This window comes from Myxocyprinus asiaticus, chromosome 7, assembly GCF_019703515.2.
Source record: "Myxocyprinus asiaticus isolate MX2 ecotype Aquarium Trade chromosome 7, UBuf_Myxa_2, whole genome shotgun sequence".
In the NCBI taxonomy this organism is placed as follows: Eukaryota; Metazoa; Chordata; class Actinopteri; order Cypriniformes; family Catostomidae; genus Myxocyprinus; species Myxocyprinus asiaticus.
Window position 1 is genome coordinate 10,675,538 of NC_059350.1, and position 288,358 is coordinate 10,963,895.

Consider the following 288,358-nt stretch of genomic DNA (forward strand, 5'->3'; position numbering starts at 1 on the left):
CATATATATATATATATATATATATATATATATATATCAAACCAATTTCTATCACTTTGCTCTCTTTTAGAACTGGAAAGCTCAAGAAGATGAAGTAGTATTCGATTCTGTCTATGAAAACATTTTAATATGTATTTTTACCTGCAAGAGTGTACATTTCTATTAGTGTCAAATAAAAAATAAAGATAGTTTTTATGATATATAACACAATATGCTCAGTGTAACCTAAAACACCAAGGAATAAAGGAATATTAAAACGATTGCATGCTGGATCACTCTATCCTGCTTCTTTTGTTTATTGCTGTTTTTTTTTTTTTTACCCCCAAACTACAGTCTTTTTGTACTGAAGTGAAATAAACATAGGCTAAAACCAAGGAAATACAAATCATATGCGTATCAAAGTACATGAAATGTATAGGGTTAAGGACAAGAATAAAATTTAATAATTAAATAATTGACAGTACTATTTTTACACTTCATTTATATAAACAACTATACGTTATATATGTTGTACTGTATATATGTTATATATAACATTTAACTGTGAACATAGTTTGATTTCTAAGTAGTACATAATTGTAAGAGAGTAAACCAAACAAATTTAGCTATACATTTGCCACAGATGTTTAATGTAAATGACAGTTGCTGAATAAAAACAGAAGGTTCCAAATAGATTTTTCAATCTACATCCTCCATTTTAGCATGTAAACCAATCAAAAAACAGTTCGACTTTTGCCAACCAATGGAAATACTCGCAGCAAAGCTTCCTGTTTCACTTCCACTCCTTCTCAAGTGTCAACAATGGCAGCCGAAGGAGATTTTCTAATGCGCTACCGAGCGGTGTCAAACAAACTGAAAAAGTAAAAGCTAAAATTACAAGTTTTTTCTAGCAATGAATTATTGATTTCCCTGCTTGCCTTGGCAGATAAGTCGTTATGTTTACGATTTTGAGCTGATGATTGTCAGTGTCGTGAAAACTGCACAGCTGCTAACTAGCACATTGCTAACTATATGTAAAAAGATTAGAACTAGTTTCTTTAATTTGATCGTCATTGTGAGATTATAAACGTTTTAACTAAAATTAAGTGTAGGGCATGTTTTTATTTCCTGCTTAAATTGCCTGGCATAGCGAGTATTTTAAGATAAGCTATTTGCACGATTGTATTATCAACTAATTTAGCTTCAGTTTTGACATTTTGCTCCTTATTTTGACTTGTCTTCTTTAAATCACAAAGGCGTTTTCTGCGGAAGCCTAATGTCGCTGAAGCAAGTGAACAGTTTGGTGAGTATTGTGTTGGAACATTGTTGTTTCTGCATTTACAATGGAGATCCAGTGTTGTGGAAATGTGACAACAGACAGCTCTAGTAGTCAGTGTGGATGACATCCTTCCACAGGTCAGCTGGCCAAGGAGCTGAAACAGCAGGATTGCCCTCAGTATGCTGCCTTCTGTAATCTAGCCATGGCCCGGTAACACAACATCTCACCTTACATATCTTAATGCTTTGATATGAACATGTGAACATGGTCAAGACATCAGTGTAAATGCTGTTTTGTCTTTCTCTGCAGGTGTGAACAGACGCTGTTCAATGCTCCAGGAGAAGCCCTGGCTCTTACCGATGCAGCCCGACTCTTCCTGGCCTCCGAACAGGAAACTAGGGCACTGAGAGCCCCAGGCTTTGATGAGAACATGCTGGCAGCAATGAACTGCTATAGTTTCGCCATTAAGGTATTTAGCACAATCCAGATTATTTCCAGTTTTGCATGCTCATGCAGGTAATACATAAACCCAGGTTATTATTTTGTAGAAAGTTGGGCTCTACACGTTGTTGAAGCCTATTGGAATAAAGTCGTTAGCTTGAAACACGGTAAATAGATTATTGGCTTGGTATACTTTTTGTACTAAGTGTTGCTCTTGCTCAACTGAACCTGACAAAAACATCAAGCCTTCATTGACTGACCACTACTGCCTCACTTGCAGTCAGGGAAAAGGGAATAAAGCAACGACTTGAAGCACGGCAAAATCTGTTTTTAAAAATGTGGTATATATAAGAATAGTTCATGCTAATTTATCAGGTGCCTGCTTCTCAGCTAATTCACTATGTTAAAATAATCTTAACATTTATCAACAGTAATTTGAAGTGAACTTTTCTAAGCTTTGCTGCTGTTAAAAGCCTAATATCTTGGAATCACATGCAGATTTTGTGTTTATTTGTTACATGTTATACTGCAAATATGTACTTGTATTGTTCAGGTCTATATTGAGATGAACCAGCCTGTTATGGCAGCCAGTCTCTCACTGGAGCTTGGCAATGCTCTGAAGGTGAGACATCATTCATTGGAATAAATTGGGCAACTTTAAAAAAAAAAACATTTTCAATTAGGCTATTGGATAATTTGTGTATTTGCTGTTTTCCGCAGTGCTTGCTTATGATACATGTCCCTATTCTTTATATGTGTAAAGGAGATGAACAGACCAGGCGAAGCAATAGTTCATTTCCAGAGAGCTGCCGAATTGCAGATTCAGACTCCGATTGAGTCCCTGCTGTCGCTGTGGGAGATGGCCTCCTGCAAAATACTGACCCGTGAGTGCAAAGGGGCAAACTCCTGTTAGAAAACGTTTTTTTTTCAAGTCACACTATAGATTTTATAGTTGTTCTATTGTTGCCGTAGTAACAGTCATGTTTGATTGACAGGTGATTATGATGGTGCTCTTGCAGTGCTGTCTGAGATGCAGCTTATTTGTCAGGAGAGAGGACTACAGCTACCTGGGACCAACACCCCTGTTGGTATGAAGATAATTGATTTGTATTAGGGCTGTAAATCGATTACAAATAATAAACTAATTAATCGCACATATATATATATATATATATATATATATATATATATATATTGCAAATAGAGTTAGACATGTTTCAACAGATATAGTTCTTTTGATAAAAGAATATGTTTACATGCCATAAAAAAAAAATTGAATGCTGAATTTTAATTTGCTGAAGTTTAAAATGTCAAAACTATTATTCTCTCTGGCTGCCGTTCAGTCTATCGCGCACATGCTGGTTCTCTCTCGCATGCTTTCGCTTTTCACGCTGACTGGTTCAGATGACAGTGAACAAGCATTTTCAGACAATACGAAGAGATACGGCAGCTTGCAGTCGAGTCCAGCGTGTACCTCCTAGAAAAAATTGATATACACCACCGGTCAAAAGTTTAGGGTCATTTACTCATTCTTTATTGTTATTATTTTTCACATCTAAGGATAATAGTAAAGTCATCAAAACTATGGAAGAACAGAAATGGAACTATAGGAAGAATTATGTTGTGACTAAAAAAAATCCAAAATAAATCAAAACTATGTTATATTTTAGCATCTTCAAAGTAGTCACCCTTTGCCTAGAATTTGCAGACATGTACTCTTGACATTTTTTCAACCAACTTCTTGAGGTATCACCCTGGGATGATTTTTAAACAGTATTGAAGGAGTTCCCATCAATTCTGGGCAGTTATTAGTTGCTTTTATTCAGTCCAATCAACCATTTTTTTAAATACAGTTTTAATTTTATAATTAAATTAATATGTTGGCACAGTTATATTTTTGTCTACAAAACTCATTTCAAACATTTACGTAAGCATACGCCTTCAAATCAAAAGGTTTTCAAGATCATGAGAAACGTTTCAGTCAAGTGACCCCAAGCTTTTGAATGGCAGTGCATGCCAATTTTAGCCACAGGAAGTGGGGGAAAATATTAGTGAAGTTTCAGGAAGTGGGAAAAAAAATGGATACTGAATTAATTGCGTTATTTTTAATTGTTAAACAGTCAACTATTAATTGCAGAAATTAACATGTTACATTTCCCAGCCTTAATTTATTTATTACAATATAACTTTAAATTAGAGCTGTCAGCTGATTACCATTTTTATTTGAATTAATTACATGACATGCATATTAATTAATCTAATCGCTTATATTAATATTTGCTGAGAAAGGCCCCCAAATAAAGATCATTTGATATAAATACATAATTCAAATTACACACACATATATACAGTGCATTCAGAAATTATTCAGACCACTTTATTTTTTTCACATTTTATGTTGCTGTCTTATGCTAAAATGCTTAAAAAAATTAAAAAAAAATAAAATGTTCACATCAATCTACTACTCCATACCCCATAATGACAAAGCAAAATCAAGATTTTTGATAACTTTGCAAATGTATTAAAAAGAAAAAACTGAAAAATCACATTGACAAGTATTCAGACCCTTAACTCAGTACTTGGTCGAAGCACCTTTGGCAGCAATTACAGCCTCAATTCTTTTTGGGTATGATGTGACAAGCTGCGCAAACCTGGATTCTTCTTTGCAGATTCTCTCAAGCTCTGTCAGGTTGGATGGGGACCATCGATGGACAGCCATTTTCAGGTCTCTCCAGAGATGTTCGATTGGGTTCGATCCGGGATCTGGCTGGGCCACTCCAGGACATTCACAGAGTTCTTCCTAAACCACTCTTGCGTTGTCTTGGCTGTGTGCTTAGGGTCATTGTCCAGTTGGAAGGTGAACCTTCGACCCAGTCTGTGGACCTGAGCACTCTGGACCAGGTTTACATTAAGGATATCTCTGTATTTTGCTGCGTTCAGCTTTCCTTCAACCCTGTCCAGCACCCCAGTCCCTGCCACTGAAAAACACACCCACAGCATGATGCTACCACCACCATGCTTCACCGTTGGGATGGTATTTCACAGGTTATGAGCAATGCCTGGTTTCCTCCAGACATGAATTCCAGGAATTGAGGCCAAGCAGTTCAATCTTTGTTTCATCAGGACCAGAGAATCTTGTTTCTCACAGTCTGAGGATCCTTTGGTGCTTTTTAATTTGTCTTGCACTGATGAGAAGCTTCTGTCTGGCCACTCTGCCATAAAGTCCAGATCGGTGGAGTGTTGCAGTGATGGTTGTCCTTCTGCAAGTTTCTCCCATCTCCACACATGATCTCTGGAGCTCAACCAGAGTGACCATCAGGTTCTTGGTCACCTCTCTTACCAAGGCCCTTCTCCCCTGATTGCTCAGTTTGGCTGGGTGGCGAACTCTAGGAAGAGTCCTGGTTGTTCCAAACTTTTTCCATTTAAGAATTATGGAGGCCACTGTGCTCTTGGGAACCTTAAATGCAGCCAAAAAATGTTTGTAGCCTTCCCCAGATCTGTGCCTTGACACAATCCTGTCTCTAAGCTCTGCAGGCAGTTCCTTTGACCTCATGGCTTGGTTATTGGTCTGATATGCATTTTCATCTGTGACACCTTTTATAGACAGGCGTGTGCCTAACCATGTCCAATCGATTGAATTTGCCACAGGTGGACTCCAGTCAAAGTGTAGAAACATCTCAAAGATGATCCAGAGAAATGGAATGCACCTCAGCTAAATTGCAAGTGTCTTAGCATAGCAAAGGGTCTGAATACTTATGTCAGTGTGATGTTTCAGTTTTTTCTTATTAATTAATTTGCAAAGTTATCAAAAATCTGGTTTTTGCTTTGTCATTATGGGGTTAACAAAATAATTTAAAGCATTTTATCATAAGGCTGCAACATAACAAAATGTACAAAAAAAAATGAAGGGGTCTGAATACGTTCTGAATGCATTTTGTGTGTGTATACACACACACACATATTATTCAAATTGGAATATATTGCATTATTGTGGCAGATGAATAAAGCATTAATTAGGCAATACAAGAAGTGGCTTTATAAGTCAATATATTGTTTATTGTATTTCTATATCATTATACATCGAGAGCAATCCATTTTACTGAGAGCAATCCATTTTGTTGAGTTTGTCAATCTGCCCTGTTCTCACAGGATGTGTTCTTGCATTCCGTCTGCGCTATTTTAATTGACGATCTATGTACAAATGCATCAGACGGATCCTTTTGGAGTGTCTCACTGGTTTTCAGTGTCATAAACGCCACGTTTATTGGACGCTGTGTCAAGTTAAAAGTAGTTGAAACTTTGAAGATTGCATCTCGAGTTCCTTGCATTTTGTTGTGCTTCTTCCAGCTGTCAAGAATGCGTCCTGTGTGACCAACTCTTATTTTGTTGCGGTGCTGCTTGTGAAGTTTGTTTAGGTGTGCTGACTGCCCCCTGCTGATGCAGCTAGTAAAAACACAAAATGATATGTACTTCAAAATTGAATTGCTCCGATGGTAGGACAAATGCGTACTTTTATTACAGCTCAAGGCTTAATGAATTGCATGAATTTTAATGCTTTATTTTTTTATTACATTTAATGAATTAACGCTTTAAATCGACAGCCCTGCTTTAAAAACAATATAGCCAATGTTAGTTTTAAATTTTTGGTTAGTTGTAGTCCGCAAATATTTACACAGATATAAACTAAATGAGAGAGGTATGTGTGAGGTTTTGGTGGCCAAATATTTTGAGGTGTTCAACCTCGGGTTATACCCTAAACTCTACAACCAGTGATCATGTGTTTGTGACTTCTGACCGATATTCATGCTTTTAAGGAAGAACTTTGCAGTTCCATTGAGTCAGCAGTCTTTTGAATTGTGCTGACATCAGCTAATAATAATATCACCAATTCATGCAGAACTTCTGTTTGTTTCAATTCCAGGGGCATTTATGGATATCATAGCAAAGTGTGAAATTTCCAGAGTATTACTGCTAATGCTGCTTGAGGTAAATTCTTGTTTATTTGTAAGGGTTCTTGGTGGGCTCGCATGATGTTGCTACAGTTTGAATGTTCATGAACATAATACAAACAAGTGATAACAATTTCAAGTGTTTTTGTTTACTTTTCCTGAAATTTATATTTGGGTATGTTTAGCCTCCCCCTCAGAAGCTATTACCCGAGCATGCTCAAACACTAGAACGATACGCCTGGGAATCATTCGACTCGCACAGTCAGGGTAAGACTTCCTAGCTAAATAATACTATAGTATTTGAAATTGCAGTCATTTTAAATTAACTCTTGTCACCTTCCTTCCCCTAGTAAACTTCCTCCCAGAAAATGTGTTCCTCCTCCTACAGTCAGTTGTGGTAAGAATTTGTGCAAACTTCACATTCTCAAAACATATCTTGTGCCAAAATAATTACACGGATGTTTCGTAGAGCCCTTATCTTGGATTAAGTTGGCCAAAATGGTCTGACCTGACTGGTTCTGTTTGCAGATGGCCTGCCAGGAGAAGGATACAGAATCTCTGAAGGCTCTCCAGACAGAACTATGGTGAGCTTTCAGCATTTCCTGCTTCATGCTGGGCTTTGATCTGTATTGGATTGGAGCTGTTGCAATTAGATAACCATTTTGAACCTCCCCTCTGTCAACAGGCCACTCCTTTCAGCAGAACAGAATCATCTCCTCCATTTAGTGGTTCAGGAGAGAATTACACCCTCTGGTCAGGGCATATAATTAAGTCCCTTTCACCCCCCACCCCCACGATACAAGTTTTGTTGGAACAGTCCTATGCCAGTGCCTGGTGCATTTTGCATGAGGACTGTAGGTCAGTGGACCTAGTAGAACTGTACTGTATATACACATAAGAAAACAGATTTGCCTCTATTGACATGCTTAACTGTCATGTCTCAGAATTGTTACTCATAGAAACTGGCTTCTATGAATACATACATTTTATTCTTCATTAATATTATATTTAAAAGCAGAAAGATTTTGTTGTATATTAATCAATGTTGTAAATAAAATTACAAAAGAGATTCTTATAATCAGGTTTTTATTTGTGTGATTACTAAAATGAATGTCCTTCTCTGTAGAGTTTACACTGTTTGGCTTTGCATTAAAAAAATAAAACTGATTCTTCCCATTGTCTGTCAAATTGCAAAATAAAAACACTTGTAGAACAGGCTGAACCTTTGGTTAAGCAAACAAAATACAGTAAGCAGAAACTATAAATTAGACCTCCATATAACAAGGGGCTTCTTCCTTGAGAGAATACTGAATTGTTTTTTTGTTTTGTTTATTTACTCCCATTAAAAATACATTGACACTTTTTAAGATTCTGAAAGCTGAACTCTTTTGGAACATTCTGTGCTCTAGAATCAGAATCATACGTGATCATCCGACCACACGAACATCCTTCATATTCATGCTAATCAAAATTGTTGGCATAGCAATAGGGCCCATGATGTTATCAACGTAAACTTTCTGCACCTTGAGTTGTACAAGTCACATAGAAATAGAACTGTAAATATCGTGGCAAAGCGTTTGTTTAGTCAAATTACAAAAAGAACTCTACATTATGGAGCCCCTCAGAGGACCGGGCAACAATTTTTTCTGAAATAGTTTTGCGTTCCCTTGCAATACATACAGTATACCATAGTATTCCTACAGTAACCAAAATGTAAAGGGATAGTTCACTCAAAAATGAAAATTCTCATCATTTACTCACCCTCATGCCATCAGATGTGTATGATTTCCTTTCTTCTGCTGAACACAAACGAAGATTTTCAGATGAATATTCAGCTCTGTAGGTCCATACAATGCAAGTGAATGGTGGCCAGAACATTAAAGTTCCAAAAAGCATGTAAAAGCAGCATAAAAGTCATCCATAAGACTCTGGTGGTTTAATCCATATCTTCAGAGTTGATATGATTAGTGTGGGTGAGAAACAGATCAATAAGTCCTTATTTACTAGAAATCTCTACTATCACTTTCACATTCTGTTTTTGTTGCTGGCGATTCACATTCTTTGTACATATCGCCACCTACTGGGAAGGGAGGAGAATTTATAGTAAAAAAGGACTTAAATATTGATCTGTTCTGAAGATATGGATTTAACCACTGGAGTCGTGTGGATTACGTTTATGCTGCCTTTATGTGCTTTTTGAAGCTTCAAAGTTCTGGCCACCATTCACTTCCATTGTGTGGACCTACAGAGCTGAACATTTTTGTTTTCAGCAGAAGAAAGGAAGTCATGTCATGAGGGTGAGTAAATGATGAGAAAATAATCATTTTTGGGATAACTATACCTTTAACCATGATATTCATAGTGAAACCATAGTGATAATAGAGATAATACACACTAAAACTTTCGTTATAAAAATCATAATTTTGTGGTTATGGTTTTACTATACAAATACCACAGTAGGTTTTACCGTATAGTAGACTGTAGTAACCATAGTTTTTGGTGTTAATTTGGTGTAAATAATTCATCTGTAGTAATATTGTAGTAACCATGACTGTTGTAGGCTAACCATGTTTTGTTTTTTGGTGGAAACACATTTTTACTATAATAATATTGTAGTAACTATAAAAAGTAAGTTGTTTTTTTTGTTTTTTGTGGTGGAAACCATGGTTTTATGGTATACTGTATCAGTGTAGTAAGCATGGTTTTGCTATAGATTAACCATGGTAATTCTAGTGGTTACTGGTTTTACTACAAACCATAACCACAAAATTATTATTATTTTTTTTTTTACCATAGTTTTCATTTTCCTGTATTATTACTATGGGAATATCAAGGTTAAAATATGGTTACTATAGTAAAACCATGGTAAATCTATTGCGAGGGCAAAACTATTTCAGAAAAAAAAAAATCCCCCTAAAAGTCTTCTAAGGCACTATCCTGTGCTATTGCCATTTACAACAAAACAAAAATCCATTGAAAAGAAATACAGTGACATAGTGTGAGACATAATGTCAGAACAAACATACAGTTGTGCTCAAAAGTTTGCATACCCTGGCAGAAATTGTGAAAATTTTGGCATTGATTTTGAAAATAAAACTGTCTTTTATTTAAGGGTAGTGATCATATGAAGCCATTTATTATCACATAGTTGTTTGGCTCCTTTTAAAATCATAATGATAACAGAAATCACCCAAATGGCCCTGATCAAAAGTTTACATACCCTTGAATGTTTGGCCTTGTTACAGTCACACAAGGTGACACACACAGGTTTAAATGGCAATTAAAGGTTAATTTCCCACACCTGTGACTTTTTAAATTGCAATAAGTGTCTGTGTATAAATAGTCAATGAGTTTGTTAGCTCTCACGTGGATGCACTGAGTAGGCTAGATACTGAGCCATGGGGAGCAGAAAAGAACTGTCAAAAGACCTGTGTAACAAGGTAATGGAACTTTATAAAGATGGAAAAGGATATAAAAAGATATCCAAAGGCATGAAAATGCCAGTCAGTACTGTTCAATCACTTATCTCTTGATACCAAGCCAAGGTCAGTTAGACCAAGAAAGATTTCAGCCACAACTGCCAGAAGAACTGTTTGGGATACAAAGAAAAACCCACAGGTAACCTCAGGAGAAATACAGGCTGCTCTGGAAAAAGACGGTGTGGTTGTTTCAAGGAGCACAATACGACGATACTTGAACAAAAATGAGCTGCATGGTCGAGTTGCCAGAAAGAAGCCTTTACTGCACTAATGCCACAAAAAAGCCCGGTTACAATATGCCTGACAACACCTTGACACGCCTCACAGCTTCTGGCACACTGTAATTTGGAGTGACAAGCCCAAAATAGAATTCTATGGTCACAACCATAAGCGCTATGTTTAGAGAGGGGTCAACAAGGCCTATAGTGAAAAGAATATCATCCCCACTGTGAAGCATGGTGGTGGCTCACTATTGTTTTGGGGGTGTATGAGCTCTAAAGGCACGGGGAATCTTGTGAAAATTGATGGCAAGATGAATGCAGCATGTTATCAGAAAATATTGGCAGACAATTTGCATTTTTCTGCACGAAAGCTGCGCATGGGATGCTCTTGGACTTTCCAGCATGACAATGACCCTAAGCACAAGGCCAAGTTGACCCTCCAGTGGTTACAGCAGAAAAAGGTGAAGGTTCTGGAGTGGCCATCACAGTCTCCTGACCTTAATATCATCGAGCCACTCTGGGGAGATCTCAAACATGCGGTTCATGCAAGACGACCAAAGACTTTGCATGACCTGGAGGCATTTTACCAAGATGAATGGGCAGCTATACCATCTGCAAGAATTTGGGGCCTCACAGACAACTATTACAAAAGACTGCACGCTGTCATTGATGCTAAAAGGGGCAATACACAGTATTAAGAACTAAGGGTATGCAGACTTTTGAACAGGGGTCATTTCATTTTTATTTGTATTTATTTTTTGCCATGTTTTGTTTTGTGATTGTGCCATTCTGTTATAATCTACTGTTGAATATGAATCCCATAAGAAATAAAAGAAATGTGTTTTGCCTGCTCACTCATGTTTTCTTTAAAAATGGTACATATATTACCATTTCTCCAAGGGTATGCAAACTTTTGAGCACAACTCTATGTCAGAACAAATATACTTTGGTTTATATTAGTTTGACTCGAACCAAAATAAACCTATGTATGTTTGTTCTGACATAATGTATCTAGTTTAAAGTGCACGTGATGTTCTACAGAAACAATCATTCAACTCTCAGAAGAAAGTTTAAAACTACACTCTCATAACATTTATATATATATATATATATATTTATGTACTTTATATGTAAAACTTTCTCTTTATAGATACATTTTTACATTTCATTCCTGAATATACTATATATTCACATCTTGACCATCCTTAAAAAATAAGCCCACACAATAAAGTGTGTTCAGACCCTCTCATTGCCCTCAGTGCTTTATTAAAACAATCCACTGTATTCCAACATTTATCTTCTTGTTTAATAAACCTTTCTGGCCATGTTTCTTCAAATGCTGAGTAAAGCGTTTCTCATTGGTAGATTTTAAGTTTTGCAAAATGAGCTGCAGATGTTGTCATTAGTTGTACAAGTTCTGACAATTCTAACCGAGACCTGTAACATCTCAGACAACTCATTATGCGTAACTTACTGCACCTAGACTTTGAAGTAAAACAATAATTCATAGTCTACAGTAAATTTTGCATGACAAAAGAATAACCTAGGCTGAAGATTTGCACTGGGGGCGAGGGCTAAAGTTTAATCCACTCTCTTGCGCAGGATGATATACATAATTCCCGTGAAGAGGGTCAGCAGCCAGCCAAACCAGGCCATGATGTAAGACCAGCCATACCACCCATCCTTCTCACCTCTGTGAAAATGATCAGTGTAGACTGACAGAGCCACCATTATGCAGAAACCTAGAGAGGCAACATAGTGTAAGTCAATGTCAGATGAAATTCATTAGTGCCCTGTATGTTTGTTTTCTTACTGAGTTTGAGACAACTTTAGAACAGCACTAGATTTCCAGACAAAGGAACTTACAGGAGATGAGTTGCACAACACCGGAGATGGTGAAGCGCTTTCCTTTACCCAGAGTAAAGAGTTGAAATATGAACACAGTGAGAGAGATCACAGCAAACAGGCAGGACAGCACTGCAAATGCCTGTACCGCCTGCAGATAGTCTAGAAGGAGTGATTGAAGGGATATATTTTATAGCCTATGTCCCAGTCTGTACAAGTATATGTAATTATTTACTTATCTGATGACAAAGCGAATGCTTCAACACTGTTTCTGACCTTATTGATAGCTGATTGCAAAGCACAAAAACATGGCAAGTGAAAAAGAAGTTCACTGAACCATCATTGTTACTGTCAGGGGAAATGCATTGTTTGTCTCACCTTTCCGGTAAGAGGTGGGTATGTCCATGTACACCCAAACATCGTCATTGTTCTCCATCACCCATCTTCCCCACAGGTCTGTGTAAAGGGTCCTTGTAAACCACCATGCCTGGGAAAAGCAAAAGACAACCCAATTCGATGTATTTCCTGGTATGTCTTTGGACAAAGATGTGCATCTATACTCAGCTAAAACTATCAGAGAGTTCTTCAAACACAAAACAGTTTGTTAAAAAATAAACAATATTATTAATATGGAAAATTATAGGTTCAATGACTGTCAGGCCAACAGTAGTAGTAAAAACACATCCAAATGACAACTTACATACTTCTCAAGTCAATCTGTTTGCACTTCATTTCATTAAAGGAACAGTTCACCTGAAAATTCAAAATTTACTCAATAAATTTACAATTTACTCACTCCCATGCCATCCCAGATGTGTATGACTTTCTTTCTTCTGATGAACACAAATTAAGATTTTTAGAAGAATTTCTCAGCTCTGTAGGTCCAGAACTTTGAAGCTCCAAAAAGTATATAAAGGCAGCATAAAAATAATCCATACAACTCCAGTGGTTAAATCCATAACTTCAGAAGTGATATAATAAAAGTGTGGGTAAGAAACAGATCAATATTTAAGTCCTTTTTTACTATAACTCTCCACTTTCACTTGCACATTCTTCTTCTTTTATTTTTGCTGATTCACATTATTTGTGCATATCGCCACCTACTGGGCAGGGAGGAGAATGTATAGTATAATAGTAAAAAGGTAGTAAAAATGTATCTGTCTCACCCACACTTATCATATCGCTTCTGAAGTTATGGATTTAACCATTGGACTTATTTTGGATTACTTCTGTGCTGCCTTTATGTACTTTTTGACCTTCAAAGTTCTGGCCACCATTCACTTGCATTGTATGGACCTACAGAGGAAATATTCAAAATCTTCATTTGTGTTCAGCAAAAGAAAGAAAGTCATACATATCTGGGATGGCATGAGGGTGAGTAAATGATGAGAGAATTTTCTTTTTTGGTAGAACTAGGACAGAACATTCAGAAAGAAAAAAGAAAGAAAGAAAGATTCACTTACATCATCTATAGTTGCCCAAAAGAGGAAGAAAATTGTAGTAAGATGAAGCAAACAGATTCCTGCCAGGGCCTTCAACATATTCAGAAGATGAAGGGAAGAAAACAAGGTGGAACAATATCCTGCTGTGCAGAAAATATTACAAAACATGACACAGTAGTTATTCCACATCAAAAGGCCACCTATCATATGATGGCTGCTTGGGAGTGTAATAGAAATGAGACAGTTTTAGCCATGTGTCACACTGATGGTATTGTGGGATGCAATGACTTAGATGTCATTTTTTCATTATCCAAAATGCTGATGCATGCTTTTCATTCACATGAATACTTTCCCCAATTTAGTAATAACTTCTATGGAAATTAAGGCATGTGTATTTATTTACACTTATGTCAGGTTAATTCTTCCTACAATGCTTACAGTGAAGCATTCATGTCATGGCATTAAAGTTTCATGTGTCCTAATAGACACATGCAATTGGCAGCTATTATGTTCTCTTCTAATAGTGCCTGGTGACCAACTCCTATTGGGACAGTTAGCTGCTTCCAAAATTACATGCACAGATTTCCATCTGCTTTTTAACTATAATAGATGTCACGTGAGGCAAGAAGAACTAAAGGGGTGGGGAAGATGCCTTTTTTATCACACTTAGGTGGAGTGACGTCCCATAAAATGCTGATGCATGCTTTTCATACAATCTACAAAGAGATTTTCAAGAAAAAAATAAAATAATATAATATCATATTAGACCTTCTGCCACTACATTCATATTTTATGTATTAGTGGGCGATTCAAAATAACGTTCATGCGGCCATGCGTGCATAAGCAATCTATTATTTATTGTCATCTACCAGCAAATCTACATTTCATACACATTCAACGAATATACAAAGGAATGATTGTCCCAAATGCGGTTAACATCACGGCTACCGCAAATTACAGATGTCTGATACAAAGAAGGAATTCGTGCAACGTCATACGTTCGGCTGTGGCTTTATCCAAACAGTTTGGATCAAAAGTGATCAGTTACAGTTCCGTATATTTATTCCATTTCTTTTAGTTCTATTTTATTTTGTAGATGCCTAAATGTAATAAAAAACGATGCCTTTAAAATCTCACCGACAGATCATTTTTACAGCGCTGGCACAGATAGGAAAACGTTACCTTGAGTATTTTAAGCTGACAATTTATTTCTTGGTTTTCGCAGTCTATCTGTTGACCCACCATCCAAGAGGATTCTCACTTCCCCTCACCTCGTCAGTTGTCTCGCCCCCCTCCCGCACTCTTTGCTGCAGAGAGAACCCCACCCATCCCGAGGACTTACTTTTACTAAGTCCTTACGTATCCCACATCCAGATAGCGTACAAGGAGACACACAAATGTTGATTTCTGCTGTTGTTAAAAAGCTACCCAAAATATTTTATTCAACGAGTTGAACTGCTTTTGAGCCCAATGTTTAGATGCTTCATCTGCATTCGAAATCACACTAAGTTTCTCCCTTGAATTTGCCGCATACCCGCTCAATCATTACTGGTACATCTCCATAGATTTCTAAGAGTTTGTGAATTCTTCATCCTACTACCAAAAACTGTTTTGTGCTGTACACCCTAGCTGATCTATCCACATGCCACAGCATCCTAACTCAGCTCGTCTATAAATACACGAGGACCGCAGCCTCCAGACACGACCAGAGTCGTACACATAACTGCACTGCACCTGCAAGCCAAGGTTAAAAAAAACCCCACATGCATCACATGGCTACCGAACGTTCAAAACTCATCTGTCCAATCACAGTGAAGTTAAGTAGCTCAAGGCAGAAACTGATGCAGCGGTTGATGAGTCATCTAGAGTAGACTTGTAGCGACACCCCGCGTCTGAGCTATAGTTCACCCCAAAATGAAAACTCTCTGATCAGTTACCCTCATGGGCGATTCTAGTATTTACATTTTAAGCCCCCAGTGACACTTTAAGATGTGAACATGTATGTATTCAACTCTGCTGCACAGTGTTTTTTTTAAAACTGTTTAGATAATTCAAGCTAGCCAGGTAATATTCCTTTAGAATACTGTCATTTTCTATAATAAACACAAATAGTTGTAAAAAAAATAACAGAAACTGCTTGAAGAACCATATACATAGACAAATAATATACCATTGTAACTGTCTATTTATTGGCAACACGTTTTATCTGTCCTAATCATTCATATTTTTTTTCATTCTCCATTTATTAACAAAAACAGCAGAACATGAATCAATAATTTCACAACTTCTATAGATTAGTTATGTTAAACAGCACAAAAAATCTGATTACAACAAATGTCACATTTAGCTTGGTCGTTATTTAGTGGATTGAACACCAAAAGAATCACTGGCTACGTTTACATGCACCCTCATAATGCGATTACTGTGGAGTTACCTAGGTAACTTGGTATCAATGTTAACTTGATAATTAGGCAACAAATAAAAAAAAAAAACTCAGATCTTTTATGAAATTACACAGAAAATTGGTCTATAGTGACAAAAAGAACTGCATAAAGTCTTATAGATAATAAATTATGCCTTTTCTGTTTTAATTTTTCTGAATTCCATGTTAAATGTTTTAATTAATTATTATGATCAAACTGTGTTTAATCAGATACATACTGTACAGCTTCAGTCAATGAAAATATAATAATTTATAAATTATTACATTTGATAAAAAACAAAAAAGGTGCACAACAGAGCTTTACAATATTAATGACAACATTAAATGAAAACAATCTGATAACCTGAGGCAAAAAGCTGCCATGGCTGAATCACAACATTCAGTACTGGTATTCAGCTTTTGTGATATTGCTTACAGATAATAATACTAATAATATAACCATTTCATATTATATTATTGTTATTATTAGTATTATTGCTACTACTTTGAATACTACACTTTTATACAGTAGTAATATTTTTCTGTCATAATGTCTTCAATTTCATGCATACAGGTGAATAATGTGCTCATTTCAGTAGGACTTTTATTTTGAAAGACCTTTGAAGTTCTTCCTGTTTTTGAAGGGTTCTTTATATTAAGCTTCTCGTGACTCACCAGCTGAAATATATGAGCTGCAGGTGAAAAAGGTAATTTGAGTTCACAGCCATTTATGCACTAAACACACTGATCTGCGGCTCTGTAGCTGGATACTATTGGACACACTGCATGAAAATCAAGCATTAGTAGTGTGTGTTGCGTGTGCCTGTTTGTGTGAATGAGACGACAGAGCAGGATGGAGCTCTCATTCATTCTGTGGCGTGCAGCGCATGTGACTGTATATTATTAAATTAAATTACATCCTTCTGCTGTTTAATGATCACACTTGGCCATATAGAGGCTTTTTTATTATTATTTTCAAATAGTCTTTGATTTCATCTCAAAACTCTCACCTTACATTACATTTTGCTAATGGCAGCATACTTTAATATGGTACCAAAATGAACAACAAGATGATATCGTAACGTTTTACATTTTTTGGTATCGCGATATTCCGTTAGTAGCGGTATACCTTGCAACCCTATATGGAGTCCTCCTATTTTAATCTTTATATTTCTTCCAGTCTGACCAAGTGCATCTGCGCCATTGCTGCAGATGGAGGATGTTACACTCAAGCGCAGGTTTGAAAACATCACAAAACAGAAGAAGCTGCACATACTTGTCGGTGGTACTCCCCAACTGCAGAATCAACAGCCCCACGGCAAAAGAAAACATAATTTCCCGAGTTGAGAATGTTCGTTTGCAGTCTTAATTGAATGTTGGTGAGATAAAAAAGACTGTATTCTGAAAAAAAACGGCAAGTTTGTCCACTCGTTTGTCAAACGAGTTTGTCCTCGAGGGCAGAACACAACAACATCCATCGCATGTATTCTGATTCATATACAGTGGTGTGAAAAAGTGTTTGCCCCCTTCCTGATTTCTTATTTTTTTGCATGTTTGTCACACTTAAATGTTTCAGATCATCAAACAAGTTTAAATATTAGTCAAAGATAACACAAGTAAACACAAAATGCAGTTTTTAAATGAAGGTTGTTATTATTAAGGGAAAACAAAATCCAAACCTACATGGCCCTGTGTGAAAAAGTGTTTGCCCCACCTGTTAAAACATAACTTAACTGTGGTTTATCACACCTGAGTTCAATTTCTCTAGCCACACCCAGGCCTGATTACTGCCACACCTGTTCTCAATCAAGAAATCACTTAAATAGGACCTGCCTGACAAAGTGAAGTAGACCAAAAGATCTTCAAAAGCTAGACATCATGCCGAGATCCAAAGAAATTCAGGAACAAATGAGAAAGAAAGTAATTGAGATCTATCAGTCTGGAAAAGGTTATTAAGACATTTCTAAAGCTTTGGGACTCCAGAGAACCACAGTGAGAGCCATTATCCACAAATGGTGAAAACATGTAACAGTGGTGAACCTTCCCAGGAGTGGCCGGCCGACCAAAATTACCCCAAGAGTGCAGCGACGACTCATCCAAGAGGTCACAAAAGACCCCACAACAACATCCAAAGAACTGCAGGCCTCACTTGCCTCAGTTAAGGTCAGTGTTCATGACTCCACCATAAGAAAGAGACTGGGCAAAAATGGCCTGCATGGCAGAGTTCCAAGACGAAAACCACTGCTGAGCAAAAAGAACATTAAGGCTCGTCTCATTTTTGCCAGAAAACATCTTGATGATCCCCAAGACTTTTGGGAAAATACTCTATGGACTGTCGAGACAAAAGTTGAACTTTTTGGAAGGTGTGTGTCCCATTACATCTGGTGTAAAAGTAACACCGCATTTCAGAAAAAGAACATCATACAAACAGTAAAATATGGTGGTGGTAGTGTGATGGTCTGGGGCTGTTTTGCTGCTTCAGGACCTGGAAGACTTGCTGTGATAAATGGAACCATGAATTCTGCTGTCTACCAAAAAATCCTGAAGGAGAATGTCCGGCCATCTGTTCGTGACCTCAAGCTGAAGCGAACTTTGGTTCTGCAGCAGGATAATGATCCAAAACACACCAGCAAGACCACCTCTGAATGGCTGAAGAAAAACAAAATGAAGACTTTGGAGTGGCCTAGTCAAAGTCCTGACCTGAATCCTACTGAGATGCTGTGGCATGACCTTAAAAAGGCAGTTCATGCTCAAACCCTCCAATGTGGCTGAATTACAACAATTCTGCAAAGATGAGTGGGCCAAAATTCCTCCACAGCGCTGTAAAAGACTCATTGCAAGTTATCGCAAACGCTTGATTGCAGTTGTTGCTGCTAAGGGTGGCCCAACCAGTTATTAGGTTTAGGGGGCAATCACTTTTTCACACAGGGCCATGTAGGTTTGGATTTTGTTTTCCCTTAATAATAACAACCTTCATTTAAAAACTGCAATTTGTGTTTACTTGTGTTATCTTTGACTAATATTTAAACTTGTTTGATGATCTGAAACATTTAAGTGTGACAAACATGCAAAAAAATAAGAAATCAGGAAGGGGGCAAACACTTTTTCACACCACTGTGTGTGTGTATGTATGTATGTATGTATGTATATATATATATATAATGTGTTACACAAAAAAATGTTAGGTAGAATGCTAGCCTCAGTCACCATTCCCTTTCATTGTATGGGGAGAAAAAATTATGCAATGGAAGTGATTGGTGACTGAGGCTAACATTCTGCCTAACATCTTTTGTGTTCCACGAAAGAAAGTAGGCTAATGCTCCCTTCAAGTGGAGTTAGAAATATCGTAATTACGAGTTCTGAGCACATGAATGACCAGGCAAAGTCGTATTTACAAGTGGGAAACTTGGAATTCTAAATGATACCTGAGTTGCTGAGTTGGAAGGGCAGTGTCGACATAAAAGATGATGGAAAGCAATACATTTTCAAAGTTATTTCAATTTCAGTGCTTCATTTAAATAATATTAATATGTTACTGTATATATGACAGTCGACTAATGACTCACCCTTCCCTGTTTGTTTTAAGGAAATAAATTAATAACACCATGTAACACAATTTTTGTTCCTGGGTAGTAAGTGTTATTTCCTAATTGCTTATGCCTCAAAAGTATAGAAAATGGCTATTATTCGCCACAAACTTTGCTTTTGTGAGCAGGACAGTGATATTTTGAAGTTTACCTATTTCCAATGAGAAAATGGGCAAATTTGTGTCTTTTCGTTCACATAAAGTCTGAAAAAAAACATATGAATCCAAAATCCTTCTTTATCTGTGGTCCGACAAAGACACCGGCTTTGACCTTTGCCTCAGACAGCTTAGGGAAGAAGCCTTGAAGGTACTTGAAGTACTGACAAATTGTTCATAAGGCCCAATTTGATGTGCAGTGGTGGCATCAGCACTGTCTGGGGGTCCACCAGTGGCTCCCACTTGACGTTGTTCCTCCCCACAGAGAACTCGGTCCGCTGTGGCCAGTCCCACCCGTGTTAGTGCGCCTTGGTGTCCCTGCTGTCCCAAAGGCAAAGAAAGCAGGAAAACTTGGTAAAACCGCCTTAAAGACCCATCAGGAATGCCACCATTTCGAAGTCTCCTATGACCTCCCAGCCATACTCATCATACTTCAAGGTGTCCAGCAAGGTCTTGTTGCTGTTGTAATCCTCTTTGAGGTACATCGAGTGAGCCAGGGGAAGAGATGGGTACTTGTTACCATTATGGACCAGCACGGCTTTGAATATTACTTTAGTATAAATACATGTTAATTTGGATTCCTATGTTGTTTTTTTCAGACTTTATGTGAACGAAAAGACACAAATTCGCCCGTTTTCTCATTGGAAATAGATACATTTCAAAATATCACTGTCCTGGTCACAAAAGCAAAGTTTGTGGGGAATAATAGCCATTTTCTATACCTTTGAGGCATAAGCAATTAAGAAATAACACTTACTACCTAGGAACAAAAAATAAAATACAAAATTTGTTACACAGTGTAATTTGGCCTAGATCGTGTAAAGTGATGCTGAAGTGATGCTAAGTCTGAATTTATGGACGTTAGTGTTGGCTTGTCTTATCAAATTCACTATATTTTGCACTAACCACTAAATCTAAGGTGAAATATATTGTGTAAGTTAAGTAGGTAAGTTTCTTGCCACTATGCTGACAATGAAGCAGCCATGACTTATGTCTTAATTAAACTGCAGTTGTTGTGTTTTTCTCAAAGCACTTGGAGACCTGCACCACTTGGGCCAGTTAGTGGCTTTTTGTGGTGCTTCCATCAAGACTACAAGCACAGATCTTCACCTACTGTTCAACTACGATAGTTATGTGAAACAACAGGTACGTTTTAGTCCTAGTATATTTCAAGGGAAGAATGAGGTCTGTCAGTTTGAGCCTTTTGGTGTTGCCATGTTCAGAAGCACAGGGCCCAGAACCACTTGGAATCTGCACAATTTTCACATTTTCTGCACTGTTTTTGTAGTTAAATGCGGTACAGTTTTAAATCTGGAGTGAGGGTAGGGGAGATGAGAGCAATTGTAATGCTAAATGTCCATTGCATAACAGAATAGATGATGTATAATGTTCTGTAGCTCTTATCTTGAAATCACACACAGAACGAGCAGTATAGCTGGTGGCATTTTCATGCTCGAGGGTCATGTCAGGATGAGCCTGCAGGAAGGGTACCACATGAGGGAGGAGGATGTCTTCCCTGTAACACACAGCGTTGAGATTGCCTGCAGTGACAACAAGCTCAGTCCGATAATGCTGTGACACCGCCCCAGATCATAATGGACTCTCCACCTCCAAATCGATCCTGCTCCAGAGTACCGGCCTCAGTGTAATGCTCATTCATTTGATAAACACGAGTCGGACCATCACCCCTGGTGAGACAAAACCACGACTCGTCAGTGAAGAGCACTTTTTGCCAGTCCTGTCTGGTGCAGCACAGGTGGGTTGGTGCCCATAGGCGAGGTTGTTGCCGGTGATGTCTGGTAAAGACCTGCCTTACAACAGGCCACAAGCCCTTAGTTCAGCCTCTCTCAGCCTATTGCAGACAGTATGATCACTGATTGTGCGTTCCTGGTGTAACTCGGGCAGTTGTTGTTGCCATCCTGTACCTGTCCCGCAGGTGTGATTTTTGGATGTACCGATCCTGTGCAGGTGTTGTTGCACGTGGTCTGCCACTGCGAGGACGATCAGCTGTCCTTCCTGTCTCCCTGTAGCACTATCTTAGGCATCTCACAGTACGGACATTGCAATTTATTGCCCTGGCCACATCTGCAGTTCTCATGCCTCCATGAAGCATGCCTAAGGCACGTTCACACAGATGAGCAGGGACCCTGGGCATCTTTCTTTTGGTGTTTTTCAGAGTCAGTAGAAAGGTCTCTTTAGTGTCCTAAGTTTTTATAACTGTGACCTTAATTGCCTACCGTCTGTAAGCTGTTAGTGTCTTAACAACCGTTCCACATGTGCATGTTCATTAATTGTTTATGGTTCATTGAACAAGCATGGAAAACATTGTTTAAACCCTTTACAATAAAGATCTGTAAAGTTATTTGGATTTTTACAAAATTATCTTTAAAATACAGTGTCCTGAAAAAGGGACGTTTCCTTTTTTGCTGAGTTTAGATCTCAATCGTAGGTCTTTTGTCCATGGCCCTGGCCCAGAAATTTCAAGTCATTCAGAGTATCAGCCCAGTCAAATTGCCAAATTCATGTATCCTCAAATTATACCAAATGTGAGCGATTCAGCTGACTACGCTTCTAAAAATACTGGATCTCCACCAAAGGGATTTTTTCAACCATGGTCTATAGCTTCCAGTCCAGAGATCCCAAATTTTGCAGGCACTCATTCTTTTGAGTCTGCTCCCCCAAATCAAGAGTCCTTACCACCTCCAATGCCCCAGTTTTTTTTCTGAAAAAGGACGTACACAAGTTTCACAACTCCCTTATAGTCAAGGTCCATCTTTCAGGAGCTTGCAGAATCCTTTTGCCCAGAGACCAAGTGAACCAGACAATCAGAAGCCTGAGAATGACACTCTGCCACAGTACCAATCCTACAGACAGGAAAGTCTATTGAAGGATGTTTCGGTGTCCACACATGTCAGGTCTACCTCCCAAGAAGGATTGCAACAGCCCAGAAAGTCCTCACTCTCTGGGTCATACTTCTACAGGCCTCCAGCTGCTGATGCTCACAAATAAAATGTGGCTGACAGAATTCTCTTGTCCTGGTTTGTGTATAGTTTATTTTGAATGGGTTGTCTCAACGGTTTCTTGTGGTTCTCTTGTGGGGGTTTTGTTTGTAGTATTTGATGTATGATAGTTTGCCTGAAAATGACTTCATGAATTCCATTGATAAAGCAATACAATATACTTGGTGACAATCATTGATGTTAAGGTATACATGGGCCTATTGATTGTGGATTGTGTTACTCATAAAATTGAGCTTTAGCTCTCATCATGCTAAATAAACATTTTTCATGTTGCTAATGCGTAGGCATTACAGTCAGTGATATGGGAAAACAAATGGTTGAGCACTATAACTAGTTTACGAGGCAAAACAATATTTATTTCTTTAATTGTTGGGAAATATGTTTCTGATGTTCGAGATATGATATCAGTAAGAAGCATTCATTTGCATATACCATATATAGCAGGTAATATAGGCCTATAGTTTGTAAAGGTGGGGGTGAAGCTGAACTATATCGCTAGCATTTGATGATTAGTAGCTTTATCAAGCAACTGATGGACATTCTGCCCCAGGAGGCAAACTGTGAAATGGAATTGAGACCACTTTAATATTCTATTTAAAAAATATGCATTTGAGTTGTATCAGGTAAAGCTGGAACAAACTTGTAAATGTGACTTTTCATAAATGAAAATACTATGTAAGTCACCCTTATGTATGATGGTCTACAAATTATGAAAAGATTTATGGTTATTGGAGTTTGCCCTTAAAATTACATGGTAATAACCAAAGATTTAGTCTCCAGCTAGTCTATTGCATTTACATGTGTTTGACCCATGGATTTTCTCCGCATATGGTGTTTCGAGTGCTTGGAAACAGTGAATAATTTTGCGAAGCATTGGTCAAATTAATTAAGGGTTAACATTGTGTTCTTCCATCACTAGGTTTGTATTCATCACTTTAGATAGTGTATGGGCATAAGTGAGAGGAGATATTTTCTGTTTGGCCTCTGATTTTAATGTAATTAAACAATAAGGTCATTCCAAGAAATCGGTGCAAAAAAGGTGATTTTTAAATTAATTTTAATTTGTTTTTTTATCAGGCATAGAATGTCTTTTAAGTGATAAGAAATTTCACTGTGCCATCTCAAGCTAAATGTACTAGATTAATATATGTTGGGATATAGCTATGCTAAACAGTAACAAAGTTGATGGTAACAGGGTTGACAATTTTATAGTTCCTGTAGCCATAACTATGCTCAAGGTCATGATGCTAAACGTTCTTGATTTAATGCTGATATTTCTACAAATATCCACTTTTTAATTAGATGGTTGTTCTCTGTACAAAATCATGGGAATAGAGATGACAATTTAAGATCATCCCCTACTTACAAACCTAAAATATAAGATTAAGTGATAAATAAAAGAGAAATGTACTTGTAGAGTTCACATCCTGAAAGGATGATGTCATAATAAATAACAAAATTGAATTTTACATTAATAATGGAGAGCTGTGATGGTAACAGGGTTAAAACATATCTTTGGGACACAACTCTTTAAAAATAAGTATAGATATTATGTCCACTAACACACATAAATAATAAAAGAGAGAATAAATACTAAATGGCTTTTACTTCCATGCATTATTATTATTTATTAAATGTGCATATACCCAAGAAGAAGTTGGAAACACAGGGCTGGGGATATTCTCATAAACACAAAAAAGATGAAAAGTCTTAAAAATTAAATAAAGTTACTGGATTTTTGCTAATGTATTAAGAAAATTGCCTATAATAACACATCATAGAAGTTGCCTTCAGATATTCATTGTTAAAGTCATTGTTTGCACATGTTAATGAGTGACACAACAGGCACCGATTTTGCGGAATGACCCAGTAAATAATTTTAAAAACTGATTTACAAACAGAGCCGTAGCTAATGGGGTGAAAGGTGGTAATGATTCTAGCCGACCACAGGTCCAGGGGGGCCCACAACAAATTCTAGTAATATGAAAGGGGCCTAGAGCAATATAAGTCGGAGGGCCCAGAATTCCTTACTATGGCCCTGTTTACAAAGGACTGTTTTATAGATTAGTAGCCCAATTTAATTAGTTAGTTCTTCCCTAGGTTAGGTAAACTACCATTATTAGACATATTGACATATGACTTATTAAGAGTAGCGCCATCTTTGACGCGGAAGAAAATGAGGCTGTGAGAGATAGACTTCAGTCTTTTCAATGACATACACTGACTGTTTAAAATCTATCAAAAACCTCCTAGATCATTTTTAGTTTTCTGGAGATTTCTCTGTCTCCTGAAATTTCTTGGAAAGATATTTTTCAATGTTTCATCCGCAGAAAGATCCAAAAACACTTTAAACAACTGTAAAACACATTGAAGAGACTGTACGTCTATCCCTCACAGCCTCGTTGTCATTCCCTTCAAAAATCAAAGATGGCGCTGCTGTGAATAAGATCAATTGAGCGCTTGCCAGGATCACATATAGCTACAGGTGATACAACTTGAATCGGTTGATTAGACTCGCCGTTTTTCCGTGCGTCCTTTGATGGGCATGTTAAGTAAAACATCAACCTGGCTATGTCTTGCGAACTAAAATCTTTAATTTCGATCTTTATATTATCAGCAATAGCACTTCATATCGATTTTGGGTCATTTAGCACTATTCCTGACCGGGAAACCGCTGTTCATTCTGGAGAAAGCAGAACCTACAGAGAGGTCGATTTTGTCTCAGCTGCATCATCCAATGGAGACCACAATAAAGCGTTACCTCGTCAAGAGGAAAATGACATGAATAAATCCCCTTGGCGGCCCAACGGCCGTTTATCTACGGACTTACACAGTCAAAACGGGTTTGTAGATGGATTTCAAGGTGACGCGCCAGGTGTGTAGTTTTCTGCTTTGCCTCTCTTAAATATACTAGATATTGTGAACACATTAGTCCGTCTTCAAAATGACAAAACAGCATGCAAGTACCTTAACTTGTGTTTTACACTTTTTTTTGACAGCATTTGAGGGACCAGGAATCCCTGGGAAAATGTATGGCCTTCAAAGTATGTCTAGCTCCCAAGCCACAGATGTGTGGCTGGCTATAAAACCCATGGTACAGTGCTCAGGAGGTGTGATGACCTTAACAGTTGATGGAAAAGAATACACCCATATCCTTGTGGATAGAGGTTTGACTGGAGTGTATATAATATATAAAACACATTTTTATTATATATATATATAATTTTTTTTAATTATTTTATTTTTTTTTTTTTTTTGCATAGCATTCGCATCAGTGAGTTTTACCGGCTGAATAGACTAATTAAAGACAAATAACAGGTCTGCTTAATTCACAGAGAATGCAGCCCCAGTGCCTTTGTTCCAGTTGCCTGCACAGTGCGGTTACTCCATTAGAATGACACGGAAAGGTCTTGTCTTAATGGCCTCATTTGATGGGTGCTACATCACGCAAGAGGTGCAGAATATTTAATCATATCCCTTTACCTTCTGTATTTACTAAGCATGCAAAAAATTAAGAAGTAAGGGCTTAACGTCAGATATTGTATTGGTTTATGTGCTTGACACTCTCTTGGTATAGATTACATTACTTGTCCAGAATAAATTAAAATCTTTGTGTTCAAGGCAAATTTCTGATGTGACAGTTTGTTGCTCCTAATGCAAGTTTGCTTGCTGTGCAATGTTTTATTAATAACAATCATACATAATAATAATAGCAATAATAATAATACTTCCCTAACCCCCCCCCAGAATGGCAATTATGTTCTTTCACTGGTGTGGTGGGGGATTCCCATTAATATTTCCTGCCCTATAACGCGGACGATCTCACAACCAACTCCTTCTGTGTGGTGCTCCAACTATGGCATGGTCATTAAAATAGAAGATGCTCGGGAAGCTGTAGAGAATCAAAGGGCTATAGGTAAGAGCCTCCCCTGATAGCACACGTACATCACCTAGACATCTATTTGATGTGTGTCTCTACATCTGGAAGACATCTTTTTAACGTTGTTTGCTCATCTACAGTACGTCTAAGACGTACGTCAATAAGTATGTCTTGGATGTCAATAAGACGTTCAGCAGATGTCTTTGAGATGTTTATGATTTAGAATGTTTGTAAATAAATGTTTTGATCTTTTTAAGATGTTTAGCAGTTGTTAATTATATTGTGATGCTATCCAGATAAAAAGATCTAAAACAGACATCTAGATATAGTAAAAGCTTATAGAGAGCATGTTAACAGTAACCTTTTTATTTATTTATTTTTTATTAAAATTAACCCGAAATTCCTTTTTTTTTTTTTTTTTTTTTTTTTCTCCACAGTGAGTGGGGAGGTCCTGCCTCTCCTGTCTGAAACATGTGCATATCGCATACATTCTCCACCTGAGGTTGTTATGCTTTATACCGCTTTCAACTCAAAATGTGTAACTGTCACGGTAAGAAAAAAATGCCTCAAAATTGAGGTAATCCCAAATATCAATCTCTCAGGAATGAGAGATTATAGAATCTATACATCTTCTCTTAAAAAACAACAACAAATAATGGGCCTCTCATTTAATAGGCCATTAATTTAATAGGTCAAATGAAACAAAATTGTGCATGTTTTTTCCAAGCCTAAACATTGGTAGTTCACCCAAAAATGTAAATTCTGTCATCATTTACTCACCCTCATGCCAGCCCAGATGTGTATGATATTCTTTCTTGCGCTGAACACAAATGAAGATTTTTAGAACAATATCTCAGCTCTGTAGGTCCGTACAATGCAAATGAATGGTGACCAGGTCTTTTAAGCTCCAAAAAGCAGATAAAATCAGCATAAACATAATCCATTAGACTCCAGTGATTTAATCAATGTTTTCTGAAGTGATCCAGTTGGTTTTGGGTGAGAACTGACCAAAATATAATTCCTTTTTCACTGTGAAATTTGAGAATTTTATTTTTTGGATGAACTAACCCTTTAACTTGAATGTGATTTTTGGGGTTTACAGTGCCTGTAGAAAATCATCATAGCCCCTTGGAATAGTCACTTTTTTTCATACAGCCTGAAAATAAAAACCATTAAAAAATATATTTTTTCCAGCTTTATTTACAAAATGCATCATTCAAGTAAAAAAAAAAGAAAAAAAAAGGCAACAGTTCAGTTCTAAAAATTTATAAAAGATGAAAAACTAGAATAACAAGTTTTGAAAAGTGATCATACCCCTGGATTTAATACTTAATAGAGCTTCCTTTTGCTTTAATGACAGCCATCAGTCTCTTTGGATATGTCTCTACTAGCTTTGCGCACCTAGATTGGAGAATATTTGCCTATTCTTCCTTGCAGAATTGTTAGAGTTCAGTCAAATTGCGGGGTGAGTGGCGATGAACTGCCGCCGTTCAAGTCCATCCACAGGTTTTTTTTATTGGGTTTAGGTCAGGGCTCTGACTTGGCCAATCAAGGACTTTGATCTTAAAGGAATATTCCGGGTTCAGTTAAGCTCAATCAACCGTAATTGTGGCATAATATTGGGGTATGATGGTTTTCTATAGGCACTGTACATCCAAGTCCCTGTTTTGAGTTGGAAGAATGAGCCATGTTGTTTTTCAGTCCTACATGTTTCTCCTATTTCTGTAGGATGAAGAGACCATCCTTGTCGTCATTTTGGATGGAAAGCAGTTCACCCTCTCTTGTCCATCTCCTCACCACCTTCCTCCATATCATCCCTACCTTCATTCTCCATTCCATCAACCACTGCAGCCCGATCAGGAACAAATACCTTTCATGCCATATGTTCCTGCTTTCCCAGCAGCCTCTGTTACCATACAACAACCTACAAAACCTAAACCAGAGACACCTAAACCTCCTGTGCAGATTGATCCTGACACTGGCCTTATCATACAACCTCATCTCTCTCTTGAGGGCACATACCCCATCCATCCCAGTATTTATCAGTACCAGAAACCATCTGCTCCCATGTATTCCATGTTTCCCTATCCTTATCCAGCATCTCCTGCTGACACCCCACCTCATTTTGGATCATACCCTATTTACTGTCCCCCTTATTTGAATACATCCTGTGCACAGTACCCCTTCCTGTACCACTACTATTATCCCCTCTATCATCAGGCAGCCGTGACCACTGCTTCAGAACCAATCATCCAGCCAATGCCAGAGACAGCCTCCTTGCCACAACCTACATACAAGCCTCTGACCCCTCCGGTTGGACAAATTTCCCTGTTGCCCCAACTTCCTACCTTTCCTCCAGATCCCCTTACAGAACCCCCCAAGATGTCTCAGTCACTTAATTGCACGAAGAATAGGTTGATGGCAGCTTTGCCTTCTGCAAAAATGGACTCCATTAAAGTCAAAGGTGAGCTAAACATGCCTGAAAATGAACTCTTCTCTATTGTCACATTGGTGGATATGTTAAACATCTCAAAATTTCACTTATCTGTTTGTGTGTGTGGTGTTAATATGCAGATTTGAAGACAAATACCTGGGTGTCCATTGCCTCTGTCCCAGCTGCCTGTAATTACATAGTCCACTTGAGAGACAGTGGGGTTGTACTTTCTTCACCACTGCCCGGCTGCCATACACAAAAACTGGTGAGACAGCTGTATTGGTCAGATCTTCTCTGCTTTGAGCATGTTATTAAATGGCTCATTCAACACCGAACAATGCGTTATTATTTGCAAATCTCATATAACAGAAAAGGTGTTAAAGTGCTGTCACACTACATTTTGTGCTCCATTTACTTCCATTCAAACGCATACAAATGCGGTAGCACTTTGCTAATGCAATGAACTTTCAAATTCCACTGCGAATAGTTTGAGTTCGGTGTACTCTTGACCTGCTAATTCAGGTAAGACGTGACCAGTAGGAGACTGAAACGTCACACACTGAACTTTTGGCTCAATACACAGAATACATATTTTAAAGCTACATGTTTTGATTGTTGCAAGAAAGTGATTAGTATATTTTGAATATAATAATATTTGCTAGTTGTGATTTTATTTATTAAAACCAGAAGCACTCGTGGGTTGCATCCTGTCTATTGTAACCATTGTAATCCCAGAGTCTAAAGCAAATTCATATGCTCAAAGCCAAGTGCAACCATGGCTTTAAGATGCTTGATGATGCAAATTGTTGCACTGCAAATAAGAATTTTTGGGCATGTCCATTAAAATGTATTAAGTCCGTGAACACTGAACTTGTTTTTCCATTCATGGAAAACTTTGGAAAGATTTACGAGATTAAAATGATCAGTTGTCTGATGGCGAGCAATATACCTCTGTGCAAACTTTATTAAACTACTTCACTACATTGAACAATATATTGCTTTTATTTGTGTTAAGTTGGAACAGTGGTGAAATGTCTTGAGTTGAGAATCAAGGCTAGTGGCTTTTAAACATTCTGCATTAACAGATTAATGAAACCCTTAAAGCTGAAGTGCGGACTTTTTTGGTGTCAAAATACTTCTATTCAAGCTTAATATGTGGAGACAACTAAGTAAGCTATTTATAGGTTCATTTTCTCAAAATGTAAACACTTTGTCTTTGTGGGTCTATAAAGAAATTCCTCTGTTTTGAGTGATCCGTCCAGCCTGACGCACAAACATTGCGTCTATCAATGCTGTGAGTTGGACCGTATGTTCGATCAACAGCAGACAGGAGACATAATCGAGAGGCTGTTTGAAAACAATGTTTATTTTTTCATATTTTGTATGGCACTAGTTTTGCATAAATTACAAACCTCAGTTTTAATATTATTACTAGAACTGTCAGAACTAACGAGTTAACGGATGCAATTCATTTAAGTTTATCACGTAAATTTTTCTTCATCGCGATTAATGCATTTACTGTTAATTCAGCGTAAACCAGCATTAACACTTGTTGGTAGGGCAGAACCTTTGTAATGTGTCTGCCTGGTGTCATTACACTGACGCGCACACCACAAACACACACACAACAGCGCTCCCGTGTCGGTGATAAAGTTGAGAGGACCTCTTAACGCTATTTGTTGTACAAAACAAGCCCAGATGGGACTTGTAATAGAAATATTTTTCAGCCTATGTAAGGCGCATTTGAATTACCACAGAAGCACGTCAAGTCTTAACTATCACCAAAATGCAGAATGAGACATTATTGTCTGCAAGCATTTTTCATGTGGAGTTCAAAGCGGCACTTGACGCTGGCGCTGTTACGAATCATGATATTTTAGTGCATTTCTATCTTTATAATGTGGAAGGCTTTTGTTTGGATAATGTTAATAAAGCATTATATTGTTGCATATTGTTTTATTTTTAACAGGAAAAGTACAGTGCTTGTGTGTATGTAATATATAATGTGTTAAATTTTAGTACTTTCAAAATCTGATTTAATCTGAGCAATCATTTTTACTAGTGGAAAATAAATCATTTTGCAATTGAAATTAACTGCTTTGAGTGCTATGTATTGATCAAGTGTGATGTTACAGTACAGTGCTATGAGTAAAACTATGAGTATATCTTCTGTTGTCAGTGTTATGAAGAAAATAGCTATCTTTGTTTAGGGTTGAGTGAGGAATGGACATAATACTTCTATAACTATTTCTATAGCATTTATACCATCTGTATATTTTTCTGTATGTATTAATTGTCTTGTATGATTCTTTCTCTTTCAGTCCTCCTCAGTCATCTCACTATCTATCAGGTTCTGGGATTCCACTCTGCTGCGACGCCGAACTCTACAACTTCGGTGTCACTACATTACGGCTCCTACGGTTGCAGACAAACCTTTGCACCAGATCATACCTTACCTCACTACAATACCCACACCTGCACGACAGCCCCCTAATGCTAAGGTGTTGTGCTCTAGCCAATATATGACTGTAACACTGCCACCTGGGCCAACATCTGGCCTCACTGTAGAAGGTGAGTTTGGATTAAAATAATTCTTGGGGGTATGTAAACTAAGTGCAGGCATTGTTGTAGCAATTCCCATTGCAAATAAGAATTGTAGGTTAATCAGAGGGAAATTGGATGTGCTTGGGTTATTTTGTACTGTTTCAGAGATGCAAGCAGACACCAATTTGTGGTCTCCCAGATTGTTGTGGGAATTTTTAAAATTTAGACCTCACCTGTTTTTTTGCTCACTCTGGAATTTATGTCAGTAATTGTAATATTTTTATTTGTAGCCCATTCCAGTGGCATCAAAACGCAAACTGAAGCAGTTGCTCTTTTGGAGGCCCCAAGTCACTGTGGGTACTCTGTGACTATGGACAAAGATGGTGCCATCAACATCCTCATACCTTACTCTGCCTGTCACATGACTCAGCAGGTCTGTGATGTCATTCGTTACAGTCTTATGCAAATTTTATGAAGACTGAAACATCATGAATATTTGTTTCTTTAAATAGGATGGGGAGCACAAAATTATTTTGAAATATCAGACGATGGATGGGCGCATAATCGAGTCCTTGCTGTCATGTCAGGCTTCTTTCAGTCAGGGTATGAATTTGGCCCTTCATAAGAAACGAACAGCCTGGTCTCATGAATATTACGTGACTCTGGCAACATTTTTGCCATATGAAATTATGTGCCTTATTACATGTTTGGCTGCAGTTTCCCAGTGAAATGTCCAGCAGGGGGCACCTAAAGCGAGTGAAATGGTGTCTAAATCAGACTAAGATTTTAAGGTGAATATTAGATGGTTTTAATGAGTAAAATGCACCTCCCTCACCTAAAACTTTAACCTAAACCTAACAAATAGTGATCTAACATCAAATGAGAGAAAAAAACAAAACAGACATCCTTACCCATAACCAATGCCTAAACCAAACCGATAGTGTCCAAAGACAAAATGAGAAATGTAAAGCATGTTTTCTGAAGCAACCACGTCATTTCGTGTCGCATGTCAGCTTGCGTGCTTGACTGTCTCTTATACAAGCATTAAAATGTTAAAATCGTTTTTTTCAAATGATGCATGATGGTAAAAGTGTTTTGCTATCTTAACATAGCAGTGTGTGAGTAATAGTTTGAAAAATAAGTATTTATAAAGTCATAATCAGCTGTTGTAGTCATGATTTGTGTGACAGGGAATGTAACGCACGGTTGTTGTAGTGCCTCTAGTCTACATTTCACCAGGAAAATGTGACAATGTAAAATTTGGCACATAAAAGTCAGTTTGCAAAAATGTAGTAATGTTCATTCTATGATACTTGGTTGCAAACGAATGGGTTCAAACTTGTAACTTTCTGCATACCTTTTTAAAACTGTGGATTATCATTTGTCTGGTAGAGTGTGATGTTGCTATTGAGCAGCGGTTAGTCTGTGGATCTGGGACGTTAGCCTCAGAAGAGTGCCAGGACCAGGGCTGCTGTTATCATTCAGACACCCAGTTATGTTATTACCCCATGGATGGTGAGCTGCCCAAACATTACTGTGTGCCTTATTCAGACAATTTTGATTGAAAGTTTTTCTATTAGAAGAGAATTATTTCCCTGAACCAAGACCAAACAAGAATATTTAAGGCATGGGAAGTAAAAGGGTTATGTACAGTTCTGGTCACACGTGTTTTCTATTTTGTTTTAATTTATGTTCCAATCAGAATGCACAGTGGATCGGCATTTTGTTTTCTCTGTTCGCTCCTCTATCGTGGATCCGCCTCTTTCCCCAGCCAGTCTTGTCACTGCTGGCAAAAGCTCTTGCACACCCCACAAAGTTACTGCTGACATGGCCCTTTTCAAGATTCCTCTAGATGAATGTGGGGTTCACAGATATGTGAGTGGTTTAAAGTTCTTATTTGTTTGCCACGTGTTTGTTTAACAGTATACATTCAACTGTACTGTCTCTAGGTGGTGGGTAAAACGGTGATCTATTTGGTAGAGATCCTGAATAGAGTGCAGCCCATCAGTCTAAATTATGGCACCATCACCAGAGACTCGCCTGTAAGGTACATGTGTATATACATACTTGGGTTGCACAACTAATGTTTTTATTTTTTATAGTCAACTAGTTCAGCCTATTAGTCGCATTGACTAGTTGTGATGCCATTACGCTTAATATTTGAAGGCCACGTAACCGTAGCATTTGTGTCCACTTTATCAAAGTTTTGAGCCACTTAACTTATTTAGTGCAGAGCCATCAGGCTTCACACCCGCTGTATTTCCTATAGACATGTTTTGTAGATCACATGTGAAGCAACTAGTCAGCTTAATGCTGATGGTGTCGACTACATCAGTTATATTTGTCTGTGCAAAACCCTAATACATACATTCTCACAAAAAGACTAACAACCCACTGAGACTTAAAAGTTGTCCCCTGTTCCAGGATATTGGTTGAATGTCGGTATTATCCTGGCTCTGTGGTAAGTGTGGGTTACCTGGTGAAAAGCCCCTCCCTTGGACCCTCTATTAAGGCTCAGGGAGTGTTTGGAGTTCAGCTCAGGATTGCAAAAGGTTTGTTGGAGTGAAATCTTCCCATTTGGTTTGAAAATATGCCATTTCAGTTGAATTCTATGAAGAAAGTTTTATGCCATGTTTAAGACGAGTATATGGAGGGCCAAATTACTAAAAATGAAATGATTAAATATTTAGATAAGTCATTAAATACATAGTGAATTAATTAAATGCATCACTAAATAATTGAATATTTAAATAAATCATTAAATATAGTGAATTAATTAAATGCATCATTAATATTTAAATCATTAAATACATAAATGCATCAGTGAATTAATTATATGCATAATTAAATCAAATAAATATTTGAATAAATGATTAAATACATAGTGAATTAAAAATTGGTACATTAAATCTCCCATGTATTTCACTAGCTTTAAATCAATTTAATGTAAACAATAGCTCTCTGCCTCCATTTTAATTTATGAACTTGCTTTGGGATCATTTTCATTTAATCAAGAGCATTACCGACACACCAATCAAAGCAGGTGGGTGTAATCAGCGCTTCTTTGAGATTTTCTCATTGGCTCAGATTGTCAGCTGTCTAAAGTAATTGAGTGCGAAATGCTCAAAGGTTGGAGAGTGAAGCAGAAACAGAGTGTAGCTGGCACATGCTGAATGGAGGCATCAGAGGCAAGGTGGCGGCTGTCAGATCTACTTAGAACTGCAGCAAATCAATTAGAAATTAGTAGGATATGCTTCTGAATGATGTTAAGTGGTCCACACACCTAAGCCAATATTACTGTCATTGATGGCATTAATTAGCCAATATCTCCCTTACATTTTCAGTATGGGTTAAAATTATGTCATTGTCAACGTTTTGTTTAGCAGCTTCATCTTCAAGAGTCGGCAAGAAATCTCTGATTGTACCCAGCTCAACCATATGGTATGGAGTGCCAAATTACTCTAAATTAAATTATTAAATGTATACATATATAAATAAATGTTTAAAAACAGTTAATTAAATGCATAAATTAAATACATATTTAAATCATGACGTACTTAGTGAATTAATTAAATTTATGATTAAATGTTTAAATCATTAAATACATTGTGAATTAATTAAATGCATCATCAAATCGGTAAATAAAATCTCCCATGTCTTTCATTTCAGGACTAGCTTTGAATCAAGTTCATTTAAACAATAGCCCTCTGCCCCAATTTCATTTAAGTGCTTGCTTTGGAAATTTTTCATTTAAGCAAGTGCATTACAGACACACCAATCAAAGCAGGTGGGTGTAAGCAGTACTCCTTTGAGATTTTCTCATTGGCTCAGAATGTCAGCAGTCCAAAGTAATCGAGAGTGTGAAACGCTCAAAGTTTGAAGCGTGAAGAAGAAACGGAGACAGTAGCTGGCACGTGTTGAAAAATGGAGACCTCAGAGTCAAGGCGGTGGCTGTCAGATCAATATACAGTATCTCGCCTAAAACCAGAAAGTCAAAAGAAATCGATTTTGAAAGGCTACGCCCACTGTCGTTGAGTGACGTGCCGATAACCCTGAAAATGAAATGACACTAAACTCATGCATAAATTTAAAATCAACAGTAAAGTGAAAATGGATGCCAAATTGTGCTAAAATTAAATAAAAGGGACATTTATTGATTTAATATTTTTAATATTCCCCTTTTCTTCCCAATTTGGAATGTCCAATTCCCAATGCGCTTGTAGTGGCATAGTGACTCGCCTCAATCCGGGTAGCAGAGGACGAATCTCAGTTGCCTCCGTCTGAGACCGTCAATCCGCGCATCTTATCATGTGGCTTGAGCGCGTTACCACGGAGACCTAGCGTGTGTGGAGGCCCACCCACGCTAGATGCGGCATCCACCCACAACTCGCCACGTGCCCCACTGAGAGCAAGAACCACATTATAGCGACTACGAGGAGGTTAACCCAACGTGACTCTACCCACCCTAGCAACTGGGACAATTGGTTGCTTAGGAAGCCTGATTGGAGTCACTCAGCAAGCCCTGGATTCGAACTTGCGACTCCAGGTGTGGTAGTCAGTGTCTTTACTTGCTGAGCTACCCTAATTTAAATTTGAGTAATTTGGCCCTCCATACAAGGATACTCATGGTATGAATTGTCATTTACTTCAATTATTTGGAAGATGGGGTTTCCATCCATGTATTTTTATGCACATTTTGGAGTGTCGATGCAAATCAAATCTCAAATGCACACCTCTGGTGGATAACTTCTGTTTTATTTAAAAAGATATGCACTTAAACCACGATGAAAACGCATTTACTGCAAATATTCTTATAGAATTTACACCTATGAGCCAAAACATTATGACCACCTGCCTAATATGCTGTTGGTCCTCCACGTGCCTCCAAAACAGCACCAACCCGCCAAGGCATGGACTCTACGAGACCACTGAAGGTGTCCTGTGGTATGTGGCACCAAGACGTTAGCAGCAGATCCTTCAAGTCCTGTAAGTTGCGAGGTGGAGCTGCTGTGGATCAAACTTGTTGCTCGGTCGTATTAAGATCTGGGGAATTTAGAGGCCAGGGCAACACTTTGAACTTTTCTTCATGTTCCTCAAACCATTTCCGAACAATGTGTGCAGTGTAGCAGGGCACATTATCCTACTGAAACAGTCCTCTGCCATCAGGGAATACCAGTACTCGTAGGTGGCACGAGTCAAATTGACGTCCACATGAATGGCCGGACCCAGTGTTTCCCAGCAGAACATTGCCCAGAGCATCACACTCCCTCCACCGACTTGTCATCTTCCCACTGTGCATCCTGGTGCCATCACTTCCCCAGGTAAATGGTGCACACGTACACGGCTGTCCACGTGATGTAAAAGAAATCGGGACTCATCGGATCAGGAAACCTTCTTACACTGCTCCAAGGTCCAGTTCTGACGCTCGTGTGCCCATTGTAGGTGCTTTCGATGGTGGACGGGTCATCATGGGCACTCTGACAGGTCTGCAGCTACGCAGCTCCATACGCAGCAGGGTGCGATGCACTGTGTGTTGTGACATATTCCTCCAGTAACCATCATTAACATTTTCTGTGCCACAGTAGTCCTTGTGCCGGTTCGGACCAGACGGGGTAGCCTTCATTGCCCTCACGCATCGATGAGCCTTGGGCGCCCAGCACCCTGTTGGTTTGTGGTTTGTCCCTCTTTGGGACACTGTCGGTAGGTACTCGCCACTGCTGACCGGGAGCCCCCTACAAGCCTTGCCTATTCAGAAATGCTCTGATCCAGTCGTCTGGCTATAACAATTTGGCCCTTGTCAAAGTCGTTCAGGTCTTTACTTCTGCCCATTTCTCCTGCATTCAACATGTTGATTACGAGATTTGTTGATTGTTCGCTTACCATCTAATCTACCCAGTCTTTGACATGTTGCTTTGTTAGGAGATGATCGACGTTAATCGCTTCACCTGTGAGTGGTCATAATGTTTTGGCTCAAGTATATATAGGAATATAGTGCACATTCAAAAAGTCATGTGACTCTGCCTCAAGACATGTGAATACTTAATTCGCTCGAGTATATCAATATCATCGCATAGCATCTCAAATGTTGCTCTGGATTTTCTGAAATGCCAAAGCCTGTCATCAAAATGATTGGCTACTGTTACATCCCAGAATGCGTGTCAAGGCATATACCGCTGAATCCTAGCAAACCTGAAGTTCATCAGAGCATTTTGTCTGCGTATAGAGCCACAGTGACTTCAGCTTCCATATTCTTTTTTTATTTTGCACCTATTTTCCCAGAAGTGATGATTTTGTTTTCTTAAACACATGGGATAGAAACGCTGCTTTATTCGCAAACTGTTTTACCGATATTTTGATTTCTTGCATAAATTGTATTCATAACTTGGATGGAAACATAACTACTGAGGCATAAAGAGTCACAAAGTGGTTTAAGATTTTTTTTTCCCCCATATATTTAGTATAACCTCTTCTCTTTAGATGAACGCTACAACAGTTTTTACCCACAATACCACCGGCCCCATCGAATGCTGCTGGGGAAACCCCTTTACTTGGAAGTGCGCTTGCTAAACCCTCCAGACCCCACTGCTATGCTGTTGGTGCATTACTGTCTTGCCTACCCACGGTCTGCAAATTCTACATGGATCCTTATTTATGATGGGTACAAGACATCATGTATTTCAAATTTTTTATTTTTTTTTTTTTTTTTTTTACCCGAAGCAGATTAATTGAGTAAAGACACTGAGAATGCAAGCATGATCTTGTATCACATCGAATTATAGTTCACCTAAAAATGTTAATTCTCTATTTTCTCACCCTTATGCCGTCTCAAACTCGTATGACTTCCTTTCATCTGTGGAAAGAGATATGATGTGAATGTATCTATACAAGTCAATGGGGCCAACACTTCCATCCTCCAAATAAGTAATCCGTGAAACTCGAGTGGTTTAATCCATGTCTTCTGAAGAGATATGATCGTGAAAATCATGATCGTGCCAAGGAGACTGCAGATGTCAATATTTTTAGTGATAAAGGGAGTTACATTTTGGTTTGTTCTTACCCAAAACCGATCGTATTGCTTAAGAAGACATTGATTAAACCACATGAATTGTAAGGATTACCTTTATGGTGCCTTTTTATGGCCTTTTGTGAGCTTGGAAGTGTTGGACACCATTGACTTGCATTGTATGGGTTTATTCACATCATATCTCCATCGAATGAGAGTTATCATTTTCAGGTGAACTACTCCTTTTAATCATAAACATTCCTCTTTAGGTGCCCAAACTTTCTTGACAAGACCCCAACACACAAGCCTCCTGCCACACCTGCAGAGGCTCTGACCAGTCATGTGAGGCGATTCACCATCACTACATTCCAATTCCTGTCTGAAGACGACAGTGTGCAGTCAGATGAAGAGGTGAGAAAAAGCTCTTGAAGTGCAGTTTAGCTGATATTATATATTGTATGCACACATAAGCAGTATGCTTAAACTGCTTTTTGGCCTGTCACAGATCTATTTTATGTGCTCAACGGAGGTATGCTTGCCTTCAGATGGTCTGTGTGTTGAGGGCTGCTTCAGAGGTAAGTTTCAGCCATTGTACGCTCTTCCCTCCAGTATGATTTGCAGCCATATTTTTATCTTGATTAATGTGGCCCTGATAGGGCCTTATTTACAGTAGCACCATCTTTTTACTGGAATGAAAACAAGGCTTTAAGGGATAGACTTTACAGTCTCTTCAATAGGTTGTACTGTTGTCTGAAAGGGTTTGAATCGTTCCGATGAAACAGTGAAAAGACATCTTTCCACCAAAAAAATAATAAAAATTCAGAAACAATGAGCTGTGTAAAATTAAATGTGATCTACAACCCCTGGCAAAAATTATGGAATCATCAACAAAAAAAAACTAAATCGCAATTAGTACTTTGTTGCTGCTCCTATGGTTTTTATGATGCCCTGAATTCTTTTAGGCATGGACTAATGAAAAACAATATTCTCCAAGCTGGTTCCAACTTTCTTTGGTTGACAGACCAGCTTTGCAGTATGGAGCCTTGCCATGGACCAATTTTTTCAATTTCCACCATAAATTTTCAATCGGATTGAGATCCAGACTGTTTGCTGGCCATGTCATTGAGTTGATATGCCTTTCCTGAAGAGAAGCTTTAACACTCTTTGCTCTGTGGCAAAATGACTTCATCACCAAACCTATTTTCTATCGATGGAATGAGAAAAGTGTCCAAAATTTCAGTGTACACCTGTGCATTGACTAATGATTGCCATCTCCCTTGGTGCTTTACCTGACATGCAACCCCGTATCATAAATGACTGGGGAAATTTGATTGTTGTCTTCAGGCTGTCATCTTTATATGTTTCATTAGAACGGCACCAGACAAAAGTTCCAGCATCATCGCCTTGGCCAATGCAGATTCATGATTCATCACAGAATATCACTTTCATCCAATCATCCACACCCCATGATTGCTTCTCTTTAGCCCACTGTAGCCTTGTTTTCTTGTGTTTAGGTGTTAGTGCTGGTTTTCGTTTGGCTTTTCTATATGTAAATCCCATTTCATTTAGCCGATTTCTTACAGTTCTGTCACAAACATTGACTCCTGTTTCTGCCCATTTGTTTTGTCGTGCATTTTCTATTTTCAAGGCACATTGCTTTGAGTTTTCTATCCTAATGCTTTGACATCTTCCTCGGTCTACCCGCAAGGGCGTAGATTTGGCTTGAACTTTGGAGGTGGGGTTGCAACGTGAAGCATTTAAATGTTTCAATTGATCATGGTATAAATATTTGGGGGGCTGTACTTGCTTGTTTTGATTATTGGGGGGTACCCCCCCCCATCCCCACTGGAGCCTACGCCCCTGTCTACCCACAAGTGTTCCTTTTTATAACCTTCCCATTTTGTGTATACTTGCACCAAATTTTAGATGCAGCTGACTGGGAACAACAAACTTCTTTTGCCACACTCCGTGTTGGATTTCCTTCTTGAAGGAGTTGTATAATCCTTTCCATTTCGTTTCAATTGACAACTCTTGTTTGGGCCATGTTTCCTTTCAATTAGCCAAGTCAAACAGCTCGTTAAGGACTCTTTAACTGCAGACTAATTTGCATTGTTAGACTTGTGCTGGTATTTGTTTTAGAAATGCAAATTACAAGGTGATTCCATACATTTTTCCTCAACATTGAATGATTCCATAATTTTTTCCTCTACTTGATCTGGAAAAAAATATGCCATCATTATTTGTTTGAGGGATGTTTCACGAATCCAGAATGTTCAGCTATTAAACACAAATTGTTTTGTCATATCTGTGATTTGTTTATTTGCTAAGAAGTAACAAATCTGGGTGAACATCATCCAAGTGTGGTGATTCCATAATTTTTGCCATTGGTTTTAGGAACTTTATACTGCTTGCCATTGAAGAGCCCATAAGTCTCTCTCAAAGCCTTGTTTTCATTCCCATCAAAAATCAAATATGGTGCTACTGTCAATAAGGTCTACAACACATTATGGACTCGAGCTCTTTGGCAAGAGATAATCGACTTTCTTTTCTTGCTCTCATTTTCTAGTCATTTGCACATTTTGCATTTTATTCAGCTAAAGCACTTTGTCTCTTCAGATCCTTCATATTTGGAGAACTGATGGCTGACTGGATTTGCAGATAAAGCCCAAACAGTAATCTACTTTTTCTTGCATGACATGTGTACATAGTCTCATAACTGCAAACAATAAAGCTTTGAAGCACTGTTATATAACAGTGATGCCTAATCACTGGTGTGAGATTACAAAAGTTTGAGAAATTGTGTCAGCTAAGATGTGAAAGTTCACTTTCACCCTCAGCACTCATAATGCTTGACAAATTGTGTCTTTTAATTATCAACAGTATGTATGTTTATACCCCTTTAAAGACATTAGACACTTTAAGCATTAACATTTTTAGAATAAGCATATTGTGCAGAACAGGTACAGTTGGCTGCCAACAAATTTCACTTGATAAAATAAGTTCCACAATTTTTATCTGAAATTGACAACAGTGGAATTTACCAATAAATATAAAATCATGCTACCCATAAGAGTAGAGCTTGAATTGTTTTTTGTTTTGTTTGTCTTGATGTCAGTGATTAAAATAAGGGTTAGTTTTAAACGGTGCTGGGAAGATAACTTTGGAATTGTAATATGGTTTTTAGTACAAATTACATGACTAAAATTGCAATCTCTTATAGGTAATACAGTTTGTTAGTTTTGGATTGCCTCTGACCTAACTTTTGTTTATTTGATGTCACATGCATTTGAGTAGGATAATCTTATCATTTTCATGATGTTGCTTAACTTGCTTTTACTGAGCTCACACAGAAATGTAAATTCTCTCATCATTTACTTAACCTCATGCCATCCCAGATGTGTATGACTTTCTTCTGCAGAACAAAAATAAAGATTTTTAGAAGAATATCTCAGCTCATACAATGCAAGTGAATGTAGGTTCATACAATGCAAGTGAATAGTGACCAGAACTTTTGAAGCTCCAAAAAACACAAAGGCCACCATAAAAGTAATCCATAAATCACCAGTGGTTTAATCCATAAATTCAGAAGCGATATGATAGGTGTGGGTGAGACACGGATCCACTATCACTTTCACATTCTTTTACATTAAGAAAGTGGAGATTTATTGTAAAAAAGCACTTTAATATTGATCCATTTTGCACCCACACCTTTCATATCTATTCTGAAGACATGGATTGAACCACCAGAGTCTTATGGATTACTTTTATGTGGCCTTTGTGATTTTTGGAGCTTCAAAGTTCTAGTCACCATTCACTTGCATTGTATGGATCTACAGAGCTGAGATATTCTTCTGAAAACCTTAATTTGTGTTCTGCAGAAGAAAGATAGTCATACACATTTGGGATGGCATGAGGGTGAGTAAATGATGAGAATTTACATTTTGGGTGAACTATCCCTTTAAAGTGCATTTAAGAAAACGATCAAAATATGAGTTTTTTCACTCGCTATTTGTCTGTTCATGAGTGAAATAAAGGCACATAAAAGGGTCATGAAACAAAAACACATTTTAATTGCTAAGAATAATTCAACACAATCATTGTACCTATTTAGAAGAAGATTAACATGCATTTCTAATGGGAGAGTTTCTAGAATTATACAAACGCAATCCATGAGGTGACATTCAATTATTTTTATTTTTTTAGTTTAAGCCAAATACAAAAGCAATTTGCGAAACTAAAACTTTACATTGCACAGTAATGTTTTTGCCCCGCGTCTCTTTAAAAGTGAAAAGATTTTTATAAATCCCATGGTCATGACAGCATTTGAAAAAACTGAGTGATACCAATCTGTCTTCAGTGTATTTACAGCCACCTGACTAGTGGCTAGTATCAGGTCTGTGTGTGCAAATCCACGATCCTCCCCCTCTCTTCCTAAAACACTCAGACTTACTGAATGTTCAGTAGTAGGTTGATTTAGAATGAAAAATATAAAAAAGAATAAGGGGAATCAAATTATGAACAATGCACTGCCTTTCCCTGATATGTAATCATGTAATCCATATAAAAGTAACTAATCTATAAGTATTTTAAAATGTAATGTGATATCATTACAAGTAGTCAGTGAATCCCATGAACCTGCAGTCTAGCAGTTGACTCATTTCTGCAGCTCTGTATGTTGATGACTCAACATTATTTCACTCTGCACTATATTTATAGTCTCCTTGGGTTCATTTTTGTTTTTATTTATCTCTGGTTTGTGTATTTCCGGTCATTTTCCATGTTACTTGTCACACCATGGTTAAGGACTGTAATGATGATTTGGTTTGAACAATATTGAATAAAATACATAAATATACACTTGATAATTATAATACTTTTGTGTTTTGTAAAGCTAATTACATTCATAAAGTACATTCACATACAAAGGTTTTGCTTTGGTAGCTCTTCAGCTGCTGTTAATGCAGGTCTGGCTGTTTCTGTGTGAGTGTGTGTGTGTTTGTGTGTTCAGCTGAAGGGTCTGTAGTGTTTTCTACTGTGTGTGATCAGATTGGAACTCTGGCTGAAGGCTTTACCACACACTTTACACACATGTGGCTTTTCTCCTGAACAAAACACAAAGTAAACTTTATTAAACAAAGAGCAGATGTAAAGTGAAGCACTCAATGTACTGTGAAATATTTGGAGTATAGATTGCAATTTGCAGTAGTATGTCATTGCCTAGCAGAGGTTCTCGGAAATTCTTATTTTCCTAATTTTAATCTATTCAGAATGGCAATTTACAAGCTTCCCTCACAAGCTTTATTTTTGTGTTCAACTGTATGTGTTTCTGTTATATATGTATATTAATTGCTATATGAGTCTCACCTGTGTGTATAAAGGTGTGTTTCTTCATGTCTGATTTCTGGTGGAATCTTTTGCCACAGTACTGGCAGGGATATGGCCTTGTGTCCGAGTGGATCAGGAGGTGAGTGGAGAGAGTGGATGAACGTTTGAAGACCTTTCCACATTCCTTACACTGAAATGTACGTTCCTGAAATGCACAAAGAGAAAATGCACTAAAAAAAAAAAAACATTTTGAAAAATGATGGAATAATAATGGCTATTCTTTTACATTTAGATGAAGCATTGAAAAACATTGAAGTTGATTGAGAATATTGAAGCAATTTTTTCATTAAATGAAATGCACAAACGTGTTTTCTGTTAATTATTTAGCTGTACATTTAAGTATTTTGATGACAAGAAATTAGTAAAAAGAATCTAATTTCAGCATTGGTTCTTTGTCATGATGAGTGAGTATTTAACCCTTACTACAGAAGATATAGGCCTATTTACAATATGTCAGTGAGCACGTTTTACATGCACAACAGTGTCTTTACTTGAGATCTGAAAAAATTTAATAGAGCTGTAAAAGGGATAGTTAACCCAAAAATAAGAATTCTCTCATTTACTCATCATCATGCCATTCCAGATGTGTATGACTTCAACTGAACACAAACTAAGATTTTTAGAAGAATATCTCAGCTCTGTAGGTCTATATGATGCAAGTGAATGGGTACCAAAACATTGAAGCTCCAAAAGCACATAAAGGCAGCATAAAAGTAATCCATACGTCTCCAGTTGTTAAATCCATATCTTCAGCAGATATATGATAGTTGTGTGTGAGAAACAGATCAATGTTTAAGTCCTTTTTTACTATAAATCTCCACTTTCACTTACACATTTTTCTTCTTTTGTTTTTGGCCGTTCACATTCTTCATGCATATCGCCACCTACTGGGCAGGGAATAGAATTTATAGTAAAAAAGGACTATTTTAATGTATTGATCTGTTTCTCACCCACATCTAGGCCTATATCGTTTCAGAAGATATAAATTTAACCACTGGAGTCATATGGATAACTTTTATCCTGCCTTTATGTGCTTTTTGGAGCTTCAAAATTTGGTACCCATTCACTACAAAGCTGATATAGAGAGAGAAAGAGTGAGTGTGTGTGTGTGTGTATATATATATATATATATATATATATATATATTAAATCTTCGTTTTTGTTCAGCACAAGAATGAAAGTCATACACATCTGGGATGGCATGAGGGTGAGTAAATGATGAGAGAATTTTCATTTCTGTGTAATTCCTTTAAACTGTGGTGTTCTTTTGTAGGCGAACCTGGAAGTAGGGTTTCCACCCGTCCTGTAAAATAAGCAATTTGTCCTGTATTTAAGCTGGTCCAAATGTGTAACAGCAAAATCGTTCAAGATCGTTCATTTAACCTTAAAATTCATTGTAAATTTAGCCAACGGTGAGTAAGGGACCGTCTGAAAAGTCCACACATTGTGCTAAAACGTCCTAAATCTATAGAGGGTGTGGTAAGTACGTTTATGTACCTGACGAAACGGAAAACCATCGTAGTCCTTATTTAGGTTCAAATACAGCGCCAGTCTCACTTAGGGTGCAGTTTGGAGTGTTCTGCACCAGAGGGAGACATTTAGCAACCTTTGTGTGTGTGTGTGTGTGTGTGTGTGTGTGTGTGTGTGTGTGTGTGTGTACAGATAAAAATAATCTCAAAAGAAGGGTCATACCTTTACCCTGCATGGCATCATTGGGTCTGTGTTGTCACAGAACGCCAGAGGGCATCCATGATGACTACCGTGTGATCTGTACACGTGAGACTTCAGGCGTGCAAAAGAGGAAAAGATCTAATGGGGAAATCAAAAGAATAGAGAGCTGTTTGGAGAATAGCACAGACAGTGAAAATATTATTTGGCTAGAGTGTAGACTTTGTACAAGCTAATTAACATGCTAATCAAGGGTAACGTTTTGCCTTGTATATCTTTAATTGTTAATAAGATTGTGGACTGGAGGCACTAAACAAAAGACTCCTGATCACTTGTGATGTATGATCAATTATATTGTGTGTTTAAACAAGATTGTCTCTTTAGAAACATGGCCTAACTATGGTCTGTTTCAGTCTTCCATTTGTTTCAATATCATACATAATATCATCATGTTGTTCTGTGAGAGTGTATAAGGATTTGGGGGAAATCTGTATTGCCAAGAATAAATGTTACCTTGCCACATGAGCTGCAGTTTTTTGTGGCCAAATCCCTCAGAGGACTCATGAGAGAACAGTCCATGCCTCTGCCATTGAGCCCCTGCATGTCTGCCATTTCTCTATAGTTGACAGGTACCCAGGGCATTGGAGAAGGTGGAGGGCCATACTGGAGATCAGCTGGATCTGTAGAGAACATTCAGTAATAACACCCAACACTCCCTCATTCCAGTCCATCCAAAACGTATGGTGTTATAACTAGTTGAGGATTACTCAAAATGAGAATAAAGTTTAAACCATAAAGATGGTGCTATTTGATTTTGAAAGAAGACAATATGCATATTTCTTGTTCTTAAACTGCATTAGCATTGAACACAATATCTTCATGTGAAATGTGTTGTAAAATCCTAAACTTTGATTTGTTTACCTGTAATCCAGCCATTATCAGGACTCTTGTGTGTGTTGTCTTGCTGCATTAGTGGAGTGTATTGTTGTATCTCTTGGTCTGATTCCTCTGGAAGTGTAGTGACTTTTAAGGGGACAGACCAGCCCACCAGACCAATGTAGGGCACATTATCTATGGGTAGAGAGGAGCGAAAGCCTCCCTTCCGACTCTTTTTCACCAGGAATGAACGAGGCATAATGGACAGAGAGAGCTAGAACCACTGACTAGGAAGATTGTCATGCAAGGCTAAAACATGGAGAGAGGAAAATATATGACAACTATGTATACAAAGACAGGGTGCATACTGTATTAATTGAATAATGGAACAATCTTTTTTGTTATATTTTGATTCAAATGCACGGATAATCAAACCAAATCTTTGTTAATGCCTTTAATGCAAAATGAAGTAATTTTAATATTCTCTCTCTTTCTCTCTCTCTCTCTCTGTTTTTTTTTTTTTTTTTTCTCCCAGTAGGGGAGAACACTAAATCAGTTTTTCTAGTATTAAGAATTTTTGCAATTTCATCTGTCTGTGTTTGCTGTGATTCCAAATCCTGCAAGCAATACCCTTCTTATAGCAAAAAAAGGATTGAGCATTGTGTGTTAATGAAATAAGATTTAATGCAAGGAGAATTCAGAATACTAAAACCAAAAACATGTTCTTGTATGGCAAATCAATGATTCTCAGCTAAAAATGGCAGGACTTCATCACAGTACTTTTGCGCAAGCACTAAAATCCCCAATAATTATCACTGTAATAATGAATTGAATTAGATGCATCACTTTGATGTTTAAGTTCAGTTTCCTGAGGCCCTAAATTAAATAGTCAATTAAACGATTTTAGAATTTCAGGTTAGGTTTATATTTGCTCTCCCAATATTTTTGAGTATATTTGAACATGAATATATGAATTTCTACTTCATTTGCCATGTTATAAATATATCTAACAAAATGTATTTCATATAACTAATATATAAATATATATAACGATATTAGAAGAATCAGAATCAGAATGAGCTTTATTGCCAAGTATGCTTACACATACAAGGAATTTGTCTTGGTGACAGGAACATATGTATATATGTTATACACACACACACACACACACACACACACTCATATATATATATATATATATATATATATATATATATATATATATAATAAACAGAAGACAATGTGTTTGATTCTTTATTTTTAATTGATTATATATATATATATATATATATATATATATATATATATATATATATATATAATGATCATTAAATATACATATACTTAAAAATATATAATCAAGCACTTTGGCTTTTGTTTATTACAAATACACAACACAACACCTTAATGGCTATATCTGGTGTAGGCTTAACTTTAATTTATTTTACTGTGTGTAATAAGTTCAATTTATTACATTTACAAATCAATGTAAGTCTGTAATAAATGAAATGAATGATTATTGCTTTTAATAAGAAAGTTAACTACAAGCTCAACATACAGAAGGTGAAAATTGATGATAATAATAATGACAATAAAACGACCAAATTTTGGTCTTGTTCACCATAATCCATCGTTTAGTTGTAAAACTATGATATAAATGCAAAAATATTTACTTAGGCTAATATTAGAAATACTTATACTACTAATACTAGAAAAAACTTTTGCCATTTATGCTGAAAAGTTAAGGTCAAATCAGCACAGCTCTGCAAACGTGTCAGTTAATAGTTAAAAGTGGCCATACATCTCAAGTGCTTTGGTTGTCATTTATTTTTTTAATTATTTTTTTAGCCCTGTTTCCAATTATTTAAGCGCCTTAATGAGGAGTTTAGGAATTCTTTCAATATAAAATTTTTGCAACTCATTTTGGTCTTGCATGTGTTGATGTTAATTCAATTGTCAGGACTTACCAGTAGATGCGTCACGAGCCAGCAAATGGTTTTACGAGGTGTTTTTAACAATAAAATGCGCACTGAGTGCACTATTATTTGCACGTTTATCTGAATGTAGGCTATTTAGTGCAAACAAATCGGTCTTAACAACGGTGCTACAGTATGTGTCACGCTGTCACTAGCAGTAATAAATCACTGAAGGCAGGTGCGCGTTCCTTAAAGCGCAGCAAACTGAAACTTGCGAGGTAACGTACGCGCACAGCACCGGCCGACCGCAGACGCGTCAGTTTCCGCCGCGCACTTTGCCTCTAGCTGTTAGAAACCCGACTGATAACAGTAACTGCTGTTCAGTGTAAAGGAAAACGACTAGTAATATAAATCAAGGGGGTCTTATTAAATATAAAACAGTGACCTTCTCACCGCTGGGTTGCAACTACAAATGAGAAGAAGCCCTTTTGTATTTAACGGTGTATAAGAAAAAGTAAAACACTGATTTAAAGTCATTGTTGCAAAAGTTGCTGCAATTTGTGAGTCATGCATAGCAAATGTAGTGCGTTAATGGTTTGACAGTATGACTGTGACACATCAGCCATAAGCATTTGCCTTTACCCTGCTAAGAAGGTATGAAACGGTCTCAGGCCCCCAAACAAATAGAAAGGAGAGAGGTTAAAGTGATGAGACTGTAGGAAGGCTGATGAACTGTGGACAGTGTGGTTGCAGTGAGGTGTAAAAACCTATGAGGCCAACCAAAATGTAATTTGCAAGAAAACTTATATGTGGTCCATATTTCTGAGCATATACAGTCACTGAGCACTTTTTATTAAGGAACACTATGGTCCTACTAAAGTGCCTGAAGTGGTCTTCTGCTCACTGTAAACCCTAATGCTCAAAATAATTAATTGTTTCGAGTAGGGAACAATTAAATCATACAAACTAGTTCAAATAAATGAACCTTGATGAATAATTAGAACTTTCGCTTTCTTTTGAGTTCCCGAAATTTACACCTTTTAAGTAACCTGAATTGTTTAATATTTTGAGTTTAATGAACTTGTCTCTTTTAATATACAGGAACTTATAATTTATAATTTATTAATGTAAAATATTTGATGTGTTGAGCATTCTGAGATGCTATTCTGCTCACTACAATTGTACAGAGTGGTTATCTGAGTTACCGTAGCATTTCTGTCAGCTCAAACCAGTCTGGCTATTCGCTGTTGACCTCTCTCATCATCAAGGCGTTTCTGTCTGCAAAACTGCCGCTCACTGGATGTTTTTTGTTTTTGGCACCATTCTCTAGAAACTGTTGTGAGTGAAAATCCCAGGAGATCAGCAGTTACAGAAATACTCAAACCAGCCCATCTGGCACCAACAATCATGTCATATTCTGATGGATGATGTGAACATTAACTGAAGCTCCTGACCCGTATCTGTACGATTTTATGCACTGCACTGCTGCCACACGATTGGCTGATTAGATAATCGCATGGATGATTGTTGGTGCCAGACGGGCTGGTTTGAGTATTTCTGTATCTACTGATCTCTTGGGATTTTAACACACAACAGTCTCTAACATTTACTCCGAATGGTGCCAAAAACAAAAAAACATCCAGTGAGCGGCAGTTCTGCGGACAGAAACGCTATATTAATGAGAGAGGTCAACAGAGAATGGCCAGACTGGTTCGGATTGACAAAGTCTACGGTAACTCAGATAACCGCTCTGCATAATGCTATATTCTGAGATGCGGGTTGGCGCTGTTTTGGCGGCACAAGGGGGACCTACACAATATTAGGCAGGTAGTTTTAATGTTATGGCTAATCGGTTTTATGTAAGCTGCTGAAATGAAGGCGGCAATTGAGCACAAATAGAGAGACACTAATAGTTTGTTCTGTCTTAGCACTGTTTCCTATGGCTGCAATTTGCTGGTTAACTGATTTAGCAAGATGTGAAGAAATGTGTAGAAAAACACAGAAGGGTTGCATGGACTGTTGCAAAGCAAAACACACCACACATTTTCTTTCATTTTCATATCAATCAAATTAAAAAAGAAAGTCAATAAAGTTGTGGGACTAAGACACCTTAATGCAAAATAATACCTACACGTGACACCAAATTTGGAACTTTGAGAATGTATAGCATACATGTTTATTTTGTTTAAATACACTTTTATGTATCATCAAATACAGAACACAGGATCTTCATTTGATAACATTACCATTTATATACTCTTTAGTACTGTCATTCTTAATAACATATTGTAGGAGAGAGTAGAATTGATCTGATGGGTGTAAAGGGGAGACTACCTGACATTTGTTTTAGTACTGAAAAAGGTAAGGCAGGTATTGGAGCACTATAGAGGAGACATCGTAAAATAAGCCCTGCTTCATTATCTCATGTCCTTACTGGGCCTTCTTTCAGTATGGCTACTTAGAAAGCATAATGTATGTAATCTTGTTCTTTGTGTTTGGGGTTGCTGTTTTGATACGCACTGTGATTTAAATAGCACACTGTCATTCCAATACTACAAAAAACTCAAAATGCATACAGTGTTAAGTGTGAGCATTTTCTGTATGCATGTAACACTTTAATGGCATACTACATTTGCTATATTCAACCAGAGCTTGCTAACTGGAGTACTGCTTTCCCAATTCAGTGCATCCATCATCACACTTTCCTTTCAGCTTTAAAAAGCTGAAATCTAGGAATAAGTCTGGTTTAAAGATTTAGTGTACTGCAATTTAAAGGAATATTACAGGTTCAATACAAGTTGATTCCCACAAAAAATTATTTCTGCTTGTCCCCTCTTTTCTAAAAAAAACAAAACAAAAGAGGTTACAGTCAGACACTTACAATGGAAGTGAATGGGGCCAATTTTTGGTTGTTTGTGTTTGAGTGTTTGTTTGTAGGCTAATTCACAGTAGTGTAATACGCTTCTCATTCAACATCTGATAAAATGCTTGTCCGGTGCCATTCTCAATGCATGTTATAGGTGGACCGAACTATTGATCATTTACATCTGAGATGGAGTTTGTGTGGAGCGACCACATTTTGTGCTGAGCAGCGCATCATGAGCCTCTGCGCGTGTTTATGTGTGTGTGTCAGCAGAGCGGCGCTTGTTCAGTAAAGCGTGGTGCCAGAGAGACTACTTAGCTGTGCGTGCTGACTGTATATTTATTATTAAACACAGCCTTTTGCAATTCACAAAGCTTTTGGATGATCGTAAGAGCCTGAATAAAATGCACGAGTTATGTGGACTATTTTAATGGTGATTTTTAGGTTATCTATGCCATTATTTGAGCTTGACATGCGGTATCGGGCTTGTCGGACCAATACCCGATCTGGGTAAAAACGTCAGTATCCGACCCGATACTGATCCAGGTATCGAATCGGTGCCATTTCTAGTTCAAAGACATAAATGTGAAGCTTAGAATGTTATAAAAGCCCTTACATTATTTCATGTGTATTATTTAAGCTGTAAAGTTTTTTAAATCATCGTTTTTGCGGCAGACTACTAAATTACCGGAATTACAGGGATGTAAAAGTTGGAAAAGTTATATCCAACACTGTAAACCCTAAAGTTGTCATTACTGGAAATATCAGGTTTTGGGTTCATAACTCAAGTATATAAGTTAATTAAACTTATACTGTATATCTTACAAATCAACAGACTTAAGATTTTAAGGGTTAACTAAAAATGTTGAGTGCAAAATTGAGGCTATGGGTAATATCCAGATTGCTTTGCGCTTGAATTATTGCATTATGTTTCCTTGGTCAAAGAGAAGTTATGAGGGCATTTAAATAGTTGTAATTAAGAATTTACAGAGGTTTAAGCTCTTTTGTAGTATTATTTGTGTTGTTTTGTTGCAAATAGTTGTTTCATGTGGTCACCATTTGATCAAGTTGGACACTCTTGACTAATTCTCTTTGTGCATGTGCAGTTAAAGTCCAGGTATATACACTATATTGCCAAAAGTATTCGCTCATCTGCCTTTAGACGCATATGAACTTAAGTGACATCCCATTCTTAATCCATAGGGTTTAATATGACGTCGGCCCACCCTTTGCAGCTATAACAGCTTCAACTCTTCTGGGAAGGCTTTCCACAAGGTTTAGGAGTGTGTTTATGGGACTTTTTGACCATTCTTCCAGAAGTGCATTTGTGAGGTCAGACACTGATGTTGGACGAGAAGACCTGGCTCGCAGCCTTCGCTATAATTCATCCCAAAGGTGCTCTATCGGGTTGAGGTCAGGACTCTGTGCAGGCCAGTCAAGTTCTTCCACACCAAACTCGCTCATCCATGTCTTTATGGACATTGCTTTGTGCAAGACTCGTCCATCAGACTCGTCCATCAGATTGCCAGATGGAGAAGCGTGATTCGTCACTCCAGAGAACGCATCTCCCCTGCTCTAGAGTCCAGTGGCGGCATGCTTTACACCACTGCATCCGACGCTTTGCATTGCACTTGGTGATGTATGGCTTGGATGCAGCTGCTCGGCCATGGAAACCCATTCCATGAAGCTCTCTACACACTGTTCTTGAGCTAATCTGAAGGCCACATGAACTTTGGAGGTCTGTAGAGATTGACTCTGCAGAAAGTTGGCGACCTCTGCGCACTATGCACCTCAGCATCCGCTGACCCTGCTCTGTCATTTTACGTGGCCTTGGAGTTGCTGTCATTCCCAATCGCTTCCACTTTGTTATAATACCACTGACAGTTGACTGTGGAATATTTAGTAGCGAGGAAATTTCACGACTGGAATTGTTGCACAGGTGGCATCCTATCACAGTACCACGCTGGAATTCACTGAGCTCCTGAGAGTGGCCCATTCTTTCACAAATGTTTGTAGAAGCAGTCTGCATGCCTAGGTGCTTCATTTTATACACCTGTGGCCATGGAAGTGATTGGAACACCTGAATTCAATTATTTGGATGGGTGAGCGAATACTTTTGGCAATATAGTGTATATGCATTTCTTTGGAGAATTAAGTTTAATGACTGACCTAGAATCAGTTATGATCTTTATTTGAGCTGTGCTACTGTTTGATCTAAAATTGAATGAATTCAATAAAAATATGAACAGCAGAAACAACAATACTTAAATAGCAAATCTGAGTTAAGTCTACTTGCATCTAGTAAACCTAAACAGTTAAGTTCATTCTATACGTACATCAAGTTATTTGAACTTAAATTACATACATTTTGAAGACGCCATTACTCGATTCAACTGAGGGAATGAGTTTGCTCAATCAAATGAGTCAACTTATTAGGGTTTTCAGTCAATTTTCCAAAGTTAAAAGGCCATTTTACCACTCTAAAATCATGTGAATACACATATTTTTTATGTCGTGTGGCTATACTTTTGAAACAGTGTGTATTTTAACGTTTACGGATTGGCCTCATTGACTTTCATTGGAAGTGCCTTACTGTAACCTCGTTTTTTTTTTTTATAAAGAAAAGGAGCGACAATTCAATATACATTTTTGTGTTAATTAACATTATGCCACAAATGTGATCGATTAAGCTTAACTTGTATTGAACCCGGAATATTCCTTTAAGATATGGAACACATATCTTGATTTGAAGGCAGAAAACACTGATTTTTCCTTCATACAGGAAGGTGTCTAATTCACACCTAAAAGTTTTTGTGAACATAATTCTAATGGCACAAGGGTAGATTCACATTTCTATCATGATCAATGGACATTTTAACCTTTGTAAAAAGTTGTCACCAAAGATCTTTGATGATAGCATACACAATTTTTCAGTTTAAAGTGTGTAAAAGTGATAAAAAGTATTTGAGATATGTTAAAAATGTATATGCTGAGAAACTTTTTAGGACTACAGACTCATAATACCACAAAGTATTGTTTAGTATTACAATAACACGGCATTATTTTCCAGTGTTTTTCCTTCACTGGTAATTCAGTCATTCAAAAGTGTGCCCAAACAAGAGTTTATTCAGAGACAGAAACATGTTTGACCATACTAGGCACCCCATCAACAAAAAAAAAAAAACAAAAAAAACATTTGGTTCTTGGTCAGGTTAGGGTTTTGGTTGAAATAAACCAACTTTACAAACCCTTTTCCATTAAAATAAGAAAACAAACACCAATGGTTAAAAAAACCAATTTCAAAACAAGCATTTCTGATTTCCTATTAGCAAATATTCTTTAGAAGTTAAAACTCATACCACAAAACCGTTGCATGTGATGTAATCAAGTTGAGCACAGTTTCCTTCGACAATTTGAAATCCAACAGTCCCAAACTAGAATAACATTGGTAAACTAACAGCTTGCCATCAGAAACGCAACAGACTGATTTAAAACATTTTAAGTCGCTGAATGCAGTTTCATCCAGTTCAAAATTCTCAAAATATCCCCTTGCACTACTGGGGAGTCTAGTTTTGTGCATTTGAAGGTGTTACTCATCACAAACTGTTCTTCTTTAACCTCTACAGGAAAAAAAAAAGCTTTTTGACTAACAAGGCCTTCATAAATGGCCTTTTTAGAACCATCAAGAAATGAAACGTGCAAAGAAACTTTACCAGTTGCTGCTCTTGTTGTAAATTAAACATTAAGTACATACCTTTACACCATTCTGAAACTAGTTTTGTTGATTTTCTTAAATGTTACAGAGATAACGAGTAACAGGAAGCATGTCCTAAATCAGTGTAAAGCGCTTGTCAACCTGACACGCTATTGTTTGAACTGCAAAATGACATACAAAATCCTGAAATGTATTCCTCTATTTCAGTTTCCTTTTTGTTTATCAGACAAGATATGATCAGAAACAGTGAAATGGTTATCACAGGTTTGTTAAAGGGGAAAAAACAGCCAGTCTGTGAACTCACAAAAATTTTAATAAATGATGGCTTACTTTAACAGAACACCAGAAACGAGCTACAGTCAATACAGCACTGTGGTAAGCAAAACCAGCAACCCCTGATTACCGTCTAAAGTAGATACACCTTACGAACACTTACTTTTCATTTCATTTTTAGCACATAGATGCCAAAACTCCAAGAATGTAATGTATCAGTGTCAGCGATATGACTGAGAGCAGCTTCTCATTGGTTAATAACCAATAAAGGGTCCAGACAAATGCCAAGAGCAAAGGGACGGCAATGGTTTGCTTTCAAAAAAGTCATGTAAACATGTAAATGTAAGATACAGAAATAGCAATGATCGCAAAATGAGGCAGTGGTGGGAAAAGGCAATGATGACACGGATGTGTAGTCAGACAAACATGGCATCAAAGCCAGTACTGAGACAGATGTTAACCTTTTAAGTCATGAAATTGCATGTCGAAAAATTTAAGTGACCAAAATATCAATAAAAACAAAAAAACTAACAAGTATGAAATCTGTAAAATACAGGCCTAAATACAAAATCTCAGATTATTTTGTGCAACCACAATAACTTTAGTATTGTTTAGTAGTTATGTTTCTTTGTAAACATTTTGCAGTTCAGTCAAATGCAAATAGCTAAATTTTGCTCTTTAAATAATAAATCAATGGATTTTCTTAAATCCCATAATCAAGAGCAATAGTCATCATAAATAATAAAAATCAGGCAGCCATTTTTTTGTTAACAATGCTTCAGGAAGTTCCGCTGTTGGATCAGTTAAAATTCAAAATCTCATGTCAAAAATTAATAGTCTGATCAATGAGGGATAGTCACCCAAATTAATAATTCTGTCAGAATATGCTCACCATAATGTACTCATGTTATAAAAAAAGACACACACACAAAAAAAAGTCATATGGGTCTGGAACGTCATGAGGATGGGTAAATGATTACAGAATGTCCATTTTGGGTGAACTATCCCTTTAAGTTACTTACTGTATCAACTGACTTGTGCAATAAAAACCTATATTGGACTGTTACTTGAGAGACTGTTTTAATGTAGTGTAAGAGTCTATGCAACTCCACTCAAGTCAATAATAAGTTCACAGTATATTTTGGACATACAGTGGCAAGAAAAAGTATGTGGACCCTTTGGAATTATCTGCATTTACTGTATGTATAAATTTGTCTTAAAATCAGGTTTGATTTTCATCGAAATTACAGTAATGAACAAACACAATCTGTTTTAACTAATAACACAAATTATTATATTGTTCTTGTACATATTGAATACATCATTCAAACATTCACAGTGTAGGTTGGAAAAAGTATGTGAACCCCTAGGCTAGTGACGTCGACAAAAGGCAATTAGAATCAAGAGTTGGCAAACCTGGCATAAAATTAATGAAACTAGACTGGAGGTGTAGGTTAGAGCTGCTTTGACTTATAAAAAGCACTCAAACATTTTTCATTTGCTATTCACAAGAAGCATCTGCTGACGTGGATCATGCCTCACAAAAAAGAGATCTCAGAAGACTTGCAATCAAGAATTGTTGCTTTGAATATAGCTGGAATGGGTTACAAAGCTATCTCGAAGAGCTTAGATATTCATCTGTCCACAGTTAGACAAATTGTCTATAAATGGAGATTTAGTACTGTGGCTACTCTCCCTAGAAGTGGCCATCCAGCCAAGATTACTCAAAGGGCACACCGCAGAATGCTCAATGAAATAAAGAACCCTAGAGTGACAGCTAAAGATTTGAAGAAATCATTGGAACTGGTTAACTTCTCTGTTAATGAGTCTACTATACGAAAAACAATTATAATTAATTAATTATAATTTCATTTATTTATCACACATTATACATTTGCACATATACAGTGAAATTCTTTTTTTCACATATCCCAGCTAAGCTGGGGGTCAGAGTGCAGGGTCAGCCATGATACGGTGCCCCTGGAGCAGACTGGGTCAAGAGCCTTGCTCAAGGGCCCAACAGTGGCATCTTGGCAGTACTGGGGCTTGAACCCCTGACCTTCTGAGCAATAACCCAGTGCCTTAACTGCTGAGCCACCACTGCCCCCTGATGAATCTACATTATAGAGGCATGATGTCCATGGCAGGACACCACGAAGGAAGCCACTGATTTCCAACAAAAACTTGAAACTTGTCTGAAGTTTGCCAAAGACCACTTTGACACTCCACATCGCTACTTGGAAAATGTTTTGAGGACTGATGAAACTAAGGTTGAATTGAAGAACACGCAGCACTATGTTTGGCGTAAAAAGTGCACCGCATAACAACAGGAAAACATCATCCCAACGGTGAAGTACGGTGGAGGGAGCATCATGATTTGGGGCTGTTTTGCTGCTTCAGGGCATGGACCGCTTTCCATCATCGAGGGAAAAATGAATTCTCAAGTTTATCATGATATGCTACAGGATAATGTCAGAGTGGCTGTGCGCCAGCTGAAGCTCAGTAGAAATTCAATGATGCAGCAAGACAATGACCCTAAACATCAAAATAAATCCACCACAGAATGGCTTCAAAAAAAGAAAATCCACCTTTTTGAGTGGCACATTTAGAGCCCAGACCTTAACCCAATAGAGATGCTGTGGAGCCGTTCACACCAGACATCCTAAGAGTATGGCTGAACTGAAGCAGTTCTGTAAGGAAGAATGGTCCAAAATTCCTTCTGAACGTTGTGCAGGTCTAATCCGCAGCTACTGCAAACGCTTGGTTGAGGTTTTTGCTGCCAAAGGAGGATTGACCAGTTATTAACCCAAGGGTTCACTTACTTTTTCCACCGCACTGTGATTGTTTAATGGGATGTGTTCAGTAAAGACATGAAAGATTATAATTGTTTGTGTGTTGTTAGCTTAAGAACGTTGTGTTTGTCTATACTTGTGATTTTGATGAATATGAGATATTTTATAACCAATTAATGCAGAAAACCAGCTTCATTTTTCTTGCCACTGTATAGACATACTCATTATAAAAAGTAAAATAACTTACTAGATATGTCATAGCAGCAGTTGTTTTTCTTTTCGTTACCCTTTTAAAAACGAATCTCTTTTTAGGAGACCCTGTAATTTCAGTTTAACGCTGTTTCAGGATTGGCACAGAAGATAATTTCTTTTTAAATATTTTGGCCTCTGTCTGCATGAAATACATATACATTAACATTAAAAAAAAAGAAGAAGAAGAAGAAATAAACATAAAAAACTTAAAAAAAAAATAAAAATAATAATAAAAAAACATTTGGCAATGTTCACATATAATAGTTTTCTTCTGCAATGGATTTTTTGTCATCCAAAATTTTGTTCACCTTTCTTTGTTTTGTATAAAACACACAAATACAAGGATGAGCTACTGCAATATTCATCTATGTAACTATTAACATCCCTATAACATTATATAATAAGAGTTTGTTCTTATTGTTCTGTCATTCCTATATTGTCTCTCTCTTAGCCTTAACCTCTTATTAAAGTGATTGCAGTGTTTGTTGCATTTCAGAAATAAACATAAAAGGTGCACAAATCCTCTCCATAGGAACAAAACAGAAAGACAAAATACATCTAGGCTGAGAGAGGTACCACATCTGTTGTTAGACAAAGAGAGAAATGTCCACTTTGTAAGAAAAACCCATTATTTTCAGAGCCAATGATGGATAATTTGATAGGATGTTACAAATCCAAAATTCGGGTACTAGAAACTGTGTTTCCTGCTTTCTCTCTCTCCTGTGCCACCTCTTCTCTAGCCATTTGGCTGTTTTATTAGTGAAGTTGTTTGGCTCACAGGGATTGAGTGAGTGTCTGGTGAAATTAGAGGTAGTTTCAAAGCCACGCTGTTTTCAAATCTTTTCTTGAAAGGAGAAAACAGAAAATAAATGACCAAACTTTCTGGCACTGTGACGAGGATAGATTGACCTCTAGGTGTATGCATGTAATATGAGTGTGTTTTTGTACTATGTTACACAGAACTCCATTCAACCTGGGACAGGATTCAATCCTGGGACAATATTTGAAGAAACACATGGAGCAAAACGGACACCGAAGAAAGATAGTAACAGTACAGAGGGAACAAAAGAGAAAGTGTGAGAGCGAAAGAGACAAAGTGAGGGCAAAGTTTACTATGACAGTGTGGCGCTATGCATCAGTTTCCTGCCCTACCTCTGTCAGCTCTTGGGTGAATGTATTCTCTCTCTTACGCTATATTTATTTGAATTCTGTGCAGTCTATTCTGCATCCATCTTTCACAACCTCTCAATTCTCCAGTCCTTCAGCACACACCATGCCTGGGTAAAGCTGCTGCTGACTAGGAAGAGGCTCTTGGCAGGGCTCTTGGTGGGGGTTCCTATCCTCTCCATCGCTGTCCGTGCTGCCTTGGCTGTCCAGGCAAGGTGACGAGTGGTGTGGATACAGGGCGTTCACAGGCAGGTGGCTCTGAAGAGGGTCCTCGTCTGAACTGAGGTAATCACCTTCAGCAGACGCTGGGCTAGCCAAACATAGGTCATGGTAAACCCCCCCACCAGTGTTCTGGAACTTGGAGGACTGTCCACGCAGCTGCCTGATCTAAAATGTTTAAGAGGAAGAGGTTAACACTAAGCATTCTTTATGGCGATGCACTGATATATCGAGCAATCATCGGTATTGGCTGATAAAAGCAATTATCAGACTATTGGACATCGGCAGTATGTTTAAAAACAGCCTATAATCAGGGCTGATTATATTCTGTCAATCAAATTTGGGGCTGAAAAAAGTGTTGGAAAAGTAACCTACAACTCGTGCTGTGTTTGAAAGAAAATGTTTCTGTGTGGAATTACTTTGGATTGGGTAATAATCAGTGTTGGGTAGGTTACTAAAAAAAGTTACTCACTACAAATTACTTCTCTATTGTAATCCCGATTACACTATTATTATCTTCATTTTAAAAATAATCACATGACTAATTACTTTCTATTATGATACCTCACAGAAAAGCTTTTGTTTTTCCACTCAATGAATTCAAAATAATGTCTATATTTCCTCCTTTTTCATTGTTGCAGTCATACACTCAGCACCTTATATTTCTCCCTTACAATGACTCATTAGTGACTCTTTAGCAAACAGACGTACATATGAACATCATTTTAAATGTATTCTACATAAATTATCCTTTATTTGTGCTGTCAGTCGATAAAAATTTGTAATCACGATTAAACGCATAATTTATTTGTAGTTAATCGCAATTACTCGCAGACTTTGAAAAGGGCAGAAATTTGACAATATATATAGTTATTTTCTTATAGTTATTTTGTTAAAATGCATTTATTTCCATCTTAAGAAAGAAAACAAAACAATACGTAAGAATATAATGCTGTATTAACATTTTCCAAACAAAGCCTTCCACAGTATAAAGATAGAAATGCACTAAAATAGCACCAATTCAATGTTTCTAAGTATGATTCTAAGTGGGAGTTTGACTATTTGTAAGAACTAGTCTTCCCATAGGTTGGATTTTTAATGCAATGGGCATTAAATCTCTAAAAGTCTCATCCTTCACAATGCCGGAAGACTGTAGCTATCTGCTTTGTTACAGCAATCATTAAGCCGCGTTCATGATTCGCATAAGAGCACGACTGCCAACGTGAAGCGCCGCTTTGAACTCCACATGAAAAGCGCTTGCAGGCAAAAACATCTCATTCTGCGTTTTGGTGATAGTTAAGACTTCATGTGTTCTGTGGTAATTAAAATGCGCCTTACACAGACTGAAAAATACTTGATTTCTAAGTCACATCTGGAATTGTTTTATACATAATATAGCATTAAGACGTCCTTTCTCCATCATTTTATCACTGCTGTGTGTGTTTGTGGCGTGTGCGTCAATGTAATGATTCCGGACGGACATATCGCAAAGGTTCCACCCTTCCAACCAATGTTTATGCTGGTTTACACTGTATTAACGGTAAATGCATTAATTGTAATTAAGAAAAATTAACACGTTAAACGTTTTTTTAATTAACTGCATTAATTTATTAATCGTTAATTATGACAGCTCTATATTTTATGTGTAACCCAATGTACTTTTAACTTAACTGAAAGTCTGTAACTGTAATCTGATTACACAAATTTAAAATGTAATGTTACACTAATTTTTGACTTAAAAAGTAATTACAGTAACTACTTTGTAATCAGATTACACGGAAGACTAGTGACAGTGACAGCAGAGTTGCAATTTGTAAGCTTTACTTTTCAGAATTTAGTTAATGTGCGTTACAAAATGCTAATGTGAGTCAATAATGTGCTTTCTGCATCAGTGTTTTGTTTATATCCGAGACCAGTTACTTTGAAACATGAAAAACATGTAGAGACAGAGAGAATTAAGTTACTATTCAAATTTCTTTGAAGTTGTGTAATTAATTATCAGTAATTTGACAAGGTAATAAAAAAAGCAGAACCACCAAACTATTGGTATCAGCTGTTGTTGTTCTAAATAATCGGATATCAGTACACAAATGTTGTATCAGTGCATACCCAATTCTTACAAATACATACAGTATTTACATCTAGAACATAAATTATAGATATGTATATGCAAGATATCTAAATTATTTAAATCAGACCATACAACTCTGACCAACTTTTACCCCGGAAAATGAAAAACTGATAAATTAATTTGAACAGCTTAACATACATACATATATAAAAGGTTCATATAATTTACACAGAACCAAAGCCTTATACCTAAGCTTTCCTAACATCTTTACACTAACATTTTGCTACCTTGCATGTACTAGTATTCTTTTTGGAAATTCAAATCTAGTTTAGTTTGTAGTGTAGTTTCTGAGCAATAATTTTTTCTTATCTTTTAAAATATAACAAAATGTGCACTGACATTAAAAGCACATACTGTATTTTATACCACTTTACCGGACTCTTTTTCCTTGAATAGATTGTTCCAGTAATTACACTGAACTGCCTCACGTTGGTCTGTCTCCATAGCAATATGTGGCAGTCTTCAATGTGTGGAACAATGTAGAATTTAAGCAAAGTCATAGGTTAGAGCAAAATAAACACATGCAAGCACGAACACACACACTACAGACCCATGCACTGTGGTTCAGATCACTTGCCACAGTTAATTCCGAGTTAAATATAATGTGGTTTGGGTTAAGTTGATTAAGAGTAGATTAAAAATATTTGTTCTTTAAAGAAAAACTCATAGCACATAATTAAATGGTTAATAAAAATGTAATTTATGCATATTTTGTCCAAAAATACTTTTAAAGTGAGTGAAAATAATGAGGTTAAACATCACTTTAATATAAATTATCTGACAATTGTCATTTTTGCATAAGATTGTATGCCGTATGTGTTAATATTGCATGCTTACATCAATAAGATTGATTAAAAGCTAATTTAGTGGATTAATTAATGTTATAATTTTTATTCATTTTAATTTGGCTCTGTATCCATCTCCAACACTTTTTGTGGGATATTTAGTGTTTGTTGCTACTTTTGTGGTACTATTTGTGTGTTGATGTCCACATGTGTGTGCCTGTGTATGGGTGTACTGGCAAATATGTTTTCCAAGAATGGATATGTGTGAATCGCGCAGACAGTGGATTTTCTTGCGTGACAGAAATGGACCACAATTTTTTGCTCTCATTTCAGATCTTCCCTTCTGAGTCAGTGAGTATGAGCGAGGGTGTTTGTGTGTGTGTGTCCTAACATTCGTGAGAGCCTAAAACAGGTATTATGCTAAAATCTCAGATATGAAACATCATGGGTTTCCCAATAAGTGCTTTAGCAATTTGTGAGTGTTGGAATAGGAGGGGCTGTGGTTAACCAATGGAAAAGCTTCCTGAGACAATGATCTACACAAGCCCCACCTCTCACTTCCTCTGTCTGGTTGATCTCGTTTCAGCCAAAACCACAGAGCAAAAGTCTGTGCACAGCACTTCCGACTTAGGACATCACCGAGATTTTTAAAAGTATGTGTTATTGAAAAGCACATAGAACCCCCCCCCCCCCCCCCGCCCCCCCACTACATTTAAATAAATGAGTCCTTAAAAAATGTAATTTCAGCAATGAATGTTCTTCACTACAAATTTAAGAAACAATGAAATTTCAATCAGTAAAAAGCTGTAAGTATGAGCAGGCAGTTCCTCTGTAAAGAAAATGCTTTAGTGGTCTCTTACGCAGCACCTATAATTTTGAACATCATAAGTGGATGTTTTCGCATTAATGCCTCTGGTGGAAAACTGATGCCCCCATTTGTGAGTAAAAACACAAAATATCAAAAAGTAACCTGCTATCTGCTGATATATACATGTCGACATATGATATACTACTCAATATGTCAATATGTCTCAATGTGTGATTTTGTAATGATAAAAATTCACCCTATCGTTTGTGTTATAGAAATTGGCTTGATAATACTACCCCAATTCCAAAAAAGTTTGGACAGTATGCAAAATGACAATAAAAACAAAAAGGAGTGATTTGTAAATTATATTCACCCTTTGCTATATTGAAAGCACTACAACTAAGCATTATATGATGTTTTACCTTGTGAATTTCATTGTTTTTTTAATTATTTTTAAAAAAAAATTTATGTACAGTTATTTCAATTCAGATGATTGCAACACACTCCAAAAAAGTTGGGGACAGTTGAGTGTTTACCACTGTGAAACATCACCATTTTTCCTAATAACACTAATTAAGCATTTAGGCACTGAAGACACAAGTTTGTTAAGTTTAAAAAGTATAATTTTCCCCCATTCATCCATTATGCAGGTCTTCAGCTGCACAATTTTACGGGGTCTTCTTTTCCATATTGTGCGCTTCATAATGCGCCACCCATTCTCGATTGGAGATGGTAAGGACTGCAGACAGGCCAATCTAGCACTCGCACTCTCTGCTTATTCAGCCAGTATGTGGTTTGAAGTTGTCCTGCTGAAAATGCCAGGACATCCCTGGAAAAGACGGTGCTGGATGGCCATATATATGCTGCTCCAAAATTGTTACATATCTGTCTGCATTAATTGTGCCCTAACAGATGAGTGAGTTACCCATGCCATGGGCACTGACACACCCCTGGACCATACAGACACTGGATTTTGGACCTGACACCGATAACAGCTTGGATGGTCCTTTTCCTCTTTGGCCTGGAGAACACGACGGCTGTGTTTTTCAAAAACTGTTTGAAATGTGGACTCATCGGACCAAAACACACAGTTCCACTGTTCTACTTTCCATCTAAGATGAGACCGAGCCCAGAGAAGTCAGCAGCGTTTCTGGACAGTGTTGATGTAGGGCTTCTGCTTTGCACAGTAAAGTCTTAACTTGCATCTGTGGATGCAGCAGCAAATGGTGTTGACTAACAAAGGTTTACTAAAGTTATCCCAAGCCCATGTTCATGATATCTATTACATATGGATGATGTTATTTAAGAGAGTGATGTCGGAGGGATCAGAGATCACGTGCATTCAGAAGTGGTTTTCGTCTTGCCCTTTATGCACTGAGATTTGACCAGATTTATTGAATCTTATAACTATATTGTGCACTTTAGAGGGTGAAATACCCCAAATCCTTCCAATTTGTCTTTGGGGAACATTGGTCTCAAAGTGCTGGATTATTTGCTGAAGCATCTGCAAATTAACAAGTCTTGAATGATCCTTGCTCTTGAAGGACTAGGCTGTTTTTGGATGCTCCTTATATAATATGACATGATTGCCTCACCTGTTTAACATCTCCTGTTTCACATCGCCTTGTTATTTTAACTCATCAAATTGTTATTAATCTTAAATTGCCCGTCTCAACTTTTTTGGAGCGTGTTGCAATCATCTGATTTGAAATGACTATACATAAATAAAAAAAAAACAACAACAATGAAATTCACAAGGTAAAACATCATATAATGTGTAGTTGTAGTGCTTTCAATTTAGCAAAGGGTGAATATAATTTACAAATCACTACTTCTTGTTTTTATTAGCATTTTTGATACTGTCCCAACTTTTTTTGTAATTCATTATAGATTACAACAAGTTATGCTTACAGTGACAGTATATTAAATCTTTTCATGCATTTTGTAAAGTTGGTATAGGGTTAGTCACCCAAAATGAAAATTCTGTCTTATTTTACTTACACTTATGTTGCTCCAAATCCATATGACTTTCTTTCTTCTAAGGAACACAAAAGGAGATTATCAGCAGAATGTCACCATTTACTTTCACTGCATCTTTTTTCCATACAATGAAAGTGAATGGTGACTTAGGCTAGCATTCTGCAAAATATTTCCTTTTGTGCTCCTCAGAAGAAAGTCATATGGGTTTGGAACATCATAAAGGTAAGTGATGACAGAATTGTTTTTATTTGTGGGTGAACTATCCCTCTAACCTCCTGAGACTCGAGGGTGACTGCTGTGTGTATTTTCCATTTCCCTTTTTGATTTGTAACTAGTAGCACCTAATAAACATGCAAATAGTTTTCCTAAAAATGGATGGCAACATATGTGGACAGCGGGACTAAGTTGTGAAATTTCAAATAATACCAAGCTATAGAAAGTCAGATTTTTATCAAATTGTTTTTTATGTTTCCAGGAGTGTTGGTTATTCAAGTTTATGACACATTCCAGACATTACAACAGAGATTAGCATGATTAATTCTGATTCAAAGTTATGGCCAGCATCATCCAATCACAGTCAACCATGTTAAAATAAAATCATACATTATAAATTCTGAATCAATGCACTGATTACCATTGTCCCATGTCTGCCAAACATGTTGAGTGGACAAACATTTGTTTTGGACAAACATCAACTGCAGCCTGAAACTGAACTTTTGATAGGAAGTTTGGATTGAATGCACATAGTTGCATAGAGAGCTATTGGATGCTTCCTTGCTCCCTTGCTCCCTATTTAGTGAATGACTTAACCTCCAGTGTGCTTTCTGTCTTCACTGGTCTCAGAACAGTTCAAAATGCACCATATTTTCATCCTAACTCCATATAAAGCCTCTGAAAGCAAAATTTTTCAGCTTTTAGATGAACCCATTGATTCTCATTGTGAAAATGCACAGTAAATATAGGATTTATAAGGGAAAAATGTGCTAAAGTACACATTAGTGTAAACTGTGTTTAGCAGTGTGGCATTTTGCGATAAATCGCTCAAATTTAAACAATGGCATATTGGATGAAACTAGAGACTCTTATCTTTTGATTCAAACAGGTTTCAATGTAAAAACTTAATGAGGTTTCTTAACAGATGTAGTTTTGTTGGTGTTTCTCCCAAAAGACAAACTCCGCTGTGGTCGGCTCCATGTTGTTTTGTCACATGACTCCGTACATGGAACATTTAAACCTTTACTGACAGCCCAGAGTCTTCTGAACTGAGATCAGTTGGTTTAAATGAATTTAAATTGTGCGTTGCATATAGCAAAGCCAAAATTCAACGTCCACACATAGGTACGCAGGGTGTTAAAGCTGAAGTGTGACTAGCAGACTTGCAACAAAATAATGATTGCTTTCAAACAGACTTCCTGAACACTCCCCCCATCTGCCATTGGTTAGAAAAACAAAATGTTAGCCTCAGTCACCATCCACTTTCAGTCCCTAAAATTCTGCTCTCCTAACATTAACATTCTCCTTTTGTGTTCCACATAAGAAATAAAGTCAAACAGATTTGGAACGACATGATGGTGAGTAACCGTTGACAGAATTCTTAACTTTGGGTGAACTATTTTTTTGAGTTTGATTCGTTTTGCTGCCCAAAATCACAAGATTACAGACTCTGAGGTAGTGCTACAGAACATGACCTGATTTTGTGGCTAAATTTGAGCACATGTAAAATGCTCATATAAAACCCGTCCTTTGAAAGCACCCACAGTGCATCTTGACTCAGTGATTACAGTAACCATGAAACTGGAGCAAATACACTTCACATTTGTGTGTAAACACTGACACAAGCAAAGAATCAGAAAGGAAACATGAGTGACGATGACAAAATAAAAACGAAAAGAGGGATAAAAACGATGAGATGAGAGAGGCGGGACAGAGTGATACACGAACAGAGAGGTGAAAGGGAGAGAAATAAATATGAGAGAAAGAGAATGTCAACACACTCTCACACCCTCCTGTCACGAAAGGTTTCTCTACAAATGAGCAAGATCATCAGATGATGTGCGTGAGACCGAGCTGGAACTGTATGCGTGGGTAAGCACCACAGCATAAAACCATCAAAGCCATCTGTGTGTGTGAGTGAATTTTGGGGGGGAGGGGGTGTTAATGGGGAAAAAGATTTTCGTGTGGCTTCTACTGTGGTTTTATCTTTTTAAGGAGGGCCCCCAATGGCAAGAAAAACACTGCAATACCACTTTAAAGCCAGGTAAACGCTATGTGCATTATAAACATGGTGGCAAAGTGCAGACAGAAGGATTGTCAAAACTGCTTATGAAATATATAAAGGATGTACATGTAATGGGATTTACACATTTTATATATATATATATATATATATACACTGTACATATATGCACACACACACACACACACACACATATAATACAGCCCAAAACGTTTAGTGTCAGGTGCGCTCACAGCTGCGCTTATGTAAACAAGGATGTCTCACATGTACCAGTTTCAAATGGGGGAAAAGGTGAATTGATACTTAAATTTCGGTCTGTTCCTCACACAACACTATCAAATGGCTTCAGAAGAATTTCATCGTAAGGCACGTGTGATAAGAATAACTTTTTTGAAATGGGTGTGAGTGCGCGGGAAACGATTTTCTGACGTGGAGATGTGCAGGAGCGGGTGATCGTCTGGCGGAGAGACTGCTATCGACCCTTCAGTAACATATAAAGTTCTTGTTTCAAAGGGGGGCGTGACCAAAAAAAATTGAGAACCACTGCATTAATGTTTGTATTGTACTATACATTTCAATTTAAAGGAATAGTCCACCCAAAATGTTTTATTCCCTCATCATTTACTCACCCTTATGTTGTCTCAAACTCGTATGACATTCTCTCTTCCGCAGAACACAAACTAAGATATCTGAAAGAAGATATGTCTGTTTGTCCATACAATGAAAGTGAATGGTGACCAAACTTTCAAACTCCAAAAAGCACATAAAGGCAACATAAAGTAAATCCATATGACTCCAGTGGTTTAATCAATGAATCTGAAGAAATCCAATCGGATTTGGGTGAGAACTTGTGTGATTTTTCGTCAAACCAACCCGACACCTCAAAATAAAAATCATTACTGTAGGCTAACCATAGTGAATTTTTTATATATTATGTGAGTGGTGGTGGCGTAGTGGACTAAAGCACTGAAATAGTAAGCAGAAGGTTGTTGGTTCAATCCCCACAGCCACCACCATTGTGTCCTTGAGCAAGGCACTTAACTCCAGGTTGCTCCAGGGGGATTGTCCCTGTAATAAGGGCACTGTGAGTCGCTTTGGATAAAAGCATCTGCCAAATGCATAAATGTAAATGTAATAGGCTGTTTACTGCAGGTGTAGATTTAAAGGCCCCATTTACACATTGCATTAACATGCGTTTCATATCTGGATATTCTTTAGCTGGATTGCATTTGCACCTTGCCGTCAAAAGCATCTCCACTCCACAAACTTACCCTAGCAAAATGTAAAACATATTACATTAGAGCCTATGGTAACTAAAAATTCTCTGTCTTTTAGCGAATTTCAAAAACACTGTTGGATAATTCAAATGCTTTCTATCACTTTAACAGTCAGGGTTTTTTCTTCACAAATTTTTTTTTGACATCCGACAAAGCTAAATTTCGTGTCGTCGAAGCATATCTAATGATATTCATCTCGCGTTCTGCGCTTTGTATATACTTCTCATCTGAAATGCGCACGTGAAGCCTCGTTTCATTAGAAACGGGAGAGACGCAAGCAAGTGGTGATTTGAGGAGAGGGACGTGATATTCCAAGTGTATTCCAATGCAATAATTCATGGGATATTGTTAACTGTTCGTGTAACAAGGTTGCAAAACGGCAGTGTCTGTTGTGTTCTTCACACTGAGATGGATTAACAGAAAAAGGCAAGAACACACAACACAACGCTTTAACAACTGTTGACTGTAGCGCAAGCTCATCACATAATTATTACTTAAAGCAGCTGTATCCAGATAACAAAAATGCATTTGCATTTACACCTTCTTTGAATGTGGTCAGAATCCATTCCTGACCACCTCCAAATGTGGTTTCAATGATCTGATCACGATCCATTCACAGTGAGTCTTGGGTGCATTTACACCTTGCATTTAATGTGGTCAAGTGCAATCCGATAGTGATCTGATCACTGAAAACGCATGTTAAAGGTGTAAATGGGGACAAAGAGAGCCGTAGATTTTGTTTTTTTTTGCACTGATGGTGGGAACAGGTTCCCCCGTCACCCCCCAATGTTCACATGAAACATACACCACTGGTTTAGTGGCAAGTTCCACTGTGGTAAGTTAAATTGTGACAACCTGCCCCATGCAACTTGCCACTATTGGGGAAGATAGTTTGGACTTCACTATTGTCACACGCACGCACACACACACACACACACACACACACACACACACACACACACACACACAAAAATCAACAACATGTGTTCAATGAACTGTAACTTTTTCTGGGGCAAGAACAGTTAAATGTTAAAAAATAAAAAAATAATATATAATGCATGCTTGTGTGTTTGTTTGTGATAGCCCCACCTCATTCTTGAGTTCAGCGATCTGCTGTCTCAGTTGAGTTATATACTGACTGGAGTCTGAGTGATTCAGCTGGCCTTGGATCAGCCTTTCCTCTTTCTGGAGGCAATACATAAACACACACACACACACACACCTGATTATACCGACCAATATATACACATGCAACCCTATAACAGAAAAACATGCATGCATCCCTCACCTGTATTTCTAGCTCGGCTATCTTCTGCCGGAGTTCAGCCATAGCTGCCATGCTGTCAGCTTCTCTTAGACGCACTGCCATCACCTCTTCTTTGCTCTAAAAGAGAGACAGCAGACAATGTCATTTTCTAAAATAAAAAAATAAAAAACATTTCATTTATATTATTAATCCAAATGACAAAAAAAAAAAAAAAAAAAGCATTTACAAATAATAAATATTTAAAACTAAATTAAACATGATAACTTTGTGTAATATTTGTAATTAATATGATAAAAACATAATATTAGCTCTATCTATCTCTCCATCCATCCATTAAATTGCTTAAACTTGGTTGCAGTTTAATTGTCTGTTTATTCTTACCCAACTGACTAGTATTCATTTATTTACCCATCCTGTACTGCATTACTGTGAATGCATTGTACCTTGCAGTCAGACTCGGTCTGCTTTCTCTTCATTTCACTGAGTTGGCTCTGTAGTGTTTTGTTGTGAGAAAGAGCATTTTGGAGCCTCTCCTGCAGTGCGGCGCTCTCCTGCTCATTCCGACTAACTAGCTTACAATTGATCTGGTTCTATGGAAACAGGTGGGAAAGAGTGAGGATGTGTATTTGTTGTCTTGTACGTTGTTTATTAATCCACACTATACAGTGTAATGTGGTATGTAATTTTAACAACCAGTTTTAACCAGAGTTATTCTTTTCTTGTGCTTTAGAGTTTCTTCATGACTGATGCACTATTACATGAATGCTCTCATGCCCTTTTGAAATGGAGAAAGCAAAATAATAGCAAGGAGGATAAAAGCAAAAATAAAAAAAGGTAATACTCAAGGGCAAGGCATTTAGCTTGTGTAATATTAGGCCTATTTGCATTGTTTCCATTACACTACCTAGTTGATTTGCAATTAATTTGTCAACTCATTAAGATTACAATTATCAATTTGTGTCAATGGAGCTGTGGCTATGTGTGTACTACATTATGTGCATTAATGTATGGATGTTGTAGTCCTAACCTGGCTGTCCAGCTGCAGGTTTTTAAGTTTGACCTCTTTGAGTTCAGCCTGAGTTTGAGCCTCTCGCAGTCTCAAACTCATCAGTTTATCCTGCAGCTCATTCAACGCATTCTTTTTAGGAGACTCTTTCCAATGGCCTCCTCCTCCACAAGATGTATGATGCTTTGATAGAGAATTAGAATTAGATTTGAGGTGCAACAGAGGGTCCAACAAAGTATCATGCCATGCAAGAGAATGCTTCCTTATTTTGGCCTTCTTTATTTTCTATGAATGCCAAACCAATCAACAAATGCAAATGAGTTGACACTGAGTAGTATAAAGTGGGTTGTGTAGAGTTCAGTAGTTGTATGCAGATATCAGTAGAGTTGAGCAGAGATTAGCATAGTTGTGTAGAGATCAGTACGACTGTGCAGAATTCAGTAGGATTGTATTGAGATATGTAGAGTTGTGTAAAGTTCAGTATAGTTGTGTAGAGATCAGTACTTGTATGTAGAGTTCAGTAGAGTTGTGCAGAGACAAGTAAGGTTGTATAGAGATTAGCTGAGTTGTGCAGAGATCAATATAATTGCAGAATTCTGTAGGATTGTGTTGAGATCTGTAGAGTTGTTTAGAGTTCAGTAGAGTTGTGTAAAAATCAGTTATTGTATGTTGAGATCAGTAGAGTTGTGTAAAGTTCAGTATAGTTGTGTAGAGATCAGTACTTGTATGTAGAGTTCAGTAGAGTTGTGCAGAGATAAGTAAGGTTGTATAGAGATTAGCTGAGTTGTGCAGAGATCAATATAATTGCAGAATTCTGTACGATTGTGTTGAGATCTGTAGAGTTGTTTAGAGTTCAGTAGAGTTGTGTAAAGATCAGTTATTTTATGTAGACATCAGCAGAGTTGTGTAGAGATCAGCAGGGCTATGTAGAGATTAGCAGAGTTGTGTAGAATTAAGTAGAATTGTGTAGAGATCAATAGAGTTTGTATGCAGAGATTAGTACAGTTGTGCAGAGATCAGTAGGGTTGTGTAGAGATTAGCAATGTTATGTAGAGATCAGTATTGTTGTGCAGAATTCACTAGGATTGTGTTGAGAACTGTAGAGTTGTGCAGAGTTCTGTAGAGTTGTGCAGAGATCAGTAGGGTTGTGTAGAGATTAGCATAGCTGTGTACAGATCAGTAAGGTTGTGCAAAACTAAGTAGAATTATGCTGAGATCTGGAGAGTTGTGTACAGATTAGTATAGCTGTGCAGAATTAAGAAATATTATGTTGAAATCTGTAGAGCTGTGCAGAGTTCAGTAGAGTTATTTGGAGATTAGCAGAGTTGTGTAGAGATCTACAGTTGTATGTAGAGTTCAATAGAGTTGTGCAGAGATCAGTAGATGAATGATGAATTCAGTAGAGTTGTGCAGAGTTCAATAGGACTGTGTAGAGATTAGCAAAGCTGTGACGAGATCAGTATGGTTGTGCAGAATTCAGTAAGATTGTACTGAGATCTGTACGGGTTGTGTAGAGATCAATGGTTGTATGTTGAGTTCATAAGCAGTATGTGGAGTTCAGTAAGGGGGCTGTAGATATCAGTAGAGTTGTGTAGAGTTGCTGCACCTGCCAGCAGTGGTTAAGGTCAGTAACAGCCTGTTGCATCTCTCTGAAGGAACGTAGTGTCTCCTGCTCTCTCAGTTTCACCAGCTTTAACTCCTCCTGAAGCTGAGCTACATTAATTTCATCTGGCAGAAAGCTGCTCATCTGCAGTATCCAGACAATAATCAATTAATACACCCAAACACAACACATATACACAGAAGAGAGTGCACCTTTATTCAACTTCTAAAACGGAATCTCTATACCAAAACGCAGTAAGCCGCAACATTATAGGCATCCAAACTGTACGCTACAAAATTATGCTACCTTATAAAATACCTCGTTTTGGCCACATTCTGAGGCAACATCACATGTATCTTTTGCGGCTTTCCGGCATCAAGCATGTAGACATGCTGCTGCAAAATTAGAAATAAATACAATCCCCATGTAGCACATCTAGACAGTTGGAGCTGGGGTGAAGGAGGATTGAGAGAAACCTCTCGAAGCGTGCTGCAGGGAAACCAGTTTACTTGTAAACGGAGCAAATTTAAATGTTAGACAAAGAGAGAAAATGCAGGTTGACTGGCTACCTGATTACACGTCAAAGGACATATCAAAATCAAATCAAATCAAATCACTTTTATTGTCACACAACCATATACACAAGTGCAACAGTGTGTGTAATTCTTGGGTGCAGTTCCGAGCAACATAGTAGTCGTGACAGTGATGGGACATATACCAATTTACAATAAACATCAGATTTATTGTCACATCAGCTTACACCATGTGAGCATATTGGCGTAACATATAACATGTTGGTGAGCTGATTGGCTAAAAGATACATTCAGAGTTCCATGCCTAAACTATGTCATTTCATTCAGTTATGAAACGTATAGATACTGATAATGTATGTATTTTCCATTTCAGTTGGGATACTGCCTATATATGCCTGATATTTCTTTCCACTAAATCCTAACCCTAACTCTGAACCCTTACAAACCTTTATTCATTTTTAGATTTTCATTAAGACATTATTTAGCATGTTTATTAAGCCGTTTTCCTCATGGGGACTGTTGGCTGGTCCCCACAATGTAGGTGATTTCAGGTTTTACTACACTTATGGGGAATGTCAGTGAAACTTGACACCTACATACCTTCTCCAGATCAAGCACTTTGTCCTGCATTTGTTTTAGTGCACTCAATAGTTCGGCCTCCTGTAGCCGAGACTGTTCCAACTGAGTCTGCAGCCCATTCACAAACTCCTCTGTATACTACAGATAGAGAAAGAGAAACAGAAAGTATTGAAACTCTGATGCCTGCACATCAAACTATAATGACCATAACATCACACTCCATTTGGAAAAACAGTTGTTGTAAAGAGGCGAAATATAGTGCAAGCTCAGCGCAAGCAGTTATCATCCAGACAGCAACTGAAACTGATTTTTACAAGAGCATGGTCACGTGGTTCGTTACTTTTCACAGTATTAGTGGTTACAGGATAGGACATTTTCTTTCTCTAGAGATCCCAGGGGCAGATGCCCATGTGTATCTCAGGTATCAATCATTAGAATTAAAGGTGGAGTAAGTAATTTGTTTTTTCTTCCCAATTTGGAATGCCCAATTCCAAATGCGCTCTAAGTCCTTGTGGTGGCGTAGTGACTCGCCTCAATCCGGGTGGTGGAGGACGAATCTCAGTTGCCTCCGCGTCTAAGACCGTCAATCCGCGCATCTTATCACGTGGCTTGTTGAGCACGTTACCACGGAGATATAGCACGTGTGGAGGCTTCACGCTATTATTCGTGGCATCCACGCACAACTCACCATGCGCCCCACCGAAAGCGAACCACATTACAGCGACCACGAGGAGGCTACCCCATGTGACTCTACCCTCCCTAGCAACCGGGCCAATTTGGTTGCTTAGGAGACCTGGCTGGAATCACTCAGCACACCCTGGATTCGAACTCGCGACTCCAGGAGTCAGCGTCTTTACTCGCTGAGCTACCCAGGCCCCCACTGGAGTAAGTCATTTTAATCAATACACTTTTTGTCAAAGTCTTTCTCAGGAACCGCTTACTCCACCTTTAACTGATTTAAAAATGAACACTTTTATGTGTACTGATGTCCGTGTAAGACAAAAAGCATCTAAAAATTTGAATGCGGCCCAATAGAGGATTCCGCTTTTAAGGCCAATAAACGTCCCCTTGAGGTTTTTACCCCCACTGTTTTTGGCTGACAACAGTGGCCATCCAACGGATGATATCTAAAGATAACATAATATAACATCATTTTGCAAGTGTCTATTCAGATCAACTGAGGATTTTTTGTTTAGTTAATTTGAGTGTTATCTATCACTGTAGTGGCAGTGTAGATGTGAGTGTGCTACTGCTGTGTACTTTGTGTATTTACTGTGGCTACCAGAGGGGGCTGTGGCCTGGCCTGGAGACTTGTGTGAATGCTGGTTCCCACAGACTTGTACTTCTCTTTTTCTTACCTCCCTCCAAACTTTCCAGTCAGTTCATTGTACCGCTTTAACTCAGATGTTTCGATCATGGAGAGTCTCACTCACTTTACCTCAGTATATGTGAAAAGTGCTGGCTGATGGATTGGACTCTTAGCTAGAAACCAAACTGCTTTCTTTTTCTGACCAGATAGAATAAGGCAAACCAGAAATTAATCTCACACAAGAGAAAACAAGCACTGCCAAACATTTAGAACGGCTTTAATTACGAGATGCAATTAAACGTGTGTGTGTTTTAAAGGTGGCTGTGAATCAACAAAATGAATCAAAGTTGTGAAACTGACCAAGTTAAACTCTTTGTACAAAAAGTCAGATTTCCTTGCCTTCTTTTAAGCACACAATATGTTCTTTCTCAAATCATACTAGCATACTATGGATCAACAGGTTTTGCACAAACCTAATATACGCAATACTAAGAAATTCTGAATTTCATGTAATTTTTTTATGTATTTCCATGTAATTTAAGTAATTCATGTAATTTTTAAGCATTTCCATAGGTGCAGCAGCAGGCATGTGTTTGTGTCTGTGTCTATGTCTGCACATATGTACACTAGTTTTGTCGACCTCAGCACTGCCATAGGATGATGATCATTTATGGTAGTAGAATAGCACAGGAAAATCTATATGACCAGAGAGTGTTGCTGTGAGTGTGAAGCATGTCATACTCACAGCTCACACTCGGCATGACACACACCACACCCCAACATCTTTTCACAAATGTCATTGACTCACACCTACACAAAAAACAAAATCTCCAAAATACCCTGTCTGTTAGATGTCAATAGTTAAGCATTCATACTTATAACTTGTTTGGGCGAGACAAGAATTTAAAATGGAGTAATGTGTATGAACAGTCAGCTTAGTACTGTATTGAAAATGAAAAAAGAGAAACTAGTCATTTTCATACATCTTTCAAGAAAACTATCTCTGACCTGTCAATGACCTTGTTCGCTTGTAGATGGTGTAGTTAAGGGTAATTCTGTCCTGGGAAAGCAATTATTTTGACTAAAAACACCCTGTGTACAGCGAACATAATGAGCTATGAATAAGTCTACATGAAAGTGTGTTTGTAACACATTTTACTTTTGCAATGTGATGTATTTCCATATGAACCCGAATATAATATAGCTTTATATAATATAGAATATAATATAATAACTTGAGTTTTTCCATTGATTAGATCATGAAAAGGGCAAGGTGACAATAGCCAAAAGGGAAGTCATTTCAGAGGAGGAGCAAGTTTTTACAATTTAATGAAAGATTATGATGGCAAACATTTTAATTCTTTGGAATATTGTGCCACCCACAATAATTTGCATATTAAGACATATGCATATCTATATCTAAATCTGAGATCTCTCTCTCTCTCTCTCTCTCTCTCTCTCTATATATATATATATATAGATAGAGGGAATTAATAAAAGAAAACAGAGGGAACATTTGAGGATACACTTTGTGTGTCAACAACTGATCCTGAATCACTGTTACCTTGTGTTGCTGAAGTTCTCGTATGGTGTCCTGTGCCTTCCCCAGACTCTCACTGGCATTATGACACTGTTGCCGAATAACTGCAAGTTCACGCTTAATAACGTAGTTCTCCTCTGCCTCCTGAGCTCGTGTCACCTGACCCTGAGAGAGCAGAGGTGGAGTGAGTAGAAATCTTGGGATGTTTTTTTTTTTTTTTTTTACTTGAGGTTAAGGGGAAATAAGTATGCCATTCCAGTCAAAGTAATGAGAGGGACAACATGCAATGACACCTCTAGGTCATTAAATCAAAGAAATAATCTGATTATATCAAGAATTAAAAAGAATCCCATTGAATTTAATGGATTTTGTAATAAAATCAGAAAACGCCAATGGACCTAACACAGAACCTTGATGCACACCTATTTTTCACATCCCACATGCAAGGGTAAGAGCACTGCCGGTGTAGAGTGTCAGGGTTAACCTTCATTCGGAGCACCTCTGGGACATTATTCCAGCCATACAGACAAATGTGCTGTCAAGGCAGTGATGGGAAAAAGCTTACACCAACAGAAAAACAACACATATTTTTTTCATGCAACAGGCCCATTCTGAGATGTGAGGAGGAATAGTGCAGGGCCAGGAAGAAGAGTAGATTAAGGGAGAAATCGTGGAAGCATGAAGAGAGGAAATGGGTAAGCCATGAGAGAAAGGGAAGGAGGGATTAGTGAGCAGTTGGTTTGACAGTACTGTACCTGAATCAACCTGTCTGCTAATGCAGCGCTCTCCTAAAACACCATGAGAGAAGAGGGAAAAAAAGGGTACAGAAAGAGGAATGAAAGGGACAGAAACAACAGAGAAAAGGGAAGGAAAAAAAGGACAAGCAAAAAGAGAGACATTGAAAAACACAGATACACATGAAGAGAAAAAGAGGAAACATTTGTAAAAGTTAGGCAGGGAAAACAGAGTGGAAAACAATTGGAGCAGCATAAAAATACATTTTGGGAGTACAACAGAATGGGAGTTCAGAGAGAATTGTGGGGAAGTAATTTCAACAGAGAAAGGCAGATATAACTTCAAAAGATACTTCCTCTACACATAATAATCCAATGACAATACTACAAAACAGAAAAAGGCAAAGGCAGAACAGCTGAGCCTCTGCTTAGATTTGCATGCTCTAAAAGTTTACATGACTCACAGCATACATATATTTACAGTTTACATAAACTAATCAAGGCTAATTTTGGTTCATACAAACAGGTCATATGAGTTACAAGCCATCTCACTTTCTCCAGGGTTTCAATCCTCTGTTTCAGTAGTCTGTTTTCTGTACGTAGTCGCTGATAAAATTAGAAGAAAAAATAGGATATTCTCCATTTAAATTCATGCTTCTCCAGAATTACAGGTTTAAAATGAATAAAGATTAAATGGTGCAGAAATTACACACTTCACCTTTAAATATAGAATGTGCACCAAATCTAGGTATAAAGCAATATTTCTGCTGTTTATTTTCTCTGTACACACATTTACAGACCTTAATCTCAATCTGTTCCTCCATCTCTTTGTTCTTGATGGTGGTATACTCCTTTTCTAGTCTGTGAGTGAGAACGCAACAATTCAGCATAGACCAGAACCAACTCTTGTCTTAATTATTGTGAAAATCCATTTTAAACTTTTAGATCACTCACTTTTTCATTCTCTTGGGATTGTATTTGATCTGATAGGCCCGTAGGATGAGTTTATCCGTGCAGCTGTCGAACTGATGTGGAATCACCTTCTGAAAGTGCTGTGAGATCAGATACATTCATACGTGATACAAAATCACCCCCATGCACTCGATTGTTAAAACACAGAAAATTTAATGTAGTTCACCCAAAAATGAATATTTTGTCATAATGTACTCGCCCTTGTTCCATGTCGTTCCAAACCCATACGTCTTATGCAGAAAAAAGTATCATAAAAATAATCCATGTGACACGTGCAACATATTCCAAGTCTTATGAAGGCATTTGATAGGTTTTGGTGAGAAACAACATAAAACTTCAGTCATTTTCAATGAAAATCTTCACGTCCGTTGCACAGTCATGAGTATTATGAGAGAAGCTGTTTAGCATTGCTTTTTAGTGCTAAAACAACGTAAGTTCACTGTGAACGAGCTTTTCTCATGCACTCATGAATGCACAACAGACATCAAGATTTTCACTGAAAAAAAAAAGTCAAAGATTTTGGGTTCTTTCTCACCAAAACCTATTGGATGTCTTCAGAAGACTTCAGATATGATGCACAAGTCACACAAACTACTTTTATGAGTTTTTAGTCCTTTTTTCAGCTTTAAAGTGAGTCACTTTTAAAGAGCACCTATTATGGTTTTTAAACGTGCCTTGTTTTGTTTTAAAGGTCTCATACAATAGATTTACATGCATCCAAGGTCAAAAAACACTTTAATTTGCTCATAATTTAAACTGCAGCATTACTTTTTTTTCCCAGTGTCAAAAATGACTCGTTCATTGATCCGTTCTAAAGGATTCATTCTAAACTCCTCCTTTCAGAGAGCCTACTCTTCTCTGATTGGTCAGATGTCCCAGTCTGTTGTGATTGGTCGCTTAGTGTAGTGTTTGAGGGCGGGTCAAAGCTGTTCGCGAGCAGCCAATGAAGACCAGAGGCGGGTTGTTTGTTACCAAATTATGTAGGTTAGTACAGGAAGTAAGTCTGGAATTACTAACGACTCGTTTCAGGTGTTCAGAATCGGTTCTTTCTTTTGGGAGTCAATAACTGCATTTGTCGTGCACTTTGATTTTTGAAACTTTGCAGACTTTTTTACATTCACAAACAGCTATATAACACACTACATGAAAGGTAATATTTGAAAAACCATAATAGGTGCTCTTTAAAGGGAGAGCTCACCCAAAAAGGAAAATTCTCTCATCATTTACTCACCCTCATGCCATCCCAGATGTGTATGACTTTCTTTCTTCTGCTGAACACAAACAAAAATGTTTAGAAGAATATTTCAGCTCTGTAGGTCCATACAATGCAAGTGAATGGGTACCAACACATTTAAGCACCAAAAGGACATTAAGGCAGCATAAAAGTAATCCATAAGACTCCAGTGGTTAAATCTACAGTTTGTCTTCAGAAGCATTGATAGGTGTGGATGAGAAACAAGTCAACATTTATGTCCTTTTTTACTATCAATCTCCACTTCCATCACTTTCACAGTCTTTTTCTTTTGTTTTTGGTGATTCACATTCTTCATGCATATTGCCACCTACTGTGCAGGGAGAATTTATGGTAAAAACTTAAATATTCATATTTTTTTCAACCCACCCCTATCATATTGCTTCTGAAGGTATGGATTTAACCACAGGAGTCGTGTGGATTACCTTTATACTGCCTTTATAAACTTTTGGAGCTTCAAAGTTCTGCCCACCATTCACTCGCATTGTAAGGACCTACAGAGATGAGATATTCTTCTAAAAATCTTCATTTGTGTTCAGCAGAAGAAAGAAAGTCATACACATCCGGGATGGCATAAGGGTGAGTAAATGATGAGAACATTTTCATTTTTGGGTGAACTATCCTTTTAACTGGCACTGTATTGAACAACAAAATGAGAACTGAAAGACAAACCGGGATATTCATGAATTTCCTTTTGTGTTCCACATAAGAAAGAACAATTATGATAGAATTTTCATTTTTGGGTGAACAATTCCTTTAAGTGTTAATGTTATTTTATGTATCAATACAGACAGAGAAATAATTGTAGAGAGCAGTTGCAATTGAGAAAGATAGTAAGGGTAAGAAGAGAGAGTGTTGTTTACTGTGCGATAAAAAATAAAAAATAAATTCTCCTAACCTGTGACATTCCCTCCATGTCTAGCTGTATGAGGTCTGTCTGGTTGTACTGCAGTATCGCCATCCCAACTCGGAATATAATCTCTAAACCCTGATAAAACAGCACATCAGTTATCACATAAATACTGAAGAAAAAAAAAAAGAACAAATATCACATCCTCAAAACTACTTTTGTCTTTTACTCATTTTTAATAAATAAAAACCACACCTTTAAAGAGCCTGAAAACACACATCCAACACATTCACACAGGTTTATCAAGCTAACTACATGGGTACTTTCCACTGACATGTTCTTAAATTACTTTTAACATTGTGACTAAATAAAAGTACTACACATATTATTTAGTCTCTTTATTTATCTTTTGTTTTCCTTGTTTTTTTCAGATTATTCTAATTTACAGAGACATTTCTTTATCAATTTTATACATATTTTGTACTTTAAAATGTACAGTTAGGTCGGAAACACACAAACAGAAAGTCTCTTTTGTTCATACCTCATAGATAAAGATGTCAAATATACGTGTAGCTATTGGCAGGGGCAGGAACGTGAGGAAGAGTGTGAGAAACCAGGATGAGGCGTACATAGAAGTGTGGAAACTCTGAGAACGGAAATGAACATTCAATTCTGGCAACTGCTCCTGATGGGGATAGAGAACAGAAGAGATACCAGTAAAACAACTGTCCAGTGACAGAAAAAGATGATTACTTTTTTGCCACTGACACAACTGCAGACAATATACTGTAAATCTGCTGCCTCCTTGTGGAAAAACACGGTATTACTCAGTCAGTATACTTAAAAAGGGATGGTTCACCCAAAAAAATGAAAATTCTCTCATCATTTACTCACCCTTATGCCATAACAGATGTGTATGACTTTCTTCTGCTGAATGCAAACAAACATTGCATGTAAACAATATGGCGACACGCGTAGCCGGCAAGCGCATTCATAATCACATCTATGATAATCAATCATAATATATATCTAAAAAACACATTATATGTTTGATAATCTATAATCTGACCTTCAGTGCACTTGCCGTGATATAATCTGTCATGCAGTGCATCTGCTGTGAAGTGTAAGGTAAGATTTTTTTTTTTTTAAATTACAGCGCGCATTAAAGAAATCACACTGGGGGCTCTGTCAGTACAGGAGAAACTCACGTGCGAAAAGGTTAAATCACTGGAGTCTTACTTTCATGTGCTTTTTGGAACTTCCAAAAAAAGTTTTGGCCACTATCAGCTTGCACTGTATGGACCTACAGAGCTGAAATATTCTTCTAAAAATCTTCGTTTGTGTTCAGCAGAAGAAAGAAAGTCATACACATCTGGGATGGCATGAGGGTGAGTAAATGATGAGAACATTTTCATTTATGGGTGAACTATCCCTTAAAATGTGCATTTAAAAAATGTACTAGCATAACCTAAGAAATATAAGTAATAGAATAAAGAACAATGAGAATAGATTAGTAGTAATGGAATATTTCTATACCATACATATTATACAAGACATTATATTAAACACAACATTACATGCACATCCTAATTAGCTTGCAATTAATTCGTTTCTCTTACCTGTAGCAAGTGTTCAAACTGGTAGATGCACAGACCCAGTTCAGCCATACTGGGTTTAAACAACTCTCTAAGCCTGTACTCCTGCATTAGTCTAACAAACACACAGAAAGCCTCCTCCTCCGGCATCTACACACAAAATGAATGACAAAATGAGTTCATTCAAAGCTTTTAAAAACAGGGAAACAATATTCTTGGCTCACAAACATCTCTTTACATTAATTTCGTACGCATATTCGGTTCATTATAACAAAGCTGAAGTAGCAAACCTGCATCAGTAGTAATCCTACGATGAAGGCACTGCCCTGACAATATCCAACTTCACGGTCAACCAGAGAATATGCCTAGGAGACCAACCAATAATGTTAGTCAAGTTTTTGATTCTTAGAAACAGGCCGTTGTTTTGCTGTGCCTTTACGAAATGCCCGCCTGCGCATTTGAAATGAGAAACAGTTCATTAAAGCTCTCAAGAATGGCACACAGGTTTGCTGTCATGGTCAAATTATTTTTTTATCTTCCCCATCCTTCAATAACAGTCTCTTTGCAAAACCTGCATTATATTGACAGGATCACAAAACAATACAGGTGGAAATGTGCCACTCAAACTGTTAAGATTAGACAGAAATGATCAGGGACCTTCAGCCCCTCTTTTCTAACGTTTGGTTTCTTTAGAAAAAAATATATGCTATTTTTACAGCTTTGTATTAATAAAATGTTTTGGACTGGAGAGGTGGCATAGAGTTCTGAAAGTACAATGAACTGTTATATCAAGATCAATAAGTAGGTTTTTTGTTTATGAGAGTGAAAATGACTTTTTGTTCAGATCTTGTTTCTACAGTGCATCCGGAAAGTATTCACAGCTCTTCACTTTTTCCACATTTTATGTTATGTTACAGCCTTATTCCAAAATGGATTAAATTCATTATTTTCCTCAAAATTCTACAAACAATACCCCACAATGACAATGTGAAAGAAGTTTGTTTGAAATCTCTGCAAATTTATTAAAAATAAAATAAATAAATAAATAAATAAATAAATAAATAAATAAAAATCACATGTACATAAGTATTCACAGCCTTTGCTCAATACTTTGTTGAAGCACCTTTGGCACCAATTACAGCCTCAAGTCTTTTTGAGTATGATACTACAAGCTTGGCACACCTATTTTTGGGCAGTTTCTCCCATTCTTCTTTGCAGGACCTCTCAAGCTCCATCAGGTTGGATGGGGAGCGTCGGTGCACAGCCATTTTCAGATCTCTCCAGAGATGTTCAGTCGGGTTCAAGTCTGGGCTCTGGCTAGGCCACTCAAGGACATTCACAAAGTTGTCCCGTAGCTACTCCTTTGTTATCTTGGCTGTGTGCTTAGGGTCGTTGGCCTGTTGGAAGATGAACCTTCGCCCCAGTCTGAGGTCCAGAGTGCTCTGGAGCAGGTTTTCATCAAGGATGTCTCTGTACATTGCTGCATTCATCTTTCCCTCGATCATGACTAGTCTCCCAGTTCCTGCCGCTGAAAAACATCCCCACAGCATGATGCTGCCACCACCATGCTTTTCTGTAGGGATGGTATTGGCCAGGTGATGAGCGGTGCCTGGTTTCCTCCAGACATGATGCTTGCCATTCAGGCCAAAGAGTTCAATCTTTGTTTCATCAGACCAGAGAATTTTGTTTCTCATGGTCTGAGAGTCCTTCAGGTGCCTTTTGTCAATCTCCAGGCGGGCCATGTGCCTTTTACTGAGGAGTGGCTTCTGTCTGGCCACTCTACCATACAGGCCTGATTGGTGGAGTGCTGCAGAGATGGCTGTTCTTCTGGAAGGTTCTCCTCTCTCCACAGAGAAACGCTGGAGCTCTGTCAGAGTGACCATCGGGTTCTTGGTCACCTCCCTGACTAAGGCCCTTCTCCCACGATCACTCAGTTTGGCCGGGTGGCCAGCTCTAGGAAGAGTCCCGGTGGTTCCAAACTTCTTCCATTTACGGATGATGGAGGCCACTGTGCTCATTGGGACCTTCAATGCTGTAGAAATTTTTCTGTATCCTTCCCCAGATCTGTGCCTCGATACAATCCTGTCTCGGAGGTCTACAGACAATTCCTTGGACTTCATGACTTGGTTTGTGCTCTGACATGCACTGTTAACTGTGGGACCTTATATAGACAGGTGTGTGCCTTTCCAAATCATGTCCAATCAACTGAATTTACCACAGGTGGACTCTAATCAAGTTGTAGAAACATCTCAAGGATGATCAGTGGAAACAGGATGCAGCTGAGCTCAATTTTGAGTGTCAAGGCAAAGGCTGAGAATACTTATTTTTAAAGATTTCAAACAAACTTCTTTCACATTGTCATTATGGGTTATTGTTTGTAGAATTTTGAGGAAAATAATGAATTTAATCCATTTTGGAATAAGGCCGTAACATACCAAAATGTGGAAAAAGTGAAGCGCTGTGAATACTTTCCGGATGCACTGTATCTTATTGATCTTAAAGGAATATCCCGGGTTCAGTACAAGTTAAGCTCAATCAACAGCATTTGTGGCACAATGTTGATTACCACAAAAAATTATTTCGACTCGTCCCTCATTTTCTCTAAAAAAAGCAAAAAACCGGGTTACAGTGATGCACTTACAATGGAAGTGAATGGGGCCAATACGTAAAGCGTAAAATACTCACTGTTTCAAAAGTATTGCCACAAAATAATAAATAGTAAATAATATGTTAACATGATTTTACTGTGATAAAATCACTAGCCTTTAATGTGTAAAGTTGTCAGGATGATGTAACGCCGAAAACACTAAAACCCTAAAACGACCGTAAAAACGACGATTCAAAATTTTTTACAGCTCAAATAACACACAAGTTTTAACAGAAGAATTAACCTTTTCATGAGTAGGGTCTAAATTCCCCTGCAGTGCCCCACAGTGTGAATTATTTCTGCGTGTGACACTGCACAGCCGGTAGAGCGGGCGGAGTGTATACGAGTAGTTTGTTGAGTTCTTGATTTCTTGTCATAAAAAAAAACAAAAAAAACTGTATATACCATGGTAAACATATGAACAAAACTGTTATGTCTACTTTACCATATTTGTTTTATTTCTTTCATTTATATATAGCTACAAAAATAAATGGACAAATAGTACAGTTTGCCTGTACACTGTTTGAAATCTCAGACAAGAGTGAGTGAGTGTGTGTGTGTGTGTGTGTGTGTTTGTGTGTGTTTGCGTGCGTGTGTGCACGTGTGTGTGTGTGGGTGTGGGTGTCAAACGCATCGTCACCTAATGTAAACAGATGGCTTTGTGCACACGATGATTGCGATTATGTGCTGGCTGTGAGTATACGAGTTTATAAACTGTTATCGTGGTGCTTCTGTGATAGTTTGGCTGTCTGTTTCAGAAAACGTATCATATGCTTCAAAACACTGTTTGAGTTGCTGTTTGTGTGACCCAATAAGGAGACGGCTGCATGCACGGGATGACCGCACTGTGACTGGGAGTAAACTGAAATTGCACTTTTGTGACAATCTGGCTGTCTGTTACATTCAAAATAAACATAACATATGCTTGAAAAGACTATCTGAGTAGATGATTGTGTGATGAATGACAATCCACTAATGTAAACAAACATGGCCGCACGCATCGGACGATCGCGTTTGATGTGTAGACTGCATATATGAGCTGTAAACATTTTATCTTGGTACTTTGGTGACCATTTGGTTATATGCGTATAAAATAAGCTTATCATGAGCTTGAAAAGACTGTATGATTCAATATTTGTGCTAATATGAATGACAGGCTCTTGCTCAGCGAAGCTGTGTGTCGGCGCGAAAGCTGATTTGAATCTGGCAGCTTGTAATGTAACTGGCTGCTGCAGAAACACATTTGTGTGATGCTCCTCTGCAGGCGCCAGTTATTAACCGTCACATATTTGTGACGGTCGGTATGAAAGGGTTAAAGTAAGTGCTTTAATAAAATTTTATGCTTCACATTTCTGCCTTAAAATCCTCTAATTTACAAGTGCCTCACTGTAACCTCAATTTGTGCTTTTTTTAATTTATTTTTTTATTCTTTGCTGTTTACATTTCTCAACGTCTTACCTTCATGACGTTAAACAGCACTTCCTGCCCCAGGCTGTCCTGGCCTTTAAAGAAGTCGTGTTCGGGATACGTACGGGCAATGTCTCTGCGTATGAGTTTTTCACAGGGAGATGACATCTTTAAGAGTTCAGAATACTGATTCTTCACTGGCATATCAGTGGCATTACATAACAGTTGCCAAACGATTGCTCTGAAATGATGAGGAATGCCTTTCCTTATTAGCTCCTGCAAAATGAGACAAAGAGATGAATATACAAGTTTCAGATGTTTTTTTTCATCATGTGGGTTTTTATAGGCTTAAATGTGATAGTTTACCCCGAAAAATGCAAATTCTGTAATCATTTATTCACCTCATGTTGTTCAAAACCGGTAAGACCTTCTTTCTTTCATGGAATAGGAGATGATAGGGACTAACAGCCTTAGACACCATTCAGTTTCACTGCATTTTTTTCTCTCCATATAATGAAAATGAATGGTGACTGAAATTCTGCTGAACATCTCCTTTTGTGTTCCATGGTGGAAAGAAAGTCATACAGGTTTTTTTTTTTAACTCCATGAGAGTTAGTAAATATTGACAGAATTTGTATTGATGGGTGTGGGTACACATTTTGGGTACTGTCATTCAGGACCATTTAATTACCTTTAAAAGTTTGTCCTTTTTACGTCTCCACTCGTCCCACTCGTTGACGATGCGTCCCCACAGGATCCAGGTGTCCTCTTCCAGATGGGACAGGTTAGAGGATGCAGATGAGCTTGACACCAAGGAGGAGCCACTATTTCTCCGAGAGCCACTCATTGAACGCATTGACTTAGAATCTGCCTCTAACAACCTGCATGCAAAACAAAAAACTGAGATGAACTAATAACACCCAAAATATGGCTATTTTTATTTGTCACCCATTTAATCAACCACCAAGCAAATATAGTAAGTTTGATTGTGAGTTACGTGCCAAAGTTTAATACGAAAGGTTACAGGTTTGTTCAATCCTGGAGATTTGTCTGACAGAAGTACAAAGCACATTTAAACAAATTTCTACAACTGCATTTGCAGCCCTCTTTAACAGCCTATTTAAGTTCTACATATAGCATCGGAACTGTTGCTTTTGTGGTTGCTAGGCAACCACCACAAATGATTAATAGTGAAAGCCTGTTATATCTCAGCTGTTACAGGAAGAGGAGCCTAACTGCTCTGAGTTTCACATTTGGCACTCACAGGTCAAATGATAAACCATGCACAGCCCTCTTAAGCTTGCACAGAGAAGCCTTTGTCAAGGCACTGGTATCATCAGACTAAAGTCTTTCATGTACATAAGAGATCACACACAACACTCTCCAATGTTCTCTCATGCATGCATGTTAAAGGAATAGAGCACCAAAACATGAAAATTTGGACATAATTTATTCACTCATGTTGGTCAAATCCTCTGCGCTGTTATGTTTACGTGGAACTCAAAAGTATAAATTTTTTAAGAATTGTTTCGCAACTTTTGTTTTACAACGACAGCTCATAGTGACCAGGGGCTCCAAACAGGAGCTTAAAGCAATGTTCAGGGTTCAATACAAGTCAAACTAAATCGACAGCATTAGTGGCATAATGTTGATTACCACAAAAATTCGTTCTTAAAAAAAAAGCAAAAATCGAGGTTAAATGAATGGGGCCAATAAAAGTGAACATGGGCAATTTTTGGAGGGTTTAAACAGAAATGTGAAGCTTATAAATTTATAAAAACACTTGCATTAATTCTTCTGGTAAATCTTGTGCATTATATGAGCTGGAAAGTTGTTGATTTAAATTTGTAAAATACATTTGTTTCAATTTAGTCATTTTAGTAGTCATTTTGTAGTAGTTTTAGGGTTTGTTGACATTACATCATCATGGTAATGGAGTTGTAAAATTGGCTATAACTTTACACAGAAAAGGTTTATAAATGATTTTATCACACTTAAATTATGTTAAAACACATATCCCTTTATGACTTGTGGTTATACTTTTGAAAAAGTGAGTATTTTAACGTTAAAATTGGCCCCCATTCACTTTCATTGTAAGTGCCTTACTGGAACCGAGATTTTTGCTTTTTTTTTTTTTAAGAAAAGGAGGAACGAGTCGAAAATACATTTTTGTGGTAATCAACATTATGCCACAAATGCTTTTGATAGAGCTTAACTTGTATTGAACCCGGAATATTCCTTTAATATACAGCATGCGACTTTAACTACATCATGCACATTTCAAGTCTTTTCAAGTCATATGATAGCTTTGTGTGAGGAACAGACCAAAAAATTATATATATTTTTTTGGGGGGGATTTTTCCCCTTTTTCTCCCAATTTGGAATGCCCAATTCCCAATATGCTTTTAAATCCTCGTGGTCACGTACTGATTCGCCTCAGTCCGGGTGGCGGATGACAAATCCCAGTTGCCTCTGCGTCTGAGACCATCAACCCACGCGTCTTATCATGTGGCTTGTTGAGCGTGTTGCCACGGAGACATAGCGCGTGTGGAGGCTTCACGCCATCCACCGCGGCAACCACGCTCAACTCACCATGCGCCCCACCGAGAACGAACCACATTATAGCGACCACGAGGAGGTTACTCCATGTGACTCTACCCTCCCTAGCAACTGGGCCAATTTGGTTGCTTAGGAGACCTGGCTGGAGTCACTCAACACGCCCTGGGATTCGAACTAGCGAGCTAGCGAACTCCAGGGATGGTAGCCTGCGTATTATACTACTGAGCTACCCATGCCCCCAAAAAATTCTTTATTCATTGATAATATTCACCTCTGCTGAAGTCTGATAAAAAAAAATAAAAAAAAGGGTTGAATTCTGGATGCAAATGAGGCAAGACACAAGCTAGATGTATGTCCTCTGTATGTGCCTCTCACTACAAAGTATCTGCACTCTGTTCGCTGTCATCTGCAACAAACAGAGCGCTCGATGCTCATGACTGTTTTCCCAGAATGAGCCAAGGAGGAGCTTTGAAGCACGCTGCAAATACAAAGTAAACTAGAGATCAACCGATATCTATTTTTTTAAAACCAATACGATAACAATTATTTGAATGTTTACATATCCGATAACCGATATGCAGTACCAATTTTTTTATTAATTTAATAATTTTTATTTCATCTTTATTTTACAGAGAAAATATTAAACAGAATTTTTTTTTTTTGCAGAAATGTTATATTACAATACTAATCGCATACCATGTTGTTTATAGAATAATTACAACAACAACAATAATAATAGGTAAAATTATTTTACAACCTCTGATTTCAACTGGAGAACATAAATAAATGACATGGGATTCATTGCATGAATATAATCTTCCATTTTAAACTAGACCTACAGTTTAAACGTTTAGGTGTTGTTTAATAGGCTAAAGGCAAACAGTTTGCTGGAATAAGTATACATTCTCAGGAAAGTGAAAAACAATAAATACATTGCTGTGACTACAGAGTCCAATCTGAATGGCGTCAGAATTATTAATGATGTTTTGTCGGTCTCTAGATTGTAGCAGCTGCCTCATGAAACACCGGCTGACATTTTTTGTTTTACAGAGAGCATCACATCTGCAGCTTATCTTGCAGCAAATGACACACAAATATCATCAATGCTCTAATGGCTACGTTTACATGTGCACCAATACTCTGATTATTGCTGTGAAATGTGATGTTTTAATGCTTTTTTTTATAAAATAATATTACAAAAAAAATCTTGCTGCAAATATATATCTTTAAATACAGTTTGGAATAACGAAAATTAGTCAGTCAGTTTGTGAGTTTTTTTGAATGATTTATTAAAAGAAACACTTCATAGAGGGCCTGGGTAGCTCAGCGAGTATCGACGCTGACTACCACCCCTAGAGTCGCGAGTTCGAATCCAGGGTGTGCTGAGTGACTCTAGCCAGGTCTCCTAAGCAGCCAAATTGGCCCGGTTGCTAGGGAGAGTAGAGTCACATGGGGTAACCTCCTCGTGGTCGCGATTAGTGGTTCTCGCTCTCAATGGGGCACGTGGTAAGTTGTGCGTGGATCGTGGAGAGTAGCATGAGCCTCCACATGCTGGCAGTCTCCACGATGTCATGCACAATGAGCCACATGACAAGATGTGCGGACTGACGGTCTCAGAAGCGGAGGCAACTGAGACTTGTCCTCCGCCACCCAGTTTGAGGTAAGTAACTGCGCCACCATGAGGACCTACTAAGTAGTGGGAATTGGGCATTCCAAATTTGGGAGAAAAGGGGATAAATTTTTTTTAAAAAGAACCACTTCATAAGAGTCATTTTTGACTACACTGGATGCGCTGTCTCATTTGATTCACTAAAAAGAATCTGTTCATAAGAGTCATTTGTTTATTGGATTACACTGGTTGCTCTGTCTGTTTTGATTCACTAAAGCGAATCGGTTCATACGAAACCTGTGGTTAAGCAGAACATGATCCATCAGCAGCACTGGCGTAGGCGCACTTTGATCAGAGTGGGAAAAATGCGATTAAAGCGATTAAAATAGGAGTACTCCACATATCTTACTGCGATTATCATTACTCTGATTATTAGCATAAATCGCAATATCATAATCGCAATATTCAGTTTACATGAGCAACAGTATAATCGCAGAATTGCCTTAATCGCATTGTAATCGCATTATGAGGGTGCATGTAAATGTAGCCACTTGTCACCCAACACAAAGCTATTTTAGACACATTATTGTGACACGAGTATTTTGCCCCATGAGTGTCTTTGCGTTTACGCGAAACTTTTACATGAACTGTGTCGTGGAGATAAGTTTAAGGTTTTTGGTATTGGAGCATTTTTACGAGCACGAGTATGGTATCGGGCATCCCTAATTAAAATGTAATATGACATGTACGGGAAAATTATATTTTGTTTTATTCACAAACATTACCAAGAATAGTTTCAAAATAAGCTAACTTCAACAAACTGTGCTTTTCTATTGGTAAAATTAAATAAAATATATATTAATCAAAAAAGAAAAAAAAAAGAAAAAAGAAAATAAAAATTTTATTGAATAATAAAAAACTTTTGCTCTCACTCTGAGCTTACATAGAAACCTACACTGACGGCATTTGGGTAATGCACATACAGAAACTCTAAGTCCACATAAAGTGTATAACTTTCTTACCATTTCACAAAAAGTGCGCTCTGTCGGTGCTCAGAGATTTTATGGACATACACACATTCTGGTAAGCTTCACATTTTCTTTCCACTATAAATGTGTTTTCTCATCCGTTGGTATGCATCACTCTAACAAGAACCAAATATCAATAGAGTAGAATTAAATACAAATTTTAATTTGCAAGTATTGCCACACTTGGCTTTGCCTGAAAGCACACACCACCATTTCTCAACCAACACCTTGACAACCAACCCTACAAATGCGCAAAGGACAATCAATTTGCGAAACTTAGTGTTTATAAGTGTTTATAATAGTCGAATAGTTGGTGCAGAATGAGTACTTGATTAGTCGATTACTTGTGCACATTCCTACTAAAAACATTGTTAGTTTATTGATAATCCTTTATCTTGAAGTGTTGTTTATTTCTCATCAAATTTTTGTTAACTTTTTTTGTTTGATTAATTATTGCCATCATGCCCATAATTATTGCCATCATGCCCACATCAGCTTCATCATTGTTAACGAACTAAAAAAAAAAAAAACTTCGTCAACTACTATTGTTTTCAGTAATTTAGTTTAAGAAATTAACACTGCTTGAAATAATGCAAGATGTAGGGAGCCTAGAGACTACATTTATGGTGATTTGTTTGTTGTTGCTGTTGTTTTTAGCTTGACAGCTGCATAAATCTTCAAAAAACTCTTGGAAAATAACAGTATACTGGTTTGGAACAACAAGATATAAATATTCCTTTAACTCATGTTATCACCACACTGTTTGCATTCATGTTGCTTTTGTTCTACCTGTTCTGTTCCTCCAGTTTAGCCAGAAGCTCGAGCTCATCTGGACTAAGGTTTTCTGAGTCAGCTGGGGAAGCTGCCGGGGCTGAGAGCGCTGCATCATGGGAACTGGAGTCTGGACTGAGCACTGGACTGCCAACAAAAGTTGGGTCAGTTTCCAACCCTGGAGGTGATGAGAGGTCCTCCAGTTGAACAGACCCTACCACCCCTCCCTCTCTTTCTGGACTACTGCTAGGGCTTGACATGGCTGAGGAACCAAGGCCAAAGTTGAGGAGCCCTGGCCAAGAAATGTCAATCAGAAAGGTAGGAAGTGGGAGGATGCTGGAGGAGTCTCACAGGGTTGACGCTGTGGACGTAAACAGGCCTCCTTGATGATGGAGTGTGTTTCAGTCCTGGTTTAGTCTGTGGAAATGAGAAAATAAATATCAGAACAGATGCTCATAAAACACGTCAATCAATATTATCAATATTTTTCAGCCTTTTGACAATAGAACACAATTTCTCCCACCCATTTTTCAGCCATCTTGGTGCTGGAAGTATTTTTCACAGTCTTTTTTCCAATAGGGATTTCATAAAATCCTTCATAAAAGAGTTCTAAGCCATGAATCAACCAAACCAGCGGTGAATCCAACATTACAAACTTTGATTTGATTTGAGTATTTGTAAAAACAAAAAGTACAAGACAGTGTTCTTGCCGTCTTTCATAAGGGGAGTAAACTACCTTCCCATGAAGCATTGCGAATGATGAAAATGATAAAAAGATGGAAAAATATAAAATTACTGATTTAAAGTTGTTGATTACAAGTTTAAAAATTATATATTTAAATTGTATTACAAAATACTCAGATATATACAAATATATAAAAATAGTTTGAGAGTCTAGGGAGACCGACTCCACTGCGTCAGTTGGCAGTCGCAATACAGCTCTTTTGCCGCGGCTCTCCAGTAACACAGGTAGTGTAGTTCTTAACCAGAAATTCCACTATTAAACATGATTTTTTTCTAAAAGACTTTGAAATAAAGTGGACTGATGGCTTCAGCAGAAGCATATACCATTGATTAACAACCTAGGAGCTCATGGTAGGTCTGTCTTTAAAGGTTAATAAGTTATTGTTTAAAATCAATTTGCCTATTGATAACTGTGATTTTTACTTTAGAACAAGACTGTTGTACTCTACATTCAACATATATACAGTATATACAGTACATTATATAAATATATATAATAATGAATAATGTACAGATTTTGCTGTTTCGGAAGGAAATTGGTACTTTAATTCACCAAAGTGGCATTCAAGTGATCACAAAGTATAGTCAGGACATTACTGATGTAAAAAAAAACAGCACCATCACTATTTGAAAAAAGTCATTTTTGAGCAAATCTAGACAGGCTCCATTTCCAACAGCCATAACTCCAACACCTTATCCTTGAGTAATCATGCTAAATTGCTAATTTGGTACTAGAAAATCACTTGCCATTATATCAAAAACACAGCTGAAAACTATTTGGTTCATTAAATGAAGTTTAACATTGTCTTTGTGTTTGTTTTTGAGTTGCCACAGCATGCAATAGACTGGCATGTCTTAAGGTCAATATTAGGTCAAAAATGGCAACAAAAACAAAACCCAGCTTTCTCTAGAAACTCGTCAGTCAATCACTGTTTTGAGGAATGAAGGCTATACAATGCTTGAAATTGCCAAAAAACTGAAGATTTCATACAAAGCTGTACACTACAGTCTTCAAAGACAATGGACAACTGGCTCTAACAAGGACAGAAAGAGATGTGGAAGGCCAGATGTACAACTAAACAAGAGGATAAGTACATCAGAGTCTCTAGTTTGAGAAATAGACGCCTCACATGTCCTCAGCTGACAGCTTCATTGAATTCTACCCGCTCAACACCAGTTTCATGTACAACAGTAAAGAGAAGACTCAGGCGTGCAGGCCTCATGAGAAGAATTGAAAAGGAAAAGCCATTTTTGAAACAGAAAAACAAAAAGAAATGTTAGAGTGGACAAAGAAACAAAGACAATGGACAACAGATAATTGGAAAAGAGTGTTATGGATCTTAACCCCATTGAGCTTTTGTGGGATCAGTTAGACTGGAAGGTGCGTGAGAAGTGCCCGACAAGACAGCCACATCTATGGCAAGTGCTACAGGAAGCATGGGGTGAAATTTCACCTGAGTATCTGGACAAACTGACAGCTAGAATGCCAAGGATCTGCAAAGCTGTCATTGCTGCACGTGGAGGATTTTATATATATATATATATATATATATATATATATATATATATATACACACACACACACACACACACACACACACACACACACACACACTACCAGTCAAAGGTTTTGAAACACTTGAATGAAATGTTTCTCATGATCTTAAAAATCTTTTGATCTGAAGGTGTATGCTTAAATGTTTGAAATTAGTTTTGTAGACAAAAATATAATTGTGCCACCGTATTAATTTATTTTATTATAAAACTAAAGTTTAATAAAAATAAAAAAATTTTTTTTAAATTGATGACTTGGAGCAAATAATAAAGAAAAGCAGCCAATAAGTGCCCAACATAGATGGGAACTCCTTCAATACTGTTTAAAAAGCATCCCAGGGTGATACCTGACGAAGCTGGTTGAGAAAATGTCAAGAGTACATTTCTACAAATTCTAGGCAAAGGGTGACTACTTTGAAGATGCTAAAATATAACACAGTTTTGATTTATTTTGGATTTTGTTCAGTCGCAACATAATTCCCATAGTTCCATTTATGTTATTCCAATTATTATTATTATTACAGTGAATATTACATTTTACTATACAGTTGTAATATATTTCTGTCACAATTTCTTCAATTTCAGGGCTCTAGCTTATATTTTGAAACATGCTTTTATTATGATGTGTATTTTTTGCCGGAAGCTTCACTTTCCGGATAAACAGTTTGCGACATTGAGACTTTTAAGTCATGTCTGAAATCTCATCTCTTTACACTGGCAAATGAAATTTATGACACAGTTTTGGAGTGTTTGTATTTTGTGTTTTAGATTACTGGTGTTTGTGTATTTGGTATTTTTTAAATGTTATTTGACGAGGAGGAGGGCGTGGCTGGGCGAGAGGATGTACGCCCAGTGCTGAGTTGCCCAGTTAGCAGCAGAGGGATAAAGGAGAAGCCGGGGACGCCAGAGAGAGAGGGAGAGAGAGACGCACGCGGCCGCTCTGTGTGTGTGTGTGTGTCATTAAAGTTTACGTTGATTGCTCAGCCGGTTCCTGCCTCCTCCTTTCCCATCCTTGAACCGTGTTACATTGGTGCCGAAACCCAGGAAAGGGGGGGCATGTTGTCCAGGAGAACTTGTCTCTGTCCCCTGGCAGACAGCAGCGGTACCGAAGAAGAGTGTTTTCTTTTCTGTTCTCTCTCCCTCTCTCCCGCTTGCTCTTCCTCTCTCCCCTCTCCCTCCCCTTGTCCCTCTCAGAATCTCAGGAGGCAGGGAAGACCTTCGGGTGGTGGAACGGCCGGAAAGTTAGCATCTCTTCCCCAGAGATGGGGGGGGGGGGTTGTAAGCCAGCCCGGATGGCGCCCCGGCCTGAATCGGGCGGTGGAGGAGTGTGATGAGGAGGAGGGCGTGGCCGGGCCGTGAGGATGCATGCCCGCTGCCGAGTTGCCTAATCAGCAGGAGAGAGATAAGGGAGGAGCCGGGGATGCCAGAGGGAGAGAGAGAGAGAGACGCACGGGGCCTCTGTGTGTGTCACTCATACTGCGCACTGGTCCCGGATTGAGTAGGTGCTCGGTACTACAGAAACACTGGTATCATCTTTTTTTTATTTTAGTATCGACTTGGTACCGAAGTACCGGTACTTTTGACAATACTAATTTAGACATATAAGAGGTAACTGTACTATAAAAACATACTGTAAATTTCAGAACTCAAAACTTCCCAGTCTAAAAAGAGCATTTATAGTTACCACCCTGCTGAAACGTCTCGTTTTCAAATCTGTCTGATCATGACATCACAAAACATTGCTCATTTGTATTTGCACATCCCACAACATGCGTCATTGCACTCTTGGCCCTGCCCACTGGCACGCAGTTCAAGTCAAGTCAAGAGAGCAGGTCTTCCGTGGCTAACTATTCCTAACATAACACCTAAGGGGACCCATCTGGACTACTTTGAATTATTTAGTATATAAACATGAATTTTTGATGCTGCTATGGATCTCACTGCTTTTAAAAGACGCGGTGTGAAGTTACAACTCTGAAAGGGAGAAGCAATTTTTACATTCAGCTGCTGCCTCTGTCATGGACGCATTCTTTCGCCCATCTGCGCTATTTTTAATTGTTGGTGTATGTAAACATAGAAACTCTTTGACGAGGAACATCTTTGACCATTTCGGTGTGTTTCCGGCGATGTGCACCTCAGTGTGCCTACAGTATGTATGTGCGTAATTTCAACATTCTTTGGACTATGGTATCTTGTTTGTTTTTTTACTCATGTCAGCATGGATTGCTTGTGAACAGACAAAATACAATTCAAGCTTTGCAAAGGAACTGTTATTGAAGGATGGCGCAGTTAAAAACACACGTAAGTAAACCGTTTCATGATTATTTCAAATGTCATGACTGTTTGATAGTTTATGGTGCTGAGTGTTAACAGTTGTGCTTGAGATGAACAGTTTAATATATGCAGATGCAATGTGTTGGATATTTTAACCACTTACAACACAAACATATCCAAGAAAACAAAGCCTGGCACTTACAGCACCCAAAGGGAAGAGACATTGAGAGAAGAAAAAAGAAATACAGATCATGTGTAAGAGAGAACATTATGACATACCATAAAATATTACTTAGAGGGGCATCAACATTGTCAAGACATGGAATCCAGATACGATGAAAAGCCTCAATTGACAAATGTATAACGCATGTTAGGAATTCCAAAGGATTAATTTCTCTTATGATCTTATGCCAACCTTTCAACGAGGGTTTTTTTTTCACTGATCCAGGTTAATAGTGTATTTTTCCTGGCAGCAAAATTCAAAATATCAAATAGACATCTAGCAAATTTATTTGGTAATTGCCTGACTGGGAGACCAAAAATCAAAGACAAGGGATCCAGCTCTAGTTCTAATCCAAATATTTGGCTCATAGCACATATAACTTTTGACCAATAGGCCTTAATTATGCAACAGTCCTATACAAAGTGGGTGTAAACTCCCAACTCAACCTTACATTTAGAGCACAATGAAGAATTACTTGGGTTGATCTTATTTCTAATGAGTGGTGTAATATGTAGTCTATGTAGAATCCTGAGCTGGATAGCTCTAGCCCTGTTGCAAACTGAGATCTTACTGGCCTGACTCCAGACCAATTCCCAATCGTCCTCTGTTATGGTCACTCGAAGCTCCCTCTCCCATAGCCTTCTAAGGTCCTGCGTATCCACTACTTCATGTGAACGAAGAGCATTACAGAAACAAATTATCTGCTTGTAAGGTGGAGGATTAAAAGGAATCTTCTCTATAACCAATATTGAGGAGTTAGTGACAAGAGTGGTAATTTTAAGAACATAATCCCTAATTTCTAAAAAAGAGAAATCTAAAAAAATAAGATCTAGGTAGATTATATTTTATAACCAAATCTTCAAAAGACATCAGGGAACTTTCATTAAACAGATCTCAAAGTCTACGTATCCCATGAGTGTACCAGATTTTAAATCCTGGATCTGAAATACTAGGCAGAAACTCTGGAATATTATGGACCATGGTCAGGGGGTAGGACGTGTCAGCCCTGCCCTCTATCCTGCATACAACAGACCAGGCCTTCAAATTAGTAAGCATGATCGGGTTGTCGCATAATGCCTTATTTACAGTGCATCCGGAAAGTATTCACAGCGCTTCACTTTTTCCACATTTTGTTATGTTACAGCCTTATTCCAAAATGGATTAAATTCATTAAAAAAACAATACCCCATAACTTTGCAAATTTATTAAAAATAAAAAACGAAAAAAAAAAAGAAACAAAAAAAAAATCACATGTACATAAGTATTCACAGCCTTTGCCATGACACTCAAAATTGAGCTCAGGTGCATCCTGTTTCCACTGATCATCCTTGAGATATTTCTACAACTTGATTGGAGTCCACCTGTGGTAAATTCAGTTGATTGGACATGATTTGGAAAGGCACACACCTGTCTATATAAGGTCCCACAGTTAACAGTGCATGTCAGAGCATAAACCAAGTCATGAAGTCCAAGGAATTGTCTGTAGACCTCCGAGACACACAGGATTGTATCGAGGCACAGATCTGGGGAAGGATACACAAAAATGTCTGCAGCATTGAAGGTCCCAATGAGCACAGTGGCCTCCATTATCTGTAAATGGAAGAAGTTTGGAACCACCAGGACTCTTCCTAGAGCTGGCCGCCTGGCCAAACTGAGCGATTGGGGGAGAAGGGCCTTAGTCAGGGAGGTGACCAAGAACCCGATGGTCACTCTGACAGAGCTGCAGCATTTCTCTGTGGAGAGAGGAGAACCTTCCAGAAGACCAACCATCTCAGCAGCACTCCACCAATCAGGCCTGTATGGTAGAGTGGCCAGACGGAAGCCACTCCTCAGTAAAAGGCACATGACAGCCCACCTGGAGTTTGCCAAAAGGCACCTGAAGGACTCTCAGACCATGAGAAACAAAGATTGAACTCTTTGGCCTGAATGGCAAGCATCATGTCTGGAGGAAACCTGGCACTGCTCATCACCTGGCCAATACCATCCCTACAGAAAAGCATGGTGGTGGCAGCATCATGCTGTGGGGATGTTTTTCAGCGGCAGGAACTGGGAGACTAGTCAGGATCAAGGGAAAGATGAATGCAGCAATGTACAGAGATATCCTTGGTGAAAACCTGCTCCAGAGCACTCTGGACCTCAGAGTGAGGCGAAGGTTCATCTTCCAACAGGACAACGACCCTAAGCACACAGCCAAGATAACAAAGCAGTGACTACGGGACAACTCTGTGAATGTCCTTGAATGGCCCAGCCAGAGCCCAGACTTGAACCCGATTGAACATCTCTGGAGAGATCTGAAGATGGCTGTGCACCAACGCTCCCCATCCAACCTGACGGAGCTTGAGAGGTCCTGCAAAGAAGAATGGGAGAAACTGCCCAAAAATAGGTGAGCCAAGCTTGAAGCATCATACTCAAAAAGACTTGAGGCTGTAATTGGTGCCAAAGGTGCTTCAACAAAGTATTGAGCAAAGGCTGTGAATACTTATGTACATGTGATTTTTGTTATAAAAAAATAACAAATTATTTTTTTGTTTGGAATAAGGCTGTAATATAACAAAAAGTGGAAAAAGTGAAGCGCTGTGAATACTTTCCGGATGCACTGTACATTGGGATTACTAACAAATAATATATTTTGTAGAGAGCATGATAGCTGTGAAGCCTCTAGATCAAGCCAGGTAGATTTAGGGTCCTCCCTTAGCCATTCAGCGATGAATATGAGTTGGCAGGCAAGCTGGTACTTTCTGACGTTTGGCAGGTCTAGGCCCCCCACAGAGCTAGAGAGATGCAATTTCGAAAATTTTAGTCTTGGTTTTCGCTTACTCCATATAAATGAGCTGAGCCATCCATTTAGTTCCTTTTTCACTTTGTTCGGCAATAAAATTGGTATCATCTGTAGTGGGTACAATAGCCTGGGTAAAATATTAATCTTAATTACAGCAGTCCTCCCCAGCCATGATAAGGGGAGAGTCGACCACCTAATTAAATCATTGCAAATTTTATCAAGCAATGGGGTAAAATTAACTTTGAACATTTGACAGATTATGGGGGTATAATAATTCCCAAATATGTAAAACTATTATTAGACAGCTTAAACAGAAAGGAAGCCATATTAATTACATGAGTTCTAGGTTCCTACATGTAGAGCAGTAGATTTAGAAAAAAATATTTTATACCTCAAAAACTGCCCAAAATAATTAATAATATCTGCCAAACATGGCACCGAAGAATGAGGGTCCAAAAGGACAAGCAGGATATCATCTGCATAAAGGGACATTTTATCCCGCCTAAACCCCAGTCACGGCTGTCTCCTCTCTTATCGCTTGAGCAAGTGGCTCTATCGCTATAGTGAAGAGCAACAGAGAGAGGGGGCAGCCCTGTCTAGTACCCCGAGATGAAGGAAAGCTGTCTGACCGATGACCGTTAGTAATAACAGCTGCAAGGGGAGCTGAATAAAGTATATGCACACACTTAAAACAATTTTCACAGAGGGCAAATCTTCCTAAAGTGTAAAATAAGGCCACTCCACACGGTCAAAGTCCTTCTCCGCATCTAGGGATAGAATGTGAGTATTGGTGTTGCGTTTATGAGAAAGCTCAGTGACATTTAAAAGCCGTCTAACATTGTGACTAGAACTTCTACCCTTAATGAAACCTGTTTGGTCTTCATTAATGATAGAAGTATTTTGGAGAGCAGCTTTAAATCAAAGCGATCAGCCTATAGGACCCACAGCTCTTTGGGTCTTCCCTTTTTGAGGATTAGAGGTCGACCGATATATCGGTTTTGCCAATTAATCGGCCCTATAACAGATTTCTGGAACTATCGGTTATCTGCAAAAATCCACACTGATAGTTTTCCCCCATTGCGTCCGGTGCTGGAGCAGCTGGGAAAGGTCTGCTGTGGTTATACAGCATGAGAGCTTAACTGATGCCTTGTGGTGTTTGTTTTGACATGTGAGACTACACTCTGCATGGAGCGGAACACTTCAGATGCGGATTTAAATCAGCAACGAAAACGTATGTATACAGTATACTACAGTACATGTTGTTATATCATAATAAAGTAATTAATTTGTTGACTAGATGCTGTATTAGTAGAGAACAACAGTATGTTTGCAGACAAGGCTGAGAGGATGCTAACATTAAAGCTAACCTCAAGCGGTTAGAACAATTTGACAAAAATACACACAACTCCTATCCAAATGTTTAAATGTCATGATGATTACCATCTATTACCATCTATTTGCATTAGTTTATATCCATCTGGTCATGTTTATGTAGTCTTTAGCCAGCTAAGTTGCATATTTAAAGCTAGTGATGTGAGAAAGTAAATTAATATCTTCATGCAGCCGAGAGAAATGTATAAACAAATCAGAAACACATCTGACTTCAATTCAATTTTTTTATCCTCACTGTACGATGACTTCAGATCAATCAAATTCTTGTGCTAAAAAAGGCTAGACACAGCACAACAAATACAGTTTAACAGAAAGCAGGGTCTCAAGATGCTTTTTAAAGTTTTTTAAATTAGACACAGCATCTAAGAAACAGTGCTCCTGCACGAGATGCTGTATAAACAAAAACAAAGGGAAACAAAGACGTTCGTCTAGCGCGCGTTTACATAGACAAACAAATGGATGGTTGCAGAAGCGTTCAGTGTTCTGGTCATTGCATCTTGCTCTCTTTTAAGCATTTCTCAGATTAAGCAGGGAGTTGTTTAAATGCTTTGTCAGGAAAGATGTTCAACTTGGAAATGTGCGTCTCCAGATCCTCACATTCGGTTCCAGTCTGTTTGAACAGCCCCTGGCCTGAGCTCATAGTCTGAGCCGCTTCACCACCAAGTTCAGCCGAATACTACTGCTATCTGTGAATATTGCTACTCTACATACAACTGTACTGAATAAAAAACACTGTCGTATTTCGCTGTTATTATTAAACTTGAATCTGGAGTAGTAGGAATCAGTGCAAGTGTAACACCATTGTGAACTGCCTATTGAAGCATTTTCCACCCTCATTTTACTTTTGAATTAACATTTGAGAATATGGTCGACTAAAACTTTTTATTTATTTATTTTATGCACATTAGTTGAAAATGGAATGCTCTTTTTTAACAGACAGGAATGTTCTTTGCAATCATATAACAGTGCTGTATGGTTTATGTATTTATTGCACCCTCTTGTGGACTAAGAAAACACCATCAATTCAAAAATTAGCTGACTTTAAAATTTGAATATTAGTTCATATATTCATATTTATATACTTATTTCATTTTTAAAAAGTACAATACATTTTCATGGTTCAGTCAATACTGTTTATTTTTGTAATAAATTTAAAGCACTATTTTATTTGAGTGTTATTTTTTCATTCAGTATCAATTTTAAAAACTATCGGTTGATTAATCGGTTATCGGCAGGTACTGCCCAACTTAGTTATCGGTAAAATCCATTATCAGTCGACCTCTGTTGAGAATAAGAGATGTTAGCCTCCTGAAGTGATTGGGGCAACATATTTGTCATAAATTAATGGTCAAACATAGCTAAAAGGGGATCTATTAACAGATGCTCAAATTCTTTATATACTTCACAAGCAAGGCCAACCAGTACTGAAGATCTGCCAAACTGCTTGCTACGTAGAGCAACTAGGGCTTCCTCCCATGAAATGGGAGCATTTAGCACTCTTCTGTTCGTCAAATATAATTGGGAGTGTTAGACAGTCAATAAAATTTTCTATAGAACTACACTGTTGAGAGGAATATTTAGTGCGATACAAATTGGAATAGAACTGTCTAAATGTAGCATTTATGACACAGGAATCAAACAATTGTATTCCATTAGAGTCCTTAATAGAAGCAATAAATTGTGGATCAGCTTTAGCCCTCAATAAATGAGCTAAGCATTTGCTAGGTTTATTACCATATTCGTACAACTTTTGCTTAGAAAATTATATATTAGTGTTAGCCTGATGCGATAACAAAGAGTCCAAGGAAGCGTGTATCACACAGTTTCTCTAGATTAACGGGAGAAGGATCATTCACATGATTGTCAGTAGCCGTTTTAAGCTCTAGTTCTAAATGTTCCTGCTTCTCTGGCTGCTTCCGTTTTTTAGTGATGGAATATAATGTAACTAGTCCTCTGATATAGGCTTTGCAAGTCTCCCACAGCAGGGATGGGTCGTCCATAGACTCATAATATCTTGAACTCAGAACTGAAATATGAAAGAAAATTGTCATCTTTAAGCAATAATGTACTAAATCTCCAGTGCTTATTAGGTTTTGGATGCCCTTCCACAAGTATATCTAGTACAACCGCAGCATGATTGGAAACAACAATATTATCTATAGTACAGCGGGAGACAGATTGCATCATTGTACTTGGAATAAAAAAAATAATTGATTCTGGTATGACATTTATGAGGGGGCAAGTAAAAAGTAAATCCTGTTTGCAAAGGATTGAGAATACGCCAGACATTTAAATATCCTAACTCCTCACATAAATTGGATAAAGTTTTAGACTGCTTAGTGAGAATGGAGTTCTTGGCAGGGAGTCTATCCAGTAGGGGATTCATCAAACAGTTAAAGTTCCCCCTATAAACACAGTACTGGAGGCTGTATCTAGCAAATCCAAGAAAGCTTTCGAGAGAAACTCAGGGGAAATATTGGGAGGAGAGTATATATTTAAAAGTGTTATCTCCTCCTCCTCAATGTCCCTTTAACTATAATGTAACAGTCACGCTCATCCTTAACACTGTTTGAAATTTTAAAGTGTACACTTTTGTTAACAAGGATGGTTACTACTCATTGTAATGGATGAGAAGTAAATCTGACCAATCCACTTATGCCAAAGATTAGAGCTTCTGTTGTTTAAATGGGTTTCCTGCAAATCAATACTTTCCTTACTCAGCCAGGCAAAAACCTTCCGAATTTTGAGTTGTCCATGCAAACCCCTTACATTCCATGTAGAAACTCTTAGATTATGAAGGACAATTTATACATCATTTATACATCATTTTACATATTAATACATCAAAAGACCTGAAAAGATAAAAGGATAAACATGAAATAAAGCTCTCCCTTTATGCAAACTCCTGCGTTTAAATTTTATGTACAACATAAGAATAGTGGTGTAACTAAAAAGTACAAGTGTGCCTGGGCAATAGAACAAGCAATAGAACTCAAAAACCAAAAGAAACAAAACAATAAAGAGAAATAACAGAGAAAAGAAAAGGAGGCATTTTCCCTTATCGTAAAGGGAACAAAATCCCACAAAGTACACTGCTCAAAAAAAATTAAGGGAACACTTAAATCACACATCGGGTCTCGATGAACTAAATATACTGAAGATCAAAATCTTTACTGTACATTGTGTAATTCGTTGAGAACAAAATGATGTAACAACGGTCAATGGAAACCAAAATCACCAACCGATTGAGGGCTGGATTCAAACTCACACCGAAAATCGAAGTAAACAATTGAAATCACAGGCTGTTCCAACTTGTGTGAATTTCATCACAGCAACTCATAATGTGACTCAGTAGTGTGTATGGCACCCACGTGCCTGTATGCACTCCCTACAACATCTGGGCATGCTCCTGATGAGACGGCGGATGGTGTCCTGGGGGATCTCCTCCCAGACCTGGATCAGGACATCAGTGAGCTCCTGGACAGTCTGTGGCACTACTTGGTGGCGGCGGATGCGCCGATACATAACGTCCCAAAGGTTCTCAATTGGATTCAGGTCTGGGGAACATGAGGGCCAGTCAATGGCATCAATGCCTTCGTCATCCAGGAACTGCCTACACACTCAGGCCACATGAGGCCAGGCATTTCCTGCACCAGGAGGAACCCAGGGCCCACTGCACCAGCATAAGGTCTGACGATGGGTCTGAGGATTTCATCCCGGTACCTAACAGCAGTCAGGGTACCATTGGCTAGCACGTGGAGGTCTGGGCAACCCTCCAAGGATATGCCTCCCCAGACCATCACTGACCCACCGCCAAACCGGTCATGCTGGATGATGTTGCAGGCAGCATAACGTTCACCACGGCGTCTCCAGACTCTTTCACGTCTGTCACATGTGCTCAGTGTGAACCTGCTCTCATCTGTGAAGAGCACGGGGCGCCAATGGCAGACCTGCCAATTCTGGTGTTCTCTGGCGAATGCCAATCGAGCTGCACGGTCCCAATAGTGGACGTCGGGCCCTCATGCCACCCTCATGGAGTCTGTTTCTGACAGTTTGGTCAGAAACATGCACACCAGTAGCCCACTGGAGGTCATTTTGTAGGGCTCTGGCAGTGATCCTCCTGTTCCTCCTTGCACAAAGGAGCAGATACCGGTCCTACTGCTGGGTTGATGCCCTTCTACGGCCCTGTCCAGCTCTCCTCGTGTAACGTCCCGTCTCTTGGTATCTCCATGCTCTTGAGACTGTACTGGGAGACACAGCAAACCTTCTTGCGACGGCGCGTATGGATGTGCAATCCTGGAGGAGCTTGACTACCTGTGCAACCTGAATCGGCTGCAGGTACCATCTCATGTAATCAGTAGTGACAACGACACTTGCAAAATGCAAAACTAGAGAAGAATCAGTCAGGAAGGATAAGGAGAGAGCAACTGTCTGTGGCCACCACCTGCAAAACCATTCCCTTTTTGGGGGTTGTCTTGCATTTGCCTCTCCAGTGCACCTGTTGTCACTTTAATTTGCACCAAGTTGACACAGGTGCCACTGATTCACAATCACTTAGGCTTCCTAACTGGACAGATTGATATCCCTGAAGTTTAATTAACTTGGTGTTATACTGTGATTACGTGTTATCTTAATTTTTTTGAGCAGTGTACTTTCCCTCCGCTGAGATACAAAGTGGGTAACCCTCTTCTCAATCTCCCGATGTGAAGAAAAGGCACCTGCCAGCCAAAAAAACAACAAACTTCCAGAAACAACCCACCCAGGAAGTACACATGCATACTCGTAACGTCCGCACCACTTAGCAATAAGAAGAAATAATAAACACAGAACGGCAAAAAATTAATAAAAAAAATCAAGTCACCACTTCGACACTGTTTAAGGCACTGTTAGATTCATTCGTCCATCAGAGGCCCATCCGTAGGCGAACTGTTAGCTGCCAGAGCCCCAGATTGCGCATGTTGATCGGCCCCCACAATAAACTCTGAGACTGCTGTTGGTGTGTCAAAAACCATGGTAGTTTTCCAACTGCAACTCGCAGCCTAGTGGGATACAACAGAGCATAACGGGCTCCGACCTCCTGCAGACAGTGTTTAACCGGGTCAAATTCCCTGTACCTCCGAAGCACTGAAATGGAGAAATCTTGATAGAAAGACCTTACTGTTCTCGAACAGTTACCATCCATAGACATCTTTCTGCTTGCATCAAGTATCCTCTGCCTATCTCCAAAGTTATGCAAGTGCACTACCAGCAGCTTGGGCCTCTCCTTGATGCCTGGTTTGGGAGCTAGAGTGTGGTGTGCTCTTTCCATCTTGATGTGGCCTCGCTTGGTCTGCAGCTAAAGGAACGAGGGGACCCATTTTTGAAGGAAAGTCACAGTGTTAGTACCCTCTGCCCCTTCTGATAAGCCAACAATACGAATATTTTTGCGCCGTCTTCTGTTCTCCAGATCATCGATGTTCTCGGGAAGTGAGGCAACTTGGTTTTCAAGGATTAAAACACGGGCCAGAGTGTTTTCGGATAATTCCTCCATCGACGCGGTTCTCCGTTCGGCCTCATCCAGATGAGTCTTAATATTCTCCAATTGCTGGGAGTGAATGTGCACAGTCTCTGCTAATGGACCAAGTTTCTTGTCTATTGTTTTAGAGAGTCTCAGTCATGTGTTGAAATGCCTTTGCAAGAGCCGGGCTTAGCTCAGAATCATCGTTAGCGCCAACATCCAACGCGGCCACGGAGGAGTCCTTTCTATTGTTTTTTTTTTTTTTTTTTTTTCGGTTCGAGGCATTTTAGAAAAGGATTGTGGCCAAAAAGATCCCAGAAACATAATACTACAGTCACATAACCGAGGCCGTCGAGTTGCGTCTGTATTACGTGAAAAATAAAGTATAATTAGCTGAAGGGTGCGAAAGCTTGTGAAAACTGCTGTTACTCCCTAGCCGCCATCTTGCCTCCTCGCAATTTTGTTTTATAATGTCGAGGTTAATTCTCTTCCGATTGAGTTTGCTGAATTTGAGGGGCTGCATGATGTTAGCAAATCATAACATCTCAAGAGAGCAGCTTGGAAAATGGAGCGCAAGTGGAAGAATACAAAATTAGAGGTATTTCGCGGTGCATGGAAGGATAGTGTCTGTACCTACAGACAGGCACTAAAAGCTGCCAGGTCAGCATATTTTAGCAAACTCATAGAAAATAACCACAACAATCCAAGGTGTTTATTCAGTACTGTGGCTAAATTGGTTAGGAATAAAGCCTCGACTGAACCAGATATTCCGTCGCAGCACAATAGTACTGACTTCATGAATTTCTTTACTGATAAAATTTAAATAATCAGAAATAAAATTGGAATTATGCAATCGTCTGTCACAGAAAACAGCGTCTCATAATTTTCCTCACAAGCAACTTCAATCCTTTGCTGTCATATGTCTTGAAGAGCTAATAAATCTTATCGAAACATCAAAAGCCACAACATGTATGTTTGATCCAATACCAACTAAGCTTGTAAAAAAGATATTCCCTGTAATCTCAGAACCTCTTATTAATATTATTAACTCCTCGCTATCCTTAGGACATGTCCCAAGAAACTTTAAAATTGCAGTTATCAAACCACTTATTAAGAAGCCACAGCTTGATCCTGGAGAATTGGCTAATTATAGACCTATTTCAAATCTCCCGTTTATGTTGAAAATACTAGAAAAAGTAGTGTCCTCCCAAATATGTTCATTTCTACAGAGAAACAGTATGTATGAACAATTTCAGTCAGGATTTAGGCCCCATCACAGTACAGAGACTGCACTTATCAGAGTTACAAATGACTTGCTTTTATCATCTGATCACGGCTGCATTTCTCTTCTAGTGCTTTTAGATCTTAGTGCTGCCTTCGACACCATAGTTCACGACGTTCTCTTGAATAGGCCTGAGAATGATGTTGGCATTTGTGGACTTTCATTAGCATGGTTTAGGTCCTATTTAGCAGACTGCTACCACTTTGTCTGTGTAAACGAGGAATTGTCAAATCAAACAAAAGTATGGAGTGCCACAGGGATCAGTTTTAGGGCCTTGCTTTTCTCATTATTTATGCTTTGCCTGAGAGATATTATTAAGAATCGTGGAATAAGTTTCCACTGTTATGCTGACGATATACAACTTTATATTTCTTCGAAATTCAACGAAATTTCACAATCATCCAGATTAGCAGAGTGTATCAATTAGTGTTGTCACGGTACCAAAATTTCAGTAGTCGGTACCGATACCAGTGAAATTTCCCGGTTCTCGATACCAATTTCAATACCACAGCAAAAATATGCTAATATGATAATGTGCTATTGAACACACCAGTTTAGTTATTTTTTATTATTTAATAATTATTGTAATAATTATAGTTTAATAATTATTATTTTCCAGAACTTTCCAGAATTGTTTTTAAAGTTTAATATAATTTAATCATCAAAATGGTGTCTAATCAATACATTCTTAAAACTTTTAACAAGTGAAAATAGAACTATTCAATGTCATTGCATTTTTTTTTTTTTTTTGCAAAAATTTTATTCAACAGCTGTCTTGCTTGTGATATTTTTATTAATTATTATTACTACAGTGAATATTACATTTACTATAGAGTTGTAATATATTTTTATTCAATTTCAGGCATCTAGATTTTATTTTGAATTGTGCTTTTGTTATGACATGTGTTTTCACTTTCCGGATAATCAGTTCGCGACACAGCCCAGTGTGATCACTGAAGACTTTTAAGTCATGTCTGAAATCTCTTTACACTAGACTTTGAGTCTGACAAATGAAATGTAGGAAACAGTTTTGGAGTGTTTGTATTTTAGATTAACGATGTTTGTGTATGTGGTAATTTTGAAATGTTATGTTTTAAATTGTATTACTGTATAGCACTTTGGTCAACTCTATTGTTTTAAATGCGATATAAATAAAGCTGAGCTGATTAAATTGCAAATACTGTGATTTTAATTATAAAAATATATATTTTACATGTGCTGCATGGTTCACAATGGATAAGTGCTCTGCTCTGTCATCTCATACAACGTGAATGATTCTCAATGTCTGTGGAGTTTCGAGTGGATGAGCGGTCGGATTTTAAGTACGCAGCTCATCCACAGTAAGATTGCAGCCTTCAGCGGTTTAATAAATCACACTAGGACATGTCACGATTTTAATTTGATTAATTGTCAATTTCAGTGTAAAAGGAGTAACAGAGCACGTTCAAAATAAGCCTGTGAGCATTTTAAAGCTGTCATGTGTCAGTCATATTGCGCGCTGGTACCTGATAGAGTCAGTGCTCGGTACTGCAGAAACACTGGTATCGTAACATCTTTTTTATTTTAGTATCGACTTGGTGCCGAAGTACAGGTACTTTTGACTCTATTTTAAAAGGTGATTGAACTGTCAAATGTAGAAAAAGTTTAGATTACTTAAAAAAAAAAAAATCAATAAGTTCAACTTGTATGCCTTTCAGTGTGATCAACTTAAAAATGTTAAACAGCAAAAACATACAATGTCAAGTTTTGTCTTGCAGGATTTTGAGCATGCTCAGTCTGATCACTGAGGAAGCCAATTGTGGCAGAATAATTCCATCTGCTTATCATTGCTACTAGTGTGCAATCACTGCTATTTTGTCTTGATACTTTGACAAGGAATATTTTCTTATTTAATGTAATTTATTTATGTTATGTAAATATTGAGTGGATTTTCTGTAGAAACTTTGTGAACATATTTGCAGTGAAAACTTAAGTCAGTTAAGGCCAGGGCTCCCACAGACATGGAAAATCAGGAATTATTAGGAAATTTAAATGTGTGATTTTCATTCTTAAGAATATTATCCAGTAGTCATGGTAAGGTCCTGAAAATTCATGGGTCAAAAGATTTGTAAATTTTATATTGTTGCATCTGCCACTGAGCATGCCAATTGGAGAAGCAATTTGTGTGGAGGCAATACCCATAATCCCTTGCATTTAAATGTATATGTGTCTTTGGTCAAAGCATAGCGACATATGAGTATATGTAACATATTATTGTTTAGAATTAATACAGTAGATGCTTCTTGTTTTTGGGTTTTAGTGTTTTAATGATGTCTTGCTGTAAAACGTTGTGTTTTATTTGAAGTCACCATCAGGGTGATTAGCGTTCATTTTAGTGAAGTTTCTTCAGTTTTCAAGTTGATTTAACTTTTACGAAAGTTTTAGTGGTGATTAGTAACACTGCTATTTAAGTCAGCCTAACTAAACAGTATTTTGGTGGGGCTGACACATGAAATTTAGTGGAAATTAAAAGCTGCTTAAAGTATTTCTTGCTCCAAACTTAAAAATGTAAGCTTGTTGAACTTTGGTGAACATGTAGAAATCACTGTTATTTCTGAGTGTGTTGGACTCGATTTATTTAGAAAGCACAGACAAACTTAAATTGCTCAGTTGATACAACTACTTTGCCCTTGAGTTGAGAAACCTTAAATAAGTCCTGAAGCAGGTTGCCTTTATTTTTTACATTTTCTCAACTTTTAATTTTTTACAGTGCAGAAATATCTATCTATTCTATCTACATCTATTGCTGATGCTGAAAAACAAATTAATGCATATATGACCTTTAGACTAGATTATTGTAATGTATTACTGGGAGGGTGTCCTGCAAGTTCAAAAAAAAAAAAAACTTAAATTGGTTCAAAATGCAGCATCTACAGTGCTGACTAGAACCAAGAAAAATGATCATTTTAGCCCCATTTTATCATCACTACATTGAATACCTATTAAATTTCATATTCATTTTAAAAAGTCTATTAACTACGTACAAAGCTTTGAATGGTCTAGCTCTGAGTACTTAAGTGACCTTCTACCACGATACATTCCATCACGTTCATTACGATCGCAAAATTCTGGCCTGTTAATAGTTCCTAGAATATCAAAATCCACAAAAGGAGGTAGATCCTTTTCATATTTGGCTCCTAAACTATGAAATAGTCTCCCTAACACAGACACACTCACTCAGTCTAGTCTAGTCTAAAGACTCATCTGTTTAGCCAGGCATACACCTAATTTATCCATCAACTCACAATTAGTCTGCTTTAGTTAGGTCTGCCGGAACCAAAAACATTTATCATGGTCTATAACTCTGCAAAAAATGTAATGACATCTATGCTAATATAATTGTATTTGTTTCCCTGTCTCAACCATTCATATCACAAGGTTACCAGAGCCGGCCAGCTCCGTTCCTGCTTGGAACGTGATGTAGGCAGAGATCAATGAGCTGCATCTCAGTTCAACTGGCAGGTCATTTCAGTGAGGTCTGTCCTAAGTCCAAGGTTCAGGCAGTGGCATATCAAATATCCCATGTCTTATGGTTGGAGTTGGCATCAGTTCATCGGCTGAAGTCCATCGTAATAGACTGAAGTGAGTCTGGCTAGTACCGGCTACATTTAGGAATTTGTGTTTTTGAATGTTTACAAGAAAACGATGACGGCATCGTTTTCAAAAACTTGCACTTCAAATTTGTAAAAATGGCCGGGATTCAGCTTTAGTTGCATTATGATGTGCATCTGGTCTAATACTTCATTGTGTGTGTGCATATTTGTATTGCTTTAACCCCTCTTTTTAAGTCCCGCCTTCTCGCACACCAATTGGTCGATTATAAGATGCTTGCAACAACTACTGGTCAAATTCCTGCCTGTCAATCTCTCCACGAACGCGCAAAGTGCTGTGTTCGGCATCAAACAGTTGCTTGACAGCAGCAGCAAATGACAGCTGAGTGGAAACAATGCCCAAACGAAAGTGCAAATTTACAGAAGATTTGCGGAAAAATTCCCATGCTTTCATTCAGGTTGAGATCCGTGGGAAGCAGAATGTATGACATGTAAAGCTGGCACTTATGTGTCAGTTGCTAATAAAGGTGCAAGTGATTTAGAAGCACACATTAGCTCTGCAAAGCATAAAGAGTCAGCAAAAGGTGAAAGTTCATCAGGTAAATTAATGGACTACTTTTTGCGACCAGGTAAAATTGTTATCACATTGCTTCATTTTCCATGGCCATTCAAAATAATAGTAATAGTAAAGGAAGGTACACTCATGGCATCAAATATTTTATTTTAGAACATGGACATTCAAAATAATGTTGGAAATTGTTATTTATATATATGTTATGCTAATAGAGTGTCTTTTTCACTGTATTAAAGTTTGCATTCATAGTAACACTGTTTTTTGTTGCAGAATAATGCCCTGCAGTGCACACTTTGTTTCTTGTACATTTGTTTGTGTTTAAGAGAAGATGATTTAATAAAATATTGAAATTGTTGTTTTTTATATTTATTTTGGGTTAATTAATTGTTATATTAATCAAGTAATAATTATAAAAAATCTTTAGAATAATCAGCAAATTATTTGTTAGATTAATCGACTAATCGGAAAAAGAATCATTAGATTAATTGATATTAAAATAATCGTTAGGTGCAGCCCTAACGCTCATAATCTCGGTGCTTAAATTTATTCTTCACTACTACACAACTCAATCACTGGTGAGTGACATCTGAATATTTATAGCCAGTGGCTAATAACAAGACATTTTTAGTCGCATAGCGCAAAATGTGGTTGCATATGCAAGTGATTTCCTCGCAATGCAGAGGCCTGATCCTGAGAATAACAGAATATTAGAGCAACAAAATCTGGTAAACAAGCCCAGAACATGCCACAGGCATCTTCCTCTAACACACATACACAAACCCATCATTCTACCATATGAGAGAGAATGAGATAGAAAACAGAAAAATAACCCACAGTTAAAAATACAAGCCTAGATGAAACCTATTTTAAACAAAGTAAACACACATTGTGGACAACGGCAGTATTCACATCAGAGGAACTGCCCAATCGAAAGAACCATTAATGAGCGCATGAATCTAATCTCCCCTGACCGAGAAAACACACACACGTGAGCTCACATCTCTGGCCAGTTGACTGCAGCTACAGCCAAACACAATAGCAGCATCCTGAACATAAGGAAGGACAAAAAGCATCAGAAGAGCGTAATGCCATCATTATCATTTCTGTAATCAGCACAAGGATGTGCAAAACACTAGGGCTGTCGATTTAACACGTTAATTTAGTGTGATTAATTATATAAACAGTAATGCATTAAAGTTAATGCAATTAATCATAGCAATTCAAACTTGAAGTACATGAATCTGTGGTTTTTATGAGCCGCATCAGCAGGGGGCAGTAAACACATCTAAACAAACCTCACAAACAGTGCAGCCACAGAATGAGAGCTTGTTAACAGGATGTGTTCTTGACATCTGGACAAAGCACAACAGAATGCCTCTTATTATGTATTATTTATTTATATTGAATTGTCTATATTTGGTGGCCTTTTTCAGCAACTATTGATGTGATTAAGTGTGATTAATTCAATTAACTAATCGCATGTCATGTAATTAATTTGATTAAAAATTTTGATCGATTGACAGCCCTTAAAACTACATATTTTCAAAACATACTAGTTATTGCATTTCCTAAACGACTTGTCAATGAATCTGTCTAAAACTAATGCTGAATAATACAGCTGGCTTTGAGCTGACCTGACTCAGATCAGATGGTCATTTCAAGTCACGTTGGAATGATTATATTTAGGAGTTGAGCTCGCATGAACGGCACCACAAAGTCGCAGTTACCAGAGAGAAGCAAGACTTGCAAATTTTTGGTACTGTTAATGTAAAATAGAGTTTGCCAGAAAATAAGACTCTTTTAGCTGGTTTATGAGGTGACTGGCGTCAAAGTCTTTCTAGCAAGTCAGTCCACTGGCGGCCATCTTTGGAACGCTCTCAGGAGGCTATTTCCAGTCATACCAGTGCAGCTCCTATCTATGGAGGGGGACACCAAAATCTCTAAAACTGTTGGTCAAGATTAAAATCAAAGAACATATTTCAAATCAGTAATAAAATCTGACAATACTGGAATCATAAATTGTGATTCTTTACCTCATATTACGCTAAAAAACGCAATTTTCCAAGCTTGTATAGCTAATACGCATGCGCATTCTAGAGTTGATTGACAGGTGATGTCTGTATCTAAAAGGTGATTGGCTCTTTTATCTATAAGGCGGGATGTCCTTTCTACATCCGTTGACCATTGGGCGCTCAGAGCTCCTTGGTTGAGCGTTCCAATTTCTCCCATTCATTTTAATAGAAGTGGACCATCTCTGCTAAATAATATCTGCTGGCATGTGCAACAAAAATAAATTTTGATGATAAATGGGTATGAAATAGGGGTGTAAATTGCCAGTTTCATCACGATACGATCTTACATCATGTTTGCGATACCTCAAAGTCTGCCACGATACGATTTTGATTCGATTCAGGGGCCTGTGATCGATATCTCATAAATGCAACTCTGCGCTATCCTGTAACCGGAGCTTGCAGCCCTGTTGACGCGAGCACACGGACAGAGCAGAGCACAACTTCAGGCTTCAATCACTCCACGCACATCCGTGTCCCACGTGAGAAGCATATTTAGCGCTTATAAAGCAAGATGAATATCATAAGGTTGCTGCATCGCCTGACGGAAATGCGTACGGAAGTGGCTGGTGTGAGAATTTCAAAATAAAGGTGCATCTTAAAAAAATATACATCAATGTTTACACGTTGAATCGATTACATTGTATCATTGGTAATTTGATCGATGCACTGATCCAGATCAATAGATCGTTACACCCCTAGTATTTAACGCATCAATTACACACCTAATTCACGGCTTTTTTTGTTGTTGTTGTTGCATTGGTGCTAAAAAAGTTTCTTGTCTTTGTCAGTGTGGAGGTGAGGGCGTGGTCGAGCGCCCATCTGGGGAGAGAGAAAGTGGTAAGGACATCCACCTGAGATGAATTGTGGCTAATTACTGTTTCTATGTTCACAGTGAGAGTCGGGGGAGATAAAAGACGGCCCATTCCTCCAAAAGAGGGAGAGCTGAACCTGAGTACAGTGTGTGTGTTATGGAAGCTTCAATGTCTAGCTGAAAAGCAGCAGTTTTACGTTGGCCACTGAAAAGCATTGTTTTTGTTTGAGTTGCATTCAGAGTGTGTAAATAAACTCACGTGGTTCGCTGAAGCCGTCTTCCGCTTCCTCGTTTTGATCCAAATATGAACATCTGTTACACTGGTGCTGAAACCCAGGACAAGGAGAAAGAGTACACTGCTATGGGGTCATCATCACCACTGGAGGAAATGTTCCGATCCCTCGCCAGCATTCACCAGGCTCAACATCAGGCCCTCATGGATCTGCAGGTGGAGCAGCAACAGCACTTCAAGGCGCTCCTTCGAGGCCAAGAGGAGGACCGACAGGCGTTACGGAGCTTGGTGCCTCAGGAGGGGATGCACGCCGCAACCCCGGCAGCAGCAAACCCCCATGTGTTGCTTGCGAAGATGGAGGCGCAAGACAATGGGCAGTCCACCTCTTACCGCTGCTGACCGGGGAGGCCCAACTCACAGCCCAACAGCTCCCAGTCGACAACCTCCTGAGGTACCCCGAGCCATCCTGCAGCGGGTCGGCCGCAGTCCAGAGGAGCACCGCCAGCAGTTCCGATCCCGGGTTTCGGCACCAATGTAACAGATGTTCGTATTTGGATCAAAAGGAGGAACGGGAGACGGCTTCAGCGAACCACGCGAGTTTATTTACACACTCTGAATGCAACTCAAACAAAAACAATGCTTTTCAGCAGCCAACGTAAAACTGCTCCTTTTCAGCCAGACAGTGAAGCTTCCATAACACACACACACACACTGTACTCAGGTTTAGCTGAACCTGAGTACAGTGTGTCTTTGGCCGTCTTTTATCTCCCCCGACTCTCACTGTGATCACAGAAATGGTAATTAGCCACAATTCATCTCAGGTGGATGTCCTTACCGCTTTCTCTCTGCCCAGACAGGCTCTCGACCACGCCCTCACCACCACAGTCAGTAAGTGAAAAAAGAGAAAGAAATATGTTATCGCAAAACGGCTAAATTTTTTCTGACTAAACTCACTTGAACACATCACATTATCATATTTATGACTTCCGACCTCGTTAGTGCAAACTTCCCAGGAGGACATGAACGCATCAGGAGTTCACATAGGATGCATTCTTGTGTCAAAAACAGCTGGACAAGGCACAATGAAATGTCATGGTCTTGTCTGGACTGCCCTTTCCTGTCTGTGTATTTTGGCCTGGAGTGTGTTTTATTTTTTTGTGTGTGTTTGAGCACATAGCATTTGATCAGCCATGTGCTGTCCTTACTCCGCCTCCTTGTCTCCCCTCATCACACCTCCTTGTCTAGTGCTTTGTGTTGATTGTTATCACCTGTTCCTCATGTGTTGTCCTTTCTATATATTGTACACTCTTTGTTCCTTGTGTTCATGTCTCCTGCTGGTTCGTGTTTCTCTCGGTCAGTCTGGTATCTGTTTATGTTTATGTTTAAAGGGTTAATGAAGTGCTATTTTTTATTTTATTATCTTTCCTGAGGTCCAATGATAATGTTATAAAAGTTTTTTTGCACCAAAACAGTCACAACTGAGTAATGCATTTTCCACCCTGTTTTTGGCCCTCTGTCTGAAACGCTTGGTTTTGGCATAAGCGCCTCCTTAAAACTTCAACTTAAACACCCACTGTTATGATTGGCAAACATCATGCAGCCCCTCAAATGCAGCAAACTCAATTGGAAGAGAATGAACAAGCACAACACATTGCATCAGAATATATTAAACTGTTAATCTCAAGCACAACTGTTATCACTCAGCACCATAAACTATCAAACAGTTATGACATTTGAAATATTCATGAATTAAATTATTTACTTACATTTTTGATAGGTCCAAGTGTTTTTAACTGCCCTGTCCTTCAATAACGGATCCTTTGCAAAGCTTGAATCATACTATGACTGGTTCACAAGTAATCCACGCTGACATGAGCCGAAATAAACAAACACACATAGTCCTGAGTGGTAAAACTAGACACGCACACACATACAGTATCATCCTGTACTGAGGTGCACATTGCTGGAAACACATCAAAACGGTCAAAGACGTCCAACTTAGTACATGTTTACATACCCCAACAATTAAAAATATCGCAGATGGGCAAAAGAAAACCAGGTTTGTGCTCAAAACAAGAGGCAGCAGCATTCAATTCTTGAATGAAAAAGAATTGCCTCTCCCTTTCAGAGTTGTAACTTCACACCGCATCTTTTAAAAGTGACGAGATGCATGACAGCGATCAAAGAGTCTGTATAGTTCATGTATATATACTTGGCGGGGCCAAGGGTGCAATGAAACACAATGTTTCGTGACGTCACGAACAGACAGATTTAAAAACGAGCCGTTTCAGCAGGGTGGCAACTATAAATGCTCTTTTTAGACTGGGGAGGAAGTTTTGAGTTCTGAAATTAACAGTATGTTTTTATAGTACAGTTACTTATATGTCTAAATGATGTCTTCAAAAAACAGCTAAAGACACATCTTTTCCATGAGCACTTGACTATGCACTCATAATAATAATAATAATAATAAATAAACAAATTATATATATACACTTGTTGCACTCTGATCTGTCTTGGAAACTACTATATTGATGCAGGTAAAACTTCGTAATGCAGCACTTTTCGTACTGCTGTCTCCATAAGATGAATCGCTTATGATGCATTATAACTCTTTTGTAAGTCGCTTTGGATAAAAGCATCTGCCAAATGAATAAATGTAAATGTAAATATCAAGGAAAATTTGATTCTCCATTTCATGACCCCTTTAAGACTTTTTTGGTTATTAGTTTTGGTTATTCTTGTTACAGTTGTTTTTTTCTCCCTTGAGATAGTTTTGTTTGTATTTTGTTTATTTATTAATAATGACCATTTGATTTGCCTCCTGCGTTTGGTTCCTCACTTCCCTCAGTGTTTCGTGACATGAAATTGAAGATGTGTGGCCTTGAGGTGCGTTTTTAAAAGTTGAACACGGCATCTTAAAAATACAACACTCATGGCGCAAGACGCTAAAAACAGCCCAAGATACAACGCAAAAGACAAGCGTGTGCTGTACTTTAATGTAGGCCTATACGGATGTCTTTTGCTTTTTGTCTTACACCATTTTTTGCATCTTGCGGCATGAGTGTTGCGTTTTGGCTGTGGCAGCAGTGCTTTAAGGGGATGAATTTAAAGATGTAACTTCTCCGAGAACGATTTACCGTGCAAACTATCTAGCGGCTAAAGCATAGAACATAGTCAGCATGACAATCCAAGCACCACCACTAAAACAAAACAAAATGTGAAAAAATAAATACGAAAAAATCTACTTAACTTCACTAATCGTCTAGTTGTCCCTAATTCAGCTTCAAGTCTTTTTTCCCCATTTTGACCAAAATCATCATCACGGAGCGATTATGCCACTTTCTCAATTCACGTTTGTGTATCATGCAGATGGACAAACAGAAACTTTTAAAGTAACAAATTTGGTCACTCATCTCAAAGAAATACAGCAACTTGTAAATTGCAACAAGTTTCAGCAAACTGTAGCGAGTGGTCTCTAAAGAGACAAAAGCAGGATATCTGTGACTCAACCACATAGTAGATCTACACTCACCCACAACTCTCTCTGGTGAGAGTTTTTAAACCTTGACCTTATATGTGAGGGTGTTCATGAAAATCATTCTCAGACATTCATAGTCATGTCAAAACAGCTTCAGAATGTATTTTCTGGTATGTGTCCCATTCAGATTTACTGTCATATAAACAATTTAAACAGTCCTCGACCAATCAGAATGGATATAAATGGGGAACTTCATAAAGCGTACACACACACACACACAGAGAGAGAGAGATGCAAAGGCCTTGGCCAATTGTAATGGCATAGACAAACTGTGTTTTTCACTGATTACAATAACACCACTGTGTGTTTGCTGCATCTCTCTCTTTCTCCTCCTGACGAGCAGCACAAGTGTGGTTATTGTAGCTCTTAGCACAGTGTCAATCACATAGGCTACCCCTCCCCCACAAGCGTTTCAATCCTAAACCTCCAAACCTCAATCTGTGTCTGTCTGTTGGTCCCTTTGTCTGTTACAATCACAATTCATATTACCTTTAAAATATGTACTGTATATAACACTGGTGAACTGACCAATGTACCGTACAAAACTTATCCTGACATGTTCATCATAATATCATCAACATCATTATTAAATATTTTATCAAATGAAATTAGAAGAACTCTAGACTTCCATCTATGCATTAGTATTAACATTTTAACTTCTATTGTTATTGTTCAAAGCAAATGTCACAAGATTTGAGACTAAACACAGATAGCACATGTGCAGATGTCCATTTCAGAGATTTGGTAACACTTCATAATAAGGTTCCATACGTAGTTAACAACACAAGTTAACATGAACTAACAATGAACAATACTTTACAGCATTTATTAATCTTGGTTAATGTTCATTTTAGGACTGTCATTTTAAACATTTTAAACCCATTTTATCATCGTTACATTGGCTGCCTGTTAAATTTCGTATTCATTTTAAAAAGTCTATTAACTACGTACAAAGCTTTGAATGGTCTAGCTCCGCAGTACTTAAGTGACCTTCTACCACGATATATTCCATCACGTTCATTACGATCGCAAAATTCTGGCCTGTTAATAGTTCCTAGAATATCAAAATCCACAAAAGGAGGCAGATCCTTTTCATATTTGGCTCCTAAACTATGGAATAGTCTCCCTAACACTGTTCATGATGCAGACACACTCACTCAGTTTAAGTCTAGACTAAAGACTCATCTATTTAGCCAGGCATACACTTAATTTAACCTTCAACTCACAATTAGGCTGCTTTAGTTAGGTCTGCCGGAACCAGAAACATTGATCGTGATCTATAACTCTGCAATAAATTGAATGGCATCTATGTTAATATTATTCTGTTTGCTTCCCTGTCTCAACCTCGGGACTCCTATACTAAGGTCACCAGAACCGGCTGGATCCAGCTCCATTCCTGCTTCGTGTTGGACTCCAGTGCTATGTGTTGCTGAGTGATGATGACTAATAGCAGCCGGTGCCAGCCAAACATCACTTCAGTCTATTACGATGGACTTCAGAGGATGAACTGATGCCAACTCCAACCATAAGACATGGGATACTTCATATGACATTGCCTGAACATTGGATTTAGGATAGACCTCACCGAAATTACCGGCCGGTTGAACTGCGATGCACCTAAATGATCTCTGCCTGCATCACCTCGGTCTAATGATTGACTACACTCTTGAAATGGAATACATAAACTATCAATTAATTGCCAACAAAACCCTTCATCAGCCAACTAACAAGGACAATTGCATCTATGTGAACTTCTGCAGTTAATCCAGGATGAACTTCAAAGACATTAGTCATTAATCTTACAGTTCATACAAAATATTTGTTTTAAACACTGACCCTTAACACTTGCTTAGTTTAATAATTTTAAACCATGACTTGCACTATACATAAGTAATATTGGCATTATATTCATGCTGTTAGCCAGCGGGGAACTGGCCCCCACAGTGAGCCTTGTTTCTCCCAAGATTATTTTTCTCCATTAACCAACATCTTATGGAGTTCTGTGTTCCTTGACACAGTCACCTTCTGCATGCTCACTGGGGTTATAAATACAATTATTATTTAATTACTTATTTTTAAACACAATTCACTATCATATTTTATCAAATTACAAAATGATGACTCTAAGACATTATAGATATTAAAGTTTCATTTTCTGTTAATGCATGACCTTCTTTGAAACTATGTGTGTTGTGAAAGGCGCTATACAAATAAAAATGACTTGACTAATTAATTACATGGTATGCCGATAAAAAAAAAAATAAAAAAAAATATATATATATATATATATATATATATATATATATATATATATATATATATATTATATACTTAATTTAAGAGCTTAATACAAATGGATAAAACATGCATTTCAAAACAACTAATGATAAAACACAGTAAATAAAGTGATTAATATAATAAAGTATTAAATTAATTGAATATAATAGTATCAGTTAAAAGCCTCCCGGAAAAATACGTTTTAAGATATGATTTAAATTCACAAAATGACTGAACTTCTCTAAGTTCTGAGGGTAGAGAGTTCCATAGTTTCGGAGCATAAGAAGATAAGGCCCTGTCACCCATAGAGCGTAAACGAGTCTGAGGAACAGTTAAAAAACCAGATTTAGAGGAGTGGAGATCGCACTTTGGGGTGTACGTTGTTAAAACCTCAGACAAATATTGGGGAATCAAACCATGCAAAGCCTTGTAGGTAGCATAAGAATTTTAAAATCAACACGAAACCTGACAGGAAGCCAGTGCAAGGATTCCAAGATAGGAGAGATGTGATCACCTAGTCAGGATTCTGACAGCCGAGTTTTGCACATATTGCAATTTATTTAATGTAGATTTTGACACTCCAGCAAGGAGAGCATTGCAATAATCAATGCGAGAGAAAATGAAAATATTGATCAGCTTTTCAGTATATATATATATATATATATATATATAAATGGCTTTAGAATCCAATATATTGTTAATTTTCATTTTATCGAACCTAAGCCAATCATTTGCCTACAGTACACAGCAATCCATTTTGCATTTCCATTTTTGAATTTGTCAATCAGTCCAAGATTTATTATGAGGATAAAGGACACATCAATGTACACCTGCGTTAGACGGACGCTTTTGCAGCGTTTCACTTTGGTTGTGTCGCGTCATCAACATTTTTAGGTCACTGTGTCAAGTTAAACTTAGAAAAACCCGTCTTGAGATCCATGTGTTTGGATAAAGCTGTGTTTGAAAGCAAGATCGTGTTCTTATCTTGTGCTGTCTGCTGTCGGTGAGTGTGGTTTGTTGTTCTCTGTTTAAGCTGCATGTTGCCTTTAAATGGTAATTTTCCCAAACACTCTTACATATTCTGGTCTTTAGAGACCCGGCACTTAATCAAAAATGGATGTACAAAATGCCCAGATAGTGTAAAAATATTTTTCTATTTTTAAAACAATTAGAAAACAATAAAATAAAATATATTTTGATGTTTTATTTTTCATATATTAAATTAAAATTCATTGTTGCACAGAAAGTCAACCTTATATAGTATTTATTTGCATGAATATAGTACTAATTTCTTTTGTAATACACAAAGATATAAATATTCTGTGACAGTAAACTTCAATAGATATGAAATAATTATAAAAAATACATCATTTATGGAAGTACAAAAAAAACCCAACACTCTTACATTCCTCGGGTCTCTAAAGACCCTATACACTTTTGGTACTTAAACTATTATAATTTTTTTTCTTCTTCTTTTTTATTTATTTATTATTTTGCAATTTTGGAATTTTTTGTGTTTCATACTATTTATAAGAGATAGACTGAGGAATACTTAAGAGGTGTGGGCACAACTCCAAAAAATGGATGAGGTACAGGGGGTGGAATGAGGTCCCGGGTCTCTAAAGACCCGAGGTTAATTGTGTCAATTTTTTTAACGCATTATTTTTTTTTAAAATAATTGCACTGAATAAATGTGTTAAATTGACAGCCCTAGTTAATTTCAATATCTAATAATACATTTTTCAAAATAAACATTTTATCATTACTTAATGCACTACAAACTAACATGAACTAACAATGAACAATTGTATTTTTTTTTAAACTAACTTTAAGATTAATAAATGCTGTAAAAAAATATGGTTCATTGTTAGTTCGTGATACCTAATGCATTAACTAATGTTAATGGAACCTTTTTGTAAATTGTTACCAGTGTGTTTTCTTTCTCATTTTTGTGTACAAATGTCTGATAAACAACATAAAAAGAGCAGATTTACATACAATTTTCATAAACATATCAAATGCATCTGCTGTATGTCCTTTTGATGTCTTATAGGTGTATTGCAGATGAGCAACACTCTAAAAAATATGTCTTCCGGATGAAAATGCACACAACAAATAGACGCATGGGTCACGGTCAGAAATTAACAGGGGCTCGGGGCAAAAGTAACAACGAAAGGGTTAACCCTTTCCTAACAATTATGTTTGAACACAAATTTGGACCTGTCACATTGCAAGAAATCAGATACACATATGTTTTATTTCCACAAATGAAAGTGGCCCAGAACGGAAGAGATTTTTTTTCTGTACATACGATCATCAAAAAAAAAAAAAATAAATAAATAAATAAAAATACAAAAATCAAATCATATGTGGGCCACATTCAACTGAGGTGTGAACATGGCCTTACAGTAGATTCTGTTAAACCCCATTAGCATCTAATCTTGACATGACCCTTGTGTCTGGTACAATAGATCATTCATCTCTAACATACCCTCATTGGCAAATGTCACAAATACAAACACATACTGCATTAATTGGTCTGCCTGTCTCATCTGAACAGATGTTCATCCATGATTATAATAACTGACAAAAGCATCAACAATTGACAGACACATCCAAAGGTCTACAACGAGTGACTCATTATCTGGTGAAACAATGAGAATGTACTGAAAGCTTTTCCAAGGAGTAAATCCTAATACATAGATGTTAACTCAAGACATGCAGTAAATGTTTTTAAAATACCATGAATAGATCAGCATAATATCTAATTGCAATGGGGCAACTCCAGCATTATGGATGTGACATTTTCATTGAAAATGTGAAATGTAACTTCATATATAAAGTACTCATTATCAGTACATCAAAAATTTTTATGTACAATCATAGTCCCCTGCAGATAGAGTCCAGACATCAGAAAAGTTTCAGTCTGGAGACGTTTTTGTTTTCCCGTTTCAAATCAATCAAATCACTTTTATTGTCACACAGCCATATACACAAGTGCAATGGTGTGTGAAATTCTTGGGTGCAGTTCCGATCAACATAGCAGTCGTGACAGTGATGAGACATATACCATTTTTTGATTTAACGGCTAACTCCTGATAATCATTTTCTAATTTATGCCTGTTATTAAAGGAAATATTTAAAATAGTACTGCAGCACTGTCACGCAGCAAAAGCACAGCCAGTGTGTAAGCTCATCACAAGCATGCTGCTTTAGTTATGCAGCAGTTTAATGTATGCATTGCTTTGGCATGCAGTGTCTATTTCGTGCTTTAAAGAGCTCTCCAGGAAAAAAAAAAAATACAAATAAATAAAATTGGGCACTAGTAAAACAACAGCTATTGTGATTTACTGCTTGCAAAAAATGTTTTTCATAAAAATACATGGCAACTATTGAAAAAAGATGCTTTTTTGGATTCAGATTATGTATCTCCACAAGGGAATTTGTGATTTGCCAAGACAATCACAAAAGCAACATATGAACGCACACACAAAAACACACCTAAATACACAAACACACAGCTCTAAATAAAGAGATCCCAGGACAAGCCGTGTCATATATCAGAGGTGTGGACTAATTGTTGTGTATGACACAAAGCTGCACCTTGAACATCACACAATAGCTTTAGCTTTTTTACAGAGCTTCTCAGCCCTGTGTGACATTCCACGGTCAGTGAGCTCATCGAGACATACAGGAACCCACAAATGCCCTTCTCAAAAAAGTAATGACTCACTCACAGACTACACTGTAAAAAAAAATCCTGTTAAATTTACGGTAAAAAACTGGCAGCTGTGGTTGCCAGAAATTCACCGTAAAAAATATGGTAACCATGTTTCAGGCTTTATGGGATGTAATTTTGATGCCTGTATATTTTACGGTGCATTACCGTTGTTTATATTATTAAACTGTAAACTTAATATATTAACCTTCTGAAAATGTAAAAATCAGCCTTTCACTTTACAATGTATTGTTAATCACCGTAGTAATTACAGAAGAGCACATGATGACATGAAGTTCATCAATAGAGTCCCTTCCAAGACCAATGACCAATAAACATGTAGAGACAGTGCTCAGTGTCACTCACACAAACACTAAACACCATCAGGGTAGCACATGTGAAATTTAAATAATGCAGTAAACATTAACTAAACTACATCAAATATAACACAGAACACCCCAATGTACATAACTGATATTAAAAATAAGAAGAAACATAACTATTCCCATAAAATATAATGACATTAACCGGGTCACACAGGGAATTCTGGGAACGCCCGATCATTTTTTTTATTATTGTTTTTTACTGTAATTTTAAAAATAATTTGCTGAAAAAATTCCTATACTCTCTTTTTAAACACAATATACATTTTTACTATTAATTATACAGAAAACCATACTTTTTACATTAAAAATAAATTATGTTTTACAATATTTTACCGTAAAACTACATGTATTGTCTTTTTAAATATATTGTAACCTGTTAACCAATTAACATTTTTTTTACTGTAGCATTTTTACAGTCTTTTACTGCTAAACTTACGAAAGGTTTTACAGTGTGCATGATACAACTGAAGTTTTGACGCTGTATCCAATAATTTAGGCTGGACAATCAAGTATCAAAATGTTTCTGAATTGTGTTATGATGAATTTCAGCACTGATGACATCCTATATAATCAATTACTCAAGGCACAAAACGATAACTGAATTATAATGCTAAACAGGGATAACAGACACGATTATTCCTCACAAAATAACATTTTCCATAGGCACTGATAAAGTGGGTCTTTAAGCATTCAGCTGTCAATGCAGTTATTTTCCTAATTTGGCATTTCCTTATGTTCTATATTTGTATTGAATTCAGGGTTTCTTGTGCGTGGTGAGAAAAAGAGCACCGTTACAGGAATACTTTGTGTTACTTTATCTGACGGATTGTCAGCAGATAATTTGTCATACCCGGTGTGACTAGCGCCATGGGAATCCATTGTTCCTATTCAAAAGCTCGTTCGCAAGGAACATTTGCACCGAAAATTCGGCCTTTGTGTGAATAGGCCTTAACAGGTGTAGTCCTAGTTCAGTTCCATTGGCTTGAGTGCGCTGAGCACCTTATATTTAAAGTGCTCCAGATTCACTTTAATTTCACTTTTGCTTAATTCCAAATTTGTTTGGCCACTACAAGTTAATATACAAATAAAAATCACACACTCCATGCCACCGGGTATTTGTGAACAGAGGAGGAGATGTTCAAATGAGGAGCACATTATGGTGGGCTGACACCCTATCACAAAGTAGACAAAAACAGTTACACAGTGGACAGGTCCAATGTGAATACATTTCCCTTTTTTTTTCACTGTTTTATTTATTTGTTTGTGGCTCAAGTGAAAAAGGTCTGAGTTAAGTTCTTTTTAAGAGGACTGAAGTGAGAACACTCAAAGAGAGTAGCCTAATTATTTTTAGTGGCAGTAAAACACGGGCAAAACATTAAAAGATATTTGGTTAAAAGGAATCACTTACTAGTTATTTTGTTTATCATGTCACAGTTCAAAACGCAATTGCAATATTTTTCAAAATAAGCACAATATCATGCAGCCTTACTAGCTACACATGTAAAATGTAATTTGAAGTCAGTATGAAATGGCACTCACAACCCATTTACTTCTGTAATGGGCCATATTTCAGAACAAAACAAAATACGCAACGATGAATATGAGTTTTTTTTTTATTGTGGAGGACTATTCGCCTCCTGAAACACCACTGGCACTCACTTTTGACAGGGACATGGAGGCTGAAGGTCAAGTTCACCCTCAAGAGCATATAGACATATCCAAATGGCAATGCTTCTTTTTCAAATCTATCATTATTTGCCATTACTGCCACAACCTTTGTGACATAAACGATACTGAGCATCAAATTATTGTGTTAATTATATTTATTATTTTAGAAAGGCTGCATTACTTACAACAGTAGCCTAAAACAATGCCAAAACAGCTATTTGGCATTTGTTTAGCCTGTACAGGCTAGGTGACATCAGCAAAAAAGAAAAGTTGTTTCAAATCAAAGATTCCGAATATGTTTTTCTTTTTCTTTGGAATAACATGCACAGATGCAAAGGTAAAGTGTGTTTTTGCATCATAGCGGCAGCAAACAAAACTGCATAACTTTTCAAAGTTTCAAACACTCCCCCGGTCTGCAATATTTACTTCAGTGCACTTCATAATTAACAATAGGGATATGCTGAATGACTAATTTCACTGACGTTTAAACAGAAATTGGAACAGAAAGTCAACTAGTCTAAAAAGAAACCAACCTTCAGAAAACAGTAAAAAAATGTGTTTATTCGACCCATTTAAAATACTTAATCTATTCCAAATCCGAAGCTAAATTCCACTGAAAAGGGGCATTTATCACAACGTGCTTGCCTTGCATTATGATCATTGTACATTAAATATAGAACATGACACGCATTCACTGAATCAACGTTAGCGAATATTTAACAGGCATATTTATTGAAAACAATTGAATGAATAGTGCAGGACCAATAGAGCAACCCACCCTGTTCTTAACGGAATTCACCACGTAAAAATTACATAACATATTAATACAGTAAGGACATTGTTGAAAATAATTAACAGGTAGGCTAAGCAAAGAACAAATGCGCTGAAAAGTTTCCCGTATTTCACGACGTGCAGTTGTGCATTAGCCATTGATCTAATATGGCAACTGTTCGGTAAAGAACGTTAACCAATAACAGTTACGAAGTAAAAAAAAAACAAACAAAAAAACAAGTAGCCATAGGACAGAAAAAATAGGCCTGTGATGTAGCCTTCAATAAACCTAATGTATTCTAAACATGACATGCAGACAGAATAAAGCTGCGTTCACACTGCCAGCGACATCGCGCGAGACAGCAACATGATCCTATTCATTTTCAATGAGAGCACAGTGACTACCGGCGACACGAGCTGCTGCGGCCATTGGCAACAGAGATCGCCGTGGAGAGCGACAAGACAAGTTGAGAAAATGTAAACTTTATGCAAATGACGAGCGACATTCACGAGCGACTGCCAATGAGAGCGAAGACAGCAGAACTCATGTCATCTGTCTCCTGGCAGACTGGGGACGAGTGCATGCAAGACAGAGGTGAAGTTTCAGCGTCGTGAGGGATTTTTTCTGTTCTATATAATTTGTCTGTAACCACATGCATGGATATAATACAACAATGATGCGTGGAAAAGCATGTCAGAAACGGTCTGCATTCCAAGTGAGTTTGATTCATTCATTCATGATAGACTGATTGTCTTATTAATGATTTAATACACTGAACACTGCTGCACACTTTATAAAACACTCTACACTGCAGAATGTACAATTTAAGAGAACTGATTCCTTGTCAAACTGTAATGATATCTTAATTTAACCAGTATTAGGTCTCATCCGTGATCACATTTTTAAACGTTATTGCCAGACGTGCAGTCCTCCAATAACGTTACAGTGACAAACAGTAGGAACGCCCACTAGCGACACAGATCACAGAGTCTAGCGACATCAAGCCACAAAGTCGCTGGCAGTGTGAATGCAGCTTAAAAGTTAGTTTAACCTGTTATGCAGTCGGCACCTCGTGAAAATACATTTTCTAAAATATAAAGCCAAACATAAATGTGTAAACATTATGACCAGTTTAATGGGGGGAAATATTAACCGACTAGTAATTCCAATGTCGACTAGCAGCATCAGAACCGTTTAGTCAACTAGTCTGGCACATGCATAATTAACAAGACAATTGCCTCATTAGCTGGACTGCAAACAATGCAGCAACAACTTGTCTAACAACATTAATAAGAGTGGCCAATATGTGGCAATAAATTGCTTACAAGTAAATTACTATTTGATAGCGAAAAGTCAACTATGAATGCTAATCATTTGTACCCTTGTGTTCTAGTAATACTTAAAGCCTTTCTAATAAAACAACAATAAATAAAATATAAAAAAAAGAATCTACCACAACAATGAAGGCAAACACAGTTTCATAACAGAAAAAAGACAGTATGAAACAGAAAATAAAATGAGGCTAATAAACAACTTAGAGGCTGGAAAACAATAAAGACATCTGCTTTGTCACTAAGGGGCCGTTTACACGACAACGTTTTCAACTAAAAATGGAAAACTTTTTATGCGTTTTGGCTATTTGTTTACACGACAATGGCGTTTTGGGGCCTGAAAATGCAAACTTTTGAAAACGGGTTATACATACAAAAATGCGAATTTGTGAAAACGATGACGTCATGCGCACGCGTATTACGTATTATATAAAGAATGATGGATTGATAGGCATCAATTTGAGATGTATAATTATCAATATGAACACTGGTGTCTGTGCAAATAACAATAATCAACAATTTATTCATTTGGAGTGTTTTGTATAGAGTGTGAATATGAAAACATGAGGCAGTGAAAATGCATGTTAGATCCAGTGTACACAAGACCTCTCTCTCCGTCAGAAGATATCCATATATCAGAGTTCTCTCTGATATCTAAAACCAGTCAACAACAACAGCTGGTTTTGTTAACTTACTCTCCTACCAGCCCAAGAGTCAGCAGGGGGAATACAGAAGAAGGCAGGTGACGAAGTGATGGTAAAAAATGAGCAGAGTTTATTGAATAATCTTGAGAGTTCAGTCTATAGGCATGCGCGCGAGTACTTCAAAACAACGCACGAGACATTCAAAACTAAAATGGCGGACTGCAGGACTGTGTTTGTGCTGCTCAAGATTTTGAGTTTATTGACGCTTCTCCAGCAAAGTAACTGTAGTAATAAAGCAACCTCATTGTCCGTCCAGACAAAATTGCTCAATGCTTTCGCCAACTTCATTGTTTGTATTCACCGCTCCGTGGAAGAATGCTTATGTGCGCAGGCGCGTAGTGTTTCTTTACAAAGTGAGATCGCAACTACTGGCCTGGCATGCATAATACAGCGTTTTTAGTCATTTTCGCGGATTCGTGTGAACGGGGATCGTTTTGACAACGTTGTCGTCTGTACGCGAACTTTTCAAAAACGCAAAGCAAAAACTTTTCCGTTTTTAGTATATCGTTGTCGTGTAAATGTACCCTAAGAGCAGCTGCAGTGAATTAAATTAGTCTGACTAAAGTAAAACCCAACAAAAAGCAGCAGCTGAGCCAAAACCCAGAAACATGATTGATTTAGCAAAGGGGCAACAGCTGCTCTGAAAGAAAGTCATCATCTTTCTGCACACGTGCAGGGTTAGCCCTGCCTTCACATTGGTGTGCTGTTTGAAAATGATGACGTGGAGCAGTTAGCCAGCAGCTATAAACCAAGAGAAAGTGTGACAGTGCCAGAAGTCTTAAATACAAATACAAATACAGAAAAAGAGAGAGAGAGAGAGAGAGAGAGAGAGAGAGATACAGAGGGCAAAAGAGGGTTGGTAAAAGAGAGAATCAAATTGAGAGATACAGAAAACAAGCTAAAGGTGGAGGTTTCAGAGGACATGATGTCTTTCACTCCGACTCTTCGGAACATGTGTACTGCAATGACTTGTATATCCTGACGAAATCACAACGGCAAGCAGCCATATCATTTTACCATTCAGAGTTTAGCTGACCAATCTACCACTACTGTTTCTTGCTGTTCTGTAATGTTTTTCTTTCAGATTATTTTTTCAAATAATTATTTTGATGTCATTTCAAACTCAAGGCCCCCTGTGGAATCACTGTTCCAAATACTTTTTAAAATGTTGCCTTCAGAACAACAATTTGTTCACCATTTATTTGGATTAGCATTTTCTGGTGTGAATCGCCCACTTTGCATCATCCAATCAATTTCTAAAGGATAGAATCAAGTCCTATCTTACATTTTTTCTTGTTGAATATCCTGTTTCACCTACCACAGCACTTTCCTAAACACCAGTTTGTCACTATGCAAACTGCAAACATTCCTAACCCATGAGATCATTACGTGCAATGTCTAAAGTTTGATTCTGAGGTAATTTTATCAAATATTTAATATGTTTAATACTTTTAAAATGTTGCAAATTTACAGTATGTAGCTAATGACAATCCCTGCAACAAATTAAAAGGCTAAATAACTATAACATCTTATTGCACAACTGTATTCTTCATATTCAAATTGTACCCATCCACCATATACCTGTTTTTTTCCATTTTGTGATAGGGTCTCAGCCCAATAATCATCATCATTAGTTTTTGAAACCCAGTCAGCTGGAATATTAGGGATGCTCCAATCAGGATTTTAACATCTGACAACCATCTCCAGATTTCTTTTCAACTAATCGTCCGATGCTGATCATTTAACTTTTTATCAGCAGCTCTGTCAAAACTGGTTATATGTAAGCTTTCTGCTCAATGTCACTGTTAACTGAATTTCATTTTCTGTCAACAATAATTTCAGTATTTTTGAAGGTTGTTGCCTAGTTTTTGCGGTCAAAAATACTGTTGGTTGGTTGAATAATTAAATAAACACAATTTACTCTACTCTTGGCCTTAAAAACAAGTAGTTGAACTGATAACCCATTGGTGTAAAAACATTTTCTCCCCAACTCACCACGCGCCCCACCGAGAGCTAACCACATTATGGTGACCACGAGGAGGTTACCCCATGTGACTCTACCCTCTCTAGCAGCTGGGACAATTTGGTTGCTTAGGAGACCTGGCTGGAGTCACTCAGCACACCATGGATTCGAACACGCAACTCGTCTTTACTCACTGAGCTATCCAGGCCCCCACCAATTGGTGTAATTAAACTTAAAGTGAAAGTTTTGGTTAGTTTGTCACCATTTAATTTAATTATTTTTATTCATTATTTATTATTTCATTTAAAATTGCATTATATTATAGCATCTAAATATTTTATATAGATTTATTATACGTACGTTTCTTCATTTTCATTTTGTTGGATGTTGGTAATATTAGTACCGTTTCACTTGTTGCCCTTCTGGGAGTGTAATAAGGGCGACACGCTCTTTTGTGAGATATGGGGCGAATTCCAAACAGAAGTGAGCATCCCTATGCCCTACTCCCTCAGAAGGGCTGAGCCCTGGAAGTGGGAACACTGGAGGGAGCAGTGCACTCGTGTCTCGTGTATGGCCGTTTGGAACACCCTTGATGAAGGGAGTAATGAAAACATAAGTCACTTCCACTTTATCTTCACCTGAAACTTTATCATGACGACACAGCGCAGCTGTTCTAACAACAGGAATCTCTTATTTATTGCTGTTAATTTGTTGCAAATAATATACCTTTTGTAATATTTTTTTTCCAAACATTACCTTTTGTGTATTATTTAAAATTGCTTACTGTTGCTGTTTTAATAATAATATAATTATAATAATAATAGTAATATACAGTATATGTACATAAATGTATATAAAATACATGAATGAACATTTCCCGCCAAAAGTTATTTGTTGCACGAGAGGTCTTAATAATTAATAAATAATTATAAACCACAGGGTTTAGACTAGCCTACAGGAAAAAATTAGTTCTGTTTTTGGAATATCTTTCTGCTTATATATGAGGACGAATGTAAACTGCGGAAGAAAAGTATCTGTTATAAAAGGACTATAGTGCCTACCCGAGCGTTTGAACGTAATACGTTCTGATAGACAACCTTGCTTTAAAATATATCCCGAGTACACGCCACCCCGGGTCACATGATCATAAACGGTAAAATTACTTCCTCAAGTGACCATTGCATGTACCTTTCGCTATCGGCCTCATGGAAGGGCACTTCGTGGAGGGCTCATGTGGCGTCCCCTTCCTGCAGTGCCCTTCATGGGCACAAAAACGCTGTTTGGAATTCGCCCATGGGCTGCATCCGAAACCAAATGTAGCTGTCTTGTTACCTCGCTGCCCTATCAGTCAGTGACTCAACAGACAGCGTTTGCGTATGAAGGTACCTCCAGAAACTGGTTTCGGACAGGCTACTGCGGCAGCATAACGTCACATTGTTGCTAGGATACCAGCAACTGATTAACGCCATCTGGTTTCCACTAAAGATAACGCGTCTGCTTCATTCATCCAACCAAACCATAATGGTCTAATAATCTAGAACAAAATCAAGAGAGTTTTGGCGAAAACCAAGTGTATACTTCATAACTACAATATTACTTTCTCACTAGAAATGGAATCAAAAATTGGAAAAAGTTAATAAAAATGTACATTTATGCACAAATTGGCCATTAACTGCCTCTTTGGCACCATTTTTTTTTTTTTTTTCAGCTCAACCATCATGGATTCGGGAGCACAGGATTGTGGGATTTCATAGGCAGTGAAGGATACATCTATGCTGCCTTCAAAAACTAATCAGATGAAGGTATCTCAGTAGACAGGATGTGACGCAAACATTGGATTCAGACATGCCTTGATCCCTTCCTACCTCTGTATACAGAGAAAGGAGGAGGAAGAGCCAAGAGTGCATGTTTCAGGACTCTACAGGTGCTGAACTGTTAATGCTGCTTGCTCAGCAATAATTTAATAAAGATCTTTGAATTATACCCCATCTTGTATTCCACGATATTATTATGATACCTGTGCCTGGTAGAGAATGAGATGTTGCTACCGCAGATGATAATAAAAACCGCTTCACGCAGGACATGCCAGTTTAGTGTAAATAAAGCACTTAGCGCACGTAAGCAAACGGAACCGAACTCTGAGCACTTCTGTTACTCTAAGCATGAGATGGAGTTGTGGAGCACAGAACTGCCCTAAAAACACTGTAATAATGCTCTAACTTAATATAGACTGGACAGAGCAGCGCAAATAAACTTTGAAGTGAGCAGACTATTTATTTATTTGCTGCGATTTAATTAATCGCACAAGGTCATTTCGTGATTTCGATTTTATTTCGATTAATTGTGCAGCCCTAATACACATCTAGTTCACGACATCGAGCACTTAAACCTTTCTAGCTGTAACTATTTATTTATGCAGTGTCAGACAGAATCAGCAAAAGACTTTAATCTCTCCAAAGTACCTCACAAATACGGGAACATTACTCACAACAGAGGATTTAACATCTGACAGTGATCGTCTTGAAATGTATTTTTGATGCAGCGCTTTTCTGGAACAACAGCACATAAAAAGACTAAACTTAAAGCATTAAAGAGATGAAAGTTCTTGCAGAGGGTTTTACTGTGCTGACTATTACTACTGACTATTATACAGCAAGATATAATCATGCAAAAACACTCTCTAAGAAGTTGTCTCTCTCAATTAATTTGAAAATTGTGTCTCCCATTAAAACCACCACCACCACTAAAAATATTAATGTTAGTAGTTAACCCCACTAGTCAGTTGTTGGACAACTAGTCGATTAGTGGACCACATCCCTAGTTGTGGCTTATTTTGTTGTGTTGTGGCTTATTTCCGTTGCTTTTTCAGCTTTTATTTGCTTTGCTAATTTGGTTGTGCTGTGCACTTCTTAGCCTCAGTAAGAAACAACACTTTAGCTTCAAGCTTCAAGCCAGGGAACTGAGATAATGAGGTCACTCTTACCTCATTGTGCCTACGTCATCAAAAATATGAAAATGGTGATGAATTTTACTAAATTTGCTCAAACTGATGGTGACTGGGGCAATATCATACACACCTTTAGGTTTAATTACAGCATAACCACACTTAATGTCAAGATTAATGTCAAGAGATTGAGGAATGGCTCAATTTTACCCAAGGCTCAACAACATTTTTCTTCTTTTTTTTTTTTTTTTTTTTGCTGGCTTGGTTAGGCAAGAAGTTAAGATTTATTTTTACTTGTTCTGGCCACACACACACTTCATTTTTAGCAACATGTTTTTATATATGCCAGTAAAATACCTGTATTTTTCTAATTAAAAAGGGTGACTTATACAGTATAATGTAACTCCATGACAGCTATAAATTCATAAACACTTTTTCTTAGTGATGCGTCTAAGACTATCACAAGTCATTCTTGCAATTTTGACAAAAACCTAATCTATGCCAACCTGCTTGATAAATTTAGCTTGGCGAGATATTCAAATCAGCACAATTTGCAATAATAATAATATTCAATTTATGGCTAAAAAAACCAAATGTTTAAGTTTGCAAGGCCTAAAAACACATGATCAAGATTATCGAATGTAAATTGTAATGACAACGCAGCACTGGCGAGATGGCCCGAAATTCTCGATACTGGCCCCAAGCCCTTATTACAACTAGGTTTCCAATTCTTCACTTTGCAATGTCACCATACTCTTTTTACATAACGATCACAATGGATCTCTACTCATGTGTTCGCTTCTTTCAAGAAAACAACAACAACAACAAAACAACATCGTACCCCCACACCTTTTTCCTAAGATGGTAGCAGAAAAGAACCAATCTATTCATTAAATACCGACTCAAAAAGCAAACTCTCCTCCCTACCAAATCATGTAATCAGACTGCCCTTAACAATTAGAGAAGACAAGAGCCAGATAATTAACACTTTAAACTATGATTCAAGCAAGACAACAGTATATCTATATTATTTCCATTGGTCTACAAAATATAGGCCCATTTCATTGGAGCCAAAGGCAGAAGTGCTTACTGTACAGTTGACAAATGACAAAAAGCAATGCATACATAGCATGCATACACTTTGTGTCAAGATGTTACTGAATATGAAGCCATAACAAACCATTCAGGTCTTAAAAGAAGCTGTAAGACAAAAGGGGCTAGATCAGGCAACCAAAAAACCCTTCCCTTCGGCACTGGTTCAACGTGTGGACATTGTGTGTGATGCAGACTGCTATACTATCGTAAAGCCTGTGCTGTGGACTCATGCAAATGCACCTGATGTCACTGCAGGGGGTTGCCAATCCACTCTATAGGTGTGCAATGGAATAGTTACATATTATAGTTGAATTTCGAGTGGAAATGTGGTGATATGAATGTTTTGATTGTGCAACGTAATGACATTCAAGGCATAAAGCATTTATAAAATTCTTAGTTTATTTTAAAGAGGCCGCATTTAAACGCTCTTTGTATTTTGGTGTCTCTGTTAAATAAATCAGGTCACAGTCACATATGTATCAGGCGTACTTATTTCCGTGTAAAATAATAAGGGTGTGTAATTGTTTTGTTTTGTTGTGTTTTTTTTCCCTTGGCAATTGGCACTGGGGCAGTCAGGCTGATCGTTGCTGGTTCAGGCAGATGGAAGCATAAGAACGATGCGCTGGAATTTCCCCGCTTTGTGCTAGTCTCTCTCTCTCTCTCTCTCTCTCTCTCTCTCTCTCTCTCTCTCTCTCATATCCTCCCGATTTTAATTTTAAAATGGCTGATGTATACAACTCGAAGAATGCATATACTAAACCAGCCGCCACGTAACGGCAGTGATGGAAAATGCATAGATGAATGAGCATTGCCCACCTGAATTTCAGTCTCATTGCTGAAGCCGCTCCGGCGCATTCATGGATCTTGCCATAGTAAATATCATCGATCACAAAAGCGGCAGACACCGAGAATCCTTTCTTGTACGAACCCGTTGAGCCACTACGATAAACCGGGGACTGAATACGCATGATATTGATGTTTGGATGTGGATGCTCATTTAGAGGAAAATATGAGTCGTCAGGACGAGCTTCCTCAAGGAGAGATGCGGTCGACGCCTACAATAGACAGCAGCGCTAAGGTCCCGCCCACCACGCTGACCGTAATTCAATTAAAACATCGATATAAACAATCACAAGCTATTTTATTACGATAAATACTCGATACAAAATTAATCCCTAGCTGCCGTCCGCCCTCCGGAGTTCAAAATGAAGCTTAATGCTTGTATAACCTCAGCAGATCACATTTGATTGACAAGTGGACAGCCAATAGGAAGACAAATCAGAGGAATAACAATGAATGACAGCTACTTTCACCAATCCCTATATTTCTTAACCTCAACCACAGTGGGTAGCGGGCAGGTAATGTTGCAACGTTTAGAAGAAGAAGAAAGCCTTTATTATTGTCACAAAATATACATTTGCATATATACAGTGAAATGTCTTTGTTTTCACATATCCCAGCTAAGCTGGGGTTAGAGTGCAGGGTCAGCCATGATAGGGCGCTTATGGAGCAGATAGGGTCAAGGGCCTTGCTCAAGGGCCCAACAGTGTCATCTTGGCAGAGCCTTTAACCACTGAGCCACTACTGCCCCAATTTGGGACTGTTAAAGGGATAGTTCACCCAAAAATGAAAATTCTCTCATCATTTACTCACCCTCATGCTATCCCAGATGTGTATGAATTTCTTTCTTCAGCTGAATAAAAACAAAGATTTTTAAAGGAATATCTCAGCTCTGTAGGTCCATACATTGCAAGTGAATGGTGCCCAGATCAATATTTAAGCCCCTTTTTACTATTATTATACAAATCATCCTCCCTGCCCAGTAGGTGGCGATATGCAAAAAGAATGTGAATCGCCAAAAACAAAATAAGAATGTGAAAGTGAAAGTGGAGATTTATCATTACTTACATATTGATCTGTTTCTCACCAACGCCTATCATATTGCTTCTGAGGATATGGATTTAACCACTGGAGTCTTATGGAACACTGTTATGCTGACTTTATGTGCTTTATGGACCTTCAAAGTTCTGGCCACCATCCACTTGCATTGTATGGACATACAGAAATGAGATATTCTTCTAAAAATCTTCATTTGTGTTCAGCAGAAGAAAGAAAGTCATACACATCTGGGATGGCATGAGAGTGAGTAAAAGATGAGAGAATTTTCATTTTTGGGTGAACTCTCCCTTTATTTTTATTTTTTATTTTTATTTTTTCTAACAAAGCAACATTAATCTTATTGTTGCGGTATTTTTTTTCAGTCAATTTTTTTTTTTTTTATAATGTGTGTTCTTCATACAATATTTTTGTATATATAATATCTAATAAACGAAACAATTTCATTATTTTTTCAGGTTAAATACACTGAACATGGCAGTGAGATTTGAGATAGACATAGCCTTCCTGAAAACGTTATGTTTGGAGGCCAAAAATCAGTATGTAGTGACCTCGTGTGGACGCGAGTAAACTCTGCTGGAGTGGGAATTTAAGCGACCCGCCCACAAAGTTGACGCGCATTTATGTGACCCAATCACACGTATTTTTTACTCCTCAACTATGATTGACTTAGAATACAGCCAATGGGAGCGCTGCGTTTTCATTTCCGGGAAGCGCTATAAACTTAAGGCCTAACCACACGATTCGTGAGTTCCGACGTTCAGTACCAACATCTTAAGGTAAATGAAGTTTTATTTACGTTTGAATTTTCATATTTCGTTGTAAGCTACGATAATTAGTGGTACAGTTTGTCTTTCGTTTCCCCCGTTTAACATGTTTTCTCAGACGCCATTCTAGAAATAAAACAGCAGAAATAAGACAGTGGTGGAGACCTCGCGTTTCTCTAGCCGTGCAGCGTACACGGTCCAAAGCCAAACATGAAAACTAAACCGATTTATGAATAAATATCGCTATATTGAATGGCGTCATACATATCGTGCGATTTCGTAGTTATGCATAATCTTAATACAATGAATGTATGATCAGTGTTAGGCTCCTTTAGGTCAGAATAGCGATTTAGATGAGAAAGTGTGAATGGCGGCTCTTTTGTCTGGGCACGCTGAGCGGGATGCGAGCAGCTAAATCTGGGCACATTTTAAATGGCATGTACATGCATACCAGCTGGTATTAGCCTTAGGTATGGTTTACACCTTTCAGCCGTTCAGGTTTTCGTCCTGCTATCATTTCGTATCGCTGAATGGAGAATAATATTTGTATAAAGTGATAAATAAATGCAATGTAAAGGGGGTGGATAGTGCTAGATTGCCCCCACTTGTTTTTGGCTGTGAATCAAAACTTAGTGAACTGTCTAGCTGGACAGCATTTAGCAAGACAGCGTTTTCGTTTCTTATTTAAAAAAAAAAAAATATATATATATATATATATATATATATATATATATATATATATATATATATATATGCTTATTGATTTTCTTGTTCTTCTTCTTCTAGACATACCAATGTATCCCATTCTCCTATTATGGTAGAAAATATTAATGCATTGGTCTTTGTCAGTAACCCAAGTAATACGTCTTTGCCAGTGACGTGACGCATTTTTTGTGTCTGGAACTTAAGTTATTAAAAAATGCAAAACAATTACTTGAATGCACATTTACTATGATGAACGTGTCTTTCTCTGTTCAAAGTCATTATACAGTTATTTCTGGGGCTTAAAGTAAAAAAAAAAGAAATTGGTGTAACCGTCCACATTTTAGAAATAATACAATTAAAGTCTCTTTTAAAGCTGAACATTTTGAAAAAAGAATGTTGATAAGATGCTGGCATGAGTAGTTTGATTTTTCGAAATCAATTTTAATGTTAATGAATACATTGTGCACACTTGTGTGTATTTAAAGGGATAGTTTACCCAAAAATTAAATTTCCCTCATCTGCTCACCCACATGCCATCCCAGATGTGTATACAGTTGTGCTCAAAAGTTTGCGTACCCTTGGAGAATTTGTAATGTATGTACCATTTTTAAAGAAAACATGAGTGAGCAGGCAAAACACATTTCATTTCTTTCAAGTCAATAAACCATTTGGTAGAAAACGCTACAGATGTTTTTTAAAAATGTTTGAAATCGAGAGAGAAATGTTACATTTCTATGAACTTGATGTTTAAAACTAGATTTTCTTTTTTCTTGGGCAACCTTAGTTTGTCAACAACCCATTTACATCTAGGTAGTTGGCAGACAGTGAAATGATATCTTGGCTTCTCTTGACATTGTTATCCCTCGCTTGTTACACCAAAAGTAATAATGGCTGAAAACGATGTTGACAACGAACTGTTGGACTACGAGGAGGATGAGGAGCCACAGACGGTCGCAGACAGTGCCGTTCCAGCCAGCAAGAAGGAGGTTAAAGGCTCCTACGTCTCCATTCACAGCTCCGGCTTCCGTGATTTCCTGCTGAAACCAGAGCTGCTCCGTGCCATCGTTGACTGTGGCTTCGAACATCCTTCTGAGGGTGAGGATTTATTAGGTGTAATGGTTTAGAGAATATGCTGCCATGTGTTGCATTTAAAATATTCAGTTAATCCATTATATATGAATCACGTATTTCTTTAAAATGGCTTTGATTTAAAAGGTATGATTGACCTAGACCATTTGATTTAGTGTGTTTAACAAATATATACCACAACTCAATGTCATAGTGTTTCTCGAATCTGCTTTAAAATCAGACCTTATACTTGGCACAAAAAAAAATAAAAAAATATTTGATTTTATGAACATGTTTTTGGTCTTGATTTCATGACTGTGTATGTATATTTCCTCAGTCCAACATGAATGCATTCCACAAGCCATCCTGGGCATGGACATCCTGTGCCAGGCAAAGTCTGGTATGGGAAAAACTGCAGTATTTGTGCTTGCCACTCTCCAACAGATTGAGCCAGTAGATGGGCAGGTGCGTGTAGTAATCTAGACAATACACTTTCAAACTCACTCATATTGTTTTGTCATTTGGAACACTCTTTAAACCAGTGATTTATATCAAGTTTTGCGAAAGGGGGAAAATGCACACATCCAATACTTCTACAACAGGTGCCGGATCAAGGCAAAAAGCATTGAAATAAAACTGAAGTAGATCCGCACACTTTTACTTTTCCCTTTTATTAATTAAGAAACAACAGCAATGTTTCGATCTGAATGATCTTCATCAGGCCTGACGGAGATCATTCGGATCGAAACGTTGCTGTTGTTTTTAAAATAATATCAGGCCTGACGGAGATCATTCAGATCGAAATTTTGCTGTTGTTTTTAGATGAATGTAAGGGTATAGTAAAACAGTGTGCAGATCTACTTCAGTTATATTTTAGGTTTTGTCAAGGAAATTTGGGAGTAGTAAGAGCTTTGCTAGATTAGATGATATGGAACTTCTTGTCCCCAAAGATTCTGGGTTGAGGCACTTACAGAGGAAGTGAATGGGGCCAATTTGTAAACATTAAAATATTTAGAGTTTCAAAAATATAGCTTACAAGATGTAAACAATATGCATTGTTAACATGATTTTTGTGTGATAAATTCACTTCCTAACATTTTCTGTGTAAAGTTATTTCTAATTTTACAACTTTGTTGCCATGACAAAGTAGACCCTAAAACAACTGTAAAAACTGCAAATTATTATTATAATTATTATTATTATTTTAACTTTAAAGCTCAAATAATGCATTTTAACAGAAGAATTAATGCAAGTGCTTTCATAAAATTATAAGCTTCACATTTCTGCCTTTTTAAACCCTTCAAAAATTGGCCCCATTCACTGCCATTGTAAGTGCTTTTAAAGAAAAGGAGGTAAGTCAATTTGTTTCTCGTGGTAATTAACATTATGCCACAAATGCTGTCAATTAAGCTTAGCTTGTTTTGAATCTGGAATATTCCTGTTTAAGGGTTTTCATTTACAAGCACAAACAGCTGTTGGCTATGACTCATCTTTATGTAGGTCCATGCAGCTTTTTCTAATCCTGTTGCTGACTGTTACCCTGAATGCAGATAGGACTAGTATTTGCCCTTGCTGTTGTTAGTGATGGGGAAAGTCAACCATTCTCTTCTCAACAGGTCTCTGTGTTAGTTATGTGCCACACACGTGAACTGGCTTTCCAGATCAGTAAAGAGTACGAGCGCTTCTCCAAATACATGTCCAATGTTAAGTGCGCTGTCTTCTTCGGTGGCTTATCCATAAAGAAGGATGAGGAAGTTTTGAAGAAGAACTGCCCTCACATCGTGGTGGGAACACCAGGGAGGATCCTTGCTCTCATTCGCAACAAAACCCTCAACCTCAAAAATGTCAAACACTTTGTTTTGGATGAGTGTGACAAGATGCTGGAGCAGCTAGGTGGGTTTCATTTGGTTTTCAGGTTGCTTTATGGTTTGGAGGTGTCTGTCATGTTGCTCAAGAGAAATACAAAATTTTTGTATCGAGCTGGTTAACTGAAAATTACTTTTGCTTTCGTGTGATGCTGCATTAGGGCTGGGCGACGTATCTAATATTAATGATATAATTGATATAATAATGATATAATATAATCGTGATTATCGCAATGATTTTAATGTGCTTTTGTTTCATAAAGAGCGCATCAGTAGTCTTAATTTCACGATCTTTCAGGGCTGCGCAATTAATCAAAATAACATCAAAATGGTGAGTTGTTCATATGTGATTATTAATCCACAGAAGGCTTTGATTTAAAGACAGATAAATGTCTGTGTGTGATTCAGAACAAACCAGTGACGCGCTGAACTGTGTGCACGCGCATTGCGGCGCTCTTACATCAGTTCACGTGCATTGTGAAATCAAAGTAATGCAAATTCAAGCGGTCGCGCATTTCCAAACATTAGTAACAGTTACAAGTTATTATACAAATCTACAAACGCGGCATTGTATAACAGAAAAGGAGATGATTACAGCCTTTCAGGAAATTCAGAACATTGTAAACTGTCAAATACAAATTGCCTTTTCTGTTTCACAGTGGGAGAATTCCAATCAAAAATGATCATCCCTATGCCTTACTCACTATGAAAGACAGAGCTCTTGATGTGAGCACTCTGAAGGGAGCATGGCATCACAGTTTAAATGTAGCCTTCACTAAAAGTCTTGTGAAAAGGCCCTTTGTGAAATAATTAACTTTCTTTCTTTTGTTTGGAACAACCTTTCGAGTGGTGTCCCCTTTCCGAAGTGCCCTTCAAGGGTGCATAAGTGCTAAAGCTTCTTGTGAATTTGAAGTAAATACCACAGCACTTTCGTGTCAAAATAAAAGCCCCAGGTGGAGGTGAAGTAAACAGGACAGAAATGTATTTTGTATAACGCAAGTCTAATATTCAGAATAATAATGATAATTCGGCATAATATTATAATAATAAAACCTGACATGTCCCACAGTAATAATTTAGTACTATGCAATGTTCAACTGGGGTTTCAAAAATAAGTCAGTGCAGTAGCTTTGCACTCCTTGTTCATTCACAAAAATGTATTGGTAAAAACATTTGAAGGATATTTTAAATAATGCTTTTTATTAAGCTACTATGTATCATTTTAAATGAAATATAAAGTTCATATCACTGAGATTTATTGAATTTCATTCTCCCTCATGTTTATTTAATGAAAAACAAATTATTTTTAAATAGATTTTTATTTAATGTCTTTATTGAATCGACTTGGCTGCAATTGCTGTTTGGATGAAATGATGGTTCCTCTGATTAAAAAAAGAACAACTTTTGAGCCATTTTAGAGCAAATACATAATTATTGAGATGTATTGAATATCATCACTAGGCTGAAAAATATTGAGATATAATTTAAGACATATCGCCCAGCCCTATGCTGCATCCATGCAGATAAGTGACATTATTAGTCCAAGGTGATCTTCTACTGATACTGTAGAAAGACTGGTATCGTAACCTTCAAGTTTAGTACAGATTTTGTACCAAAGTACCAGTACTTTTGCAATTCTTACTAATTTATCATTCAAACAAGCCCTACACAGGCCATTTTTATTAGAGAGTTATTGATGTAGGTGATTCTTTTAAATATTCAGTGCAAGCCTGTTGAATTCCATGAACATATTCAATGAAAATATTGAATGTATGCTAGAAGTCTAACTGTGTGTGTGTGTGTGTGTTAGATATGAGGCGGGATGTCCAGGATATCTTCAGACTGACTCCTCATGAGAAGCAGTGCATGATGTTCAGCGCCACACTGAGCAAAGAGATCAGACCAGTCTGTCGCAAGTTCATGCAAGATGTGAGTACCCCTGCTGTTCTTTCTGTCATTTATAAAACATTGTGGGCTCTATTTTCATGACCACGCTATGTGCAGCAACAACTGCACTACGTGTTATCCAATTTTCGTGCCAGCGCAAAACACAAGTGGGTGGGAGTGTTTGCGCTATCTGTGGGTGTATGTGCACAAACTGTGCATGTATTGTATGTTAATGAAATGGCATAAAGCGCAATTTGCTATTTTCCTGGGAAATAAGTAATTGCGCTAAGACACTGAGAACCATGTCTCATCTCGGCGCAAAGTCTAAAATCAGTTCCTGAATTTGCAGTTTGGGGATTCCATCAGCAGATGATTATCAAAGAGCTATCGATCACTTAATATTAGTAATGATTATTGAGTCAGTGGTAATAATGATAATAATAATAATAAAGTTTATTTTGTATAGCCTCTAAGCACAAAGATGCTGTACAGAAATTAAATGAAGCATTAAACAGAGAAACGTATAACAAATATACATTACAAAACAATGGACAATGGGAAAGAAGCACAGGCCCTGTCCTAATATCCACACTTGCGGTTTTTGACTTGCCTAATTACCCACTTGTCTTACATATTTTTCGGTGTTTGGCCACCGTGTGCAAGCAGACCTGAAGACTACGTGTATGTGTATGACTTTTGTTTGCACGTTGGGACACTCGTAGACTTGATGTTGGTCGCGGTGTGTGTGAATGTGTGTGTGTGTGTGTATGTATATGTGTATATATATAATTTATGAGACCTATTTAAAATACTTAATCTATTCCAAATCTGAATTCCACTGAAAAGGGGCATTTATCTGCGACGTGCTCGCCTTGCATTATGATCATTGTACATTAAATATAGAACATGACACGCATTCACTGAATCAAAGTTAGCGAATATTTAACAGGCATATTTATTGAAAACAATTGAATAGTGCAGGACCAACAGAGCAACCCAGGCTGTTCTTAACGGAATTCACCACGTAAAAGTTAACTTATTAATTACTTAACATATTAATACAGTAAGGAGATTGTTGAAAATAATTAACAGGTAGACTAAGCCAAATCTACAAGAGAAAAGAAAGTGCCCTGAAAAGTTGCGACTTATTCACAATGTGCAGTCGTGAATTGATCTAATATGACAGCTGTTCTGTAAAGAATGTTAACTAATAACAGTTACGATGTAAAACAAAAAAAATGTAGCCATAGGATAGAAAAATAGGCCTGCAATGTAGCCTACAATAAACCTTATGTATTCTAAACATGACGTGCACACAGAATAAAAGATAGTTTAACCTGTTATTAGGGTTGCAGCGGTATACCGGTTTCGCGGTATACCACGGTATGAAAATTGACGGTTATCATACTTTGTACATTTGCTTATCTACGGTATTGAGAAAACAAATGCAGCCGGACTGAGAATCTCACCTGTGCGTGCACATATCCTTTCCTCCTCGTCTGCCTGTCAGACTCGTCAACTTGCGCCACACACGTGCAGCAGAGAAAATGTCAGAAGCGAAGCGAGGGGGTCTGACATAAGTGAGTATGTGTGAGTTAAAGCAGTGTTTCTCAACTGGTGGTTTGCAGGTCTGTTTGGACTGGGTCGTGGACAGCAGGGAAAGAACAATGCCATGGTTCTCCCATTGAAGATATTTTGGCAGATTTAATGAATCTCGCAATCAGCTAAAAGCTTCTCATCTGCACTTTCACACGAGTGTAACGAGCTCGCGATCATGATCTCTGGCGCGCGCGTGCAACAACCAGGCTTCCCTCGATATTGCAGAGCGCAGACCTCAAAACTGATGTGACCAATTTCAATTCAAGTGAGACTTTTCTAGTTTAAAGCATTACAAAGGAAGTCAAGTCGAACCTCTCAAACAGTAGGCAGCCCTGACATGCCAAACAGCACTGAGGAGGAAAAGAGCAACACTGTTATGCGCTAATTTTTTTTTATTACATACATAATTATCTTTACAAAATTGATTCACGATAAAAATAACTTATTTTGAATTTTTTTTTTATAGTTTCGTATGAAATAATCTAAAGGTAGAATTTATTAGACCTCATTTTATATCAACAGTGGCAGTTGTAGTTAAAGTTTCAAGATGTGTTTCAGCTAGTACTTATTTTTTCATAAATAATATAATTTGTTATTATTATTATTATTATTACTGTTATTCAAGACTAGCTACACTGACCGAACCATGGTAATGAGGAGCCTTTCCTCCTGTGTAATATGTATTTTCTGTTTGAAATTAGGAAATCAACAGGATAATAATGGGATCATATAAGTAAATATGCTTTTACATTTTTAAAAGCGGGGAGAGAAAGCTTTCTGTCGCTTTTGTTGTTGACATCAACAACAAAAATGTCACTTGATGCATGTCCTTGTACTTGAAAACCATGAATAAAACTATGCAACATAAAAGGAAATGTGACCCAGGATACATTAAATACAGGTTACATTTTAACTCTGGTGGGTTGCCACTTGATTTCCAATGTGAAATCTGGGTCCTGAAGCAAAACCAGTTGAGAACCACTGAGTTAAAGGTACAGCTGTCGCGCACCTACAGTATATGTTAATTGTCAATAATCATAGGACATTACTTTAAAAGCTCACACAGCTGGTGTTATTTTTCATTTAGTAGTTAATTTAACATGCTATGCTAACATGTAAACTAACATGCTTTAGTTATATAACATGTTATAGGTGCATGCTATTTCTTCATGTTTATTATAATTCTGTTAGTTATTTTATTTTCAAAAGGGAGACATTTTTTTTTTACACACACTTCAATAATAAAACAAATGGTTTCAAGTTTAAATTATAATCGTTTGTTCAACCAAAAAAAAAAAAAAAAACCTCCTTTAAGGGTCATTGTAACTAATAATAATTGTGTAATACCGTATACCGTGAAACCATATTTTCTGAGACTGTTATCGTACCGTGAAAATCTCATACCGTTGCAACCCTACCCGTTATGCAGTCGGCACCTCGTGAAATTTTTTTTTTTCTAGGCTACTTAAAAGCATAAATTGTTTGAGCAAAATTAACACGTCGACATGGTCAGGTGAAAGACTGCACTTAATTCACCTGAAGCGGCTATCCTGCGCTTGAAAAAGCTTGCACAGCAGAAAAATAACGTACAGGCATGCACAGATGTAACGAAGACTCAAATGTGAAAACATGCTTAGGGACTTACAAATGTTTGGAAATCCGATTCCCGCACCACCACCGAAGTGATTTCATAACTACTTTGCTGAGTTTGCTTGTCTAGCGCCGCGAGTGAGAAAGGGAAGCACGTGCAGTCTGAGGTGAAATTAAACTTTGTATCTGCTCCAGATATCATCTTTATAAAATAATATTTGTATTATTAATTCGATTTAAAATGTGTAACATTTATATGATTTAAGCACAGCCTATGTAAGCCAAAAGTAAATGTGTAAAAATCTAGTCGACAAGTCTCGCACATGCCTAGTAGCGACAGCTGTTTTTGTAGTTTTGCTTTCAGAAGACTGATTGTTGTTGGTTGTGGAGACTGTTATAGCCTACTTAAAACAATACACTGAATAGTTTACCCATCTTTTCATTTATCATTACACTACTGGTTGTAAGTTTGTAAGTACATTTTTTTTTTTACTTTTGATTTTCAGTACTTTGCACGTTAATACGTTTAACTGTAAAATTGCGTCATCCATAAATGCTGTAAAATATGGAAGCCATTTCTTTCTACTATGTTCCTTGGTACACTGCAAAAACTTAAATTAATTCTACAAACCTGTGTGATCCATTAGTAGCTATTAAGTACCACAAACCATTTAAATTATATGCTTTGGCTTTTCATTTATATACAGTTGAAGTCAGAACACATACACTTTTACATACACCTTAGCCCAATACATTCAAACTCAGTTTTTCACAATTCCTGACATTTAGTCCTAGAAAACATTGTCTTGGGTCAGTTGGGATCACCTACTTTAAGAATGTGAAATGAACGAATATACTAGAGAGAATGATTTTTCAGCTTTTATTTCTTTCATCACATTCCCAGTGGGTCAGAAGTTTACATACACTTTGTTAGTATTTGGTAGCGTTGCCTTTAAATTGTTTAACCTGGTTCAAATGTTTTGGGTAGCCTTCTACAAGCTTTTTGCTTGCTGCAATTTTGGCCCATTCCTCCAGACAGAACTGGTGTAACTGAGTCAGGTTTGGAGGCCTCATTGCTTGCACATGCTTTTTCGGTTCTGCCCACAAATTTTCTGTTGGATTGAGGTCAGGGCTTTGTGATGGCCACTCCAATACCTTGACTTTGTTGTCCTTAAGCCATTTTGCCACAACTTTGGAGGTATGCTTGGGGGTCATTGTCCATTTTGAAGACCCATTTGCAACCGAGCTTTAACTTCATGGCTGAAGTCTTGATGTTGCTTCAATATATCCAGATAATTTTCCTTCCTCATGATACCATCTAAACTCAGCAAAAAAAATAAACGTCTTCTCACTTTCAACTGCTTTTATTTTCAGCAAACTTAACATGTGTAAATATTTGTATGAACATAAAAAGATTCAACAACTAAGACATAAACTGAACAAGTTTCACAGACATGTGACTTAACAGAAATGGAATAATGTGTCCCTGAACAAAGCAGGGGGGTCAAAATCAAAAGTAACAGTCAGTATCTGGTGTGGTCACCAGCTGCATTAAGTACTGCAGTGCATCTCCTCCTCATGGACTGCACCAGATTTGCCAGTTTTTGCTGTGAGATGTTACCCCAATCTTCCACCAAGGCACTTGCAAGTTCCCGTACATTTCTGGGGGGAATGACCCTAGCCCTCACCCTCCGATCCAACAGGTCCCAGACGTGCTCAATGGGATTGAGATCCGGTCTCTTAGCTGGCCATGGCAGAACACTGACATTCCTGTCTTACAGGAAATCATGCACAGAACAAGCAGTATGGCTGGTGGCATTGTCATGCTGGTGGGTCATATGAGGATGAGCCTGCAGGAAGGGTACCACATGAGGGAGGAGGATGTCTTCCCTGTAACGCACAGCGTTGAGATTGCCTACAATGACAATAAGCTGAGGTCCGATGATGCTGTGACACACCGCCCCAGACCATTACGGACCCTCCACCTCCAAATCGATCCCGCTCCAGAGTACAGGCCTCGGTGTAACGCTCATTCCTTCGACGATAAACGTGAGTCCGACCATCACCCCTGCTGAGACCGAACCACGACTCATCAGTGAAGAGCACTTTTTGGCAGTCCTGTCTGGTCCACTGAAGGTTGGGTTTGTGCCCATAGGCAACGTTGTTGCCGGTGATGTCTGGTAAGGACCTGCCTTACAACAGGCCACAAACCCTATGTCCAGCCTCTCTCAGCCTATTGCAGACAGTATGAGCACTGATTGTGCGTTCCTGGTGAAACTCGGGCTGTTGTTGTTGCCATCCTGTACCTGTCCCGCAGGTGTGATATTTTGATGTACCAATTCTGTGCAGGCGTTGTTACACATGGTCTGCCACTGCGAGGACGACCAGCTTTTCCTCCTTGTCTCCCTGTAGCGCTGTCTTAGGCGTCTCACAGTATGGACATTGCGATTTATTGCCCTGGCCACATTTGCAGTCCTCATGTCTCCATGAAGCATGCCTAAGGCACATTCACGCAGATGAGCAGGGACCCTGGGCATCTTTCTTTTTGGTGTTTTTCAGAGTCAGTAGAAAGGTCTCTTTAGTGTCCTAAGTTTTTATAACTGTGACCTTAATTGCCTACCGTCTGTAAGTTGTTAGTGTCTTAACAACTGTTCCACATGTGCATGTTCATTAATTGTTTATGGTTCATTGAACAAGCATGGAAAACATTGTTTAAACCCTTTACAATAAAGATCTGTAAAGTTTTGGATTTTTCACAATTCTTTAAAATACAGTGTCCTGAAAAGGGGACTTTTTGCTGAGTTTTTGTAAAGTGCACCAGTCCCTCCTGCAGCAAAGCACCCCCTCAACATGATGCTGCCACCCCCATGCTTCATGGTTGGGATGGTGTTCTTTGGCTTGCAAGCCTCACCCTTTTTCCTTCAAACATAACGATGGTCATTATGGACAAAAAGTTCAATTTGTATCATCAGACTACATCCCACATCAAAATTTAATTGCAAGGTGATAGACCTATATTCATATTATTTCGAGTGCTTGTTTTAAAAAAAAAAAAGACACATCATTCTTATACAGTTGTTGTTTGAGCCATATTAATATTGTCATTATTTAATTAGCGTACAAATTAAGATTAGGCTATTTCTAGTCTATGACTGACATTGATTCTTCTAATTTTTTTCCCCCACTAACATTAATGTATGGGCCACAAGAGAAATAAGAAAATTAAGATGGTTGATATACCGTTATCAGCATATGTTGAGGTAGATTCTGCTGTTCCTGCGCTTTGCGGAGCTCTCGTCGTCTCTGCCAGCTGTGAGAGAATGCGCAGTTAATGCAGCGACAGATGCCAAAAGCTCAGTCAGTTTTTGCTTTCTCCTTCCGTAGTGAATAATTGACTGCCACATTCAAGTTATGGCCAAAGCAGTTTAGCCATGGCCGTTTGAGCCCTCGTATGGCCGCAACAATATTGGCCCCGTTGTCAGTAGTGATGCATGAAATTTTACTCTTCTATGTCCCGATCATGCATGACCTCTGTCAGCCCCTCAGCCAGTACCTCTGTGTGTGGTTCTTTGGGATGAATGTTGTTTTGAGACATTTTGCCTCCAGTTTCCAGTCCTATAATATGTGATATCCACGGGCTCGACTTTTGCATCTGGTTTAAAACCAAGATATTGCCAAATAGGTGACGTGACATTTTTCTTTATCACCAGCTCCATCTTTGCTCGCAAAATGATGGACAACGATTCTTATTTTCCACGCGTCATTTCCCGTGATAATAAAAGTAAATTAAATAATAATGAGTAGATAAATGAGGAAATAAGTAAACTATTGCCCCGCCCCCCATGTGATAATTGACGATCTGACTATGGAGAAGATCGCCCAACACTTGGTGCCGCGTGCACTTAAATATCCAGACCGCAAGTGTGGGAGTTGGGACAGGGCAAAAGTAGTTGAGACAACTGCGAGCAGGACGAGAGCCAACAGTCCCAGAGAGACTGAGATCATACAACACATACATCGCGGTCCGGAGCAGGGGATGCATTTCATACAGTCCATTTACAAAACCACATTCTTATGAATAGGCTGTCTTCATTTATATCAACTTTACCTGACATGAAATAGAATATATAATAGGATGCCAATGGTGCAATAACCAGAGAAGAACCCCAGAATTATATTGCACTCGACCCAGCCCATTAGTGCTTTGCACGTTATGTTTCGCCAACCCACTTGTACCTCGACTTGGCGCATGCATGAAAATATCAAAACTTCATGGCCATGCCCACTGACTTTGCACGTATGACATATTGTATAGCGCTTCATTGAGGCATAGTGCTCTTTAAAATGGGGCCTTGTGTGCGCGCGCGTGCGTGCATGTTTCCGTTTGCAATAGAACTTGGTGTCAACACATTCACATCGCTCATTGTGTATACATCTTTCATGTGAACTCGAATCGGACAGCATTAAATTATTTTAACCTGGGGAGCCAATATATTCTTTATTGTAATGGTTTTCCTTTTCTCAGCCAATGGAGGTGTTCGTTGATGATGAGACAAAGCTCACCCTGCATGGTCTTCAGCAATACTATGTCAAACTGAAGGACAGCGAGAAGAACCGCAAACTCTTTGACCTACTTGACGTTCTTGAGTTCAACCAGGTAACTGTCATTTCAGCAATTTTTTTTGTCTTCTAGGTACATTCAACGGCCTTTTCTATCTTGTGTTCTAGCCCTTGTCAACTCCGTTTCTGTGAATTATAGGTGGTGATATTTGTGAAGTCTGTTCCACGCTGTGTGGCTCTGTCTCAGCTGCTGGTTGAACAGAATTTCCCAGCCATTGCAATCCACAGAGGCATGGCTCAGGAAGAGAGGTGAGACGGGCTTTTTGATCACATTATGTTGAAATTGCCAGCGGCCATATCACTCTAGCTCTAAACTGGTTGCCCACTAAAGCTAAGCAGGGTTGAGCCTGGTCAGTACCTGGATGGGAGACTTCCTGGGGAAAACTAAGGTTGCTGCTTGAAGAGGTATTAGGGAGGTCAGCAGGGAGTGCTCACCCTGTGGTCTGTGACGGGGACACTATACTGTAAAAAGGCACGTCCTTCGGATGAGACGTTAAACCGAGGTCCTAACTCTGGTCATTAAACATCCCAGGGCACTTCTCATAAAAAGAGTAGGGGTAAGTTCCCCCATGGTGTCTGAATAATCCCCATCTATAAATTGGCTATGTCACTCTACTCTAGTCCTCTCCACCAATAGCTGGTGAGTGGTGAACATTATGGCGTACAGTGGCTGCCGTTGCATCATCCAGGTGGATGCTGCACACTGGTGGTGGTTGGGGAGAGTCTCCTATTCACAGTGTAAATCACTTTGAGTGTAGTGTCAAATCGTTGTATAAATGTAATCATTCATTCAAATGCAGTGGCAAGAAAAAGTATGTTAACCCTTTGAAATACCCTTTTTGAATAAATTTGTCTTAATCTGGTTTTATCTTCATCTAAGTTACAATAATGAACACAATCTGGTTTAATAACACACTTTTGTGTTCTTGTACGTATTAAATACATTTAAACATTCACAGTGTAGGTTGGAAATAGTATGTGAACCCCTAGACTAAGGAAGAACAAAATATAATTAGAGTCAGAAGTTGGCAAACCTGGCATCCAATTAATAAAGCGAGATTGGAGGTGTGGGTTAGAGATACTTTGACTTATAAAAATCACTCAAACATATTGAGCTTGCTATTCACAAGAAGCATCTGCTGAAGTGGACCATGCCTCGCAAAAAAAGAGATCTCCGAAGACCTACAATCAAGAATGGTTGCTTTGATAAAGCTGGAAAAGGTAAGAGTTATCTCGAAGAGCTTAGATATTCTTCTGTCCACCGATGGAAAAAATTGTCTATAAATGGAGATTTAGTACTATGGCTACTCTCCCAAGAAGTGGCATTCCAGCCAAGGTGACTCGAAGGGCACACCGCAGAACGCTCAATGAGGTAAAAAAAAAAAAAAGAACACTAGAGTGACAGCTAAAGACTTGAAGGAATCATTGGAACTGGTTAATATCTCTGTTCATGAGTCCACTTTACGGAATACATTAAACAGGCTTGATATCTATGGCAGGACACCACAAATGAAGCAGCTGCTTTCCAACAAAAACATTGCTGCACACCTGAAGTTTGCCAAAGACCACCTTGACACTCCACAACGCTCCTGGGAAAATGTTTTGTGGACTGAAGAAACTAAGGTTGAATTGTTTGGGAAGAACATGCAGTACTAAGTATGGCATAAAAAGGGCACTGCATACCAACATGAAAATGGTAGTTCGGTAGAGGGAGCATCATGATTTGGGGCTGCTATGCTGCTTCGGGGCCTGGACCGCTTGCCGTTATCGAGGGGAAAATGAATTCCCAAGTTTATCAAGATATCCTACAGGAAAATGTCAGGGTGGCTGTGCTCCAGCTGAAACTCAGTAGAATTTGGATGATGCAACAGGTCAATGATCCTAAACATCGAAGTAAATCCACCACAGAATGGCTTCAAAATGGAAAATCCACCTTTTGGCGTGGCCTAGTGAGAGCTCATACTTAAACCCAATAGAGATGCTGTGGAATGACCTCAAGAGAGCCAAACATCCTAAGAATTTGAAACGCTGAAGTAGTTCTTTAAGGAAGAATGGTCAAATTCTTTCTAAACATTGTGCAGGTCTAATCCATAGCTACAGGAAAAGCTTGGTTGAGGTTATTGCTGCCAAAGGAGGATCGACCAGTTGTTAACCCTCTGGGGTCTGCGGGTGTTTTGGGCCCTGGATAAGTTTTGACATGCCTTGACATTTGTGCTTTTTTTCAGTTGCTTAAAAACATATTAATGGCTAAAGTCTGATAACACTGTATTCAGCACAAACTGGGCTACAATAATATGTAAGCAACACGTATGTACATGTTTGTATTTTTGAGAAAATAACGTTTATGCATGGTTTTTGAAAAAACAAAAATTAAGTCACTGAAATAAGGCCGTATAACACATACTAAACATTTGTTCACAAGACTTTTGAGAACTGGATCTTGTAGCCTAGAGTTTTTGCTACAAAATTATGTGAAACCATCCTGATCACTCATTCATACAAAACAATATAGTCATTTAACTTTTGTAAGACACTTTTATTGTTAGGCCAGATGCGAGGAGGCGTGGATGATCATGAATATTGATGTGATTCACACCTCAGGAGACAAAGACCCCTCCCCTGAGAGAGAATGAATGTGAGGAGACTTAATGATTGAATGTATTGTTTGTAGCTTATTCACAAAATCAAGTTTAAGTTAAAAAGTAATCTGACAATCTACATTTTCTTTACATAAAGACGTAAAAAATTTAGACCTACACTACCGTTTAAAAGTTTTAGATCAGTAAGATTTTTAAATGGTTTTTAAAAGAAGTCTCTTCTGCTCACCAAGGCTGCATTTATTTGATCCAAAATACAGCAAAAACAGTGATATTGTGAAATATTTTTACATTTGAACTTTTCTATTTGAATATATTGTAAATGCCTGCTTTAGCTGAAACAACATGTAAATGTAACTAAAACTTGCCTATTAGGACACATTTCACATTTCAATACTCTGAATACTGGCTGGCAAGTCTGGAAGTAGTCCAACTAGTAAAATATGTACATGTTCATATAAAATAGCATGTCAACTAATGTAGGTTAAGACTTACTCATCCGAAATTGTATCCTCGTCTGGATCAAGTCGCTCTTCAAAATGCAAACGTTCATTGTCTGAGTCCTGCTCTTCTTCTGAGGAAAATGTGAACTCTTGTCACTATCCAAGACCATCTGTAGAGCTTCCTCACCTGTGTAGCATGCCATCTTCCAAATGCGCATGAACTTAATGCTTTTTAAGGCACTGTTGGGGGTGTTTACCATTTGCATTGATTGCCTCAGCACATTACCGTATGAATAGCGCCCTCTGCACGTGGGTGGGATCACATTAGTGATAATTGGTTGAGCCAGGAGAAACTGTACATCTCTTTAGTTTCATACAGCTTACATTGCAGGAGTATATTTGTTTTTAAATAAAATCAAATTTAAAGTAGACATTTTAAGCTTTCTGTAGACATATGTTTCATGTTTAAGTATTCGCTGAGTTTGTTCATTTTTGTGACATGTTTCAGAAAGATGATCACGGAGACAGAGACTGCTGAAAGCGCACCCTGTTTATTTTCTTTATTTTACAAAAGCACAAGGTTTTGTTGTTATTGAGTGTATACAAATAAAAGTAGACCCTTTATAGTCTCTATTGATGTCATACACTTATCTGTATGCCCAAAAATGACAATCCAGTATTTTAAGTCATTTCCGCTGTTATGAGGAAAAAAATCCAGCAGGATACGCTGGTGTGTCCATCGACCCCTGAGGGTTAAATACAAGGGTTCAGTTACTTTTTCCACATCACTGTGAATGTTTAATGGGATGTTCAGTAAAGACATGAAAGATTATAATTGTTTGTGTGTTGTTAGCTAAGCTTTAGCTAGCTTTAAGTTGTGACTTTGAAGATGAGATCACATTTTATAACCAATTAATGCAGAAAAACGGCTAATTCCAAAGGATTCACATACTTTCTTACCACTGTACATTTTAAGTGCTCAATGATTGTGCTCTTTTCCCATGAGTTGTATTTGCTGGGATAAGAAATGCAAAGATTTAAATTGGTATATTGGACAGAGGTAAAAGATGTGTAAAATACACCTGTTTCATTTCCACACTCATTTATTCACTTTCTCATTCTCTGTACCACAGATTGTCCCGGTATCAACAGTTTAAAGATTTTCAGCGGAGGATTCTGGTGGCGACTAATCTATTTGGTCGTGGGATGGACATTGAGCGTGTTAACATTGTTTTCAACTATGACATGCCTGAGGATTCAGACACATATCTGCACAGGGTACATATACATGCGTGCTGCACAACAGCATTGTACTTCGCATTTAAACAACTCTAATGACCAGAAATCGAAATGGCCTAATGTCTAAATTTTGTGCTTTTCTCACACACCTGGTTCAGCATGAGCTGTTTATGCCTTTTTGTTTGTTAGCCTTAATATTTCACAGCAGCAATGTGAGATTTTTATGTTTTTAAATTGAAATGTTTTTTGTTTTTTTGACTGAATTGTGCATCCCTAATTTAAAGTAAAACTTGACCACTTAAACTCAACCATCATTTTGTCCTCCCTTAGGTTGCTCGTGCTGGTAGGTTTGGCACAAAAGGATTGGCTGTTACCTTTGTATCAGATGAGACAGATGCAAAGACCCTTAATGATGTGCAGGACCGTTTTGAAGTCAACGTAGCTGAGTTGCCTGAGGAAATTGACATCTCTACATACAGTAAGATCATCTCATGTTTGGGGTTCATTTGAGATCTGCTTGGTTCAGAATACCTGCACTTATTGTGTATATTTGGGATAATTCTCAGTACTTTTTCTAAATGCTTTAATTTTATATACTAGTGTTGGGTTCGAGTCCACCTTAGTCGAGTCCGAGTCTTTAAGCAACTGAGTCCAAAAGGGGCCGAGTCGGACTTAAGACTGAGTCCATAACAGGCTGAGGCTGAGTCGAGTCTGAATCTGTTCAAGAATCTGAATTAAAATTGTACCTGTAAACTCAACATCAATATTTTAAGCTAATTTTAACCTTCACATCTAAGAAAAACAATTTGTCAATATAAATGCAAAAAACAAATGATTAGTATCCTGCTGAACAAATTTCAAAGTGGTTTCAGAAAGAAAGCATATGCTTTAAGTGTATGAACACAAAACTGTCCTTCAACACACTTCTTATTGCATTCTGCTGACATTTTCATTTATTTGTTGCTTTTTCCCTCCACTCAAACATACACCAAAGAAAGTGAAAGCTGCATTAGTCATTACAACAAGAGTTATTATAATTTCGAATTTTAATTTGGTTTTTATTTGTACTTCATTTTCAATTTGTCCATTTCAATTTAGTTTGGTTTGATCTAAAATTATGGGTAAAATTAAATGTATTTAATTAAATGTATGTGTTTAATACATGTGATAAAAGGTAATATTAAAACATTTAACAATGCCCATAAAATTAAATACAACAACATAAAAACAGAAAAGATCAGATACCATTTTTAAAAAAAAATATTTATATAGCTTATGTACTACACTTCACACTTTTCAGTCCTCCTGCTGTGTCCAGGTGTAGTCTACTTCCCTAAAGTCAAGATCAAACTCACCTTGGGCTGATGTTTCTTTTCACATCATATTTACTAAATATTAATAAATAATTTAGTATGGATAATAGGTGAATAAAGACTTCTCTCCTCTTTTGTGTTCATTGTATTTTCTGACTTTTTTGCCATTGAAACTCAAGTGCCAGATTTACAGGTAACACACAGAGGTTGCACTACAAATATGGTCCATTTCATCCATCGTATTATCTTAAATGTCCCTGATACGTAGTAAATTAGATTTCTTTTCTCGATATAATCAACATTTTCATTTAGAAATGACTTTGCGAAGTAAGCATGAGTCTGATAAAACTTGTGTTCTATTTAATAATTTGCAGAGTTGGGGAACGTACTTTTTTAAAGTGTATTTACGCTATTGATATTTCTGGATGAGAGGGGCAGAGCACGTCTGGCGAATGGCGATCTCTTTCCCGCACACACACACAGCACTGGCGAGAGAGTTAAAAAATACTTTGAAAGAGTGCGTGTTGCTGCTCTCAGCCAGAAAAATCATACGTAAGGACATATACACATGAAAACTGATGCGCAGTATCAAATACACAATGTATGATGGTACTATCTGTAGAGAGCGCATCAATATGAAGACAAAGCCAAATCCAGGACATTGAGGCAATTTTGAAATCCCAGCCGGATGCGCTTTTTTTTTTTTTTTTTTTCAGGTCTGAAAAAGAGGACTCGTCTAGGGAAAAGAGGACGTATGGTCGCCCTGTTACATTTTTTTTTTCTTCTTTTTTTCTTTTTTTGTTTTTCATTGCATCACAAATAACATGGACTCTGCCGTGCTCAGAAAAAAATCCCAAGTCCGAAAGGCTCGAGTCAGAGTAAAAATGCGTCCAAGTCCATTAAAATTGGACTTGTGACTCGAACTCGAGTAACCCAACTCTATTATATACCACAACTTGAAGAGTAAAAGCTTGTTTTCACCAATTGTTTTTTGATGTCATCACAGTATGTCTGCTAACGGTCTGTCTGTGTCTCTCTTTCTCATTCTTTTTCTTCTCTAGTTGAGCAGTCCAGATGAGCTGGGAATGTGCTGAAGTGATGGTGGCTGTTATCCAGCTCTCCCTACCTGTGTCTCAGTGTGGTTTCTGTGACAGCGGAAGAGAGAACCGCCTAGTTTTATTTTCATATGATCTTGCCCAAAAACCCCTCTTCTCCATTTGTGTAACTTTATTTTATTCCAGGGGATTGGTGGGGGAGTCCTTTTTTTATTTACTTCTGTTAATTGTGGTTGGTTGTTGGTTTGAGAATTAAAAACATTTTATACTAAAGTTCTCTGGCTCTATCTCTCTGCATAAAGGGTTTGCTGATTGGCCAGTTCTCCATCCTTGCTCCTTATTGGAGAAAGAAAGTCACAATAGCTTGGAACTCAACAACCTCCTTCAAACGGGGCCATGTTAAAAGAAAAATAATATTTTAAGTATGACTACACACAGAAGCTTCTTCATAATGTATGTGTTTGGTAGCCAAATGATTTAATGAACAGGAGACTTTACTAGCTTCTTTACTATGAGCTTGTCTCTATTAGGCAAAACAAGTATTGCATGTAATAGGACTACCAGTCCTGGTAATTGTCATTTACATGTATGCTATGCATTATCACTTTCAGAAGAAAGCATGTTCTAAAAACACTGAAGCTGAATTAATACACATTTCTGGAGTTCAAACCAGTAGTCCTCATGTTACCAGCTTGGATCCTAAACTGCTAAGGATCTGACATAGCTTTTTTTTTTTTTTTTTTTTTTTTTTTGTGGCATACTTGTCCAAATACCCAAAGTGGATTGCAATAATTTGTCATACTTTTTTCAATATTACAAGTTAAAAATTATGAGAAATAAAAGAACTGTCAAATAAAATCCATCCTATAGTACTATGCAAAAGTTTTAGGCACTTGTGAAAAATGTTGCATAGTGATTTCTTCAAAAAAGAATGACAAATAGTTTTCAGTTATCAATTAACATCAAAGTCCAGTAAACAATAAAAAGCTAAATCAATATTTGGTGTGGCCACCTTTCTTGGTTGTTGGTAGATAGGATGTTCCAAGCTTCTTGGAGAATTCACCACAGTTCTTCTATCTATTTAGGCTGTCTCAATTGCTTCTGTCTCTTTATGTAATCTCAGACTGACACGATGTTCAGTGGGGGACTTTGTGGGGGCCATGCCATCTGTTGCAGGGCTCCCTGTTCTTCTAATCTAATCTTTTCTATTTGCAAAAGTAATGTTTGGGAGTCTAAAATGTATTTTTCCTATTGACACACTAAAGCTGAAGATACAAATAACCATCTTAAGACAAATGTTTTTGTGAAACATCTTAAGTGCCTAAAACTTTTGCACTACTGTATATGTATAAAATATATTTGCTAGCTGTAGATAAAGAGGCAAAATTATTGTACCTAATTTACTCACCAAAAACTAATAATGGTGGATCACAAAAATCAAAAACCAAAGAAAATTGGTATTTGAATTTGTATCCACGATTAAGTTAAGAGTTAAGAACAAGGAGTGAGATGAATATGTTTTATAATATATTTAGTGTCTTTAATGGTATCTTTTAATGGAATTTTTTTTATATTTCATATAAAGACTGTTTAAAGGTGCACTTAGTATTTATTTTTATATATATATATATTCTATTTATTTTTGGCTAATTAAACTTCTATTAAATGGAAATACTACTACAGTATATGGTAATAGTGTTATAGTAATAGTATTTTTGAAAAATATTTAAAATTATGAACACACTTGAGATAAAGACTCAGTCTCAGAAAAAAATGCTGATTTATTCTACATATGGTGCCACCATGTTCATATGACTGGCTGAATATTACTTTATTTAAAAAATCCCTTGTAATTGGAAACTCAATAAATTAATCATGGCTGACTGCTAATGGCGCATTTCTACAATGACAGTGGTTACAGAGAGCTTCCGATTTTGCATGATGCTGCATCAACGCAACTTTTTTCAGCCAGCATAAATGCAAATTTTACTGAATGCACCTGTAATTGTTTGATATGAGCTTTGTTGAAATTTTGTTGGTTTAAACATTTTTGTATCTACAAGTTTTTTTGTTGTTGTTTCAGTTAATTTTTTGTCTTAGCTGGTGTCCTCGTGACAAATCCAGTGATTGTAACCAGGGGGTCAGGAATTGACTTGTTAGCTGGCTACCAGCTCTTGTTAGTAGATACCACAACTACACAATATGGTGCCATAAAGCATTTGTTCCTTTTGAAGGCCATTCAAAAATAACTGTGTATTTTGACTAAATGTATTTTCTTCCAAGCAGCATATATTTTTGTATATATTGCAAGTAATTTATTATATTATAGATGTTTTACCAGGGACAGATTGTTTGTTAGAGGACATGAAATGGACAGGAGCTCCTAAAATCTGTTAACATTTGCATATATCTTAATGGCAGCAGCTCGGCCACCACAGAGTTCTCTGGGAATACGTGAATTGGAGTCTGCCATTTTTGCTTCATTGGTAGTCAGTTCCGGGAAGCAAATGAATGAAACTTAGGATGGCAGGGGAAGGGTTATTTATATTAATGAAGAAAGCCATACCTGATTAGACGATTAGTAATATGCATAAAGAAAGCGTTACTTGATTGGTCTGCTAAAGTATAGCCCAACCCTACCCCTAAACTTAACCCTGATCAACCAGGTAGCGCTTTCTCACAAATATGAATGAGAGTGCATCTCAATTAGCTCCCTAGTTCAGTAGTCAGGGAGTCGGCCATTTATAGGGCTGTCCCAATCGCGAAATCGTTTCAGAGCACTGAAATGTTAGCTACCTAAAAATTCCCAGAATGCACAATAAAAACCAGGGAGCATCGTTGCTAACTATGTTCCCTTAACGGTAACGTTGTGATGTCTAAGTCATTAGAAGATGAGCACAAGTGTAAATCTGTGAAGTCAAAGCCTTATTTTCTCTTAAAAAAAGATGTTGTAAGTCTTTCATGCATAATGACCATGAAAGGGAAACACTCTTTTAAATGTTGGAGTTGTTATAAGGTTAAAAAACACTCCTATACATTTTTATTGATTTATTTTTCATCTTGCATAATAACACTGTACGTTTGAATATCTACAACGAAAATGCACGACAGTGTCATTTATAAAGCAATGTTGTTGATTAATACCAGCTGTGTTTTAATGCGCAAGCTCATAATCGTGTCACAGGTAATTGAGTCATAAGTGTCCCAGTGTTCAGTCTTCAAAATATACTGATTCAATACATGGGGAGCTAGGGAGCTGATTGAGACGCACCGTGAGTCTTCCTCTGCCAACCCATCTGAAAACATTGTTACATTTGAATGGCTGTTGATGGAGAAATAGAGAAACATGATTTTTGTTATCATAAGGGTGTAATTTCAGCAGCTAGCTAGGGTCTAAAAGGGACCTGCTACCCAGCAAACACTGAACGTTGTCTCAACATCGCTAACCTTCTACCAACATTGCAACAATGTGGCCAGAAGTTTAGCAATTTCACGTTGTGTGCTAAAGGTTGTCACCACGCTGTCTCAACTTTGCTGTTTTACCATTGTTGAGAGTCAACAATAAAGGTTTTGCTTGCATTGTGTTGACTAACACTGTACAACTACAGAGCTTTTCAGCCATGAAGTCAATTTGTAGGTGAACACGTAAGTGTATAATTCGCCATGGGTTCCCTTGGGATTTTCCTATAATATTAACTTGAATTAATAATTAAAGGTGCAGTATGTAAGATTCAGAAAACCTTGTTATTAATGACACTTGTGGCCGTTAAGTGAATTGCAGTCAGCTACTTGTTGCTCGTGCTCGTGCTCATCCATACACTCCATAGGGATGCGAGCGAGCATCCAAAACAATGACACAACATACAAAGAGACTGAACGTGATTCACTTGCATCATGCTGACAGATGATGTAGCATAATTAAAATTACACAGTTATGATTATTTTACTACAAACTTTGAGACTAAAATAAAACTACTTATCAGTTAACATAGCATACTGATACATACTACCGAACTATACCAGACAGTTTACTGTTGCACTGCACTGTTATGTTGCACTGTTTTTTATTTTGTATGTCATATATTGTACTACGATCAAGAAACCAGCGTATGTGCTTAAATTTATCCTATATACCTGACTTTTAGTTTAAAGTGAAGATCGTTGAAAGTACTTGAAAGTTACGAAGCAAGGTAGCTTGCAATTCGTCAGCGTTAGCAGGCAAGATCAAGTTAGCTAAAATTACACAGATCAATCCTTATGGTACTATATTTCACATGCTTTGCAGTTATGTATGCTTTTCTGTCCAATAAGAAGAATGCCAGTTCAGGGTCGGTTTTGATCCCCAAAACCGAACGAAGGTCCCTCCAAGAATCAAATGCCCTGCCGATGTTCACTCTAGTTTTCGCTCGACCACGATCACGTTCCCGCTTAGCCAGACGGTATTCAGTATATAAATGTTTTTTTTTTGTTTTTTGGCTTACTCGGAGTTTGTGTTGTGCTGGGAGCCGGACGTTTGCTGGATTCCATCTCTAAGATAATGTTAATAGCGTTGAATAGCGGAAGAGAAGCACAGAGGCAAGGCTCTTGGGAGCGCGCATAAACGTCACATCCTTTGGATTTTCCCAGCAAAAGCAACCCGCTCCCTTCACATGAAAATCAGTCTACAGGCTTTAATAGGCAACCTAGGAATTCCGAGAAGGGCAAATTTTTTAAGTTGCGTTACAATCCGTTCACACATTGGCAAAAAAAAAGGTGAATATTACATGAAAATTGTTACATATTGCACTTTTAAAGTAACGTAATTTAAAGCCAGAAAGTTGAAAGAATAAACAAATGTTCAATCCATGGAATTATTTGTGTTCATGAGTTCTAACCTTAATCACTAAACATGATTTCACAATCTCCTAAAACTGTCTGGTATGTCAGATTCTAGCACAATCCAAAAATAGAAAACGTTACCAAAATGTATGTGCAACTTTTTGATTTACTAGCTATAAATAGCCTTTCCCTTCCAAAACCCTGCCCCAACCTACAACATTCTCCTCGAGTGAGTAGTGCATATTTCTCATAATCAAAGGGCTCTGTGTGAACGCTGAACTCTGTGCATAATAATTTAGGCTAACTAACCTGGTGAGAGACATTTGTCATCCCTCCTGAGGAGTTGGTGTCTCTTCTCTGGTGGCCTCTCGTAACCAAGAAACAGCGTGGGGTATGGGTTGTCCTCCATTGGCTTTTTGTAGACAAAATGAAATGAGCACACATGAACCATGTTGGGAGGCTTCTTTAAGTTCAGTTTTCATTATTGTAATATCTATGACTCTGACACTTTCCTGGTAATGTTAATATAAAAAGAATGGTGCTACACTGAGTGGTGTCTTACACAGTCCTCTGCAGGTCTTCATGCTCACACACAGCATTGTTTGATAATTCTAATTTCCAATTCTAACTTTCCAACATTAGTAACCTCTGAGAGTGAAACTAACTGTAACGTGCACAAAAAAGAAGCCTTTATTAAACATGTTTCCAACTCATGCACTCCATTTATTAATGAGTGACTTTTAATGATTCAAGATTTCATAATTTATCATAAATATTATTTCATTCATAAATGAACATATATCATGAACTATCTTCTGATGAACATTAAGCCATTCTGAACTTTACATAAAGCAATAAACAGTATAACAGACATTCATTAACATTAACACTCAACATAGAAAAATAGACATAAACTATCATTAGAAAAAAATAAACACATGCATAACTCAGAGGTTACTAATGTTGGAAAGTCATTAATAAAAGGCTCACAGGTGGTCACTTTACATTACGGTACACATTTTCATTTACTTACGTTTGTAACTCTTTAATAAATGGTTCACAGGTGTTCACTTTACATTAAATTACACATTTTCATTTACTAATGTTTGTAACTCATTAATAAATGGTTAACAATTGTTCACTTTACATTTCAGCTTACTAATGTTGGTAACTTATTAATATATAAAAAACATTTCCATAGGTTAATAATGTTGGTAATAAATGGTTCATGGTTAACTCATGAAAAAACAACATGGGTGTCCAAGGTACACTTTCTGAGATTACAAGGTTAACATATTCATTTTAAAGCTTTATAATGCACGATTAAAGATGATCAATATTTTTTAAACAATAAAGAAATTGGAATTGTCAAATAATGCTGTGTGTGAGCATGAAGACCTGCAGAGGACTGTGTAAGACACCACTTGAAGTAGCACCATTCTTTTTACATTAACATTACCAGGAAAGTGTCAGAGTCATAGACATTACAATAATGAATATAGACACAACACCTTTTAATTTCTATACTAGTCTATTTTTGCTGGACAATTACATAAATGATGAATTATGACATGAAATTAGTGAAAATTGTATTTGTAAATGCTAGTAACCAGTTAATAACCAGTTAATTTTGTTCCAATAATTTTTTATGAAACTAAAGACCAAGGGTTTTTTATTATTTTATTTTTTAATTATTGCAAAGATGTCAGGTTTACAGAGTCTTACAAAAACAGAAACCAATCATTTCCAACAATAATAAAAATAATAACATTGGATGACATTGAAGCAGAAAGAAAATAAATAAGCAAAGGAAAAAAGATAGATAACTAGCCTACTAAAAAAGGTAATATTACAAATGAATTAAGGCAAATTTAATCATTTGTCTTACAGTTTGACAACTTTTTTTGTTGTGAGAGTCAATATTAAATAAGTAAAGTCATGCAAAAAAAATATAAATAATAAAAATTTAATAAAAATTCAAACTTGGGTACAGCTGAATTTTTATGAATAAAATATTTTGCTAATAATATCATTACATTAATTATATATTCAATATTATGATTACAATGAGAAAATGATCATATTACATCACATAATGTTAATGTGAACTCTTGCCTAGATTTTAAGGCCAAAAATCTGGTCAACTCAACCCAGAATTCTGAAGTAAAGGGACACTTAAAAAAAGATGGTCTACTGACTCAAGATTCACTTTACAAAATTTGCAATACAAATTAACATTAATAAATTTAGAGGTGATGTCATTAGTAGTATATTCTATGTAAAATACAGAATTTGTATGGTAGAAGCCATGGCTTTTTCCAATTAATATTTCCTATTGTTGAATAAAAAAATAAAAAATAAAATCTCCTGGGGATGATTCGTTTCCTTGAATGAATACATTTCTAATTTGTTTTTTACTACATTTTGGGTCATAGATACTTATACATTTGACTAAGAATTCATGTTCAGTCTTCACAATCTCTCCATATGATAAATTACTTCTCATTAATTGAACAAGGCCACCAGTTATTGCTTTTATCACTGTACGAAATTCCTTTTGAACAATAGGAAAGTTATACCTAGTCATAAAGTCATAATAAGAGTAGAAATTGCCTCCTGGATCCAAAATATTGCATAGATAATCTATTCCTTTATCATGCCCATTTTTAAGGAAAATAGATTTGTTTACATCAAAAAAATCTAACATGTCAAAACCTCCGTCAGCTTTTTCTGCCGCATAACACCTCTCACTTCAGGTGCTGGTGTTTGTTTTTCCAAAATAAATTAAATATTACTCTATTAATTTGTTTACTGGTAGTGTCATGAACAAATAATGCTATAACTGGGTATATAAAGCAAGATAAACCTTCTGCTTTTGTTAGAAGCACTCTGCCAGGAAAGGATACATCTCTAGGAGGCCAAAGGTTAACTTTGCTTTTTAAAGTCTGGGTGAAAAATTAATCTTACAAAATACTTTTTTGAAATGTGAATACCAAGGTACTTCAAACTATCTCTTATGGGTTTATTATCCACTGAAGCTTCTTGGGTTTCATATAAACAGAGGATTTCACAATTAGGAATATTTAATTTTAGGCCATACAGTATGCATCCGAAAATGAGCTAAAGTAATATTATCTAGAGCTTTGCCAATCTGATCTTTATTTTCCAAAAACAGAGTTATGTCATCGGCAAGTAGTGAGATACTTATTTCCCTGTCAAAAATGGACAAAGCCTTTATATCAGAGCTATTTCGAATACTTAGGGAGAGTAATTCTACAACTGTTAGGAACAAAAATGGTGATATTCCAAAACCTTGCCTCACACCCCGTTTTATGGGGAATCTGTTGGAGGTATCAAATTGTTGATCAAAGGTGACAAAGCTATTAATATACTTGTATGATTTTGACTATTTTAATGACATTTTCACCAAAGCCAAATTTTTTAGAGTTAAAACCAAAATCCAAAAACAATACAATTGCCTCTGAGTCACTGTAGTGTGCATAATGTATGAGATCTAATATCAGTCTGATATTACAACTTATATGTCTTTTTGACATAAAACCAGTTTCATTGATTATCTCAGCTAAACCTGTTTTGAACCTTTTCACATAAACTAATGAGAAGATTTTGTAGTCCATATTCAATAAGCTAATTGGCCTCCAGTTATCAAGGAAGGATAGAGGATCTTTTTCTGGTTTTGGTATCAGGGTAATAAGACCTTGATTCATAGTTGTACACATTTCTTCATTATTAATACATTCATACATTTAATATACATTCTAAGCAATGGTATCTTGATTATCTTCCAAAAGTGTATATAAAACTTGACCGTCAGACCATCTGAACCCGGGGACTTGCCCTTATTCATAGAATGAACTGCCTCTGTGAGTTCATCTAAAGAAAAGTCAGCTTCGCAGATGATTCTAAACTGAGTTGAGATTACTGAAGTGAATAATCTTGTTTTTTGTAGGAACAATCTTGCTTTATTTTCATTATAATTTGAATTATATTATTTGTTATAGAATGAATGTACATACTGTGTTATTTGAAAAGTTTTTTTTAATATATATATATATATATATATATATATATATATATATATATATATATACAGGTGCATCTCAATAAATTAGAATGTCGTGGAAAAGTTTTGAGATAGTGAATTGCTGGGTTTTTGTTAAATGTGAGCCAAAATCATCACAATTAAAAGAACCAGAGACTTAAACTACTTCAGTCTGTGTGCATTGAATTTATTTAATACACGAGTTTCACAATTTGAGTTGAATTACTGAAATAAATGAACTTTTCCACGACATTCTAATTTATTGAGATGCACCTGTATATATATTACCATTATTTATTAAAGCTGTCAAAGAGTTTCCAAGGCAAAAAAGTAGCTGTATTTTCTCTTCCTCTTCTAACCATTTAGCTCTAGATCTTATGAAGGCACCTTTAGCTAAATCTAAATAAATATCATCCATCTCATTACGGAGTTTATGCAAGTTTGCTTCCTCCTCTATGCTATGGGATTATTTGGACAATTGTCAAGTTTACTTAAAATATCTTGACATCTCTTTGAAAGAATTCCCATCTCTGGATATAGCTCATTGCATCATTTTACAGTATAAATGCATTTTTATTTTTTTTACCATTTCTAGAAATTTTCCATCAGAAAGTAGCTTATTGTTAAATTTCCAATAACCACGACTTCTTTTAACACTGTCAGGGTTTTCTGTTAAAGAAATCGAGACAAACCTATTATTATAAGGGCAAGTAACCAATAGAGATATCGGAGACAAACTGAATTGCATTAATGGGTATGAGCCAAAAATCAATTCAGGATTTAAGAGTGAGAGAATTATTGGCCCAAGTATATTCCCTGTTATGTGGATATAAGAAGCACCAGGCATCAATAACATGCAAGTTATCACAAAGCAAATTGAAAACTTTAGAAGTGCTAGTTCTCAGAGGGAATCTGTCCTCAGGGACAGGACTCCTAATAGCAGATGTGCATCCCCACATTTACCTTTGAAGTCTAATAAGATTTGAAAGTTTTTTTAAACATACATAAATTCAAAAAGTTGTGATGCCCATAAACATTACATATAATAAACTACGTATTATCCACATTTAAGTAACAGGCCAGAATCAATTATTTTGCTTAAACCATGGTTACCACACCTTAAGACATTGTTTAGGGTTTTGTTTTAAGACATTTTCTGGTTTTCATCCCTAAAACGCTTGTGAGTGGAACTATTTTCTTCCACCACGGATTCAGCATCTTGCTCTGATACAGCTCAAGCCTTCATTGCTAGTTCAAAAATGTCACTTTAGAACTAGCAAAGGAGGACAGCAAGGCTTGCACAGCTTTACTGGAGCACTTACTGGAGTAACAAGTTAGTGCGTTTGTGCGTGAGAGTTTGTGTGTGAGTTTATTTTTGAGGGATCAAAAAAGACAAGCTCAGAAACTGAGAGAGATCGCCTGTGGGATTACCTTTATTTGTTGCAGCTCTCGTCAGAGGTAACATCGCTTCAAAATTGGCAAGATGTAAGTTTAAGCACTTCTCAGCAGCAGTGAGTGACGCCATATTTCCGTTGTAAACCTTAACAACTGTTTTCAACCCCACTGAGATGCAGGAATGCGCTGACATGACAGCTCTGTTTTTCGCTTGCGAGTGTGTGCGTAATGTGTATAATGTATGTGTGTCCACATGTGTGGGAGTGTGTGTAAAGGGGATATCTCAGATAACATAGAAAATGTTGTATTGATCAAGTGTATCTTGCTCGAATACAGCTCAAGCCTTCGTTGCTAGTTCGAAAACTTCACTTTAGAACTAGCAACGGAGGATGTGCTGATTTTCGGCATTGGAGTAACAAGGTAGTGAGTGCGGGTGTGTGTGTGTGTGTTAGCGAGAGAGAAGGGGAGGGGTAGCGCGGTGCTTTCCATTATAGCTACAGTATGTAAGGCTGATTAGTGCGAAATACATTGAAACATAAAAAGTTTCACATATTAAAAGTTATTTCGGATAATAGAAACTGTTGTACTGATAAAGTCGCGGGGGGTTCGTCTCTATTTGTTGGTCGTGATACGAGTCTCAATGTGTGTGTGTGTGTGTGTTTGTGTATGTGTGTGAGTGTGTGTGCACATGCACATGCGTATGTATGTGTGTGAGTGTATGTAAGTGTGGGGGAGACGAGGGAGCTTTTCAACCGAAATTGAAATAAATGTGGACATTATAAACATTGTTTGATGTTATTAACCGATTTACTTTAACCAATGTCTTTGATTATATGGTTATTTTGCTGTGGTAGTATGTACAGTGTGTGTGTGTGTGTGTGTGTGTGTGTGTGTGTGTGTGTGTGTGTGTGTGTGTGTGTGTGTGTGTGTGTGTATGTGGGTGGGTGCGTGGGTGAGAAGAGAGCGAAAGAGAGAAAGAAAAAGAGAGGGAGCCCAAGGATGCTTTTCAATTGAAATTGGAATCAATTTAGGATATTATAGACATTGTTTGTCATTCTTATCTGATGTACTTAACCAACGTTTTTGTTTTAATTGGTTATTTTATTGTGGTAGCCTGTAGGGCTCTTTGAAATAACTGAAATAAAGTGATATGGAACCGTTATGCGGTCAAGACCTGGAACTATTTCATAGCCATGCGTTTACTTGAAAAATAATTGCACACCTTAGAACGTCTGTCAACCAATTAGAATCAAGCATTCAATAGACCTGTGGTATAAGACAATTATAATCCATCTTCCCTCACCAGAATAAATTGTTTTCACTATATCGCCTCTGAATTTCTTTAAGAAAATAGCGACCCCTGCTGAATGGTTTATGCCATTACAAAAAAATGCAGAATCACCCCATTGTGCTTTTCCAGAACTTCGAGTGCATTTCTAGAAAGAAAATTATTTAAGCCATCCTTTCTTTACTGAAATAGTGCCTTTCTTTTATTGATATCTCTCAGACCTCTCGCAGAGTTGTCATCTTTTCTCTTCCCAATTCTATGCCACCATCTCCGGCAATTTCTAAGCAATCCTGGGTGAGACGTTGCATAGAATGTTGATTACCAGATCCCAGGTCTCCTCCTGTTGACTGTTCTCCTTCACTCTGTGAAACCTGAGTTTCCATCTTCGTCGGTAGCTATTCGCCTATTGTTTACTCTCCTCTTTCAGGTCAATATAGCTCTTTTCAAGGGCCGCAATCCTCTCATTGTTGCTCGCCCTGTCTTTTGGTAAATTCCACACCGTATCATTAAAAATATTAAGAGCTTGATTAGTGCTTCTCACAGTTGTCTCCATAGATGTAACTTTTTTGAATATTTCCTCGCGCCAAGATCCGTAGTTAAGTCAGCATCAGGGGGTTTTATCATTCCTTTCTTTGAAGCTGGGCTTTTAGATGGAGTACAGGGGAGACAGATCAACAAAGGTAACTTTGGATCAATGGTGTCTGCACTTGCGGTGGTTAAATCTGTCAGTCTTGCACCATTAGATTTGAGAGCGGAGAGTTGAGATTGAACAGCATTTGCATTGCTATCCATGCTGGCCGCCTCAAAATGATGTTTAGCTTTGCGTTTGCCCATACGAATGAGTTTCAAAATTACTTCAGTCACCAAGATCAAGTATGGTAACCATAAAAACAATAAAAACTTAAGTTGTCATTACTTGTTGCATGTGCATCCCGATTGTGTCTGAGGATTAGAATTGCAGCATGTCTGCATGGATCAGCGCCATCTTTGCCTACACCAAAGACCAAAGGGTTTATCACAGTACATTTTTGGAATTGCATCACTTCCTGTAGCCTGAAAAAATAGTTTTCTCTCTTTTTAGTAGAACATGATTAGCATGTGCTTTGATCCTGAAGTTAACCTCTGCATCACACATTTCTTTGCCAAACTGCATGTTGTGGATTTAGCCTTCTGTGACATGCTGAAGAAACTTTTTAACAACTATACACTCAATAACCACTTTATAAGGAACACTATGGTCCTAATAAAGCTCCTGACTTTGTCTTCTGCTGTTGTAGCCCATCCGCCTTAAGGGTGGTTATCTGAGTTGCCGTAGCCAGTCTGTTAGCTTGAACCAGTATGGCCATTCTCCATTGACCTCTCTCATCAACAAGGCATTTCTGCCGCTCACTGGATGTTTTTTTGTTTGTTTCTGGCACCATTCTGAGTAAATTCTAGAGACTGTTGTGCATGGAAATCCCAGCAGATCAGCAGTTAAAGAAATAATCAAACCTGCCCATCTGGCACCAACAATCGTGCCAGGGTCGAAATCACTGAGATCAAATTTTTTCCCCATTCTGATGGTTCATGTAAACATTAACTGAAGCTCCTGACCTGTATCGGCATGATTGTATGCATTGCACTGCTGCCCTACGATTGGCTGATTAGATAATCACATGAATAAGTAGGTGTACAGGTGTTCCTAATAAAGTGCTCATTGAGTGTACATTATATACAGTAATTACTACAAATACAGTGCATGCACGTTAATCCAGATACAAAGAAAAATCATAGAGGTAAAACTCCAAGTCTTCACTGAATTATTGTTGGATGCATTAATACAGATTTGATGCAACTACTTTTTGACTGAGAAGCAGATAAATGTAAATAAAATGTAAGTATACAGTTACAGTTACATTTTTTATTTAGGCCTTTGTGATAATGTTCAGTTTCATTTTTACAGCTAAAGAGCCCCTCACTGTAGGGCTGGGCGATATGGCAAAAAAATAAAATCTCGATTTTTATCAAACTTATAGACGATTCACAATTAAATTTTTTCAACTTTTAAATGTACTCCAACATGATTCAAGTTGTATGTTCTTTATTAGAATGCAAGGCAACCTGGTTAGAGAAATCCAAGTTCTTTTCATTATAGGAAACAAAGGTGTGCAAGAAAAATTTACAAATGCACCACAGGGGAAAGTTGTCAATAGAGTGTAAATGTAAAATAAATTAAAATCTAATAAACCCAGATGTTCAGAAATAATAGAATAAGAAAATAATTTTTAACTGCAAAATAATTATTAGCCAGTATAGGTATTCATTTTATATAAACCAAGTCTATCTAGAAAGTGATCTAGAAATCAATATCTATTTATCAAGAAATACATTTATCAAGAAGGTACTCATTGTATGTCAAGCAATTTGTGTGTAGCCTATATTCATAAACCCCTGCAGACAGAGAAGCGCCCTCTAGCGGTTCACGCTGAGCAGCGCAGCAATGTGAAATAATTTATCATTACAATTCAACTAGCAAAGTTTGTCAAAATGATCGCTTGCCAAATGTTGTCTATAGATGCAGTACACTTGAAACACTTTACAGAACAAAGCAATAATTAGCGATCTATCTGTATCACCATGGCAAAAGGAGCGGCGGATGTTTGATTCTCCCATATATAGCCTCTCCATGATTTTAAATGAAGCGCCCATAACTGTCTCGAATCTAACGCTTTTTTATGGGTAAATAGAAAATAAAGGAGACCGTTCATCAACATGCGCACGCCGAGGCCAGTTATGATCTTAAGCCGGTGTATACCTGCATGATGGACGAAGCTGAGCTACAATCACACTGTGTGCAATCGTACTGGAAATATTACCGCTAATATTAAATGTTAATCTGTCACGTTCATTTGGAGCGCGCGCACACGTGCAGTTGATCAGATCTGGAGCAGCACTAAAACAAGCGCTATGAATTATTTTTCTCTTCATTATTCAGCCTTTGGTGGATTTACAACGTATCTAACTATAGCGTTTGCAATATTTTTATTCTTTTCTTTTTATTTTATTTATTTGGTTTTGTTGAAACTAATAAGCCATTAGACTAATCACGTTCAGAAAAATACCATTAGGCTACCACAGTACCGCAGCTCCCTATACGCATATTACGCAATCTGCGTATATAACGCATATAACGGTGGCCAGCTGATAGATAGCTCCTCACCTCAAGAGGTGCACTAGCGACTGACGGTATGAAATATAGCTTTTAGCCTCCTTGTTAGTGCACCCTCCTCTCATGCCGGAGACGCCGGTTCGATTCCCGTACAGAACGGGTAGAATAGGAGCATCACGTATGAAACAAATTCCCTAGGGGGCAGGCCCGGTTCCAGATCAAAATCACTGAGGGTGCTTCTGAAAATACTGTGGGTGCTCTGTATAAAGTGGAGATGTATTGTAAATTATACATTTCTTAAATATATGAAATCATGTTTAAATGCTACTAAAACAATGTAAATAACAGTTTTTTTATGTACAAAACATTGCTTCATTTTTTTCACATGATCTGTCACTGAAAATGACAGCAAAATGCTGCGTGTGCAGATTAGGACATACTGATTTGCACAGTCATACACATTTATAAGTTTTGATGCAGCAATTGTGTGTTCACAAACTGCAGGGATTTTTGTGTGTTTGATGGGATTCAAGGAAATCTGCTTGCCAATTTACAGTATTAGACATACATATTAAATTGAGCAGAGGTGTGCAATTATTTTGGTACTGGGGCCACATCAGCTGTTAAGTAGAACATGAAAGTTCTGCATAGTTGTATCTTTTAATCCCAGAAGTAGCAGTGCACTCATGCACTCAATGAATGATGCACAATTTTCTGAAGTGTATTCTGATGGGACCATTCTGCGATTGCTTGAAGTTTTGCTGCTACATTTCTATCATGTGTTAGTAAAACTGAATTAAGACTGAGTATAATTATTAATTGTTTATTTTACCATACTTCAATGTAGTGGTAATTTAGTATTCAATTTAACACTCTACATCAGGAGTCTGGTTTAATAGTAAAATAAAATATTCGGAAATTATAGATTCTAAAGGCTTATTTTAATGTTGGCCAAAAAGTGGACACATTTGTTTTATTCTCAGAACATTATCAACCTGTTTACACGCTCATGGGTCATGATGTGGGTCTTGTCAATGGGTTATTTGGCGTCCCATTCAGCACACAACTGAATAAAATAGGCTGCATGACAGTGATAAATGATTACTGCCAGAGTAACATTCACATACAGGTGTGAGAGACAAAGAACAAACATATTTCTCTCTCACTTGGTTTTGCTCGCGTGTCCCCTCTGCGTGCAAATGATGCAAAGATCAATTGGAATTTTACTAAAGTTCATCACTGAAAAGGTTTTCTCACAGACTTGGCACTAAACAGCACACGCAGCCTCAAGAATGGACACGGAGTGTCTGCATCATACTTTTCTTTATGCATAATATTGCACTATTGAGCACTTTAAGGTTTTTTCCAAAGAGGAAAGAGAGAGTGCGCACTCGCATGCATGGTTGCCAGATTGCATAAATTAAGTATGACATAAGGTGAAATATTTCCTATTTGCGCAAGTATAAATCTTTGATTGGGGTGTTGCATTATCTGGCAACCCTGAGCATATTAAAAGCTTGTGGATGCGCGATAGGTCCCAAAGCCAGATAAATTAAAGATCTAATAAAAAAACGTTCATGATAAATCCACCCGCGGGCAGCAGTTTGCCCTGGTCTGCAATTGAGGGTGCTCTAAGGTTCGTTTGAGGGTGCTTAGCACCCTCAAGCACCCCCATAGAACCAGGCCTGCTAGAGGGGCACCATAATGGGATTACGTATTTAAAATACAAAATATAAGTAACTGTATTCCACTACAGTTACAATTTAAATCATTGGTAATTAGAATACAGTTACATTCAAAAAGTATTTTGATTACTGAAGAGATTACTTTGCATTTTATTATCATTTGTTTCATTTAATATTTAGTCCTTTCAGATGGAAAACATTTATACATATAAATGATGCGATCCAAAGTGCATTTGAACAGCGGTGAAACACTTTCTTATGATGTGTTACATTCATACGAGCAGACAGAGAAGTAAGTTTGAAGTAAGTTTGGAGCAGAAGAAATAGAAATAAACCTTGTGTAAATTGTCAGCTTTACACTAAGCTAAAATGCTATTTCTAGCCATTTTACATGCACGTTACCAGGCACGATCATATTTTTTTATCAAGAAAATTCATGTTAGATCATAATTTCTTTTTTTCTAGTAAGACCTTTGATATTAGGGCAAAAATTGTATTCTTGATAATATTTTTTGTATTGTTTTCCTGTAAAAATATCTAAAAATCCTTAAAACAAGATCAATTTGATTCATCTTGTTTTAGAAACAACACTGCATAAGATATTTAGGTTTTTCAGAGAATGTATTTTTAACATGTGTATTTTGTCTTACTGTACTGGCAGAATTTTTATAGTCAAAACGAGTGAAAAAATCTACCAGTGCTGAAGAAGTAATCCAAAGTATTTAGAATACATTACTGACCTTGAGTAATCTAATGGAATGTGTTACAAATTACATTTTACAGCATGTATTCTATAATCTGTAGTGGAATACATTTAAAAAAGTAACCCTCCCAACCCTGCCTGTAACATTCGCGGAACACAGTTAATCGCCTCACGCTCGCACTTTCTCATCGCGCCTTCGCACCATGCACAATGTTACCAGGGTAATGCCATGGGACTGAATGACTGATCATGTTCATATTTCATGATACTGTCATGGTACTCCAAGGTGCTTTAAAAATACCATGGTTTTACTATGACACATGTCATAAACATGGGGTTATGACAGACCATGTCTGAAAATAAACAAATAAACCAGTGTATTACAATGGTGCTTTTTGTGAGAAATATAACAGAATAGGCTGTTATTTATGATAAAGGAAAAATTGAAAAAAATATGTCCAGTATATACTGTATATTCAAGAAAATAGTTAAATACTTACAAATCTAAGAAATTAGTTAAGTATTTATAATTTCTACTACTACTGATGCAAAAAAACAAAACAAAAAAAACAAACAAAAAAAACAAAAGCTGTCCCTGCTAAGGTCTGTGCACGTCACTGGATACACAAATTTAGCAGATGGATTAAACTTCGACAGAAACAGAACCGAGGCTTCGACAGTGTTAGGAATGAAGGAAAGCTTACTCATTTCTCTTTGATTTACCTTTTGCAAAGCAAAGCTGTTTTAATGTCCAATTGAAATAAACTTGAGATTAACGATCCAAGACTGTGGTGATGTGACGTTTGTGCTGTTGACGTTTATTATTAATTTACTTGGTGTGTCATTTTACTCACTCTTACCACTACACTTACTGAACATATCAATATCAATATAAAAAAAAAATACAAACATTTAAAAAAAAAATCTGTGTATATGGAAAGATATATAGACAGACATAATGTTTCGTAAGAGTTTAGAAATGTATATCAGATGAAATGTAAGGAAATATTCAGTATAAAGGCAATTAAATAATTTAAAATTAAATTAAAATTTGCAGTGTAACAATAGGCCTATAGATAGCATACTCTCATTTTGCTTATAGTTGTGAGAGCGGTATGTCAGTGTATCATTACATCTAAAAAAAACAAACAAAAAAACAACAGAAATAAACCAAATTATTAACTCACCTCAGTTTTAAAATAGGTTGATCAAAAGGCCAAGAACATAATGATACCTCAGGATGTTATTATTATTATTATTGTTGTTGTTGTTGTTGTTGTTATTATTATTCAATTAATTTGACACCTTTCGGCCAAAAACATGATCGTGTTTCTCTTCATTTTGTCAATTTTACAGCTTGTATAACTCATAAAATTAACATCGAAAATACATCTGACTCAAGGTCAGCTGTTGATTCAAAAACTGCTGTCATGTTATTTAAAGAGATAAAGATGCCAGAGTTAGAGTTAGGTCACATTACTTCAGTATGTGCCCCATTTTCATTAACTTTTGGAGAAATTTCACAGACACAGCACATTTATGCTGATGACATTTATAGCTATGAAGGCTGTGCCCTTAAAAGCTTTTGACTAAAGCTTCAATAAAATGGGTTTACCAGAGGGGAATATAATTTCAGCAATGTCCTTATTACACCTGCCAAAAATGTATTCCCCTCCCAATCTCAGGATTACAAGGCCACAAAGACATCACATTTATGCTTCTCCATCTTCCTATGGAGGCTGTATCCTCAAAAGCATTTGACTGTATCTTAACTAAAATGGATTTACCAGAGGGGAATATAATTTCAGCCAAAAATGAATTCCCCTCTCGATTTTAGGATTATAAGGACACTGAGGCATCACATTTCTGCTGATGACGTATCTTCCTATGGAGGCTGTGACCTCAAAAGCATTTGACTGTAGCTTCAAATGGATGGGTTTGCCAGGGGGGAATATAATTTCGACAGTGTTGTTATTGCACCTGCCAAAAATGTATTCCACTCTCAATCTCATGATTACAAGGCCACAGAAACATAACATTTATGCAGGTGACATATCTTCCTATGGGGGCTGTGCCCTCAAAAGCTTTGGTATCGAAGTGCAGGCACATATTTAAGGTCTTATCAACACTTGCAAAAGAATCAGGCAGGTGGCGCAAATGAGACAGTGAAAATATATTCAAATATCCAGTACCTCTGACACACTTAAAGTAGGCCTACTGCATATTTTGTGTGATATGCGGGTGATACACTGTTAAGACTTCTTATAGGTTTTGAAAACACAACCTGAGCAGTGGGCGAGTTTTAAAACATACTATATATTTTAAATCACATTTAAAGAACAGCTTTCTCTACAAGTACAGTACAACGGGGCTAAAGGCTACACAGGGTAATAGGCTCCTTAGATTTTATTTTCTCCCAAAACACTAATGTGGAGATGGGGGGGGGGGGGGGGGGAGGGGGCGTGGTCGAGCGACGTCTGCGGAGAGCGAGAATGGGAGAGGAAGAGAGGTAAGGATTGACACTTGTGGAAAATTATCTCTAACAGCTGTTTTGTGTTGCACTGAGAGCTGTAGACGGATATAAGGGCAGTCCAGACCACCGGAGGATAGAGAGAGCCGAGCTTGAAGATGTGTGTGTGTGTTTGACTGAAAAGCAAACCGTGTGTGTGTTAAGGAAAGTGTGCTCAGTAAAAGAATTACGTGGACTGTTCACCTGGCCCCCGCTTCTTCCTACATAAGAGAGAATGTGAACTTTCACTGTGGTGTTGAAATCCAGGATTAGGAGGAAGAAACGCCGTCAAGAAGACTTCGCCGCTGGCTGAAGTGATTAAGACCTTCGCCGGCATCCACCAAGCCCAAAATCAGGCTCTGCTTGAGCTGCATGTGGAACAGGAGCAAAGGTTCCAGGTGCTCCTCCAGGCTCAAGCAGAGGACCAGCAGGTGCTTAGCGAGCATGTCCGCCCATTCACATTTGCCCAACAACTCCATGACACCTGCCGTAGGTAGCTGCTGGCTCAAGAACATGACGCCGAGGAGGTGCTTGATCTGGTGGTACTGGAACAGTTCAGCACCTGGCTACTGAAAGGAATGGCGGACTGGGTCTAGTGCCACTGACCGACATCGCTGGATGAGGCGGTCCAGCTGGCTGAGGACCATATGGCAGTGTATCTGGGGGGCCGGCGAGCACTCTTCTTCTCTCTCTCTCTCTCTCTCTCCTCCCCCCCCCTCCCCTTCCCCCCATTCTGTTCCTTTTCCCCGGAAACAGGGAATTATGACCCCAAAACCTTTCAACCCACCGGTTCCCCCATCTCTCTCCGCTCTCCCCCACAGGCTGGTGAATCTGCTACTGTGGGTGTGGGCGTAAAGTCTGGGCCAGATCGCTGGAGCTGCGGGGAACCTGGGCACTTCCAGGACTGATGCCCACGATGGAGGTGGAGAAATTGGTCCGGATCCCTGATGGGCCACAGGCAGCCCCCGATCGAACTGGAGCGTACCGGATAGCTGTGGGTATTAAGGGAGGTACATACCAAGCCTTGGTGGATTCAGGTTGTAACCAAACCTCCATTCACCAAGGTTTGGTTCATTCCGAGGGTTTGGGTACAAGCTGGTGGGTGAAGATAAGGTGTGTGCACTGGGATTTTAAAAATTAAAATCAATTTCAGGGACAAATTCATAGTGTCAAGGCTGCGGTTAGTCCCCGCCTCTCCCATTCACAAATTTTGGGTATGAATTGGCTGTCATTTAGAACTTTATTAAGGGGGACGTCTTGACTTCACCAGCCCTTAGATGATTATCTGTAGGGGATTTCCCTCTGGAACAGACGTGAGACAAGACCCTTAGGCACGCCTTTGACCAAGTGAAAGTGATTTATGGTCAACACCTCCAGCCGGACATTGCACTCTTTTACCCATATTTGTCAATTATTAAGGATAGTTGTATCGAGTGACGCAGGACATGCAGACAAAGGAGGATACAACCCAGTTGTTATTACCGAAGAGCCGTCGGGAAATGTTATTCCAGACGGCTCAATATAATCCAATGGCGGGTCACTTAGGGCAGGAGAAAACACTGAACCATCTAATGGCCCATTTCTGTTGGCTGGGCATTCACTGGGATGTTCGCTGGTGTGTAGCATGCTGTGAATATCAGCTGGTGAATCCGCTGGCCACCCCAAAAGCGCCAATGCGCCCCTTTCCGTTGATCAAGGTCCCCTTCGAAAGAACTGGTATGGACATTGTCGGGCCATTAGAACGAACGGCATGTGGGCATCGCTTTGTGTTGGTTCTGGTGGACTATGCAACGTGATATCTGGAAGCAGTGCCTCTGCAAAACATCTCAGTGTGAAGTGTTGCAGAGGCACTCTTTAGAATTATCGCCAGAGTGGAGATTCCAAAAGAAATCCTCACTGATCAGGGCACTACGTTCATGTCACGCACACCGGGAGATAAAGTCCTTGTGTTGCTCTCCATATCAAGCTCTAAATTACTCCCCAGGTGGCAAGAGCCCTTTGAGGTCACACGGCGAGTCTGGAATATCGATTATGAGGTGAAACGAATGGATAGAGGTGGAACACGTCAGATATACCACCTCAACCTCCTAAAACCATGGAGAGAGGCAGTTCCCATGACTTTGGTGATGGTCGTTCCGGAGAGGGAGGAGCTCAGGCTGGAGGTGAACTTAAAAGCCATCAATTGAGTCACCCCGGTCACTTGTGGAGACCACCTTTCACCATCCCAAGTCATGGAGGTTGCCAGGTTGCAAGGAGAGTTCTCCGACGTGTTCTCGCCTCTCCCCGGTCATACGAATCTCATAGAAAACCATATCGAAACGACCCCAGGGGAAGTGGTACCTGTTCCGGTTGCTGCCGGCATGCTGCACGAGTCCGTGTTTGTAGCTTGCTAGCCTGCTTAGCATTGCTTATTTTTGCTTATTCATGTTCAACGTTTATCCTTTGCCATTTTACTGTATGCATCGGAGTTTTCCGCTTTTCTACTGTTTCAACTGTGTGTATTTTACCACGCGCACCCATTTCTCTCGTTTTTTTCTTTTCTTTCATTCTGCTTGTCTACATCTCACGTCTCGACTGCATGCATTCGTTTTCTCCACTGTGTTTTACATGGATTATTGCATCAGTCTCAAACATTTGCTGATTAGGAACCACATCGAATCACATCGATCTCAAACCCTCCCCGCTCAAGAACAACCATAACAACAACAAAAACAACAACAAACAATTACAGTAAGTCATGGCATCCGCTCATGTTATTTCTTCCTGCATTGCATGCCACATGTTTACTATAGCTTCTTCTGTCAGCAGTGAGGGATTTACATGTGATAAATGTAAGTAGTCAGGCTGGCGGAGAAGGTCAATGAGTTAGAGACACACATCCGAACGCTAGTGGAGGTCAGTGAGAAAGAGAAGCCGGTAAATACTGTTTCAGATGGGGGTAGTACAGCGAGCAACACACACTTTGGTTCCGGCTGAAGAGCCCCTGCAGCAGGGCATTTGGTTGACCTCTCGGCGGCATACTTGCTCAGCAAAGCGACACCACTCTCCCTTTTCTGTTAGGGTTTCCAATCGATTCTCCCCACTCAGTGATGCACCCACTGAGAATCATGTTGAAAGCACCTTAATAATTGGTGATTCTATTGTAAGGAATGTGGAAATAGAGACTTCAGCCACTATTGTTAAATGCATTTCGAGGGCTCGGGCGTCTGACATCAGATCAATATACAAGTGCTGGCTAATGCTAAATGTAGATTTTCTAAAATTGTTTTTCATGTCGGCCCTAACGATGTCCAGCTTCGCCAGTCAGAGATCACTAAAGATAATGTTAAAGAGGTGTGTGAACTTGCGAAAACGATGTCAGACACTGTAATATGCTCTGGCTCCCTCCCTGCTCGTCGTGGTGAAGAGGTTTATAGTAGATTAATGTCACTGAATGGCTGGATGTCTGAGTGGTGTCTGGAGAATAGCATAGGATTTACAGACAATTGGACCACGGAAGGTGTTGCTCTCCTCTCTAGTAATTTGGCTTATAGTCTTAATAGTGATAGTATGTGACTAACTGGGACCCAGGTCAGGAAGCAGAAAAACTGGTTAATCCGAATGCCTGCTAGCTGCCTTGAGACATCACACAGGTCACATAAACTATAACACATAGAGACTGTATCACCTAGATATCATATAGAGACTGTGTCTGTTCCCTGAACTACCAAACACAAACCCCTCACTAAATCATTTAGAAATAATTGAAGATAAACATCATATAAAGTAGGGCTACTAAACATTAGATCTCTTTCTAACAAAGCACTAATTGTAAATGAAATTATCACAGATCATAGTTTGGATGCACTCTGTTTGACTGAAACCTGGCTTAAACCGGATGAATATATTAGTTTAAATGAATCTACTCCCCCAACAGTTAGAGCTGGCAGACATGCCGGAACCATGACACTTGGAGTCAGACAAAATGTGACAGGACCAACTCATCGCCATAATCACACACTAGATTTAATTCTATCATATGGAGTTGATGTTGATACTATAGAAATTCTTCTGCAGAGCGATAACATCTCAGATCATTACCTCGTCTCTTGTTTGCTGCGATCAGCTAATGTCACTCAATCTACACCATGCTATCATTCAGGTAGAACTTTTCTTTCGACCACTAAAGATAGCTTCACTAATAATCTTCCAGAATTCTCACATACTCAGTTAGCCAAAACGTCTAGAAGAACTTGATGTAATAATAGAAAATATAAATAGTCTTCTCTAGCACTCTTGATAGTGTCGCCCCCTTCGATTAAAGAAAATTAAAGAAAAAAGCCCCACGTCATGGTACAATGATCACACTCATGCTCAAAGAGAGAAGCTTGGAAAATGGAGCGCAAGTTGAAGAATACAAAATTAGAGGTATTTTGCGGTGCATGGAAGGATAGTGTCTGTAGCTACAGAGAGGCACTTAAAGCTGCCAGGTCAGCATATTTTAGCAAACTCACAGAAAATAACCACAACAATCCTAGGTTTTTATTCAGTACTGTGGCTAAATTGGTTAGGAATAAAGCATCAACTGAACCAGATATTCCATCGCAGCACAATAGTAATGACTTCATGAATTTCTTTGCTGATAAAATTGAAATAATCAGAAATAAAAATAAAAGAATTATGTTGGCATTAGTGGACTTGCATTAGCATGGTTAGGTCCTATTTATCAGACCGCTACCACTTTGTATGTGTAAAGGAGGAATTGTCAAATCAAACAAAAGTTAAGTATGGAGTGCCACAGGGATCAGTTTTAGGGCCTCTGCTTTTCTCCTTATACATGCTTTCCCTGTGAGATATTATCAGGAATCATGGAATAAGTTTCCACTAATTCTTCTAAACCCAACGAAAATTCACAATTCTCCAAATTAGCAGTGTATTAATGAAATCAAAGATCGGATGGCCAGAAATTTCCTTCTACTCATTTCTGACAAAACAGAGGTACTAATTATTGGAACAAAATCCTCTAAAAATATGCAGCTAAAATATATTTTGACTCTTGATGGATGTACTGTTACGTTGTCTTCTACAGCAAAGAACTTAGGTGTTTTGATACCAATCTGTCCTTTGAAAAAATTTCCAAAGTTTGTAGGACAGCATTCTTCCACCTCAGAAATATTGCTAAGTTACGACACATGCTCTCTATTGCTGATGCCGAAAAACTAATTCATGCGTTCATGACCTCAAGACTAGATTATTGTAATGCATTACTGGGAGGATGTCCAGCAAGTTCAATAAATAAACTTCAATTGGTTCAAAATACAGCTGCCAGAGTGCTGACTACAACCAAGAAATATGATCATATTAGCCCAATTATCATCGTTACATTGGCTACCTGTTAAATTTCGTATTAATTTTTGAATTCTGTTAACTACTTGCAAAGCTTTGAATGGTCTAGCTCCAGAGTACTTAAGTGACTTTCTGACATGCCATATTTCTTCACGATTACAATCACAAAATTCTGGCTTGTTAATAATTCCAAGAATATCAAAATTCACAAAAGGAGGTAGATCCTTTTCATATTTGGCTCCTAAACTATGGAATTGTCTCCCAAACACTGTTCATGATGCAGACACACTCACTCAGTTTAAGCCTAGACTAAAGACTCATCTATTTAGCCAGGCATACACCTAAATTATCCATCAACTCACAATTAGGCTGCTTTAGTTAGGTCTGCCGGAACCAGAAACATCTATTTCAATCTATAACTCTGCATAAAATTGAATGGCATCTACGCTAATATTATTCTATTTGTTTCCATGTCTCATATCCCGAGGTTACCAGAGCCAACCAGATCATGCACCGTTCCTGCATGGTGTCGGACTCCACTGCTACGTGTCACTGAGTGATGACGACAAACTACAGCCGGTGCTAGCCAGACATCACTTCAGTCTTTTTACTTCAGAGGATGAACTGATGCCAACTCCAACTGTAAGACATCGGATACTTCATATGCCACTGCCTGAACCTTGGACTTAGGATGGACCCTACCGAACCTCACCAAAATGACCTGGCGGTTGAACTGCGATGCACTTCATTGATCTCTGCCTGCATCACCTTTGTCTATTGATGGACTACACTCTTGAAATGGAATACACAGACTATCATTTAATTGCCAACAGAAGCCTTCATCAGCCAACTAACAAAAGACAATGCATCTATCTGAACTTCTGCAGCTAATCCAGGATGGACTTCAAAGACATTAGTCATTAATCTTAAAGTTTATAAAAAATATTCTCTTTTTTTTTTTAAACACTGGACCTTAATGCTTAATTAAAAAATGTTAAACCATGACTTGCACTGTACACAAATAACTAATATTGGCATCATATTCGTGTTGTTTAGCCAGAGGGGAACTGGCCCCCATAGTGAGCCTGGTTTCTCCCAAGTTTATTTTTCTCCATTAACCAACATCTTATGGAGTTTGTGTTCCTTGCCACAGTCGCCTTCAGCTTGCTCACAGGGGTTCTAAATACAATTATTATTTAATTATTTAATTTTTATACACAGTTTACAATCGTATTTAATCAAACTACACAATGAAGACTTTATAGATATTACAGTTGACATTTTTTTGTTAATGCATGATTTCCTGTAAAGCTGCTTTGAAACGATGTGTGTTGTGAAAAGCGCTATACAAATAAAAATGACTTGACTTGGTAAGCAACCTACTGATTACCCAAACATAAAAAAGAAGTGGTACAGGAAGAATTGAAGGCCATGCTAGATATGGGGGTAATAGAAGAATCCCACAGTGACTGGGCCAGCCCGGTGGTTCTGGTTCCTAAGAGCATCCGGTTCTGTTTGGATTATAGAAAAGTCAATGCGTTGTCTAAATTTGATGTGTATCCGATGCCTCCTGAAATGCTCAATCGGTTAGGCGTGGCTCGCTTATTGGCAGATCCCCTTAACTCCCATGTCCTGTGAAAAGACGGCATTTTCCACACTGTTCGAATTACACCAATTCATAACCCTTCCGTTTGGTTTGTTCTGGGCCCCAGCTACGTTTCAGTGGCTCATGGACAGAATCCTCAGATCGCATGTTGCTTACACTGCTGCCTATCTAGATGACATCATTATATTCAGTAATGATTGGCAGTGGCACCTGCGGCATCTGAGGGCTGTCCTGAAGTCGTTGAGACTGGCGGGACTCACGGCAAACCCAAAAACATGGACTGGTACCAGGAAAAATATTGCAGGTAAAAGTGAAATTCATAATTGTTTTTCAGTTGTCTCCACGGAATGATTATACTGTAGATTTGATACATTAATATGTTTCTGATTTAATGCTATCAGACTTTGGGTCTATAAATTAAAATGAGCAATTTCTCATCCTATTTTCTGTTCAGATTTAAAGGGTGTATTAAGTTATCCAGAAAACAGCAGTGAATGTTTTTCTCTTTTTCAGTGTTGTTGCTTTATTAATATTCCCTACAATTTTATATGTACGAATCATATGCAATCTAAAGGACTGTGGTTATTTATATAATAATTATTATATTAGTAGATACTATGTGCCCCCTTTGTTTTTCCACTATTATAAAGTGAATCTGGACTTTATATGCGTCAAACGATCATGTCTTGTGCATTTGCTTTTTATATGTACAACAAGATTTAACCATGAATTTACAAATAAAAAATATTTGTCCTGCATAAAGTGAGATTTTGTCCAATATATATAGTAGAAAACAAATAAAATTGTTTAATTCACAAATTACACTGCCTTCGTTTAAGAAAAGTTATTTTTTTCTTTTTTCTAATGTACAATCATTTATAGCTTTTTTTCCTCTGCGCATGAATGCAGCAAGCGATGTCGGAAGATGTTATCTGCAACCACTAATCTAGAATCTTTTTTTTTTTACATTTCACTTCTCGTTAAGGTGTGGATTTGGCTTTGGGAAACTGACCAGCAGTTATGAGCCACTTTATCCCGAAACAGAAATCGAAAGCTGGTCGATTAATTGAGATTATTCCGCTATGAAATTCTCTATGCAAGAGCAGAAATATTTACCAATCAAATGCTCAATTGTACAATAGAGGCATGAAAGCAGAATGCTCCACCTGCAAATTAGGACACACTGATCTGCAAGATCATACATGTTGATTGGTTTTGTGTGTGTTCGCCGGGATTCAAGGCAAAATACTTTGCCAATATACTGTATTATTAAGCTTATATTCAATCGAGGGTGCTCTAACGTTCGCAACCCCGAAGAACCGGGCTTGCATTTAGCTGGCAGCTGCACTGACATGATGGCAAAACAACAAGATACCTTACTTATCTATTCATTTATTATCGAATAGTAATGTAGCCTACTAGCTCACCTTTTGCTGCACTACATCCCGTAGCACATCCTCGTGCTCTCTGGCAATGTGACGCTGTGTCTGTCTGTCTGTCTGTCTGTCTGAAACCAATTTTCAGGTTTACACACCAGCATTACAAGACCAATTGTTTTAGGAGACCACTTTTGATGGTCTCGTAATTCGGGGGAATTTAAATGGTTATAATTATTGAATAATAATAATAATTTAAAGCATTATTAATACATGTGTGATTACTTCATTACTGGTTTTATTAATTAATATTGCTATTTGACTGTTATAACCCTCCCCACGCTTTTTATGACCTTTACAAATATGGACCTTATAAACCATGATGTGTATGTGTGAACTTCGAACAGTGCCTCTGTAGGTGGGAATTGGTATTGCAAGGTACACACACTCGCGCCAAATTACACACATTATCATTAAAACGTGTCAACAAGCCTACTTTCTGCGGTCGGTGTTGGTTTTGGAGTCAAAAGGGGCAAACCAACTATGAGTTAAAAAAAAGCAATCAGTTTCAAAGCACCAAACATTACCCAATTATCTCAAAATTGCAATAAATATTGTTACTCTCTTCGTTCTGTGTGTGCTATTTTGGGCCCCTGCTAAAGCAAATGAGTTATTAATATTATACTGCATATCTGTGGAGAATGACTTAACATGATATTTTGTACTAGGGGACTAAATCCTCTCCAAGATACAGAACATCACGTGAAGTTGGACAAAGATAAAGACATACTTACATGGAGATATATCAGTCACACCAAAGGTAAGATTTATTTGTAAACCTTGTGTCTCTTAATGCAAGTTAATCTCTGTTATGTTAGATAAAGAATGCTCCATCAGACATACAGCGTGTGACAAGTTCATATGCAAAACAACGTTAATATATATATATATATATATATATATATATATATATATATATATATATATATATATATATATATATATATATATATATATATATATATATATATAACATGTAAAAAAATGAATGCATGCAATGAATCCAATAATGGATGACATTGGGTGTCAGTGATGGGTGGATACAACGAAATAGACCCAAAGGAAAGATCTAACATCAATACAGACGTGATCTAAGTTTTATCTAAATGTTTTTTGTTATTTGATTTTCCTTTGGATTTTTCCAATCTCATTATTAGAAAATGTACTTTTGTTGTGTATATGTGTTTGTATTATTTAAGTGGCACAGTTCAAATGCTAACATTTATGATTTCTTAATTAGTGAACATAAAAAGTAAAAACAGTATCAAATAATAAAAAGTACTATTAAACAAACTGTTTTGGTTAACAGATTCCTATTGCCTTTTGTGTTTTATTTCAAATACATTATTTTTGCATATTAACTTCACACAATGTAATTTCAGAGTTTGTTACACTGCTTGTTTACCATACTTCCATTAACAGTTTTATTTATTTTTTTAATAGGGCGAGGTGTATTTGCAAAAGGCCTGATTTTGAAAGGTTCATTCATTCTTGAATCCAGAGGAATCTTGTACAAGAAGAAAGACTCCAATAATTTTGGTACAGCATTAAATGAATACACACACATCTTCAGACACAGAGGAAATTATTACTGGTGAGTAGCCTGTATTGTACTGTATGTTAACCCATGTGCATCTTTTGAAATGTATTTCTTAACCCTGAAGCCAAATAACACATGCAGATATCTGAGGCAGGTTGAAATGCTTACTAATGATGTGTTCTCTTCTAGAGCATAATTTTAGTTAACATTTTTATCAGTTGATTTTTATGACCCCTGTAGCATTGATGCTTCAAGGGAGGACGGATCACTTGGGAGACTAGTGAACGATGATCAGAAACCCAATGCAAAGATGAAAAAGACTGAAGTGGATGGTATGCCCCATCTTTGTTTATTTGCCATTATGGACGTAAGGGAAGGTCAGGAGATTACTTATGACTATGGAGGAGTTGACTTGCCATGGCATTCTTGCCATGGACAGGAAATGTCCAAGGTATAGTACCACTGACTTTTAATGAATAAAGTATTTTTAATAGTGAGTAGTGTTGAATGCATAGAATCTCTCTCTCTCCCCAGCCCCCCATGGCTCCAGCTATAGTCCGGGCCCACGCCATCCCTTCCACCGCCTCTCCTAAAGAGGTTTGTTAATACAAATGTAGTATGAAGTGTCAAACTATGGTGCTGACAAAATCAATGACAATCGATTTCTGTCTTTATAGAAAACTGCATTTCTGTAGCAAATAATTCCATTGAGATAACTTTGTCTCTTTTGTTCGCCCTCTCTCTTTGTTTCTCTCTTTCTGCCTCTCAATCAGCCCATGGCTCCAGCTACAGTCCAGGACAAAGTCGTCTCTCCCACTGACCCTCCTGAAGAGGTTTGTCAATACATTTGTCAACTTAATTTGACACACATGAAGTGCTTTAATATGATCTGAAGTGAGATTCTCTTATTGCTACTGTATGTGACTAAGCAGTACGCTGTGGTTTTATAACTCTTGCGTGTGTTTATGGGCAGATTTCTTTTGCGATAAACCAAAACGTACGCGACAAAATGCATGGCCTCCTAAACCATGAGTAAGCACACACAAACACACACACACACACACAAGGATTATGCAGCCATAGCCTACTGCTTAGTTACATACAGTAGTCATATTCGGTCCTCATATACCAAATCATGGCATCCTAAATCATGAGTAAGCACACACAAACACACATACACAAGGGTTATGCAGCCATAGCCTACTGCTTAGTCACATACAGTAGTCATATTCGGTCCTCATATACCAAATCATGGCGTCCTAAACCATGAGTAAGCACACACAATAAACACACACAAGGGTTATGCAGCCATAGCCTACTGCTTAGTCACATATAGTAGCCATATTCGGTCCTCATATACCAAATCATGGCGTCCAAAACCATGAGTAAGCACACACAATAAACACACACAAGGGTTATGCAGCCATAGCCTACTGCTTAGTCACATATAGTAGCCATATCCGGTCCTCATATACCAAATCATGGTGTCCTAAACCATGAGTAAGCACACACAATAAACACACACATGGGTTATGCAGCCATAGCCTACTGCTTAATCACATACAGTAGCCATACTCGGTCTAAACAAATTTTGCGAAATTTGCCGTTTCCATTCAAATGGCCTATTTATTTGTAGTCATGCCTAAAAAAAAAAAAAAAAACATTTTGTCGCATACGTTTTGGTTTATCGCAAAAGAAATCTGCCCTTAAGCCATTTCCATACAGAAATGTGTGTTTATTGCCAATTCGCCTCCCAGATGTCAATAATTTTTCCTCCCAAGTTTTGGTAAAATGGGGAGAGTATAGAGACAATTAATTGAAATTAGACAGCTTACTGTCATTTTAATTTCACAAATAAAAGCAATCAGAAGACAAGGAATTACAGTCAAAAGGGAACAGTTGCCCTTCTGATAGGACTGTAATATTGGTCCTGATGATGCGCCTGTCGCATGTTGCCACTGTTTCCAACCCAAAAGCGAATCGTCATGGACCTGTTCAAGCTGGCAACCTGCACCAAGCAATGGGGGAAACTTTCAGTCTTAGTATAAGGAGCATCCATCGATGTGTATATGCTGTGCACACAGTGGTGTAATATCAGGGTTTACATATGATACATTCCTGATATTCAGTAGACTATTTTGAACAGTCATCTAATCTAAAGCTTCGCCATCACAACTGCATTATGTCCCGCATATTTCTCCAGCAACTTTTAACAACAAACTGAACTTGATTGTCACCTCAAATTAATTTTAGTGTCATAATGCAATTTACATTTTCTGAAGAAGCTCAGCAAATGCGATCCGATGTAAAGAGGATTAGATTTAAAATATTTAAAAGCTTTAAAATGTTCAAAAGCTCGTTTTCTGAAAGTATACTCCGCATTGGACAAATAGTTCTGATAGTTTATAGTCTTGAAAAATGTCTAGAACATTCTGAGAATGTCATTCAGCCAACTTTTTTCATCTACAGAACAGGGTAAGGCTAATTTAAGTTTGTGCAAAGAAAAGGCATATATATATATATATATATATAGGTCTAAAAATGTATTTTTTTTTTTTCGTTTGGTAATTTATTTAATTTAATACAGGAAATTTTGCTGGCATTTCAGAGTAAACCAAAAAATTATTTTATAGAATTGGGCTATATGTTAGTGTTCCAAAAAAGCACACTGATGTTTTTTACCTAGTATTGTGTATTTATTTTTAATTTTAAACATCTTTGTGTACAGAAATTATGTTTTTTGTATTGTGGGCTAATTCCGTGACTGCCGTCTATTATTTTGAATGGTGTGTAAAAGTAACTTTAATAAATAAACGGATGGCTACAATGATTAAATTAATCGCAAACAGTGGCCATTCATTTGTTCTCCTTGCACTTGTCGATGACAGGTGCATGATACGAGATATTTGTGTTGGCACTCCTGGAAGTGTCATGTTTGCAGCATCGGATCTATATGCCGTTAAGATCAATCCATAATCACGTACAATAAATTGGCTTTCAAGGATGTATACCATGTCATCACGATTAACACAGGCTAACGATTGGGGTAAACTCTGTCATGTGACACTATATTTTTGTGTTAATGCCAATTTTCTTGACAAAGTGTTTCCAAACCAGTTTTTCGCGACATTTGAAGTATCGACATAGAGTTTATGTGCTAGAGTTAAACGGAAAAATATTATGTCGACACTTGTGAAAGTTTAGCAATAATTTGCATTTCCATCAGCTTTATTTTGATGCGCTAAAACTTTTTTGCAAAAAATCCTTGGATGGAAATGTAGTTATTGACTTAAGATAATCCTCTTCAACAGGAGACGTGTTGGAGAGTGAGTGCACAAATTGAGGTCCATAAAGACATGGTTTGATGGGTTTAGTGTGGAGGAACTTGAATTGCCTGCACAGAGCCCTGACCTCAACCCCAATGAACACCTTTAGGATGAACTGAAATGCTAATTGCAAAACAATTGGATCCTTAAATTTATAGAAAGTATATACCAATCAGCCACAACATTAAAACTACCAGCCTAATATTGTGTAGGTCCTCATCGTGCCGCCATATCAACTCTGACCTGTTGGAGCTAGACATGGGACCTCTGGGGGTGTCCTGTGGGGTCAGGCTCCGGGACATTGGCAGGGATCCTTTGGGCCCTGTGGATTACGGTTTGGGGCCTCCGTGGATCGGGTTTGTTGCAGCGCATACCGTGATGCCTCGCTTGGAGGCCGGGTCAATGCCTTGTGGTCTTTGTTGTGTTCCTCGAGCCGTTCCTGAGCAGTTTTGCAGTGTGGCAGGATGCACTGTCCTGCTGGGGGAGGCTGCTGCTGTCGGGGGGTGCTGTTGCCACGGGGGGGTGTGCTTGGTCTACAAAAATGTTTAGGTGGGTGGTACATGTCAAAGTAAGATCCATATGAATGCCAGGACCCAAGATTTCCCAGCAGATCATTGCATTGTAACGAGATGATCAATGTTATTCACTTCACCTGTCAGTGGTTTTAATGTTGTGGCTGATTGGTGTGTGTGATTTCACATCAGCTGTCTGTTGGCAAATAAAGGAAATGTCTGTAAATTAAAAGTACATTAACAGGTTGCAAACTGCCAATAGATTTAAATTTATTTATTTTTATTTTTATTTTACAGAATTACTTTTTGCAATGTGAGTTTCCAACTGTATGTTAGAACCTAATTTGACCCAATACCACCAGATAAGCAGAATCCAGCCATGATAAGAAAAGTTTATCATTTGTCGAGTTTAAAATAAAAATGGTACTTTCCCATTGTTTGTCCAGATTTCACAGATGATGATGACGAGGATGAGAGTGGAGATGAGTTAGTATTTCCTTAATATTTGTGTACTTACATGGTAAGCAGTAGGTGATTTGTTATTTTTGTAACAGGGGGGATGGCCCAATGGGATCACCCCCTGCTCCCACAACACCAACCAACACACACGCACCCATGGCTAGCCTAATTCTTGACATTTATAATTGCGATTATAATTTCAGTTTATATAACTGCTATTCTTTCACTGGATGTGGACATTAAGCATTTTGATAATGCTTATTTTTCAAAACACACCATAGTTTTGATGGTATAAACTTTCCCTCAATTTATGTAACTGTATCAGCTGAGCCTGGTGCGGCCAGTGCAGGTTAATTTCCTCAGTCAAATTACCTGCTACACTCACAGGTTACACCAAACATCCTTAGTAAAAACTATATCTGTTGTCATGTCTCCCCAAAAATGTTTTGTTACAGAGGTGGCTTGATCTGAGGTGTATTTTCAGAAGCACATACCCTACTGAATGATCATAGAAATATTAAAGGAATATTATATGAATACTACCGGCAGCAGTGTGTCTCTATGATCCTCTTCCATGACTACACGTTGCTCTTTGCCAACTTTGAGTATATACGTATATAGGCTACAATATTCACTCACCGGCCATTTCATTAGTTACACCTTGCTTATACCTGGTTGGACCCCCTTTGCCTTCAGAACTGCCTTAATTCTTTGTGGCACAGATTCAACAAGGTGCTGGAAACATTCCTCAGAGATTCTGATCTATATTGACATGAATGCATCACACAGTTGCTGCAGATTTGTGGGCAGCACCTTCATGATGCAAATTTCCCATTCCACCACATCCCAAAGGTGCTCTATTGGATTGAGATCTGGTGACTCTATCTCCTGATTTGCTCTCTCCGTTTGGCCGTTAGTCTGGGGATGGTAACCCTAGGATAGGCTGGTAGTAGCTCCCAGGGCAGAACAGAAAGCGGTGGGGTGAATTGAGGACCTCTGTCCGAGACAATATCCGTAGGCAAACCATGGAGGCGAAAGACGTGTTCCACCTGGAGGTCAGCGGCCTCTCTAGCAGAAGGAAGTTTAAGCAAGGCAAGAAAATGAGCAGCTTTTGAAAAACAGGTAATGATAGTGAGTATGACTGTTTTACCATGAACAGGATAGTCATAAACTTTCAACATCTTCTTAAAGGCATCATAGGATTAGCAGATGGCAGACTGACTCTCCCACACAGCGGAGCCCCAAGCGTGAGCAGATCCCTTCAGAGAATTGAGCAGTTAGGCAATGCAGGTGCAGTCTGTGGCAAATGAGTAGGGCTGCTGCTCAAAGACAAGGGAACATTGAGTTAGAAAGGCTCAGCAGGAACCAAGTTCTCTGTCATGTTCTGGGGCAGAAACAAAGTGTTCACGGAGGGGAGGAAAATGACTGAGACCTGAAATAGAGGTCACTGGGGGTGAAGGCTGAAGCAGACTAGGAGGAACTGGCAGAGCAGACATTGACTGGGTAGGTTGTGCAGACAGAGCACCTACTTGGTTTGTTAGGAGGAATTGATTGAGCATGACCTGGTTTCTTTCAGCGAGTGTCTTCAAAGTCTGTTCATGCCACCCCAGGAGAATGCCTTGAGAGGTAAATGGTAAACGATCTGCACTTATATAGCGCTTTTCTACCTCAGCGGTACTCAAAAGTGCTTTGCAGTGTTTCTCATTCACCAATTCACACACACTCTCATGCTTGCCTGCCAAGGACCCTTCGGCATGCGGAGGGCCAACCTTGCAATTAGTTGACAACCCGCTCTACTATCTGAGCCACAGCCGCAGGCCACATATGGCCTCATGAATAGGGAAAGTGTCAGGCAACTTTGGGATCTGAGTCTGGGTCTGCTGGGTTCATCCTCTGGCCAGATCATACTGTCAAGGAGCTGATTTTTGTGAACCCAAATGCAGAACCTGTTTATGTGGATAGAGGTGTGCCTGACGTGTTTAGTCTTCCTGTAGTCCACGGTGAGTTGGCTTTTTGGTGCTAAAGACCAAGTTGTTAACAGCACACCAATCTGACAGGCACTGAAACTCTTCTTTCTGTAGGCCGTCTGGATTGGATTGACCAAATACTCTTTGTACTCAAGCATTTCCATTCATATATATCTTCATTAAAGGGATCAGCACAACACAACATTGTTTCTATAATTTTATTTGTCTAATAATCCAGTAAATTGACAGCATGTATTACTTATTAACCTTTAGTTTTATACTGAAATTTTCACCTAAATTTGTATGCCAAATAAAAAGGCTTGTCATTCATTAACTACATCGAATAAATATAAACTCATGGTTGTTTTAGAACAAGAACCCTTCAAATTAGTAGAAAATGTAGTTTTTTTCTAGAAATAAATATTTTTTACACTCCATATCTTGGAAAGGGTAATTTCTGTGATCACACAATCCAGCCACGATGTGTTGTTCTTACACAGGAAAAGAAATGGAGTTCCTGGTGCCATTTGCATTCATGTTATTCAGGTTTGAGTACAAGAACCTATCACTGGTTTGTGCATAAATGTTAACATAGATATACCCCCTTCCAGGACCTGGCAGTGGGTTTTAAGAGGTTAAATATCATGTTATGTTTGTATAGACCTTGTAATTTTTGTCAGTCCCCATATACCACTAATTGGCTAGATTTGTGTTGTATGTAAACAGACCTCATAATCTCCATTGTCCCCATAAACCACAATCTGGTCCTGACCCCATAAGCCTGTGAAATGTCACATATTTAATATATGTATGTTGTGATAGTGAAATTTTGTTTTTGAAGTGAGATTTGTCTTCTGTAGATCAAATGAAAAATTTTGACATGGGAAAGGTGGGTCCCTGTAAACCACTGAAAAACCACATTAACCTCATAAACCACGTGTGTGTGTGGGTGTGTGTGTGTGTGTGTTTGGTTGAAAAGCAAACCTTGTGTGTTAAGGAAAGTGTGCTCAATAAAAGAATTACATGTACTGTTCACCTGGCCCCGCTTCCTCCTTCATAAGAGAGAAAGGGAACTTTCACAACTAAATAGCAACAAAACTACCACAGCACTTTCCTAATCACCTGTTTGTCACTATGCCTAAAATGTCACTACTACACTAAAAATGTCCTGATCCATGAGATCTTTGCGTGTAGTGTGTGTGTGTGGGGGGGGGGGGGGTTGGGGGTGGGGATAGATTTGTTCTGAAAAATGTTCTGTGTGGACTCACATTCACTGATCTAATCACAACTTGAGATGTTATAAAATGCTAAATGTGTTTGAAATTTACAGAAAATTTTACACCCATTCAGACACTTGGGGTAAAAGCCACACACACTTGGGGTAAAAAAGCCCCTAGGGGGTTATAGTAATATCATGTAGATATAGGGGCAATAGTTATATTGCAAAATTTGTCAACTAACCTTAGTGAAACAATCATATATTTTAGCACACTTTATTCATGGGTGCCTCAGTACTAAAGTGTATTGCTGGCAGGCTATACATTGGTACACTTAAAATCTGCTAATTTGGAACAACCAATTTTGTACTTAATGCATTTTAGTTTGCAGAAAGTAGTGATGTGGTGCAACTAAAGATTTGTTAAGTATTCTTGGTTGTGCTAAAATAGAACTATTTCAAGTATACTTTAGTACACTTTAAATATCTACACTTGTATTTAATTTGTGAAATACACAGAAAATGTGACTCTCGGGTCAAAACCGGGTCTATGCGTAGGTTATAAAACCTTGCAAAGGTATTGGGTGTAGTCCAACCCACAGCTCTGCATATGTCTGCTAGAGAGGCCCCCCTTGCCAGTGCCCAGGAGGACGCAACACCTCTAGTGGAGTGCGCCCGGACCCTCCAAGGGGCACGGCAAGTCCTGAGACTGGTATGTGAGAGAAATGGCATCCACAATCCAATGGGCCAACCTCTGCTTGGAGACAGCTTTCCCCTTCTGCTGTCCTCCAAAACAGACAAAGAGCTGCTCCGAGCATCTAAAGCTCTGCGTGCGGTCCAGATAGATGAGCAGGGCGCAAACTGGACACAGCAACGACAAGGCCGGGTCTTCCTCCTCTGAAGGGAGCGCTTGCAGGTTCACCACCTGGTCCCGAAAAGGAGTGGTGGGAACTTTGGGCACGTAACCGGGCCGGGGTCTCAAGATCACGTGAGAGTGTGCTGGCCTGAACTCCAGGCATTTGCTGTTAACAGAGAGTGCCTGCAGATCCTCCACCCTCTTGATGGAAGTGAGCGCCACCAGGAGGGCTGTCTTCAGAGACAGAATGCTGAGCTCAGCCTGCTCCAGGGGCTCAAACGGGGCTCTCTGTAGGCCAGGTAGGACCACAGAGAGATCCCAAGAGGGGATCAGGCACAGTCTAGGAGGATTCAATCTCCTCGCGCCTTTGAGGAACCTGTTGATCAGGTCACGCTGTCGTGAGGGACTGCCGTCCAGTGTATCATGGTGAGTTGCTATGGCAGCTTCGTACACTTTCAGGGTAGAGGGAGACAGCCATCTCTCCAGCCCTTCCTGAAGAAAAGACAGCACAGACCCGACGGTGCATCTCTGTGGGTCTTCCCCACGGGAAGAACACTAGTTAGCAAAAAGACGCCACTTCAAGGCATACAGCCGCCTCATAGAGGGGGCCCTGACCTGAGTGATCGTGTCTACCACCGATAGCGGAAGACCTCCGCGTCCCTTCCAGGAGCCAGATGTGGAGATTCCAGAGGTCCGACAGCGTGTTCTGGAGCGTGCCTTGCCCCTGAGTGAGAAGGTCCTGCCTCAGGGGACTGCACCAGGGAGGTGCTACTGTCAGAAACATCAGATCCGAGAACCAAGTCCGGTTGGGCTAGTATGGCGTAATGAACAGGACTTGCTGCTCATCCTCCTTGACTTTGCACAGAGTCTGTGCAATGAGGCTCACAGGAGGAAATGCATACTTGCGGACTTTCTCGGCGTCACGCATCTCCGCAAGGTTGAGCCACAGGTGCCGCTCTTGTACCACAAGTGTGGACATTGTCCGCAACCAGGGCGTGTGTCGTGACCTTCGTCGCACGTAAGGTGAGGTCGGTCGCAGTGCACAGTTCCTGCATCAGCTCTGGGTCGGTCCTACCCTCATGCAGGTCTTTTAGCGCCTTGGCCTGGTGGACCTGCAGGATGGCCATGGCGTGCTGGGCGTAAGTGGCCTGACTCGCGGCCTTGTAAGCCTTCATCATTAAAGAGGTGGCTGCGCCCTGTGGGCATAAATGCACCACTACGGTACGCACTACCTGGGGAAGCTCGACATATCCCTTAGCCGCTCCGCCGTCGAGGGTAGTCAGAGTGGACAAGCCCGTGAAGCGTGTACGGGCAGTAAAAGGTGCCTTCCACGACATCATTAGCTCCTCGTGCTCTTCTGGGAAGAAAGGCACCGGGGCGGGGAGCGGGCGTGAGTCATGCTCTGAGCCCAGAAACCAATCATCCAGCCTCAAGGCAGGGTGGAGGTTTCCACTTCAGCCTTATGTTCGCAGCTGCCTGGGCAAGCACGGCTGCCATCTCAGCATCCGACTCATCCTGTGCTCTACCACCTGTGGGCAGGAGCTCAGAAGATTTTTCCACTTCCGATAGCAGAAGCCCACCCTCCGATGCTGTGACCGAAAGCTCATCCTCGTCGCGAGCTGCGAACAACACATTAAACCCGCCCTGAGGCAGACTGCCTGCATCGCTCGACAGCTCGTCCGGACAGAACTGGGCTGAGCCAGCAGAAACTCTCCCAAGTCCACATCCAAATCGCCCACGGTGCTTACCGACCCGGCCGGCTGAGCGTCAGCCCAAGACGGACCAGGTTGGGTAGCAGCTGTGGTGGCTCCTTGCTTCATGAAGAAGGAAGTGAGCCGTGACCGCAACGTTCTCATGGGCATGTTCTCGCAATAAGCGCTGGCGCCCCAGACACTCGAGGCAGATTTCATGGGGATCTGGAGAGGAGAGATAACGGCCACATCCAGTAGCACAAACATGGAAGGACATCTTTAAAAAGACGCCAAGCGTTTGCGCGTGCTCTTTTAGAAGGAAATATACTCTTTCTAGTATACTCTTTTAGCACCTGCAGACTCAGGCTGCCGAAGCACCCATCTACTGAGGTACTTCAACTTGGGAATTAACATTACTTGTGTTTGAACATCATATTTACGGGCAAATTGGCGTCATTTTTTTAGACATTTCCTTTGAAGCAAAGAATTGTGGTTTGTGAGCGCCCACGAAGGATACACCTCATGCATCCTCCGAATTCCCATGAAAGAAGGTCGCATTCGAAGGCTGCATTCGAAGTGTCCTACTCGCTTTTCTGAAATGAGACAGCCTCGATGACGTATGCAGCCGACAAATGCGACCTCCAGAGGACGCATCCTTCCAAACGAGACACAGCCAATGTGTATAATTATATTAATATATAATTAAAATAAAGTATTAGACTAAAAGTACAACTGTAAAATCTATTTTCTTTTCTCTTTACATCATTATAACTCTCCTAAAATGTACCTCATACATTCCCTTCCAGAGGGACTTTGTTACCTTCTCACTCAAAGAGCTCGCTCTTGTTAAAGAGTGGCGTGCTGTCATAGCAACCATGTTACATTCCGTTTCCGTTTGTCCTACGAAGGCCGTCTTGTTTAAATGAGGCTTGTTTAAAGGAGGACACTCGGTATACTGCAGCCCATCAAAGGACACGTCCTACCTAGCATGCAGCCTTCCAAACGAGACACAGCCAAAGAGGGAGAGAACACCAGAGGGAAGAGAGCAACACGAACCTGGCTTTGCATGTGATCAGTGTGCAGAAAAGCCATTAGTATGTGCGTTTATACTGAAAATTGCTAGAATAAAGACTTGCGTTAAATTGTTCTCCTGGTTGCCGCTTCCTCCTTTCAATGAGAGAACTAGGAATCTGTTACAGGTAACAAAAAATAACCCGTTTTCATAGCATAAAACGAAACATTTAACATTAAGCTGAACTCGAAACATAACCTATAAACCCAATTACTTTTAAATGTTCGTTAATAAAACCCCCAAACCTACACAGACCAACCTTATTAATTATGCATACACAACAGCCAATAGCAAGTCCCCAAGCAGAAACATCAACAGACGTTACAGTTTATTCCTGGAAAGGACTATAATCCTATGTACTGTAGTTTTAACACCTGACATTTTATTAAAATAGGTAAACATTTTGCCCATTGCACAAAGAAAAGTGGAAAAAATGCAGATGTCTGATTGGTCCATCTAATCACTGATCTACAAAGGTCCCTGGCCAACAGTGGCTAACTTGCCAGAAATTAATAAAAGTGGATAAGGGTGCGCTGGCTAGCTAGTTGTCACTGCCATTCTGTGTTATTTGTAGACGCATGTAGAACAATAATGAGATGCTCTGTTATACACTAATATATTAGTCCAGATGTTTATGTAGATAGTTATAACTTACATGATATGACTTGCATGATAGTTGTAGAATGACCATATGCCGACTGCACAATGTTAACAAGCAAATTAACAGTTTTTCATGCTCTGTTGGTTTTGTGTTATTCTTCTTTCAAGAGGGAAATTTGTCAAATTAAGACATGATTGAGCAGACAATCAGCATTAGACAAAGTAGTTTAATGAAGAAATGTTGCTTTGTATCCTATTATTGGGGATGAGGAAATTACTTTATCCCTTACCTCTTCAAGTCACACAATATCAAATGCAATATGCTGTAAAAAATGGAACACAACACAGGGCATACGGTACATGTGTAACGTTGAATGCAGGTCACAAACGACAAAAGACTGTCTGATTGAGACTTTAATAGATCCATAAAGAGGAGGAACCCATACATAAGATCCTGCAGTTGCACTAATTCAATGTTCCAGTAGTATCATCACTGATGGCTTAACAGACAGCATTTAATTTTGTTGGAAAAAAAATAAAATAATGTTTGAGCAGCGTTTTGTGTGAACTGAAAATAATGACAAGCACATAGCCAGTCTCTCTCTGCAGAAGCAGATTTAAATCTTTTTCTTTTGATTGTGTCAACATTCGAACTGTGTAAGTGGACAGTTTTTGACTAATATTTGTGTAGATAAATTACTCATCCCTGTGTTTTGTACAATTTTGGAAGCTGATCTGGTATAAATTGGGTGAACAACACATTCTGCATACTGACTACTTAATGTTGTTGTGATTGATGTCACAACCAGCCTGTTTGAGCCCCCCCCCCCACTTCAAAAGGTGACCATTCAGGCACGGTGACCATTGTACACCCATGTAAATTTAGTATCACTCTTTTGTTTTAAAGAATGTGAATTGTGCAATTAAAAAAGTACTCAAAATAATGTTTTAATTATTAATTTAAAAATGATAAGTTTCCAGCGTTAGTAACCTATATGACATTCAAGTTATAAGACAAATAAAGAGTTTGTTCTCTGTTAGTATGATAACCGTATGTTGAAATGCAAATGAAATATGTGCTCTTAAAAGTTCTCAGAACAGACATGGTGTAATTTAAAATATACAGTATATGTGTGTGTTTGTGTATGTGTGTAAATGATACAATGAAAGGAGGAAGAAATGCTTTATTTTTCCCAGCAACATTAATGGTTAGAATGTTGAATGGTATCCAGCATATCACATGGTCAAGCATTGCCTTAATTTGGTCGTTTAGTCTAATCATAGCTTTATGAAAATTATTTGGTTTGTTTTCTGTTTTAAGTAAAAAACTTTTCTGTTTATTAATTTATGTGTAAACCTTTTTATTATTTGATGAGTTACAATGAATCATAAGCATTGTCATTACAAAATAAGTAAATTGCCCATATTTTGTGGTGGCGTTCCTTCTTCCACATAATCAATTTTTGAACCGAGTTGTGAATTCATAAATTGTAAGTGCTTATATAGTTGTATGTCTATAACCCAATTTCATATAGATAGTTTGGATATTAGTATTTGCTTTTAAAAACTTTTTACCTGGAAAGAATGCAGTATTTTATTGCACTTGTAAGGTGGGTTTTTCAACTACAGTGGTTCAAGCTGTAGGAATTCCAAGGTGACTGCAGAAATTTCAACAGCAAGATGGAATAAAACTGTGCATTTCTAGTCTATTACCACCTTCTGCTACTTACACCAATGAAGGAAATAAGTGCAGTTAGAAAAGCTAATTATGTGGGAGAGCATTGTTTAGAACCATAATATGTCCTTATTGTTTTACAAAATGTAGCACTTAATTGTTCAATCTATTGTTAATATTAGTTCAACTGTTAAATTAAACTATACAAGGATTAAAAAAGAAATGTTTAATAACAGTAAAGTCTAACAAGTTAAATCAGATGGATACAATTTAGTTATAATAGTTAAAATTGGATATATGAAATATGTATATGAAACCAGAAGATAGAAAGAAGGAAAAGGGTAAAGAGAGAGATGCCATTGAGAGTTAAGAGATTGGCTTCATGCCTTGCAACCCAGTTGCCCAAGAGCAAAGCCCAGAGAAAAGAGACAAAGATGCCAGAGCCCTAGTAACAATCCTGTTTTATCCTTTCCTACACCAAAACCACAGACCACCTTTAACCCCCATGTATTCAGGTTGTGACCATTTGCAGAGCCCCAATAGGCAAATACCTCAACTAATAGGCTGATATATCACTATCAGCACTCTCTGGAATTCTGTTTTCATATGGAAATTGGGGTTGTACCACAAATTAATTTATTTGTTAATTTTAAACCCTACACCATGTTAGAAAAAATGATGCAACAATTGTACCTTTAGGGATACAACCACTTGTCAATGGGGCAGTAACCTCAAAGGTTCACCCACTGTACCTTTACATGTCAATTGAAAGTATTTGTAGCTTTTAGTATCAGTCCCAAAAATGTACATATTAGAACTTGATCTCAGGTAGTTAGACGAGGATCCAAGTTGCAGAGGTGAAGTGATAAGTTTATTGATGAAAATACACAAAACAGATGACAGAATCAAATGTCCATAAACAAACTGTTGAACAGAGCAGACAGGAACTGAAAGAACTTGAAGCACCTGCCTGACATGCCGGACATGGTCTTGGAGATTACGAGAAAATATCAGAATGTCATCAAGATAAACAAACACGAATCAATCGACCATGTCCCGGAGCATGTCATTGACGAGTGCCTGGAAGACAGCAGGGCATTGGAAAGCCCAAATTGCATTACAAAGTACTCAAAATGCCCAGTAGGCATGTTAAAAGCCATCTTCATTTGTCCCCCTTCTTGATCAGGACAAGCTTGTAAGCATTGCGTAGATCCAACTTCATGAAAAAGGTGGCACCTGCAAGAGTTTGAAGGCTGAAGACATCAATGGCAAAGGATAACAATTCTTTACCATGATGTCATTCAGTCCCCGATAATCTATACAGAGTCTTAAGGAGCCATCCTTCTTCTCCGTGGAGAAGAACCCCACCCCAGCTGGAAAGGAAGAAGGACGAATAATACCCGCTGCCAGAGAGTCGCTGATATACCTCTCCATGACTTCCCTCTCAGGATCGGATAATGAATAGAGGCAACCACAAGGTGGAGATGTACCAGGAAGTAGGTCAATCACACAGTTGTACAGGTGGTGCGGAGGAAGAGAGGCAGCTGGGGACTTACTGAACACCACCCTCAAATGATGGTAGACCTCGGGCACCCCCTCGATCCACCAGCTCCTCCTGTGACACAGAAGACAAGATGGGACAAAGCAGAAACAAGACATTGTGACAGACAAAACGAACTCCCTGACAAGACTGTATTATATGCCCAATTAAAATGAGGGTTCTGAGTTACCAGCCAGGGGTGTCCCAGGACCACTGGAGCCGAAGGTGACCGGATAGCTAGAAAACTTATCTCCTCTAAGTGATTGCCCGAGATGGTGAGAGTGATGGGCACTGTAGTGTGAGTAACCATGGTGAGTGGAGTGTCACTCAAAGTACTGGCTGGAATGGGATCTTTCAGAGGATGAACTGGAATAGCCCATTTGTAAACCAAGCCCGAGTCCATGAAGTTCCCTTCAGCTCCAGAGTCAACCAAGGCTTAAACAGAATGAGAATAGTGATGAAACTGGATCTTAGCTGGGAGAAGGTCAGGTGATTTATGAAGGGGTGTCACGCTCACAAGTAATCCCTTGCCTACTGGTGAGCTGGGGTTTTTACTGGACAGATGGCAGCGGTGAGCCCCAGCTGCCCACAGTACAGGCATAGTCCATTAACCAGCCGAAGATAGCACTCCTTGGGGGATAGCCGAGCTCTTCTGACTTGCATGGGCTCTTCCTCCGACATGGGTTCAGGAGAGGCGTCTGAAGAGGTAGATAGTTCAGACATGGATGAAGTGTAACGCCGCTATTGACATCATAAGGCAAGACAGTTGTCCACTCCGAGCGCCAGATCAATCAGATCATCCAGTCGCTTGGGGAGATTGAGGGAGTAAATCTCGTCCTTCACCCAGTTGGAGAGCCCAGCCAGGAACCGATCCCACATCGCTTGCTCGTTCAAACCGCCTGATGTGGCGAGAGTGCGAAACTCAGTGGAGTAGCCGGAAACAGAGTGATTACCTTGATGTAACTCAGAAAGCTCTCTCACCACCTCAGTGCCAGTAGCAGAGCAATCGAAAACCTTGGTGAGCTCTTCAGAAAACACATGGAAGGACGAGCAGCACTGGTGTTCGTTGTCCCACACTGACATTCCCTATTCCCGAGCCTGACTGGAGAGCAGAGTGATAAAGTAAGCCAGCTTGGCCTTTTCTGTAGAATAGGAAGATGACTGAAGGGTGAAAATCAGAGACCACTGGGACAGGAACAAAGTCTTAGGCTCACCGGAGTAAGTAGCTGGAGGATTCAATCATGGCTCGGGTGGTCTGATGGTAGAATCAACCGCTGGGGAAACAGCAGCGGTGCTGGCGGGGGTGGGATAGGTGCTGGGAGAAATCTGAAGATGTTGAAGTGCTGATGTTAGTTTGGCTATCCGCCCTGCCATTTCCTCGATGGCATGGCTGGTGCTGTTGATTTGGTCCTGTTGTCAACCAAGGAGCATGGCATCCTCTGCTGGGTCCATTCTTGGTCGGATTGTTCTGTCAGGTAGTTAGACGAGGACACAAGTTGCAGAGGTGAAGTGATGAGTTTACTGATAAAAATAACCAAAACAGGTGACAGAGTCAAATGTCCATAAACAACTGTTGAACAGAGCAGACAGGAACTGAAGATGAGATCTGGAGATGATTGATGAGGGACCAGTGGCGGATTTAGGCATGGGTGACATGGCGTAAATGTGTGTCAACAACTTTGAGGGCATGCTGAAGCGGGTTTCGCCCAGGGTGCCATACAAGCTAGAACTGCTACTGTGAGGGACACCCTGGCAGCGAACAGCAACAATGGTGAGAGGTAAGTAAACACATAGAAAACAGTCCAGTAATAATCCACAGCATCAAATCCAGATGGTGAAATAAACATAGGATAAGTCCAGACTGGGAAAACGGAGAGAATCTGAGACAAGACAGGCAGGACTAGACACACTAGCAACACAAACAATCTGACAATGAACACGAGAAACAAGAGGGAATATGTAAGCGGGGATAATGAGACACACGTGAAGACAATCAGCTGTGAGCGGCGCGAATGAGTGTTTCCAGGGAAACGCAAAACGCATCGCCCACTTGACAGAGCGAATACACGAGGGAAACAAAACAACAATACGTAGACACACAGGAATGGCGAGTGATCTCACCCGGACCGAAACACTTGAAGTGTCTTATCCCTAATATATCTAAGCTATTAGTACCTTAAGGTGCAAAGAAGGTACAATACCTTCAAGGCAAATTTCCCAGTGAAAAGCTGTTGTAAAATGTTTGCACTCTTTTTTTTTTTTCTGAAGGTGTATCAGTGTTGGTAGATTACTTCCTAAATGTAATTCAGTACTGATTAGAAATTTCATTAGTAAAATTGTATTCAGTAACATAATCTTTTAAATGACAATTATAGGTAATCTGATCTGACTACTTTTGAATTACTTATTGCATGTTTTGATGAAAACCAAAAACATTTTTATAAATGTATTAAGTAAACATTAGTAAATATGAAATCAAATGCTGAGTAAAACAAATGTGCTCACAGGGTCATGATTCTCAAAATAGAAGACAATGATAACTCTTTTTAACTGTTCATTATTCAGTGAATTGAACTGATTTGCTCATTTTAGATTGATGCGGATGGCTAAATGTGATGACTCACATTTAGCCATTCATAATTTTTAGACAGCATAGAACTTGGTGAGATGTGTAAAGTCAATTGTGGAAAACTGTAATCTACTCAATTTGACAAACTCATGTTGAGGCTAAATGTTAAATGAAATAATGGTTTTGACAGAGTTTAAATACTTATGTAGGCATACTGTACTGTATAATTTTAATGGAAAAAAAAAAAGAAGAAGCTTTTTGTGCTATTGATTTCTATGTTTAAAATCAAAAGTTCAGTTCAGGTCATTTTTGTCATATGTAGTTTATCAGTAATCTGAGAACTTTTTCTGTTCTTTTGCCCGGGTTGCTTCTTAGTCTTTTTACTGATGGTGTTCTGCTTACCCTCTATTAAGCTTATCATAGAGGAATGCCTGTGATGGACTTAACAGCTCATGAGATGGACTAGGATTTTTTTTTTTTTTTTCACAACTGTTTTCAAAGCAGGCCTCATATTCACCTCTTTTTCATGATAATTCTCTGTGGTGTGTGACACTTTCATAAGTCAGCAGAGGGTAAAGCAGTGTTCTCAATCATAGGAGGCACCAGTGTAGAGAATGTTGGGGCTTTGCTGTGTAAAATGGATTGCACAGGAAGTCTTGGACATACATAAGATATTTGTTATCTCTGGACGGGGGAATGAGTGTGTTTAATCTTGCAATCACATAACATGGTAGATAGTTTCGGTGTAGGGAGGGGAATTTTTTCTCTTGAGCAAACTACCATGCATCATCCACTCACTTGTCACTCACTTGCATGCGCATAGTGGATGACAAAGCAGTAGACCATTCATGTTGGCTGCTCCCAGTAATGTGGACTAACTAGTTTTTTATGTGTATCTTTGTGGTGTGTTGAGTTAGAATGAGAATACTTTTGCAATGTGTCACTGTCATGTGCTCCTAAAAGATATGTAACTGTTGAAACCTGTAGTATCTCCTGTATAGTGATGCAGTATATGGGTTTGTGTGTGTGTGTGTGTGTCTTGTATCTTAGGAAATAGCTCCATTGAGTCTGCATGATCTACTCCTGATATAACAAACAAGAAAAATCACATATTCTTGAAATGAAAAAATGCATGAAATGTTTTTAAAATAATGTCTGTCCAGTCATGTACTCAGCCAGTGTTCCATTTCTGTTTTCTTTTTTATGTCCTTGTAACTGTCTCCACAGTGTCTGTGTCTGTTTCACTTGGCCATGGTCCACTGTTTTCAGCCCTAGCCCATGTGCCTGTGTCATCAGCTCCCATGCCTGTGTGTGTGCCTCTATTTCTAATGTCCCCTTTAGACCCTGTATTCACCAAGCCCAAGATTATGCCCAATTCATGACTATGTTTATATATATATATATATATATATATATATATATATATATATATATATATATATATATATATATATATATATATATTTTTTTTTTTTTTACATAATACACGATATTCTAATCTTTCTGTAATTGCCACTTAGCTAAAGATCTGGAGTGGAACTTAGGCCACATCCACACTAATACATTTTCATTTGAAAATGCTTTAAATTTGGTACATTTACGCCTCTCGTCCACATTAGAATGTTTTTTTCCTCCATTGAAGAAGGAGCTTTTCAAAAATGCTCTTTATTACCAAATACTGTGGAAAACAATGACATTATGAAACTGAAATAAAACTGAAAGAGTTTTCAAATGAAAACATATTAGTACCTTAATAAACATAAAACAATAAATATCAACAAAACAATCATAAAAGTAATTGATTTTATTCATGCACTTCAATCCAATCTTCAGATAACTTTGTGTGAGGTATATACCCAAATTCAAGCCTTTTATTCTACGATCTTCATCTGCATCCACCGTAGCGGGCGTAGAAGCCATAACAGTCATAACTGTCAACTTGCAAATTGATTAAAAAATGTAAAAATTGATGCCTCACAATACATCACAAAACAGGCTTTACAGAAGTGATGTCAAATGCTCATTGATGCTCGTGAATGATTATGACATGTCATATGCTGTGATGTATTAGTTTCAATGAGACATGACAGCACCTTTACGGATTGGATCAGGAGAACATTTCTCAGCAATTATAAACTGCACACAAAGCTATTGCTTGGTGTCAGTGAGCACATCGAATGCAGCATATTGTCGTTTGGACCGCTTTTGTACTTCCTTTTGCCTTTTTTTTATAAACTATTGTGATTAAATGTATCTACATCTTACGTTTTTTTTGTACAGTATACAGTTAAGAAATGGTTAGAGTTAGGTTTAGGAGTAAGGGTGAGATTAGTGGCTCTAAAATACATAGAAATTAGTATATTGTAACTAGTATGTGTCACTGTACATTAATCAAACAAAAAACGCTTGTTACGTTTTTTTATATTGTTGAAAAGTTATGTTTTGGGGTATGGTTAAGGGACCTTAATGTTCAAATATATTTATCTATTACAAATATATTTGTACAAATATATTTAGAATGGATTATAGTGGATATTATATGGATAAATATTTTATGTTTCTAATGCTGTAAATAAATAATATTTTGTAGTCTATATTGTTGGTTTCGGTGTCTATCCAAATGTACAAATATGTACATTTAAATGCTACATACCAATAGCTAAGTATAATAATGAGATCAGGCTGTATGTATTCAACAAAGAAAATGTTTATAGCTTTGATGTTAGCATTAAGTTTTAATACATACATTATTAGAAAAGAACAAAGTGCTTTATTATGCAGTTAAATTATTGTTCAGCAAAAATAAGAGTCTGTTTTCACATGTTTGAAATCCTCAAATCCTCACTCTGGAGACATACAGGTCTTGGAGGGTGGGCAGGGGTGCACCAATACTCCTCTCAGCAGTCCTGACTGTCCATTGTAATTTCCTTCTGTCTGATTTGGTGACTGAACCAAACCAGACAGTAATAAATGTACACAGGGCAGAGTCAATGACAGCTGAGTAGAACCGTCTCAGCAGCTCCTGTGGCAGGTTGAACTTCCTCAGGTGGCAAAGGAAGCACAACCTCTGCTGAGCCTTCTTCACAATGGAGTCTATGTGGGTGTCCCACTTCAGGTCCTGAGAAATGGTAGAGCCCAGGAACCTGAATGACTCCACTGCTGCCACAGTGCTGTTCAGGACAGTGGGGGGTATAGGGGGATTTCTCCTGAAGTCTCCACTGTTTTGAGCATGTTCAGCTCAAGGTTGTTGTGACCGCACCAGACAGCCAGCTGATTAACTTCCCATCTGTATGCAGACTCGGACACTGTAGTTAAATAGCTGTGCATATAAACACTGGCATCAATGATCCATGTTTACGCCAGCCTCAAATATCATTCCAAAAAGAGAGGCCAGAGCATATAGGACACCATGCGAAAGGAAAGGGGAAAGAGAGAATTAAGGATATTGTGCAATAGCTGTGTAATGAGGTATTCAAAGAGCAGATGGTTTGAGGAATGTATTTAAAGGAATATTCTGGGTTCAATACAAGTTAAGCTCAATCGACAGCATTTGTGGCATAATGTTGATTATATTATTTTATATGTTGACTATTGCCCCTTTTCTTTAAAGGGGCATTCAGTAGTTCTCTAGCTAGTTTTAGCATTGTTCTTCTTCGTGTACTTTAAGTACCGATACAGTGTTAGATGCTATACTGCCATCTATCGATGTGGATAATCTATATGTAAACTTCTGCAGTTAATCCAGGATGGACTTCAAAGACATTAGTCATTAATCTTACAGTTTATACAAAATTATTGTTTAAACACTGGCCCTTAACACTTACTTAGTTTACAAATTTTATACCATGACTTGTCACAGCGCATAAATAAGTAATATTGGCATTATGTTCATGCTGTTTAGCCAGAGGGGAACTGGCCCCCACAGTGAGCCTGGTTTCTCCCAAGGTTATTTCTCTCCATTAACCAACATCTTATGGAGTTCTGTGTTCCTTGCCACAGTCGCCTTCAGCTTGCTCACTGGGATTCTAAATACAATTATTATTTTATCATTTATTTTTATACAAAATTTACAATCATATTAATCAAACTACACAATGATGACTTTATATATATTAAAGTTTCATTTTCTGTTAATGCATGATCTTCTGTAAAGCTGCTTTGAAACTATGTGTGTTGTGAAAAATGCTATACAAATAAAAATGACTTGACTTGATTGGACTTGATAAGCATGATCGTCTCTGCTGTCCCCGCCAGCTTTGGAATATCATTTGCATTTGGAAAATGTCAGAGTTTGAGGTAATTTCTAAAGTTATTTATTACTACTATAATATAATTGCTTTGCCTAAAAACAAATGTCAGAATTCAAGCGAACAGGCTTCTACAGTTAAGGACAGATTATTATTGTCCCTTATATCAATAATCTTTGGAGACTGTCTACGTTTCACATTATTTCTAAAGACAGTTATTACCTTTTATTAGAGAACTGCTCAGCATGAAATAAACCGAAATTATCTAGCGATACAGAATTTTATGGTAAAGGAAAGATTAGAATTGTTTTTGATTAAATTTAGCATGTCCACGAATACTGTATTTGAAGAACTCGTATTGTTTCCAAGCGAACCAATGTCATGGTTTACTTAAAATCCACAACCATCACTGTGCCAAGCTACTAAACGAAAGAAGACGTATGCCATTTCATAGAGGTGGAGGTAGATGCCCCCCCCTCACTATAGGTGTGATAACAAAGAAAATAAAATTACACATTGCTTTCCGGTTGCATTTGTAAACACAACTGAAAACTGTCCATTACTAACATACGTTGACAACACACATCATTTAAAAAAGTTCGAGGGAAACTTGTATGAATTTTCTGTAATTTCCACTGATACAATTTTAGAGCGGTCTAAACAATTAATAATGTCTTACCTGTCCAACAAGAAAGAAGCAACAATGGCATCACTGCTCATGTTTTTCTCCATCATCAGATCTTTCCACCTTGTGTATGCCGTACCGATGTTAACTCTAGTTTTTTGCCTTTGCCGTTCTTTCTGTCTTCTTGCTTCGGACCTTTTTCACTTCTTCGGCCATACAGCTACTGAATCTCCTGTTGTCTCTGCTTCTAAAGCACGATAATAAATATGTTCCATTGTATTCTTTTTGCTCTTCGCATTACCAAACAACACTGTGCTAAGCATAGCCAAGCGTATCTACATAGGTGACAGCCAATGAGCGCGAGGATTTTCTTCTTCGACGTTTAGAGAAACACAGCAGACCATATCATTTCAACATGACGAAACACATTGAAGGGGTGACCCGCACCATGTATAATAAAAACACTTTTATAGAAAACTATTATGAGTACAGTCTTCATCTCATGTGAGTGTACACCATTCAGATCACTCTTCACAAAAACACAATTCATTTGTTAAACTTTTTAAATTAGCCCCAAATTACTGAATACACCTTTTAAAATAAGCAAAAATCTGGGTAACAGTGAGGCACTAGCAATGGTAGTGAATGCGGCAAATCCGTAAATGTTAAAATACTCACTGTTTCAAAAGTATAGCCACAAGATGTAAACAATATGCATGTTAACATGATTTTAGTGTGATAAAATTGCTTACTATCCTTTTCTGTGTTGAGTTATATGCAATTTTACAACTTCATTGCCATTATAATTTAATGCTGTAAACCCTTAAACACTAATATAAACCTAAACCTTTATAAAATTATAAGCTTTACATTTCTGTCTTTAAACCCTTCAAAAATTGACCCAATTCACTGCAATAAGTGCCATACTGTAACCTTGATTTTTTTTTTTTTTTTTCTGGTAATCAACATTATGCCAAACATGCTGTCGATTCTAACTTGATTGAACCCGGAATGTCCCTCTAATAGCTCTTTTAAATGAAAGAGGCTTGTGACCATGCTTCTGATGACATTTGAGTATGGCATGGGAAACATTTTTTTGGCTGTTTCCTGGCAGCCACTATGGAACAAAATGAAAAATAGAACAAATGGAATGACATGTTGCAACCATAAAACCATAAACCATTAAAGAGCACCTACTGTGGTTTTTAAACGTGCCTAATTTTGTTTTAAAGGTCTCATACAATAGATTTACATGCATCCAAGGTCAAAAAACACTTTAATTTGCTCATAATTTAAATTGCAGCATTACCTTTTTTTCCCAGTGTCAAAAATGACTCGTTCATTAATCCGTTCTAAAGGATTCATTCTAAACTCCTCCTTTCAGAGAGCTTACTCTGCTCTGATTGGTCAGATGTTCCAGTCTGTTGTTATTGGTCTACCACTTAGTGTAGTGTTTGAGGGCGGGTCAAAGCTGTTCGCGAGCAGCCAATGAAGACAAGAGGTTGGTTTTTTTGTTACCAAATTAGTAGGTTAGTACAGGAAGTAAGTCTGGAATTACTAACAATTCGTTTCCGATGTTCAGAATCGGTTCTTTCTTTTGGGAGTCAATAACTCCATTTGTCGTGCACTTTGATTTTTGAAATTTTGCAGAGTTTTTTACATTCACAAACAGCTATATAACACACTACATGAAAAACCATAATAGGTGCTCTTAAAAGAAACAACAGTCCACATTTTTTTAGGATTCCATTTTTAAATGATGTACAGATAAAGACCCCTTTTCAAAAAGTAATTATTATTATTTTTTTCTGCCAGTGAGGAAACTTTGCCATGCTGCCTGTGCTAGTTTGGTTTTAGGAGAAAGCCTTTGAGTTATAAGGAACTAGGTTTGCTGGAAATGCCAGTAAATAATTTTTTTCACAGCTGCTAATTTTTTTTTCTACACTTGATTGGCAGCTTGCACCTTTAAATTCCAAGACAGTTTAGTGACTCATGTTTCCCACACTGTTCTCATGACTTAGTCCTACGTTTTTGTACAAAAAAGGATATATACAGAATAAAATTGTTGAATCAATCTAGAGAAAATCAAGGAAGCCTCATATGTAATATATTTTTTATTGTATGTAACCCTAACCCAAACCCTAACTCTAACCTTATGAAAACTCTAAATATTTATTAATCTGTCGAGAAAAAAGACAGCTAATTCTCATGCTTCTAGCTGGCTAATAATAATGATAAGGGGCGCATTTCATTGCATCTCAGTAATCCATTTCATCAAGAATGTATATGATATAAATGTATGAGTTCTTCAATGTATTAGTTATTCTAGTCAAGTAAATGAGTTTCCTTTTGATGGCTTAAACAGAATATAAAATATGTGTACAGGTTTTGCCCTTTGGTTATCATCACTTATATATGTCAATACACAAGTCATCATGTACCAGGAAACAAAGCTATTATTTTGATACAGCTGTTCCTCCAGTTTGACAGCAAACTCACAGCTGAATTCCTATTGGTCCATTCTCAACAATGTAAAAAAAAAAGTTTCTCACTTTAAATATCACCTCTGTTTGCTGTGTTCATTTAGAGGTGACCATTTAACTAATAACAGTAACTTCATCAACATCAAAAGGTTGCTATTTGGAATAACCTTGGATTGTGTACTTTTTCCTGAAAAGATAATCAAAAAGTAAGTAGAACTAATTGTTTTTTGTTTGTTTTATTTTATTTATTTATTTCTTTTATTTTTTTATTGTATGTGTTTTGATTAGGTATATTCTTGATATCCACTGAATGTGATATAAGCTCTGATGCTCCCAATATAACTATTGAAATGTTATTCACCCAAATACTTACTCAATTATTCATGCAAAACAAAACTATTATGTAATAATAGTAATATATATATATATATATATATATATATATATATATATATATATATATATATATATATATATATATATATATATTATGTAAAAAGCTTTTTTTACTACTTATTTTTTTACAATATGTCAATTTTGATGCACTTCAGAGGTGTATGTTTATTTACTAAACTGGTAATTATTTGATATATATATATATATATATATATATATATATATATATATATATATATATAAAACTGTATTTGTTTGTTGCCTGTTGCCTGTTCTTTTTCCATCATGTTAATAAACTCAACACCTATGTGGATTTTTTAAAAAAAAATTTTTTAGCATGAATTGTGTTTAACGTATTACTAATATGCTTTATTTTCACTTTTTAGGGATATTGCCAAAAGAAGCAATGGAGTGGAGAATTGTACTAGGTGTTCTGTGTCTAATCGGTAAGGAGCTTAGAGTAGTCATACTTGTCCCAAATCACTCTTTAAAATTAAGGATGGAATTTAGAAATCATAAAGTTAAAAACAATTTAAAAAAAAAAAATAACAACAACAACAACAATAGTTAGTGAAGAGGAAATATAGCAAATTCCTTTTTATTTCAAGAATCATTGTTCAGTTGTTCGGTTATCTTAAATAAGACTCTTAAAATTTAGTTTAGAGGACTAGCATGACGCTTGCCATTCAGGCCAAAGAGTTCAATCTTTGTTTCTCATGGTCTGAGAGTCCTTCAGGTGCCTTTTGGCAAACTCCAGGCGGGCTGTCATGTGCCTTTTACTGAGGAGTGGCTTCCGTCTGGCCACTCTACCATACAGGCCTGATTGGTGGAGTGCTGCAGAGATGGTTGTTCTTCTGGAAGGTTCTCCTCCCTCCACAGAGGGCAGTGGTAGCTCAGCGGTTAAGGCTCTGGGTTACTGATCAGAAGGTTGGGGGTTCAGCCTAGCTGGGATATGTGAAAAAGAAGAATTTCACTGTATATGTGTGATAAATAAAGAAAATTATAATTAATTATAATAATTATAGCATGACAAGCCATATAAATGCCATGCCAATCTTCAGTCAGTTATGATTGCTGTATTTCTGTTATCATAATTACAGATTAGATATCATTTTAGTCTGTCAAGATGGTAGCTGTGCAGTCCAAACTGCTTGGTAAGGAATGGATAGAATCCAGCAGTTTTGGATTGATCTTCAGAATCAGAGTAATCTAAAAAAAAAAATAATAATTAAATGATAACAAATTTACTTTACCTCATATTTAATATCACATCAATACTACTACACGTTTCTTATATTGAAGAACATGCTTGGAGCATGTGTACTTATTGTCGCAATATGACTCTGACTGATGTTTTCCTATTGGACAACTTTGGAAAACAATTCCTTCAAGTTGTAGGGAGGAGACAATTTCACTCAGCCTAAACAGCAATGTTTGGAAAAATAATCTACCAAACACCATTATTTATCACTTAATATCTTAATTGTCTTCAGTAATATCAACATGACATTTTGACCAGAAGAAAAAAAAAATTAGACCATAAAATGTAATGTTCCAACTGAGGGATCTGCAGCTGGATTGCTATCTTGCCAAAATACCAATACCATACTAAATACTAACTTTAAAAGCATGGTTAATCTTTGGCAATATTCTCTCTATTTTGGGTCTGTTTCAGTGTGCATTGAAATAATGGTCTCAATTATTATTATTAATTATTATAGGGAATTTACTGTATCCCATTTTCTCTAATTTCACCCTGAACAGGAATCCTACCTGTGCCTGGAAATGCAGCAAATGACACAAATGCAACAGTCTTTGAGTTTAATTTAAGTTTCTCCATTAATGACACTTTCATTCCTGACTACTCCAATATGAGCACTGATGCAGCCATCCATCTGAAACAAAACATCACATCTCAGGTAATGTTTTCTTCCGGTGAGGGACTGGGATTGTTGGATTAAATATTAATGCTTCATTGCAGTATGAATTTGAAGCATTACAATAACAATTTGTATAAAATATTAACAGATCAAATTGGGGTCATATATTTACAATCTACATGTTTAGGATGTGCAGTTTGCCAAAACTTTTTTACTTAAATGACTATTTTTCCAGTCTTAAAGATAAACAGTTGTTTGCATCAAAAGATGACAATGCAAGATTTGATCATTTGTCTTGTCTTAAAAAAAAAGGAAGTAAAAATCCATAATTAAATATATTTGTGGCTATAGAGCAATATGAATATCTGTCTTAATCTCTTTATCTATCTAGATTAATCCACTCTTCCAGAATATCACAAACTTTCTACAGATGCTTATTCAGCAATTCAGGTAAATCATTGCATAAAATCATAAAAACTAACAAATGCACTTAAATTTACTTCATGATAAAACTAATGTAAACATGTTTTATTGGTTAATATATTGGTTGGTTAATCGTTTACTAAATTTGTTGGTAAGTCACTTTGTAAGTTAACCGACCAGTTGTTCTATTTGTTCATTCAGTTGTTCTTTCTTTCATTATTTGCCTGTTTTAAAATGGTTGTGCCTTCTCAGGAATGGCTCCATTGTGACAGATAGCATTCTTCAATTTTCCAATGGCACTCGTCCTAATGCCACAGTCCTGAGACAAACCCTTGTTGACAGAGTTGGAAATGGGAATTTTCTCAAAATCATTACAAATTCCATCAATGTTACTGAATCTGGTCAGTATGCAATTTTTTTGTAATCATTTAATGAAATTTCTGATCTGCTTGCATTTGTACTCTGCCTCAAAATATATACTGTACATGAAACATCAAATATTTTCTGATGGCTGTGATTGTGCTTTGTTGCACAATGGTTTCGAGTTCAGTGTGAACAGACAAATTGCTTGCCTCTGAAAACGTATCGTATCACACCTGTTAAAGAGAGCTAGGAGCTCTTTACACACTGTAACTTATTTGTTGACACATATCACTTAGTCTTTTTGGAGCTGCTAAATTCTATATTTGTGGTTAATATTGTGATTTTTATGTGTAATGTGAAATAAATATAAGGATTAGTATCACTCACAATGTTCCATTTTCCTTGGGAAAAGTGAAAGCACCCAGTGTGACAACTACAACCACAACCACAACCACCACTGTCAACAGCACATCTCCTGCAGCTGTTGTAAAGTTAAATATAAGTTTCAGCATTAATCAAGACTTCAAAGCGATCTACTCCAATTTGAGCCATCCTGAAACCAATCTGCTGGCAAAGAACATCACCGATCAGGTATTACTTTTGACCAATGGAGAATGGTTAGACTTGTACTGATATTTTAATACTCTGCAATAGCCGTGAATGCAGCTTATGTTGTGGATTGTCATCATTAAAAGCAGATACAATTGGTGTTATACAATTATAAGATTTCTACATGTTTAGGATGAATAGTTTGCTAAGACCTTGCTTTATTCTGCTTTGACTAAATGCCTATTTTCCCAGTAACAAAGCCAAATCAGATTTTGCAGCATTTGATCGATTTTAAAATAATTAGTCCAATCTGAAAAAGAAATGAAAATTATTATATATATATATATATATATATATATATATATATATATATATATATATATATACATATACACCCATACACCTATAGAAAAGCATAAAAATCCATTTTAAACTTTTTATTGATTAATCTTTTATAGATTTCTTCAGTTTACAAGAGACGTTTCCCAAGCTTCTTTCGCATGTTTATTTGGCAATTCAGGTAAACAGTGCATACAGTTGTAAAAATGAGCAAACATTGTTTACCTTTCATCATTACAGATTGATTTTATGCATGGATTTTAAATTGATTGGTTGACTGTTTACTGTATTGAATGGTTGGTTGGTTTGTTGGATGGTCATTTTATAAGTCAACTCAACAGATGATTCATTTGTTTATTCTGTTGCTCTTTTGTGTTTCAAATTGATTGTGCTTTCTCAGGAGCGGATCTATTGTGACAGATGCTGTCCTTGAATTTGACAAAAATGGCACTAGCCCTAATGTGTCAGAAGTGGCACAAACTCTACGTGATGCAGTTGCAAATGGAAATGTCACCATCCAAATTGATCCAAATTCTGTCAATGTTACAGATCCCACAGGTATGGTCAGTATGTGCTTGCAGATGTACTGTAACTTAGTTTTTTCCCCCACAGACAGCAACTGTCCTGGCAGGTTTATTTCACTTTTATGGACTAGCAAAACCCCTCTAAATGCATGTCAAATCAAAGTTGCATGCAACAAAATACAAAAATATATTATACACTGTTATAAGGAGCTTATGATACAATTAACAAATATACTGGGTATTTGTATCTGTAATTTAACCATAAATTAATTATTAATATATAAAGAGACGTGATACAAGGTATCTCTGTTATGTTAATCAAAGTTTTTGTCCTTACCAGTCGTGACCACAGCTGAACCTCCTACACAGTTCACCGTAACTTTTAAAATTATTGAAACATTCAATGCAGTCTACTCCAATCTGAGCGCTCCTGAAACCATACAGCTAGCAACGAACATCACCAATCAGGTAATATTTTTGACCAATCGAGAATGGTTAGACTTATACTGATATTTTAATACTCTGCAATAGCTAATGTTGTGAACTGTCAACATTAAAAACATATACAATTGGTGTTATAAAATTATAATATTTCTAGATGTTTATGATGAACAGTTTGCTAAGACCTTGTTTTAGTCTGCTTGGACTAAATGCCTATTTTCCCAGTCGTAAAAACAAATCAGTTTTTGCAACATAATTTGTCCATAAATTAAAAATCATGAGGAAAACCGTAAGGAACAGACATAAACAGTTATAAAAAAGCATGGAAGTATGTTTTGAACTGTTTGTTTGTCAATCTATTGTAGGTTTTGAAAGTTTACAAGAAGCGCTTTCTGAACTTCATTCGTATGTTTATTCGGCAATTCAGGTAAACAGTGAATTCTAAAAATAACCAACCACTTTGTTTAAATTTCATCTTAAAACATTCAAATGTTCATTCCATTATCTTATTTTTTTTAATTTATTTTTTTTACTATGTTTCAACATGATTGTGCCTTCTCAGGAGTGGCTCTATTGTGACAGATGGTACCCTTGAATTTGACAAAAATGGCACTATCCCTTCAGCGAAAGATGTGGCAATAACGCTTCGTGACGCAGTTACAAATGGAAATTTCACTTTCTCAATTGATCCAAATTCCATCAAAGTTACAGACTCCTCAGGGAACACTTGTTAGTATACATTTACACATATATTTTTTATGCAATGATTTACAATTTCTTAAAAATATGATTCAGCAGCACTGAAAATGTATTATTATGACAAGTCATAATAATGGATATTTCTTTGTTTTTATACAGCTTCCCGGTCTCCAGTCTTGGCTAGTATGCTGACAGCTTTGTGGATGACTCTAGCATCACTTCTGTTGTCAGCTGTGATGCACCTCTAAGCATCACATTCACATGAGCAAACAAACTAAATTGCACTACTACATTTATCCATCAAAACATATTAATACAAAATGATAATGCTTTCTTTGATCTTTCAGTTTGCATTTTGAATCAACAAATCACAAAGCAAAACAAACCATGTCAAGTCGAGTTGTCGAGTTGTAACGTTTACTGTTCTTTCTTGCCATATTCAGAGCCAGGTGAAATTAATAGCATGTCTGATTTATTGTATTTTGTGCGCTACTTGACAAAAAGTACATGTGTACACTGAGCTGGAGAAGTAATGAGGATGGGTTTATACAGTTAAACCAAATCTGAACATTAATCCATGCCATATGGTACAAATAAATATTATATGCAAAGATGAATAATTTTACTATTTAGAACTGGCTATGTTTTGTTCTTTTGAAAATGGATTGAAAAATCTATCTGTAAGTCAATGTGAAGTCAAAATTGACCCTACTTATTTTCTTTAGGCACATTTCTGGTCTTAATGTGAACTATTCACCCATACAGGCTACTCAAAAGGAAGAAAATGTTCATGTTCATGTTCATATTCTCTAATCAAAATGAAATAACTTGCCACACAACTTTTCTTGTCTTTTGACGTCATGATGGCATGAGCGGGGAATAGCCAAACTTGCTTTAACAACACCCCCTCCAACTATCTATGACACCACCTGTGAACCCCACATGAAACTACCTTGGAACACATAGACCAAAATATGGAATTGCATACTAACTTACTACTACTGCTATTTCTGCTATATCTACTGTATATAATTGTAGTACAGTAGTAATGTACGATTTCAAATTTAGCCAGACATTGTGGTCTGCAAATGCAGTCCCACTATGACACAACACCATATGGGGTTTGCAGGCATTGAAAACTTTACATAGGTAAATATTGCTGTGTATTACTATGTATTGTTATATTGGTTTATGTAAATAAATACAGTTAAATATCATGTTTCCTTGTGTTCATTTAGTGAAAAATGTATGGAAACATTTACATGTGTGGAAACTGTGAAAAAACACGTAGAAAACATGCCTTGATTATTTTAAAACTAGATTTTTACTTTATTCTAGCTTTAACCATTTTTAATCTTCTGATACAGCTGATATATATATATATATAGACACACACACACACACACACACACACACACACACACACACACACACACACACACAAGTGGCCAAAATCTTGGAATTATGTACAGATTTTGCTCTTATGGAAAAAAATTAGTACTTTTATTCACCAAAGTGGCATTCAACTGATCATAATGTATAGTCAGGACATTAATAATGTGAAAAATTACTATTACAATTTGAAAAATTTTTTCAGAACTTCTTAAACTACTTCAAAGATCAGGTAATACTTCATCCACATGCAGCAATGACAGCTTTGCAGACCCTTGGCATTCTAACTGTCAGTTTGTACAGATACTCAGGTGACATTTCACCTCACACTTCCTGTAGCACTTGCCATAGATGTGGCTGTTTTGTCGGGCACTTCTCACGCACCTTACAGTCTAACTGTTCCCACAAAAGCTCAATGGGGTTAAGATCCATAACACTCTTTTCCAATTATCTGTTGTCCAATGTCTGTGTTTCTTTGCCCACTCTAAAATTTTCTTTTTGTTTTTCTGTTTCAAAAGTAGCTTTTTCTTTGTAATTCTTCCCATAAGGCCTGCACCTCTGAGTCTTCTCTTTACTGTTGTACATGAAACTAGTGTGGAGCGGGTAGAATTCAATGATGCTATCAGCTGAGGACATGTGAGGTGTCTGTTTCTCAAACTAGAGACTTTGATGTACTTATCCTCTTGTTTAGTTGTACATCTGGCCTTCCACATCTCTTTCAGTCCTTGTTAGAGTCAGTCGTCCTTTGTCTTTGAAGAGTGTAGTGTACACCTTTGTATGAAATCTTTAGTTTTTTGGCAATTTCAAGCATTGTATAGCCTTCATTCCTCAAAACAATGATTGACTGATGAGTTTCTAGAGAAAGCTGTTTCTTTATTTGCCATTTTTGACCTAATATTGACCTTAAGACATGCCAGTCTATTGCATACTGTGGCAACTCAAAAACAAACACAAAGACAATGTTAAGCTTCATTTAACAAACCAAACAGCTTTCAGCTGTGTTTGATATAATGGCAAGTGATTTTCTAGTACCAAATTAGCAATTTAGCATGATTAATCAAGGATAAGGTGTTGGAGTTATGGCTGTTGGAAATGGAGCCTGTCTAGATTTGCTCAAAAATTACTTTTTTCAAATAGTGATGGTGCTGTTTTTTACATCAGTAATGTCCTGACTATACTTTGTGATCAGTTGAATGACATGTTGGTGAATTAAAGTACCAGTTTTCTTCCCAAATAGCAAATCTGTACATTACCCTGTATATATCCTCACAGTATATCCATATACTGTATGATTTATATATAATCATAAAAAATACAACTAAAAATGTTTTATAATGCCCTTTCATTCAGAATTGTATATTTATTCTCTAAAGTGCAGGTGTTAGCTTTTGTGGTATGCTGGTGTGGTGAATACTTATACTGAGATTAGTATGAGGATGGTCCTGAAGAAGCACAATTCACTATATTTGTGTTAAGCTGAGAAGATGGGGGAAAACACATATTTACACGATCCACTTTGAAAACAGGAGTTAATAACATCTACAATGTGTTTAAACTTATTCTCAGCCAGACAGATTACAAATGTCCAGCTTTCTTAAATGAAATCAGCTTCAATTTTATATCAAATATGGGTTTTAACTAATTTTTATTGTATCTCTTTTTGAAACTTGATATCATTTAAATGCATTAAAGGAATATTTCACCCCAAAATGAGAATTCTGTCATTATTTACTTATCTTAATGATGATCCAAACCCATATAACTTTCTTTCTTCCTTGGAACACAAAATAAATTATTTAAAAAAGTTTTCACATTGCTTTTTGCTATATAATGACAGTTGCTCCAAGCTCCAAAATTGAGAAAATAAATAAAATGTTCACACAATAAAACCATGGTAAAAGTAATCAGTACAACTTGTGCACTATATCCCAAGTCTTGTGAAACCATACAATCACTTTGTGTGCTTAACAGACTGAAATTTAAGTCATTATTCACTCTCAAATCAAATTATTGATAAGATGAGTATCAGGTACCCAAATCAGATATGGCAACTTTTTGGAGCTTGACTATTCACTTTCTTTTTTTTTTTTTTTTTTGGCAAAAAGCCTTGTGAAGACTTTGTTATTCTTTTACTTTTGTTATTCCATGGAAGAAATGGTCATATGGGTTTGGAGCATTTGGGTGAACTATTCACCATTGTGATGTTAACAAAACATCAAACAGTTTGTGCAACTGAAACAGTGATGGTGGAAGTTAAAGCCATTATTGAATAATATACCATCCATGAAGAGGCACCAGAGGTGATGTTTATGTACTCTGAAAAGGTAAGAAGAGAATGAATTACAATAAGTAAAAATAACAATCTAAGTATATGGCAGACATTTGTTGGCAAGGTCATGGCTGATCTGTATCCATAACAAACTAACACTGCACACTACACAGTAAATAGCCTACTGTATGCTATTTATTTAAAAGTAGTATATTTAAAAAAAATATGCAGTATGGAACAAAAAAATATTTAACCTATTGTATGATTATTTGGGAAATACATACATGCCTTTGTTTTTACAAAATGGCAGAACTGTACACTGAAAGATTAGCATTATGTGTACTTTAAAATACACTCACTTTTTTAATTTTCTCTATTGCATACATCGTGCACAAGTTGAAAATCTGTCAAAGGTTTTAGTCATTTATGTATTCTATGCATACAGAAAATGTGTGCACTGACACACCCTCATCCTTCATCTGTGTCTGGTTCCACTGAAAAATAGCATTTGTACTGTACTACCTTCTACAGTCGTAGGTATCACATGATTAACTGTGGTAAGTACAGCTATATTAGGAGTAGGCCTATCTACGTATTAGCCCTGTAGATGAAATTGCAAAATCATGGCAGATTACCAAAATCTACACCTTACAAATAAATTAAGTGTAGTTGTTATTTCAGAATCAGAATCAGAATGAGCTTTATTGACAAGTGTTCTCACGTACACAAGGCTTTTTTAAAAAAAAATTTTTTTTGGGTGATAGGGAAATAAGTGCACACAGAACATTACTGTGTGACACCAAATATAAAACAAGGTAAGAGTATAAATAGACATACACAATGGTGTAAGTACATGTGCAAGTGGTAATGCATGTGCAAGGTAGGGGTATGTACAGTTATTTAATTAAATATGTGAATTTACATATGTACATGTGATATGTATTTACATTATTGCACTATGGGGAAGTCCTGAGGCAGTTTAATTGTTCATGAGGAAAATGGCCTGAGGGTAAAAACTGTTCTTGTGCCTGGATGTCCCTTGGGCAGGGTGCGTGGGGTCCTGAAGTACACTATCATCTCCACTGTTTTGAGCATGTTCAGCTCAAGGCTGTTGTGACCGCACAAGACAGCCAGCTGACCAACCTCCCATCTATATGCAGACACGTCACTGTCGCGGATGAGGCCGATGATCGTGGTGTAATCTGCAAACTTCAGGAGCTTGACAGTGGGGTGTTTTGCCAAAATATTTTATGGATACATCACTTGCTTTGACAGTCCCAGATGTGATGCTCAGGGATATAGCGCCATTTATAATGGCTGTTTAAATAACTTCTACATCAGGGGCGCTTGGAACCACAGAAGAATTCTCGAAAATAAGAGTCATATTTATTTTAACGGAACCACTTCTGTAAAACATAGTACAGTTATAACCCCCTGTGTCCTAGCATAATGCACTTTCATCATTATAATTGGCATAGTCATCTTTATGATGAATGTGAAAGTCATAGCTTGCATGCTTACAATACTGTATACTCTGTATCATTTGTATCCTTTAAAAGAACTTGTCTTTTATATGACGTTTATCTACATGTGATAAGAGAACGATAATTTCACCATAAATAAAATACAGTATGAGAGTTATCCTATTGATTCCATAATGCTGTATTTTTCCACATTTCATTAGAAAATATTTTACAAATCCCACCACTACCACTTCAACTGTCTTTCTTCACTCTCCACCACAGAGAAGAGTTGGTGGTGTTTGTGAATAATCATGTTGCAGAATGTAAACTAACAAAGTCGGACTGCCAGTTGATTTTAATCGAATTAATTACGACATGCCGATTAATTTATCAAATTAATCACAATGAATTGCATAAAACAATATTCCCAATAACACAATATTGCCATATACACTCACTGAGTACTTTATTAGAAACACTATGGTCCTAATAAAGTGTCCAACATGGTCTTCTGCTGTTGTAGCCCATCCGTCTCAAGGTTCGGCACGTTGTGCATTCTGAGATGCTGTTCTGCTCACTACAATTGTACAGAGTGGTTATCTGAGTTACTGTAGTTTTTCTGTCAGCTCGAACCAGTCTGGCCATTCTCCGTTGACCTCTCTCATCAACAAGGCGTTTCCGGCTGCTCACTGGATGTTTTTTGTTTTTGGCACCATTCTGAGTAGACTATAGAGACTGTTGTGCGTGAAATTCCCAGGAGATCAGCAGTTACAGAAATACTCAAACCAGCACGTCTGGCACCAACAATCATGCCACAGTCAAAATCACTGAGATCAAATTTTTTCCCATTCTGATGGCTGATGTGAACATTCACTGAAGCTCCTGACCCGTATCTGCTTGATGTTGTGCATTGCACTGCTGCCACATGATTGGCTGATTAGATAATTGCATGAATACGTTGGTGTACAGGTGTACCTAATAAAGTGCTCAATGAGTGTATTGCAAGATTGTCTAACATTATTTTAGATGGTGATACTGTTTGCAGTGGGTAATATTTTGGATGTACTTACAGCTGTTTTCATAATTTCAGCTGCTTCAGCAAGAGATGATCTTGCCTCTGTAGTTGTACTTGAAAGATACAGCCTGATCCCATTAATATACATAACTATTTGTACGTTAATATTTGTAATTTTTAAACGTACATGTTTGTACGTTTGGATAGACACTCAAACGTACAATATGGACATTTGAAAGCATCTAAAATGTAAACATTTTTACGTATTTACAGTTTTAGAAATGTAAAATATTGACAAATCCATTATAAATATATTTGAATACACAATCTGATTATAAATATATTTGTACATTTTTACTGTTTTATAAATATTTTAGATCCCTTAACCCTACCCCAGCCTCTAAACATAACCACATTTAAACAATATAAAAACATGTAACAAGTAAATTAATGTACAGTAGCAATAATTTTTGTTACAATATAATAATTTATATATATTTTACAACCACTAATCCCACACCTACTCCTAAACCTAACCATAACCATTTATTAAGCATATAAAACACACAATAGGCAGATAAATTTAATCACAATAATTTATTCCAAATAATTTATTCCAAAAAATTTCAAAATTCAGTACAAAAGTAGGCCAAAGGGCGATGCACTGCATCCGATGTGCTCCCTGATGGCATACAATACTATTGTGTCAGAATTAAAAAATGTAATTGCTGTAAATCTTCTGGTGCACTTTATAACGTTGCTGTCATTTCTCATTCAAACATATACATTACAGAATACAGCATATCGCAAATGGTCACGAGACACTTGAGAGCCAATTAGCATTCGACATCACTGCTGTAAAACCGCTGGTCGTAATGCTTGAGGTGGCAATTTTTGAGTTTTGAAAACAAAACCAACGCGAGTTGGTGGTTACAGCGGGCGTGACGGCGCAGCGACAGATGGAGATGGAGATCGTTAAATAAAAGGCTTGAATTTGGGTCTGTTCTTCACAGAAAGCAGTCTGAAGATTGGAATTATAGCTAACAAATTTATGGATTAATTTTATTATTGTTTTATGATGTCTTTTGTGGTTTAGTTGCTTTTTGGCATATTCTGAAAACTCCTTTTGTGTCCCATGGCAAACAAAAATACAATTAATTGCTTAATAAATGACTAAATGATTACAGAATTTTTATTCATATTAACATTTTAAAGTTTAGTCTTGGTTAAAGTGATATAATCCTTTAAAACGTTGTACAGGGCAGCAGAACTGAATGAAACCGTTAAAATGTCATATTATAATGTCAACTGCATTAAATAAATGTGATAGCATTTAACTAATCTCATTGATTATAAATCAAATATAATTAACTGATTCATTCTATGAATTATTCAATATTAATCAATTCAAACAGTGCACGTAAACATTTGTACGTTTCAATAAGTGCTAATACATAAAATTATGATGTTTATACGCTGTCATTACGTCAATATGGTACGTTTCGGTGTCTATGCAAACGTAAAAGAAGGTGCGTTTGCTTGAACCAAACTTTACATAAGAATACATACAAATTGTCATGAGATCACGTTGAAAGATAATGATCAGTATTGGGCAAGCTACTCAAAAATTCAGCTAGCTAAGCTAAAAAGTACTCAGTGAAAAAATTTAAGCTAAAAGCTACACTTAAGAGAAAGTAGCAAGTTACACCACAAGCTACACACCAAAAGTAGCTTAATACATTTAAGCTACTTCATTTATTTTTCAACTAGATGCACACAGCATACTGTCGTAGACAAATCATCTAAAATACAAATCACATTTTAATCTAAGGCATGTGTAGCAGATCTCTTAGTTCCGGCAATGGAGGAGTCAGGAGACAACGAAGCAGATTCAAGGTCAGTCTCTTTAATGTTCACTTTTGATGGTATCCGTCAATACAAACTAAATTATTTCCAAAATAAAGGCAAAACACTGTATTTGGCTGTAGGGTATTTGATTGATTGATTGATTGATTGATTGATAGATAGATAGATAGATAGATAGATATATCTCGGGCCTTTTTAAGTCTCCCTCCGCCATCACTATAATGAGAGACAGGTGTTAGAAATAATCATGAACCAGGTGACGTGCCTTACCACTCTCTCTCTCTCCCACAGACCGACACATGACCACGCCCCCCATGCCACACCATGGTACAGTATAGTGCAACACAGTATGCAATATGAAATGTATGTGCATGTAAAAAAAAAATATAAAAAAAACATGTAAATTGATGTTTATACATGTTACCTCTACAAACCCATGTGGTCAAAATGAAAAATCACTCTTTTTACATTTTATTTTTATATTTATACTACTACCTCTAAAAACCCATACCAATTTGAACATAATTGTCTTTGCACATTCCTGAATAAAAACTCATACATATACTATTCATCTTAGCCTATCCTGTAATTCTGTGTCTAGCTGTTGTATTTCTGTATTAATTCTTTGTGTGTGTGTGTGTGTGTGTGTGTGTGTGTACTATTCTGTATTTACATGTTGCTTCAAAGTACTTCAAAGAATACCATGTTACTATAATGGTAATTTGATATTTGATTACCATATTCATATACTGTACAACTGAATTTAAATGGTGCTTTAAGGTAACTCAAAGAATACTGTAACACAGCTCACAAACAGCAGGGAAGGAGGTAATTCCAGGCTCAGGTAGGACTTTTAATCGGCCACTTCAATGCTTTACAACTTCACAAACTTGTCAGCTTCGCAGGCATGTAGTAACTTAAACACAACAGCTTCACAAACATAACAGATTAAACAGCAGCTTCAGGAACACCGTGGCCTTCCTTGTGCTTGTGCTTGTGCTTGTGCTTGTGCTTGTGCTTGTGCGTGTGCGCTCTCACGCTCTCTCTCGCTCTCTGTTTATATGCCGCTGTCCCCATGCTCATTGGAATTAGAAACAGCTGTTAAACATAATCTAGCTCAGGTGCAAGCGCCCTTACTGCTTTCTCTCTCTTCAGACGGACGCTTGACCACGCCCCCACTGCCACAAATACCATGGTACTACTATGGTACATTACTATAAGTATATATTAACTTATTCATATACCAATGTTTTAAAATATGGTGCCCCCAGGTAATGGTACATGTCCAAAAAAACATGGTAATGTCATGGTACTTATTTTATGTGTTTTCATGTAGGCATCTAAATGTTTTGATACTCTTTTCGTGGTAAAATATCTTTACCTGCAGTGCTGGTCACAAGCTGCACATTTGTTGAACTTAATAAAGACATTCTTCTTCACTGACAAATGATAGGACGCATTTGCAGGTTTGGTTTCCATTGATGCAGATCCATTGCAACCAGCGTTATCTTTATTTTCTGTATTAAAATTGTTTCCGTGGACATGTTGGCATGTGAGAGCGTGCACCAAATGATTCAGCCATGCATGCGTGAGCTTTTTGAGTCATTCAGACTGAATCGCGAACCAATTCAGACCGCTTTGCTATCACGTGTGACTAAATCATTGTAAAGAACCGACTCAGATGAGTGATTCATCTGTGAGTCGGACATCTTTAGTTCTGATTCAAAACTAGCGATAGCAAACACCGGCGTGATGTATGATGTAGCTGTCTAGTTTTTGTCAAAGCTACGCCACTAACTAATTAAAAGTATAGCTTCGCTATTGAAAAGCTACTTGATTTAAAAACTAGCGAAGCTATCACCTCGCTACTCATAAATGTTGTTAAGCTAATAGCTTCGCTATTTTTAGTGAAGCTACTGCCCATCACTGATAATGGTTCAACTGTACTTATTTTGTGGCTTTCAAGTCTTGCTGCCTCTGTCCAATCTGTTTCTTGAGTACTGTCATTAATGGCTGTTCATGAAGCTAATGCTGTTGCTAATACTATATAGATAAGTTCTTAATGCTCAGTATTGTGGTTGCTCCTGTTACGTTCTCTGTCACAGCTCTGGTAGGCATAAAGCTGGTTATTCTCTTTCTGTCGATACCTCCTTTAATGCTGTAGGAGATGTTGGCGTAGTTAATGTGGTATCCTCAAACACTGTAGTAGTTTTGCACTTGTATCAGTGGATATTGTTCCAGACTTTGTGGTTAGTAATACTGTCACTGCCTTTGCTATAACTACTGTTTGAGCATTAAGTTAAGCTGTGTAATGTTATTTTTGAGTAACAATATATCAGTAATCAGTTGCAACTAAATTTGTGCAACTATTGGTAGAGGAATTACTCACGTAATGTTAAAAGACTCCATAAAATCGTTTGTTGAGCACAGTTTTCGGTCCTGTGTTGATGTAATTCCAATTGAAACCTGACATTTGTATTGGAAATATTGAAGGGCACATCTCTCTTTTTGTTTTTTTTTTAAATAGCCAATAGCCTTTAGTTACATTACGGCAATGAACCTACTTGCTAGTTGGTTGCAGGTGGCATTAGAGGGAGGAACATCCCAATTCTAGAGAGCATTTGATTTGACAAATATTTGCATAGTGCAACATGAGTCATCAATATTATTGGTTCATTCTCCTGGAAGAGAGAGACTGTAAATATGAAATTGAAGTTAGTTCTGTCAACTTTTAGGAGTACCCAAGCATATAGATGGCTTCAAAGCTAATATACATGGACTAAAAGCCACAAAACTTGATTTCATGGTGACTTTAAGTCTGTAGAGATTTAAAAACACATTTTCATGATAGGGGTGTAAACAAATATTGTATTGTATTATATCGAACGATACAACGCTCACTATACTATATCATATGTATCGTACGATACATAGACAAACACATTATAGTGTAATTAAAACCAATCAGCACAATATTGAGAGCTGCTTAACAGTCTCCTCCCGCGAGAGGTGGTGCTGAATGCTCACAGGAAAAGAGAGCAACACACTTCCAGTAAATAAGCGAGAAGATCGATTGCAAACGGCAGGTAGATTGTTCTGTAGCAGTACAGCTTGTCGAATTTGCCAAACAATAGTGTGGTGTCCTGGTGCTCTTGCATTACCCACTCTACCTCTTCTCATTTTGCACCTCTTTTTTGTGTTGTTCTTCCTCTTCTTCCTCTTCCTTATTGTTTGTTTGCTCTGAGTGTTCATATTTGACCCCTTTTATAGATAGCAAAGTCATGACAGTTGTGTGAAAAATGTAATAAATTGCATTTTCTTTGCTGTGTGCATTACTAACACAGCAGATGTCAATATGAAAGCATTTGACAACCTGACATGTGCATTTGAGAGTATGACTGTAGTTGTTTGTGTTAACTGTTTAAAAAGCATGAATTTTAGATTAGAGAAATTTGTATATAGTGTTTCGAGAAAATGAGGAAAATCAAGAAATTACAAGGACAATTACAACGTGTTCAGATGGCTGTGTTAATTGTTTTGAGAGCAGTGACCTGAGTTTAGAGAAATGCGTAAAATTGATTGAGAAAAACTGTAATAGGGTGACCAGATTCCTGCTTGTGGAAAACGCAAAAATGATACTGATGTATCCTTACCTAGGTGCAGATTAAAGTGAGGGTGCAACCACATCTGTAACTGTTGTCACCTTGTACTTTTCGCTGGCAGCAATTTTTCTCAGTTTGCGTTTGTCTTTCAAGAGTTTATTGTAAAATGCAGAGCAGTCCAGTCCAAAATTAAGATGTACGAAAAGCATTGCCTTCGTGAGTGTTACACTGAGTCAAGATGTCCATGCTGCATTCATTAATGAAAACACACACTCCACAGATGCAGATGCCCCAGGCAGGTATAAAGCAAACTCCATGACCTTGGCTAAGACTCCATAGTTGATGGTCTTGCTTTCCAGCTCACGAAAAACGTCTGTCCATCTCTCAGACACGGCCGTCTTGTTCATGTTCCACTCACTGATGCGACGAGTGACAATGATTTTCGTGCAAGCCCACTCATCAAAGAGCGTGGTTTTGTCAGTCAAACTGAGAGCGGGGATTCTGGAGTAGAAGCGTTCGAGGCTGCTCTGAATGTCTTTCCACTCTGGGATGTCTCTTAGAATGGCCCACTCAAGTTTTCCTGTGTTCTCCAATGAGCAGCTCCAATTTTGGAGGTAATCCACCGATGCTGAATAAAAGTTTCTCACTGCACAAAAGAAATCATCTGCTCACATGCCACTAGCTTCAACCAGGGCATCCAACTGCTTTTTAATGTCAGAGGGCATGAATGATTCCTCCAGCCTGGACTGCAAGACTTTTCTCAGGTCATGAATGTGCAAAGCTATGGCCGTGCACAACAGAATGATAAGCAAAAAGTCCTTCACATGCATGCACCTTGTCAGATTCTGAACTTTTCTTCACAAAAAAAATCGCTAATACTTGGTGTGGCACATTTACTTTTAGCAGCATCCACATGTTTTTTTGTATGAACATGCTGTGCAAAGTCGGTGCGGCCTCCATGGGTGATGGAAAAGCGAGCTCCACAAATCTCACACCTCACTTTACTAGGCTCTGTCTGTGACTAATTTTTTTAGAAATTTAAACTCTTTTTGAAAATCCACATTAAATGTACATGCACGCTTCCTTTACATTTTTCCTTCCGCAATTTCATCTGTGTGATCTTTCAAACTGACTCATCAATCATTTCACAAACTGGACGTCTATTGATAGGGCATTGTGATTGGATAGTTTAATCCAATCATGTACTTAAAAAAAACAAACAAAAAAAACCGGTGTGATTTTATTGGTTTTACAAGCCGTATCATTGGCCACCTTTGATTAGAATACTCTAAGAAAGCCACATAGGCGATAGAGAAATTTTAGGAGAGAAAAAATATGGGACAAAACGTGATTTTTTTCAGAATAAGTCGGGACACTAGAAAAAGTGCTTGATTACAGGACTGTCCCGGGAAAAATGGGACGTCTGGCCACCTTAACTATTAATAATTTAAGAATAATGTTTTGATGCAATAAAGATAGCAGAGAAAGCAAGTGTGTCTACAACCTAATACCTGCGACAGTATTAGGACATATTAGCACAATGTGTGACTTTTTAAGATGATCCCTTACCCGCATTAGGCAACATTTACAAAGAATATCAACGTTAAATTAACGATCTTGAACACTTTCACCATGATGCCATCTGACCATCTTAAAATACGGGACAAATTGTGTCCCATATTAATTCGATATGGGACACGACTTTTCATCTTTAAAAATGGGACGATCATGTATTTTACAGGATAGATGGCAACCCTAATCACATGGGAAGTCAAAATGTTGCTACTGAATGTTCCAGTAACCTGACATCAACCCTATTCTGTTGAGTTACTGACAAGTGGCATCTCCCATCACACATTTTTGCATCAGTTCAAATGTGTTTACCTTCTCCTGTGATGTGACTGATAGCGTGTTGCATCAGCAGCTTCAGAGAAATGGGTTCTGGTCCCTTGTAAAAACTAAGAAGTAATCACATTCACATAATCAGTGATGAACGTGATTTGGAGGTTCCATTTTCCCTCTAGGATAACATTTTTACTCCACTGATGGTTAGGTTTAGGGTTAATAAAATATGCATTTATTTTCACTGTTACATCATTTACAACTAAAAACAACAACTCGCTTTACTAATGCCCAGTGCAAAATGCTAAGCTTTCATAAAATTAAGAATGAATTAAAAAAAAAGAAAACTATTAAAACATTCTTTTGCTGCCTTGCAAGCACTGGTATATTCTTCGGGAAAGGCAATCTAGTTTTTGCTAAAATACTTTCTCTTTTCCCATTTTAATGTGCAGAGACAATTATAAATATGGCATTGGCAGGTTGACTTCCTGAAGGGTGTAAACACTGTGTCTCTGTGGCACTTTCAAAACATTGTTCCGCTTGTTTGAGCAGTACAACATGTCAGCTTCTGGTTTAACCAATGTCTGGGGCAGGACCACTTGTTTGGCTGAACAAAAGAGAATGGGGGTCGGGGTGGAAAAGGCATGAGGAGAACCTTGTTTTTAAATTACCATTATTATTGCAACTCTGTTTGAGCCGCTAGTGGCACATAAAGGACACACTTCACCTTTTAGCCTGTAGTAGTAGATTTAATAATATGGCAGTCATCTTGTGCTTACACTGACAGCTAAGGGCATGGATGCAACAATAATTTTCAGTTACCTATGCCATTATAGAAATTAATTTTTCACAGTCAGGCATGATTAATTTAATCCATTAGTAAAAGTGTACAATAACAGTGCAGTTACTAAAATTAAACTAGAAGTAATTGGCTGATCATGTGATTATGACATGGCTGCCTCCATGAAGGGACTCACTCCATGTAGAATAAAACAGATTTTATAAGGTTACTGATATGAGTTGAGTCTTCATCTCATGTGAGTGCCCATTATTTATTCTTATGTTTCAAAATGACTATTCATTTCTTTTGGAGTAAAACTTTTTAACGAGGAACAATTACTGAGTGCACCTTTAAAAACATAAATTCACCACCAAATTAAACCATTAATTGGATTGCATATTTGCCGAATATACCAATCTTACATAGCTTGTTTATCACTAAACAGCCACTCATATATATATATATATATATATATATATATATATATATATATATATATATATATATATATATACAGTGGTGTGAAAAAGTGTTTGCCCCCTTCCTGATTTCTTATTTTTTTGCATGTTTGTCACACTTAAATGTTTCAGATCATCAAACAAGTTTAAATATTAGTCAAAGATAACACAAGTAAACACAAAATGCAGTTTTTAAATGAAGGTTGTTATTATTAAGGGAAAACAAAATCCAAACCTACATGGCCCTGTGTGAAAAAGTGTTTGCCCCACCTGTTAAAACATAACTTAACTGTGGTTTATCACACCTGAGTTCAATTTCTCTAGCCACACCCAGGCCTGATTACTGCCACACCTGTTCTCAATCAAGAAATCACTTAAATAGGACCTGCCTGACAAAGTGAAGTAGACCAAAAGATCTTCAAAAGCTAGACATTCAGGAACAAATGAGAAAGAAAGTAATTGAGATCTATCAGTCTGGAAAAGGTTATAAAGCCATTTATAAAGCTTTGGGACTCCAGAGAACTACAGTGAGAGCCATTATCCACAAATGGCGAAACATGGAACAGTGGTGAACCTTCCCAGGAGTGGCCAGCCAACCAAAATTACCCCAAGAGTGCAGCGACGACTCATCCAAGAGGTCACAAAAGACCCCACAACAACATCCAAAGAACTGCAGGCCTCACTTGCCTCAGTTAAGCTCAGTGTTCATGACTCCACCATAAGAAAGAGACTGGGCAAAAATGGCCTGCATGGCAGAGTTCCAAGACGAAAACCACTGCTGAGCAAAAAGAACATTAAGGCTCGTCTCATTTTTGCCAGAAAACATCTTGATGATCCCCAAGACTTTTGGGAAAATACTTTGTGGACTGACGAGACAAAAGTTGAACTTTTTGGAAGGTGTGTGTCCCATTATATCTGGCGTAAAAGTAACACCGCATTTCAGAAAAGGAACATCATACCAACAGTAAAATATGGTGGTGGTAGTGTGATGGTCTGGGGCTGTTTTGCTGCTTCAGGACCTGGAAGACTTGCTGTGATAAATGGAACCATGAATTCTGCTGTCTACCAAAAAATCCTGAAGGAGAATGTCCGGCCATCTGTTCGTGACCTCAAGCTGAAGCGAACTTGGGTTCTGCAGCAGGACAATGATCCAAAACACATCAGCAAGTTCACCTCTGAATGGCTGAAGAAAAACAAAATTAAGGCTTTGGAGTGGCCTAGTCAAAGTCCTGACCTGAATCCTATTGAGATGCTGTGGCATGACCTTAAAAAGGCAGTTCATGCTCGAAAACCCTCCAATGTGGCTGAATTACAACAATTCTGCAAAGATGAGTGGGCCAAAATTCCTCCACAGTGCTGTAAAAGACTCATTGCAAGTTATCGCAAACACTTGATTGCAATTGTTGCTGCTAAGGGTAGCCCAACCAGTTATTAGGTTTAGGGGGCAATCACTTTTTCACACAGGGCCATGTAGGTTTGGATTTTGTTTTCCCTTAATAATAACAACCTTCATTTAAAAACTGCATTTTGTGTTTACTTGTGTTATCTCTGACTAATATTTAAACTTGTTTGATGATCTGAAACATTTAAGTGTGACAAACATGCAAAGAAATAAGAAATCAGGAAGGGGGCAAACACTTTTTCACACCACTGTGTGTGTGTATATATATATATATAAAATGATTTTGATGCAATAAAATAAAGAAAACAGACAAAACATGAGTTTAAAAAAAATTACAAATTAGTTTCATTCGGTTACTAAAACAATACAGCCAAAGCATATTTTGCTAAACCTGTTTTGAGTATTGTAGTTGTCCTTGTTCACTGTAGACTCTTCATGCTTTCAAAACAGTTAACACGGTTTACTAAATTAAAGTTATATGCTCAAATGTGCATGTCAGGTTGTCAAATACTGATATCTGATGTGTTAGTCATGCACACAGTAAAGAAAATACAATTTACTACATTTTTCACACAACTAGGGTATCATGACTTTGCTATCTATAAAAAGGGTTTAAAAAAAAGAGCAAACAATCAAAGAAGAAGAAGAACAAGATGAAGAAGAGGCACAAACTAAGAAAAGGTAGAGTGGGTAAAAAAGAGGAAATCATAGGGGAAAAATTGATAAAAAAAGGGCAAGGTTTCCTCAGCTCTTTCAGGGGTGCATTGTAAGAGTTGAGGAAAAACCAAATGAAGATGGTGTAATGATGGTGAGAAAAGAAAAAAAGGACAGCAAGGTGGAAAAGTAAAGTAAAGAAGACCCAGAAGAGGCTCAAATGATCTGAGAGTCCCTCTAATTGATCATCTTATGCATCTCTGAGACGAGTGTTTGGCCTAATGTGAGCAGATCTACAGTGACTTCAATCTAAAAAAAAAAAAAGAAGAGGGAGGAATGGCACTGGTCCGCATGCCACAATCAATGTCCTCAATTACAATCTGTGTAATTGCAACAGGGGGGCTTTTGTAATCAACTTTTTGTTAATATATTTTACAATCCTACATATTGCTGAAATAGGATGAGGTTGTATACCTTTGCATGAAGAAATAAAATTCTGATGAATCATACAACATGATTGAACCTTTTACTGTAAAAAAAAAAAAAAAGAGGAAGTAAAGGGAAAAAGGGATAACTTTATACAAAACAAACAGTACTGCCAGAGCCTAACAAAATAAAAACATATTCATGTATCCACACATACATACAAAATTAGAATACAATCCACTTTAAATTAGCATTGATAAATGACACAATATGGAATTCACAAATCAATCAATATGTGATTATAATGGTCCTTGTCACACGTTTACAAAAGAGGAAGAGGGTTAAGCAGACAAGACATTAGACTATCCCATGCTTCTACAGTGGGGGGCCATGCTTTGTGTATTATTGCTAATGAACATTGTATTGATGCTATATGTTTGTAACTATTTAGCCAGTCCTGTATGGAAAGAGTCCTTGGTGAAACCAAGAGCTAATTATTGTCTTTTTTGCTGCAGTTAATCCTGAAAAAATAAGCTTTTTTATGAGATAATCTGAAACTACAGGAAGAATCATCAAGAAATTAAAACAAAACAAGATGTTTGGTAGATTTTTTCACTTGTTTTGACTATAAACATTCTGCCAGTACAGGAAGACAAAATACACATGTTAAAAATACATTCTCTGAAAGACCTAAATATCTTATGCAGTGTTGTTTCTAAAACAAGATGAATCAAATTGATCTTGTTTTAAGGATTTTTAGATATTTGTACAGGAAAACAATACAAAAATTATCAAGAATATGATTTTTGCCCTAATATCAAAGGTCTTACTAGAAAAAAGAAATTATGGTCCAACGTGAATTTTCTTGATAAAAAAAATATGATCGTGCCTGGTAAAGTGCATGTAAAATAGTAAGAAATAGCATTTTAGCTTAGCATAAAGCTGACAATTTACACAAAGTTTATTTCTATTTCTTTTGCTCCAAACTTACTTCAAACTTACTTCTCTGTCTGCTCGTATGACTGTAACACATCATAAGAAAGTGTTTCACTGCTGTTCAAACGCACTTTGGATCGCATCATTTATATGTATACATTTTTCCATCTGAAAGAACTAAATATTAAATGAAACAAATGACAATAAAATGCAAAGTAATCTCTTAGGCAGCAACATCTCCTCATCACTAACCCTCAACACTGGAGCCCCGCAGGGCTGTGTTCTCAGCCCACTCTTGTATTCTCTTGTACACACATGACTGTGTGGCAACACATAGCTCCAATGCCATCATTAAGTTTGCTGATGACACGACGGTGGTAGGTCTGATCACTGACAATGATGAAACAGCCTACAGAGAGGAGGTGCACACTCTGACACACTGGTGTCAGGAGCACAACCTCTCCCTCAACGTCAGAAAGACAAAGGAGCTTGTGGTGGACTTCAGGAGAAAAGACAGAGAACACAGTCCAATCACCATCAATGGAGCACCAGTGGAGAGAGTCAGCAGCTTCAAGTTCCTGGGTGTCCACATCACTGAGGAACTCACATGGTCCGTCCACACTGAAGTCGTTGTGAAGAAGGCTCATCAGCGCCTCTTCTTCCTGAGACGGTTGATGAAGTTTGGAATGAACCGCCACATCCTCACACGGTTCTACACCTGCACTGTAGAGAGCATCCTGACTGGCTGTATCTCCGCCTGGTACGGCAATAGCACTGCCCACAAACGCAAAGCACTGCAAAGGGTGGTGCGAACTGCCAGACACATCATCGGAGGTGAGCTTCCCTCCCTCCAGGAAATATATACAAGGCGGTGTGTGAAAAAAGCTCGGAGGATCATCAGAGACTCCAGCCACCCGAGCCATGGGCTGTTCTCACTGCTACCATCAGGCAGGCGTTATCGCAGCATCAGAACCCGCACCAGCCGACTCCATGATAGCTTCTTCCCCCAAGCAATCAGACTTCTGAACTCTTGATCTCCCACGATCAAAATACATCAGCACTGCACTTTATTACCCTTACTCTTATATCTCACACCGGACTATTATAAATTATATTATTATTATTTTATTATGTTCTCTCTTAACAACTGACTATCAACCAACAGCCTGAATGTCAATACAGTACAATACTGTACATTCTATATATATATATATATATATATATATATATATATATATATATATTTATACTTTTTTTTATATATATATATTTTTATTTTTAATTTTATTGAATAATGTGTATCTATATAGTAAAAAAAAAAAAAAAACAGCATATTGTATACTGTACAGTGTATGTTATTATTTGTATATTGTTGAGTGTAATTATGTGTATATCAGATGTTTAAATTGTGTTGTGTTAATTTGATGTTAGTGTAAATTGGTATATGTCTCATCACTGTCACGACTGCTATGTTGATCGGAACTGCACCCAAGAATCTCACACACCATTGCACTTGTGTATATGGCTGTGTGACAATAAAGTGATTTGATTTGATTTGATTTGATTGATTTCAGTAATCAAAATACATTTAGAATGTAACTGTATTCTAAATACCAATGATTTAAATTGTAACTGTAGTGGAATACAGTTACTTATATTTTGTATTTTAAATACGTAATCCCATTACTATTTTCAAGAGTTTTTTTTTTTTGTTTTGTTTTGTTTTTTTTGTCCATACAATGCAATGTATAGAATGTTAATGAGTGATGACTCAGTCAACAAAATGAATAGACTTTAGTCAAACAGCTGGTTTTATTACATTCAAATCATGCGCAAATTAAGGTGTAACAAGGTAAGAGGAGACTTGTTAAATTCAAAATATTTATCAACAGTGAAGACAAAATATGGCATTGGCATTGCCAGAACAGCTGAAACTGTGTCAGGTTTAGGTTGAGGAAATGGCAGGACTCAAATGCAGAGTAGCGATATGGGCTTTTATTGATTGAAAAATATAACAAAAACAAACAAAAACTACCCAGAAGGGGAAAAAGCGTAGTCCAGGGTGACAAACAAGATGACGGGCTGGGCTGGAGCAGGGCTAGAACAGACACCTAACAGGGAACAAATCCACAATACAATCTACAACAAACTGGCACAAGACAAAAAAACACAATGGGGTTAAATAGGGAAGGAAACAAGGAAATAACGAGGTGGGCAAGTGAAAAAAATTAACTAATAATCAGATAGATAACAAGGCAAATGAGGGGGCAGGGTTATCACTGAAGACAGACACGAATGCACAAGGGAATTAGAAAACACAAACCCAAGCGCATTCACACAGCACGAGACAAAACACAAGTGCCTGGATCCAGCCACAGAGTAAATAAATCAAACCAGATTTTCCAGACACAAGACATAAAACAGAAATAGAACACAAAAGGGAAAAAAACCCAAAATTAAGGACAGAACCCTGACAAACTGGTCCAACTGTGGATTGCCTAAAGTTCTAATTCAATAGCCGATTGAGTCCAAAATTGACATTTAAGATATGTAACATAGTTCAGATTTATTCAATTTAGAGAGACATAAGGGAAATATTTCTGATGAACATGTTAACTAGTCAAATACAAAATCAGAATTTTTCAAATTTAATTTTGAAAATAAACTTTTGATGCACTTCTGATCTATCAGTCTTGCTATCTGTGAATATGATGCTAGTTAAGGGATGTGTGGGCCTTATGTATGAATGTAGGGATGCCTGAATGTAATTGTGTAAATATGATAAAAGCTGAAATAAAGGACAATCCAAGGTAGATAGAGAAGAGTGTATAATGAAAATAGTTTTGGAAGTCATGTTGATGGTGTTGATAAAGATGATAAGATGATTGACAGAGATTATAATCATTAAAAGTGTGTGAGCACTAATGATTAATTTGATGATCTGGAGGGAAATATGATAGTACTGCTGGAAATGAATATGATGTGGTGAGGGCTATGAATAAAAGTATTTCGTAAAATGGTGTTAATTCAACCATAATTCAATGTCAGATTTTAACTTTTTTACAGAGGGGGTGATATTTCCCCTGGAACTGATTTTCAGGGACCTTTTAGGGCATATGTCTTTAAACATAAAAACTCACAATATGTTTTCCAATTATATTAAAGGGTCACAAAACCCCAAAACACATTTTTTAAATATTAACAGATATGTAAAGGCTGCACATCATTGAAAACAATAATAGTACTCATGTTTATTTTTAAGGGGAAAGTGGTTATTTTTTGCACTGAAGCTGCAGCAATGTCACAAAATATGAGGTATATGCGAGTTGTGGTTGGTACAAGAGTACACTAACACGTCAATCAATTCAGAGCATTTCAACATATTCATGAGAAGGAATGCTTCAATCCATTCACAGTGCTGCTTCATGCATGAGCTGCATTACAGTCTCGGAATCTACACAGTCCTGGTTTTGCTGGCAACGCCTGCTTTCACTTCAATCTCAAACTGTTCTATCTTCTTCACTCTTTTCACGTTCATGCTTTTGTCCCATGATTGATATACAGCAAAGTTCCCCAAAACTTGTTTGTTTCCTCTCACATTTCACTATCATGAGCGAGAGATTTTTTTTTTACTTTTGTGATTGACCAACCAACACCAACTCCTTCCCACCCACAACCTGCCCATCTTTTTACGTATTTTCACACCACTTTCATGTCTTCTTTTAAGTCTGAGGCATGAATGACTAAGCCAAGTGTACACTACACGACTTGCAGTCAGCGTCCTATGACTCACAGTACGGTTTTTCGTGTGCTGGTGCAAACACTTCAGGACTGTCGTGTATCACATGGTATTAAGATGACTTTTGGGTAATCTGATCACAGATGTACAAGCGAGATATCATCGCTACACCTTGTCGTCTCTTTTGAGCATTTGTGTTCAGATTTTGTGGAGAGAGTCTTTGACTTAATGAGGACATACATCAATCATTATGTCTGTGTTTTATTGACTGATAATAAAGCGTAAGAAAGTAAAAGACGAGAAAGAAACCGTTTCTCTTATTATTCACAAAAATGACATTTAGAGCAGAATTATTTTCGTGCAGTACCTGTAGCTGAGCTCCTAGTGTTCCTGTTGCTCATATCTGTGTCCCTATTGTGCATTCACTTTTTAAAATTTTCAGATCATACGCTTATTCCCTTGAAATCTGCACGGAACCGGCGAAAAACCAGCGTTTCAGCTGCCCTTAGCGTCGTCCCATTTCAAACAGATCACCGAAAATGCATCTTAAAATTAAGATAACAAACTGTATTCACAAACTCATGCAGTTTATTCTTGATACATGTCAAAAAACATGAAAGAGTTGCTCTTGCACATTTTCATGCTTTATTGGCACCATTTGCAAAGGGGAAAAAACAGCTGATAATAATAAAAACAGTGGTTAGGGAGATGTGGGTGAGGTTTTATTTTATTTTATTATTACTTTTGTCTCCTACCCAATACCTTGCTCTCCTCTTTCAACAAATATGAAAGAACAGCTTGCACCCATTTTTCTGTTTACAAAAGGAAACATTTAAGAAAAACAGATTAAAATAATAAAGACAGAGGGTTTAGGGAGATGTGGGTGAAGTTTAATTTTATTATTTTCTAATTATTTTTTGAATAATACCTTGTTAGTACCTTGCCCTCTTGCACTTTCTCTGTATTTAACTGGCTGTGACTCATTGTCTGTCTTTATCTCATCCTGTGCCCCACCTACTCCAACATGCCACAAGATTGCAAATGCTTTAAAAAATGCATCTGGTCTGACTGCAACTGGAAAGGCAACAGTTTCATGTCTTTCAAGATGCCAATGGTATTCATTAGCCTCCTTGTTACGCCCCATTCATGCATAGGACATATCAGGTGCATGCGGTAATATCATGATGACTGAAAAAAAGTCACACATTCTTTCCAGTAAAGAAGGTCACAAGACCACATAAAAAAGAAGCTAAACAGGTTCAATGAGAACATTTTAAATGTAGGGAAATATCTAATCAGCTTCAAACCTAAAGTGAGCATTGTTTAAAAAATAGATTAATTTAAATATTATTGTGATGCAGTGAGGATTTATTACACAATAGACAATGTATCTCAAAGTGACTGTAAAACAATAATTATTAGGAAACAATGAGATTAAGGTTTTACAATAGAATTATTGCATGAAAGCCTAATGGTCTTTTTAAGGTGTTCTAAACATAATCCTATGTCTTTGTAAATGTATTAATACACTGAAGTATCAGGATTACATATTTGAAATCATTTATAAATAATTGAACTGATTTTTAAAAACCTTGCAATGCTTTGATTCTTATATATACTTTGGTTCCTTGTATACTCAAACCTAAAAACAGTATATAGTAAAACTACAAAACCAAATCCCAAAAAGTTAATATTAAAAAGTTTCAAAATGTATAGGTCAGGTTTAATACTAATGCGATACTGCATTAACAGTTATAAGCCAGTTGGGGTTTTTAACATTCTGCCCTGAAGCTCAATGACTTTGTGATTCATACTACATGCACATTTACATAATAGTGACATCCTGAATGCTGTTGTTGTACACCTCTAATGACAACATTGATTACAGGTTGTTAGTAGTTGGCGATATATTGTCTTAAAGACACCCTATTTGATAGCGACTGGGGTGTTGGCTGTTCAAACAGATGTGAGAGGGGTGCTGGCTGTTCTAACAGAGTTGGTTCCATCTCTAAGGAATATGTATGTCAAATTACATCAATTTAAATTATTCAATGTATTATTTGTTTCTGTCTTGCAGCTCAACTGGGTCAAATTTTTTTATGCAATTGAGACCTAGTGTTACCAGCAGATTCTACTTCCTACATCTTCCTGTTTCAAGCCAAAGGCCCAAGTGCAAGGTAAGATCATATTTTCACACAGAACAGTTCTTGTTACTGCCCTCAAGAAGAACTATATAGGAAAATAACTATATCAAACATACACATAAGATGTTGGAAGCAGATTGGTAAAGGTTCTAGACTGTTAACGCAAAGGTTGTACGTAAGTAGATGTGATCCAGAAACTGAAGTGAAATGACAAGTCAACATCCTACATACTTCATATTGTTTTTTATGTATTCATTTAGCTTACAACAGCTTAACATGTACTGTACATGCCCTGTTAATATGTTGACCATGATGTTGGATAATATTGAAGTCTCAGTAATTTCCTGGTAGAAGGGAGAACTTGGTACTCCAAGACAGAGTGTCTGTATTATCTTCAGCTGTTAGCTGATGAGGTGTTTCTTGATGCCTTCGACACATTGTTAACTGTGTAAGCTGTGCGTCATCACACTAATGGAATTTTGGCTTAAATAAAGGGAGGTATTTTTCCACACAACATTGTCACACCCCACAGGTTGAAAACCAATTTACACCAAATTGTTAGCAAGATGAAGCAGTCTAGTCAAAATTGAATAGCCAATCGAAACTGGTATCACTGTACAATTGTTGTACTTGTACCCAAGAAATTTAAAGGGAACTGGCTCATGATTTTTGGCCAAACCAGAAGTTATAAATAGTCTTTATAATAGCTATAAATAGACTCTCCCCTATCACTGTCCCAATTAAAATAATAATAATAATAATAATTCAGCATAAAGTTCTATGGCTTGCCAGCCAGAAGTAAAATCTGTCAGAACAAAAACAACAGGGGCTACCAGCTAGCTAATTATTTGTGCACTCAGCATGTTACACAATGTTATGTAGCCTTTTTTTAGGTTAATATTTTTTGTTTTTATTTTATTTATTTATTTATTTATTATTATTGCTAATTTTAAGCATGTGATGTTTAAGAGAAAAATATTATAGTAATTGGAAGGGATTGATGGATTTTGATGGCTTCAAAGCAGTTCAGCAATAGGAAGACATGATTTATTGTATATGATTTCATAGCACTTTACTTTTTGTACAAAAATTTACCATACTGGCTATGTGGGATGTAAATATCCTGAGCTTACTGTGAGTCACCTTCTGTTAGAAGCATAGAAAATGCTCATGTAATTGATTGTTGATTTCTTCCTTTTTAATAGCAACACACATCCAATAAAATCCAAATACATGCATACATTTTCTATACAACACCATGGTGGGGTGCAAGTAGGACTTATAAAAAAAAAATTCAGTTCAGTGCTATTGAAGCACACTAAATACAAAACAGTAACCAATAGAGCCAGTGCTACACCATTTGGTGATGCTAGTGGTGCAGAAAATACAAACATAACCTTTTGTAAATCAAGTTTTTCTGATTTTCTGATCTAAGATCTAGACAGTACATCGTGCTCCTGGCTAGACAACCTTAAAAAGTATTCTATTCAGCCTTTTTTTTTTTTTTTTTTTTTTTATCGCAGAGAGCTTTGATGATTAAATCACTAAATAGTGTGGTACTCTAAGGCGGATGAGTAAGAGGGGTAGGGTGTACTTTTTCTTCATTAATTTATTTAAGGTTTCCCTATTGTCTGTCATACAAGTGTTAAATGTAATCTGTTCTAGGCTATCTGGGTAAGAGCAGAGTATACTATCAGTACAAAGGTATAGGCTACACATACTCAAGCTACAGAACAGCACATAGCTGAACAAATCTAAACTTATAAAATTTCTGCTATCCTTAGCTGGATACATTGATATTGCTCTTCCAATTCCCTTAAGAAACCATGACCTTCACAATTCTGTTAAAAACTAAGGTTAGGATGAATTTGTGATGCCATTATTGTGATGTCATCAGTAGACTAGTATGTAGTCTCCATATGTACGTTAGTGCAGAAACCCATCAGTTGATCCGGAAATCCTCCAGGACTGGGGGTGAGGTTTTTTTTTTCACATTTCTGATGCACATTCATGTGTTATCATTTCTGTTCATTCTCATAATATACATGCTTTAGTCACATCTTCTTTGTTTCATTATTTTTGGAGGTGACATGTTTTTCTTCTCCAATACATCGCACTCCATCAAGTAACATTGGTGTCCCATGGTGGCGCTCTGTGAAAAACAAGGGGTAGTTTGTCCAGTTATTTAATGTCACATTCAAAGTGACGGTGATTTCCAATTTAAAAATTACTCCTCATTTTAAGTTCTTTAATTATTCTGAGCACAAAATGAGCACATTATGTGTGCTTTTTTTATTATCTAAAAGTATTCTTACAACAACAACAACATAGTAACAAAATCAAATCATAGATGCTCATCTTATGTAATTTAGGGATTCACCAATACCACTTTTCCCTCTCCTGATACCAAATCAGAAACCCAAACTCTCAGATCCTGATACCAGTGTTTTTTTTTTTTTGTTGTTGTTTGTTTTGTTTTTTTTCGTTTTCTTAATCAGTTTATAATATCTATACTTCACTTTGTGGAACTGATTGGAGTACTCGTTTGTAAAGAAAAACAAATCTCTAACTACACATTATTTCATTATAAAATAGAGAAAACAAAATGTAATGTCACGTAAACTTTTTTTTTTTTTTTTTAAGCTTATTTTAATGATGAGGGTCTGACGAGTTTAAGTTTTAGAACACAAGTACAGATCTTTTTATTATAAACAAGATGAAAGTACAACAAAAAGGTGAAACACAAATGAAACAAAGCTAAAAGACTCACCAAACTGAACCTAGAACACCAAACACGTTCAACAATGCAGACCTGGGAACAATCTTAACAATGCAGTTAACTTCAAAATTAAAGAAACAAATGCACCTCGCGCCCTCTGCTGGATGCTAGAAAACATTACATGTTACATTATATGTTACATCAGAATCTGAATCAGCTTTAGTGCCAAGTATGCTTACACATACAAGGAATTTGTCTTGGTGACAGCAGCTTCCAGTGCACAACAATACAAAACAGAAACAAGACATAGATAATAATAAAAAATATATATATATATAGAATTGAATAGAAAATAAAGTATATATAGAATACACAATAAGACTATATATATACAGTTGTGCTCAAAAGTTTGCATACCCTGGCAGAAATTGTGAAATTTTGGCATTGATTTTGAAAATATGACTGATCATGCAAAAAAACTGTCTTTTATTTAAGGATATGAATGATAGATTTTTGGCTCCTTTTTAAATCATAATGATAACAGAAATCACCCAAATGGCCCTGATCAAAAGTTTACATACCCTTGAATGTTTGGCCTTGTTACAGACACACAAGGTGACACACACAGGCTTAAATGGCAATTAAAGGTTAATTTCCCACACCTGTGGCTTTTTAAATTGCAATTAGAGTCTGTGTATAAATAGTCAATGAGTTTGTTAGCTCTCACATGGATGCACTGAGCAGGCTAGATACTGAGCCATGGGGAGCAGAAAAGAACTGTCAAAAGACCTGCGTAACAAGGTAATGAAACTTTATAAAGATGGAAAAGGATATAAAAAGATATCCTAAGCCTTGAAAATGCCAGTCAGTACTGTTCAATCACTTATTAAGAAGTGGAAAATTCAGGGATCTCTTGATACCAAGCCAAGGTCAGGTAGACCAAGAAAGATTTCAGCCACAACTGCCAGAAGAATTGTTCAGGATACAAAGAAAAACTCACAGGTAACCTCAGGAGAAATACAGGCTGCTCTGGAAAAAGATGGTGTGGTTGTTTCAAGGAGCACAATACGACGATACTTGAACAAAAATGAGCTGCATGGTCGAGTTGCCAGAAAGAAGCCTTTACTGCACCAATGCCACAAAAAAGCCTGGTTACAATATGCCCGACAACACCTTGACACGCCTCACAGCTTCTGGCACACTGTAATTTAGAGTGACGAGACCAAAATAGAGCTTTATGGTCACAACCACAAGCGCTATGTTTGGAGAGGGAATACCATCCCCACTGTGAAGCATGGTGGTGGCTCACTGTTGTTTTGGGGGTGTGTGAGCTCTAAAGGCACAGGGAATCTTGTGAAAATTGATGGCAAGATGAATGCAGCATGTTATCAGAAAATACTGGCAGACAATTTGCATTCTTCTGCACGAAAGCTGCGCATGGGACGCACTTGGACTTTCCAGCATGACAATGACCCTAAGCACAAGGCCAAGTTGACCCTCCAATGGTTACAGCAGAAAAAGGTGAAGGTTCTGGAGTGGCCATCACAGTCTCCTGACCTTAATATCATCGAGCCACTCTGGGGAGATCTCAAACGTGTGGTTCATGCAAGACGACCAAAGAATTTGCATGACCTGGAGGCATTTGGCCAAGACGAATGGGCAGCTATACCACCTGCAAGAATTTGGGGCCTCATAGACAACTATTACAAAAGACTGCACGCTGTCATTGATGCTAAAGGGGGCAATACACAGTATTAAGAACTAAGGATATGAAGACTTTTGAACAGGGGTCATTTCATTTTTTTCTTTGTTGCCTTGTTTTGTTTTATGATTGTGCCATTCTGTTATAACCTACAGTTGAATATGAATCCCATAAGAAATAAAAGAAACATGTTTTGCCTGCTCACTCATGTTTTCTTTAAAAATGGTACATATATTACCAATTTTCCATGGGTATGCAAACTTTTGAGCACAACTGTGTATGTATATATATATATATACACACACACACATACATACACATACATACATACACACATACACCACCAGTCAAAAGTTTTGAAACACTTACTCATTCTTTATTATAATTTATTTTATTTTTTTCACATTTTAGAATAATAGTAAAGTCATCAAAACTATGGACTAACATAAATGGAACTATGGGAATTATGTTGTGACTAAACAAAATTCAAAATAAATCATAACTGTGTTATATTTTAGCATCTTCATAGTAGTCACCCTTTGCCTAGAATTTGCAGACATGTACTCTTGACATTTTCTCAACCAACTTCTTGAGGCATCACCCTGGGATGCTTTTTAAACAGTATTGAAGGAGTTTCCATCTATGTTGGGCACTTATTGGCTGCTTTTCTTTATTATTTGGTCCAAGTCATCAATTTAAAAACTTTTTTTTAAATTAAATTTTTGTTTTATTATGAAATAAATTAATATGGTGGTGCAATTATATTTTTGTCTACAAAACTCATTTCAAACATTTAAGCATACGCCTTCAGATCAAAAGATTTTTAAAATCATGAGAAACATTTCTGTCAAGTGTTTCAAAACTTTTGACCGGTAGTGTACATATATACACATATACACACACAGACACACACATACATACATACACACATATACATAGGTAGTGCAAAACTAAATACAAATCTGTTATATACAGTGCAAGGGAATGTAATGGCAGAAGAGGTTGGATGTGTTGGATAAATATAAAAAAGACTAGATGGTGAATTGCACATAATTATTGCTTAATTGGGCAATTTTAACTGTTCATGAGATGGATAGCCTGAGGGGAAAAACTGTTCCTGTGACTGATGGTTCTGGTGCTCAGAGCTCTGAAGCATCGGCCAGAAGGCAACAGTTCAAAAAGGTAGTGGGCTGGGTCCAGAGTGATTTTTCCAGCCTTTTTCCTCACTCTGGAAGTGTATAGTTCTTGAAGGGAGGGCAGGGGGCAACCAAAAATCCTCTCAGCAGTCCAAACTGTCCTTTGTAGTCTTCTGATATCCGATTTCGAAGCTGAACCAAATCAGATAGTTACTGAAGTGCAGAGGACAGACTCAATGACATGCTGAGTAGAACTGTATCAGCAGCACCTGTGGCAGGTTGAACTTCCTCAACTGGTGAAGGAAGTACAACCTCTGCTGGGCCTTTTTCACAGTGGAGTCAATGTGGGTCACCCACTTCAGGTCCTGTGAGATGGTAGTGCCCAGGAACCTGAATTACTCCACTGCACCAGACAGCCAGCTGTTCAACCTCCCTTCTGTATGCAGACTCATCGTCATCTCGGATGAGGCTGATGACAGTGGTGTCATCTGCAAACTTCAGGAGCTTGACAGAGGGGTCCTTGGCGATGCAGTCATTGGTGTAGAGGGAAAAGTGTAGTGGGGAGAGCACACATCCCTGGGGGCACCAGTGCTGATTGTACAGGTGCTGGAATTGACAGGTGCTACTGCCTGTCCGTCAGAAAGCTGGTAATCCAATGACAGACAGACGTGGGAACAGAGAGCTGGTGTAGTTTAGTCTGGAGTATAGCTGGAATGATGGTGTTGAAAGCCGAACTGAAGTCCACAAAAAGGGTCCTTGCATATGTCCCTGGTCTGTCCAGATGTTGCAGGATATGATGCAATCCCATGTTGACTGCATCCTCCACAGACCTGTTTGCTTGATAAGCAAATTGAAGGGGATCTAGAAAGGGTCCAGTGATGTCCTTCAGGTGGGCCAACAGCAGTCTCTCAAATGATTTCAATACCACAGACATCAGGGCGACAGGTCTGTAGTCATTAAATCCTGTGATTTTTGGTTTCTTTGGGACAGGAATGATGATTGAGCGTTTGAAGCAGCATGGGACTTCACACTGCTAAGACACACGGGTGAAACGCCATCTGGGCTCTGTGCTTTCCTTGTCATTTGTTTTCGAAAGAACGGCACGCCTCTTCTTCACAGATCTTAAGTGCAGGTTGAGTAGTAGGAGGGGGGAGGAGAGGGGTTGCAGGAGGTGTTGATGTATGTGTGAAGTGAGGGTCAGAGTGGGTGTGGGGTGTGAGATTGGGCCTTTCAAATCTACAGTAGAACACATTCAGGTCATCAGCCAGTTGTTGGTCCACCACAGAGTTGTGGGCAGGAGTCCTGTAATTCATAAGTTGTTTCATGCCACTCCACACTGATGCAGGGTCGTTAGCTGAAAACTTGTTTTTCAGCTTCTCAGAGTATCTTCTTTTAGCCACTCTGATTTCCTTATTTAGTGTGTTCCTGGCCTGATTGTACAAGACTTTATCCCCAACTCTATAAGCATCCTCTGTGGCCTGACGAAGCTGCCTGAGTTCTGCTGTAAACCATGGTTTGTCATTGTTGAATGTTAAATAAGTCCTAATATGAATACACATATCCTCACAGAAACTGATATATGATGTCACAGTATCTGTTAACTCGTCCAGGTCTGTGGCTGAAGCTTCAAAAACAATCCAATCACTGCAGTCAAAGCAGGCTTGTAGTTCCAGTTCTGCTTCATTGGTCAATCTCTTTACAGTCTTTACCACAGGCGTAGCTGATTTTAGTTTCTGTCTGTAGGTTGGAAGAAGATGACTCCAGACAGTGATTAGAGAGTCCCAAAGCTGCACTAGGGACAGAGCAATATGCATCCTTTACTGCTGTGTGGCAGTGATCCAGTATATTTCTCTCTCTGGTGGGGCATGTAATGGGCTGTTTCTATTTGGGCAGTTCACGTGTGAGGTTTGCTTTGTTAAAATCCCCAAGAATAATAATAACATATTCGTTATTATTACTTATAGTCCGGGTATTGCTGTATCGTTGTTCCAGCAGATGTAATGCACTGTCCGGAATGGCTTCACTCAGCCTTTCTGTGAATCACAAGGCAGAGTTTGAAAAGTCCTTGTTTGTACGGGTGATGAGATGTAGTTCGTCCGTTTTGTTAGGAAGAGAGTGAAGATTCGCTAGATGAATGCTCGGCAGCGCTGTTCGAAAGCCACGCCGACGGAGCTTGACTAGTGCACCTGCTCGTCTCCCTCGTCTGCGTCTCTTGAACAACACAGCTGAGCCTCCGACTAAAATGTCCAGCAAAGCATCCAAATATTCAAAAACCGGATGGTCTGGTATATGCTGCCGAATGTTCAGCAGTTCGTCCCTGGTAAAACTGACTGGAAAAAGATTACTAAACACAGGACAAACAAACAAAAACAACAAAAGAATAGGAGCGCTCCACATGACACAGCCATCTGCGGCAACATCATGATGTATATAATAACATAACATAACCCCTTCTTTAAAGGGTGACACCTGATGCCCAAAAATGACAACCAAACCAGACAACAACAAAAAACAAAATTGAACAAGTAGGGGCAAGCAAAAGGGGCAGCACCCATGGGGGGGCTGGTGGTGGACCAGGGAACCACAGGGGGAGCCGGCGGATGGTCAGGAGACCAGGTTGGAGTCAGCAGTCAGCCAGGAGACCCTGGCAACGGTGAGGCAGCAAGAGACTCCAGCGATGAGCTCTGATGATGGCAATAGCACCGAACCAGGAACCTCTTGAACCACTGTAATTGGGACCACCGAGGAAAGGACCACTGGGACCACTGAAGCTGGGACCACCAGGACCACTGAAGCTGGGACCACTGAGGCTGGAACCAAGGAGCAGAGGAGCCTCCATAGCTGGGACCTCCAGGACTACCGGAGCAGGGAGCAGAGGGTCCTCCATCATGGGGACCTCTGGGACCACTGGAGCAGGGAGCGGGGGGTTTCCATCATGGGGACCTCTAGGACCACCGGAGCAGGGAGCGGAGGGGCCTCCATCATGGGTACCTCCGGGACCACCGGAGCAGGAAGCATAAACCTCTGTGACAGTGACCATGGTACATGGAGAAGACATTGGGGCCATCGTGAAAGGAGCCGATACCTTTCTCCTCCTCTTCTTCCTCCTAGAGCCCACTGCATCCGACGAGAGAGTGCTGGGTGCCACCTCTGGCGAGAGAGTGCTGGTTGCCGCCTCCGAAGAGAGAACGCTGGTCAGAAGATGACCTGCAAGCAGAGTCTGGCCAACAAACTCTACCAACGACACTGTGTCACAGTCCAATGGCACCAGTTCCTTGATACTCCTGTTCAAATCCAACCCCTACAGAGTGTGGAATACCAGCTCTGGTTGGTTAAGCAGGGCATCCATGTTCCAAAATTTTTCACAATTCTGTTATACAGATAAGGATCCCTGGCAAAGCTCCAAAGTCTGTTCTGCTGGGTTCATGGTATGGTCTAGAATTCTGTAATGAAGAGGGTCTGGTGAGTAGAAGTTTTAGAAGCCAAGTGCAGATCTCTTTATTATAAACAAGATAAAGTACAACAAAAAGGTGAAATAAAAACAAAATAAAACAAAGCTAGTTCAAGAGGGCTATAAATACACAAGAGTTAACTAGGTTAACCCTCAGGGGTCGACGGACGCGCCGGTGTGTCCTGCTGGATTTTTTCCTCATAACAGCGGAAACAACTTAAAATACTCTGTCATTTTTGGGCATACAGATAAGTGTAAGATATCATTAGAGACTATAAAGGGTCTGCTTTTATTTGTGTACACTCACAATAACAACAAAACCTTGTGCTTTTGTAAAATAAAGAAAATAAACAGGGTGCGCTACCCTCAGCCATCTCTCTCTCTGCGAGCATCTTTCTGAAACACGTCACAAAAATGAACTGAAACTCAGCGAATACTTATCAGACAAACATGAAACATATGTCTAAAGAAAGCTTAAAATGTCTACTTTTAAATAAAACAATTCAAATTTAAAATAAATATTCTCCTGCAATGTAATCTGTATGAAACTAAAGAGATGTACAGTTTCTCCAGATAATTCTCGCTAATGTGATCCCACCCATGTGCAGAGGGCGCTATTCATACGGTAATGTGCTGAGGCGATCAATGCAAATGGTAAACGCCCCCAACAATGCCTTAAAAAGCGTCAAGTTAATCATCAGATTCATTCACTTTCCTGTGCGTTTGGAAGATGGCATGCTACACAGGTGAGGAAGCTCTACAGATGGTCTTGTATAGTGATGAAGAGTTCACATTTTCCTCAGAAGAAAAGCAGGACTCAGACGATGAACGTTTGCATTTTGAAGAGTGACTTGATCCAGCCGAGGATACAATTTCGGATGAGTAAGTCTTTACTTACATTAGTTGACATGCTATTTTATATAAACATGTACATATTTTACTAGTTGGACTATTTCCAGACTTGCCAGCCAGTATTCAGAGTATTGAAATTTGAAATATGTCAAATATGCAGCAAATCAGCATATTAGAATGATTTCTGAAGGATCATGTGACACTAAAGACTGCAGTAATGATGCTGAAAATTCATCTTTGATCACAGGAATAAATTGCATTTTACAATATATTCAAATAGAAAACAGTTATTTTAAATTGTAATAATATTTCACAATATCACTGTTTTTGCTGTATATTGAATCAAATAAATGCAGCCTTGGTGAGCAGAAGAGACTTCTTTTAAAAACATTTAAAAATCTTACCAACCTAAAACTTTTAAATGGTAGTGTAGGTCTAAAGTTTTTAAGTAAAGTCTTTATGTAAAGAAAATGTATAGTCAGATTACTACTTTTAACTTAAACTTGATTTTGTGAATAAGCTACAAACAATACATTCAATCATTAAGTCTCCTCACATTCATTCTATCTCAGTCACATTCCTCATTGATAGGCCCAGGGGAGGGGTTTTTGTCTCCTCAGGTGTGAATCACATCAATATTCATGATCATCCACGCCTCCTCGCATATGGCTTTTCTAACACTAAAAGTGTCTTACAAAAGGTAAATGACTATATTGTTTTGTATGAATGAGTGATCAGGATGGTTTTCACATAATTTTGTAGCAAAAACTCTAGGCTACAAGAACCAGTTCTCAAAAGTCTTTTGAACAAATGTTTAGTATGTGTTATATGGCCTTATTTCAGTGACTTACAATTAGTTTTTTCAAAAGCCATGCATAAACTTTATTTTCTCAAAAATACAAACATGTACATACATGTTGCTCACATATTATAGTAGCCCAGTTTGTGCTGAATACAGTGTTATCAGACTTTAGCCATTAATATGTTTTTAAGCAACTGAAAAAAGCACAAATGTCAAGGCATGTCAAAACTTCTCCAGGGCCCAAAACACCCTCAGACCCCAGAGGGTTAACAAGACACACCTGGGAACAATTAAGGGAGACTCCAACAACAAAGACACAACCTTAACAATATACACTGAACAATACACTGGCGCCCTCTGCTGGATGCTAGAGAACATTACACATGTTATACTTAATAATAAAAACTTAACTAGTGTAGTGAATAATGCAGCAACAAAATTAACAATAATTCCAGTAAAAGTCAGTTTTCTTTGCACATTTGTTTTCACATTGTACTGTATATCGACTAGTGGATTCGGATCTCTTTTTTGTCCACTAGTTGTGATAGGATATTAGTGCACTTTTTATTCACACAATAATTTTTTTAGAACCCAGTCAACTTTTATATTGTACTAAACATTACTGCAATAATAATAATAATAATTATTATTATTATTATTATTATTAACAATAAATATTAGAATTTTACTACACAATAGTAATATATTTCAGTGGTAATTTCTTACTTTAAAACCCTTGGGCATTTAATTTGGCAGGACACCACATAAAGACCTATGAGTTTCTGTATGTAGTTCAATGATTCCCAACTGGGCCTATGCGTACCCCAGGGGGTACGTAAGCAGGTTCCAGGGGGTATGCGAAAATAATTAGATTTTGTTTTGTTTAACCTATATGACTTAACATAAAAATAATTGGGATTATGGCTGCTTAAAAAATATAGATTTCCCGATTAATTGCGATCTTCAATTGAAGGATCTTGATATCTATTCTTAAAATCCCAAGGATGATGCTTTAATATGTGAAGTTCAGCACCGAGATCCTTTCACTACATGTTGAGAGTTTGGTTTGACTTGCTCGGATTAATGGGTGTTCAAAGATGAGATCCAAAAAATCAGTTTGTCATTGATAATGTCTCTGTTAATATCCTTTCTGTTCTTCAGAGTCAGTTGTTAAAAAAAATAGAAATATGTTTTTCACAAAACAAAATGATGCACAGCCTTAAAGAGACAGTACTGTTTTTGCACTGGTTCTACATATCAGTGTAAGGTAACACTTTATTTGGATGGTCCCAAGTAGATATTTAACTGACTATAAGTGAATTATCAACTGGTTTGCTATAGCTAGTAAACAGTGTTTCAACAATGTTTCAACAAACATTCAGTAGACTATCAATAGCCTGTATAATGGCAGCAAAATAACAGCTTATCAACTGACTTGCTATAGCTAGTAAATTGTGTTTCAACAAACATTCAGTAGACTTTCAGTAGCCTGTATATAGATCATTATTAATGACCTTTTAATGAACTGATGTTCTCAACAATAATGTAAATAGGTCATTAATAGAGATCTATATACAGGCTACTGAAAGTCTACTGAATGTTTGTTGAAACACAATTTACTAGCTATAGCAAGTCAGTCAATAAGTTGTTATTTTGCTGCCGTTATACAGGCTATTGATAGTCTACTGAATGTTTGTTGAAACATTGTTGAAACACTGTTTACTAGCTATAGCAAGCCAGTTGACAAGTCACTTATAGTCAGTTAAATATCTATTTGGGACCATCCAAATAAAGTGTTACCCAATGTAAAAACAGTACTTGCAAATAGTACAAATTATGCATGTTAACAATACACATTTGAAACATTTAAAAGGTCCCTTTTATAATTGAACAGCATTAGTCTGTTCTAGTAGTTTCACTTCTTATATGGCCTGGTTTGTTTTATTTTGTTGTTGAATAAACATCATAACCGGGAACTTCCAGTTACAAAATTAATTATAAAATTAAATGATATTTAGACTTTGATACATATCTTTGACTAACTAACTAATTAGTATCAGATTTGACTAATTTACAGTGTTTTTCATCATCACCAATTCTCATATTGTTTCTTAAGCTGACCAGAAAATGTAAAGTTGTGGCTTAGATTCTTGTTTTAAAATGTAAAGTGATTTGTGAAATGTTAAATCTGTTTGACAACAGTCATTATTTTTGCAACTCCGTTTGGTGACACTAGTGGCACAGAAATTACACACTTCACCTTTAACATGAGCATTTTGTTATAAATGATTGGATATCTGTCAGCAGTTGGTGTGTGTGTGTGAGAGAGAGTATCTTACCCATGACTCTGGCCTGTAATCTAACTTTGACACTGCTGTCCCTTCTGCTCCTGTTGACCAGAGTGAGTTCCTCCTGTACCACTCCCTCCTGCTGAGCGCTGTACTCACAAACCACCCTCACTCCCCCTTAAAAGGGTACGAAAAACCATTTGGAAAAAGGGTGGGGAAAATGGGGTGCAGACAGACAGGGGGACAAAGAAAGGAAAAAACAAAATGCAACAGGGACAAAAAAAAAAAAAAAAAAAGGTGAAGGGAAAATCTCAACATACTGTACCAGGTTAAAAGATTTGTGAGCATCATATAAATGTGAATCTTTCTGATAATTCCAATTGGTAGCAGAGTGCTTGCATCTCCTATTACAACATAAATTGTAAGCCTGGATACAGCTAACCTATGAAGATTCCCCTTGAGATTCAACTGTGGGAAAATGATACTATTATAAACATGCTAAGTGAGTTTCAGCTAATGGAGGGATGGATGACAGACTGAAATAGGAGTGAGACTATTGATTGTAGCATGACGTCTAGCATTTCACTAGATGTTTTTCCAGTCGGGGGTACAAACAATCTTAAATCCACATTAACTGCTCTGATAGCTCTCATGCTTTAAGTACCTTTTTCAAAATATTTACAGTATGTTACTGCTTAGTTTTGGCTACAGTTATCTATTTTATATCAGTGTTTTCTATGAAAGTTCTCCTTTTTATAAAACCGAAGTCAGAATTGAAGAAGCTTAATGGTTAAGTATCTGTACTGCTATTATAAAGGTTGCTGGATCAATCCCAAGCGAGATGAAGTTGAATTTTTCTGAGTTATGTTCCTTCACCCTGAGCAAACCCAGGATGTTCCAGTTGGACTGTCCATGTAATAATTTTCCTGTTAGTAGCTTTGGTTGATGCTTTTTAAACCGTCACTTTAACTCAGAACACTTCTCAATAGGGTTTCCATGAAAACATTAACACACAATTGGAGGTAAGCAGGTTTTGGAAAGAGAGGCAGATGAAAACCTTTGTCATTAGGGTTTGTGAAGTCCACTACCTGTCAAAAGTTTTGAAACACACATTCTTTATTATATATTTTTTTTCTCCCATTTTAGAATAATAGTAAAGCCATCAAAACTATGGAATAACATAAATGGAACTATGGGAATTATGTTGTGACTAAACAAAATCCAAAATAAATCAAAACTGTGTTATATTTTAGCATCTTCAAAGTAGTCACCATTTGCCTAGAATTTGCAGACATGTACTCTTGACATTTTCTCAACCAACTTCTTGAGGTATCACCCTGGGATGCTTTTTAAACAGTATTGAAGGAGTTCTCATCTATGTTGGGCACTTATTGGCTGCATTTCTTTATTATTTGGTCCAAGTCATCAATTTCAAAAAATTTTTTTTATTTTTGTTAAATTTTAGTTTTATAATGAAATAAATTAATATGATGGCACAATTATATTTTTGTCTAAAAAACAAATTTCAAACATTTAAGCATATGCCTTCAGATCAAAATATTTTTAAGATCATGAGAAACATTTCAGTCAAGTGTTTCAAAACTTTTGTAAATGTAGTGTAAATGTTGGTCTTAGACCACCACAAAAATTCATACCCTCAGGGCGTGGTGTGATGCATGTTGCACGTAGACGTGGTCTTGCCGTAGTCCGAAGTGCCGGGGAAAGGGAGACATCTTTGCCCAGCTTGGGGACATGCGGCAAAGAGAAGCCAATTTCATATTTGTGATGGCTCCTTAAAAATCCCACCTGTAAACACAGTTCAGCAGTCAGAATTTTCAGCATGCATCTTATAATAGGGCTGCTGATCTAAATCAGTATCTGCCTTTAAAGACCTTCAAAATAACACTCTTAACTGTTCAAAGCAAATGCATGTATAAAATAACCATGATGTCACACAGCAGGCAGCTGCGCCTTCATTGTTCTTCTGAGCAGTAGATTTCAATGGAGGGTATGGGCAGTGCTGCAGTTTTAATAATCTATTAAGCATTATATAATGTAATAATGTTTGTTATTGTTACTAAAAGTTATTATAAATAAACAACTATGGTTTACAGTGAAAAAATATATTTAGGTTCTTTCTAAACTATTGGCAAAACCAGTTTTAACGTGGTTCAATGGGCCTTGTACAGTATGATTATGTCGGACATATAACAGGATGACGAATACTCATCCTCACACATTTAACACACTTCTAAAGCCTGTGAAATGTTCATATAATAAATGAAAATGTGTCTTTACTGCATAAATTATTAATAACACTTCATAATTACTTAATATATATATATATATATAGTTATTTTTATTCGCATATACTTATTAACAAACAGTAGACTTTTCGCTGCAGTGGTGGAGACGGGGTCTGGTACATCCTGTGAGATCTTACATGGTAGAATAAGATTTTCGTTAGATCATATTTGACCTCGTATTTGACCACATGGTGGTATAACATAATCATTAGATTATATCTGACTTCATCTCAGTCACAGTGATTGCACTTTGTTAATTAAAAACAGTGGTATGTGATCAGAGTTTGTGCGATCATGCAGCTGTGTTCAAACAGCAGCTATGAAGCAAGTGGGTCTTATTAGAGCAAACGCGATAACAATGACGTGATCTGTGAAATATTTTAATTTATATCTAATCCTGAGTTGTCCTGATCCACCGATTCTGATGGAAATTTAAAGAAGCCCAAATTTCCAGTAATCTTTCGAAAATAGTGTTTAACCAAACTTATTAGCACTTTTGGGGCATTTCATCTCAATTTAAGCAAAACGCCCTTTTGAAAGCAGTTCTTTTCTGCGGTGCCAAAAGAACCTGGAAGTACCGAAGCTAAGCGTTTGTTCGTAAAAAGCAACTTCATCTATACTTATACCCAAGGTCACAGTCAGTTCAAGTTCATTTCATAGATAGTACATCCAATCACACTTTTATATTTTCAGAATAATATACAGTGGCCACAAAAATTATTTGGACATTTAAGCTATACTTAGAAATACACGAATTCCAATGCATTAGAAAAGAAAATATCAAACAAAGTGACATTTATTGTAAATAAATATTTTTACAATATATATATATATATATATATATACAGTATACATGTGAAACAATAGATATACTGTTAAAAAAAAAGAACCAAAAACTATTTGGACACTTTCTGTTTTTCAAATCCATAGTTGTGATGAACTATACCTGTGGTTACTCTGCTAGGACACCTGTATGAACTTTAGTAGAAGTGACTTTATAAATTCACAAGAAATCCCTGCCACACCAGTGTGTTAAAAATCTTTAAAAATTGACTAAGAACCATGAAATAAGTTTGAAGAAAAGGTACAGTATTATTTGTTCCCTGTCTGTCACTCACTCGACGTTGTGTCGATGTAGTGACACTAGGGGTTCGATCTTGAGAGCCCCAGTCACCTTTGCTTAAATTAGAGAAGGCCAATGAGAATTGGCGAGAGGAATTTGCATGCCACTCTCTGCCCTGGACATACGGGTATAAAAGGAGATGGTGTGCACCACTCATTCAGATTTTTTCTTCGGAGCCGAATGCATGCTTGTGTTTGTTCTCTCACATTTTGCTTACGCTGCTGGATTTTACAGCGCATATCAGCGGTCACCCTCACACGGTCGAGTGTTGTGCTTCCCCTGGGTGCTTTGGTGGCTGAGTCTACAGGTGCTAAAAAAGTATATTCAAAAGAGTATATTTCCTTCTAAAAGAGCTAGCGCAAACATTTGGCGGGTTTAATGTGTCGTTCGTGGCTTTCGATGAGGGTGAGCTTTCGGTCGCAGCATCAGAGGGTGGGCTTCTGCTATTGGAAGTGGACGAATCTTCTGAGCTCCCGCCCATGGGCAGTAGAGCACAGGATGAGGAGGACGCTGAGATGGCAGCCGTGCTTGCCTGGGCGGCTGCGAACATCGGGCTAAAGTGGAACACTCCATCCTGCCCTGAGCATTCGCAGCTGGATGATTGGTTTCTGGGCTCGGAGCACGACTCACGGCGTGCCTTTCGGTGCCTTTCTTGCCGGAAGTGCATGAGGAGCTAAAGAAGTCGTGGAAGGCACCTTTATCTGCCCGTACACGCTTCGCGGGCTCATCCACTCTGACTACCCTCGATGGCAGAGCGGCTAAGAGATATGTTAAGCTTCCCCAGGTAGAGCGCACCGTAGCAGTGCATTTATGCCTGCAGGGTGCAGAAACTTGGAGCGACTGACCAAGGCTCCCTTCCAAGGCCTGTAAGCTGTCTTCCTCTTTAATGATGAAGGCTTACAAGGCCGCGGGTCACGCCGCTTCCGCCCTGCACGCCATGGCCATCCTGCATTTCCACCAAGCCAAGGCACTGAAAGATCTGCATGAGGGTAAGACTGACACGGGGCTGATGCAGGAACTGCGTACTGCGACCGACCTCACCTTACGTGCAACGAAGGTCATGGCGCGCGCCCTGGGCCAGACGATGTCCACTTTGTGGTCCAAGAGCGGCACCTGTGGCTCAACCTTGCTGAGGTGCATGACGCCGAGAAAGTCCATGTTCTCGATGCGCCCATCTCCCGGGGGGGGGGGGCTTTTTGGCAGCACCATCGAGGATTTCGTCCATCAGTTCTCGACGGTGAGGAAGCAGACCGAGGCGATTAAGCACATCCTGCCGCAGCGCAACTCGACCACCTTCAGGCTTCCGAAGTCCCGCGCCCTGTCTGCTTCTCGCCAGAGCCGTTCCCCTGTGGTGCTGGCCCCGGCTCCTGTACTATCGGAGCCTGTATGCCAGCCTCAGAGAAAGAGATCCTCCCGCGAGAAGTCGGCTCCACCTGCCCATCAGCCGGCCCCCAAGAACCCCAGATGGGCTTTGAGGCAGTCCTGATTAAGGCAGCCCAGGGATGAGGCAACTACTTCTGACCGGTCTGGCCCGGGTAATCTCTCCAGCCCCACCATCGCTCTTGGGCCAGCGAGTGGTGAGTATTCCATCGCCGAGTGCTTTCTGGGCCTCGGCACCCACATGGTCAATAAAAGAGCAGTTTCCTCATTCCATGAGCCAGCGCAATCACGATGGCCAGGCACTGGAAGTCGTTCCAGCCAATCAGGCGAATGCGAGTACCTCCCGTTCCCTCGTTCTCCATCAAGAGACAGCCGGTGAACAGGTAAGTGTGCTGGTCTCTGGAGTTGATTGCCCACCCCAGTCACCGGACACGTTGCGGGCTTGCGTAGCAGCATGTCCCCCCTGGGCTGTCTTCCAGGTGGGGCATCCTCTCCACTACAGTGCGGGGCGAGGGTGCCTCCGTCCTCTTCGAGAAATAGAGCCTGTCCCCGTAGCGAGTTAAGCAAGGGCTTTTACAGCCCTTATTTTATCGTGCCCAAGAGAGGGGGAGGGTCGCGCCCAATCTTGGATCTGCATGCCTTGAACAATGCTTTACACAGGCTTCCGTTCAGGATGTTAACGCAGAAGCGCATCCTGGTGTCAGCACAACATCAGGATTGGTTCATGGCACCCGGCATGTGACCATCACGCCACAGTGCCATCAGATTTTCAACCCATGGTCAGATCTGGCAGTTCTATGGGCAGGTGTTCCCCTAAAGCAGGTCTCAAGGCACGTCCTGGTCATGACAGATGCCTCGAACTTGGGCTGGGGTGCCATGTGCAATGGGCAGGCAGTGTCAGGGCTCTGGACGGGGCCCAAACTCCAATGGCACATCAACTGCTTAGAGTTGCTGGCAGTATTGCTGGCCCTGAGGAGGCTTCGGCCATTGATTCAGGGCAAGTATGTGTTGGTCCAGACCGACAACACAGTGACCGTAGGGTACATAAACCGCCAAGGTGGCGTACGCTTGAGTTGCATGTCGCAACTCTCCTGCCGCCTCCTTCTTTGGAGTCAGCAGATGTTGAAGTCTCTGCGAGCCACTCACCTTCCGGGTGTCCTCAACCGTGCAGCGGACACGCTCTCATGGCAGGTAATGCTCCGTGGGGAGTGGAGACTCCACCCCCACGTAGTCCAGCTGATTTGGGAGAGATTCGGGGAGGCACAGGTAGACCTGTTCACCTCCCAAGAGTCCTCTCACTGCCCCCTTTGGTACTCCCTATCCGAGGTGCACAGCTGGCCTCGGGGGCTACGCAAGTATGCATTTCCTCCTGTGAGCCTCATTGCACAGACTCTGTACAAAGTCAGGGAGTATGAGCAGCAAGTCCTGTTCGTTGCGCCATACTGGCCCAACCGGACTTGGTTCTCGGATCTGATGCTCCTGGCAATAGCACCTCCCTGGCGCATTCCCCTGAGGCGGGACCTTCTCACTCAGGGGCAGGGCATACTCCAGCACCCACGGCCAGACCTCTGGAATCTCCATGTCTGGCTCCTGGATGGGACGCCCTCTACGAGGCGGCTGTATGCTTTGAAGTGGCGTCTCTTCGTGAACTGGTGTTCTTCCCGTGGGGAAGACCCACAGAGATGCGCCATCAGGTCAGTGCTGTCTTTCCTTCAGGAAGGGCTGGTGAGACGGCTGTCTCCCTCTACCCTGAAAGTGTACGTGACTGCCATAGCAGCATACCATGATACACTGGAAGGGAGACCCTCACGACAGCGTTACCTGATCAACAGGTTCCTCAAGGGCGTGAGGAGGTTGAATCCTCCTAGACCGTGCCTGATTCCCTCTTGGTCCTACCTGCCCTACAGAGAGCCCCCTTTGAGCCCCTGGAGCAGGCCGAGCTCAGCACTTTGTCTCTGAAGACGGCCCTCCTGGTGGTGCTCACTTCCGTCAAGAGGGTGGGGGACCTGCAGGCGCTCTCTGTCACCAGAGAATGCGTGGAGTTTTGCCTTAACAGAAAATCAGGAAAGGCTCCGCCGGTAGCCTCCTTGGGTAAGTGCCTCCTCCCCCCTTAACGGGACTAGGGAGATGCTTTACCTAACTTGCTGGAAGGTCACGACGTGGTTGAGCACTCGCTGCGAGGCACGCAGCAGCTTGCCCGTGTCCACTTTTCCATACCTTGTGACACAGTTCAGCACCTGCGGCGTTTCCTGTAGGAACCCCTAGTGTCACTACATCGACACAACGTCGAGTGAGTGACAGACAGGGAACATCTTGGTTACTGATGTAACCTCTGCTCCCTGATGGAGGGAATGAGACGTTGTGTCCCTCCTGCCATGGCGCTGAACTGGCCGCTGACATGGCTGGGACTCTCTATCAGCTCCTCAGCATAAATCTGAATGAGTAGTGCATGCCATCTTCTTTTATACTCGTATGACCGGGGCAGAGAGTGGCATGCAAATTCCACCCACCAATTCTCGTTGGCCTTTACTATTTTAAGCAAAGGTAATTGGGGCTCTCAAGATCGAACCCCTAGTGTCACTACATCGACACAACATCTCGTTCCCTCCATCAGGGAACAGAGGTTACATCAGTAACCAAGATGTTTGCTCAAAAACAGCCACTCTGTTTGCCAGATCAGCAAAAAACTCAATCTCCCATCCTCTACTGTTGGGTATATTGTAATTCAGTAGTTCGCAAGTTAATGTAATCCTGTTGTGAGGTTAGCGTAAACATAAATGGCTTGCTGTCTCTGGCGGAAGGCTCGAGGCTCGAGAATTTACCGGAGCTTAAATGCCCCCCCGGACTGGATTAGTATTGATGGAATAGATAGGAGGATATGGGGAGGTGGTGGGATGCCAGAAACTCTCAATGCTATGTAGAGGTAAGCAGCTGTTTATATACTATTACTCTGGCTGTGTGATTGGTCAGATTAAATTAATTTGCTCCTCCCGAACATTGTTAATAAAACACAATTTCAGTAGTTCGCAAGTTAATGTAATCCTGCAGTGAGGACAGCATAAATATGCGGCTTGCAGTCCCTGGCGGAGGGCTCGAGGCTTGAGACTTGACCTGAGCTCGAATGCCCCCCAAAAGTAGCCAAGAAACAGAACAGCAGGTTGCTGGCGTTAAATGAACTTTCTCCTCCCGAACTTTGTTAATAAAACACTATAAAGGTTCAAAGATGAAGGACTTAGGAAACAATAGGAAAGGCAGACAGCAGATTTGACAGGATTATTGTGAGTAAAATCAAAAGATATCAATGAGATGTTCCATTAGACATCAATGAGAATTACCAGATACAATTTAGTTCACAGATTATTTGAAACAGGATCAATGAGTATGGGTAATGAGGGAAAGTAATGCAGTGAGAATCATTTATTAAGTTAAAGAATAAAAAAGCATGATGAAATTTGCCAAAGAACATGCACAAAAAGACTGCAGCTTTTAGGGAACTGTCTTATTTTCAGATGAGTCCTAACGTATGTGATGGTAGAGTATTTGTGTGAAGAAAGGCAGGGGAATAATTCCAGCCACAATGTATTAAGGGCACCTAAAAGCACAGATGTGGACATGTAAAAGTTTGGGCTTTTTTTCTTACAGTGGTGTCAATGAGCTTGTGTTCACTGATGGAATCATGAACATTGAATTATACAGAGGAATTCTGAATGCAAACTTGCAGAAATCAGTGAAGAAATTATTGAAGAGACTGCAGTGGATCTTTCAACGGGATTACAATCCAAAGCATACAAGCCACTTGTTGAGAGAATACTTCTGAAAAAGAAAATTAAGGTCCTAGATTTGCCTTCCCAGAACCCTGACATAAACCCTATAGGGCATGGGATGAAATGGAGAAGAAAATGTCTGATCGTCAATGTTCTAGTGGGATAAACTGAAAGCATTGGTGGCTGAAATTTGGAGGAAACTTCCACCACACAGAACTCTCTTGAACGGTGATCTTTAATGAAGCCATTATCTAGTGTCCAAATAATGTTTTGTCTTAATTTTAAACCGTATATCTATTGCTTTACCATTTAAAACCTAACAAGCTTATTTTTGTTAAATGTTTTGCTTGAAAAGTGTGCAAATGATATCTTTCTTTGTAATAAATGCAATTTTATGTGATATTTTGTTCTCTGATGCAAAGGAATTCATATATCTTTAAGTGCAGCCCATGTGTCCAAATACTTTTTAGGACCACTTATATATATATATATATATATATATATATATATATATAGATATATAGATGGATGGATGGATGGATAGATAGATAGATATAAAAAAAAAAACAAGTGTTCCCTTTCACCTTAACAAGATATGCACCATCAGGCTCTGGTAGAGCAGTGATGACTTTATCCTGAAGCATTTCATCACAACTATTGTTAATGGTAGCATCTTCCTCATCGTCGGGGAAACGCACTATTCCACCTTTTGAAGTGGAGCCTGGTGGAGGGAAAGCAAGACAGATAGAATCACAGAGAAAGTTACTGGACAAGAAGATACACGCTGAGATGATAGATGTGCAGTCTGCCTCCAGTGTGGGAGGGCTGTTAGAACAAACACATTTATTGCAAGTGTTAAAGAATGAGTCAATGAGAAGTTGCTGACTTAAAATTATAAAGACAAAAGTCATGTTTAGATGAGATTATAATATTTAAAGGTACACTAACACCGTATGTAAGCCTGCATATACAAGACTTACATATTATTAAAAAAAAAATGATATGCATTTTCAAAAAAACATTTTTATATAAACATTATTCAACAAAGGTGAGGCACTGACCTTTCCTTCCTGATGCCATGTTGACATAAGGTCAGGTAAATACAGTGATGATAACTGACGTCAATGTGATATTATCTCTAAATAACAGACACTGAGACTGACCCCTGTAGAGGAACAAAATAGAAATGCCTGAGAATCTTATTATCAATTTATATCTCTTATATCCTGCACAGGAGGATCTCAAAACCTGCTGCCTTCGCACATTTTGACCAGCATGACAATACAGAAGAAGGAAAAGTTGTGTTTGTCATCTTTATCTCTATTTTCTGGTCAGGCAAAGAGAAAGCATTTTGGTTGCAAATATGACAAAGGCAACTCTTCAGAAACATTACCCAATTACAACCTTTCCTGGTATTGCCAACTAAACAATTAATCAAACATGTATTGCAAATGCAAAAACAGCTTCCAGCAGGATTCTGCGGTTAAAAAAAAAAGTAGAGATAATAAAAGAATCTCCCATACAGGAGTTGAGCATTTTAGATCACTCTCTCATTTTAGAACTTGCATCTCTTCCATCTAACAAGGGACCCACCATCCAACTCATACCCCATACAAAAAAAGCTGCATTTTCTCTTGGTAAATCTTCCATTAATAACTTTAAGAAACATTATTACCTTTTATAATGCCTAAATAACAGATCCTTAAAGGGATAGTTCACCCAAAAATGTAAATTTTCTCATTTACTCAACCTCATGCCATCCCAGATGTGTATGTCGTTCTTTCTTCTGCTGAACACAAATGAAGATTTTAGAACAATATTTCAGCTCTGTGGGTCAATACAATGCAAGTGAATGGGTACCAAAAGGTTTATGCTGCAAAAAGCACATAATGGCAGCATGAAATTAATCCATAAGTCTACAGTGGTTAAATCTATACCTTTAGAAGCGATATGATAGGTGAGAAACAGATCAATATATAAGTATTTTTTACTATAAATTCTCCGCCCTTCCCAGTAGGTGGAAAAACAAAACAAAGAAGAACAATGTGAAAGTGAAAGTATTGATTGATAGTAAAAATAAAAAGAAGAAATTTTTTTTTAAATATTTATCTGTTTTTCACATGCACGTATCATATTGCTTCTGAAAATATGGATTTAACCACAGAGTCTTATGGATTACTTTCATGCTGCCTTTATTTGCTTCAAAGTTCTGGCCACCATTCACTTGCACTGTCTGGATTTACAGAGCTGAAATATTCTTCTAAAAAATCTTTGTCTGTGTTCAGCAGAAGACAGAAAGTTATGCACATCTGGGATGGCATGAGGGTGAGTAAATGATGAGAGAATTTTCATTTTTGGGCGAACTATTCCTTTAACATACCACATTCATTAATACATTTTGAAATTTATTTAATATGTGTAGAGTTTTTCAAGAAAACCCTATATGTTTTATATATCTATTCCAAGCACCCCTGCAGGACCTTCAAATACCCCAAGGGGCCCCTTATTACAAATGCTTCTTTGGACAATTATGGGGTCAGATGGGTCAAATCAGGCTCAGACTTTATGTTGACCTCTGATTCAATTATGTTTTCATAAAACTGAGAGTTACCAACATAGTAAAATCTTAAAAATCACTATAAACATACTTAGCACCTGTACTCCACCAGGTGGAACATTTTATAAAGGGCTTTAAAATGCATGCAGGATACTTTTCAAACTTTTAAATTATGTATTGTGCATCCCATGGTTATTCCTGATTTGAACTGAGTTGGCTTTGCAATATAATCCTGCTGAGTTAAGCTCCATAGGAGGGCCCCCACAACTGCAATGCTTTATTGTCATCATTATAGCCATATTAACCTCAGTATTAACAGAGGTAAATATGGCTAAGCTTATGAGTAAATAATTCATGAGGTCTGTTATGAAGTACTGTAATATTACACTCCAATATTATTGGATAATATTATTTATTACACTTTCATTCAGAAATTAGAGCTAAAATTAAAGAACAATACAGTTATTAAAGCTGTGGCAAATTCATAGCCTATGAGGATCTTTCCTATTTTGCCAATATTAAACAGTATTCACATATAAGTTACACATTACGATCATTGTTTTTAATAATTAGAACTAAATGTGATAAATGCGTGGAACTCTGTGTGCAAAACCGCAGAGATTAAAACCTGTCCCTGTTTTTTTTATGTTATTTATTATTTTTAAGATTTATCATGCACACAGATGGGATTCCAGACCTATCCTGATTAATACTGACCCAACGAGCAAATTCACATGAAAATCTTTTGCCTTAATCGGTGGTGTCATTACATCAGATTAGTCAAGGTTATTTTAGAGAATGGCACGACTCACATTCAAACTAAAGAGGCTTAGTTCATACTGCGCTCATCCCGAATAGAGGCAGAGTTATTTGCAACCATTCTGCTGCGTCTAAATTCCACATCACCCCTGCGAAATCACGTCAAATACGGCGTTATGACAAAAGCGGCTTAAGGCAACAATGATCGCTAATAAAACCGGTGAGAATGGAGATGGAAGTTAAGGAGATCTCGCAGAGTATAGACTTAACCTAGGGCGTTCCCGATGAGCGCGTCTTTGATAAACACACCATTCGAATCCATCCCTCGTTCATTATTTATGGAGAGAACAGCATGGTGTGTTCTGTGAAAAATGAGAGAACACTGTGCGTCGCGTGCCAATGTCCAGCGAGGCTTTGGCTTCGCTGAAAAATGTGATTAAACAGTGATTCATTAAATAAGCGTTCGCATATATATATATATATATATATATATATATATATATATATATATATATATATATATATATATATATTTGTAATAGTAATACACTCCATGCACATAGCCTACAGACATTGTTATTCATCAAATATATTTGTCCATTAAATAGAATCAATATAATTGTAAATTTGGAGGAAAGTCTTCTAAAGATTTCGAGGCAGTTTATGCAAAAGGGTGCGAAGGTATTCCTATCAGACCGGCTTTAGAACATAACTTTGAGCCTTTTATTAATAGCTCCAACCTTAACTAACCAAATATGAAATGTTGAAATAAGGGGATCCTTTTTGCCATTCTGCATAGACACATCTAGTTTGTGTTGGGAACCAGATAGCTTTGTCTATCAAAATAATATCCGATGACAATACACTGAAAACGAAACTTACCTGTCGATTTGAATTTAGACAACAGTGGAAACCAGATTTGCAGCGGTGCATGAAACGCTGTGCCATCAGCGGTTATCTAAACGCGCAGCAGGTCTGACGAGGTACCTGATGGTTGCTCTCTCTCTCTCTCTCTCTCTCTCTCTCTCTCTCTCTCTCTCTCTCTCTCTCTCTCTCTCTCTCGATTCAAATAGCTTTATTGGCAAAAAAAAAAAAAAAAAGCGGTAACACTTTACAGTAAGGCTCCATCTGTTAACATTAGTAAACACCATTAGTTAAGATGAACTAACAAGGAACAATACTTTATATACGTTTAGTGTTCATTATATGTTCAACGCATGTTAACAAATGGAGCCTTATTGTGAAGTGTTACCAAAAAAATCATACATTGCCAAAACATAATATAATTAAATACAGCAGGTCTACATAACATTTTTACTCACATATACAATTAGTTTGTAATATTCAAGTTGTTTGAATATAGATTTGTAATTCTGCATGTGTTAGGCAGTTCCTGCATAGAGGCTCTAGGGGGCAGTGGGTGAACAAGATGGAAGTGGTGTTTGCAACGATATTAAGGAATAAATAGAGACTTGCATGTGTTAAAGCTGATCCAAGATTCTGGTCATCTTTTCCAAATAATACATGGTGTCAGAGTGAATCGCGAAGATGGATTCTGCCGGAGTGCCTGCACCACGAATGGATTGGGTTCGGGATCGTTTCGCCGCAAGGAGGAGACGGAGAAATGAAGCTACCTGCTTCTATGGGTCAGGGAGAAAGGATGGGATATTTATAACACATGGACTCTCACCGAGGATGAAGCTATGTTGCTCAAAACTTACTACGACAAATTTGAAGCTTACGTAGTACCAAAGGCGAACCCAATTTTTGCCGGATACAAATTCAATGAGAAAACGCAGTGTGCCACGGAAACATTTGATCAGTTCATCACTGCACTCAGACTGTGGCTACACCAATCCAGAAGAGATGGTGAGAGACCGTGTCGTTTTCGGCATTTATTCCCCACAAGTTCGAGAGAAATTACTCAACCAGTGTGCTGAATTAACATTACAAAAAGCAATCGACATTGTCAGATCGCATGAGATTGTGCAGACTCAGATGAGAAGTATGGCCACCGGCAGCACAAATGTAGATCAGGAGCAACAAGTGCACGCAATAGGAAAGCATGCAAAAATGCGTCCGAGCTGTCAGACAAACTCAAAAACAACGTCTTTTGCACGCCTCCATACATGTGGATACTGTGGGAAAGAGCACAAAAGGAGAGAGACATGTCCAGAAAAAGGAAAGCAGTGTTCTAAATGTGGAAAGTGGAATCATTTTGCAAAGGTTTGCAAGTCTAAATCGAAATCTGTGCACTATGTAAGTGAAATCAAACCTGAAGATGGATACCCAGATGTGAGTAGTGAATTCTTTATTGACTCTGTCACAAACGCAAACACATTTACTTCATCAGAGCAAGCTTTTGCTGACGTTGAAATAAAAGAATATGGCTCGCCATTGAAATTTAAACTGGACACGGGTGCTCAGGTTAACGTAATACCTGAGAGAGACTAAGATGCAACCTACTCACAAAAAGCTCACAGGATATAGTGGACAGCCATTGTCAGTTAAAGGCACATGCCAACTGCACTGCAAATATAAAGAGAATGCCATGCCACTAAACTTCTTTATTGTGGACACCCAGTCACCACCTCTGCTTGGATTAAAAGCATGTTTAGACTTAGACATGATTAAGCTGGTGCTGTCTGTATCCTCCTCGGAGAGAGATTCTGAGTCAATTATTGATGAATTTGCTGATGTGTTTACAGGCATCGGCCTCTTTCTTGGAGAATGCAACATTCAGCTGGACCCAACAGCCACGCCAGTCATTCACCCACCAAGGAGAGTTCCTTTCGTCCTGTGAGACCGGTTGAATGTGATGCTGGACTCCGTGGAGGAGCAAGGTATCACTGTGAAAGAGGCAGAGCCGACAGATTGGGTAAATGCCCTGTGCGTTTTCGAGAAGCCCAAAACTGGTAAGCTGAGAGTCTGTCTGGATCCATGGGATCTTAATAAGGCTATAAAGCGGCCACACAATCCTCTGCCTACACTAGATGATATCACACCAAAGTTGGCAGGAGCCCGTTACTTCAGTGTAATGGATGCTAGATCCTCGGAAAAAAAGCCTCGAAACTGACCACTTTCAATACGATCTTCGGTAGATACCGATGTTTTCGCCTACCCTTTGGCATTGTCTCAGCCCAGGATATTTTTCAGCAGAAGATAGATGAGATTTACGAAGGTCTGCCTGGAGTCGTGGCCATTGTGGATTATATATTGGTCTACGGAAAGACAAAGGAGGATCATGATAATAATCTCAGGAGGATGCTGGCAAGGTCCCGAGAAAAAGGGGTGCGCCTCAATCCTATATGTTCTATTTGTCACAATCGTTGATATAATTATGTTGTTTACTTTTCGTTCTCTTGTATACTGGTTGTTCATTGGTATGTTATATCTTAAGGATTTGCACAGTTGCTATAGTGTGTTCACTGACGTATTATGTCAAGCCTTCAAAGAAAGGGGATGTAATATTCAAGTTGTTTGAATATAGATTTGTAATTCTGCATGTGTTAGGCAGTTGCTGCATATAGGCTCTAGGGGGCAGTGGGTGAACAAGATGGAAGTGGTGTTTGCAAGGATATAGAGGAATAAAGAGAGACCTGCATGTGTTAAAGCTGATCCAAGATTCTGGTCATCTTTTCCAAATAATACAAGTTAAAGAAAAATATGTAAAAATAAAATAAAATAGAGTTATGGAAATGGAAATAAAAGAAGTTTGTTATGTTATTATAATAACTGTTATAATCCAGTTATGGTCCGCCGAGGTCCTGTTCCACTGGTTGTCATGGCAGGACTTGATATACCTCACAGTCAGATTTGAGCTTGCTGGGGTTTCTCCAAGTAGTTATGAATGTTTGTTCTTAGGCACAATTAGGGCATGTTGTTAAAAAGTCCCAGTAGATCAGAACTTACAGAAATACTCAAACCAGCCCGTCTGGGGGCCTGGGTAACTCAGTGAGTACTGACACCGACTACTACCCCTGGAGTCGTGAGTTCGAATCCAGGGTGTGCTGAGTGACTTCAGCCAGTTCTCCTAAGCAACCAAATTGGCCCGGTTGCTAAGGAGGGTAGAGTCACATGGAGTAACCTCCTCGTGGTCACGATTAGTGGCTCTCGCTCTCAATGGGGCACGTGGTAAGTTGTGCGTGGATCGCGGAGAGTAGCATGAGCCTTCACATGCTGGGAGTATCCGCGGTGTTATGCACAACAAGCCACGTGATAAGATGCGTGGATTGACTGTCTCAGAAGCGTGGCAACTGAGACTTGTCCTCCGCCACCCGGATTGAGGTGAGTAACCGTGCCACCATGAGGACCTACTAAGTAGTGGGAATTGGGCATTCCAAACTGGGAGAAAGGGGGATAAAAATAAACAGCCCGTCTGGCACTAATAATCATGCCATGGTTGAAATAACAGATAAAATCTTTTCCCCATTCTGATGGTTAATGTGAACATTAACTGAATCTCCTGATTGAATCTCATGATTTTATGTATCGCACTGCTGCCAGACAATTGGCTAATTAGATATTTGCATGAATTAGTAGGTGTACCAAAGGGGTATAAAAAAATATTGTATAGTATTCTAACGTACGATACGACACTCACTATACAATACCATATGTATCGTACGATGCATAAACAAACAAATTGTAGTATAATTAAAACCAAGCAACACAATATTGAAAGCTGCAGAACAGTCTACTCCCTGGAGAGGTGGCGCTGACCGCTTACAGGAAAACAGAGCAACACACTTACATAGACGAGAAGATCGATGGAAAACAGCAAGTAGATTGTTCTGTAGCGGTACAGCTTGTCATGTCATGTCCTGGTGATATAATAAAACATGTTGTTTTATTTATGCCGGTATCACCACGCAAATAGGTGGACTTGTGAGGCAGAAACAGCAGCAGTAAGTTCAACAGCCACATCTCCCAGCCAACACTGAGCATGATATGCACTGCAAGACGCTCCTAAGTTATGAGTTATAACTATCAAAAAGACAACGAAAGAAACCCGTGATTAAATGAGACTTATAATTATCTGCTTTTGACCTCGAAATGTAAACAGGTTTGAGAACAACATTTGTGCACATGTTATAAGATGGTAAAAATGGCGGTAAAGTTTACATGCAAAGTGCAAGGGGGAAGTGGGCAAAGAAAATTACGTGCGCCGATCGGTTTTTGCTCAAGCTGCTAAATAATATTGGTTCCCTTATGACTCAGTACACTTGACATTGTATAATTTGCTGACGCATATGGGAATGTCCTTCTAAACGACCTAGTTGAAACCCTTCTACAATAACGCCAATATTCTAATGTTGGCTATGGTGTTTGGGCCCCGCCCTTTTAGGCATGAAGCTGTCCATTATAAATCAGGCACACACCATTCCTCAGAATTTTCTTCTTTCACAACAGCGATTCATCTCTCATCTAGAAGCCCTCTACTACTTTGCAGTCGACATACACGAGTCAGCGAGTGGGATCTTCATGGCAACGAGAAGACTCTCCGCTCCCCTGCAGTGTTTTGGCGAACATTTACTCCGCCTTGATGCTTCGCTGGTGAACCGGCCGCTTCAGATTCCCGATTCCCCGCAGCGCTTTGGCAGGAGTTTTGTATCCTTATAAGCTATTGTGTTATTGTATATATGTATGTGTGTATATACAGTATATATATAAAAACAGTATTTTATTTAAGGATAGTGATCACATGAAGCCATCATATGCTCTGCTCTGGAAAAAGATGGTGTGGTTGTTTCAAGGAGCACAATACGACAATACTTAAACAAAAATGAGCTGCACGGTCGAGTTGCCAGAAAGAAGCCAATGCCACAAAAAAGCCCGGTTACAGTATGCCCGACAACACCTTGACATGCCTCACAGCTTCTGGAACACTGTAATTTGGAGTGACGAGACCAAAATAGAGCTTTATGGTCACAGCCATAAGTGCTATGTTTGGAGAGGGGTCAACAAGTATTGTGCTCCTTGAAACAACCACACCGTCTTTTTCCAGAGCAGCCTGTATTTCTCCTGAGGTTACCTGTGGGTTATTCTTTGTATCCCGAACAATTCTTCTGGCAGTTGTGGCTGAAATCTTTCTTGGTCTACCTGACCTTGGCTTGGTATCAAGAGATCCCTGAATTTTCCACTTCTTAATAAGTGAACATTTTTCCTCAGCCAGTAAATCTCCTTTTTTGGAGTTCATGCGTGCGCACCTCATGAACGAGCGCATACATACCATTCTTCGGTGTCTGTTTCAGTTGAAACTGAAAAAACATTACCAATGAAGTCATTTAATTTTCATGCGCATCACGGTGACTCGTCACAGTCTGGCTGCTGTAGCACCATGGACAGCGACAGCCTTCTACCAACAGGGTGTTAGGCTGGGTCAAGTTCTCAGAAGGAAAGTGCTGACCACAGATGCATCCAACACAATTTGGGGCACATTGTGTAATGAACGCCCGACTTTAGACACCTGGACAAGTGCGATACAGCCATGACATGTCAACCGCCTAGAGCTACTGGCTGTCTTTCTAGCTTTGAGAACTTTTTTTTCCGATATTGTGAATCACCACATTCTGATTCGTTCGGACAACACAACAGTAGTTGCGTATATATATATGTCGCCATGACACGCTGGCCCACGTATGGCCAACGAAACGCAAGTATACGTTTCCCCCGGTGCACCTTCTTCATTCTGTTATCAGCAAAGTCCGAGTGGACATGGAAACAGTTCTGTTAATTGTGCCGAAATGGCTCAATCAGTCCTGGTTTCTGCAGATGGTAGAAATATTTGACAGGCCTCCATGGGAAATACTGCTGAAGAAAGATCTTCTCTCTCAAACACAAGGCACAGTTTGGCATCCCTTGCCAGAGCTGCGAAGCGTACATGTGTGGCCTTTGAACAGAACACAGCGGACAAGCAAGAACTGGCTCGGTCAGTTATGAACACCATATTACAGGCTAGAGCGCTGTCCATGAGATGCCTTTATGCACTAGAATGGAATGTGTTTACTAATTGGTACTTTTCACATGGCAAAGATCCAGTGAAGTGCACCATACCCGAAATTTGTACATTTCTTAAGAGCAATCGGATGCAGGGCTCACTCCGTCTATGCTCAAAGTTTATGTGGCGATCATATCTGTGTATCACACACCTGAAACCGGCACCTCTGTAGGAAAACATGATTTAATCATAATTCTTAGGGGGTGGGGCAGCCAAATCCCTCACACCCGGCTACAGCACCAACTTGGGTCCTAACTTGGTCCTAAAAGTGCTCGTGGGGCTTCCCTTCGAGCATCTGGACTATGTTGAATTGCGTGTGCTTTCTCTTAAGACTGCATCACTGCTGGCTTTGGCCTCAGTAATACGGGTTGGTGATTTGCAAGCACTATCAGCTGACAATTCATGTCTGGAGTTTGGTCTGGTTCTTTCAAAACCACTGTCAAACCCAGAAAAGGCTATGTGCCTAAGGTTATTACCACACCCTTCAGTGCGCAAGTGGTTCAAGACTTTTTCCCTCCATTTAATTCGGATGAGGAACATTCCTTGCATTTGTTATGCCCTTTGAGAGCTCTAAACACATACGTTGAGCACACATGCTATTTCAGATTGTCTGACCAACTCTTTGTGTGCTAAGGTGGGCGCACGAAAGGAATGTACGTCTCCAAGCAGAGACTTTCTCACTGGATCGTTGATACGGTCACCCTGGCTTACGAGTTGCAGGGTGTGAATTGCCCTATTGGTGTTGAAGTACACTTAACTAGAGCCGTGGCCTCTTCATGGACATGGATGAACAGTGTGTCCTTACAAGACATATGTTTTGTAGCAGGATGGTAGGTTTTACAACCTAGACATAACATCTCTCTTAAAACAAGTCCTCTCTGTCTAGGACGCTTGCTATTTTATTGGCCAAATATATACTTATGCCCCTCTTTTTAAATACCTCCCTGTCACTTTACACAACTGCCTGCATTCGGACCGTTGTGTTCCCAAAGTTACAGGCACTTCATAATACATAAACGTCCTTTCCGACTGGGTTCATGAAGGGGTTAATCCATACTATATGACCATAGTTCATATATATATTCTGAGTGTTCCCCTCCTGGCTAACCATGAGGGTCATTTACTTTCAGCATTGCAAGACTGCAGCTTCATGTTTCCTCTCTGGGAAGGTTATGCCATGTAGTGCAGTGTGATGGGACTCTGTTCCCCATATGCGTCGGCAAGGACGCAATGTCAAGTGTACTGAGTCTTAAGGGAACATCTCGGTTAGGGACGTAACCTCGGTTCCCTGAGACAAAAGGAACGAGACATTGCGAATGCTGGCCGCACTACAAGACTCAGAATTCTTTGAGGTGCGAGCTATGCGCTCTTTGTCCCTCAGTCAGAAAATTCTGAGGAATGGTGTTTGCATGCCTGCTTCTGTAGCGGACAGCTTCGCGCCTAAGAGGGCGGGCCTCAAACACCATAGCCAATATTAGAATATTGTCATTATTGTAGAAGGGTTTCAACTAGGTCATTTAGAAGGACATTCCTATATGTGTCAGCAAGGACGCAACGTCTCGTTCCCTTCGTTTCAGGGAACCGAGGTTACATACGTAACCGAGACAATTTTTCCTTCCTACAGTCACTTCTTCTTGTTCACAGGGGGCTCTCAGACAACAAGGCATTTTTTTTTTTATAATTGTTTTTTTATAAAGCTGCTTTGAAACTATGTGTATTGTGAAAAGCAGGGGCGGATTATGACTAGCAAGGTTCACAGGCCCAATTTTCTTTTAGGGTCCCCCAGACCAATTATCTTTTGAAGTTGAGATCTACTCTTCCATCGAAAAGCCCTGCAAAGGCATCATTTAAGCCTTTTCAAAGTGTCCAAATATCCCCTAGACTACATTACATTGATATAATGTAAATGTTAATGAGTTAAGATTTTGTTTTTGAATGTTCATGATTTCAAACTTCAGCTGTCAAAACTTACACACAAACCCTTTAATCTGCTTTAAGATGCTCTTTTCTTTCTTTTTTCTTTCTTTCTTTCTGTAAAACCTGTAAAAATGTCTCACTTAAAGCATTTAAAACTATTTTAAACTTTCAGACAATGTTTTTTCAGACCAACATTACAGTTTGTATCAAACTTTACATTTCTAGTTTAATCAGTACTTTTGAACTACACAAAGTTTTCTTTTTTCCCATCCACCTCAGCCAAGTTATTTTTTGTAATTTAGGGCAAACATGTAGTTATAGCAATGAATAGAATAATAAATGTTTTTGTTCGACAGCCCTTTTATACAAAGAATAAAGCTTAATCATATAAAGTCTAACATATGAAATAATAGAAAATTATATTTTTTAAACCTGTTTAAACCTATTTTTCTACAAAATAATGAAACTTGAAACACGTTGCTTGAAATCAATAAATACTCATTTTGAAATATCAAACAAAATAAACGTTATTGTTAATTTTACTTTATCAAAATCAGCAAAGATTTCACATATTTTGGAAAATTATATAACATGGTCTCCTACTTCCAGTACAGCATGAAAACTTTCACCAGGAGACAGCAGACATCTCTTACACATTGTGATGATGATGTAGAGGCTTTAGAAAGTCATGAGTCAAATATGATATGCACAGCATTATAAGGTTAAAGAGTTGCTCAACATTTTTTATTAGAAACAGAAAGGCAAAAGGGTCCTATAAGAGGGCTGGGGGCCCTCATAGTCACAGGGACCTGTTGAGGGGGCCTTGAATACTGCTGACTTGGTCTCATAAAACGTGAAAACGTGACTCTATATATATTTTTGCAAAACTTGTTAAATGTGTCTCTAGGTACAATTCCTTGCAGTTTCCAGGAGAAATGAACACTAGAGGTGCTACAACAATTGTGTGTTTAATTCACTTATCACTCAAATCATGACTTAAATGGCTGATAATGACTTTATAAAGCTTATTGGTAACACTTTGTAACATCAGAACATGAATAATCATGAATTAATACCTGAATTAATAGCTACTTCCGAATAAATTAATGATGAGTTAAGAAATGGACTAATCAGGAACTAATGAAGAGCTAACATTAACTACAATATGACTCATATGAATTCATGCATTAATAACAGCCACCTTAATAACATGTTAGTACATGTTTGATAGTTAATGGATTAATTAACATTAGGGAATAAACTAAATCATTATAAGAAAGAATGTGAAGTATTTTAACCTCAAATCAAACATGCATTTTTAATGCTGTCATAATTTAAATATTTTATGCATTTAGCTGTCTGCAGTTTGCCACAAACGCCATTGAATGATGCATTATAATTCTACGATTTTTAAATGGACATACTTTTTTTTTTTTTTAGAAAAACACAAATAATAATGATCACCAATAATTTGATCTCAACCCATTTTATGTTATTCCCCAACCTTTTCATTCTGTACTCAACCTATGACTCAATTCACTCGTCATCCATACCATAGAAATAGGAAGGTTGTCTTTATGTTGCTGGATCAATATTTGTTTTTTTTTTATATATATTTCTCAATATTTTTCATAGTTACTTTGTGTTTCATCAGAACTCAAAATAAAAATTCTAAATGATTATATTGATTGGATCATCATCATCTTCAGCATCGTTGTTAATAATAGTATTTTATTTTATTTATTTATTTCAGTGGACATTTGTGCATGTAAACATTCAATCATTTGTTGCCAGTAACTACAGTACCTGGAGAGTTTGTTTCTGATGAGGCATTTTTAAGCGGCGCTCTCTAGATGTTGGCTGGCTGCTTGCCAATGGTATTACTACAATAATGCTGACATTTTTAATCTAAAATTATTAGTTTTGTTGGACTGAATTAAGGATTGAAGTCAGAGTGTTCATAATATCCATTTTGACGACGTTATGGGGAGTATTTAAATTAATTTTGTTATTTGAACATATTAAGTGCTAACATTAGCATTTGTAGCATTTCCGATTTGACATCAGGAGATATAGAGAGAGACGAAAAACACACCTTATAAATCATTTAAAAGTGTCTTGTATGTTTTAACAGGTATGTTTGGATTTCTTTTGAGTTAGTTTGTTTTAAAAGAGATTTCGTTCATTTAAAGCATCTTGGTGGAAGACTGACACTTGCATATCAGTATTGTTTTATTTTTTTCCTCATTAAAGGTGTTTTCCCTTAAAATGTTGTGTTTTTTAACATCATATACACAGATCAGCCACAACATTAAAACCACCTGCCTAATATTGTGTAGGCCCCCCTCGTGCCGCCAAAACAGCGCCAACCCGCATCTCAGAATAGCATTCTGGGATGATATTCTTCACACCACAATTGTACAGAGTGGTTATCTGAGTTACCATAGACTTTGTCAGTTCGAACCAGTCTGGCTATTCTCTGTTGACCTCTCTCATCAACAAGGCGTTTCTGTCCGCAGAACTACTGCACACTGGATGTTTTTATTTTTGGCAACATTCAGAGTAAATTCTAGAGACTGTTGTGATTGAAAATCCCAGGAGATCAGCAGTTACAGAAATACTCATACCAGCCCGTCTGGAACCAACAATCATGCCACGGTCCAAATCTCTCAGATCAATTTTTTTCCCATTCTGATGGTTGATGTGAACATTAACTGAAGCTCCTGGCCCATATCTGCATGGTTTTATGCACTGCACTGCTGCCACATGATTGGCTGATTAGATAATCGCATGGATGATTGTTGGTTGGGATTATGAGGCCCTGGTTCCTGATGTTGGGAAATACACCTGCACTAAGGATGATATATTGGACAGCTTAGTGGTTAAGGGTAGCATATACTTGGATTCACATTTCAGCCTCTTCAAGCTTGGGGAAAAGCTTGAAGAACACATATGTGTTGCTGCATTGGAGATAATTATTAATGAATGAGATCTAACAACCTGGAGTTTATGGAATGAAGCTATGCCAGCTAGGATGAAACATGGCTTGCTGTCACCACTTCAGTGAAATACATTACAGTGGCTTCAGTTCAGAAGATCCCAGAAAAAAAAACCAAAAACATTTAAGCTCTTCTGATAGAGGACCCGATACTGAGAGGACAAGACAAAGAAATGCAGTCAAATAAAGTTTTTATTATTATTATTATTATTATTATTATTATTTATTATCATTTAAAAAAATATTTCACCATAATGCACAAAATAATACATTTGAACATTTTTATGCTTGGTCGAATTAAATACAGAGGAAATAGAAGGTCATATTACAATCAGGGCCTCAAATAACATAACCACCTATGTTTTTATACCTTGTCAAATCAAATTCCATATATAAAAAGACATAGTAAAATAAATTAATCTAGGCTCAATAGTTTTACTATTATTTATCAAATTGTCTATATCGGATTACAGTTTTATATTTTGTTTGACATTAAAATCATCAAGCCAGTGAATTGATCATGTTAATAGTAAACTACCCCCATATTCCCTCCCATTTTGTAAGGGCATATTTACATTTGATGACATAACACAGAAAGCCATGCTATGCTAACTTCTTTACAATGTAAACAGTAATTTGTGTTTAAAACATTTTGGAATTAATTGAAGTGAACAAACCATGTATGCTGTTTTTTTATTTCCATCCCATATTGTTTCATTTTTCAGTCAAACAGCTTCGGTCAGCTGGATAGGCAGGACATATGATAAGGGGTGCCTCATTTTTGCCAGATTTGTTAGTGCACGGGCTGAAGAAGGGATATAAAATGTCTGTAAATGTGTCTGTGATGGTAAAAATCTGTGACTTTGTATCTGCATTAAAAAAGGACATTTGACCTTTTTCATAGTCCACATACACACCGATACTTTGGGGTTTTGGGTTTAGGTATATAGGTGTTGATGGTTCTGTGCGAAAGACATAATCATGTTTGTCACGCAGACTTAGGAACCAAAAACCATTAGCTGGGCTAGCGGCTATTTTCCCTTTCCTGTTGATGGAGCGGCTAGCCATGCCCAGATCCCAGTCTGTCTTCTCACCCACCTGGACCTCCCAGTAATGGCGGCCAGAGCTGAAACCTTGGCATCCAAGTACACACACCACACGATCAAACCGCTCGGGTGTATCTGCCACATTTTGGTAGCGGTCACTGCAGCGCACTTGTTTACCATCCTCGGAGATGATCAAACGTGGATGGGCTGAGTCTCGATCTAGGGTAATGTCCACTGAAAGGAGAAACCGAAGAGTTGTAAAAAGAATAATGTTTAAATGTGGTGACATACAATGGAAAATATTTAGTGTTTTATAATGTGCAGAGTATCGAAATGATCCCATACTTGCATATTCCTGCACTCTCCACATTTCTACAGGTAGAGAAAAAACTGAAAAAATGATATATAATTTAGATAATAAACTAGAAATAAATGATAACATATACATATAAAAACAGCACATTTTGGTGACTCGGTACAACACTTTAATCTTTAAAAGTTATGTGCGAGGAATATCACACATTTATTTTGTACTCTTCACAATGACAGGAAATTTTCTTCAAAATTCGACTGTTCATAAGTTGGATTTCCTTTGATTATGTCAAGAGGAATGGAGTGAAATACAGTGAAAAGTGAGGCCATGTAAAGTTAAAACCTTTCATAATTTTTCTTTGGGGAAGACTGGACCCACTTTATATTGGGTGTCTTTAAGCATTTGATACAAAGTACTTATTATGTACATATGTGTTGTTGCATTGCTCTTATCTATAAAGTACATGCATTTGATTACATCCGTAGTTACACTGTTAACCTTACCCCTAAACCTAACCCTAACCCTACCCCAACCTTTAAACCTAACCTAATTTTAAACCCTAAACCTACCTGTACCTCAACCTCAGTAGCAGCAAATATGAATTTTGCAGCACAACATATAGTTACACAATAAGTACATTGTTTTGTATGTATTTTAACATATCATACAGTCCAGGTCAGCATCAAAGTAGACACTGAACCTGACTTTGAAAAGTGGTAAACTACATAGATTCAGTAATAACTGTCTGCAGTGACACTCTGCAGTATTACTCTGGAAGATGAAATTGGAGTGGACTGGGGGAAAACAACGAAAGTGAAAAACTTACTTGTTCGATCATTTTCTAGTGAGTCTTCTGTGGTAGAGTGCAAACCTGACAGCACAACAAGACATACCAGAGTCACAAACATGACACTGTGTAAACACAGTGATACATGCATGCAAAGAGCACTGTTTTGCTCTTTAAATCTAAATTATATTAAACATACAATATTTAAAGAATGCATTTGAATATACAAAGTGCTACTGACACAATTCAAACCATATTCATTAAATGACAATAATTTATGTACAAAATACAGAAGTGCTTATGTATGTGTATATGTTATGTGAGGATGTACTGGAATATCTGCTTATGATCAGTTTTTAAATGAACTCAATCTCACAGATCTCTGACAATCTCCGCAGCCTTTCCTGAAACTCCTCCACCATCTGAGTGACGTTTCTCAGCACTACCCCTGAAGTAGGATCAGGGGTCAAGGCCACTTCTGCCCAGCTCTTTGTTACAGGGAAACTACTATAGGCTGGATATGTCTGAAAAGATACATAGATAGAGGGACTGAGGACATGTAGAGCAATAACTGAAAAATTGGGTAACACATTGGGATATAGATGGGGAAAAAAAACTCTCAACTGGTGAAGTTCTTAATTTCAAGTTGTTTAAACCTTAGGCTTAGAGAAAGTCTGGATAAAATAAACCATGAAAAATATGGCACTAAGTCAAGATTACAGTTTTTAAAGTATTGACAGAGGCAGATCGAGTAAATAAATAAATAAATATTGGCAGGTTTTTTTTTTATTTAAACCTTAAAGAAAGTGAAATGATCTTGGGACTGGGCAAGCTGATTGAGGGTGCTGCATCTTTGTCTCAGTTCAGAGATCTCCATCTGCAGGTCTCGGATGAAGGCCTGAGAGCGAAGCTCTGCAGCGCGGCGTCCCATCTCCACCACTTCCAGAAGCTCAGCCTGGGACCTCTCAACAGCACTCATCAAGGCACCGAACATACGCACAGTACCCACTGCCTCTCGCTCTGCATTCAACTTATGGCAAGCAAGTGAGATAAAGAATAGAGAGAGTGGTGAATAAGAATGTAAAGAGAGAATGTGGAAGGAGGAAAAAGAGCAGCTTTGTTTGGGTTTACTTCGCAATAGCACATTTTTACAGAGGTCATTAAAAGGATGGTTCACACAAAAATCATTTCCTCACCCTCATGCCTTTTAAGATGTGTATGACTTTCTTTCTTTTGCTGAACTCAAACAAAGATATTTAGAAGAATATCTCAGCTCTGTGTATGGTGTATGCTGTGTGTGTGTATGCTGACTCTATCTGCTTTTTGGAGCTTCAGAGGCCTGATCAACATTCACTTCCATTATGGACCTACAGAGCTGAAATATTCTTCTAAAAATCTTCATAAAATGTGTGTTCTGCAGAAGAAATTTGTACACATCCTGGATGGCATGAGGGTCAGTCAATGATGAGAGAATTTTCTTTTTTGGGTGAACTAACCCTATAAAGGTAAAGCGTGTAATTTCTGTCCCACTAGTGTCAACAAACAAATTACTAAAATAATTACGGTTTCTTGAGCACTACCCACTGTCGTTCATTGGTAAAACAAACAGATAGTCCATCCCCAAACTCATTCTATGGTTGCTATTTTGAGTGGGTCGGGATGCTCAATGTTTTCATAGTGCCACAGAACCACAGTATTTACACTTTTTGAAGAATCAACCTACCAATGGCTTACTAAAAGGGATAGTTCACCCTAAAATGATAATTCTATTATTATTTACTCAGCCTCATGCCGTTTCAAAATCATATTACTTTCTTTCTTCTGCAGAACACAAACAAAGATACTTTGAAGGATAAATGATGTCTGTTTATCCATACAATGTAAATCAATGGGGTCCAACACTTTCAAGCTCCCAAAAGGACATAAAGGCAGCATAAATTTAATCCATAGTTCTCGAGTGGTTTAACCCATGTCTTCTGAAGAAACACGATTGTTTTGGGTGAGAAACAGACCACAATTTGTGTCCTTATTCACTTTTTTTTCTTGACATCCGGCCCAGTTGGAACACAGTGGAGGTTTCAAGACAGTGATAGTTTGACGGTATCATTTTAACTCACGTCTGTATTTTCAAAATAGTCCAACTGGGCTTGAAAACCTTGAAATTTTATGCTACCTTTATGTACTTTTTGGAGCTTGAAAGTTTTGGACCCCATTGACTTACGTTGTATGGACTAAAACACAGTATACATCCTTCAAAATATCTTTGTTTTTGTTCTGCTGAAGACAGAATGTTGTACGAGTTTTAGACGTCATAAGGGTGAGTAAATGATGAGAGAATTATCATAACTATTCCTTTACGCCAGGATAGGAGAAAGTATTTTGACAGAAAAAATACACATATCTTCTTTATATTATATTTATAAGTATGTATATAATATTTAAAACATTTGTATAGCATAGATGCACACACTTGAATTTCTGCGAGTGATGTTTGGATCTCCTCTATCTTCTTCTCTCTGACTGTGATCAAACCATGCAACTCCACCTCCATGATACGCAACTGGGACTAAACACAGAAACAAAATGTTAACACAACACACTCTGGTGTTGACTAAGCCCTACCTCTATATTTCTATGATCTATAATTATTAGATTATAATTTCTATTACACTATGCTATTATACAGTATATTTCTATAGGCATGTACACCACAATTCATTTACACTTAACCATTACAGACACACTACAGTCTCACACTAACCTTCTTAATATTCATATCTCTCTTGGCATCCACTACAGAATGCCCCTGATGCTCCCTCTCTGCACATAATGCACAAATGCATGTCTGGTCATTCTTGCAGAATAGTTCCAAACTCTGTCCATGTCTGGGACACTGTGGCCCACTGGAACCACCTCTGTTGGTTCTAATCACATTAGGGCTCTGTTTAGGTGTCATGAAAACAGGTGAAGAATAAGAATCATTTGAAGCCAAGGAAGGCTGTGGAGATGCCACAGAATCACTGGATGCAGATTTTTGGAAGCGGATTCTCATCTCTGAAAATAGCCTTTCAGGGAGCTCTGGTCTGTGCTGTACCCCAGGCTTTAGTGCAGAAAAAGTATTGGTCAGCGTGTCTGCAGCTAAACTCCTAGGACTCCCAGTGGACTCCGCCATCCGTTTAAACTGTTCAGTGATCTCCTTAAGTGTGTGATTAATGTGGACCTCAGGGCGCTTGCGGAAGCTCTCCTTGCACAGAGGACAGAGGCAGGTTTTTCCCTGACCTTCCCAGTAGGATGTGATGCATGATAGGCAGAAGCTGTGACCACAGGGTGTGGAGACAGGATTGGTGAAGATATCCAAGCAAATAGAGCAGGTAAACTGATCTTCTGACAGGAATTCAGTAGAAAGTGACATGGTTTATCTGAAAACATGCAAACTGGTTTTGGAAAAGAAATGGAAAGAGTGTAAGTGGATTTTATTGCCATCATCAATACATGCACTCACACCTATACATACAGTATAACTCTACACAACCATTTGCCTTCCAAGTCCCTTACCAATTTTGCTATTGACATTTCTTTATTTAAAACCTTTAGTGGATACTCTAGCCTTATGCGACCCCGCAACCCAATACGTTGTATTTTGGCTTCGCTATACACAATGTATAATTTCAGTACCACCACTCCCTATATATATATTATGCAGTCTGCGTAGGGCACCTGCTCCCTAGGGAGGCACCATCTTACCCTTGGGGTGGTGGGCACCAGAAACTCTAACGGCTTCCCTTTTGCACGTTAAACATTATTCAAGGACCCGATTGCAGTCGTGGAACACAGACTATTCAACTTGCGATCGCACAGCTCACACAATGCCTCACCTCACCCCGCTGCTCTTAGTTTAGGACACTCTGGGCTGTCAGTAAAAGGTTAAAGTTTCGACGCAAAGAGTCATATGACAAAACAACATGGACAGTGGGACTAAGTTGTGATATTTTAAATAATACCAAGCTATAGATTTTTCTTTTTTTAACCAAATTGTTTATAATGTTTTCAGGAGTACTGGTTGTTCATGTTTTTGAGATGTTACAGACATTACAGCTGATTTTCTGTAAAACTACTTTGGAACAATGTGTATTGGAAAAAGCACAAATATAACACTATACAAATAAAAATGACCTGATTTGACTTTTATGTTACAATGTTTTTTCTACTTTGGCAACACAATCTCATTGTTCTCTCTTTGCACTGTCAAACAAACAAGTGATAGCCATGCTGAAGCATTTTACCAATCTGAAAATTTGCATTAATAATTCTGATACAAGTAATGGTACACATGATACATTGTCCAGATTATACATTATAAGTTCTGAATCTAAGTACTAATTACCATTGTCCCATGTCTGCCAACCATGTTGAGTGGTTCAAACATCATCTGGAGCCTGAAATGGAACTTTTGATCATAAGTTTGGATTAAATGCACTTGGCTTCATAGGAAAGCCATAGGAGGCTCGTTTGCTCCCTTGCTCCAAATTTAGCGAATGACTTAACCTCCAGTGTGCCGTCTGTCTGCACTGGTCTCAGAACAGTTCAAAATTCAACTTATTTTCATCCTAACTCCAAATAAAGCCTCTGAAAGCAATTCTTTTATTCTCAGTGTGAAAATGCACAGTAAATATTGGATTCCTAAAGAAAGCCTAGTGCTATTGTCCTCAATAGTGTACGTTATGTTTAGCAGCGTGGCGTTTCGCGATAAATTGTTCAAATGTAAACAAACTGCATATTGTATGAAAGTAGAGGCTCTAATCTTTTGACTCAAACAGGTTTAATTGTAAAAATGTTATTAGGTTTCTATTAATTTAATTTTGTTGATGTTTTTCCCAAAGGCAAACTCCGCTGTCCATGTTGTTTTGCCATATGACTCTTTGCGCCGAATATAGGTGGACATCAATTTTTACGAAAACTATTTACCCTAGCTTTTTATACATACATATATATATATATATATATATATATATATATATATATATATATATATATATATATATATATATATATACACATACACATGTTTATTAGGTGCTACTAAATTAGTTACAAATCATAAATAGAAACAGAATATGCACACAGCAGTCATGCTTGGGTCTCAGGATGCTAGAGTGGACATTGAAATGACACTCACCCACCCATCAAAGATAAGGAATGTGTTAAAGAACTGGCATAAAATGATACAGTATCCTTTTCGGTCACTCTAAACTATTGTTAACTGAAATGATGGAATGAAGTTTGACCAGCTACACAAAGCTATGAGAGGATACACACAGAGAGGTTAAAACACTCCCAAATTTTTACGTTTTGTCAGTTTTTAAAGAGCTGTTAAAGTTTAACCAAAACCACCCCAGAGCCAGAAAACATACTGATTGCTTACTACTACAGCTTTATCACATTGCGTGTGTGTGTGTGTGTGTGTGTGTGTGTGTGTGTGTGTGTGTGTGTGTGTGTGTGTGTGTGTGTGTGTGTCTAAAATGTATAAAAGCAACAAAAGGCATCATGAAACATCCTATGCTTAATGATAATAGGGCTGCTTTTAACAAAATTCCCTCAAGTAAGGGCATGTAAATAAAGATAATAAAAATAGAAATATGTTGTTGTTACAAAGTAACAGAAATCACATATTGTGACCATTTATACTGAGCACATGGTCCATAAAGTAGAACCCAACCTTGCATAAACACTTTTACCTTCACACACATAGATGAATTCACAGAAAGAATTAATCTGAACAACAAGTTTACCTGCATAGATGTTCCTTTGAAAATCAACCACTTTTCTGTCCTTTTCTCTTCCCAGTTGTTTGTTTTTTGCCTTAGTTCTGTTCTGCTCAGTATGTGGTGTATAAGAAACCTTAACTATTGCGTGGAGACCTCCTGGAAACAGGTGTGTCTGCATACCAACGGGCAAATATACAGTTAGTCTATTCAGTCCACACACCTGGCTGCCGAACCAACCAGTCAGACAGGTGCAGATTTTTATTTTTAAGACTCTCTCTTTTATTTACATTTTAAGTGCTAATGGCTGACACATCACACCATCTCACTGGAATAGAGTGACAGCTTTCTGAGATTAAGGAACCTAAACCCTTAATGCATGTACAGTAAAAGCAAGTTAGGTGACTTCATTAAAGATAAAAACAAAGAAATATGTAAATTGAAAAATAGAAAAATAGAAAAGAAAATAAGTATAATTAAGACAACAGTGGCACATGCACACACTGACAGCCTTTGTTTTCATCTGGGCAAATAAATATTCCAGGTTCAATACAAATAAGGATAAAACTACAGCATTTGTGGTATAAAACATTTTTACCACAAAAATAATTTCAACCCGTCCCTCCTTTTATTAAAAAACAAAAACGAAAAAACAAGTAAAATTCTGGGTTACAGTGAGCCACTTACAATGGAAATATATATATATATATATATATTTTTTTTTTTTTTTTTTTTTTTTTTTGAGGGTTTAAAGGCAGAATTGTGATTCTTTAATTTAAAAAGCACTTACATGAATTCTTCTGTTAAAATGGGCTACTAAATTACTGCGATTACAGGATTAACAGTGTTACGTCATCATGGCAAAGAAGTTAATCTTGAGCTTAATTTGTATTAAACCCAGAATATTTCTTGAACTGGTCAATCACGTTCAATGTCACAATCACTTCCTATCTCTTAACCATAACAATGTGGATTGGTGAACCTATTGTTCACGTGAAATAATGTCTCTCTCCTTCATTAGTGCCGATTCCTTAGTGATGATCCTGACTCAATAATTGATTGTTTTTTATATGGATCCACCATCTTAATTTTACAATTTCAACCCTGACAAATATCACCACTGTAGAAGGAAAGGTGACAAACACAGAAAAATTAGGGGGTGGAAGATAATGGTTTGGATTACCATTTATTGTCTATTATCAATTATCTGATTCATTTAACAAGCATTCTAATTTCATGTGCTTTAAATGTGATGTACTATGAAAACAACAGTGAATCCAAAGCAACGACTGCTCATACACTGCCAGATCTCTTGGTAAAAATGGGTTGTGTCCATTTGTAAGAAACTGTTAAACAATTGTAAGCCTTTATCTTTAGTCAGCATTCTG

At 37.9% G+C, this 288,358-nt stretch overlaps 7 protein-coding genes and 1 long non-coding RNA gene across 11 annotated transcripts; 4 read left to right on the forward strand and 4 right to left on the reverse strand.

Annotated features, from left to right (window-relative positions):
- Nucleotides 1-781: 781 nt before the first annotated feature.
- f8a (coagulation factor VIII associated) lies at nucleotides 782-7,815 on the forward strand. The gene is made up of 12 exons (XM_051703358.1): nucleotides 782-860; nucleotides 1,236-1,282; nucleotides 1,396-1,468; nucleotides 1,568-1,727; nucleotides 2,253-2,321; nucleotides 2,463-2,583; nucleotides 2,695-2,787; nucleotides 6,621-6,685; nucleotides 6,834-6,915; nucleotides 6,999-7,045; nucleotides 7,177-7,232; nucleotides 7,334-7,815. Exons 1-12 carry the CDS (start codon nucleotides 802-804, stop codon nucleotides 7,413-7,415), a joined length of 954 nt encoding a protein of 317 aa, XP_051559318.1. The 5' UTR covers nucleotides 782-801; the 3' UTR covers nucleotides 7,416-7,815.
- Nucleotides 7,816-9,218: 1,403 nt separating this feature from the next.
- Nucleotides 9,219-14,943, reverse strand: LOC127444143 (epithelial membrane protein 2-like). Of its 4 annotated transcripts, none has more exons than XM_051703360.1 (5): nucleotides 14,818-14,943; nucleotides 13,657-13,775; nucleotides 12,572-12,680; nucleotides 12,215-12,355; nucleotides 9,219-12,090 (listed from the first exon to the last, which is right to left on the reverse strand). In XM_051703360.1, the coding sequence occupies exons 2-5, from the start codon at nucleotides 13,732-13,734 to the stop codon at nucleotides 11,930-11,932; spliced, it is 489 nt and encodes a 162-aa protein (XP_051559320.1). In that variant the 5' UTR covers nucleotides 13,735-13,775; nucleotides 14,818-14,943; the 3' UTR covers nucleotides 9,219-11,929. The 4 variants fall into 4 exon arrangements, with proteins under 4 accessions (XP_051559320.1, XP_051559321.1, XP_051559322.1 ...); XM_051703361.1 differs by having other exon boundaries at nucleotides 13,657-13,778; nucleotides 14,818-14,921; XM_051703362.1 differs by having other exon boundaries at nucleotides 12,215-12,256; nucleotides 13,657-13,725; nucleotides 14,818-14,912.
- A 27,784-nt stretch (nucleotides 14,944-42,727) lies between these two features.
- Nucleotides 42,728-136,684, reverse strand: LOC127443617 (EVI5-like protein). Its single transcript, XM_051702311.1, has 24 exons — nucleotides 136,524-136,684; nucleotides 92,303-92,701; nucleotides 87,009-87,198; nucleotides 86,369-86,593; nucleotides 82,554-82,628; nucleotides 82,288-82,413; nucleotides 81,210-81,353; nucleotides 80,717-80,806; nucleotides 78,549-78,646; nucleotides 78,395-78,455; nucleotides 78,147-78,200; nucleotides 77,616-77,648; nucleotides 76,885-77,025; nucleotides 74,033-74,149; nucleotides 72,903-73,043; nucleotides 71,318-71,479; nucleotides 70,734-70,880; nucleotides 70,312-70,407; nucleotides 70,113-70,208; nucleotides 59,768-59,974; nucleotides 46,247-46,414; nucleotides 45,758-45,874; nucleotides 44,045-44,210; nucleotides 42,728-43,782 (listed from the first exon to the last, which is right to left on the reverse strand). The coding sequence occupies exons 2-24, from the start codon at nucleotides 92,542-92,544 to the stop codon at nucleotides 43,685-43,687; spliced, it is 2,994 nt and encodes a 997-aa protein (XP_051558271.1). The 5' UTR covers nucleotides 92,545-92,701; nucleotides 136,524-136,684; the 3' UTR covers nucleotides 42,728-43,684.
- LOC127443618 (uncharacterized) lies at nucleotides 50,676-65,280 on the forward strand. The gene is made up of 3 exons (XR_007897680.1): nucleotides 50,676-59,588; nucleotides 59,678-59,872; nucleotides 64,443-65,280. It is a non-coding gene; the product is annotated as an uncharacterized LOC127443618 (long non-coding RNA).
- A 1,587-nt stretch (nucleotides 136,685-138,271) lies between the features above and the next one.
- Nucleotides 138,272-158,624, forward strand: LOC127443614 (ATP-dependent RNA helicase DDX39A-like). Its single transcript, XM_051702308.1, has 10 exons — nucleotides 138,272-138,382; nucleotides 139,958-140,170; nucleotides 140,481-140,608; nucleotides 141,760-142,036; nucleotides 143,819-143,937; nucleotides 151,610-151,741; nucleotides 151,844-151,953; nucleotides 155,878-156,022; nucleotides 156,314-156,461; nucleotides 158,358-158,624. The coding sequence occupies exons 2-10, from the start codon at nucleotides 139,963-139,965 to the stop codon at nucleotides 158,372-158,374; spliced, it is 1,284 nt and encodes a 427-aa protein (XP_051558268.1). The 5' UTR covers nucleotides 138,272-138,382; nucleotides 139,958-139,962; the 3' UTR covers nucleotides 158,375-158,624.
- A 54,183-nt stretch (nucleotides 158,625-212,807) lies between these two features.
- Nucleotides 212,808-219,536, forward strand: LOC127443615 (uncharacterized). The gene is made up of 12 exons (XM_051702309.1): nucleotides 212,808-212,911; nucleotides 213,488-213,547; nucleotides 214,866-215,020; nucleotides 215,373-215,431; nucleotides 215,657-215,805; nucleotides 216,180-216,358; nucleotides 216,775-216,836; nucleotides 217,056-217,213; nucleotides 217,520-217,647; nucleotides 217,986-218,047; nucleotides 218,183-218,349; nucleotides 218,479-219,536. Exons 2-12 carry the CDS (start codon nucleotides 213,508-213,510, stop codon nucleotides 218,565-218,567), a joined length of 1,248 nt encoding a protein of 415 aa, XP_051558269.1. The 5' UTR covers nucleotides 212,808-212,911; nucleotides 213,488-213,507; the 3' UTR covers nucleotides 218,568-219,536.
- A 23,952-nt stretch (nucleotides 219,537-243,488) lies between these two features.
- LOC127443616 (UPF0687 protein C20orf27 homolog) lies at nucleotides 243,489-268,144 on the reverse strand. The gene is made up of 6 exons (XM_051702310.1): nucleotides 268,030-268,144; nucleotides 264,893-264,996; nucleotides 264,416-264,552; nucleotides 256,914-257,064; nucleotides 255,310-255,435; nucleotides 243,489-244,460 (listed from the first exon to the last, which is right to left on the reverse strand). Exons 2-6 carry the CDS (start codon nucleotides 264,909-264,911, stop codon nucleotides 244,363-244,365), a joined length of 531 nt encoding a protein of 176 aa, XP_051558270.1. The 5' UTR covers nucleotides 264,912-264,996; nucleotides 268,030-268,144; the 3' UTR covers nucleotides 243,489-244,362.
- An 11,104-nt stretch (nucleotides 268,145-279,248) lies between these two features.
- On the reverse strand, nucleotides 279,249-287,127 carry LOC127443613 (E3 ubiquitin-protein ligase TRIM39-like). Its single transcript, XM_051702307.1, has 8 exons — nucleotides 286,998-287,127; nucleotides 283,970-284,642; nucleotides 283,679-283,774; nucleotides 282,005-282,238; nucleotides 281,585-281,732; nucleotides 281,248-281,292; nucleotides 280,454-280,498; nucleotides 279,249-280,342 (listed from the first exon to the last, which is right to left on the reverse strand). Exons 2-8 carry the CDS (start codon nucleotides 284,618-284,620, stop codon nucleotides 279,777-279,779), a joined length of 1,785 nt encoding a protein of 594 aa, XP_051558267.1. The 5' UTR covers nucleotides 284,621-284,642; nucleotides 286,998-287,127; the 3' UTR covers nucleotides 279,249-279,776.
- Nucleotides 287,128-288,358: the final 1,231 nt, after the last annotated feature.

What these genes read in the sequence shown, in the direction of transcription:
- LOC127443616 (XM_051702310.1), bottom strand. An exon ending in ATGGTGCATATCTTGTTAAG is followed by an intron (nt 257,065 to 264,415) that starts GTGAAAGGGAAC and finishes CTGTGTTTACAG; the next exon opens with GTGGGATTTTTAAGGAGCCA. An exon ending in ATTACAGGCCAGAGTCATGG is followed by an intron (nt 244,461 to 255,309) that starts GTAAGATACTCT and finishes TGTTTTTCACAG; the next exon opens with AGCGCCACCATGGGACACCA.
- LOC127444143 (XM_051703359.1), bottom strand. Translation starts at nt 14,880, where the DNA reads ATGGTGGGTCAACAGATAGACTGCGAAAACCAAGAAATAAATTGTCAG. An exon ending in TTTGGGCAACTATAGATGAT is followed by an intron (nt 12,681 to 13,656) that starts GTAAGTGAATCT and finishes TGCTTTTCCCAG; the next exon opens with GCATGGTGGTTTACAAGGAC. An exon ending in ACCCACCTCTTACCGGAAAG is followed by an intron (nt 12,356 to 12,571) that starts GTGAGACAAACA and finishes CACTCCTTCTAG; the next exon opens with ACTATCTGCAGGCGGTACAG.
- LOC127443613 (XM_051702307.1), bottom strand. Translation starts at nt 284,620, where the DNA reads ATGTCACTTTCTACTGAATTCCTGTCAGAAGATCAGTTTACCTGCTCT. An exon ending in ACTAGAAAATGATCGAACAA is followed by an intron (nt 280,499 to 281,247) that starts GTAAGTTTTTCA and finishes TCATTTTTTCAG; the next exon opens with TTTTTTCTCTACCTGTAGAA. An exon ending in GAGAGTGCAGGAATATGCAA is followed by an intron (nt 280,343 to 280,453) that starts GTATGGGATCAT and finishes TTCTCCTTTCAG; the next exon opens with TGGACATTACCCTAGATCGA.
- LOC127443617 (XM_051702311.1), bottom strand. Translation starts at nt 92,544, where the DNA reads ATGTCAAGCCCTAGCAGTAGTCCAGAAAGAGAGGGAGGGGTGGTAGGG. An exon ending in AAACTGGAGGAACAGAACAG is followed by an intron (nt 87,199 to 92,302) that starts GTAGAACAAAAG and finishes TTTTGCATGCAG; the next exon opens with GTTGTTAGAGGCAGATTCTA. An exon ending in ACATGGAGGGAATGTCACAG is followed by an intron (nt 78,647 to 80,716) that starts GTTAGGAGAATT and finishes CTGATCTCACAG; the next exon opens with CACTTTCAGAAGGTGATTCC.
- LOC127443615 (XM_051702309.1), top strand. Translation starts at nt 213,508, where the DNA reads ATGGAGTGGAGAATTGTACTAGGTGTTCTGTGTCTAATCG. An exon ending in CAATGTTACAGATCCCACAG is followed by an intron (nt 217,214 to 217,519) that starts GTATGGTCAGTA and finishes TGTCCTTACCAG; the next exon opens with TCGTGACCACAGCTGAACCT. An exon ending in ATGTTTATTCGGCAATTCAG is followed by an intron (nt 218,048 to 218,182) that starts GTAAACAGTGAA and finishes GTGCCTTCTCAG; the next exon opens with GAGTGGCTCTATTGTGACAG.
- LOC127443614 (XM_051702308.1), top strand. Translation starts at nt 139,963, where the DNA reads ATGGCTGAAAACGATGTTGACAACGAACTGTTGGACTACGAGGAGGAT. An exon ending in TTGAGCCAGTAGATGGGCAG is followed by an intron (nt 140,609 to 141,759) that starts GTGCGTGTAGTA and finishes TCTTCTCAACAG; the next exon opens with GTCTCTGTGTTAGTTATGTG. An exon ending in ACGTTCTTGAGTTCAACCAG is followed by an intron (nt 151,742 to 151,843) that starts GTAACTGTCATT and finishes TGTGAATTATAG; the next exon opens with GTGGTGATATTTGTGAAGTC.
- f8a (XM_051703358.1), top strand. Translation starts at nt 802, where the DNA reads ATGGCAGCCGAAGGAGATTTTCTAATGCGCTACCGAGCGGTGTCAAAC. An exon ending in TGGGACCAACACCCCTGTTG is followed by an intron (nt 2,788 to 6,620) that starts GTATGAAGATAA and finishes TTTCAATTCCAG; the next exon opens with GGGCATTTATGGATATCATA. An exon ending in TACTGCTAATGCTGCTTGAG is followed by an intron (nt 6,686 to 6,833) that starts GTAAATTCTTGT and finishes GGGTATGTTTAG; the next exon opens with CCTCCCCCTCAGAAGCTATT.